The sequence below is a fragment of the Sinohyriopsis cumingii genome, chromosome 3, assembly GCF_028554795.1.
Source record: "Sinohyriopsis cumingii isolate HCF-2022 chromosome 3, ASM2855479v2, whole genome shotgun sequence".
Classification (NCBI taxonomy): Eukaryota; Metazoa; Mollusca; class Bivalvia; order Unionida; family Unionidae; genus Sinohyriopsis; species Sinohyriopsis cumingii.
The window spans coordinates 68,304,331-68,592,688 of record NC_142963.1 but is presented as its reverse complement, the minus strand read 5'-3'; the positions used below and the strand labels follow the sequence as shown (position 1 = coordinate 68,592,688).

General features: G+C 36.8%; 4 protein-coding genes across 4 annotated transcripts in view; 2 read left to right on the top strand and 2 right to left on the bottom strand.

Annotated features, from left to right (window-relative positions):
- The window catches only part of LOC149803039 (U4/U6 small nuclear ribonucleoprotein Prp31-like), a 45,883-nt gene extending 42,147 nt beyond the window's left edge, over positions 1 to 3,736 (bottom strand). The window contains exons 1-2 of the mRNA XM_089952594.1: positions 3,581 to 3,736; positions 1 to 94 (exon numbers count right to left, since the gene is read on the bottom strand). The exon at positions 1 to 94 is cut by the window's left edge and continues 111 nt beyond it. Of these exons, the coding sequence (XP_089808720.1) occupies positions 1 to 66 (66 nt within the window). The 5' untranslated portion in view covers positions 67 to 94; positions 3,581 to 3,736. The remainder of the gene's footprint in view (positions 95 to 3,580) is intronic.
- A 60,883-nt stretch (positions 3,737 to 64,619) lies between these two features.
- On the top strand, positions 64,620 to 125,824 carry LOC149803038 (Ig-like and fibronectin type-III domain-containing protein 2). The gene is made up of 14 exons (XM_089953879.1): positions 64,620 to 64,704; positions 67,384 to 67,475; positions 73,256 to 73,359; positions 81,312 to 81,408; positions 85,913 to 86,029; positions 88,798 to 88,842; positions 89,301 to 89,444; positions 97,509 to 97,661; positions 107,252 to 107,403; positions 108,372 to 108,513; positions 115,918 to 115,953; positions 119,794 to 119,928; positions 122,627 to 122,779; positions 125,655 to 125,824. Exons 2-14 carry the CDS (start codon positions 67,400 to 67,402, stop codon positions 125,822 to 125,824), a joined length of 1,524 nt encoding a protein of 507 aa, XP_089810005.1. The 5' UTR covers positions 64,620 to 64,704; positions 67,384 to 67,399.
- Positions 125,825 to 128,579: 2,755 nt separating this feature from the next.
- Positions 128,580 to 245,598, top strand: LOC149803037 (Ig-like and fibronectin type-III domain-containing protein 2). Its single transcript, XM_089952592.1, has 23 exons — positions 128,580 to 128,628; positions 132,047 to 132,181; positions 139,738 to 139,896; positions 150,787 to 150,938; positions 153,730 to 153,862; positions 160,843 to 160,908; positions 161,471 to 161,584; positions 165,579 to 165,731; positions 172,338 to 172,507; positions 177,463 to 177,595; positions 180,613 to 180,867; positions 189,905 to 190,195; positions 195,973 to 196,026; positions 199,836 to 199,976; positions 200,584 to 200,733; positions 201,204 to 201,361; positions 208,729 to 208,855; positions 209,778 to 209,932; positions 212,084 to 212,222; positions 216,119 to 216,157; positions 219,541 to 219,634; positions 229,949 to 230,030; positions 235,609 to 245,598. Exons 1-23 carry the CDS (start codon positions 128,601 to 128,603, stop codon positions 235,792 to 235,794), a joined length of 3,114 nt encoding a protein of 1,037 aa, XP_089808718.1. The 5' UTR covers positions 128,580 to 128,600; the 3' UTR covers positions 235,795 to 245,598.
- Positions 245,599 to 275,609: 30,011 nt separating this feature from the next.
- LOC149803036 (rhodopsin, GQ-coupled-like) lies at positions 275,610 to 276,797 on the bottom strand. The gene has a single exon (XM_089953878.1). The coding sequence runs from the start codon at positions 276,795 to 276,797 to the stop codon at positions 275,610 to 275,612; it is 1,188 nt and encodes a 395-aa protein (XP_089810004.1).
- Between the last annotated feature and the right edge of the window lie 11,561 nt (positions 276,798 to 288,358).

The window sequence follows — 288,358 nt, the reverse complement described above, 5'->3', positions numbered from 1 at the left end:
AGCATGACCCAAGTCATCTCCTCCTGCCTCCTCATAGTCAGCAATAAGCTCATCTGCTAACGACATACTTCTGCCTCCTTTAGGTCAGCACTATCTGGACAAAAAAATCGACAAATTGACGTTCATGTATGAAGCTGAATTCAGATTTTTGTTTGGATATACGTTTTTTTTTCTTCAAAAATATTGGACTTCTCATGGTGTCTTAAAAAAGCAAATATAACTTTGTAACATCTGAAACAACAGTAAAAACGATTTAGGGCCTGCAACAATGCTGGACCATTTCTAGTCTAGAAAAAGAAAGAAACACTAGGTTATGAAATGCACATAAGCCTACTGTCATTGACCCAAATATCTGGACATTAAAACATAATCACTTCTCTGTCTGGATAATTTGTGTACTAATGAAAACTATCAATTTTCCTTTATAATGTCCTGAGAAAAAAAATATCTTGACTGTCATGATTCTGTGTATTCATAAGCCTCGCATGTACAATGTCTAAGAAGGTGAACCAGGTTGCATTATATCCATTACATCCTTGCCAGCCCAAAAAGACTGCTGGCATTTTTCTTATTGTTTGTAAAACTAGTCAATTCATTGTATACATGTACTTCCAGTGGTGTCAAGTCTAGGTTGAAACTTTCTCTGCAAACACGACCCAGTTCTAACATTGATATAGTTTCATAATGTAAATATTATCTTTGCCATTCAAATTATCTTACCTATTTAAATCTTAAAAGATAATCAAGATTTTCAAAATGTCTGAAGCCATCTCAGCAATAAAACTCCAAATGCAACAATTAATGCCCTAAATATATAATGGAGCCAAATTCTTGAATACTCCGGGGTCACGCTGCCAGGTGAAGTGAGTAACCAAGTCACCTAAAAAATGTAAACTTCGACCTCTTCTGTTAGGAAAGTGAAAACAACTTCACCCTGTGATTTTTTTTTTGAAGTTCATTGAATTACCATCCTTTTGAGATGCTCCTTTGTCTTAGCTGGGTTAGTGCCAGTGTTATGTTATAGCTCACGCTGAAATGTAGGCATTAAGCCATCAAATAGCTGGTGTTTATATCAAATGCATCGACAAACTCTAGTACATTCACAGGCATGAATTTTGATAACTGATTGACCATTAATCCTTTCCTGAGTAAGTTAGCAACAATTAATGTCTGATTTCCACAAATTATCCTTTGATGATAAAACATAAACTTATGTTTTGATACTTAAACTTATGTAAATAGCAATTTGTGTTTTAAGAATAAAATCAGTACTATGAATATTTTAACTGCTGCGTGTACATTATTTGCTTCGTAAAAATCAGTTTGGAATTGTAAGTGAACCTGTCATAAGGAAGTAATGTGGGACATTGCTGTGTCTAGGAAGTACCACTCTATTAGATTGTCAATATAAAATTAATAGAAAACGAAGTCCAAATATTACTTTATTGAAGATTTAGCTTTAAAATGCAATTGTGTAGGTCAGAAACATACTGAACAATGTTATACTGTGGAATTTGAAAGAGGCTGTAAGGTCAAGGATGTATTCTAAGTTCACTCATTTTTGTGAAAATACAAAGAAAGAAAAAAGCAAAGCAAATACTATTTAACCAATGCCTAACATTACACCAAGTATGTAGACAAATAATTAAACCTTATATTTGCAATCCTATCAATGGACTCTTGTAGCAAAGCTATAAAATGAGTGGTTACATTAAGAAAACCCCTTTCTAAACAGATGCACCTGTATGTTGGCTATTTTTATATGGATTAAAAAAAGGGTTTAATTCATTCATATCCTGACTTTAATTCTTCAGTGTGTTGTCTATGAACAGTTATAGTAAAGTTTTATTGGCAACAAAGAAATCAGGTCAAACAGTATGATCTGAAAGACATGTATATTTGCTCCCATGTACATGGTACAGGAGTTGTTTTGAACAAGTTTAGAAATCTTTTCAACTGCCATTTTATAGTAAACTTACAGAAACAAAAAAGACAAATTCTTGATTAAGGGGAGTTGATTAAGTGTTTATACTAGCTTGCAATTACAATACTGTAAGGTATTTTACTCAGTTAAAAGTCATTACAATCTATAGCTTCTGTTGTTCACTTTTTAAGTCATACTGACAAAATACACTGCATATGAATATGTTAATTTTTATACATGCACCAAATATGTTTATAATATAGACAGAACTCAGAAAATTTTCTTCAAAATAAAGTACTGCTTCAAAAACAATGTTAAATGCAAATACGCATACTGGGAAATAGAGGGCATAGTTCAAATATGAAAATGAAAGCAACACACAAGCATATATATATATATCCTCTAAAATGTCAACATCTTTTATAATTTTACAATGGAAAAGAACAAAGATGTCTTTTTGTAAATTGCATGCAATTACATTGATCATCATATATTAAATTCCAGTCAAACTTGCTATACCTGCATTGGCTTTGATTACAAAATATATTCATTGTATCAACTGATGTTTGATGATTATAGGTCATATACTGATGGTGACAGACATGTCCTTACAAACTTAGGCATGCAATTTCATTCCATGGTAGCCAAAATGGACAAAAATTGACAAAATGTTGCTTATGATCATACTTATCGTAACTTACTTGAAATTAGTAATATTTCAACTATAATAATAATAGTTTGTATATATTTATATTTCTTTGCAAACATTACAATTAAAATCATATAATATTAAGTAATAAATGTTTTTCATTTGTAATTTTGTTATTCATGGATTTCCACTTTAATTACATTTGTGTGTTCGACTGGATCATTGGATCCTTTCCTTTATTGTGCAAATATTCTGCCAGTACAAGCATTGTCATTCCTTCTCATTGCTAAGTTTATGTTTATTACAATACCTGCAAGCTACCATATGTAATATAGTCCCCCCCCACCATGGTACGTTAATCTGTATCAGCCACCATATACTGTTTTATTTACATTTACGTGCTTCGGTTGACAAAGATTTCGTACAGGAATAGAAACAGAGAACTTCATTGAAGCTTTACATATTATAAGTAATAGCAAAACAGTTTGAATATGTACCGATAAGAACATCAAGTACCGCGATAATACAGCGTTGTGGGCTATTTATTCTTTAAGGACAATGTGCTGTAAAGGTCACAGTCCAGCTGTTAATGAACATCAGTAGAAATTATCACAGCAGAATTATAAATTGCTATAATTTCTCGTGAAGAAAGATACAAGAACAGGGGTGTGGATAAAAGTACGTAGAAAGAAGCTGTTATTGACGTTGACTTCACTATGAACTTCTTCCTGTGATTTGCCCCATTTTGGCTATATTCTAAGGTGGAGTATTTGTCCCTGAATACAGTAACTTAGATCAGTGATAAATAAACAAGTATGTCAACTTTCATCAGCAGGTGAATTTACTGTAGTTTAATTGTGATTCGTTCCTTGTTTAGTACGCCGAGAATATGGTACGCCAGTAATACACAGTAACCTGTTGCGAGGCACTTTGGATTGGATTTGAATGCCCGTCTTTAGGAATTAATATTCGTGTCAGTTTAAAATTAACGTTTGAATCATACTTACTAGCCCTATATGTCAAAATACTCTGACTTTTGCTATGTTGACATACAAGTAAATAAATCAGGCAGAATTTTCGTGGTTGAAAAGACCGACTGTTACTCTCTGTGGAGCAAACGTTGTTAATACGATGCACATAGGATAAATTTTTACTTATACACCGTTTTGAGATAAACCGGAATATCTTTGACCTATTCGTTTTCCAGACCGAAATGGCTTAGACTGGTCCCCTTCTTACTTATACGTACGACTACGACAGGTACGAGAGCTTGTCAACCTAAAAGAAAAAGCACAGAGACTGTACTGGAGTTGGGTACAAAAGATAATTTTGTACCGTTAGGGCTAAAATAAAATGTAAAGGTACACACACACACACACACACAAGCAAACGTACAGTCACATGTCAAATTACCATTGTTTTATTCTTGCGTTCGTTTATTGGGCATTATACACACTTTGAGTAATTAGATAGATACTTTTGCGTTGGTACCGTTTCGAGGAAAGTCGGGGTCCTTTTGAAATTTTGGATCAACTCCCACACCCACTTGACCTGGTCGTGGTATACTGCGGTATTTATTAAAGAAGCGCGATATATACCACGGTATATTACAAAATCTGGTAGGTGAAAACATTACCCAGGTGTCGTCTTGCCTTACAAGAGTCTAATTTCGTCGTCATATAATTACTCAAACTAAATCTAGGAAAATTCCGAGAATACATTTCAACATGATATTGGTTATAAATATTAGTTTTAAAACAAAAATAGCAGGATAGACGGATTTTCTTCTCTGTCAAACACAAAGGTCTAAAAGGATAAAAACCGAGACAATCGCCTACTTAAATGAGTCAAATGGCGGTGTTTGATTGGTTGAACGCCAGTGATGACGTCATTTCTAAATTACCAGTTGTAATTGGGAACAACAACAATTTAATGTTCTGGCACAGGAACCTGACACTATTTGAAAGAAAAGTTCTACATGTCAGTAGCAGAAAAAATAACTTGCTCTGATTTAATACAAAACATCTTGAGATAAAGAAAATAATATAGCATAGCTCAAACAAAATCGCAGCCCCAGCCCCCATTAAATGGCCAGTACGTAACAGCAGTCGAATTTGCTATGTGTAAGTTCAATGTTGTTTAAGGTGTCATCTAAAAAACAACTAAAGTGAGTTGATTAACCTTGAACTATAGCTGACCTCATATAAAAGACATCGCGATGACACAAAATAGGAATTACTGACACTGAATCATACAGTTTAATAGGAACACTATTGTTATATAAGGAAGGGAAACTTTGAGTGGGGTGTCGATACCAAGGCGGGCAAGATATTTATCAGAGTGGGATAGTAAACATAAAACACACAGACATAATAAATGAGAAAATAACACTGGACAACAAATTTTTACAAAAGTCATGTTACTGAAATAAAATTAGTCAATTCTTATCAATTTTTATGTGCTGAACACGAATATGACAGTCAAATTGCAAAATTGGCTCTAGTTTTTTTGTAATCTGCAAGAAATTAATGTTTACATAACGAAATGCATTCCAATAGTAAAAGGTCAACTGTAATAGCCTACCTATAAAAAATCAAGTCATTGACTACATCTTAGATTTCTTCGCCTGTCTCTTGTACAGCTGTTCGGGAGCATCTCTGAGGAGTGTCCAGCAGTAGTCAGCCAGCATTGTAGTGGACCATTTTCCCTGGTATCTTTGTTCCATTGTTGCGATATCTTGATGAAAACGTTCGCCGTGTTCATCACTAACAATACCACAGTTGCTAGGAAAGAAATCCAAATGGGAATGAAGGAAGTGAATCTTTAGAGACATATTGCAGCCAAGTTTCTTATACTTCATCAACATGTCTTCTACTAGTTCCTTATAGTTTTCTGCCCTAACATTTCCGAGGAAGTTTGTAGAAACTAGGCGAAAAGCATTCCATGCTTGTTTCGCGTCACCTTCCAGCAAGTTGTTGAACCGGTCATCTTTGAAAAGCTCTCGAATCTGAGGACCCACAAAAACTCCCTCTTTAATCTTTGCTTCGCTGAGTCGAGGGAATTTTTCATGCAGGTATCGGAATGCTGGCAAAGTCCGGTCAATGGCTTTCACGAAGTTCTTCATCAAACCTAGTTTGATGTGAAGGAGTGGTAGCAAGATTTTCTGAGCCTCAACCAGAGCTGGGTGTTGGATATTCTTCTCTCCAATGGCTACATTCTGCCTGTGAGTCCATTCCTTCCTCATGTAGTGCATTTCCCTTGCTCGGCTATCCCACTCGCATAAGAAACACATGTATTTTGTATATCCTTGCTGCAGTCCCATTAAAAGGGCAACTACCTTCAAATCACCACAGAGGTGCCAGCTGTACTTGTTATACTCAATGGAATTCAGTAGCTGCCTTAAGTTATCGTATGTCTCTTTCATGTGGACAGCATACGCTACTGGAATAGATGGAAGAATGTTTCCATTGTGCAAAAGCACAGCCTTGAGACTCAGTTTCGAAGAGTCCACAAATAGTCTCCATTATTGTGGGTCATGAGTGATTTTTAAAGCATTCATGAGGCCCTCAATATCGGAACAGAATTGTTGGAGTCTTGATCCTAGCAATTCTGCCTTGTTCTTTGATAAGTCCAAATCACGAATCAGGTCATTTAGTTCTTCCTGTGTTATTCTGTGTGGGGTTGATGATGCACCACAGTGAAAATCTGGATCACTGCATGCTGATGGACCAGGAGAAGAACAGGTCGACTCACCTTTGTCTTCGTCAGATGAATCAAGAGAATATTCTGCTGGAGGTTCTGGAATAGGAAGTCCCTCACCATGTGGAACTGGTCTCAATGCAGACGGAATGTTTGGGTAGACTATTCTCGACTTCTTTCGCTTCGTTATTCCGCCGGAAAGAGGAGGAACCAAGCAGAAGTAACAGTCATTTAGGTGGTTGCTTGGCTCTCTCCACACCATTGGGACTGCAAACGGCATTGATGACCTTTTGCAATTCAACCACTGTGAAAGCTGTGTTGTACATGTAGCACAGCATATATGCGGAGCCCAAGGCTTGTCTTGGTCACCAACCTTGCATCCGAAGTAAAGATGATATGCCTTCTTCACTTGAGAATTGATACTATTCTTCTGGTTGGCAAATGTCACTTCCCCACAAATATAGCAAAAATTGTCCGCGGTATTAACACACTTTCGAGGCATTACTGTTCTTTATTGTACGTAAATGGATAAAATAATAAGTTTTATGTAACAGTAGCTTGAACTGTCTCGCACAACGTCTAAAATATTTTAAATGCTGAACCTATCTGATTGGGCTTTATATAGTACACTGCTTACGTCAGCTTCAGCAGCCACCTGGCATTAGTATAATAGGCCTACACATGTATAGTACACTGCTGACGTCAACTTACTTCAGCAGCCGCATGGCATTAGTATTGCATTGCATCAGAAAATGATGCAATCAACTGTGGATGATGTGAGCATGATGGTATTATGCAATGTTACATCATTATTCCGGATGTTGCTGCAGTCCTACTGGAGAAATTTACACAGTGAAACATAGAAAATGAGGTATATGAATATCTTCAAAACGAGAGCCAATACAAATTTTTCACGGTTATATTCGTGTTCGGCACACCAAAATACTACAGATTAGGGCCTTTTCAAGTCAGTAATGATTTCACTGTTGACCAGTGTAATTAATGGTCTTGATATGCTCTGCTGAAAATCGTAGGATTACTTGCACTCTTACAAAGGAATACATGTAATTAACAAATTATGATACTCTAGAAAAAAAAACCAAATGACATCGATTTTTATTTTCAATCTGAAAGTTTTACAAGATTTTGGATTTGAAACGAAAATCTTTCACAACATCTCATTTGGCCACCACGTTGGCATACGTGACACGTGTCAAACAGGTGATTAAAAAACATAAATATCATTCTATTTTTTTAATATTTAAAACTGTTTTGTGCGCACCTTTAGTATCTAATGTAAACAAAATAGCAGACATGCATATGATTTCTGAATTTCTACGTACTTATATATACCTAAATAAAATAAATTTATTAGAGAAAATGGTAAGTGAGACTTTAGATTTAATGTTGTATCGTGTTTTAACGATCAATACAACGACTGGTGGACAGGATGAGAAAAAGAATCAGTTGTGATGTAAGTATGTTTGCATATATTATGACAAGTATTTTACCAACTATTGACAACAAATGTCCCGACAGTTGTTGTAGTATTGTCTGTTCCACAAGTGGACGATGGATGCATACTTGTTCCCCTGGGGTATAGTTCCCCGAGTCGACGTTCATTGGAGGAATGCATTAAGTTTCGGTACCATGTGCGAGCTAGCATAGCATCAGCTCCAAATGCTTTGCACTTTGATCGGAGGTAGATTCCTTTCACAGTTAAGAGTTAGCATTGGAGGATCAGCAAGCGTTACGTTGATTTCCACCTGGGGCAGTATATCATTTGCCTCCTCGCTGATAGATCGGATAGCCGTACCACTTAACGCAAGTGTCATTTTTGTTTATTTAAGTTTTCATATCCTCTTTGTTAGCATTGACTCTATCAATGCTAGCACTTAGCGTAGTTGTCTTTTTAACAATGTCATGGTTGAATGCGTTTATAGCTAATGTAAACTCCTGCATTAAACTATTTGGCTCTTTTCTCAGCCTCTTAATCCTTTTGTCCATTTCATCATAGCTTTCCCGCACATCTTTAATACCGATCACTACGTGCTAAACATACCCCTTATCCGTGTTCCATTATTCAACCTCTGTGTGTAATCTTTGCAAACCTCAATGAATTTTACATTGTTTTGTAACTGAAATTAACGTTTTTAGTCAAACTCGTAACCGATAGATCGTATGTGCAGTCGTGTACTAAGAGTAAATGACTCCCCGGACGACGATGAAGGTTCAAAGGAGTTTCTGCGCCCCAAGACCTCTGGCGCTCATGGTTTTGGCGCCCCAACACATCTGTCGCCCGGGCCAGCTAACGCATCCACCCCCCGTTAGCCCGCTACTACGTATGTTGCTGTCACTAAAGCGATCGTGCTTTCGTTCACAGTTATTTATTTTTTTTTTTTTTTTGTATTTTAGATCACATCTCCGTTTAAACATTCTTCTTCTTCTGCAATTCTGACTACGTATTTGTATTACCTCTGATGTTATTATTCAGACCATTGCGCACATAACTTAATATCGCGTGTTAAATCGTATTGATGTTTTTGTTTCGTTGGACATGTTAATTTGGCAATAGCTAGTCAGCTGCAATATATACTTAAATCTATGAAAGCTTGATTTAGTAATCAAATGCATATTATTAATATGCTTGTGATGTAAAAGTCCACCTGCTATATTAAAAAAGGACAACTTGTTTAGTGAAAATGAACTACTTTGCCTTGCAATTCTGTAAGTGTCCATCGTTGATGGTGGACTAGTTGTAACCTTCAACATATTCTTTAATATTATGCTGTGTACAACTTTGAGAACAGATTAATGTGTCGCGTGGTGAATTGTGTTCAGGTTGTTTTAAGTTTGCTCGACGTGGTGTTATTTTATTACCCGTAAAATGTATCAACGCGGAGAAGAGACAGAAAGCATGTCTGGTAATGGGTTGTACAAAGTGATGGTTTTATTTTATTATTGATTGTTCATTTTCGAATCATTTTTATCACTGTGAGTAGTGAATGGGGCCACCCTAGCCTCAATGGGAATTATCATTACAGAGACCCCTGGGCCACTCTAGCCTCAATGGAAAATTAACATGGAGAAAAATCGTGGGCCACTCTAGCCTCAAGGGGAATTTAACATGGGAAATAGTCTTGGGCTACTCTAGCCTCAAGGGGAATTGAACATGGAGAAAAAACCCTGGGCCACTCTAGCCTCAAGGGGAATTGAACATGGGGGAAGAAAGTGTGGGTCTATCTAGGGACAAGGGGAATTGAACATATGGAAATTGAACATGGTGGATCTGTATAGCGTCAAGGGGAATTGAACATGGTGGGACTGTCTAGGGACAATGATGATAGAGGGTCAAACACAACAGAGACAGAGACATACATACAGTAGTACAAGCGTGAGATTTATATATAAAGCATTACCAAGACCTGAAATCTTGATGGGGTGTTCAAAAATTTGCATAATTGTAATGATGCTATAAATAGCGATAATCAAGGAAATGCTCAACGACAAAATGGATGTGACTAAAAGTAACGTTAAAATGACGAAATTGTCCCAGAATTTAAAGGAAAATAAACATATCCCCGAAAATTAAGTTACAATGGTTTAGACTAAAATGGATAAAATTAGTAACTACTTACAATATCAACTTCTGTGACGATCGTGGATAAATACCTATGTATCTATAATCAGCTGAAATTCCTATGAAATCCCACTATCTATTTATAGCTCCAACTTGTGGGTTTTTCCTTTGGAAAATCCCACTATCTTTTTATAGCCTCAGCTTGAGTGACGTTCCTGTTTATGAATTCTAGTATATATGTATAGCTACAAAATGTGGAAATCCCCAAGTCGATATTTATAGTCTCAAAATTTCCAGCGTCAGTGACGTCACTGTACTGAACACTAGGGATAAACGGCAACAGTGTTGCAAGTGGCTGACCTGAATACGCGCTACTGTAGGTAGGTAGGTAGAGTGTATCTGATAGGCATAAAGTGAGTTTTATAGGGACAAACAGAGACCAATACACACACACACACACACACACACACACACACACACACACAACATACGCGCGCAGACATACGCACACACACACATACACACATACACACACACAGAGGGAAGAGGAAAAAACAAACCCCAAATATACTATCAACACAGAAGGGAGATAATACAAACCCCAAATATACTATCAACACAGAAGGGAGATGATACAAACCCCAAATAAACTATCCACACAAACGTACGCGAACTCATACAAACCCCAAATATACTATCAACACAGAGTGAAGAAGAAAAAGTTTTTTGAAAGCACCTAAGCCCTCACCTGCAATGACCAACTCTGCCAAACACCTACACCCCCCACTCCCAACACTACAAAACCCATTTAACCCGTTATTTTATGGCATCAGTGTGTGATTTAGGAAACATCAAGACACAAAATGATGGATGAATAGACTGACTATTGTTTACGGACTTGCATGCCTAAAGAGCGTGCGTGAAGGAAAACATCATTCCATTTCAATTCTAACTAAAACGTGATCCAGAGGGATAGAGAGAGGCGAAAGAGCACAATTTCATAAAGTGTGAGTAAAAACAAAACACGCCATCCTTATTATACAATGTCAAGACCAAGAGACACTTACGTTTCCTTTCTGGTCTATTCTCTTTTAGAAGGTAGTATGAAATTTCACATCAGGGCCAACGCATCGGCTCACATTGTCAATTTTTCCATTTCCATGTCTTTACTGGCACAAGTTCTTCATCATCTTCAATTTCTTCTTCTTCTGAATCCCTCTTCTCTGTTTCGTCTTGTTTCTGTTTCTTCTCTTTTCTCGTAGGGCACTCTGAATTCCAGTGTCCTTTCTCCTGACAACGATATTAGGTATCTTGACTTTTGTCTCTCTTTCTTAGACGAAGCATGTATTCTGGAGACAAATACACATTTACCTTTGCAGATATAGCAAACTTTATTAGCACACACTTTCGTATGACTCTCATCAAATCAACGACCAAAAGAGTAAGTTTTGTTGCCACTTTCGCATGTGAATTATGCTTTCATATGACTTTTAGCAAATATTTGACCAGCAGGTCGATCTGTGCTGACTCTTCCATCTTCTTGATCGTTTGAGAGTGGAATGAATACTCTGACGCTAAGACACTCTCCTTATATACAGGGACCTGCTGCGTATGAAACCTAGTCAAATGTAATTTTGCAACAAGATGAAACGATTTCATTGAGGAAGTAAAAGGCAATGATGTACCGTATCGCCTCACACAAAACCTGAAGTGTTAGCTCAGATCCGTGTCAGCGATTTCGAAGACGACATAACTGAGCTTTCATCAATGCTCTCCATTTATACCACAAAACCACGAGTCCTGATTCACGCCAAAAGAAATTTCGTTCGGTCCATAAAAAATAGTATCACATCTGAGAAACGCAAAAACGAACTTCCAGAAAACTGAGAACGACGGCTTACACCTACAACGTGAAATGTATGAGTTCAAGTAGTGCGTAAAACTTAGTCAAATTAAATTTTTATAGTCAAGACGAAACGATCTCTTTTCGAAGAAGAAAGCAGACACCAAGCGACAATGGCGATCCGTGTCACACAACACTTTTCAAAATGTATATGATCAGAGGTTTGTTCTAGCGATCTGCACGGTTAAATTAAATGTTGATGTATTTTGCAATAAGACGGACACAATTTCCATGGGATCGCCCATGGAACCATTGTTCGTGCATTAGTTTATTTTTTTAAAATATTTTTTTATATAAATCGCCTATAGGATAGACCCAGTAAAGCATGGCCATTCTCGTCACTGTGTGAATAGCTGCTCAAGTCAATTCGAAGTGAACGCGGTAAGAAAATAAGTATAGCCAATGAATTGGCTTACAACGGGTGATGCATTGTTTTGTTCTAGGACTGTGTGGCATAATAATCCCTATGTTCTTGCGTTGTTACCATTACAGTGCAGACAGACTGAAATGTGAACTTACAAGCCCTCTTTGTGAGTGTTGTACCATTTCTTCTTACTACATCAAAATACTGAGCGTCACTTTTGTTTGTGATAATAACTTGTGATACTTCACATTTTCTAAAGTGAAAATCTTTACAAGCCGTACAAAATACAAAACTTATATAACTTTGGCTTTTGACACTTGCACAGACTCTTCACTTTATAGGTGTCACGAGAAAATTGTATATCCAATTTTTACCATTTTCAAAAACACGCACACACTTGCAGCTTGACCAGAAATATGTACATCTTGTTTTGTGGATAAGTCACAGACAAGTCCAAGCATATATAGGTGGTTATGAACGTTAGGAATATCCCCTCATTTTTTCAGAAATATCAAAGCTTGTATGTGCATTTTCCCTTTTCCACTCTATATTAGTGCTTAGATTTGTTCCAAAAAAAGAAAAAAGAAACGAAACAATTTTGAAGAAAAAACAACTGAATTTTGAATTGAGGTTTCTCTCTGTTTATAATTTTTTTTCAAGTTGATGGTTCATGACAGAGTACATTCGCCTACCTTTCCAAAGTGAGAGACATTTCTTCACATGTCACTGCCTTTGTTAAATTCGGTTTCATTGGTTAGTTATCGTTAATCTTTAATTTTTTGATGCATTTCTTTTTGATAGAAGATTTAAGGCTTTCTAGTGTTGTAACGGCATTTATGTTGTTTAGTCTGTTGATGAAATTATCTATAGCAAAGTGCTTAAGATTTTTTCAGGTTTTTTATTATTTCAAGCCCTACAAAAGGAGACCAAGTTTGTTTTCAAAGAGGATTGAAACTCTAAATTACACGGGCGTGAAGGAAAACATCGTTATGTTCATTCTAATCATGCTTGCCGTATCTCTTTGTGTTTTGGAGGTCATATTTCTTCTTAAATAAATACACGCATCAATAGACAGACAGATTGGGTCATCATCCTTGAGTTTCACTGTACTTTCGGTTCTTTACTTCATACAAACCCCAAATTTATTAGTTTGAAAAAAAAAAAGATAACATGCCCCTCAGTACTGTAACACGTCTGTTCTGACTCTACCGATGTGAGTGTGAGTGTTTATGTTAAAATGTTTAAGTGAGATATAAAAAAAATGGTCAGCTTGAAAACGCGAACCAATACTGTGACGCTCAGTATTTTGATGTGGTAAGAAGAAATGGTACAACACTCACAAAGAGGGCTTGTAAGTTCACATTTCAGTCTGTCTGCACTGTAATGGTAACAACGCAAGAACATAGGGATTATTATGCCACACAGTCCTAGAACAAAACAATGCATCACCCGTTGTAAGCCAATTCATTGGCTATACTTATTTTCTTACCGCGTTCACTTCGAATTGACTTGAGCAGCTATTCACACAGTGACGAGAATGGCCATGCTTTACTGGGTCTATCCTATAGGCGATTTATATAAAAAAATATTTTAAAAAATTAAACTAATGCACGAACAATGGTTCCATGGGCGATCCCATGGAAATTGTGTCCGTCTTATTGCAAAATACATCAACATTTAATTTAACCGTGCAGATCGCTAGAACAAACCTCTGATCATATACATTTTGAAAAGTGTTGTGTGACACGGATCGCCATTGTCGCTTGGTGTTTGCTTTCTTCTTCGAAAAGAGATCGTTTCGTCTTGACTATAAAAATTTAATTTGACTAAGTTTTACGCACTACTTGAACTCATACATTTCACGTTGTAGGTGTAAGCCGTCGTTCTCAGTTTTCTGGAAGTTCGTTTTTGCGTTTCTCAGATGTGATACTATTTTTTATGGACCGAACGAAATTTCTTTTGGCGTGAATCAGGACTCGTGGTTTTGTGGTATAAATGGAGAGCATTGATGAAAGCTCAGTTATGTCGTCTTCGAAATCGCTGACACGGATCTGAGCTAACACTTCAGGTTTTGTGTGAGGCGATACGGTACATCATTGCCTTTTACTTCCTCAATGAAATCGTTTCATCTTGTTGCAAAATTACATTTGACTAGGTTTCATACGCAGCAGGTCCCTGTATATAAGGAGAGTGTCTTAGCGTCAGAGTATTCATTCCACTCTCAAACGATCAAGAAGATGGAAGAGTCAGCACAGATCGACCTGCTGGTCAAATATTTGCTAAAAGTCATATGAAAGCATAATTCACATGCGAAAGTGGCAACAAAACTTACTCTTTTGGTCGTTGATTTGATGAGAGTCATACGAAAGTGTGTGCTAATGAAGTTTGCTATATCTGCAAAGGTAAATGTGTATTTGTCTCCAGAATACATGCTTCGTCTAAGAAAGAGAGACAAAAGTCAAGATACCTAATATCGTTGTCAGGAGAAAGGACACTGGAATTCAGAGTGCCCTACGAGAAAAGAGAAGAAACAGAAACAAGACGAAACAGAGAAGAGGGATTCAGAAGAAGAAGAAATTGAAGATGATGAAGAACTTGTGCCAGTAAAGACATGGAAATGGAAAAATTGACAATGTGAGCCGATGCGTTGGCCCTGATGTGAAATTTCATACTACCTTCTAAAAGAGAATAGACCAGAAAGGAAACGTAAGTGTCTCTTGGTCTTGACATTGTATAATAAGGATGGCGTGTTTTGTTTTTACTCACACTTTATGAAATTGTGCTCTTTCGCCTCTCTCTATCCCTCTGGATCACGTTTTAGTTAGAATTGAAATGGAATGATGTTTTCCTTCACGCACGCTCTTTAGGCATGCAAGTCCGTAAACAATAGTCAGTCTATTCATCCATCATTTTGTGTCTTGATGTTTCCTAAATCACACACTGATGCCATAAAATAACGGGTTAAATGGGTTTTGTAGTGTTGGGAGTGGGGGGTGTAGGTGTTTGGCAGAGTTGGTCATTGCAGGTAAGGGCTTAGGTGCTTTCAAAAAACTTTTTCTTCTTCACTCTGTGTTGATAGTATATTTGGGGTTTGTATCATCTCCCTTCTGTGTTGATAGTATATTTGGGGTTTGTATTATCTCCCTTCTGTGTTGATAGTATATTTGGGGTTTGTTTTTTCCTCTTCCCTCTGTGTGTGTGTATGTGTGTATGTGTGCGTATGTCTGCGCGCGTATGTTGTGTGTGTGTGTGTGTGTGTTTGTCTCTGTTTGTCCCTATAAAACTCACTTTATGCCTATCAGATACACTCTACCTACCTACCTACAGTAGCGCGTATTCAGGTCAGCCACTTGCAACACTGTTGCCGTTTATCCCTAGTGTTCACTGACGCTGGAAATTTTGAGACTATAAATATCGACTTGGGGATTTCCACATTTTGTAGCTATAAATATATACTAGAATTCATAAACAGGAACGTCACTCAAGCTGAGGCTATAAAAAGATAGTGGGATTTTCCAAAGGAAAAACCCACAAGTTGGAGCTATAAATAGATAGTGGGATTTCATTGGAATTTCAGCTGATTATAGATACATAGGTATTTATCCACGATCGTCACAGAAGTTGATATTGTAAGTAGTTACTAATTTTATCCATTTTATAGTGTGTGTGTGTGTGTGTGTCTGCGCGCGTATGTTGTGTGTGTGTGTGTGTGTGTGTGTGTGTATTGGTCTCTGTTTGTCCCTATAAAACTCACTTTATCCCTATCAGATACACTCTACCTACCTACCTACAGTAGCGCGTATTCAGGTCAGCCACTTGCAACACTGTTGCCGTTTATCCCCTAGTGTTCAGTACAGTGACGTCACTGACGCTGGAAATTTTGAGACTATAAATATCGACTTGGGGATTTCCACATTTTGTAGCTATACATATATACTAGAATTCATAAACAGGAACGTCACTCAAGCTGAGGCTATAAAAAGATAGTGGGATTTTCCAAAGGAAAAACCCACAAGTTGGAGCTATAAATAGATAGTGGGATTTCATAGGAATTTCAGCTGATTATAGATACATAGGTATTTATCCACGATCGTCACAGAAGTTGATATTGTAAGTAGTTACTAATTTTATCCATTTTAGTCTAAACCATTGTAACTTAATTTTCGGGGATATGTTTATTTTCCTTTAAATTCTTGGACAATTTCGTCATTTTAACGTTACTTTTAGTCACATCCATTTTGTCGTTGAGCTTTTCCTTGATTATCGCTATTTATAGCATCATTACAATTATGCAAATTTTTGAACACCCCATCAAGATTTCAGGTCTTGGTAATGCTTTATATATAAATCTCACGCTTGTACTACTGTATGTATGTCTCTGTCTCTGTTGTGTTTGACCCTCTATCATCATTGTCCCTAGACAGTCCCACCATGTTCAATTCCCCTTGACGCTATACAGATCCACCATGTTCAATTTCCATATGTTCAATTCCCCTTGTCCCTAGATAGACCCACACTTTCTTCCCCCATGTTCAATTCCCCTTGAGGCTAGAGTGGCCCAGGGTTTTTTCTCCATGTTCAATTCCCCTTGAGGCTAGAGTAGCCCAAGACTATTTCCCATGTTAAATTCCCCTTGAGGCTAGAGTGGCCCACGATTTTTCTCCATGTTAATTTTCCATTGAGGCTAGAGTGGCCCAGGGGTCTCTGTAATGATAATTCCCATTGAGGCTAGGGTGGTCCCATTCACTACTACTGTGCGGTGAAATGATGCATCAACTTACATCAGGGCGGGACGAAAAAGATTCACAAACCAGGAACAAATTAATAGACCCACTTGTTTAAGCTCGTTTCATTTCTTTGTTATGATCTTGGTTAAGGTTCTGTTCCGGTATCTTGTAATTTGTATACTTTGTTTCCTTATGCAAACTTTTGGCTTTTGCTCTTTGAAACGCATGTGAGCGTTTACCAGATATGCCTTTCAAGTTCAACAGTAGTTAAGTGGGCCAATGGGAAGTAGTATATGGGGGCACTTTACGGACAATGGGAATTAGCATTAAAAACACCCCTGGGTCAGTTTACGGACAATGGAAATTTAACATGGCGAAAAATCGTGGGTCAGATTACGGACAAGGGGAATTAACATGGCAAAAAATCGTGGGGCACTCTACGGACAAGGGAAATTTAACATGGGATTTTTTTTTTTAAAAAAAAATTTTAAAAAAAGGGGTAGGCAATGGAAAGGCTATCTCTTTTCGAGAAATATGGCTGGCCCTGAAAAGGGCCTTTGGTTTATGTTAATATGCCCTTAACATAAAGGGCATTTGCGACATCTTCTTGTCCTCAAACTTCGTCTTACAGCAGGGCCATACATCAGAGTCCTCTTGAGGCAACCTTGTCTCTCTATATAGACTCTTCTTATCCACAGACTGCTGTTGGTCCTGTAGACAACGGTCCACTTGGATCGGACATACATGAGCATGTCCGTCCTGAACATCATTGTTGACACAAGGGTTGAAGATTCAACGTCGGTCCACATGTTGAGGCTCCGAGAATAGGTGAATCAATGCAGTGAACTGCGCTTATTTATAGGGACAGAAAGGATTGAAACGGATTGAGTTCATTCACCAATCCGAACACGCGTTACAGAATTCAGTCAGCCCGCATCCAATCCGAAGAGAGCAGTCTGTGACGTCACGTAGTCTATATAGATTCGCTAGCGCTTGTGTGCAGTCAATCTATGCGACAGTGATTCAACATGACGGAAACTCAGAAAACGATCCAATGGGGTGCACCAGCAGGGGAGACCGCCCAAGGGAACCCGGACTTACTTTCAGAAGAGGTGAATTGGGATTTTGTGGATTTTCTCTCCTCGCAAGAATTTGTTCCGGAACCTTCGTTACCTTCTTCATTACCGCAAGTGGAGAATTTTAGACAGAGACAGAAAGAAGAATTGGAGAAATTTATACAACGACAAAAGGAAGCGGAACAGGCTTTTCTCCTACAGCAACAGCAACAAGAAGAAGAGGTAAGAAAAAAACAACAGCAAGAAGAAGTAGCAGCAAAGAAACAAGAGGGTGAAAATCAAACGGTCACGGTACTGTTGGACATTTTAGCGGAGTTAAGAAGTCTGAAACAAATGTATCAGACTTCTTTATCACGACCGAAGAGAATACGACCTTCCCGAGCCAAACATGTCAACCCTGTGACTAAGCCTACCGTACCACCCTTAGTGATTTCAACCCAATCATTATCATCATTACGCAGTCCAGAAGTAGGCCTTGGCCGTGGCAAAGGCTTAAGGCAGTTAAAATTGATTGCTTAAACTCACCCCTGCACCATAAAGAAAAAAAGGCCCTTTTCAGGGCCACCCACATTTCTCGAAAAGAAATACAATTTCAATTTGCCAATAACTAAAAAAAAAACTCACCCATTTTACCCTTATAGTACGTGTCTGTGTATGAGTGCGTGAGTGTAGCTTCTTATTTTAAAATCAAAACTCAAAGACTCTTACCTTATATCATTCATTTATTCTTTTCTCCATTTTTTACAATCCAATTGACAATTCACAACTCAACACTTTGATAAAAAGTTCATTGATTTCTTCTTTTCTCCTTGTTTAGTCTCTCTGTTTTTTGAATTTCTTCACCGTCACACTCTTTTCCTCTTCTTCTTCCTCCTCGCTTTCTTCCCTTCTTCTTTTTTTCTCCTGTTTCTTTTTCTTCACCTGTCTTCTTTCTTCCTCAGAAGAATCCCTCTCTTCTTCTGAAGAATTCCTCTTTTCTTCTGACTCCTCTTGTTTCTTTTTTGGGCAATCTGGAGACCAATGTCCTTTTTCTTGACAATAATAACAGGTATCTTGACTTTTGTCTTTTTTATCCCCTGTTTTTTTTCTTTTTTGACGGTCTGGACACTCTGAAGACCAATGCCCTTTCTTCTGACAGATATAGCAAGTATCTTGACTTTTATCTCTAAAGGAAGGAGAGTAGTCCGTAGGCTGGTCTGAAGAGAATTTTCTAATGACCCCTCGCAAAGCTCTGACGAAACGTTCCATCTGGTTAGTCTCTTCCATCGTTGTGCTCGGCTTGAGAGTGAAATGAATAGTGAAAGGACAAGACACACACCCTTTTATATACGCTGGTCTGCTATGACTATAAAGTAGTTTATGGTGTTTGAACTTGAGTCATTTGACTTTTTGCTTTCAAGATGAAACGATCCCATTCATTCGAGAAGAAAGAAGAAGAAAGTAAGAGGCAGAAACGTGATCTATCGCCTCGTACCAGGGCTGAAATCTTGGCACAAATTCATGCCAGTGATTTTGAAGAGGACATGAGTGAACCAGAATCCCAACCCTCTAAACCAAGTTCACCACCATTAGTCAACCCTGAAAAGTACTATTCCATTCGAGAGACGGAAAAGCGCTCCTCTAGAAAATTTAGAACTACGGCTTACAAATACACGGTGAAGTTTAAAGATTTCAAGGCTGAAGTGCCGTTAGAGAAAGCAGAAGTGTTCATCACCGAGGTGTGGGATTCTTTGCTCACTGCACTCAAGCGACAATGTCAACCCAAAGAAGACGATCGCTTGAGACTTTCCATACAACACGACGGTTTGAAATCCCCTGTTTGGATCGAGTTTAGCACCCCTGCAGAATTGACTGCTTCCAAAGTCATGGACAAGATTCAACACGTACAACAATCTAATGATCAGTTTGACATCACCGATGGTAAAGCCACACTGGACATGACCCACGTCTCTCCTCCTCAAGGGACAGGACGCAAAAAGATGTTATTGGTGGACGACCTTCGCAACACCAAAAAGAGTCTCGTCCGAATTAACAACCCTCATGACCAGATGTGTTTAGCCCGTGCCATCGTGGTGGGACGAACCTATGCCAACAAGAACGACACGGTAGAATGGAAAAGAACCTGGGACACTATTCAACGTTCCGACCGAGCCAAACAACGAAACGAAGCAGAACTCCTGTTACAACAAGCCGGACTGTCCAAAGACACACCCTGTGGCATTCCTGAGATGCAAAAATTGCAAGATGCCCTAGCTCCACGCTACACCTTGAAAGTGCACCCTCAAGAAGTGCGCGGACCTCTGTTGTTTCGAGGCCAAGATTTTAAGGACGGAAAATACATTCACCTTTATCATCACGATGACCATTTCGATACCATTACCAGTATCACTGGATTCCTGGGATATGCTTATTATTGTGAGAAATGTGACTATGGTTATAATAATCGAGAGCAACACAAACATTGTGGATGGAAATGCTCAGGATGTTTGGCCTCTCCACCCTGTCTGAGCGAAGAACCAGTGCCTTGTTCCACTTGTCTGCGCACGTTTGTCAGCCCTACCTGTTACCAACAACATTTGAAGACGCAAGGTTCACAGAAGAAATGCGCTTGTCAACTCCTGAGATTGTGCCCCGCGTGTGGACAAGGCATACGTACCAATAGTGTCAAGGCACACGTATGTTCAGGAAAGAAAAAATGTCACATTTGTCACCACATCGTGGACTTGGAACACGAATGTTACGTGCAAAAATACCAACCCCCACCAGAGAAAGAGGACGGTCACAAGAAGAAAGGCAATTTCATCTTTTTCGATTTCGAATGCATGCAAGAGACTGGCATTCACATTCCTAATTTTTGCGTGGCTCATCGAGCGTGCGAGAAGTGCATTCAAGAACCTATCTTCAGTCATTGCCCTCACTGTAGCAAGATTCCCGGAGGGCGTGAAAAAATCTTTCGGGGACCAAACACGTTAGCCGATTTTGCCCAATGGGTCTTAGACCCCGTCGACAAGACGTGGAGCCAAGAGGACATCGAACGTTACGGAGATTGTCATCGTCATGCCACGGTGATGGCTCACAATTTCTCCGGATACGATGGACAGTTTCTTCTCAGATACTATACGGAACAAGGCACCGAGCGTCCTAAAGTCACTTTGAACGGAGCCAAAATCATTTTCATGCAAGTGGGACAAGTACAGTTTAAAGATTCGATGAGCTATTTGGCCATGCCTTTGAGTCGAATGCCTAAAACGTTTGGAATGACAGAAATGGCTAAAGGGTACTTTCCACACTTTTTCAATACGGAAGCCAATCAACATGCCGTTCTACCCCATTTACCAGAGGCTCACCATTACGACCCCGACAACATGCGTACCGAACAACGAGAAGCTTTCTACGCTTGGTACCAGATTCACGCCTCGGACCCTTTCGACTTTCAGGAAGAAATGCTAAAGTATTGTCGTTCCGACGTGGACATTTTACGGCGTTGCTGTGGAAAATTTCGAGAACTGTTCATGGAACACGGAGGGGTCGATCCTTTGAAAGAAGCTTGCACCATTGCCAAAGCGTGTTCCTTAGTGTACCGCCAACGATTCATGCCTGAAAACACCGTGGCTGTCATCAGCCCTCAAACGACCCACTTTGTCAAACGTCAATACTCGGTCAAAGCCTTACGCTGGTTACATTACTTGTGCGACAAGGAAGACAAGTGGATTCAACATGCCCGCAACGGAGGGGGCGAAAAGACCATCGGAACGTATTCGGTCGATGGCTGGGACTTAGAAAACCCCAAGATCGTGTACGAGTTTAACGGTTGCTTATTTCACGGATGTCCCGTCTGTTACCCTGACCGTGGCACTAAAAATCAGTTTTTGCAACGAACCATGGAAGACTTGTACCAGGACACTTGTCAGCGGCGCCTAAAGTTAGAACAGGAAGGATACCAAGTGGTGGAAATGTGGGAACACGAGTACGATCACCGTATGAAAACCGATCTCGAGTTTAAACGCCTCGTGGAAAGTTACCAGTTCATGGACCCGCTGAACCCGAGGGATAGTTTGTACGGAGGAAGGACCAATGCCACCTGTTTGCTGTACCAAGCCGGCGAAGAGAAAGGAGAAGAAATCAAATACTTGGACGTGTGTTCGCTGTATCCCTACGTGTGCAAATATTGTCGCTTTCCTGTAGGGCACCCGCAATTGTTCACGGAACACATCGACCTGAAAAGCATTCGACAATACGAAGGCTTGATCAAGTGTAAAGTTTTGCCTCCCACGAACCTATACCATCCCGTCTTACCTCACCATTGTCAAGGCAAACTGATGTTTCCCTTGTGCCGTACTTGTGCCGAAACGTGCAACCAAGACCAACCTTGTCAGCACAGCCAGGAAGAACGTGCCTTGACGGGAACCTGGGTCAGCGTAGAATTGTTCAAAGCTCTGGACATGGGATACCAACTGTTAGAAGTGTACGAAATTTGCCACTTTCCCAAGACACAACAATACCACAAGGGTGACCCTACTCAGAAAGGCATTTTCGCAGACTACGTGGATGCCTTTTTGAAACTGAAGCAAGAAGCCAGCGGCTATCCGTCCTGGTGTCACACTCCCGAAGACCAAATAAAATTCAAAGAGAAATACTACGAACAAGAAGGCATCACTTTAGACCACATCGAAAAAAACGAAGGCAGGCGATCGTTTGCCAAAGTGATGTTAAATTGCTTGTGGGGTAAAATGGCACAACGACCGTGTTTACCCAAGACGGAGTATTTGACAGAACCTTCCCGCTACTTCCAGATGATTCACGACAAAACCAAATACATGAAACACGTGGACGTCGTTCGAGAGGATTTGATCTTGGTCAATTACGAAGAAGATCTGGACTTTGTACAAGACGACCCTTTTGGAAATGCCATCATTGCGGCTTATGTGACAGCCCATGCTCGCTTAAAATTGTACGAAGCTTTAGAACTGTTAGAAGAACGCGTCCTGTACTTTGACACGGACAGTTGCATTTACATCCATCACCCGATTCAACATCACCCTAACATCGAAGGAGACCGTTTAGGAGCCTGGACAGACGAGCATCCCGACGACAAGATTCTAAGTTTTGTCAGTGGCGGTCCCAAAAATTACGGCTACGAATACCGTGACAAACAAGGAGAAGTGCACACGACGTGCAAAGTGAAAGGACTGACTCTGAATTATCGTACCAGTCGAGTGGTTAACTTTGGGGTATTGAAAGAAGCCTTGCAATCGGGAGAGGATGGAAACTTTAAAGTGACCACCTACCAACCGAACAAAATTGTACGTTTACCCACTCACCACATCGTCAGTCGACCCTTGGAAAAAGTCTATCAAATCGTGTACCAGAAGCGAGTGCGACTTCCCAATCATTTCACCTTACCGTACGGTCACGTCGGTATTGGTCTGTATATAAAAAAGGAACCCTAGGCAAGATCGATAGTTCATTGTGACTACCAAGACCGAGCGAACAAGATGAATACTTTGAAAGAGGCATCGTTCCAGTTTGGGGATTGTAAAAAAGTTGTATCTTCCTCTAGTGTGACTAATATTGGATGGAGAAGACCCAGGCATTGCGACGGAAAATGTCCGGAAGGAAACTGCGATTGTCCATGTGGTTACCATTGTAATTGCGTAACGGAGTTTGCAGACGAGTGCGATTGTGAACCTTGCGATGGGACCGATGCTGTACGTTGTGACCTGAGCGATGCCGTAAAGCATCATGGGAACTTTGTTCTCACTGCCCCTGTCATGGAAAGTGATGCTGTGCGTGTCAAACCTGAGGGATGCGATAGCGATGCCGCTCGTCCTCTTAGACATTTTACCGGGTTTAAAGGGGAATGTCAACCTTCACGTTTACCTCCCTACGGATGTCATCCAGCCCTGAGCAAACTCCTGTTCCTGTCACCCAACCCTCATCGAAACGAACCTGTGAAAGACGAATATTCGTTCCCTGTGCGTTTGTCGGAATACTGCGACTTTGAAAATCGTCTTCAATCGTTCAAAGGAAAATGGCCAAAGTATCTGGGAGGACCGACCCCTGAAGAATTAGCCAGAGCCGGAATTTTCTACTTGGGCGAAGGAGATAAAGTCAAGTGCTTCAGTTGCGGTGTGTCACTTCACCACTGGGAACCGCAAGATTCGGCCTACGTAGAACATGCTCGATGGTCACCGAATTGTCATTACTTACCCTTAGTGGGACCGAGACATTGAAGTAACTTCTTACCATAATAATCTGTTCATGGATACTTTACAAGAGAACATTCGTGCTTTGCCTGTGGAGTTGAGAGAACGCATTTATCGAGAACTGGTCAAAATACAAGTGAAACGTAAAGAACAATTGCATCCGTTACGTCACCGGTGTTTGAACCACTGGTACCTGAAAGCTATACAAGGATTGATTCAGTTGAAAGTGTTCCATCGGACAGACATTGATCAACGATCCTCTAGTTTTAAAAAGGATTGGTTTGGTATGGACGATTGCAGTTACATCATTGTAAACGTACTGCATCGAATTCCAGAGGAAGAGTTAACGAATTACCAACATCTTGAACACAATGTCAACTTAGTGAAAGAGGAAACTTCTGAACGAATTGTAATGTGTAGATTAGTGACTCAACGATTTAAATTCGACACTGAAGTGAAACCATGTTTGTGCAAAGAGTACATTTCTTGTGTCAGACCAAAGAGGATTTAGTATGACCTATTCATGGATACTTTGCTAGAGAACATTCGTGCTTTGCCTGTGGAGTTGAGAGAACGCATTTACCGAGAGCTGGTCAAAATACAAGTCAAACGTAAAGAACAATTGCATCCGTTACGTCACCAGATCTTTAACCACTGGTACCTGAATGGTATAAGAGAACTGATTCGTCAGAAATTGTTTCAGTGGTCAGACCTTGTTCAACACTTTGAGTTAGTGAATGATCGAAATGTTCATTATTTTGGTTACTTCGAGATTCACCTACAGCAATACATTGAGGAAGACAAGTTAAAGGATTATCAACATATTTTACGTGGAATCTACTTAGAGGAAGAGGAAACTTCTAAACGAACTCTGAAGTTTCGGTTACAGTATGCAAGATTTAGATTCCCTACTGGAGAACGAAGATCTCTGGCTAGAAAGTACGTGTATTGTTTCCGAAACAAAGAGACTATAAAAACAGGCTGCCATGCCACGACTTATGTCACATGTCATCCAACAGATTCCGTGGAAGGAACTCAATGACCATATTCAAACCGTGGATCATTACCATCGATTATTACAAGAACTGTATCCATTCAATTTGGGACGACAAGTGGTGTGTGTCTTAGTGACTTGTTTTTTGGGATTTCGTTTACCAGCCGATTCTTTGTGGACTCTTTACGATCAGTACTTACCACCTCCATGGCCTTAAATGGTCACGAAAAACTCCTTTTGCTCAAAGCCTTGCGGTTTCATCTGGATACTTCTCGACCTCAACAGGAAAAAAAGATTCGTCAACTTTTAGCTACCCAAGACGTGTATGACGATGTGTGTGTAGCTTGTGACTTACACCCTCATTGGACAGATGTTCGTGACTGGAAAAAGGGGGGTTTTGAGGCTTGGACCCAAGAAGTGGCCCAGTATGCACAAGAGTTGTTCAAGGAAAAAAGTTACTTTTCAACCCGTGTTAGTGACGGTGCCAGAAGAACCCGTCACCGAGAACAACCACTCGCTTCAGGACAGGACTGTCGTGGACATTCCTGAAAGGTCATTCCGGGAGGACACTTGTGTGACAATACCTCATGTAGAGACTGTAAGAACATTACACACTGTCCCTAGGACATCTTGGTTACCCAAAACATGTTGTACAGACACTTGTTTATATTCCACTTTGATCGCTTTGCTGTGTTTTATATTCCTGTACATCACTATTTGGGTTGTATGTATTTTTGTCTTTCGTGTTCATATTTGAAACATTCAATAAACGTGTTCTGAAAAAAGTATATAAACTCTTGTCTTGTTTGTTTTTCGTGTCACAAGTGACATTTCTCACACCATGGCTACCTCTGCTGTCTCTGCTCCCTCTTCCTCTACTGTCAAAGTCATCGACGAACACTTAGATCGTGCCAGTTGGGAGGCTTTGTATCTTCGCCATCCCTTTAACATGCTCATTGCTGGACCTAGCGGTTCTGGCAAAACCGAATTCGTCAAACGTTTGATCGAACATAAACATCATTTGATCGATTGGCCCCCTCAACGGATCGTGTGGTGTTACAAAGAGTGGCAATCGGCGTACAGCCTCTTGCGAGAAAGTCAAGGCGATTCCATCGTGTTTGTGGAAGGCATTCCTAAAGAAGACGACGGCATCGTCTCTGACTCCCGTCAAACCCATTTGGTCATTTTCGACGACATGTTAGGAGAAGACGAAGAAGAAATTAAATTGTGGTTCACGCGCAAAGGGCATCACCGTAATGCCAGTGTCATTTACATCACCCAAAATTTGTTTCAACAAAGTAAAGCCCATCGCACCATCAGTCTCAATGCGCATTACGTGGTCTTGTTTAAAAGCCCTCGAGATAAATCGCAAGTGCAAGTCTTAGCCAAACAGTTAGGAACGCCTTGGCTGACTCAGGCGTACGACGATGCCACTCAAACACCACACGCCTATTTACTCGTCGATTTGAAACCTACGACCCCCGAGGATTTGCGATTTCGTACCCACTTGTTTCACCACTGGTGCCAAGACGGAGGGCCTGTCCTGTACACGTCTCCGTCCTCGACTTCATTTCACTCCCCATGAAAAAAATCTATAAAAACCTCAGACCCTTTTTCGTCTGTCTCACACAGTGTGAACATGACGTCCCTTCAGTCGCATCTTCCCGTCAAATTGATTCGTGCCTTGTATGGCATCAGTCGAGAAAAAGATCCACAAACACGAGCCCGTGTCTTAGAAGCTAGTCTCAAAGAAGTCTTACGATGGTTCACGGTGACGGCACGTCAATTACTCCAAGGAATCATTCAGATTCCTCATCAAACCCAACGCTTTTTCGATCGAAACAAAGTCGCTTTGGTCCAACTGGCCGATCCCCGCATCGACACTCAAACCAAAAAACAAATCATTTTGAAACCTGGAGGGAGCGGTACTCTAGGAGGGGTCATCATTCGCTCACTCTTAAGATGGGATCCTAATGCCCCCAAAGTTATCCCCAAGACAAAAGTTCAACGAAGCCCCAAGAAGAAAAAGAAAAAGACCAAGTCCCCAAGAAGAATAACTTCTCCAGTGGCAGGACCCTCCTCTGACCAGACACCACCACCCCGGAAAAAGAAAAGAAGTCCCCAGAAAAAGAAACAGAGAAAAAGTCCCCAGAAAAAGAAAAGTCCACAGAAGAAGAAAACTAGTCGCAAGAGAGGCACTTCGGCCAGGACGCAACCTTACACTCGCAAACCACGACCTGCCACGGCAGTGACTGCGTCTCCGGCATCCTCACGTTCATCCACTTCTCCGTTGATGACACCCAGAACTGAAGAGTACTTGGAGACGTTGATCACACCAAGAACTTCTCCGTTGATGACCCCCAAAAGAACTTCCCCAGTGGCAGGACCCTCCCATTTAGCGGCAGTGGCTGCTGCTCACAAATTACCTTCTCCCAAAATCAAAGTCCATGAAAGATTGGGCATGTTACAAAGTTTACTGGATTTGTCCAAGCAAGAACTGACTCGATTTAGTCCGTTACGTACCCCTGCACGACGTGTCATGCCTGTCCTCAAACTAATACGCCGTAAAGACAATCAGTGGCGACGCGTTCCAGTATAAAAAAGGCCTGTGACCAAGTAGGGTATCAGTGTTCTTTTGGTGCTCCTAAAGACTCAAAGATGTCACCCTCCAGAAAACCCCAAGGAAAGAAAAGGAAAGGACTGCCACCACGTTTAGCCAAACATGGGGACCTGTTATCTGTCCTGTCCAAAGCTTCTCCACCCCTACGAAAAAAACTCATTCAAACGGCCTCCAAAGAGGTCATCGATACCGTGTGCGAATGTTGTTTGAACGTTTTGAAAGGCACGATCCCTTTGTCCAAACACCAGAAACAATGCTTAGGCAAACATCGTCACGTTCTTCGCCAAATGGTTCAAAAGAAAATTCCCATTCGTCAAAAAAAGAAGATGTTGGTTCAACGTGGAGGCATTTTGCCTCTCTTGTTAGGCCCCATACTGAAAGGAGTCTTGGGAACCATGTTGGGAGGACTGATGGGAGCAAGATAAAAAGGCCTTCGAAAGTCCCAAGATCTCAGAATCGACCCCTGACAACCCCATGGAAGGACGAAAACTAGCTTTAGTGCCTTACAAACGATGGATGGAATACCATCGGTGGCAAGAACAACGCACCCCGCATTTACCTCCCAATCCCAATTTGAGCGAGATGTCCCAGTTACAACACGAATTGCAGTCCTTGATGGATCGCCAAGATTTGTCCGAAACAGAAAAATCGCAAAAGTACGGTCAACTCTTGCAACGACTGCAACTCTTTCACCAGAAAGCTTTAGACGAAACTGCTTTACCCACTCTAAAAGATTTTAAGACCTTGATGAAAAGTCCAGCACCATCATCATCATCATTACCACCACTACCATCCCCAAGGGTCACCAGAGATGCTACCCCACAAAGACCTGAGGAAGAAGAGATGCGCGAAGTGTTTCAAACACCGTCAGCAGCTCCCATTTCGAGTAAGATTGCAGCATCCTTGTTGACCCCGTCCCCTACACCCCAACGAGAAGAAATGAAAGCTTGGGTTAAAAAGATGATGTCCACGCCTCCTTCGACAGAAGTGAAAAAGAAAGAAGGGAAACCAGAAGCGAAAAAAGAAAAGAAGACCAAAGCCATTCCATTGCCACCACCACCACCACCACTACCTTCGACTTCTACTCCCGTAGCCCATCGGACACGTAAATCCGTTTCCAAACCACCCTTTCGACCCACCCAAAGTAGCATCACCGAAGAGTGGGTGACTTATTAACACGCCAACACAAAATAAAAAATGGAAAAAGTCTTAGCCAGCATTTACTACGATCCCTCACATCCTGCAGGTTACGCAGGAGTTCAAAAATTGTATCGTGCTGCCAAAACTCGACTGAAAAGTCTCCGTTTACCTCAAGTGCAACGATGGTTACAAGAACAAGCTACCTACACTTTACACAAACCCATTCGACGCAAGTTTGCCAGAAGTCGCACCCGAGTGGAGAGCATCGATCATCAATGGCAAGCCGATTTAGCCGATGTCTCTCATTTGGCCAGCTACAATCGCGGCTACAAATATTTGTTTTGTGTCATCGACGTCTTTTCCAAATTTGCCTGGGTCGTGCCTTTGACTTCCAAATCGAGCAGCGAGTTAGTGCGAGCCCTGCAACGGGTGTTGAAACAAAGCGGTCGTCGCCCTCTTCGATGGCAAACGGACAAAGGCACCGAATTTCTGAACCAAGCTTTCCAAAAAGAATTAAAGAAACGTGACATTCATTTTTTTACCACCGAGAATCCCGAAACCAAAGCCAGCATCGTGGAACGTTTTCAACGTACTTTGAAAGAACGCATGTGGAAATATTTTACGCATCACCACACTCTGAAGTACATCGACATCTTACCGCACCTGGTGCAAGCGTACAACCAATCTTACCATCGAAGCATCGGACGTGCCCCGCAAGACGTGACTCCCGACAACGAAGTGCTGGTGTTCGAGCGCCTGTTCGGTACGTCCCCGACGAGGGCTGTCCCCGAGAAAAGTGGAGTGTTGACCGTAGGAGATTGGGTGCGCATTGGCAAAACCAAACGCACTTTCGACAAAGGTTACTTACCTAACTGGACGACCGAATTGTTTCGCGTCACTGGACGAGTGCATGGCCGTCATCCTACCGTCTATAAATTGGAAGACATGAACGGAGAAGTGCTCAAAGGAACGTTTTATTTGCCCGAGTTACAACGTGTCACCAAAAAAGAAGACGACGTGTACGACATCGAAAGCATTCTCGAACGCAGAACCCGTAAAGTGGGCAAACGACGTGTCAAAGAAGTCAAAGTACGTTGGAAAGGATATCCACCCAGTTTCGATTCTTGGATCGACGCTTCGCAAGTCATCGACTATAAAAAGAAGAAGTGACCATCATGCCCTTTCACACAGCAGACGCAGCTACGTCGACCACTCCTTCTTCCCCTAGTTCTTCTGTGCAAGATTTACAAAAACAACCCTTGTGGGTGTGGTGTGGAGAACGTGTGCCTAAAACGCAAATCGTCTTTTTCTGCCAAATCTTCGTGGTGTATTGTGTCATCGGGGCAGCCATCGCCAATTTGAGTTTGCAACAAGGAGACAAACAATTGTGGACCATTTTATTGAGCAGTTGCATCGGTTACCTGCTTCCCAATCCCTCCCTGAAATTCTCCTCGAACGGGAACGTTGTGTCCAGTGCCAGTGCCAGTCACCACTCCAACAACAACCAGAACCCCATTTTGGGTGGAGACACGCCTCTGACGTCCAGTAATATCCCCTCGGACAGCCACAGAACTCTAGAATTATGAGTCACGAAAACCAATTTTACTTGACCTTACCCAGTGACAGTTCCATGGAGGTGTTTCCCAATAACACGTTGTGCTGTTACACGGCCAAATTACCTCAAGCCATCCCCTTAGATCACGAAGCCCATTGGGAAGTGGCTTTAGTAGAAATGATTCACCCGACCCAAGTCCTCAATGTCCTTCCCAATCAAAATAAATTTGATGTGGAAGTTCATGACGAGCAAATGCAGCAGTGGATGGATACCCATAGCAAATATGACAAGAAAACCCGTACACCAAATTCGAAGTGGACCACCTATCACTTGTTCATTCCCCCAGGCTATTATTTTAGTGGTCAACATTTGGTCAACACCATAGCCACCAGGTTTAATAGTGTGTTTCTGAAAGCTTTGGAAAGTGTCAAAAAAAGTGTCACCCTGGAGTACCACAAAACAGCTCGTCGCTTCCTGATGAAATTTCCTGAGGGGCCCAAAATCATGTCTTTCTTATTTTGTCATGAATTGTTTGACATGTTGGGCGGTGACATGGAGCTAAGGAAGAAAGTAGAACAAGAAAAAGGTGAATTACCAGTCATTTCTGACAACGATTCTTTTGCCAAGTATTTTCGTACCCCGGTAGAACTGAACCAAGGACTGAATTTGATGTTCGTGTACTCCGATGTGGTGGAGTACAACGTGGTGGGACACACCTCCGTACCGTTACTGCGTGTCATTCCTTTCAAAGTGGATTCTGCCGCAAACGCTGACGAGGAAGGTGGAAACACTTACCACGTCCACCGCGAATTTGTCCATCCTCACTATTTACCTGTCAGCAAGTCGTATTTGGACACAGTCAACATTACTATAAAAGGAGATTTGGGACAAAATATTCCATTCACCAAAGGAAAAGTCACGGTGAAACTCCATTTTCGAAAACGGTTTTCTCACGACTCGTAAGTAAGTCATGTATCCAGTGTACCGAGGGGTTGCTCGACAGCGAGGACACGGTTTAGGAGACATGTTAAAATCGGCCTTTCGTTCGGTGGCCCCAGTGTTGAAACCGATGGTGACACGCGGATTGCACGCTTTGAAAGATGCGGCACTGACGCAAGGCAAAGAATTTCTCCAAAATGTCATCATCGACAAACAAAACCCTAAAGAAGCCTTCATGAGGGCTGGCAAAAATGTCTTGCTGCAAACGGGCAAAGACATTTTGGGCCGACGAGACACACCTATAAATGTTCTGCACGCTACCGAGTCAGGCATTCAGCAAGGACAAGGCAGAAAGAGACGACGAAGAAAACACCCTTTCACCAGACTTCAAGCGAGAAAGGCTAAGAAAAGAAGAACCGTTCGAGACTTAGACGTTTTCGATTATTGAAACACAGAGAAAAAATGATGCACCGAGAGTCTTGCGCTTGTTCCAAGACGGAACTGGATCTGTTTGCCATGCCCCCCACCATGATGACGATGCAAGAATCTCAATGGGTGGAATTTCATCCCGTCTCCTCATTGACAGCCTCAGCTCCCATCGAGTTTGAAATCAAAGGACAGCCCGAAGATTACATCGATCTGAATAGCAGTTACTTGTACTTGAAAGTCAAAGTTCTAGATAAGGATGATGGTGCAGTAGATGACACTGAGAATATAGCTCCCGTCAACAATTTCATGCATTCCTTGTTTAGTGGAGTGGACTTGTACTTGAATAACAAACTGGTCAGCAGCAGCATGGATACTTACCCTTACCGTGCCTACCTGGAAAATCTCTTGACGTACGGAATAGATGCCAAGGATACCCATCTCAATGCTTGTGTGCTGTGGGAACCTGACGAAGCGGGCAAGTTCGACCTTGTAGATGGAACCAATAGCGGCTTTGAGCAAAGAGAACTCAAAATCTTAGATAAGAAGAGTTTAGAACTGATGGATCGTTTGCATTTGGACATGTGGTTGCAAGAGAAATATTTGCTGAACGGAGTCAATGTCCGCTTGAGACTGAATCGTAGCAGTACCGCTTTCCATTTGTTGGCTGAGGATGCTAAGGCTCCTAAAAGCAAAATCGAAGAGGCCAAACTCTACGTACGACGCGTGGAAGTGTTACCCAAAGTAGGTAACGACATCAGTCAAACGTTGAGCAGAACGACCGCCAAGTATCCCATACGACGCGTGGAAGTGAAAACGTTCACCATTCCCGTTGGACATCATTCCATGATCGAAGATCATCTGTTCCAAGGACAGCTACCCAAACGTTTGATCCTTGGTATGGTCTCGAATTCAGCCTTCAACGGAGCCTTCGCTCAAAATCCTTTCAACTTTCAACACTTTAACGTGAAGAAAATCGAAGTCAGTCGCGATGGCAAAACCTTGTGTACCCGACCTTTAGAACCTGACTTTAAAGAGAAGAATTACTTGAGATCGTACTTGTCCCTGTACGAAGCCACCGGACAGTTAGGAACCAACACCAGTCACGGTATTACGTACGAGGATTATGCAGGAGGCTACGCTTTGTGGGCTTTCGATTTCACTCCAGACCAAGGCAGCGACGAGGGACATTTCCACCCTATAAAATCTGGCCAGATTCGTGTGGAACTTCAGTTTGCAGAACCACTGAAAGAGACAGTGAACGTCATCCTGTATGCAGAATTCGATAATACCATAGAAATCAACAGTTTGAGAGAAGTCATCCTAGATTACTAGAAACCATGGAAGACTGTTGTCCCTCTTTACCTAGTGGAGAAACTTTGGAGATGGAATGTGAGGAAAAAGAAGAAGTGATCATGATGAAGTCGAGATGGCCAGAACAAGAAGCCCATTTAGTCTCCTGTTTTGCCAAACACTTGGTTGACAAAATGACGGAATTGATCAAGAAAAATTGTTATGGATGTCAAAACGATCATCCCAGTCAAATTCAACACGATAAATGCCTGATGTTGAGTCAAGAAGAAAAATTGGACGAGTATCTGGACGAAGCTTGGAGTCTCATCTCAAACAAAGACGTGTTGCACCAGTGGTATAAAGACTTGCGTGAACATTCTTGTCCACCATTAACCACTCAAGAGATCCATCGTATCGAAGCTCTCCTAAATCAGAGTGAGGAAACAGAACGAATAACCGTTTATTCGTCAGACATTTTCAAGCAAAAAGTCAGGATCGAATTGACAACTTATTATTACCTGTGAAGAAGAAGAAAAAAACAACACAGAAAACAATGGATACCTGGGAACTTTATTACCTTTTGAACCACAGTTCGTATACAGCTTCTTGGAATCCTGTCGTCTGTGCTAAAGATGAACTCCCTCATCGCAAACCTAAAGACCATCAAGCTTACGTGATCAACACGGACGACAGTCATCTCCCAGGAACCCACTGGGTAGCCGTCTACTTTCCTCAAGAAGGATGTGTGGAATATTTCGATTCGTACGGATTGCCCCCTTTGGAAGACGATATCATTGACTTTATGAGAAGAAATGCTCAAACCACCCGATTCAATAATGTGAAATTACAAGGCACAGATTCCTTGGTGTGTGGACAATATTGTGTGTATTTTCTGCATCATCGCAGCCTGGGCTATTCCTTAGAACATTTAGTGACTCATTTCGATCCTCGTTCTTCTGCTAGAAACGATGTGAAAGTAGATCGATGGTTTTGTGACCATTATGCTTATCTTTTGTCTCAAGCTAGGAAACGTAGTGTCCATCAATGGCCTAATGATTTCCAACAGTGGAAATCACAATTTCATTCACAACGTTGTGAGCCCTGTTCAAAGTAGTTAGTATTTGAAGAAAAAAATGTTTGTGATTAGAAAAAGGTTGTTAGATGTTATAGTGTTGGATTATTGTTAAAAATGTTAGAAATGTTGTTGTTTAGTGTTAAGTGATTTTTGAATAAAAAATGTTGTGTTTAGAAAAAAATGCCTTTGTCTTTTGTTTAGCTATAAGAATGTTGGATTGATGCTCTTTCATTTCTTACTATCTCTCTCATGAACGTTGCGGCTCGAAAAAACCGTGTGGGGGGATGTTTTCCTTCACGTCCGCGCTTTAACTTTAAGAACCGGTTTGTTCCCAGTCTAACCATCCATTGTCGACTCATCCTCCTAAGAAGATGTGCTCCAAACTAGCTAAGCTCAACGAAGCCTACGTGAATTTGCATAGGGTCAGACACAGTCTGATACCGAAGCCAGAAGAAATAGAAAATGTGAGAATGTTAAAAATCACTGAAGACCTAATAGAAGAGCTCTTCAGAGAAGAAGTGAACAGGGAAAAAGAAGAATGGACAGAGAAGTACAGACTTCAAAAACAGCAGCAACAACAAGAACAGCAGCAGCAGCAACCTGAACCTGACAGAGGCTTTGTCGATTGCCGTATCGACACCAAAGAGTTCTTCTTCTCTTTCCGAAGAAGCAGACCTATTGCCAGAAAGTCTATCCTCAGAGGACATCGCATTCTTAGAAACTAAAAAATGAATGCCATAGCAAAACAAAAAAACAGCCCTTTTCAGGGCTACCCAATACTCTAGAAAAGAAATAACTATTAATTTGCCAATGTGAGTAGGTAGAGTAGTGTGAAAATAAACACTAACTCTTTTATAAAAAATGTGAGGGTATGTGTTTGTGTGTTTGTGTTTGTAAGAGCTAACGTAAGTTGGTGAGGATAGTAGATTAAAATAATGTTTTTTGGGTTTTTGAGGTGTATATTTGGAGTTAGATTGGATTGTTTTGCTTATGTGGATAGTCTATTGAAGTGATTTATAAAAAATTTTACAATAGTGATGGGTAGCATAAAAAAGTGAGTGAGTGTTTCTTTTAGGTCCGCGCGTTGTTGGGTCATGATCTAGGTAAGATCAATTTTATGTTTTTTAGGGGATGTTTTCCTTCACGTCCGCGCTTTCAGTATAAATTGAAACTCGTTCGGCAGTCCAGCTACCCTTGTTGATTGATCAACACCAAAAAATGAACACGAGACTTGAGAAACTGTTGGAGCTTCATGTGCATCTGGAATATGCCAGGCGCATATTAAATGAACTGGCCGCGGAAGCCATTGTCGAGGAGGGAAGGATAAGAGAGGAGGAAAGAAGAAACAAAGAAGAGGAGGAGAGAAGATATAAAGAAGAAGAAGAAAGAAGATATAAAGAAGAAAGAAGAAACAAAGAAGAGGAGGAGGAAAAGGAGAGAAGAAATTTCAAAATCCCAGAGAGCGAAAATTGGGATTCTGAAGCGACATATCCTGCCTCTGCTCTCTCCCCCCAAAAGGTAAAAAGTAACTGGGGGATAAGATGCGTATGTGGCGCCAGGCCCGGAAGGTGCCACCATTAACCAGGTGCCCATGAAGTTCCAAACAAAACAGCCCTTTTCAGGGCTACCCAATACTCTAGAAAAGAAATAACGATCGATTTGCCAATGTGTGTAGGTAGAGTAGTGTGAATATAAACACTAACTCTTTCTTTAAAAAAATGTGAGGGTAAGTGTTTGTGTGTTTGTGTTTGTATGAGTAAAGGTATGTTTGTGAGAATAGTAGATTATGGGTTTCTTTATTGTTTCTTAGCAAATGGGGAGAGTATAGTTTGGGTTATATTATATGAAATGAAAAAGTAGGGGATGTTTTCCTTCACGTCCGCGCGTTGTTTGGTCATGATCTAGGTAAGATCCATTTTATGTTTTTAGGGGGATGTTTTCCTTCACGTACGCGCTTTAAGTATAAGAACCCACAGTATTCGTCGTTCAAACCATTCTGCAAAGAATAAAAAGAAGATGGCGTCAAACCAAATGGACAAAATACAAACCTTGCAAGACGTTTTAGACAACTTAGGAATAATGGAACAGATGCTAATAAGACTGGTTGAAGACCATTATTCCTATAGTCCCCATCGTGTAAAGATGGAAATTAACAACTTAAGAAAAGCAAAGGACAAGATTAGTGGTGTGATGAAGGAAATAAAGGAGGAGAAGGAGGATGAAGAGGAAAAGATAAGAATAAGAAGATGGAACGAAAAAATTGAAAAAGAAGAAGAAAATGAGAAGAGGAAGAAAGAAGAAGAGGAGGAAGAGAAGAAAGAAGAGGAGGAGAAAAAAAAGAAGAGAAAGAGTGTTGGAGATAAAATAAGAAGTTGGTGGAGGAAAAGAAGAAATTAGAAGAAGAAGAAGAAAACCCAAAGGCCCTTTTCAGGGCCAGCCATATTTCTCGAAAAGAGATAGCCTTTCCATTGCCTACCCCTTTTTTTAAAAAATTTTTTTAAAAAAAAAATCCCATGTTAAATTCCCCTTGTCCGTAGATTGTCCCACGATTTATTCCCATGTTAAATTTCCCTTGTCCGTAGAGTGCCCCACGATTTTTTGCCATGTTAATTCCCCTTGTCCGTAATCTGACCCACGATTTTTCGCCATGTTAAATTTCCATTGTCCGTAAACTGACCCAGGGGTGTTTTTAATGCTAATTCCCATTGTCCGTAAAGTGCCCCCATATACTACTATGGGACTTAGCATTAAAAACACCCCTGGGCCACTTTAGGGACAATGGAAATTTAACATGGAGAAAAACGCTGGGCCACTTTAGGGACAATGGGAATTTAACATTTAACAGTTTGGGTCTGTCTAGGGACAAGGGAAATTAACATGGGAATAGAGTTTGGGTTTGTCTAGGGACAAGGGGAATTGAATATGGGATTTTTTTTTTTAAAAAGTTTTTTTAAATTTAAATTTAAATTTAAATTTAGAAAAGGGGTAGGCAATGGAAAGGCTATCTCTTTTCGAGAAATATGGCTGGCCCTGAAAAGGGCCTTTGGGTTTATGTTAATATTAATATTAACATAGATGGCATCTGTCACATCTTCTTCTTCTTCTTCTTAAACTCCTTCTAACTACCGGTCCATACACAAGTACACTCTTGAGACATCCTTGTCTTTCTATGTAAACTCTCCTCATCCACTGACTAGTATCTGTCCTATCAACAACAGTCCACTTGGACCTGACATACATGAGCATGTCCGTCCTAAACATCATGGAAGACACAAGGGTGGATGACTCAACTGTGGTCCACATCTTGAAGCGACGAGAATAGGTGAATCAATGCAGTGAACTGCGCTTATTTATAGGTACAGGAAGGATTGAAACGGATTGAATTCATTCACCAATCCGAACACGCGTTACAAAATTCAGTCAGCTCGCATCCAATCCGAAGAGAGCAGTCTGTGACGTCACGTGGTCTATATAGATTCGTTAGCGCTTGTGTGCAGTCAATCTATGCGACAGAGATTCAACATGACGGAAACTCAGAAAACGATCCATTGGGGTGCACCAGCAGGGGAGACTGCCCAAGGGAACCCGGACTTACTTTCAGAAGAGGTACACTGGGATTTTGTGGATTTTCTTACCTCGCAAGAATTTGTTCCGGAACCTTCGTTACCTTCTTCATTACCGCAAGTGGAGAATTTTAGACAGAGACAGAAAGAAGAATTGGAGAAATTTATGCAACGACAAAAGGACGCGGAACAAGCTTTTCTCCTACAGCAACAGCAACAGCAACAAGAAGAGGTAAGAAAAAAACAACAGCAACAACAGCAAGAAGAAGTAGCAGCAAAGAAACAAGAGGGTGAAAATCAAACGGCTACGGTACTGTTGGACATTTTAGCGGAGTTAAGAAGTCTGAAACAAATGTATCAGACTTCTTTATCACGACCGAAGAGAATACGACCTTCCCGAGCTAAACACGCCAACCCTGTGACTAAGCCTGTCGTACCACCCTTAGTGATTTCAACCCAATCATCAGAAGTAGGCCTTGGCCGTGGCAAAGGCTTAAGGCAGTTAAAGTTGATTGGTTAAACTCACCCCTACACCAAAATAAAAAGGCCCTTTTCAGGGCCACCCACATTTCTCGAAAAGAAATACAATTTCAATTTGCCAATAACTCAAAAATAAACCCCACCCATTTTACACTTATAGTACGTGTCTGTGTATGAGTGCGTGAGTGTAGCTTCTTATTTTAAAATCAAAACTCAAAGACACTTACCTTATATCATTCATGTATTCTTTTATCCATTTTTTTACAATCCAATTCACAATTCACCACAGAACACTTTAATTAAAAGTTCATTGACTTCTTCTTTCTCCTTGTTTAGTCTCTCTGTTTTTTGAATTTCTTCACCGTTTTTTCCTCATTTTCTTCCCTTCTTCTTTTCTTCTCCTGTTTCTTTGCTTCTTTTAAATAGAATTGTCTTCTTTCTTCCTCTTCTTCCTCTGAAGAATCCCTCTCTTCTTCCGAAGAATCCCTCTCTTCTTCTGAAGAATCCTTCTTTTCTTCTGACTCCTCTTGTTTCTTTTTTGGGCAATCTGGAGACCAATGTCCTTTTTCTTTACAATAATAACAGGTATCTTGACTTTTGTATCTTTTAGTCCCTGTTTTTGTTCTTTTTTGACGGTCTGGACACTCTGAAGACCAATGCCCTTTCTTCTGACAGATATAGCAAGTATCTTGACTTTTATCTCGAAAGGAAGGAGAGTAGTCCGTCGGCTGGTCTGAAGAGAATTTTCTAATGACCCCTCGCAAAGCTCTGACGAAACGTTCCATCTGGGTAGTCTCTTCCATCGTTGTGCTCGGCTTGAGAGTGAAATGAATAGTGAAAGGACAAGACACACACCCTTTTTATATACGCTGGTTTGCCAAGACTATAAATTAGTCTGTGGTGTTTAAACTTGAGTCATTTGACGTTTTGCACTCAAGATGAAACGATCCCATTCATTCGAGAAGAAAGAAGAAGAAGAAAGTAAGAGGCAGAAACGTGATCTATCGCCTCGTACCAGGGCTGAAATCTTGGCACAAATTCATGCCAGTGATTTTGAAGAGGACATGAGTGAACCAGAATCCGAACCCTCTAAACCAAGTTCACCACCCTTAGTCAACCCTGAAAAGTACTATTCCATTCGAGAGACGGAAAAGCGCTCCTCTAGAAAATTTAGAACCACGGCTTACACCTACACGGTGAAGTTTAAAGATTTCAAGGCCGACGTACCCTTGGAGAAAGCAGAAGGGTTTATCACCGAGATGTGGGATTCTTTGCTCACCTCACTAAAGCGACAATGTCAACCCAAAGAAGACGATCGCTTGACACTATCCATAGATCACGACGGTTTGAAATCCCCTGTTTGGATCGAGTTTAGCAGACCCGCAGAACTAACCCCTTCCAAAGTCATGGACAAGATTCAACACGTACAACAATCTAATGACCAGTTTGACATCACCGATGGTAAAGCCACACTGAAAATGGCTCACGTCTCTCTTCCTCAAGGGACAGGACGCAAAAAGATGTTATTGGTGGACGACCTTCGCAACACCAAAAAGAGTCTCGTCCGAATTAACAACCCTCAAGACCAGATGTGCTTAGCCCGTGCCATCGTGGTGGGACGAACCTATGCCAACAAGAACGACACGGTAGAATGGAAAAGAACCTGGGAGAACATTCGAAAATCGAACCGAACCAAACAACGAAACGAAGCAGAACTCCTGTTGCAACAAGCTGGCCTGTCCAAAGACACACCCTGTGGCATTCCTGAGATGCAAAAATTGCAAGATGCCCTAGCTCCACGCTACACCTTGAAAGTGCACCCTCAAGAAATGCGCGGGTCTCTGTTGTTTCGAGGCCAAGACTTTAAGGACGGAAAATACATTCATGTTTATCATCACGATGACCATTTCGATACCATTACCAGTATCACCGGATTCCTGGGATACAGATATTACTGTGAGAAATGTGACTATGGTTATAATAATCGAGAGCAACACAAGCATTGTGGATGGAAATGCCCAGGATGTTTGGCCTCTCCACCCTGTCTGAGCGAAGAACCAGTGCCTTGTTCGACTTGTCTGCGCACGTTTGTCAGCCCTACCTGTTACCAACAACATTTGAAAACACAAGGTTCACAGAAGAAATGTGCTTGTCAACTCCTGAGATTGTGCCCTACGTGTAGACAAGGCATACGTACCAACAATGCCAAGGCACACGTATGTCGAGGAAAGAAAAAATGTCACATTTGTCACCACATCGTGGACATGGAACACGAATGTTACGTGCAAAAATACCAACCCCCACCAGAGAAAGAGGACGGTCACAAGAAGAAAGGCAATTTCATCTTTTCGATTTCGAATGCATGCAAGAGACTGGCATTCACATCCCTAATTTCTGCGTGGCTCATCGAGCGTGCGAGAAGTGCATTCAAGAACCTATCTTCAGTCATTGCCCTCACTGCAGCAAGATTCCTGGAGGACGTGAAAAAATCTTTCGGGGACCAAACACGTTAGCCGATTTTGCCCAACGGGTCTTAGACCCCATCGACAAGACGTGGAGCCAAGAGGACATCGAACGTTACGGAGATTGTCATCGTCATGCCACGGTGATGGCTCACAATTTCTCCGGATACGATGGACAGTTTCTTTTGAGGTACTATACGGAACATGGCACCGAACGTCCTAAAGTGATTTTGAACGGAGCCAAAATCATTTTCATGCAAGTGGGACAAGTACAGTTTAAAGATTCGATGAGTTACTTGGCCATGCCTTTGAGCCGAATGCCTAAAACGTTTGGAATGACAGAAATGGCTAAAGGGTACTTTCCACACTTTTTCAATACGGAAGCCAATCAACATGCTGTTCTACCCCATTTGCCTGAGGCTCACTATTACGACCCCGACAACATGCGTACCGAACAACGAGAAGCTTTCTACGCTTGGTACCAAGCTCACGCCTCGGACCCTTTCGACTTTCAGGAAGAAATGTTAAAGTATTGTCGTTCCGACGTGGACATTTTACGGCGTTGCTGTGGAAAATTTCGAGAACTGTTCATGGAACACGGAGGGGTCGATCCTTTGAAAGAAGCTTGCACCATTGCCAAAGCGTGTTCCTTAGTGTACCGCCAACGATTCATGCCTGAAAACACCGTGGCTGTCATCAGTCCTCAAACGACCCACTATGTCAAACGTCAATACTCGGTCAAAGCCCTACGTTGGTTACATTACTTGTGCGACAAGGAAGACAAATGGATTCAGCATGCCCGCAACGGAGGAGGCGAAAAGACCATCGGAACGTATTCGGTAGATGGCTGGGACTTAGAAAACCCCAAGATCGTGTACGAGTTTAACGGTTGCTTATTTCACGGATGTCCCGTCTGTTACCCTGACCGTGGCACTAAAAATCAGTTTTTGCAACGAACCATGGAAGACTTGTACCAGGACACTTGTCAGCGACGCCTAAAGTTAGAACAGCAAGGATACCAAGTGGTGGAAATGTGGGAACACGAGTACGATCACCGTTTGAAAACCGATCCCGAGTTTAAACGCCTCGTGGAAAGTTACCGGTTCATGGACCCGCTGAACCCGAGGGATAGTTTGTACGGAGGAAGGACCAATGCCACCTGTTTGCTGTACCAAGCCGACGAAGAGAAAGGAGAGGAAATCAAATACTTGGACGTGTGTTCGCTGTATCCCTACGTGTGCAAATATTGTCGCTTTCCTGTAGGGCACCCGCAATTGTTCACGGAACACATCGACCTGAAAAACATTCGACAATACGAAGGCTTGATCAAGTGTAAAGTTGTGCCTCCCACGAACCTATACCATCCCGTCTTACCTCACCATTGCCAAGGCAAACTGATGCTTCCCTTGTGCCGTACTTGTGCCGAAACGTGCAACCAGGACCAACCTTGCCATCACAGCCATGAAGAACGTGCCTTGACGGGAACCTGGGTCAGCGTGGAATTGTTCAAAGCTCTGGACATGGGATACCAACTGTTAGAAGTGTACGAAATTTGCCACTTTCCCAAGACACAACAGTTCCACAAGGGTGACCCTACTCAGAAAGGCATTTTCGCCTACTACGTGGATGCCTTTTTGAAACTGAAACAAGAAGCCAGCGGCTATCCTTCCTGGTGTCACACTCCCGAAGACCAAATACAATTCAAAGAGAAATACTACGCACAAGAAGGCATCTCTTTAGACCACATCGAAAAAAACGAAGGCAGGCGATCGTTTGCCAAAGTGATGTTAAATTGCTTGTGGGGTAAAATGGCACAACGACCGTGTTTACCCAAGACGGAATATTTGACAGAACCTTCCCGCTACTTCCAGATGATTCAAGACAAAACCAAATACATGAAACACGTGGACGTCGTTCGCGAGGATTTGATCTTGGTCAATTACGAAGAAGATCTGGACTTTGTACAAGACGACCCTTTTGGAAACGTCATCATTGCGGCTTACGTGACAGCTCATGCTCGCTTAAAATTGTACGAAGCTTTAGAACTGTTAGAAGAACGCGTCCTGTACTTTGACACGGACAGTTGCATTTACATCCATCACCCGATTCAACATCACCCTGACATCGAAGGAGACCGTTTAGGAGCCTGGACAGACGAGCATCCCGACGACAAGATTCTAAGTTTCGTCAGTGGTGGTCCCAAATATTACGGCTACGAATACCGGGACAAACAAGGAGAAGTGCACACGACGTGCAAAGTGAAAGGACTGACTCTGAATCATCGTACCAGTCAAGTGGTCAACTTTGGGGTATTGAATGAAGCCTTGCAATCGGGAGAGGATGGAAACTTTAAAGTGACCACCTATCAACCGAACAAGATTGTACGTTTACCCACTCACCACATCGTCAGTCGACCCTTGGAAAAAGTCTATCAAATTGTATACCAGAAGCGAGTGCGACTTCCCAATCACTTCACCTTACCGTACGGTCACGTTGGTATTGGTCTGTATATGAAAAGGAACCCTAGGCAAGATCGATAGTTCATTGTTCATTGAAGTAACTTACCATGTCGTTGACGAAGAAGAAACCAGATTGGTTAGGAGTCAAATGTTGGACATCACCGAGACCAGGGTTTTGAGGCTTGGACACAAGAGGTGGCCCAGTATGCACGAGAGTTATTCAAGGAAAAAATTTACTTTTCAACCTGTGTTAGTGACGGTGCCAGAAGAACCCGTCACCCAGGACAGGACTGTCGTGGACAGGCCTGAAAGACCCTTTCGGGAGGACACTTGTGTGACCTTACCCCTACTATAGAACTGGTTAGAACTTTACCCAAAACATGTTGTACAGACACTTGTGTTTATTCCACGTTCATGGTTATCATGTGCCTTTTATTCTTGTACTTAAGCCTTTGGCTTTTATGCATTTTTGTCTTTCGTATTCATGTTTGAAACATTCAATAAACGTGTTCTGAAAAAGTATATAAACTCTTGTCTTGTTTGTTTTTCGTGTCACAAGTGACATTTCTCACACCATGGCTACCTCTGCTGTCTCTGCTCCCTCCTCCTCTACTGTCAAAGTCATCGACGAACACTTAGATCGTGCCAGTTGGGAGGCTTTGTATCTTCGCCATCCCTTTAACATGCTCATTGCTGGACCTAGCGGTTCAGGCAAAACCGAATTCGTCAAACGTTTGATCGAACATAAACATCATTTGATCGATCGACCCCCTCAACGAATCGTGTGGTGTTACAAAGAGTGGCAATCGGCGTACAGCCTCTTGCGAGAAAGTCAAGGCGATTCCATCGTGTTTGTGGAAGGCATTCCTAAAGAAGACGATGGCATCGTCTCTGACTCCCGTCTAACCCATTTGGTCATTTTCGACGACATGTTAGGAGAAGACGAAGAAGAAATTAAACTGTGGTTCACGCGCAAAGGGCATCACCGTAATGCCAGTGTCGTTTACATCACCCAAAATTTGTTTCAACAAAGTAAAGTCCATCGCACCATCAGTCTCAATGCGCATTACGTGGTCTTGTTTAAAAGCCCTCGAGATAAATCGCAAGTGCAAGTCTTAGCCAAACAGTTAGGAACGCCTTGGCTGACTCAGACGTACGACGATGCCACTCAAACGCCACACGCCTATTTACTCGTCGATTTGAAACCTACGACTCCTGAGGATTTGCGATTTCGTACCCACTTGTTTCACCACTGGTGCCAAGACGGAGGGCCTGTCCTGTACACGTCTCCGCCCTCGACTTCATTTCACTCCACATAAAAAAATCTATCAAAACCTCAGACCCTTTTTCGTCTGTCTCACTCTCAGTGCGAACATGACGTCCCTTCAGTCGCATCTTCCCGTCAAATTGATTCGTGCCTTGTGTGGCATCAGTCGAGAAAAAGATCCACAAACACGAGCTCGTGTCTTAGAAGCTAGTCTCAAAGAAGTCTTACGATGGTTCACGGTGACGGCACGTCAATTACTCCAAGGAATCATTCAGATTACTCATCAAACCAAACGCTTTTTCGATCGAAACAAAGTCGCTTTGGTCCAACTGGCCGATCCCCGCATCGACACTCAAACAAAAAAACAAATCATTTTGAAACCTGGAGGGAGCGGTACTCTAGGAGGGGTCATCATTCGCTCACTCTTAAGATGGGATCCTAATGCCCCCAAAGTTATACCCAAGACAAAAGTCCAACGAAGCCCCAAGAAGAAAAAGACCAGGTCCCCAAGGAGAACTTCTCCAGTGGCAGGACCCTCCTCTGACCAGACACCACCACCACCCCGGAAAAAGAAAAGAAGCCCCCAGAAAAAGAAAAGTCCACAGAAAACTAGTCGCAAGAGAGGCACTTCGGCCAGGACGCAACCTTACACTCGCAAACCACGACCTGCCACGGCGGTGACTGCGTCTCCGGCAGCTTCACGTTTGTCCACTTCTCCGTTAATGACACCCAGAACTGAAGAGTACTTGGAGACGTTGATCACACCAAGAACTTCTCCGTTGATGACCCCCAAAAGAACTTCCCCAGTGGCAGGACCTTCCAATTTAGTGGCAGTGGCTGCTGCTCACAAAGTACCTTCTCCCAAAATCAAAGTTCAAGAAAGATCGGGCATGTTACAAAGTTTACTGGATTTGTCCAAGCAAGAACTGACTCGATTTAGTCCGTTACGTACCCCTGCACGACGTGTCATGCCTGTCCTCAAACTGATACGACGTAAAGACAATCAGTGGCGACGCGTTCCAGTATAAAAAAGGCCTGTGACCAAGTCGGGTATCAGTGTTTTTTTGGTGCTCCTGAAGACTCAAAGATGTCACCCTCCAGAAAACCCCAAGGAAAGAAAAGGAAAGGACTGCCACCACGTTTAGCCAAACATAGGGACATGTTATCTGTCCTGTCCAAAGCTTCTCCACCCCTACGAAAAAAACTCATTCAAACAGCGAATGTTGTTTGAACGTTTTGAAAGGCACGATCCCTTTGTCCAAACACCAGAAACAATGCTTAGGCAAACATCGTCACGTTCTTCGCCAAATGGTTCAAAAGAAAATTCCCATTCGTCAAAAAAAGAAGATGTTAGTGCAACGTGGAGGTATTTTACCTCTCTTGTTAGGCCCCATACTGAAAGGAGTCTTGGGAACCATGTTGGGAGGACTGGTGGGAGCAAGATAAAAAGGCCTCGGAAGTTCCAAGATCTCAGAATCGACCCCTGACAACCCCATGGAAGGACGAAAACTAGCTTTAGTGCCTTACAAACGATGGATGGAATACGATCGGTGGCAAGAGAAACACACCCCGCATTTACCTCCCAATCCCAATTTGAGCGAGATGTCCCAGTTACAACACGAATTGCAGTCCTTGATGGATCGCCAATATTTGTCCGAAACAGAAAAATCGCAAAAGTACGGTCAACTCTTGCAACGACTGCAACTCTTTCACCAGAAAGCTTTAGACGAAACAGCTCTACCCACTCTGAAAGATTTTAAGACCTTGATGAAAAGTCCAGCACCATCACCAGTACAGTACCAGTACCAGTACCACCAGTACCCGTGACCAAGACAGATAAAGGAGAAGAAGAGGAAGGGTTTCAAACTCCACCAGAAAAAGTACGCAAGTTAACAACACCACCTACCTCCAGAATTGGATGGATTAAAAAGATGATGGCCACCCCTTCTTCATCACAAGAGAAAAAGAAAGTGAAGACAGAAGTGAAGACAGAAGTGAAACAAGAACCGATATCCCCCGCTCAGACATCCTTCTCCTCTTCGACACCTATTGCTGGCCGCACACGCAAAGCATTGCAATCCAAGAAAGAACCCCAAGAGAAAAAGAGTAGCATCTTCCAAGAGTGGGTGTCTTATTAACACACCAACCAACACAAAAAAATGGAAAAAGTCTTAGCCAGCATTTACTACGATCCCTCCCATCCTGCAGGTTACGCAGGAGTTCAAAAATTGTATCGTGCTGCCAAAACGCGACTGAAAAGTCTCCGTTTACCTCAAGTGCAACGATGGTTACAAGAACAAGCTACCTACACTTTACACAAACCCATTCGACGTTAGTTTGCCAGTAGTCGTACCCGAGTGGAGAGCATCGATCATCAATGGCAAGCCGATTTAGCCGATGTCTCTCATTTGGCTAGCTACAATCGTGGCTACAAATATTTGTTTTGTGTCATCGACGTCTTTTCCAAATTTGCCTGGGTCGTGCCCTTGACTTCCAAATCGAGCAGCGAGTTAGTGCGAGCCCTGCAACGGGTGTTGAAACAAAGCGGTCGTCACCCTCTTCGATGGCAAACGGACAAAGGCACCGAATTTCTGAACCAAGCTTTCCAAAAAGAATTAAAGAAACGTGACATTCATTTTTTTACCACCGAGAATCCCGAAACCAAAGCCAGCATCGTGGAACGTTTTCAACGCACTTTGAAAGAACGCATGTGGAAATATTTTACGCATCACCACACTCTGAAGTACATCGACATCTTACCGCACCTGGTGCAAGCGTACAACCAATCTTACCATCGAAGCATCGGACGTGCCCCGCAAGACGTGACTCCCGACAACGAAGTGTTGGTGTTTGAGCGTCTGTTTGGTACGTCCCCGACGAGGGCTGTCCCCGAGAAAAGTGGAATGTTGGTCGTAGGAGATTGGGTGCGCATTGGCAAAACCAAACGCACTTTCGACAAAGGTTACTTACCTAACTGGGCGACCGAATTGTTTCGCGTCACTGGACGAGTGCATGGCCGTCATCCTGCCGTCTATAAATTGGAAGACATGAACGGAGAAGTGCTCAAAGGAACGTTTTATTTGCCCGAGTTACAACGTGTCACCAAAAAAGAAGACGACGTGTACGACATCGAAAGCATTCTCGAACGCAGAACCCGTAAAGTGGGCAAACGACGTGTCAAAGAAGTCAAAGTACGTTGGAAAGGATATCCACCCAGTTTCGATTCTTGGATCGACGCTTCGCAAGTCATCGACTATAAAAAGAAGTGACCATCATGCCCTTTCACACAGCAGACGCAGCTACGTCGACCACTCCTCCTTCACCTAGTTCTTCTGTGCAAGATTTGCAAAAACAACCCTTGTGGGTGTGGTGTGGAGAACGTGTGCCTAAAACGCAAATCGTCTTTTTCTGCCAAATCTTCGTGGTGTATTATGTCATCGGGGCAGCCATCGCCAATCTGAGTTTGCAACAAGGAGACAAACAATTGTGGACCATTTTATTGAGCAGTTGCATCGGTTACCTGCTTCCTAATCCCTCCCTGAAATTCTCCTCGAACGGGAACCACGGGAACCTTGTGTCCAGTGCCAGTGCCAGTCACCACTTCAATCACAACCAGAACCCCATTTTAGACGGAGACACGCCTCTGACGTCCAGTAACCCCTCGGACAGCCACAGAACTCTGGAATTATGAGTCACCAAAACCAATTTTACTTAACCTTACCCAGTGACAGTTCCATGGAGGTGTTTCCCAAGAACACGTTGTGCTGTTACACGGCCAAATTACCTCAGGCCATCCAGTTAGATCACGAAGCCCATTGGGAAGTGGCTTTAGTAGAAATGATTCACCCGACCCAAGTCCTCAGTGTCCTTCCCAATCAAAATTTTTTTGATGTGGAAGTTCATGACGAGCAAATGCAACAGTGGATGGATAGCAATGTCAAATATGACAAGAAAACCCGGACACAAAAGTACACCACCTATCACTTGTTCATTCCCCCAGGCTATTATTTTAGTGGTCAACATTTGGTCAGCACCATAACCTCCAGGTTTAATGTCGTGTTTCTGAAAGCTTTGGAGCATGTCAACAAAAATGTCACCATGGAGTACCACAAAGCAGATCGTCGCTTCTTGATGAAATTTGAACGGAGTAAAATCCTGTCCATTTTATTTTGTCCTGAATTGTATGACATGTTGGGCGGAGACATGGACATGAGAAAGACCATGATGAAGAAAAACGAATTACCCATCGTTTACGACAACGAGTCTTTTAGCAAGTTATTTCGTGCCCCGGTAGAACTGAACCAAGGACTGAATTTGATGTTCGTGTATTCCGATGTGGTGGAGTACAACGTGGTGGGACACACCTCCGTACCGTTACTGCGTGTCATTCCTTTCAAAGTTGATTCTGCCACGAACACTGACGAGGAAGGTGGAAACACTTACCACGTCCACCGCGAATTTGTCCATCCTCACTATTTGCCGGTCAGCAAGTCGTATTTGGACACGGTCAACATTGCTATAAAAGGAGATTTGGGACAAAATATTCCATTCACCAAATGAAAAGTCACGGTGAAACTCCATTTTCGAAAACGGTTCTCTCACGACTCTTAAGTCATGTATACCAGTGTACCGAGGGGTTGCTCGACAGCGAGGACACGGCTTAGGAGACATGTTAAAATCGGCCTTTCGTTCGGTGGCCCCGGTGTTGAAACCGATGGTGACACGCGGATTGCACGCCTTGAAAGATGCGGCACTGACACAAGGCAAAGAATTTCTCCAAAATGTCATCATCGACAAACAAAACCCTAAAGAAGCCTTCATGAGGGCTGGCAAAAATGTCTTGCTGCAAACGGGCAAAGACATTTTAGGCCAACGAGAAACACCTATAAATGCCCTGCACGCTACCGAGTCAGGCATTCAGCAAGGACAAGGCAGAAAGAGACGACGAAGAAAACACCCTTTCACCAGACTTCAAGCGAGAAAGGCCAAGAAAAGAAGAACCGTTCGAGACTTAGACGTTTTCGATTATTGAGAAAAGAGACAAAAAAATGATGCACCGAGAATCTTGCGCTTGTTCCAAGACGGAACTGGATCTGTTTGCCATGCCCCCTACCATGATGACCATGCAAGAATCCCAGTGGGTGGAATTTCACCCCGTCTCCTCACTGACCGATTCCGCTCCCATCGAGTTTGAAATCAAAGGACAGCCCGAAGATTACATCGATCTGAATAGCAGTTACTTGTACCTGAAAGTCAAAATTCTAGATAAGACTGGAGGTGCTATAGACGATGAAGCAGTAGCTCCCGTCAACAATTTCATGCATTCCTTGTTCAGTGGAGTGGACTTCTACTTGAATAACAAACTGGTCAGTAGCAGCATGGATACTTACCCTTATCGTGCCTACCTGGAAAATCTCTTGACGTACGGAATAGATGCCAAGAACACTCATCTCAATGCCTGTGTGGTATGGGAAGCTGACGAACCTACCAAGTTTGAAATATTGGAAACTGATGAAAAGAAAGACAACAATGATGGATTTGTAGAACGAAGAAAGAGAATCACGGGAGCCGACACAAGTTTAGAACTGATGGATCGTTTGCATTTGGACATGTGGTTGCAAGAAAAGTATTTGCTGAACGGGGTGGATGTCCGCCTGAGACTGAATCGTAGCAGTGCCGCTTTCCATTTGATGGCTGATAGTGACGGTTACAAAACCAAAATCCTAGAAGCCAGACTCTACGTACGCCGTGTGGAAGTGTTACCTAAAGTGGGAAACGACATCAGTCAGACGTTGAGCAGAACGACCGCCAAGTATCCCATACGACGCGTGGAAGTGAAAACCTTCACCATTCCCAAGGGACAGCGATCCATGATCGAAGATCATCTGTTCCAAGGACAGTTACCCAAACGTTTGATCGTTGGTATCGTCGAGAATACAGCCTTCAACGGAGCTGCCGAAAAAAATCCTTTCTACTTTCAACACTTTGGCGTGTCCAAAATCGAAGTCAGTCGCGATGGCAAGACCTTGTGTACCCGACCTTTCGAACCTGACTTTAAAAAGGAGAATTACTTGAGATCGTACTTGTCCTTGTACGATGCCACCGGACAGTTAGGAACCAATACCAGTCACGGTATTACGTACGAGGGTTATGCAGGAGGCTACGCTTTGTGGGCTTTCGATTTCACTCCAGACCAAGGCAGCGACGAGGGACATTTCCACCCTATAAAATCCGGCCAGATTCGTGTGGAAATTCAGTTTAAAGACCGAGACCCTGATGAAACGGTGAACGTCATCCTGTATGCAGAATTCGATAATACCATAGAAATCAACAGTTTGAGAGAAGTCATCCTAGATTACTAGAAACCATGGAAGACTGTTATCCCTCTTTACCTAGTGGAGAAACTTTAAAGATGGAATGTGATGAGACTGTGGAAAAAAATGTTGTGTTTTGAAAAAAATTGTTTGATGTTATGATGTTGGATTATTGTTAAAAATGTTAGAGTTGTTGTTTAGTGTTAAGTGATTTTTGAATAAAAAATGTTGTGTTTTGAAAAAAATGCCTTTTTCTTTTGTTTAGCTATAAGAATGTTGGATTGATGCTCTTTCATTTCTTACTATCCCTCTCATGACACTCACTAAACGTTGCGACTCAAAAACCGTGTGGGGGATGTTTTCCTTCACGTCCGCGCTTTGACTTTAAGAACCGGGTTGTTTCCAGTCTAACCATCCATTGTCGACTCATCCTCCTAAGAAGATGTGCTCCAAACTAGCTAAACTCAACGAAGGCTACGTGAATTTGCATAGGGTCAGACACAGTCTGATACCGAAGCCAGAAGAAATAGAGAATGTGAGAATGCTAAAAGTCACTGAAGACCTCATAGAAGAGCTCTTCAGAGAAGAAATGAACAGGGAGAAAGAAGAATGGACAGAGAAGTACAGACTTCAGAGACAGCAGCAACAGCAGCAACAACAACAACAACAACAGCAGACCTATCGCCAGAAAGTCTATCCTCAGAGGACATCGCATTCTTAGAAACTAAAAAAAGAATGCCATAGCAAACAAAAAAAACAGCCCTTTTCAGGGCTACCCCAATACTCTAGAAAAGAAATAACGATCGATTTGCCAATGTGTGTAGGTAGAGTAGTGTGAAAATAAACACTAACTCTTTTTTAAAAAATGTGAGGGTATGTGTTTGTGTGTTAGTAAGTGCTTAAGTAAGTTGGTATGAATAGTAGATTAAAATCATGTTTTTTTGGTGTTTGAGGTGTATCTTTGGAGTTAGATTGGATTGCTTTGCGTATGTGGATAGTCTAATGAAGTGATTTATAAAAAATTTTAAAATAGTGATGGGTAGCATAAAAAAGTGAGTGAGTGTTTCTTTTAGGTCCGCGCGTTGTTGTTTTTGGTCATGATGTAGGTAACATCAATTTTATGTTTTTTTAGGGGGATGTTTTCCTTCACGTCCGCGCTTTCACTATAAATTGAAACTCGCTGGGCAGTCTAGCTACCCTTGTTGATTGATCAACACCAAAAATGAACACGAGACTGTCTAAACTGTTGGAACTTCATGTGCATCTGGAATATGCCAGGCGCCTGTTGAATGAACTGGCCGCGGAAGCCATTGTGGAGGAGGGAAGGATAAGAGAGGAGGAGGAAAGAAGAAAAAAAGAAGAGGAGGAGAGAAGATATAAAGAAGAAGAAGAAGAGGAAAGAAGATACAAAGAGGAGGAGAGAAGAAACAAAGAAGAGGAGGAGGAGAAGGAAAAGAAGAGAAGAAGAATAAATTTCAGAATCCCAGAGAGCGAAAATTGGGATTCTGAAGCGACATATCCTGCCTCTGCTCTCTCCCCCAAAAAAGTAAAAAGTAACTGGGGGATAAGATGTGTATGTGGCGCCAGGCCTGGAAGGTGCCACCATTAACCAGGTGTCCATGAAGTTCCAAAAAAACAGCCCTTTTCAGGGCTACCCAATACTCTAGAAAAGAAATAACCATCAATTTGCCAATGTGTAGGTAGAGTAGTGTGAATATAAACACTAACTCTTTTTTAAGATAGTGTGAGGGTATGTGTTTTTGTGTTTGTGTTTGTGTGTTTGTGTTTGTACCCGCTCACGTACGATTGTGTGGATAGTAGATTATGGATTTGTTTATTGTTTCTTAGCGTATGTGTTTGTGTGTTTGTGTTTGTGTGTTTGTGTTTGTACCCGCTCACGTACGATTGTGTGGATAGTAGATTATGGATTTGTTTATTGTTTCTAAGCGTATGTGGAGAGTATAGTTTGGTTTTTTTTATATGAAATGAAAAAGTAGGGGGATGTTTTCCTTCACGTCCGCTCTTTTCGTATAAGAACCCACAGTATTCGTCGTTCAAACCATTCTACAAAGAATAAGCTAGACAAGATGACGCAAGTGACTGATTTATTTAATCAATTGAGGCATATCTATTTCTGGATAATAGATGCAGAATATGCTATAGAAAGGATACAAAAGGAATGGGAGTATGAAGATAAAGAACACTTGGTAACCAGTCAAGTCGAACGTATAAAGGCCGCCAGACATATAATAGAAGGAATGATAGAAGATGAAGTCAACAAATCAAGAGGATTTATTGACCCACCTTATGTAAGAGTGGGGAGTTTGAAGGAAGCACTGGATTATGTCATCCAAGTCCGGTGCTTCCTAGAACATATAGTGTATTGGACGGAGTTGTCATATATGAAGAGGGGACTGAACAGGTTGAAAAAAGAAGAAGAAATAATGAAACAAGTGATGACCCAAGAAGTAGAAAACATAAAGGAAAGGTGGACTAAAGAAAGAAAAGAAGAACAGAATAAGAAGAAGAAATTAGAATTCGACCAACTGAATAACAACTGGATGAAAATACAGGCCAAGTTCCGAGCCATGGGTCACCCGGACTGGATACCAGAAACAGAAAAGAAAAAGAAGAAAGGAATGATGGACAAAATAAGAGGATGGTGGAAAAAGTTAAGAAGTTAAAAGAAGAAGAAGAAAAAACCCAAAGGCCCTTTTCAGGGCCAGCCATATTTCTCGAAAAGAGATAGCCTTTCCATTGCCTACCCCTTTTCTAAATTTAAATTTAAATTTAAATTTTAAAAAACTTTAAAAAAAAAATTTAAAAAAATCCCATATTCAATTCCCCTTGTCCCTAGACAAACCCAAACTCTATTCCCATGTTAATTTCCCTTGTCCCTAGACAGACCCAAACTCTATGTTAAATTCCCATTGTCCCTAAAGTGGCCCAGCGTTTTTCTCCATGTTAAATTTCCATTGTCCCTAAAGTGGCCCAGGGGTGTTTTTAATGCTAAGTCCCATTGTCCCTAATGTGGCCCACTTAACTACTTTCAACTCCACCTTGATCTTCTGTCCTTTCAGGAATTTTTCTCCTCTGCTAGCCACGTTTTCATCTTGATTGCTTTTCTAGATCACCTTCCATTTGTTTGGTATGATTTCGACGAAGTTCAACATGAAAACAGTCGTATCGTAAGATGACTTTTTTGTGTGCTAGAATTTGTAATTAGATGAATTCGAAATCGAAGTTTAATAAATAAAAGATTTATACTAATTTTTATTCAACGCGTCGCGAAGAGAAAAATTTAGCAAAGTTGAACTGGTGTGATGATAATTGTAAAACATGTAGAAAGGAGCACAAGGAACATTGGTTTAGATGAATCAAAGATCACAGTAAAAACACGACAGAAAATTGTTCACAGTAAACAGTAAGCATCAGAAAGAACACTTAAAAAAACGGCGAGATTAAAACAGAAATCACTACAACAGGTATTTTAGATAAAGATGCCACATTAATTAAAGCCACAGTTCATCACAATTGGCTAGAACAGTGGTTCCCAAAGTGTGCGGTACTTCCCCATGGGTAGCGGTGGGATTACCGAAGTGGGGGACACTAATGCTGAATAATGCTTGATACGGGATAAGGTAGGGGGCGCTGAGGATAACCAAAGGGGCAATGGCTCGAAAAAGTTTGGGAACCACTGGGTCTAGAAGTTGAATTTTGCAAGCTCCAGAACAAAACAGTACATGAGATACAACTTCGAAGATTCTAGGTGTGAAAGGAACTCACTTCTACTCGAGTTATGTATACTGATATGTGATGAGTATTATTTCATTCTTGAATTCGGAAAATGTCAGCCAGTTTAAAAGTTTCATTCGAGTCAAATATTTCCACGTTCGAGTCTCCATTGCTCTGTACATTTGTCAAATTTGGTGAGTCATGTAAGCTTATTTTTGTTGATGATATCGTTGACTTAACTGATTTTCGATAGCGAATTCAATATACCGTTGCCGTCTATGAACGGCCTTTCGTGTCTTTGGTAGTCTATTTTAGCGCTTATAAGACATATACGTATGTCGTTACTTCTAACGCACAAGGTTTTGCAACTAGCACGCTAAAAGTTATAAATAGTGCACTTTTTCTTCATTTGAGCGCGCTAAAATCATGAAAACTTACTCGAATGTTTTATTTTCATACGAGCTAGTTTCGCGTATGAAAATAAAACATACGCATAAGTTATCATTTTTATAAAATAAAGAAACAGTACGCTGTTTACAACATTAAGCGCGCTAGTTACAGAAACAAGTGCGTTAAAAGTGCAGCTATACGCGTTTGTTTTTATACGCGTTAAAAGAGACTGCCAATGACACAAACGGCCCTTCGTAAGTTACTACCTTCGTTTCGTAAGTGACTTCAAGGGAAGGAATTTACTCTGACACCTTTTATTGTTGTCAATATTGATCTGCTGCCCAGGTAAGTGGTTGTGGTGCGAAGCCTTAACTATCATGCAATATAAAACACTGTTCGTGAATAACAATATTATTTATAATTCTGAAATACGGTCGCAAGCCAGCAAGTACTTGTTTATCTTCGAGTACGCTTAAAATAAACTAAACTGCATACTTTATGCGCTGTTGATATTTTATTTTCTTCTTGTCTGTTGCCGAATCAGGACAAGTATGGTACACTTTGTCAAGTCTGCAGCATTGCATTGAATTGTATTTAAGTTTGTTGAAACAAAGTAAACGAAAATTATGAACACGTGTGGCATATATTACCAAGGGAGACAATTATTGGCAACATGATATGAACAGGTGTGAAATGTAAAATGCATCATTACGGTGTATGTATCATCTGGTCATCATGCTATATATATCGGCCATATGACTTTAAATGGAGCACAACTATGTAAAAAAAAAAAGATTAATGCCACTACAAAAGAAGCAAATTTATTTGTGTTTAATTTTCTACACTGCATAAAAAATAGATTATGATCCAGGTCTGAATAAATCCCTTAAACATATTGAAATTCATACATCAGTGACCAATATGGCTTGAGCAAAATGATCACTATGGTGTGAAGACATATTTGCCTGTGCTCCCATTTACAATTATAGTTTAAAAAAAAAAACAAAAAAAAACATAAGATAGCTTTGAAATATTTGGAACCTTTTTAGCTGAGTTTTACAATAAAACAAACATGAATTGCTTGTTCTAGTGGTAGTTTGATTAATATATTGTTCTTATTTATAATTATGATAATGAACTTCTTTCAGCTAGAATTAATTGCAATGTATTGTTTCTGTTATGCTCATTTGAAGTCATAATGGCTCAAATATATGTTTTTTTTCTCTCTCCTGGCAGTACAGCTTCATAAAATTCCTTCATTAAGCTCACATAATAAGCCAGTGTCTCACAAGAATGGGTTCCATTATTAGTGGACACTGGCTATGTATGTGGACACTCTGGTTTAGGCTGACCTTGTTAACAATGAGTTTCTCTTTTTAAAGTAGTGAGTATTGGGTTTTTAAAAAGTGTCAAGTGAGCATAGCATCAAGAAAGGCAAATACTGAGTCAAGAAAAGTTATTATGGAGTCAATAACTATTAGTACATGTATTGAGTTAAGAAAGGCAAATTGTGAGTTTGAAAGGAAGATTTATAGCCTAGAATATTGGATTAGAAAAAGTTAATATTGAGCGAGCCTGAGTTTTGTGTAAAAGAAGCAATTATCAAATCAGGAAAATGAGTATAGAGTTTCAAAAAGTGAGAATCAAGTTCAGGATATAATTACTGAGCATAAGAAAAGAGTTGTTGCTGTTTTGGATTTAACACAATTTTTCAGCACATGACAGATTATACATGCAGCCAGTATACCTGGTGGAAAATGCAGAGAAATCCCAGGAAGAACCACTGACCCACAGGAAGCTACTTGCAAGCTTTCTCACACACCCATGCTTGTTGAGCATGAGAATTGAACCCATGCATACAGGTGAGATGTTCATTTGTAAAGGCAAGCACCTTAGACCACTCGGCCACACAGGGCCGCACAAAAGAGAGAGTATAAAAGTAGAGAAAATGAAGTAAAACATGAACAGAATAAATTTAACACAAGTTTCCATGCACTTTGTAATTACTAAGTCATCATATCATGGTGATCTTTTATACAGTATTGTAAATTTTGTAAAGAAATGTCTTGCTCTATTTTGGTTGAGCCCATATTAGTGGGATGTGACACATAACAGTTAATTTTCCAGTTGTGTCAGCGTCAGCATCGAACAACAGTCTGTTAAGGTTTGGGCATAAGTTTTTATTTGCAAATATTTTTAAACCCCTAGGTAAATTTCATAATTTATGGCATGAAGGTACAAAAACTCATTCAACTTTGTGTTATTTGATTGCCTATTTTACCTTGGACTCGACACAGTTATAGAAAATTTTTGCTTAGGTTTCAGCAGAAGAAAATTCATTAGTAAAAAAAGGCTTATCTTTTGAAGTAGCAGGGTCAAACAATTAAAAGTGCAGTGCCAGGTGAATGCAAGAACAGTGTGACAAACACTGTTAATTTTAAACACCTTAAAGTGCCATTTCTGACTCAATGGGCCAGGACCAGTCGGACATTACACATCTGCCCAGATTTGCATATGTCAGGCTATGTTCCAACAGCTAACAATGACATGCAAATTCAATAAATCCACACAGTAGATCCTTAGTTTTGTTTGAAGTCGGGGAAAAGCAAATGTTTGATTGACAAAGATAAAAACTTAGACTGGTGCTCCACATATTGCTTGCTAAATTTGTTGATTTCCACTCATGTTTTTATGTTTCCAGTCTCTCACTGTGAACAGTTGACTTCACTTGCATCAGTGCATATTTAGTATTCTTTTCAGATGAATAAGCAATTGAGAAGGCTATAATATTTCTTAACCCCTTGGTAGATTTTTTAATATCCTTGATAGTAATCAAAATGAAGCTAAGCTAAAACAGTTTGTTCTGTGACATGTTTGCCTACTACAATGGGGTGAAATTCTTAGTCAAAAAGATGTGTGCTAATGTTTTGGTTGAAATGTTTTAATTTGCTTACACTGTGTTTCCTAAACTGGATTTCCTTTATACATGTACATTGGGATTATTTCCTATGAAACTTAGACAGTTCATTGGGTGACATGCAGACTTGACATTTGACCATGGGGTCAAAGTCACAGTCTTATAAAATTTGCATTAAGGCTTTGGTTCAAGTTTGTCATTTCCATATATTTCCTAAAACCGTTGATGGATTTTCTTCGTATTTGGGATGAACCATTCTGAAATGTAGTTCATTATGCAAATTGCATTCTCATTCCTTTGATCTTCAGGTTAAGGTCACAGTCTTGGAAAATTTGTGTTAAGATTTTGGTTCAAGTTTCGGTGACATATTTGTTCAACCTTTTGACCTGGGGATCAAGATCACATTGTACAGTGATGGTTTGATTATGGGCTTGAAATGTTTTCATAATTTGAAATGGTAGCCCCTTCCCCCTATCACGTGTATGCATCTATGGCTGCAGAAAATTTGTAAAAATGTTTTTCTTTCACCCTAACTACCTCATTTTTCATATCAATCATGTTCCCCTTTGTATGTCATGGGTATGGCTGTTGTAGTTTGGCACTATGTAATTTATTTTGTCCTTGATTGCTAAATATTCTGAATCAAAATATAATTAACGTCAATAAAGGATTTATTGGTGATTGTTTATGTGTCATAAAAGTCTATATGAATTATTTGTTATGATTTTGATGTTGAAACATACATGTCATCAGTATGTGTTCTGTGTGTATTTATCCGATAACACACACACACACACACACACATGATGATCTCAAATCAAAATCAAAGTTCTTATTTAACAAGTAGTTAAATTATTGGAGTGATGATGGATGTGGTATCTGATACTTCAAGGAAGCTTGGTCAAACAAAGTCTCACTGTTATTGATGTATGTTATTAGGTTTAACTAACTGTAAATAAGGAGATTACTGAGATCATGTACAAACAAGAGAATTAACTGATCAGTTACCTTTACTTTACATATATTTACATGTATAAAAAAAATGTTGAATCTTTGGCATGAAAATTTGTAGAATTTCAAAAAGGACTAAAGAATATTTCATGATTTATGTATGGAAAATTACTTTCCTGGTTTATATTTATAAACCTTTGCTGAAGCTAAATGAAAATTTTACCAACTTTAAATATTAAATTGAGTAACTTTTTAAATAATAATAATAATAATAATAATAATAATAATGATAATTTACTTCATTTTGATTGTTTCTGAACTTGTTACTCATCTGTGCTCTTACCTATTGACAGATTTCTTATCAGCTGCCAGTAGCCCAATAAAAAAAACTCTGTTCTCAAATTGTAACATTTTAGCCATTTACTTTTACAACAGAGTAATATCATTTGAGCCAGCTACATCAGAAGATGCTGAGAAAGCTGAAAATGGGAACCATTCTATTATGTACTTTGCTGTCTATAAGACAAATTGATGTGTGCCACCGTCCAACAATGTACATAGGGGCAAGGTGGGTCACTTGCCCCACCCCATTCTCTCCTGGATTTCACCTCTTAACATGTTTTGGCCTACATCCATAAAATATAATAGCTGACTACTACCTGAACTAAAAGTAATTATGTGGGCACCTTTGCACAAATTGATGGCTCACAATTTGTTATTTTTGTTATATATTTGTGTCATGAAAACATCAGCCAGGCTGACAAACAGATAAAAAGAATTCAGTTAAGTTTCAGAAAGTCAAATTACAGCTCGCATTTGTTCTGAAAAAAGGTTGAGGAAATATAAATCATATGCATCTATATTATCAGAATTATTCACCCTTTTATATTAGATGGGAATGAACACCACTTTACTTGAAATTTTAGTGCCTGTAAGGGATGTTATAGCACAGTTGCCTTTGGACTGTCCTTGGACCTATGGGGCACTGCCTCCATATATTTGTCCAAAGTAAGGTCACCAAACTTTCACTTCTTATTTTTCGCATTGCTGCTTTTGTCTTTAATTCCTTTATTATAAGCTAATCTCCCTCTTAAATACACACCTTGCTCCTGTTTTAAACTCCATTTGACAGAATATACTTATTGTTGATCTTTATTAAGATGGACAACATGCATTCTGTTTATTGTAATGGCTGGCATAATAGCATATTGTTTTCCAGCTCCTCCTACTACCACTTGTTCCCCATCAGCTAATCTACTGTCAGTGCTAAAATATTTTAGATGTTGTTTCCATATCACCACAGTCTCAATGTTGGACTCTCAGTCTTTGATTTGCAGTCATTTCTATATTTAAAAGGTTTTTTTACATGAGTATAATAGAGCAAGTTCTCAGTCCTGCAGTAAATTGAAACATACATGTATTCTTGATTCTTTGTGTCCCAAATGTATTGTCCCAAATATATTGCATCACCATGTTGGGGTTTTGACTCAAGATTTGGGTTGAAAGAGCATATTTTTCTAACTTGGTGGCTTTTATTACTCATGATTTCTCTAGCTGTTAAAGAAAGAGACGATTTTAAAGAGAAATTTCACCACATGCCTGATGAAATGATCATTGCAATAAATTGTGAATAGACCACACCAGTGGCCTAGTGGTTAGAGTGTCCATCTTGGATGCAGGAGGTCGTGGGTTCGAACCTCAGCTGAATCATGCTAAAGAGTTATAAAAATGGTACTAGCAGCTGTCTCGCTAGGTGCTCAGCATTAAGAGGTTAGTGTTAGGACTAGTCTGCCTGGTGTCAGGATAATGTGACTGGGTGGGACATCATGCTACATGTCTGCAGCATGATGCCCCAGTGCTAGACATCACTACAAACTGCCACACTGCAGACATTGTAGTAATATGACTGAAATATTGTTAAAGCTACATTAAAACCCCAAATCACAATTACAGATGATCATCCACCATCATGAAAGCTATAAGTTACCAGGAACAGTTCTTTTTTTTATTGGCCCAACCAGGATTGGCCCAGAGTTGACATGTATTAACCCAATTTATTAGTATTGGCCTTGTTTTCAGATTGTATAATGTAGACCAAAATTCACTTATCAGTGGAATCAATAACATCAATAAGGGTAAGGGAATTTAGCCTCTGTATCTGCATGTACACTTTTTGTGGCTACAAGAAAGGCTATGGGCTGCGTATCTTCTAATTACCGACAAGAATTGTTGTAAAAAATTCACCAAAGAAGTAATTGGAAATAGTGTTGATGGAGTGTCAGTTTTTCTTACCCACTCTTGCTCAGAAAAGGAAAATAATGCTTATGAGAAAAATTTGGCAAAGGCATTTTTGTTTTGTTTTGAAAAAATTACTTTTCAGTTGAAATCTGATTGTTGCAGCATTCTCATCATATTCCAGTTCTTCAGCCTCAAAGACATACCATATGTACTTACTTATAAGTTGAGTAAAATTGCAATTAGCAAAGATTCTGATCTGCCATAGCATAATGTGCCAGCAGATTGGGGTCTGTGTTGTATGTTCTGTTGATTACTATTAACAGGCTGCACAGATCCAGCTCTGCCAGCACAGCTGAAGGAATGGGAGTTTTTTGCTTTACCAAAGGACCAGGGCTGGCCTTGATGGGTATTGAACCCATGTAGTCTAGGGAATTTTTATTGTGGATTTTAGAATTTAAATTTGTGGATTTTCAGACAGAAAATGTTGTGGTCAGCCTCTCATCAGGCATTGCCTTCATTATTGTTTAAATTAATTTACAATGTAGTATTTGTTTAATTCAGATACAGCTGTCATAACATATGTCAGTTGCTAAAATCTATGAGACATTCATCCCAGTAATCAGACCACATTTACAGACTGGTACTTTTTATCTTTCGCTTATAAATCATTAAAAACATTGTTAGGAGTAATCAGTAGACCTGATGTGACAGAATAACCAGGGTCAGTGTTGTTTGCAGTTGGACTTGACTTAAATGCAAGTATGTACAAAACTTCTGAGATTTTTATCTTTATTCTCATGCTTTGATGGATAATATTGTGAAACCTTCTTTTGTCTTTCCATTCATTGGCATTTCCATTCATCTGTGTTTCCATTCATCTGTCTTACCATTCATCTGTGTTTCCATTCATCTGTCTTTCCATGCATCTTTCTTTCCATTCATCTGTGTTTCCATTCATCTGTGTTTCCATTCATCTGTCTTTTCATGCATCTGCCTATTGCAACATATCCTATGCTTTGTGTGAAAGTTCAAAAAACTTTGTAGTAATTTAACCTTTGAGGTAGCCATCAGCAAGAAGGGTGTCATTATTGGCTTTTCTCTTGGGGTTCAGTTCAGGGTTTGAAGCATTACAGAACATGAGCCTTTTGGAACTAATGTCTATATCACATTGAAATTAGTTAGAATTGCTGTAACTGTAAGGAACTCTTGCAAATCCCCAGAACTATTACCCTCCCCCCATTGACCAACAAACTTCTCCTTCACATCTATATGGTCTAGAGCCCAGAATCCATTGCATGTACAGTACATTTGTCATGAGTTCAGTGTTTTTCACAGATGCCGTAACGTGTGTGGGGCATAAGTGGAAAGGATTGACAGAAAGGTCAAGATCCATAGAATAAATGACAAGCTGTGTCATGTCTATGTCTTGCTCTTTGCAGTACACATGCTCTTGTTACTCACACTAATACCTAATGAGATTTTGGTTTTGAGGGATTTCAGTCTCTCCATGCCTATGGCATACAGTTCATTCTCTTTTACCTGATATAGTTTGATTTACAAATAATGGAAACAAATTTGCAGTGTTAGTAAAATATTAAGTAAGTACAGATCCAATGGCCTTTCAGTCAGTTTTATCTGTGAAGGGAGGCAACTTAAATTTTAGGTAATTATAGTTGAGACTAGTTATCTCCTATGAATATTATTACACTGATGATAGTATAGTGCTCTCTTGATTTTTCACCATCGATCTCTCATAACCCTCACTTTCTGCCCATAAATCATAATGTTCCAATTATTTTGTATTTTAATTCTTGCATTCACCTGCCATCCTTGCCATCTGTCAAGCACATGCTATGTACAAACGTCATTACAGGAATAGTCTGTTTAACATTATTGTTTTCTTCCTGCATGATTATCAGCTAATCTAAGAGATATCCCTCTCTATGTAAGCTTAGTATGCTTGATTAGCCACTATTCTTATCCCTCCATGGTACTCTTGTGGAGATTAAACAACAAGATAAGGCTAAAGGCTAGCCATGCTTGCTTTGAACTGAACATTTCTTATGGGTCTTAATTTCCTGAATCATGTCAAACACACAGAGTATAGCAGTACCTCTGGAGTAAGGTCATATACATGCATGTAACATGAACTTTACCAGCTATTAGTAGCCTGAGTACTTTGATTTTAAAAGAACATGTAAATCATAAGCACTTTCGTCGTGGGATATTTAGAATGTGTGACTTGTATTCTTTGAGAAATGTCATCTTCATTTTTTTAAATTTATTTTGATTTAAAATTACTTTTTTTTGCTCAGTTTTTTTTATTTAGTTTTGTAAAGTTACTTTACTTTGTGCAACAATTATCTGGGATTATTATTATTTCTCTTGAAAAATATTATAACACTGGTCATGTAGTTTTTTCACTATCTATGGGGAAAAACTATTTTTTATCTTCTCATTTGAGTCTTCCATTGCATTGGACCTACCATATTTGTTACTCTCTTGTTTAAATATCCATGAAAATGTAATCATTTTTTGTGGAGGAATTATTATAGACAGACTGTATTCAAATGATCAAGAGGATGCACATTATTCTTGTCTCTCAACATAGACCACAAGTTTATGTACCTTATGTACTAACTTATAAGTAGAGTAAAAATGCAAACAACATAGATTCTGATCTGCCATATCATAATGAACCTGCAGATCAGGGTCTACATATTTTCTTCTACTGATTACTCCTAACAAACTGCACAGACCAAGATCTGCTCGTGCATTATATGGTGGCAGATCTGGCTCTGTGTTGTTTGCTGTTGGACAATAAGTGAGTATATCAGATATTAGATATGTCAGTCTTAATGTTAAGTAGTTGAATACATGTTATTACATTTTGTAAATAAATATTTTTTGCAAATTTTTTTGTTGTTGGTGTATTTATTTAGATTGGTGTATGAGGAAAGGATACAGTTATGTTCACCAAGATAAATAATTTGTTTATAGTGCCCAAAATATTGGTGCCCCACATAAAACCAAATTCACAGCATACAGTTTAATTGGAAGAGTAATAAATTTGGTCTTTTAAAATAATATACTTTTAAATGATCATTTTATTGGGCCTAATTATAAAATTTGTAATTTATAGATAAGTGATATTGACCATTTGAATGGGCTTGTGATTTTTTTAAGAAAATTGTGTATATTATCCATTGCTCCAGGCAGTCTGAATCAACACAGATCCGGTCTAAATGTCTCTATTAAAATACAAGCCATACCTATCTTACAGCTATTTGACTGATAGCCATCTTTACTGCATGACTGGATTTAAATTAGCTAATTAAATGTCACAGCTAACCCCCTTTTGTACCAAAAGATCCAGAAGTTGACTTTCTGATATATGTATGTTTAAGAAGTTACCTTTGAGTAGCAAGAAAAGAAAATGCATTGTCCAGTCTAATTTGATGCCCTCTTTATACTTGGCGGATTTTTAGACATGTCACAATGTAAGATCAGCATTGGTTTTAGGAATGTACAAACTTTAAGACAGTCTCATTAGCACCAAATGGATTATGATATGATCTTTACTCTATTACATGTTTCTTTCCCTTTATATTTTAAAAAACTGTCAGAAAATTGAAATGTTAGTTTTCTTGTGGTATAACAATGTACAGTTAAGGTTGTTTACATCCGTCTTTGGCCTATTTTACATGATTATTAAATGTCAGTAAGTTTGTGATTGTTCTTATCCAGAACAGTTGAAGGTAAGAACTTTGTAAATGCAAGAATATGAGTGTGTTTGTGTGTGTGTGTGTGTGTGTGTGTGTGTGTGTGTGTGTGTGTGTGTGTGAAAGAGAGAGAGAGATTAATATTAGATGGGCTGCTTAGAGACATTATAGAGTCAATGGATACTTTACATACCTGTCAAGAATGACTTCACATATGGAAAGCCAGAATGATGTATCAAGTTCATGTTAAGTCTGTCCCGGTCTACTTAAGAAGTAATTTTGTTGTTGTTAGTGTATTTATTTAGATTGGTGTATGAGGAAAGGATACAGTCATGTTCACCAAGATAAATAATTTAAATAATTTTAAATGCAGAGAAACCAGCAGCACCCAAATCCTCAAATCACTGACAGCAAAATCTTCTAATTCCAGAGTCAAACATTAAATTAGTTACAAACAATTTTCAGTACTCTGGGGTCAATATATATGGAATAATATTCCAAAAGAAGTTAAAGAATCTCCCAAAATGCCAGCTTTTCACCATGGGTATATTAAATAGACTTTATCTAAATCTTAACTATACCACATGGCTTATCCACCTCCTTCAGCTTCATTTTGGTATATAGTATGTCAGTAAGTGTTATGCCAGAGTTTAATTTTGACTAGTAAACATTGATAGTAGTTTCTTCTGTCAATGTATTTATAATTTACATGCATGGTTAACTGGTCTTGGTCTGTAATATCTACACACATGACCAATGTTCGTAAACATGTATACCTGAGATGAGTAACAACAGATTGCACTCTGTACATATTTGTACATATATCTTTAAGGGCCTCAAAATGAGTTACCCTCCTTAAATAATCTTTATTATTATCATTATCATTATTATTATTATTATTATTATTATTATTCATGTACTTGTTTGCTGTATGCTGGACTTTATTTGTAGGAATAATGTGACCCTTGATTTGCGTTATTTACAATCTTACACTTATGCATACAATCAAAGATATTAATTATTCCACTGTCTTAGCCACTTATTATAAAGAGTTTTTATTTAATTAAAGATATATTTGAGTCACAACGTTCTTAAGGATATTACTTATTAGGGTCCATTATTTGTTCCCTTGGCTGTGCGGATTTCTTGATTGGATACTACCAGTAGAAAGTCTGGAAGATTTAAATGGCTGAGAAGACAAGACGCTGACAAAACCTGCTTGGCCTTTATCAGACTCTGTTCAATCCCAAAGTTATTACTACTCTGTTTGGTTTTGGGACATTTTTGGGAATACTGTGTTTGGTTTTGGGACATTATTGGGAATACTGTGTTTGGTTTTGGGACATTATTGGGAATATTGTGTTTGGTTTTGGGACATTATTGGGAATACTGTGTTTGGTTTTGGGACATTATTGGGAATACTGTTTGGTTTTGGGACATTATTGGGAATACTGTGTTTGGTTTTGGGACATTATTGGGAATACTGTGTTTGGTTTTGGGACATTATTGGGAATATTGTGTTTGGTTTTGGGACATTATTGGGAATACTGTGTTTGGTTTTGGGACATTATTGGGAATACTGTTTGGTTTTGGGACATTATTGGGAATACTGTGTTTGGTTTTGGGACATTATTGGGAATACTGTGTTTGGTTTTGGGACATTATTGGGAATATTGTGTTTGGTTTTGGGACATTATTGGGAATACTGTGTTTGGTTTTGGGACATTATTGGGAATACTGTGCAGATTCTTTAGGTCCAGTAATGGCTAGTTTTCCTTGAACTGTTCATCTTGGTCATGGTGCTCTTTGATTTTTATAAACCGACCAAACTGAATGTTGGTGACAGTGACCTATTTTACTTTTACTACCGAATTTTTTTTACAGGTTATTCCCAGTTTAAAACTTTTTATTCTGGCAGATCTCCAATTGAAGGCATGGTATCCAGTTAAAACTTGATCAGTGTGTTCCATGCATTATTCGGAGCTACTCCAGGGGAAAATAGGTCTCAATGAATTAACTTGTTTTTCACAAGTGACTTTCTTGAACAAGGTTAACACTGGTGTAAAAGTCTGTCGTACCAGCAAATTTCCGTATGTAGGTGTTGGATGGTCATTTAACAGGATCAGTGAATTTCTTGCATTGTTCTAACCTCCCCAGGGAAAGTAGGTCGTAATGGCCTATATTAATTACACTAATGACTTGTTTGCAAGTTAACCAAATATAAAAATTTGTCTTGCTGGCAGATGATCTCCATCTGATAGTATGCTGTGTTTTTAAAACTCGGTCAGGGCATTTTTTTATGTAATTTTTCACTATCAGTGCTGAAAGTTGGTCACAGTGACCTACTTTTCTCACTATTGACACCATAGGGATCTTCAGTGCAAATGATTGTTCTCATAACAGATCTCCAGCTGTAGGTGTGATGCTTTGATGGAAATTGATCAGGGTGTTCCTTGTACCACTGTGCCACTCCCTCAAAGGAAACATTTGCCACAGTGAGTTGATTTTCTTGTAATAATTACTTTGTTGTATGTATACATGTATTATCCCTCGTGTCAGACAAAAATGGGCAAGCATGGTTGTCTCTATGACAAATCTTGCTCTATCAATTAGTTGACTTTGAGTAGCCATATGATAATAGGTCAAAATTCATTTTATTTTGACTCTTAGAGCTGTTTTGTATGGCTACTGATACATGCTTTTTTTGCATTTTAGACAAGACAGTTCAAGCATGATCAAGGAATCCTTCTTTGATCATCATTGGGTTGTTACCCAGTTTCTGCTTCTGATGCTGTTATTCAATTGTGGTATGTATTTTTTCAGTTTTATGTTTTATCATTTGCAGTTTGTTGCTGTCTAGTGTCATTTACTACTATTGCTTGGCGATTTAGCTGTAACTGAGCAGCAGATATACCATACTAACATTTATGTGATAACCTCCCCAAGTGATAAAATCTAGAATCCTTTTAATTTGTGTCCAATGTTTATGAAACATCTTGACTTTTTAATGAGCATAATGGTCTTCCTAATTTGTTTTTCTTGAATGTTATAGTTTTTTATGTTGAATGTTCATTTAGTTTTAGTTGCATAACTGTCATTAACAAATACAGTTTGCAGTTCATGTGTTAGTATGGCATCGGACATATAATCTCAGGATCATGAGCTTGATACATGTACCTGTCCAAGCCAGCTCAGGTCATCTGTCTTTGTGTGTCCATGAATAGGGCACTTAACTCCAATTTTCTATGCATAATTATATGTGCTCAAAATGCCAATCAGCAATCAGTTTGTCCATATGTTACATTTATAATTAATTGACATTCATATAAGTAATTGGTTGGAGTGACAGTTGTATTATGCAGTTTACCTCATTTAGTTTTGTTGGTATCAATTTTCTTGGCATTGTGTAAAGTGACATTTTTGTACTTGAATTCATGGATTTTCCTCTGTCAAAGTTTGCATATCTGTAGGCAGTTTTGCTTATGAATTAACTTATAGAAAAACCCAAAACAAAGAATAAAAAAACCAAAATATGTTGATAACAAATGTTGATGTCTTGAATGGTTCAAAAAGTCTTATGACCTTTATGAGCACAAGTCAAGGTCAGTCCTTTACACCATGTTTTGCTTGAGTGCTGAACAGAGCTGAATACCCAGAGACACCAAGATTGGCAGTAATTAAAACATATTATCTGTGTGATCTTTGACTTAAACCACTGTCCATAAAGTTCTGCCATCAGTATGTCCCAGTGATCAAATTGTGGGGTCCAGTTAATCATTCCATATGTGAACCAAACATGGCACCAATTGCCCCTTTTTCAGTGCAGTCAGTAGGCTGTGGCAATCTTTATGTATGTGTGTGTGTGTAATTTGGATTTTTAATGTAGCTTTAACAATTTTTCAGTCATATCACTATGATGTCTGCAGTGTGGCAGTTTAACATGATGTCTAGTACTGAGGCATTATGCCGCAGATATGTAGCATGATGTCCCACCGAATCCCATTATCCTGACACCAGGCCAACCAGTCCTAATACTAACCTCTTAATGCTGAGCACCTAGCAAGGCAGCTGTTAGTGCCATTTTTATAAGTCTTTGGTATGATTTGGCTGGGGTTTGAACCCATGACCTCCCACTTCCAAGGCGGACGCTCTGACCACTAGGCCACCAGAGTGGTCAGCAAGGTTTCATGTGTAGTGGAGGAAAGTGGCTCCCCCATAAAATGTGAGATTGGTTGTATTTATCCATGGCTCTGGGGAAAAGCTTGACAGTTCTTTAAATTTGTAATTTTTTATTAAGTACATAACACATTTTGAGTACCAAAAAAATTTAATGTGATATATATCTTGTGGTTTTATTAAAAAGTCAGTAAATTGCTTTTCAGTGGTTTTGTCCAAAAATCAGTGAATTGCTTCTTAGTATCTGTGTTGAAATTAGTGTATGTATATAGTTTTGAAATTAGTCTACATACATAGTTTTGAAATTAGTGTATATACATAGTGTTGAAATTAGTGTATATACATAGTGTTGAAATTAGTGTATATTCATAGTGTTGAAATTAGTGTACATACATAGTTTTGAAATTAGTGTATATACATAGTGTTGAAATTAGTGTATATACATAGTGTTGAAATTAGTGTACATAGTATTACATAGTTTTGAACTAAGTGTATATTCATAATGTTGAAATTAGCCTATATACAGTGTTGAAATTAATGTATATACTTTACATAGTTTTGAAATTAATGTATATACATAGTGTTGAAATTAGTGTATGTTCATAGTGTTAAAATTAGTGTGCATACATAGCTTTGAACTTAGTGTATATTCATAATGTTGAAACTAGCCTATATACAGTGTTGAAATTAATGTATATACTTTACATAGTTTTGAAATTAATGTATATGCATAGTGTTGAAATTAATGTATATGCATAGAGTTGAAATTAGTGGACATAAATAGTGTTGTATACGTGGTGTTGAAATTAGTGTATGTACATAATGCTGAAATTATTGTATATGCAGTGTTGAGGTTTCGAATTGGATATCTTCCAACCCCTGTACATGACAGAGTGTAAATCAGAAACATTGTCTAGCTACAGTGTACATCCCTTTTAATTTATTACATTCATCTGTTAGCATATACACATGCTGTAATTTACACACTCTTCCGCAACATGTGGTAAAATTGATGTTCTTTCTCTAGAAATACTTTATAAAAATGCTTCATGCAGTGTTTATTAATTTGTCATAGTTACCATTTTATTTCCTTGCTATTTCCAAGACCCACTTTGAAGAAATTATTGAAAGCAGCAAAGCAAATATAAATTCGAACAGAGATTACAAATGAATGCCACACCCTACATATATGATCAGGAACAATGGAACATTATGACATATATGTTTATTCTGTAAGAATGGTATTGTATATTAAATTGACGAAAAAAATAACAGGAGCTGTGCTAAACAGTTATTCTGTAGCTTTGCCCTTAAACTTTGAAAATAACATTATTTGTCAGAGAGTATGACAATTTTTTAAATACAGATAAATGTGTACACTATATTGACTGTTGTTCTTTCAAAGACGTTCATGTAATTAAAATGTGGTTTCAGTGGGGAAAAAGTTGCTTTCTGTGTCGCTGTTCTGGTGAATCTAATGCAGGGATGGGCAAACTATGGCCCTTGGGCCACATGCGGCCTGCCAAGGGCTTTCATGTGGCCTGCCAATGGTTTTCATGCCGCCTAGGAACAAGTCATCATTTGCACTGACTCTGTTTATGTTACTCTGTTTATCAAATAAATGTGCTTCTTTTGAAGTTTAAGTTTAAGTTTTCAAATATTAACAACATATTAACAACTGAAAATTAATTAGATGTTATTTAGAAAAACCTTTTGATTTTGCTATTTCAAATATTAATTATTTTACTTATTGAACTATGCGGCCCGTGACAAGGTGTAAATTTGTGTACGTGGCACTTGCACTGGAAAGTTTGCCCACCTCTGATCTAATGCATCATCAGGCTTTGGCCAAGGAGTGGCATTCTTACTCTGAAGTCAGCTGCTATGCCTGTTACTTTAGCTTTCAGCTTTAAGACAACAAGTCAGTCAATCAGGACACTTCCTACCACCTACTGTCATATGTTGCTCTTTGGTGTTTTAAGATGCACATTAAATGAAAATGTTTTCACCATGTCTTACAACTGTAAAGATATTAGTTTGTTGAAAGAAATGTGGACAGATATTTGGGCATTGATCATTAGACAGGATGCATTTTTTTTTAAAATGTGCTGCAGTTATCTTCATTTTTGGAATTTGTCTACTCACAAAATAATAATCTAAAATTTTTATATGACTCTTTATTTAGAATAAGTAAATAAGTAAAATTATTGCTGCTTAGCAACTCATTTTTTGTTCAAAAAGAATTTATATCGTTAGTTAGTTGCCAAAACCTCCTACACATACATTTCGGAGTAGATAAAAAGACATTACAAATTATGAAACAATGTAATAATAGCATTCAGTGCAGATATATTTTATTGCCTTGATAAACATGATAAGTCATTGTTGAGAGATATAACCTATTCAGCATATGTGTAATATAGCACGAGCTAAACAAGGGAAAAACGAAGTATGAATAAGAAGAAAGTCCACTTATATAAAACTGAAACCAAACAGACACAGAAACCTTGAGGCTATTGTACAATAGATACAGCCATATCTACCACAGATAACAGTTTCACAATTAAGTTTAATCCTTTACTTCTGGACACCCTTTCTGATAATACAAGAACTTATAAATGACATTATCTCAAAGAATGTTCAATAAAATTTTACCAAATTTGGCAAAGAATACCTGTGTAATATTTTACAGATGATATACATCTGTCATCTGGTATGAAATTTAAAAAATAGAGATACTGTTGTTGTAATGAAATGTGTAAAATGGCTTGGTGTCTGCATTGTCAGTTTTGTTGCATCCCAGAGTATATTGAGGGTTGTTACATAGTGTGATGCAGGTGATTTTCTGAGATGTGATGAATGCAACTAGTTTCTTCATCTCACGTCCCGCTTTATTGCACAGGCTACCTCAGTATCATTGATACTTTGATTAAAATTTTGTATCTGCTTCTTATATCCACGATTTTCAGAAAATTTACAGACATACCTTGAGCAATATAACTATTTGAAATATATTTGTAAAGTAAAATTCGTAGTTCAGTGTGCTTGAAATATAACTTCAGCAACAATATTTTTTCAGTGTTGAAAGTGTTGTACTTAAAACAGTGAAACACCAATATATATGCAGGTCACAATATTTTCATATTTCCAAGGATTAATATGAACTATAGAGATTTTTTAAAACAACTTTGGTAAACAAATTTATAATTTGCCAGAATCAGTTGCTTATAGACAGAATTTTTTGTGCAAAAATAACATGCTCGTCTTTGAGTCACATTCAAAATGTCAACAGTGTTATGCCATGTCCTAAAACAAGTTGCTCAGCTACTAGTTGGAGATAACATATCCAGGTGAACATAATCAGTTTAATAATTTGTTTTTTTTCATTATTTTTATATGTAGACAGCACTGAGTTTTATAAAACCTAGTCTTCAATTCCTTAATGAGTGACTGGATTTTTATACTGATCTCATTTGCCTATAAGCCAATGAACCCTCATTTAGATTTTGATTATCTTCCTAAGGTTGTTGACTTTAAAACAAAATCAGGAAACTAGAACAACTGCAATAGTTCACCAATGTAAGTCACATGCAACCGTTTTGCTATGTATTCAGCCACCATCACCACTGCCACCACTCTTACCTCACCCCCGTACTTCCCTCCACACCCCCCAATGCAACCTCTACTACCTTATGGAATTCATCCCTACCTCCAGATAGTGACCATGGAGTCATAGTACAAAAATTCAATACATATATGATACGTCTTCTTACAAATATGAAGTTTGTTCAGAAAAAAATGGAAATGTCATTGTAATTGAGATATTTGAACATTTGACCTTTCACATGTTCCTAGAAACCCCATGGGGAGGAGCAAAGGATGCTATGCCTGCTACAGATGGTTACTAAAAGAGCATCTTAAGTATAAAGTTTAAAGATTTTGATCCCAGTAGATTAGGAGTAGATGTGGTAACAGATGGACAGACGGTCAAATGGAGGATATACTACTAAAGAGCCTGATAGGTAGATAGCGTGCACCTATTTTAAAATGAATACCGCAGTGTTTCACAAACAATAAGGCCATCTCACTTGTTAATAGTTAGCTAGCTCTGCTGGTCATAGACCACTCATCATTTCAAACATTAATAACTTGTCCTGATAGCATAGTTTATGTTGATCATAAATCATGGTCTGTGCTTATGGTGGGATCAACAAACTGAAAGCTTTGGACTAAATGCAGAAAATTAATTAAATTTAATAGTTTTTAAAGTGTCTTGATATATTTTTAGTAGTTTGTTTGTATACCATTTGGTCAAGCTATGTTTATTGAAATGTCAATGTACCCCCCACCTCCGAATTATATACTGTGAGTAATTATATTCTAATTTATGAGGTGTTTCCTTTATTTTCAGCCTTGAGTGAGCCTCAGATGCAAACATCACCCACAACCTTCAACAAAAATATAGGAAATACCGTGATCCTACCTTGTAACATTCAGGATCTTGGAAATGGAATTGTAAGCAAACTTTAGAAAACTATACTGACTCAAAACAAGAAATATATAATTTTGGAAAATGTATTTAAGTTTTTGGTTTAGAATAGATTTGAAAATAAGAGTATTGAGTAAATATGGCCAACAGTAAAACAATAACAACAACAGCAATAATAATAATACTAATAATAGTGAGTAGGAGTATTAGTTAGTATAGATGAGCATGTACATGATGGGAAATAAAATCAAATTTTGTTCTCTGCTTTTTATGAAATCATCAATTATGAAAGTTATGGATCTGTTAGTTTATTTTAGTCATAGAATAGTAAGATCCATTATAAACATTACTGGTGTGGAATTTAACCTTGGAGCAGTGTTATTTTGCTGTTTTTTGCTTTGCTTGTTGATGGATGAACTCAGCACACTGAGGATATATAATGGTGGAAGCATCAAGAAGAAAAACTGGTAAATGAACAGTGGGATGGCTTACAGGTCATGTACCGGTAAATAACATAGTGGCTTTTAATAAACTAGCCGTTGATACCTTAAATCTGCCGCACGTACTCGCTTCCAAGTCAGTTAAAAACATGGCAAACAACATAAGCCTCCTGTACAAAAATTTCTCATGGATTCCATATGTGATACTTTAGGAATCCATATGAAAGAGATATGGACTGAAAAACTTATCGAATCAGACAGTATATTCCATATCAGTTCCATAGGTACTTCACAACAAGTGAAATCCCATATGGATTGAAGTTTGCACCTTTAATCCATATGCACTTTTTCCATATGAATGCAGGCTCGTGTTATAGTATCATGGAAAATGTTGTCTGACAAATTATTAACATAAACTATCAGATTGAAGTAGAAATGTTGGTGGGAGTTAAAGTACTTGTACGTGATAGTGTAGTTGAGGTGGAAGGATGAATATACATGCATACTAGAGCTGGGTATTATGAAAAACGATGTACCGCTGTATTTCTGCATGTACCACAATGCATACCATGGTATACCAAGATTATATCAATGTCCACAATTTAATAGCAATTTAATGCCATGGAGGCAGAGACCTGATTTTGTTTTGGTTTAGTTTCTGTCTGTCAGTAGCTGGAAAAATATATTGTTCTGATCAATTGCAAAATTTCGCCATATTGTGGCCATGATATTATTGAAAAAATATAAATTATCTTGAGATAAAAGAAAAGAAAATATTTCAGCTCAAAAGAAAATCATAGCTACCCTCCCCCATTAAATGGCCAGTACTTTATAGTAGATAAATTTTCTATGTGTATGTTAATTGTTGTACTAGTTGTAATCTAAAAGCTGTAACCAGTGTGCGATTATTAAGTTTACACTATAGCTGATACTGTGACAGATAATGAGCTGACATTGCAAAGCTTGTTGATAAAAAAAGTGTTGTAACTGAAGCCTACAGTACGGTACTCTTTACTAGTTACACTATTGGCAGGGAAACTTTGAGTGGGATGCAGATACCAGGATGAGATAATTATCTAAGAGAGTGCCAATAAACATAAGACACACTTAAAGGATTATTAATTTTTTCCTTTATTTCTATTGCAAAATAAATGGCAATTGAAAGAAACGTACAAAGATTTAAAAAAATGAAATGACTGTTGAGAAAAAGAACATTACATCCACATTATTGTTATATAAATTTTGGACTGATCAGCCAGGTATTTGGGAGCTGATTTGGGTAGGCCAAGTTCATTATTGGCCAAGAATGTTGATGGACCAACTCTGCTATGGGCCAAGTAGTTCTGGAATCCTTGTATAATATGGGACATTTCAGTGTCCTGTCATGGCATTAGATCTATATATGAAAAGTTGACAGCTGCATTTTGATAAGAATGCTAACTTTTACAAATTCTTTGCAGCTTCATGGAGATTTGAATCTTCAAAAACGTTGATGTACAAAGTACAGGTAGTAATAATAGTAAATTTAATATAACATTAGCGTTAGATGTATAAGGTACAGTGAGTAATTCTAGAAAATTAATATACCATTTGGTTTAGATGTACAAAGAACAGTAATAATAGTAAATTAAATATACCTTTAGGCTTTGATGTATAAGGTACAGTGAGTAATAATAAATTTAATGTACCATTAGGCTTATATCTACAAAGTACAGTGAGTAATAATAGAAAATTTAATATATCTTTAGGCTTTGATGTATAAGGTACAGTGAGTAATAATAAATTTAATATACCATTAGGTTAATGTACAAGGTACAGTGAGTAATACTAGCAAATACAATATACTATTAGGTTTTAATTTACAAGATACAGGTAGTAATACTAGTAATGGCAATATAACATTTTGTTTACCTTTACATTAAATGCATCATATGGATATAGCAGTAATATGAAATTAATTGCATTGTACAAACTGAGCAGTAATATGAAATTAAATGCATTGTATGGACAGAGCAATAATATGAAATTAAATGCATTGTACAAACTGAGCAGTAATGTGAAATTAAATGCATTGTACAAACTGAGCAGTAATATGAAATTAATTGCATTGTACAAACTGAGCAGTAATATGAAATTAAATGCATTGTATGGACAGAGCAGTAATATGAAATTTAATGCATTGTAGGGACCGAGCAGTAATATTAAATTAAATGGCATTGAATGGACAGAGCAATAATATGAAATTAATTGCATTGTACAAACTGAGCAGTAATATGAAATTAAATGGTATTGAATGGACAGAGCAGTAATATGAAATTAAATGCATTGTATGGACAGAGCAGTAATATGAAATTTAATGCATTGTATGGACAGAGCAGTAATATGAAATTTAATGCATTGTATGGACAGAGCAGTAATATTAAATTAAATGCATTGTATGGACAAGAGCAATAATATGAAATTAAATGGCATTGTGTGGACAGAGCAGTAATATGAAATTAAATGCATTGTATGGAAGGAGCAATAATATGAAATTAAATGCATTGTATGGAGAGAGCAGTAATATGAATTTAAATGCATTGTATGGATAGAGCAATAATATTAATTTAAATGCATTGTATGGACAGAGCAGTAATGTGAAATTAAATGTATTGTATGGACAGAGCAGTAATATTAAATTAAATGCATTGTATGGACTGAGCAATAATATGAAATTAAATGCATTGTGTGGAGAGAGCAGTACTACTATGAAATTAAATGCATTGTATGGAGAGAGCAGTAATATGAAATTAAATGCATTTTATGGACTGAGCAATGATATGAAATTAAATGCATTGTATGGACAGAGCAGTACCATGAAATTAAATGCATTGTATGGACAGAGCAGTAATATGAAATTAAATGCATTGTATGGACAGAGCAGTAATATTAAATTAAATGCATTTTATGGACTGAGCAATGATATGAAATTAAATGCATTGTATGGACAGAGCAGTACCATGAAATTAAATGCATTGTATGGACAGAGCAGTAATATGAAATTAAATGCATTGTATGGACAGAGCAGTAATATTAAATTAAATGCATTTTATGGACTGAGCAATGATATGAAATTAAATGCATTGTATGGACAGAGCAGTACCATGAAATTAAATGCATTGTATGGATTCTTCTCTTGGCATCCGTCTGTCTACGAGAGACGATGGCATAGCTCCAAAGTACGCTTTTGCTTATCCTTCTTTTTAGCTCTCTTTTCAGCTTGCTTTATTCTTCTCTTTTCCTCTGCGTTTTGAACTCCCTGCCTGACAGCTAGACGCCAGCTGGAACGGTTGTTTGCACAGCTCTCCCAGTCGTTGACATTGATGTTTGCTGTCTTCATATCCTTCTTGCAAACATCTTTGTAGCGCAGATGTGGTCATCCAGTTGGTCGTGCACCTTCTGCTAACTCCCCATATAACAGGTCCTTGGGAATGCGACCTGGGTCCATTCTCTTGACATGGCCGAGCCAGCGAAGGCGCCTCTCGCTGAGTATGGAGAACATGCTGTTCATGTTGGCGCGTTCTAGAACCTCTGTGTTGGGTACTTGTCCTGCCACTGGATGTGCAGAATGCGCCGCAGACATCTCAGGTGGAAGCTGTTGAGTTTCCTCTCGTGTCCTGCATAGGTGGTCCATGTTTCGCTGCTGTAGAGAAGTGAGCTGAGCACGCACGCTTGGTAGACACGCAGTTTGGTCTTCTCTGTGAGGTTGGGGTTGTTCCAGACCCTCTGGTTAAGTCTGGCCATCACTGCTGCTGTCTTGGCAATCCTGCCGCCCACCTCAGAATCAATGGAAATTAAATGCATTGTATGGACAGACCAGTAATATGAAATTAAATGCATTGTATGGATGGAGCAGTACTATGAAATTAAATGCATTGTATGGACAGAGCAGTAATATGAAATTAAATGCATTGTATGGACAGACCAGTAATATGAAATTTAATGCATTGTATGGACAGAGCAGTGCTATGAAATTAAATGCATTGTATGGACAGACCAGTAATATGAAATTAAATGCATTGTATTGACAGAGCAGTAATATGAAATTTAATGCATTGTATGGACAGAGCAGTAATATTAAATTAAATGCATTGTATGGACTGAGCAATGATATGAAATTAAATGCATTGTATGGAGAGACCAGTACTATGAAATTAAATGCATTGTATGGACAGAGCAGTACCATGAAATTAAATGCATTGTATGGACAGAGCAGTAATATGAAGTTTAATGCATTGTATGGACAGCAGTAATATTAAATTAAATGCATTGTATGGACTGAGCAATGATATGAAATTAAATGCATTGTATGGAGAGAGCAGTACTATGAAATTAAATGCATTGTATGGACAGAGCAGTACCATGAAATTAAATGCATTGTATGGACAGAGCAGTAATATGAAATTAAATGCATTGTATGGACAGAGCAGTAATATTAAATGCATTGTATGGACAGAGCAGTATTATGAAATTAAATGCATTGTATGGACAGAGCAGTAATATTAAATTAAATGCATTGTATGGACAGAGCAGTAATATTAAATGCATTGTATGGACAGAGCAGTATTATGAAATTAAATGCATTGTATGGACCAGGCATCAGCAGCCATTGAGAACTGCTATGCCAGGTCTGCTCATGTGTAGAGTGCTGTGTGCCAAGTCGTATTCATTCCTTTACTTTAACTATTGTTTTTTTGTACCTACAGTACAAGATTACAAATCGTACCACATGCCTTTCCAAAGAGTCTAATATGCCTTAATTGGCATGCATTGTATAGGTTGCCAATGCGTAGTACAGATCTCAAAGAGTCTAACATGCCATAATTGCACATCAGAGCACACCTCCCCGCTGCTCTGTACCCTACACTTTCTACCCATTTGATCCATAATCAAACACAAAATTTGTTCTCTGTGCTACGTTTCACTGTTGGACTCTAGTCCAACATACCTATCCGATCTCACCCATGTGTACACACCAGCAAGATACTTACGCTCCTCTTCTGACAATTGTATACTCATTATTCCCGCTATGAAAACAAAGTCATATGGACAGCGTTCTTTTGCATACCATGGCCCAGCAGCGTGGAATGAATTGCCCACTGAACTTAGAAACAAAGACACAGTGATCACATTCAAGAGGGCTCTCAAAACTCACTTATTTTGACTGCAAGAACAAACTTAAAGACCTAATAATGTTTCCTACCTGAAATATTCTCGGCATGTTTTTTTATTTTTTAATGTTTTTCTAATTTCATGGTGTTTGTCTTTGTAATAATATTATTATATGTTTTTTATCTTATAGGTGTTGTCTAATGTTGTAAAGCACTTAGAGCTTCTAAAGATTAGGCGCTATACAAAGTCCTCATTATTATTATTATTATAATTGGCATGAATGTGATAGGTTGCCAACATTAGGTATGGATCTCAAAGACTCTAATATGCCATAATTGGTACGTATGTGATAGGTTGCCATTGATTGGTATAGATCTCAAAGAGTCTAATATGCCATAATTGGCATACATGTGATAGGTTGCCAACGTGTGGTATAGATCTTCCATGTAATGTTCATGATCATAAAGATATGATATTAAAATAAGTGTCTAGAAGCTAGATTTCACTGTTGTATGTGTGAGAAAATAATAAGTGTTGATAAGTGATATATATATATATATATATATATATATATATATATATATATATATATATATAAGTGTATACAAGTTCTAACAATATATACAATGGATGAGATATAAAGTGTATATCTGTTGCAATGTTAAGTTTCTCAGTAATCTGTTATTCTGTGTATTGTGAAGCTTTCATTAAACATACACGTGGGAAAACCATGTACTTGAATGGTTTTGACTTTTAATGTGAAGAATATAAAAATAGATTATGGACATACATGTATAATTTCACTCAATTAGTAGCCATTGCCTTGTTTAGCTGTTTAGTAACCATTGCCTTGTTTTGGTGTTTAGTAACCATTGCCTTGTTTAGCTGTTTAGTAACCATTGCCTTGTTTAGCTGTTCAAAAAGATATTCATTTCAGTAATAATTAATTTGATGAAGCTTTTGTTCTTATGTGACTTAGTAACAATGAAAATGATTCCATGCTGTCCACGATTCTGATAATCCTAACAATGGATTGGATTTGTGGTGCCAGATTCTAAATTGCATCCATGACAGATGTCTTGTTCATGTGACCCAAATGAGGGTCAAAAGGTATAATCAGTGAAAACACTTTAATGAAATAATTTGGTAAGATGGAAAAAAAATGTGATTATTGTGATCAGCTGAGAAAAATATAAGGTTTAGAGAAAAAACTATATGTCTTATTAATCAAGAAGAAATTTTGTAAACTTGATACAAAACTGAAGAAACACGGGTAAGATAATAGAAGTAAAGAGATGAAGTGAATTCCAAGGCTAGTACTGATGCAGTTATCTACTGCTGGTACCTTGTTTACTGCCCTTGATAATGTTCAATTGTTGTTGTTGTTATTGTAGGGTTTAATGCCATTTTTCAGCACACAATAGGCTATACATGGCAGCCAGTATTAATGGTGGAGGAAGAACCTGGGAAAATCCTGGAAAGAACCACCGACCCACAAGAAGCTACTGGCAAGCTTTCTCACATACCCACATTGGCCAAATCAGAGACTTGAACCCACGCAGACAGAGGCAATGATCTGTAACGGAGAGCGCTTTAGATCACTTGGCCACTCGGGGCCCCTGATGATGTTTGAATGATCAATTACTATCAATTACAACCAGTATAATTTCCTCTTCAGAGGATGAATTCAGTAATTCTTAGATGGAAGCACATGGACAGTACAAATCAGTAATTTCTGATTAAAGCCATATGTACTTGCTGATAACGTGGATCCAACTACAAGCAGTTTAAAGGTCTATGTTTGTTGTATTGATTAAAACTTCATAGACCAAGATCTGCCAGGATAGTATGCTACAGCAGATTTGGATCTGTGTTGTTTTGTTGTATTGATTAAAACTTCTTAGACCAAGATTGCCAGGACAGTATGTTATAGCAGATTGGTATCTGTGTTGTTTCTTGTATTGATTAAAACTTTATAGACCAAGATCTGCCAGGACAGTATGCTACAGCAGATTTGGATCTGTGTTGTTTGTTGTATTGATTAAAACTTCATAGACCAAGATTGCCAGGACAGTATGCTACAGCAGATTTTGGATCTGTGTTGTTTGTTGTATTGATTAAAACTTCATAGACCAAGATCTGCCAGGACAGTATGCTACAGCAGATTTGGATCTGTGTTGTTTGCAATTGGATCTGACTTGTACAAAAGAATATAGAAAAAAATAATGGAGGAGGAAGTATATAATGACATAATCATTTGGCTTTGTTAACATAATCCTAAGATATTGTTATCAATAACCCCAGTAATGAATTAATATCAGTCACATTTTACAGCTGACTTTTGCTCAGTTGATTTATCTTGGATTGTTTTTTGCCCAAATTTGCAGGTGACCTGGGTATTTGTAGAGCACAATGCCACATTGACAATAGGAAACACCATACGGTCTCTGGATGAAACAAAATACAGCATTATCAGACCACAGGGTATGTTCAGTATTTTTTTCCTAATCTTGTTGTGTGCAATATATACCATTATGTCCATTTCCATGTTTGGTTATGTGCACAGTTTTAATGGCAGCTTTTATAAGTTTTGATGTATTTTATTTGACCATTGCACAGGATTTCTAATTTTTTTTATAGATGATTCATTGCTTCTTTGTGGCTATCACGGTTCAAAGTATAAGGTTATCACTCTTATTATTACCACTAGGTTATTATTACCGCTAGGTGTCACACAAGTAAGTTTGGATGTGATCCAGATATTAATATTGACATGTATTTATTGTTATGCCAAACTTAATCTCTTTTCGAAAAATGAGGGTAAACTTTGGATACATTGATACTTGTGGCATGGCTGTTACCATTTCTGCATATGTTTTTAAAATGTCTGCATGATCTCTATTCATGATATTTTGGGAGACTGAAGTTTTGGAGAGTATCTTTTAGGTTGATGAGAAAGTGTGGGGTTATTATGATACATTCCATCTGACTGACCGTTCATATGTTTGTCTTTAAATCTGTCCCCTTCTGGTTAGTGTCTGGATATTTAAATCAACATTATGAATTGCTTGGCTTATCATAAATTTTATATCTAGTTACATTTAGTTACATTTAAAAAAAGTAATTCTCAATACAATATGAAATAAACATGTCTTTGATAAAATTTTAGTCAGTGAAAATGTCACTTATGACTATTTGTTGCAAAACTTAAGAAATAAATAGCAATGAAATCAGTTTTGTCAAGTGAAATTTGTGTTTTAGTTGTGTTTTTTAATTTGGTTTCAGTGTATTCATCATGTCTGGTATATGAGTGTAATCATCATATCTGTTATATGAGTGTAATCATTGTATCTGTTACATGAGTGTAATCATCATATCTGTTATATGAGTGTAATCATTGTATCTGTTATATGAGTGTAATCATTGTATCTGTTTTGTGAGTGTAACCATCATATCTGTTATGTGAGTGTAATCATATCTGTTATATGAGTGTAATCATTATATCTGTTATATGAGTGTAATCATCATATCTGTTATATGAGTGTAATCATTGTATCTGTTATACGAGTGTAATCATTATATCATCATGTCTGTTATATGAGTGTAATCATCATATCTGTTATATGAGTGTAATCATCATATCTGTTATACGAGTGTAATCATCATATCTGTGATATGCTTTCATATATTCAAACGTGAAAAATGTCAGTCTACTGTTATAGCTATGTCCACAGGCATTGCTGTGTTTTGATCTCCCATTTGTTGTATTGTTACACTCAATTAAAAGCAGACCTGCTTTGCATTATCATGTTAATTATGTCTTTTGTATCAAATTAAATAAAGTGAATGGAGTAAATGAAATAAAACAAGTTGAAAGGCATGCATATCGTATCTGCATAAGAACTAGCAGTCACAGTAGTGTGTCATGTCTGCTCATTTCAATTGACCACTTGAATACTGTTATAAATATTACTGTGTAAGTAACAGTTAAAATACTACCTTAAATTATCCTGGTCATTCACTGATGCAATCAAAGATAGTAAGGCAACCAAGCTTGTGAATTTAAAGCTTTTTTGATGACTACAGTTCATTAAGGAGAAGCGAGTTCCAAAATTTGTAGAGAACTTAAAATTCCTGAATTGGTGTTCAGAGTATTTGCTCAAGGATGAGCAGAAGTTTCACTATTGCTTGCAATGAAATCATGGCATCAGTATTTCACTAATAAAAGCAATTTTAACAAATCAAGTTGATGGATTTTGAACGAAACGAATGTCTCTGCTTTTTTAACAACAGGAATCTTGTTTTGCTGTGCAAAAGCAGCGACATAATACACAATGTTTTACAAGTACACAGTGAGGCACACATGTACTTTATGTGATGAAACTTCTTGGAGTTGTTTTTCATGATCTTTCAGAGGTTGATTACCTTGAAAATAAGGTAATTTATACAGAAAAGCAAACAATTTCATTAGAAAATGCATTTATTGACAGCTATTCCCAACATGATCATAAAATGAGTGTTCTGCCATTTAAAACCTCAGCTACCTCCCCTTCTTGGTCTACTTGATGTCTAGCTGGGATGGCATCCTCTTCTTCATTTTCCAGAGGTCTCTCATTAACTGACACCCTTGCTTATAGCGTGGTCGATGTTTTTGGACTCCATTGCGCAAATTATCGAGAGATAGGTGTAGCATCAAGTTTAATTAATGTAAATTAAGTATAATTTTTGTATTCATATGTCATATGTAGGGCATAGTTGAAAAAAACATTTTGTGTTAGTTGCAAGACAATTCAGGAATTAATCAGAAAATGCCCCATTTGGAAATCACAGTTCATACAGTTTTATACCTGTTTGCAAATGGGGAGTGATACAGGCTGAGTGGTGCCCCTTTTCATGGTCTGTATAGATGCCAGTTCATACAGTTGGGGATGCACTTTTTGCCCTGTTTCACAATGGTGAGTGGCAAATGGTCGCTGGAGGAGATATCCACTCACATCAGATTTCTGAAAATGAAGGCTGCAGTAAGTGCATGTCATTTCTGGAAGGACACATATCCCATAAGACCAAATGTCCATGTAAACTCATTGTCAAGACAATCGCTACAGTGGCCTAGTGGTTAGAGCATCCACCTTGGATGCAGGAGATCATGGGTTCAAACCCTGACTGAGTCATACCAAAGACTTATAAAAATGTTACTAACAGCTGCCTTCCTAGATGCTCAACATTAAGAGGTTAGTTTTAGGATAGGTCAGCCTGGTGTCAGGATAATGTGACTCATGGGACATGATGCTACATGTCTGTGGAATGATGCTTCAGTGCTAGAAAATACTGGTGAGGCCCAGCCTGTTAAAACAAATGCAGTTGCAAGTGTTTGAACTCCATCCCATACAGGTTTCTTCCTCTTGCCTGGCTCTTGTCAGGAGGCCTTGCGTAGAAAGAAATTTGAACCATCAGTTGTGAGGTGAATTGAGCCTGATGAGGGAAGTGGCTTGTTTTCAATGACTGGTGCAGGGACAACAATATTATCCCTTTGAATTCCTGAATCTTGCAACTGGTCAACATAATTTCTGTTTTTGAGAAAAAAGGCTTGCATCTGTTACTATCAAGGGCTACCACACCATGATATTTTTGGAAATATTCTGACATCATGGTAGATGGGATATATCTTATAAAACATGTTTTCTTATAGCCCAAGGTTGGGCATGCAGGATGAGCAAGTTGCATGCTATTTTGATGGACTCAGATTTTCTCAAGTTCAGATTGGTCCTAATGATGCAACCTGGCTGCATAGCTAAATGTTGATTACCATCAGCGGGCAACCAGATGCAATACTTGATACATCAAGAGAGGCAGTGATACTTGGTTTATGCTTTTAAGTATTACTTTAAGCACAAACAAAAACCCCAGAAAAAAGTTGTGAATCCAACAGAATCTCTTTCATCTGGTAAGGGCCAGAAAAGAGGATACAACCCCTCAAACCTTAGAGCATCTTGGTTGAAGTTTGTGATGTGCTGAGCATACTCTTGGGTCTCTAAAGAACAGATCCTCCTTGTAAAATATTTCAGCTCATAAGGTTCAAATGATCTCCATGACCCTCACCTTTATATGCAATCATTCAAACACAGTGTTTATTGAAGCCATTGATAACCTTCTCAAGTCTTTATCTCCAAGATCTAGATGTGGAGGGTCTGTCTTCTGTAGCCCAGAGAGCCACAAGACCAACTTAAGGTCAACACAATATTCCTCACTCAGGTGTGGTTTTACCATTTTTTCTTGTTCAGAATTTTTTTTTCGTTGCTTTTTACTTGTTTATTGACATCCATTTTAAATCACAGTCAGTTGTGCTGCCTTCATGTTAGATGAGTACTTTATCCTTTATATATGATTCCAGCTTTATTTCCCTTGGAAGACTCCCATTGTTGAGGTTGGATGTCCATGCATTTTTCCTCCTATTTCTTATTCTCTTAACTTAATATGATAAGGGAATGTATTCAACTTGGAAAGTTAATTTTTTTAGAAAATTTTGTTTCTTTGAGAATATATACCTGATCACATTGCTATAAAATCCTGTCAAACCACCCTGCAAATACATACATCCTCATTGATGTATCAATCAATTTAAATTGGTAAACATCAATTTAATGCGTAGCTACCTGTGGTGGTAAGGACTGAATTCATGTGGTAGTCAAGTTTATTCTTAGATATTAATCTGATTGGGTAAGTACTCATCATACTCACAAGTGTATTCATTTTAAGTTTTTAATCACCTTTCAAAAAGTAGGTCAGAATAACCTACTTTTCTTGTTATAGTGACTCTTCTTTTTAAAAAAATTAAAGACACTATTTTTATACACAGCTTATGTTATCCTCTTGACATATTTAGCACTTGTGTATTTATAACCTGAAGGTTGCTGATACATTGATTTTTTTATGGAAGTGATTAATAGTAATATAACAGACTTTTGTAATGTCCTCTTGACTTTTGCAGATTCTACTGACCACTGGGACTTGCAAGTATCCCAGATCCAGTTGTATGATCAAGGTCATTACAAATGTATGGTCACAGGGACATCAGTCAGTGTGACCCATTTTCTGTCAGTAATAGGTGAGTGTATACAATAAACTATATAACATTTTAACCTACATAATGAGGAATATAGCTTAGTTACTTCCCTTGAATATAATAGATGGCAGCACAAGAAACCTGGTCCAACAAATAAAGGAAAATAATAGGATACTGTTAAATTACAGTTTTCTTTATTGATACATTTTTGTTGTTCTTGCAACAATGCTTTCTGTGGGTATATTTTATTGGGACTACAATTATTTTATAAGTTAATTTAGAATTTTCCTTCAAATACGTTCCCCGATCACATTAACATTAGGGATATAAGCCTGCTACCTCTCAAATCCAGTGAAGCTTAGAATTCTTACAAAAAAGATGGATTTGAACTGAGCCAGAGAATAAACTTTTTCTTTTTATTTAAATTAAAAAAAAAGAAGCAAAATGCATATTGGGATGCCTTTTTAGTTTTGACACTTCATCATAATAGGATAGCATCCAGATAGGGTGTGGGATAATACTATACTATTTATATTATCGTTATTTGTGTTGGTTGTGTTTTGAAAATTGCTGGTGATAAACAATATACTGTAACCGAAATAAATGAATAAATTCTGAAGCAATCCTCAAGTTCAACAGTTATGGAACAGCAGTATTTGGTCAGATTAGGATCAGAAAGTATTCTTTTCCTAAATTTTACAGAAGTTGAATATTACAGGGCAAAAAAAATCATAAAAACATCTTGACCTTTAGCTTTGGTATTTTTTTTACAAACTTTTTTGTGAATAACTTCAAATACATGCATTTAAATTTCATTAATTGAAATAATTTGTCCTTTTTCGAAAATTAACCAAATTACTGACAATACATAAGTACTGCATGTTTCAAAGTTATTGAGATGAAATAAAGAATTATACAGAATATCATAATGCTGTTAGGTAAAATTCAGATTTAGTGCAGGTGAAAAGAAGTAAATAAAATAAATGAAATTTCATTATTGCTGAAAGTACATCATAGCTTTAATTTGAAATTGGCTTACTGGCAGATTGAAGTAAATGTTATTTGCTTATTTAGTGGTAAGATTACTGATAATCCAAATAATAAGGATTGGCCCTTCCTGTGGCATTGTTTAAGTGGGAATTAATTAAGCAATGAAGGTAATTGTTTTTTTTTGGGTGAGGTGACGGGAATGGATAGAAACTATTTTAAGACAGGTATCTGCTAATCATGGTAGGAAAAATGTTCTACTTGGATGGTAATTGGTACTCACAATATGTCATAAAAAGTTGATTTTTGTTGAATCCATGTTGGTGTTGTCAACAGTTTGTTAATGACATGGTATCAAGAGAGTTTGATTTCTGTTCTTCTTGGTCATCATTTACAGGAATCATTGTCCTTGATTGCCTGTCCTTCAAACATTTGTTTCAAAAACTTGACTTTAGCAAGGTTTTCTGGATTTCAGTATGCAGCTCAGTATTGATGAAACCTTGAATGAATTTAATTTTTGGTTTTTCATGATGGTTTTCTACAGGAGTTATGCCCCCTGATTGCTTAAATACTTGACTAAGGTTTCCATAACATAACTTACTTTTACAATGGATTGTTGGATTTAAACCAGATATGGTATGGAACTTTATATTGATCAGACTTTGAATACGTTTCAGTTATTAGAATTGAGAGGAGTTATGGTTCCTGAATGCTCATTCTCCTAATTTGGTTTTACACTATAAGTTCCTCAGTTTAAGGCCCTGCCAAGCAAATTGTCATGATTGGTTACGTTGTTGTAAACCTGTCACAAATCACTCTAGTGTTTGATCAGATTCTTAGCAAATATGAAAAAGTTTTACATGCCAAGAAAAATTTCAGTATGTCCTGGACAGACAGTGCCGGTACTTAAATGAAGAACCTTATTACTGCTCTAAGGCAAAAGAAATTTTGAAATAGTTTGTTTCTACAATGTTAAATTTCAGTGTTGCATCTAGAGTGTGAGTCTTTTGCATTCAGTGTTCCCAAAATCTTGACCCCTGTTCACCCTCTGAGAGCACTTTTTCACCAGGAAAACTACTACTTTTCTCATTGCACATCCATCGTCATCTATGTTGGTATTAACAAAAGACCATCAGTGCTAAAGGTGATAAAAACTGTAAGATGGCCTTTAATATCCATTTTAAAACAGCATATTTGGCAGCAAAAACATTCAAGATTTGTGATAGTCGGTTGTTTGCAATATAAAGTCTTAGCAGCTAGTATTATCATCGTATCTTCAAGGCTGAAGACACATGTATGTCACTAAAGATTAATTTATTTTGAGGTTGTATTAAGGAGAAAATGGACAGAATTATGTTAATACACAATTTATCATTTAATCAATGAATTGTTAATTCAGAAACAGTTGGGATTGTTATAATAAATGCTGCAAAATAATGAGTGAGCATGAAGTTAAATAAGAGCAAGAACTATAATGGAGAATTCCATGGTGCAGCTCATTGTTGGTGAACTAGACATTCAGACTTGTTAATGGTTTCATGAGTTACTTGAGTGCTTTGTAAAATATTTATTGCAATAATGTAAATTTCTAAGTATAGTGCAGATGACAAAGTTTAGATGGCAAAACTGTCCAGGCAATAAGATCATCACATTTCCTTTAGCACTAATAGTTCATTACAATGCTACTATTCTTCATTGCCCATTAAAATGCTGTGTGGCTCCACCCCCCACCCCCCACCAAGATTTTGAGGATGGGAGACACAGTGTCCCCTGCTCTTGTGATTCTTGGTGCAACACTGTAAAGTTTTAAATTTTTCATTCAGGTTCACCTTCTGTTCCAATACAGATGCCTATATTAAACAAGCAAGGTAAGTAGCTTTTTAACTAACAGATTCTTTTGTTGTTCATGGACATATGTTGCCATAGTGGCAGTTTGTTAGGGTTTACAGAAGTGATGTATTGTGTTTTCACTTTTGATGATTTAGTGTTTATTACCTATATTTTGTCATAGTTATAATATATCTGTTGTGATAAAACAGTCTGACCTTGCATGTAATAAAGGTTTCTTTCTCTAAAACAAAAATCCATTATGAAAGATTAACCGAAAGTCTTGCAAGATATTACTGTGTCTGTTAAAAAAATGCATGTAAATAAATTCATTTGTAGATATTACGTCAGGCCATCTAAATATGCAGATACAAAGTATATTCTTGTGCTTTAAAGTTGGAAAAGTTTGAACGTGCAAATGAAGCATCTCTGTGATGGCAGTATGATGATGTGATTTACAGGTGAAACTGTGTTCCACGGAACATTTATTTATTTTCAGATTGCTGTATGATAAAAAATGTGAGCAGTGACTGCCTCCCAGCATGTACTGACACTGACCTAAGTAGATATATTCCCTTGATGCATGCATTCTCCCCGAGATGCTCAACAGAGGATTTATACCATATTATAGAGTGTGGTACAGGTAATGAACATATGGGAAAGTGTTGTCTGATAGACTGAACAAATTCTAGGTCTCTGTTTAGGTTCCATAATTGTTTCAATTTCGAAAATATGTGCATAATGTGATAAAACTATTACTGTGGTACTTAATTTTATAAGAGTTTACAACTTTGTAATATGGAGTTCAGCATTTATGGTCATCCAGTTGCCCATGGCTAGTAAAAATGTTGGGGACTAGTGGTGTTTTGCTTGTAGCCACAAAACAAAACAAAAATTCAATCTGTTCTATCTAGTCATGGCAGGAAGCTGTAAAAGTAACTAAATTCATAATAAAGTTCTGACTCACATTGCAGGATGTAACCACTATGGGTCATCAAGATGTCAGGGCTAGATTATGTGAGATCTGATTGGTTATTGTAAATGGCTGACCTCAGAAGATACCATGTTTTTTACATGTTGTAATTGGTCACGGGAATCTGACATTCTGTTGTTAAAATGGGTCTAGAATTAAAATTTACTCTGGTAAATGCCTGGTTAATTTGTATTTTTAGTTGGGTTTTTTAAAAAGATAGAACATCAGGTTTCTACATCACAATGGAGATGTATCTGACTGAAATTTACCAGAGATTTCAAACTTTTTGGTGAATACTAAAATCTTCCAGTAATATTTGAACCTAATATAATGGGCTGGATAGCAATAACTTGGGACTAGTAATTTTTAACCTACATATAATGGGCTGGATAGCAATAACTTGGGACTAGTAATTTTTAACCTACATATAATGGGCTGGATAGCGATAACTTGCGACTAGTAATTTTATAACCTACATATAATGGGCTGGATAGCGATAACTTGGGGCTAGTAATTTTTAACCTACATATAATGGGCTGGATAGCAATAACTTGGGACTAGTAATTTTTAACCTACATATAATGGGCTGGATAGCGATAACTTGGGACTAGTAATATTTAACATACATATAATGGGCAGGATAGTGATAACTGGAAAGTATGTGGATAATGTTATTTTATTGCAGACAATAGCCAACAGATGACATTTGTTGAGTCATCTGTCATACACAATGTAGCACAATGCTATGGTTTAAAAAAAATGTTTCTGAACTAAATTTATAAGTCAATTGATTTATGTATCATTTTAAAGAGAAAAAGTACCTAGTGCCTACTGAATCAGCCGTCATAGTCATTACACACCTTAGCACCAAAGAATCCCATTGTTGAATAAGTTTATCACAGAATTATCAGGAACAGTTTTGATCATTGCCACATATAATATGTTTACATCCCACTCCACTCCACCACAGGACCTTCATCTTACCTCAGGAACGGTTTTGATCATTGCCACATATATGTTTATATTCCACTCCACTCCACTCCACCACAGCACCTTCATCTTACCTCAGCTTACTCCATAAAAATAAATATAACCCCAGATAATGTTTTTCATTTAAGTTTTGAAATCATCCTTTGGTTATATCCATATGCTTAAAATCAGCCCGGATCCTTATTACTATCAGAAATAATAATAATAATAATGATAACTTTGTATAGTGCCTAATCTTTAGAAGCTCTAAGCGCTTTACAACATTAGACAACATCTATAACATAAAAACGTAAATGATAATATGATTATAAAAATGAACACCATGAAATTAGAAAACAAAAAAAGCATGCTGAAAATTTATGCATATTTCAGAAAATGTAGTGTTTTATAAGGTATTGTGCAAGAATATTTGGATTAAGATAGAATCCAGCAGAGATATTCTGGAAATTAAGCTTTATGTTGTGGAAATTTTCAGCGGAATTAACTGTTATGGATACAGTGAAATTGGTTGATCAAAGAGCACACTCTGACTATATACACTATACATTTGACAGTTTTCTTACATGTACCAGTCCAATATTATGTGCGAAGAAAATAAGTATTAAATATGTCATCTCTGTTTAAAGTATTTTTCACTTAATTTGCATCAGTCTGATAATAAATGCATCACTGAGTCCATTGTTTTGTGCCCCCCTCTCCGTGATATAACTATCAAAGATTAGATACACATGCATTATTTTCCTCAAGGTTTGGATGTTACATGGCATGATGGCACATTTTGTATCCTGACCATCATGTTATAGTGGGGTTTCAGTGTATAAAGAATTGCACAAAAGTTTAGGAAAATAAATGTCCCAGATAAATAAAAAAACATGAGGGAGTACTACAAGATAAAAAGCAAAGATGCTGACATTCTGTAAAATGTATATGGAATAAAAAATAAAAGAAACTAAAAAATCACTAAAATATAGGGTTATAATTTGTTGGATAAATTGCATTCCCTGAAAAAGTCCCAAGATTTTCTTTGATGGTACATCATCAGTACCATTTTTATTCACTGAGTGAAGCTAAAAAACAATAAAGTCATGATCTGCCATAGCAAAATATGCCTGCAGATCAGGGTCAGTGTTGTGTTCTACTAAGTACTCCTAACAAACTGCAGAGACTCAGATCTGTTGGTGCATTATGCAATGGTGGATATGCTTCTGTGCAATTTTCAGTTGGACTTAACATATAAATGAGTATATACAGTAAGTACTTGAACTGAGTTCACATACAATTCTTCTGTCTTAGATAATGGGAGTATCTTCATAAGACTGTTCCATCCTCAGTGGACATGTGCAGCGTATGTACAGTGAACCTCATCTCTGTGGTTTGTTTTATATGAGAGTATCTCTTTGTTGTTATTGTTGTTGTAGAGTTGAAGCTGCGAAAACAATAAAGTCATGTTCAGTGATGGGTTTCATGTTATGAAGCTCATTTTTGGAGTTTTTGGTCCACATATTTTGACAGTTATGTTGAACATGCTGATTGGTATAATATTTAAAGTCAGTTGAATCATCCAGTTTGGAAATGGGTGACTGCTGGGCAGCTTTCATTATCCTTAATACCAATGTTAATGAGCAGCCAACAGGACAGAATATTTTTCTCTGGACTGTATCAGCAAATCATGTTTCTTTAAGATAAGAGATGTTTGTTGGTTGCCAGAATAAAGGTTTTGTAAGGTTTTAAGTGTGAAAAGAAAATGTGAAAAAGACAATGAAGTTTGTTTTTTGAGAAGTTTAAATGTCATTCAAAGATTTTAGTATGGCTTTACTTGGTGTGGTGAAAATGTAGGCTGCTCAGGTTCGTGCCACTGATTGGTGCAACTGTAGTTCCGACCATGTCTTCATCTTTGAAACCATTTGTTTACAGGGTTGTATGGCCATGACAGGAGTCTCTGAATTCATTTCATTTACCTAGACACACCACAAGATTTTTGTTGAGGAAAAAGATCAAATATTATTTGGGGAGTTGGTGGTTGTGGTTGATAACCACGTTTGTGATTGAGAACAGAATTTTCCAGTATCTGCAACATTGATTTTTGCTGATTGAAGACTAAATCATTGCCAGAAAGTGGAATGTTTGTTTATCAAATCAAGCATCTGTAAGAAAATCCATACACAATCCACAGTTCAATAGAAATAAAAACTTGGGGGTGTGGTGTATTCCCACTCCATTTCAAGAAAAAGGGGTAAGTTTTCTGACCATAGGTGGAATTTAGCCCTTTACCTCATAGCATCTGTTACTACACAATGCTGTCAATAATCATGTGTTACAGAATGCAAAATGGTATAAATAAAGTTTCTGTTATCTAAATTACTCCATGCCAATAGGCCAGCCTGCAAAATTTATAGTGCTGTTGTACAAGTTAAGTTCAACATAAATTTGAACAGTTTTACCTTTTTGTATATATCTGTTATCTGAAGATAGTTTTAAGATGAAAATCTGATCTTTATAGATGTATAATTATTTTAAAAGAAGATTGATTTTAATATATGCTTTAACATCTTGAAGAAAACTCATTCACCATCAGTTTTGTCAAGCTGTCCAACCAACCATAGCTGACCTTTATCAACCTCTAAATTTACTGGTGCATTGTTTACACATGTATCATTAAATCTTTTGAATTTGATAAAGTATCAAAAATCACTTTTGCCTACATAGAGCCTATATCTTATTGAGCCTTTAGAGTGATAATTCTAATCATCCACACTGAAGAAAATGCCGAACAAAATCAGTTGGCTGCTTTTTGGATAGTGGAGAATATGGTCCAGTTACTTCAATAGCAGGATATGACTGTTAAATAACAACAACATCATGTGATACAGCGGTCTTTTACCTCAGTGGCTGTAGTTTTTATAAAGGTGTTTTTGTTGAAGGTAGCACTACAGAAACCAGATCAGATAGGCTGATGATTACTGTTGGCATCAAAATATGTTGTGTAGGTTTTCAAACACAATTGCATGCGAATTGGATGGAGGCATCCAGTAGTGCTTCCATCAGAATACAGTAGAGGTGTACATATAGCTAATATGAAGTAAAGGATTAATGAAGAAAGAAATGTAGGGTCTGAAAATATTGTGTGATTTTTGTGCAAGTTTTGCATTCTATTGATTTTTTTGGCACTTTATTAAAAATTTAAATTCAGTTTGAATTCTTCAATCCTGCACTCGTGAATAGAACCAGTACTTTTGTACAGCCTCATTGCATCTCAAGCTTTCTTCTAGATCCTCTACAACAGTTTAGTGTGCATTTCATGGCATGGGGGTGGGGTGGGGACTTACTTTGTACATGTACATTCTTTATACATTATTGCATTTAGCACATGATCAGAGTTATTTTACAATATGTAGACACACTGTTATACCTGGAACAATGAAACTTGGTGAGGGGATGCATCTTGATTAGTACTACACCATCTTCACAATAGTAGGTCACTGGAACCCATATTTCATGCTTTACATACTTTAGTTTAGTATTTTGTATTTTAAGTTGATTTCTCAGTATTCATCCATGCTAGAATCAAACTAGATTGCATGAATCTCAGTTAGTATCATACCCTTTCAACATAATAAGTTACTGTGACTATCATTTGGTATTTTACTGGCTTAAGTTTTTGGATTTAGGTCATGACCTCATAGGTTTATTGCATGCTGTTTGCATACTCTCCTATGTAGAGTCATAAAACATGATGAGGAGATGCATTTTGATTAGCAATCACCCTCATTGAAACTTGATAAAGATATGTATCACTGTAATAATAATAATAATAATGAATTTTTTAAAGAATTTACTTCCGCACCTTTACAACAAAAGAAGGTTACTGTGACCTACTCTGTATTTATCCTTTTTCTGTCTTTGGTTAAGTTTTTGTGTTTAGCTTAAGTTTTTGTGTTTAATGTATGACCAAATGAATTTTGGCATTAAATATGGAGACTGTCTTCCATAAAACTTAGTGAGATGATGAATCTTGTGATGCAGATAGAGGTGTTTGTGACCTGTGTCTTGTGATGCAGATAGCGGTGTTTGTGACCTTTATCTTGTGCTTTAGTGACTTTTTTGAAATTGTGTGTTTGAAGATCATTTCTTTGTTACTTTTCATGTTAGTAATATAACTTAATAATTGGATTCCTCACTGTTAGCACTGCACTCTTACGACCAAAATACATCATAGTTTAGACATTACTAACATAAGTATTTGTGTTTAGCTCATGGCACATAGTTTTTTTCACTGCAATTTATATCTTAGTCTACACAGTACATGCTCTTTCTGACCAGTATAGTTGAATGTTGGAAAAATAAATTTTCATACTAATGACTAGATATATTTTCTGTTGTAAAAGGTTACTCTTCCCATGGGTTGGTGTTTCTTATCTGGGTTTCCCCATGTTCTTCCTCTACCAATTATATTAGCTGCCATTTATAGCCTAGGCATCTGGTGCCAAGAAATGGCATTACCTCCAATCCAAAAAACAACAACATGTTTACCTTGTTATACATAAAGGAATAGGCATTAGAAGAGTGGACTGCATGCATTTCATGTAAAGCCTCAACTGTAGTGGCTCATTAAGGTAATAGCTTATTCATAAACTACACTTGTAATAGTGCTTATACTGGTGTTCACTCTAAGGTTACTTAATGTCTGCCACTTCCATCCAGTAGTATTAATCTTGTCATGGGTTGACAATAATAATAGCTTTTGAAGCAGATCTTATGATCAATGATTTGATAAAAAAGGAAAATAACCACTCTGTATCAGCTGTAGAACTTTGACTGCTTGATATTGTAGAAAATAATGTTCCTTTTTAATATTTTATCTTTTATGCCCTGTATCAGGTCAAACATTTAATAGGTCAAAATCACTTTTGTCTAAATTTATTTTCAGCATGATAATTGTTTGCAAAGCTCATGGATATAAAGGCTTCATAGAGGTGAGCTGTAATTGGTCATTACATTATGAATGGGCCATGCTGTCGTACATTTGGCAGAACAGGAGGTCAGCATAGGACAGTTAAAAATTTGGACTGGAGTTTTACTTCATATCAGGAGGATTTTATATCAGCCCTCTTTGTAGCATTCAATTGACAAAAAGACAACTAGCGAACAAATCTCTTTTTACTATATTAAAATAAACACACCTTTTATCATATTAAAATAAACACTCCTTTTACTATATTAAAATAAACACACCTTTTGCTATATTAAAATATACACACCTTTTGCTATATTAAAATAAACACACCTTTTACTATATTAAAATATACACACCTTTTGCTATATTAAAATAAACACACTTTTACTATATTAAAATATACACACCTTTTGGTATATTAAAATATACACATCATCACATATTGCATCAGTCCTTCACAATACTTTGCTGTCTTTATAGTACAAGCATTTTTGGCCTTTCTTTGCAGATTATTGCTGGATTATATTTGTGGCCAGCCTTATCATTGTTAATCTCAGCACTTAAGTAATGATGTATCATTACTGGATCCAGGTTTCCTCTGGAGTCAGCCCGAAATTTTGTTTGAATAGAAAATTTCCTTTCAGTGGCTGCATTGGAATGTAGCAATGTTAGTACAACTCTGCTGAATTCATCAAGAAGTTTCAATTGTTTCTTTGTCTGTAGGTAGAAGAGGACTGAATTTGGGAAGTTTTTCTTTAGATCACCTTTTCAGGAATGGCAGAATGCATATTTTATTCTCTTTGGAACTTGATTCCAACTACTGAAATTCCTGTTTCCATCCATTATTGAATTTCATATAGTAATTTGTTAGATTTTGGTGTTTTAGCATTGTGAGATAGTGCATGTTTAGATATCTAAATAAACTTTTGATACCAAAGCCAAGCAGACCTGTTTGATGCTACTTTAGCTTTTTAGTAATGACTAATCCAACCATAATCCATTAATGTCTTTAATCCTTTCCAAATTACTTCTGATCACACATAGTATAATCCATCTCAAGAAACATTAAACACCAAAGCCAACAGTGTTAATTGTTTCATGCTGCTTGATCTTTAAAGTAATCCAACCATAATCCATTAATTTCTCTAATCCTTTGCAAATTATAAATAATCAAACAAAGTAGATTAATGGCTGTTGAATTTGCAATCAGAGTGTCATGCTTGCCAGTTCAGTCACATGATCACATGGAGGCTTTGCCATAAAATATACTACTTCAGAAGCAAGGTGTTTAACAAAAACAAAGAGGAAACATTTCTGTCCTAGAATTATTTACATAATAAATTGGGGAGAGTTCAGAGAGTATTGGGAGTGATGGGAGATACCCCTCATCTTGGAAGGAAAGCCATCATGGCCAGAAGGTTCATGCGTTTGTGCTGTGGAATTTATTTCTGAAAGATTGAAACAGTTATTGTATCTTTATGTATGTCAGTAATCAACTGAAACTATGTATCATACAGACATAGGGGAATACTTTGTAGATTTATATAAAAAATAGAATGGTAGTAATTATTTGGATAGGGATGAGCGTGAAGCAAGTACTCGGCAAAGATACCAATCATATTTTTATAATGGCAGTGGTGGTAATAAAAATGCTTGATTCCTACCTGTCAGCATGGTCGAGTCAAATTTATTGATTAATATTACTTGATATGTAGAAATCAAGGAAAAATTTTATGTAGTCTTGTTGAAAATTTCTTATCAGCAATGAAAGTCTGTTTTTTAAATTGCAGATGGTAGAAGTCACATTGGATGCTGTTTGCGTGAGAATGTGGCAGACTTTTGTCTTGGTTTGTGTACTGCTAATTTTGATGTTACACCAGACTATACACAATGTATTTCACGAGAGGCATTGCGTATTATTACCTGTATGCAAGAGGGACAGTGTGAGTATTGAAGATTGTTCAGAGTTGATGATGATGAAGTTAATGATACAATGATGGTGATGACAGCTGTATAATTGTACTGATCATATAATTCACTTCACATAAGAGAGCTGTAATAGATCATTTTGTAGAGTGTCAGAATCATAATACAAGGGTTTTGGGTTTGTTACCCACCTTGGCAAGATTGGGTCAGCTGCCATGGTGTGTCCTTTGGAAAGGCACTTGGCTCCCATTTCCTTTGCATGATAAAGCCAAAAATGTGTTAAAGTGCTGTTAAGACTAACCAAACCAACCAATCAATAACATGATTCACACGAAAGTTTGTTGAAGAACAGTATATCTCAGTAACTTATGCCTAGTATGTAACTGTTGTTATCTACCGTATTTACTGTATATGTTGGGACACCGTATTTGTTGGGGCACCATAAATTGATTTTGAAAGTGATTTTTTTGTGCACTGTATGTTCTGGGACACATTGTTTTTTTCGAGTCGTAAGTTGTGGGACACCTTTTAAATCATTCAAAAATTACAAGTTGGAAAATGCACTCAAACGTAAATTTATTAGAGAAAACTTTAAAAAAGAAAATGCTGTGAGTGTTGTTTGTTTACACTTTTCTTCCTAGATGCAAATTTGCTAAGAACAAGAGCTCAGGTAAGAATAAATCATTTGTGTATATGAGAACAAGTTCAACTTTTTCTGTTCTAATTTATGCTTCAGCAAAGTTTTTTAAAATTAAATGTCAAGGTTTATTTGTTGTTCGTGCTTGTTACATGACTTATTTTGGCAAAATAACTATTGATGAGCACAGTATAAACTATTCACTGTAATTATGTAAAAATATATTCAAAGAGAGAGAGAGAGAAAGAAAGAGAGAGATACCGTAGATAGTGACAGTACAGAGTGATTGATAAACATGCTAATTCCGAAACCGAACATCTCTTTTTTTTTAACACAGCAGTGATATCTGACATAATCCAAGTACACTACTCCCTCAATAACTCGTGCCCTGATAACTCATGAACCTGCTTATAATGCAGGGTCAGGCGTGGATCCCATTTTTTAAACCAGAAAATACCCCAAAAATTGATCCCTATTTGTTGAACTTGAAGAAAATCATGATCAGAATTGGTAACAGAAACTTTGGTGTATTCATTCTGATGTCGAAAACAGTAGATAGGACCTGGAAATTTTAATCAACACTATGAAATATCAAATTTAAAAATAGGTCATACAATCTTTTACATTTTCTTTCCAAATGACATTCCTAGTACACCACAATTAACGATATGTAAGGAAATTTCAATCAATGTAAATGTCACTTACGCTGAGTGGAGGCAGTACTTTAATAAAGAAATACAAATTAAATATTTTGTTATCAATTGAAATTTGTGTATTAGTTCTATCTTTTAGTTCCTTTTAAGTGTAATCATCATAAATGCAATGTGTCCTCTTGTAATTAAATGTAAAATGTGTCAATCTACTGTAACAGCTATGTCCACGAGCATTTCTCTGAGAACCTAATTAAGTGCCAACCGTGTTTTGATAACTGACCCCGTTGTGCGCAAGTTATCGAGGGAGAGGTGTACTGCTGCACGAACTTGAATGCCGCTAATATATTTAATTTAAATCCTTCAGTCTGTCCACATTCTTAATTGCCCACTCAATCTCCTCAGGCTCAGATCCATCAAATTCGTCCTCTTCACTATTGCTGCCATCACGTTCAGTATCTCTTATGATATTGTCCTCACATCCATTCAAGTTATTGTTAATATCACAAACTTTAAATGATTTTTGGATCAGATCTGGCTTGTCCTGAAGCGATTCGACTGCTTTCACAATCCAGTCCACAACTGTTTGTTTATCTGCACTCTTAATACGAGACATGTTGTCATTTTCCTCGGAAAGGCCCTCTGCTGCTTTATGAATAAAATTTGTCCAGCTTTTCCTCATGTCGGACTTGACTGGTTTATTTACACTGATGTTAAGTGGCTGTAGCTTGGAGGTGCATCCACCCGGAATAACTGTAGGCACCATGCTACCCCTTCTCAGAGACTGTTTTACAGCATCTGTAATATGCACCCAGAATGAATCCATCACTAAAAGAGATCGTTTGTTTCCTGTATACTTGAGATATATCTCTTTAATCCACTGCAGCATCACCTCCTCATCAACCCAACCCTTCTCCTGCACACGTACGATCCATCCTTTTGGTGCCTGAATATCTTTTTGCTCCCTCACACCACGAAAAATTATCATTGGCAGCAACACATCTCCTGCTGTGGAAACTGCAAGTACTAATGTTCGATGCTTTTTATCCGCACCAGTCATACGAATTCTCACACTTTTAACACCTTCCTTTTTGACAGTTCTTCCAGGAATGAGATCAAAGTACATAGGAGTTTCATCCATGTTAATTATCACCTTGTCTTCGAAATTGTCTTCTTCTCTTCTTGCCTTTACGAATTCGTGGAATAATTTTATTTTCTCCTCTAAATCTTCTGGAAGATGCTGGGCCATCATTGTCTGTGAACGAAGCATGAGGTTGTGTCGCTTTAAAAATACCTGTTGCCCAATTCCTACTGGCTTGAAACTCAATTTTTGGACGTTCATTTGACACAAATTCCTTGGCATAAGCGCATATAGTGTCCACACTAACAGGGATCTGCAGATCACATTGGACGAGAACCCACTTTGCAATTTTTCCATCTAACTCATTGCCATATGATACTGGTCTCCCACTCCTTGCTAAATGTCCCCATTCATTCAGCTGCTGCAAAAGATCTATTTTTGACCAATTTGCAATGGTTGATTTGGGGATTTTAAAATGTCTTGCTGTACTCGAATTCCATGCAATTTTGAGAAATTTACAATGTCCTGCTTTTGCTTTAATGTAAAATGCTTGTAATGCCTTCGCCTGACATCATCATTTTCGTAGGCATCATCTCTCTCCTGACTAGGGTCTCTAATTTCATGTCTATTTGCAGCTGGTTCTTTTTCTTTTATATCATACTCCTCCTCTCTAGCATGCTTTTTTGGTTGACCTACGGGTCTCTTAGGTCAAGCTTTAGGCAACACATTTTCTTTCCATGCACGAGGCAAGGCATCTTCACTACTTGAGTATTGCACTACAAACTTATCCATGATAGCGGAGATCTATAATGTGGTTTATTTTGTTTTATTTTTATTCCCCTTTTTATATGCTATGTACGTGATAACAATGTCATTGTGTAAATGTGTGAGAAGTTATCATTTCAAAGTGTTCCATTGTTTCTATTTATTTTCAAAATCCCAGTGACAACCGGTAGAAAGAAATCAAAGTTGGCTTCCCCATGTCGGCTGACTTTGTATACATATGCATAATTTTTAAAAAATCTCCACACTAAAAGGAATCCAAAGTCTGCTTTTGGGGTCGGCTTTGTAAGAAATGAACCTTTGTATTTTATATCCTACCGGTAAGTTCAAACAATGAGTTTATGGCTGTTACAAGGTGTGTTTATTCAACACCTGGGCTTTTATTTATATGCCGTCTGTAGTCTTAATTGACACAAACGGGTTTAAAGTTCTTCAGTGTAAATAGTATACACAGCATTAACTTGCTTTAATAATACTTTTTGTAACCCATGGAATCAAAAAGATTGTCATTTGTACTCACAGTGAATGTATTTCTAATAATGATTTTAGTTTGTGAGATATTGTGATATTGTTACCCTGAATATAATACACTCTTGGTTATTTTGTACCTTACACTGTGTCATGCATGAATGGCAGGTGCTTTCAAGCAGTGGGGTTGATAATTCTCACTCTCTTTCTACTCTGTCTTTCATATGTGATTTTTCAGGATACAGTTTTCATTCTTATGACATTCAAACCTTTGAGGGCAATGAAACATGATTCTTTTCTCATTATTCACGTCAATGACCAATGTGTTGTGTTGTCTGACGAAAGCGATAACACTATGGATGCATGCGCTACTTATACGGAGTTCGTGGATATATTTTTCCTTTAATAAAATGCTAATGTTGACCAAAAAAGAGAATAAATGATAACAGTACAAAGTTAGTTTCTTTCATTTTCTTATCAAATAAGCATTTTATTTATCTATTTTATCGTAACATGTGATGTGGCTGGTTGCGGGGGTGGGGGGGGCGCAAATTGAAAAAAAAATTTTCATTTCCTAAGTCTTGGGACATATGATGCTGGTTTAAAAAAATTCACCATAAAGTTCTGGGACACTAAAAAAAATTAATTATTTTTTTCGTGTCCCAACATATGCAGTAAATACGATTGTTATTAACTTTATGCAAATTGTATAATCACGTCTTTAATGTTCAAGAAAACTATTTACTAACTTCAGCATGAAAATATTCAGTATCTAAAGTTAGAAATGTAGTCACTGTTATAAAAAAAATAGTAAGCTCTAGAAATATTGAACCCAAAAATGATATCTGAAGTTTGTTAGAATGGCCATAAATGTTAAAATAAACATTGAAAGGGACCTTGCAATGTGCTTTGTAATATCCAATATTTTTGTTACATCCAGTTTTGTTCTAAATGGTATTTTATAGTAGCAATACATAACCTGCTATTATGGCATTGCTGTTTTATCCTGGCACTAGTCCCCAGTCCAAAAACATTATTCACTGCTCCAAAGAGTAATTGGATGTCTAGAATTAAAACCAACATGATACCAGAGTCCACTTTTGAATGTTTTGAATCATTTGTTTTCATGGACTTCATGCATTTACACAAGTGTCTCTTGCGTACTCAACACTTTATCAATTTACTTGTCTTGTGGTATTTCTGCTGTCATATTCTGTTTTATGTTCTATTTGTTAATTTCTCCACAGTCCATGCTTAACTTTTGTGTCCATTGACTTTGATTTGGATGGTTCTGATTTATCGTTATTTAGCAAAGCAATTCTTCTTGTGTTTCATCCCAATAATAATAACCAGTGTCAGGGTAAGTATTTCCTACCATTTTTTGTTACAGTTTATTGTTGTATTTATATATTTTCCATTCAGCCTTCATAATGTCACAAGATGGTGGCAAATGTAGGCATTGAAAGGCAGCTGGGGATACTCATACTGCCTGTCTTGCATGCATGGCATGGCCCTGACACAGACAGTTGCTGCATTGTTTTTGTTGCCTGATGTTGTCTGCAGTTTGGTGGAAGATCATAGGGCTGTAGAAGGGTCTCATCTCTTCCTCTTCTTCCTCTCAAGAAAACTTCTGTTTTAAGAAAGAGGCCATGATACTTCCTGGTGTATGGAAGTCACTTGCAGTTACAGCACTTCCCAGTGTACAGAAGTTGCCTGCTTCAGTGAGAGAGGTGACTGGAGTTAAGAAGTCATGCATTTCATCTAATGGGGGACCTGAGGAAGGGATCTGTGGCACTTCTTGGTGTAGGGAAGTCACCAACCCCAAATAGTAAACCCAGCCTTCCCAATGCAAAGGAAGCATGGTCATCATCTCACATTAGTAGACCATAACCAAAGCAATCTCATTTGTTGGAGTTGAGTTCCCTGGGCAGAAAATGTCCAACAATGTCTATATCATCTGACCAGTTCTTGCCAGGAGACCAGTCTCTGAGTAATGTGTCAGATGATAGTGAAGCTCTTTTAGAGGCACTGGGTATATTGTCTTCTGATTGTAATAGAAGGTCTGTCAGTGGTCACCTGTCACTACACACTGGTTACTGGGTACCTGGCACCAGGATGTGGGTCTAGTGACAGTCACAGAAGGGGGTATCACTGGATGATTTCCACAATTAGGGAGGGTTATGAGCTTCACTTACAGGATCCTGTATGTCTTTAAGAACCCCCATTCTGTTCCTCAAGTTCCAACTGGTATCTCAGCTGGAAGAGGTCTACTCCATTCTAAAGAAGGTTGTAGTAGTGAGGGTGAAAAACATAAGAAGTCTGAAATTTTATATCAGGATTTTCTTTGTTTCAAAGAGAGGGATAGAATTTCAACTCGTCGTTATCTTTCCTGTTTGAATAGATTCTTTTTGGAAGATTGGTTCAGAAGGCAATCACCTCAGTCAAAAATGCCTTCAGGCAGTCTCCATAGATTTACAAGATGCTTAAATTCGTAACCCCATTTTCCCAGCCCACAAGAAATTTCTGTAGTTTTTACTTGGACAGAAGATCTTATTTCAGGCTCTTCCTTATGGTCTAGCTGGTGATATGTATTCACACTAGTTTAAGATGGTCAATTGTTACAACCAAAACATTTGACCCAGGTGAATGAGAACCAAGCTACATATGCATAAGGATGCAGATGCCATCAATATTGTTGCTGCTAACACCTGTTTTACTAGGTTTTTAGTTTCCGAGTCTCTACAAATTCAGAAGAAAATTCAGTAATCTTTGCAGACAGGTCTTTTTTAAACAGCTACAACTCCACCATTGCTCCTGTTGCCACAACTTGAACATATCTTCACAGAACAACCTATTGATCCAATACCAGCATGGTGTGGTTGGGCCACCATCCATGGATTTTCCATCATTACCAACATACACCATTACTGGCAATGGTGATCATTCCTTGTGTAGCAAGTACTGTACCTAGGCTCCAGACCAAATCCACTCCAGCTCCAAATCCACTCCAGCTTTAGCACAGTCTTGACCTACACATTTGACTACTGACACTAAATGCTGTGATCTGTCTGCAAGTATACCTAGTCTACATTGTCAGAGCATTCCATCATGGCATAGATTGCCAGTATGATACAGTGATCCATATGCTGGATCTGGACCACAACTCCATCTTTGACCTTTGACACAACCTCAACCTGGCATCTACCAATAGGATTGAGTACTGTGATCTGCCTTCCTGGTATATCAAGTTCCAGACCCAAAATAAAAAAGAGTTTAAAAACATCTGGTTGCTTGGAGTCCAGTCCTGTCTCAGTCATGGATACAGAGCAAAACTGGTGATGCATTTGGTAAAACATTCTCCCACACCAGCCAATATTATACTCATGGTAGTGTCACAACCCTGCACTAAACAGGTTCATCATTGTTTCTCACTTTGTCATGACCTTAAGTTCTGGCAACAATGACTCCTAATTTTTTGGACACACTGCACATGCCTTAAACATTAGGAATCACCCAGAATGAATGCCTGGAAATCACCATGTCTCGACTCCCAGCCACATTCACCATCCCTGGCACCCTCTTTGCCGGCTTAGTCATTGCTACATTTATTGGAGGTTTCCTTGCCATCCCACTTTTAGGAGCTCAAAGAATGCAATCGCAAGCATCATCTTCCTTCCTCAATCCAATCCAGCTTCACTGCATTGACTGAAGTGGTCTTGTGATCTCTGTCTCCTCCAGCTCTATCATTGGCCTCAAAGAATTCCTGCATCTGTCAGTTTCAGAAATTAAAGCCATCTGCTTCTCTGTTGTCAGGCTGAGTTGCTGACTGTGTTCATTGCTTCAAAAGACAACCTCAAGACATAGGCATCAAAGGGCCTTTATTTCACAGTGATGACTCATATCAACTTTAATGTGACGTTTTTATCAGACATACATGCCTGTCTTTTTGCTTTAACCCCATCTGTTGACAAATACATGTCAGACTTGGAAATTTTAAAATCTTCCTCTTTTCAGATGGACCAGTAATACTTTCTGACATGCAGCAATTGTTTTGCAACACTGTAGCAATTGGCTTCATGCTTAATTTGGTCTCAAGGGTAATATTTTAGCAATCTGAGCATATCATAGACTGCTTCATCAAAAAGCCTACCAAAAGACTTGTCTGAGAGTCTTGTACTGCTGATATAAATCACTAAAGATTTCAGAAGGTCTTGTATACGTTTCTTTCACTTTGTCATTTGCTTCAAGGGACTGTTACTGTTACTGCAATTATTCAAATTGTATGTGAATTTTTCTTTAATCTTCATTATTTAATAAAAGACAGAAGATGCAATCAGGTCTATTGATGTCCAATCACTCCCATACTTCATGGTGCTACATTATAATCAGTCATGGGACTGTTACTGTTACTGCAATTATTCAAATTGCATGTGAATTTTTCTTTAATCTTCATTATTTATATATTCTAAGTCCTGGGTCACATTTAATAAAGGACGGAAGATGCAATCAGGTCTCTTGATGTCCAATCACTCCCAGACTTCATGGTACTACATTATAAACCTAGGTAAAATGTGATGTTATGTTGATAATGTCAAAATGTAATCACATCATTTTGAGTTGTAAGTAAGCATTGAATTTATTTATGTGTACTATCTTAAAATCTCCCCTAATGGTCATTGCTATGAAATTTCTGTAAGTTTTTGTTCAGAAAATTTAGGTTTAAGTTTATTTTGTTGTTTTTATTTTTAAGACATTATTAGTGGTATCTTATTGCTGAGTAAAAAGGAGTTAAGTCCCTTCTCAAGGACATACCAAGGCAACTGACCCAAGAAGGCGTGGGCAGGCATCCTACAGCCCCTTGGATTGCAAATCTGACACTCTACCAACTGCTAGGTTAAAGAATGTTTTATATTGTTTTCCTATGGACAATACCTCGATCTCTTTTCCTGTTTGGAACTCTTTTATGGTATTTTTAATTTTCATGGATTCTATAGCAAATTCTAAGAACCTCTACAAGACACAGCTAATCTTAGTGCCAGGTGGTCTTTTTGAGCTGGAGAAAGTCAATAAAACTAAAAGAATCCATTGATCAAATAAGTTTTCTGGAACAAGGATTGGAATCTGGGACCACAGCAGTTCAGTTGACATGAAGTATAAAATAAAGTTGGAACTTTAAATCATAGAGGTGAAAGGTAATTATGTGGTTGTTGCACAGTTCAGGAGCATATAAATCCTTTAGAGAAATGATGCTTATGTTGTAGAAAAATAAACCACCACTAATGAATAAATATGGTTGAACATGCCCCTCGTTTCCATTTTAGATATATGATAGAATGTTCTTTATTCTTGTAGGCTATGACTTAGATAATATTAGAAAGAAATAGATCTATGAAAGGTACTTAAAATTCCATGCATTAGGAGCAGAAAAATTTCTTTATGATATCTAAAAGTGTGTACATGATATCTCAAATTAACAATGCTACAAAACATGAATTTAAAAATCCAATGAACAATGATCCTTTTGGGAAACAATGGGAACCCTTCCCCAGTCCTTGAATTTAAAAATCCTATGAACAGTGATCCTTTTGGGAAACAACAGGAACCTTTCCCCAGTCCTCGAATTTAAAAATCCTGTGGAAACAGTGGGAGTCCTTGCTTGGTCCATGAATTAAGGTACTGATGAAAATGCAAGTAAATGATTTACCCTACATTGTTAAGATGTTAAAAAAGTATGATTTTAATATTTTCATGACTTTGGGTACATGACCCATACTTATTTTCATAAAAGAATATTTACATTCTGAACCTCTGTTCAGCTTTATAATACATGTTTATTTTTTATGTCTACACTATTAAATAAAGTTTCTTTTCTCTTTTGTTCTCTTAATGAAAGAGTATGACGATGATCCTTACAAAATATCATTATTGCACCTTTCCAGCTTAACCATTCTGCATGCTTTGCAAATAACTTGTGCTTTTCCCCATCAGTGACCCTCCCAAGCCCTCCTGCCTCCGTATCTGTAGCTGCATTATCCAATGGCAACCTTCTGGTCAGTTGGAAGACACCGCTTCAGAATGCTGCCAATGTAACCGGATTCAGAGTGTATTTCAGGAAGGCATCAGAAGACACCTTTAAATTTGTATGTTTCAAAAAGCCTATTGTCTTACAGTAACATTTTTTAATGAATGATGCTATGGTACGATGCTAACATTTTTATTTTTTTGTCGAAGTCTTATAGTTTTGAATTTTAGAGGATGTTGTTTCTTCTTCTGCTGATTGACACGGGTATTTTTATGAACCACCTCAAATGATGAAGGGGTATAAAGTGTTACTCTGTCCATCTGTCTCTCTGTTTGTTTTGTATTTCAGTTTTCAGTCATGTGGTTGATGAATACATCTCTCTTTTGTCAAATTTTGTAGATTTTGTATGAAGTTTTTGTCTTTAAAGCTTTTGAAATTCATAAAACATACTTTTAGCCTTTTCACTTGGAACTGTCAGTTTATTGTAAAGTTGTAAGCAGATTTATTCCATAACACAGGTCAATTTTTTATTGTGGCTGATTTTTGCTGTATTTCTATCCATGGTGTGCCTTGTTTGTCACATTTCTGTAAATTTTGTGTGACATTTTGTTGTTTCTTTGCTACCGATTGTCATTAACACACACAGCTATCAGAAATAAGAGAAACCAGGCACATACCTTATGTGCTTGCTTACCAGTCAAGTCCAACTGCAAACTGCACAGACAGAGCTGCCATCGCATAATGCAGTGGCAGATCTGGGTCTGTGCAGTTTGATAGGAGTAATCAGTAGAAGACAAACAACATGGACCTAGATCTATAAATGCATTATGCTACAGCAGATCAGGATCTTTGTTTTTTTGCAGTTTGACTCAGCTTTTAAGCAAGTGTATATGGTGGGTTCCGATACTGTGGTATATAATGAATCTTTTTACTGGATTTTTCTTGTCTAGTTAACAATTTTATGGCCATAAGATGAGACATCAGTCTTCAGTTTCAAAGCATATCATTTAAACACATGTCCATGATGACATTGTTAATTGTACCATGAACATTTCAGACTGAATACATTTTTTCATTTATTTCTAGAGTAGTGTACTGAGTGTCAGTGCTACTTATTACATAATTAGCAACCTGGAGATCAATGCATTGTATGATGTTTATGTCATCTGCATATCCAGCTATGGAACCAGCCTTCGATCTGTAATTGTGCAACTTGCGACAATAGAAGGTAAGTTTTCATAGCTCATACAGCTGTACTATTGTCACATCATGACATATTTCTCCTTTGAATATGTTCCTCAATCACATTACGTTAGGAATATTATCCTGCTATCTTGTGAATCCAGCCAATCAATTTTTAGATAGACAAAGGGTAATAACTCTTGCCCATTACCTCCCTTGATACCACCAGGTATTTCCAGTTTTTAGCTTTGCTGTGTGCTGAGACACATGCAGTGCAATAGCGTCCAACAATCCAGCCCTTTTTGTGATTCTATGGACCCATCCAACATTTATTATGCATTTATAGTGTGGATTCATCGATCTACTGCAGGTTGCATACTTTATTTTATGATTTTATGAATTGTCTTATCCTGTCAATTTTTAGATAGACAAAGGGCAATAACTCTTTGTCTATCTAAAAATTGACAGGATAAGACGATTCATAAAATCATAAAATAAAGTATACAACCTGCAGCTTAATTTGCAAATATCTTTCAGTTCATGCCACTAAAACACTTGTATGTTCATTAGTACTTTCAAGACTGGACTATTGTAACTCAATTCTGTCTGGTTCATCTCAATATCTGCTCCAGAAACTTCAAAAGGTTCAAAACACAGCTGCTCGGATCATACTTAGAGTACCACAATCAGAGCACACCTCCCCTCTGCTCTGTACCCTACACTGGCTATCCATTCGATCAAAGAATCAAACACAAAATTTGTTCTCTGTGCTACGTTTCACTGTTGGACTCTAGTCCAACATACCTATCTGACCTCACCCATGTGTACACACCAGCAAGATACTTATGCTCCTCTTCTGACAGTCGTATACTCATTCTTCCCACTATGAAAACAAAGTTATATGGACAGCGTTCTTTTGCATACCAGGGCCCACTGAACTTAGACACAAAGACACAGTGATCCCATTCAAGAGTGCTTTCAAAACTCACTTGTTTTGACTGCAGGAACAAACTTAAAGACCTAATTATGTTTCCTACTTTAAATATTCTGAGCATGTTTTTTTTATGTTTTTTAATTTCATGGTGTTTGTTTTTGTAATCATATCATTATATGTTTTTTATCTTATAGGTGTTGTCTGTAAAGCACTTAGAGCTTCTAAAGATTAGGCACTATACAGAGTCCTCATTATAATTATTATTATTATTTCTGCCAATGACACTTCACTGATTTGTTAGTTACGACAGTGTTTTTAGTGACCTAATAATTTCAACACATTAATATTTTCCGCTTTAGTTTCTGTGTCTTGTGTGGTTTCAGCATATATCAGTTAAACATTCTACAGGCCACTTCAGAGCATGGAAGTTTACCATGACTTCTGTTTTGTTTATGTTATATATACATGGTTTCTATTGGGCAGCATCTATAACATGGGGTTATGACAGTGTTTTGTTTCAGCGACCTAGTAATTTCAACTATTACTATTTTCTACTTATTTGTGTTTTTTGTATCCGAGGATGGTATCATCCTACCATGCCTCTGGTTCTGTTTATAGTATGTACACATTATCCCTTCACTATTAACTATGCATTATGCTTCAGCTTAATATAGGACCAAATGTTTATGATACAACACGTTTACAAATCTCTTAGTTATGGCAGTGTTTAGTGACCTAGTAATTTCTACTCATTGCTAGTTTCTGCTTTAGTTTGTGTCTTTTGTGTTGTTTCCGCAGAATATATGTTTAATCAATCTGTACAGTGGCTGTATGAAACCAGTTTGAGCTCACTGGACCGCCTTGTTCTCTCAGAATGGGGGGGCACTGATCCAGGTCAGTCAGAGGGGCTTCCGGTTTTGTTCATCAACAGTCTCCTCACCCCTCAACATGATGCACTGTCAGATCAGGAGATGGATGCCTTTTGATAACAGATGTTACAGTTGCTCATAAAAGATGCAGGAGCTTGTGCTAAGGACACATTTTCCAGCGAGTTACTCAAGACTTATTTTGGCATGCAAACAGGAGGTGGAGGCCCATCATCGACTGGAGTCTCCTCACCCTATTCAAGATCGGCAAGGTGATGTTATTTCACCTCTCCGTCAGTAAGGGCAAGTATGCTGTTAGTCTTGATCTGACAGATGTATACTTCCACGTCCTTATTTACCCCATCTATTGCTAGTTTCCATGTTTATCACCACATGGATATCAGCTCAACATTCTTATCTTTGGCCCTCATCAACCCCTGGGCTTTCACTTACATTTTTGGATTCTGCCGTCTCTCTGTTTCAGGCGTCATCATCTACATCAACAGTGTACCTGGGCAGCATCTTAATGAAACAGAAGGTAAGTTCTATCCAGTTCCAAGGCAGAATGATCTCCCTTCTCTGCTAAATCATCCAGGCCTTTTTATGAACTGGGAAAGTCAGACCTCTGTACATCCCAGAATTTTGTCCATTTGGGCACAGACTGGCAGCCCGTTTCATGTCCTCCTAATCAAGCAGTAATGATCACACCCAAAATTTGGTCATTCCCATGTCTGTGGGGCAATCCAGGCTGGCTGACCATTGGAATCCCACTGAAGAACCCCAGGTGGAAATAACGTAAAGTACAGCTGCCAGTGCACATGGTGGGAGTACCCACCTGTTGCTGACCTTCACTACTCTTAGCAACACCTGGGAAACGGCCTCTACTCATCAATATTCTATAAAGGAAGGTGTCATCAATACCTTTCATTTCTGTATGGTCGATCCTGGGGCGAAACGGTCCTCTTTCGATCTGACAACACTGTGGTCATGACCTATATCCTCAAACAGGGAGGTACCAGACCAATTGTCAGGCATTGTGATTTGGCATTTTCTATGTGGGTATAACAATCTCTATATCAACATACAATTCAGACACCTTCTGGCTGCATCAGTGGCTTTGCCAAGAATCAGTCCAGAAGGGGTCATGTCCTTCACATGGAATGGCCCCTCCATCAACTGGTTGTCACTTGGATTCACACACTTTAAGGGTGTCCGATTATTGACCACTTGGTGATGAGATGGAATCAACAGCTACCCACCTTCATCTCCCCAGTTACAGACGCAGCAGCTTGGGCTGTGAGATGCATGATCAGCCATCTGGAAGGAGTTGTGGGCCTCTGCCACCCATCCTATGGTGCTACAATTATGGGGTCAGAATGGCAAGATGACTCCAATAGCCCCTCTTTGAGGGCACAAGCCCTGTATCATCGATCTACTTTTCCCAACGATTATATTCCCAAGAAAATTCCGGTCAACCTGAATAGACCACCCTCTTCTGTATGCTCTGCTTTTACTAGGACAGCCTTGTGTGTCAGACAAATCAAACCTTCATTTGTGGAGAGAATCTCGATAACCATCTATATTGCCCATCTGCGTGCCTCTATCCCTCAACTGGCCAACTTTCTCTGGTTTTGTTCTTGGAGTAGAAACAGTCGCACCCCAATTGCTACCAAAGGCTACTGCCCTATGATATTGGACACATTCTGATATCATGGCAACAAGTTTGTGTGGGATGGAGACCTATGTGATCTTTTACACAATATTGGTCTCTTTGACCAATATCCCTTTTTTGTCTCCAAAGGGATCCAATTGTTTTTTTTAACATGGCTAGATTCAAATCTTTTCAAACTTCTAGCCTACACATCACTAATGTCACTATCATACAGACCATGTTTACTGATAGGTTAAGCTTCAGCATGTAGGGTAAGAGGGCTGCATCCCCCTTAATGTTCACCAGAATTCTCTTCACCTCAGATAGAGGGTTTGGTAGTCCTCATGATACCATTGGGATTCGTAGCCCAGAACAGATTACCAGGGGCCCCGAGTGATCGAGTAGTCTAAAGCGCTCTACATTACGGATCACTGCCATCTCACCTCTGTCTGCATGGGTTCGAGTCTCGGAATTGGCCAATGTGGGTATTGAGAAAGCTTGCCAGTAGCTTCTCGCGGGTTGGTGGTTTTTTCTGGGGATTTCCCGGGTTCTTCCTCTACCATTAATACTGGCCGCCATGTATTGCCTATCATGTACTGAAAAATGGCGTTAAACACTACAACAACAACAGCTACAACAATAGCAGATTACCATCTGTTGGTAGTCAACCCTGCCTGCTTTCTTCCATAGCCAGGTCAAGAACAGTAGCCATGCAAGATTCTGTTCACACCCTCAGGGATCTATGATCTCGGACACATTCCAACATCATGGTAGATGTGACATTGGGCATGATAAATATCTCTCACATCTGTTTTACAACTTGATCTCCAGCAACCCAAATCCATAACATTGTTTCGAAAATGAAATTTGTCTTGGGTTCTAACTTGACTCAACTCAAGCAAGTTTGAACCTCCCGCTCAAGCTTTGCTAAAGTTCCTATCATACAAGACATGCTTCCTGATAGCTTTAGCTTTCGTATGCTGGGTCAGTGAGCTACATGCCCTTTTAGTCAACCCAAACTATCTTCTGTTCAGTTTGGATCATTCAGTAGTCATTACAAAACCAGGCCTAGTCACCAAGAATCGGTTGCCGTCTGTAGGTAACTGATGAGTTGTCATTCATCCTCTATTTCCCATGGACTAGTCAAGAGCAGCAGCCCTGCAAGATCCTGTCTGCGCCCCCAAGCACTACTTGAAATGCACAGTGACAAGTCATGGCACAAGCAATGTCTCTTCTCACGTAGCTTACTGCTCCAATGTTTCGAGCAATCTCTGTGAGACAGAACACAGATGTTTCATGCCCTTTATTCCTGGCTGAAGGGAGTCATACACTTGGTGTACTCTGACATCTCACCAGATCAGAGTTACCTCATGTCTGCACCCTCAAGCACTACTTGAGACACGCAGACAAGTTGTGGCATGCGCATATGTCTCTTCCTGCCAGTCAAGGCCAGAAAACAAGGCATCACCTCTCAAGCCCTTGCTTCTTGGCTGAAGTGGGTTATATGCTTGGTGTACTCTGAGATCTCTCAAGATCAGTGTCGCCTCATGAGGATTACAGCTCATGAGATTAGAGTCATTTCTGTGAGCCTCGCTTTCGAACATAATGTTTTGATCTGAATTTTTTTAATCAGAGAGTTAGCATCACAGAGACTAATGATGGATCTGGTATGGCCAGTGGCAGCAGCACAGATGGCCACCAGATCCAACTAGACCAATCAACACAGCCCATTAGCTTCGCTGGATTTGCCAGTGAAAATTTTGGTAGGTGAGAAGATCTCAACTTCATCTTCTGAGCCATATATGTGAGTCCCAGATCAAGGGATCTTGGGCTGTGTTGCTTGAATCATTAGGAGAACGTGTTATCTTTCATAGAGATAATCCAGCCACTCATCTCCAGAAGGATACCCGAGACAGGGGCCTGATGCTCAGCATCCCCTCCTCCTATTATTTATTCTTCTAACCTAATGTGATTGGGGAACATATTCGAAGGAGAAAGCTAATTTTTAAAGTGAATTTTGTTTTTCCAAGAATACTTGCCCAATCTTGTTACTGAAAAACCCTCCCAACTACCCTGCCATTGCGAGCATCTGCATTATTGTCTCAGCTAAAAACTGGCGACACCTGGTGGTATCAAAGGGAGGTAATGGGCAATAGTTACTGCCCTTTGTCTATCTAAAATTAGACAGGATAAGATAATTTTCGCCTTTTAGTAGGGCAGGATTCATGAGGTAGCTGGCTCATATTCCTAACATAATGTGATTGGGTAAGTATTCTTGGAGAACATAATTTACTTTAAAAATTTGCTTTCTTGTGGCATTGAGCAGTTCAGATGTCTGTTTTACTATATACAGTGGTCCCCCTCTTATACAGCCACCCCTTCTGCACTAGGAAAGTAGCCTTATAAGATGGGTGGTCTTTCCAGAGGGGGACTAAATTTTTTGTGAGAAGTTTATGTAATGTACATAGTAAGAAAGCTACATACTTCAAAGCATTTCATATTTTCATTTAATATCTTCGTTTAAAAGTAACATTAATTATTAAAAGAGTCTTCTTGTCTTAAGAATAGACTTATTTCAACTGAATATACATTAATAATTCTTAAAATTGATGTAAGCGTGATATGCAAATGGATATTATTGTCATGCACATTGCAAAACCATTCAAAAATGTCATTTAAATCTTGGTACATACATAATTCTCTTTTCATTTGCTCCATTTTCCCACTGCTGCTGAATAATCTCCTTATCGGTTACAACGTTGTTTTTTCGAGTTTTTTCAGCATAAAATTATTTTATTTGAGTCTTTTCTACATAAAATTGTTCTACAAGTCCCCACTCCTTGATGTTGTTGAGTAGAATAACTGATTTTCTTCTAAAGTAATACATCTCCATTTACGTGATGACATGTTAATGTTTGGTAATGATTTATTCCGATGTTGTTACCTTTATGCAATTTAATTATGCAGATGAAACTTTTGTAGAGTGGATGAAATGCCTTTTTGTAAAGGAAGCTATAGATGTATTGTCATGTGATTTTTTAGTCTTTGTCTGGTATCCTGTTTTGTTCAATGTTAATTTCTTAGCATGTGTAGAACCACAAAATCTATATTGAACCTATGCTGACCATGTTATAATCTTGACAATTATGTCCAGTTGTAATCATCAAAGAGAACTCGACAGATGTGTGAAGCCCAAAACTTTATCACAACATTGTTTAGCCCATTTCCTGTAAACATCAGCTTTTATAGATAATTATATAATATTAATCTTAGTGTTCATGTACTTTAGCCGACACTTCTTTCTGTAACGGAAACCTGACATCAGGAGACAGGAATCGATGGTAGAGATAAATTGATTACTTACCTTACAGTATGAATTAATTATTGGTTCTGGACACATTTTAAATAAAAAGCAGCTGCTTGTGAGGGGATCATTTTACATTTTTGTACTAATATGCTGACCAATGGTCATGTTAGAAGGGTGGCCATTCTTGAGGGGTACTTTTGAACACAAACTCGTCGGTGCATAGGGATTCTGGCCATAAGAAGCAGGTGACCGCTGGCCAAGGGGGCTGTTCAAGAGGGGGACCAATGTACTGAAACAATTTTAATCCCACAAGATAGCACTACATCATTTTATAAAGCCCATTCTATCAGTTAATATAGAGTTTTATGAATCAGTAAGCATGTTATATTGACCTCTGCTTTGCCTCAATCAGTATGAGGTTTACATTTCCATATAATTTCATATAATCACCTCAACAAAGGTCAGTAATTGGACAATATTTTCCCAGGTGCATTGCCTGTTGGCAGGTCTGGGTGGGCTGTACAGAAAATATATGGTATTTGGTAATATAGCAGATCATAATGTTTTTAGCAGCAATATAACAAAAATAATGATTATGATATTAATTGATTATTTTTACTTGAGATGCTAAATATGCAACATTATTGACATATGTATTCAAGTATTTATTGTAGGAATTTTTCCTTTTTTAGGTACTCCTGTTGTGGAAATAGGAGCGAGTATAAAAAGTAAGTTCCAGGCAAACAACATATCCCTCAAAGATTTTTTATTTAGATGCATTACCTAGTCATGACAAGTTAGGAGTAAGTCCACTATCTCATAAATTCATCCATTCCAAGCTGATGTTCACCACATCTTCTGTAGCCTGTTGTAGGAGCCAGTGCTACAGGTGTCTGCTTGCTGAGATGTAACTCCGATGAGAGTTGTCTCCCCTACAGATAGAGAGATTGACACCAAATCCCATCAGTCATCAGCTACTACATAACCTTATGCTCAGTCAGCATGCTTTCCCAAGACACCTTGCAATTACAGTCAAACCTTTCAATAGCAGCCACCCATGGGAAAAATTGTGTGAATCCTGCAAAATTTTTACAAATTAGTGCACTTGGAGAGCATTGATCTGTGAGGTAACCAGCAAATTAGTCTTAGTTTGCTCATTTGAAAATTTTGTTCAGCCCTTCACCCTTAAAGTGATCATCATGATACAAGTCATGCAAGTAGAGGTATTGTAGCACTTATTGCTACATCTATCTTTTTTCAGGTAGGCAGCTGTTTACACAGCTGGGTTCTTTGGCTTGTCATGAATGGTTGTTATACTAAATTTAACTGGCACTTTGGGCCCAGGGACAAGCATTCTGTTATAGTTTGAACCTTGCAGCAAGGAAGTTTTACAACATGTGTGTTTAAAGTTTGGGCTACTTAGAAGACCCAAAATGGCTATTTCTCAGCATGGCTCATCTTTAGATGATAATTTCGTTTGTCAAATATGGGCTGATTATAGTGATGATGACACTATGTAAGTTTTGAAGTTATGAAATATATCAGATTATTGAGAAAGTGTTAATGGAGATGCGGGTGAGTGATTTTGAACCCCAAAATGGTGCTAAATACAAATCCCATGTACATGCTGGATGGACACAAACAGACTGAATGTGGTCAACCCCACTTGGAGCGGTATTTTAAAATTAAATGTACAAAAGGCAGAATAAAGAGCCCTAATTAAAATCGAGCCAATTTAAAAACAGAATGCAATTTTCGTTTCTTTTCTCAAACAATGTAGTCTGCATGAGACTGTTCAACAAAACTATATAGCCCTATAAGGGTAAAGTTAAATTAAATAAATAATATAAAAAGAAAATAAGTACAAATATTTGTTGGTCAAAATATGTCTTTCTAACAAGCAGGCTATGGCATTGATGGGATTTAGATGACTAAAACAGCCTTATGGAAAAGATAAAATATCTGGCATAGTTACCAATGAAGCACAGATTTAAAGGGAAGTTAATGTTAGTGAAAAATCTTATTTTAGAGGAGCAGTATCCAAATGACAACACCTATGAGCTTTGGAAAATTGTACATAACAACCATAAAGAATATTTTCCCAACTGGTTCCAGCTGGCTCAGCTAGCTATGTATATGTCCTTTCAGACAGCATACTGTGAAATGGCACAGAAATTATTCATGCATAGGCAAGGAACAGATTAACATCAGAAACAGTTAACATATTAATGCTTATACAATTAGAAGTGACATCTTTTAAAGATTTTTATTTCAATAGAGCTGTAACAGAGTGGAGTAGGAAGAAAGATGGATATTGAAGTGTTATGTAAATATATTAAACTATGGCCATTTCCTTCTCGCCCTCATTTTTTTTCTACCACCCCCCTTATTTTTGTGTTGGTGGGGGGAGATCCCCACTTTAGATAAAGTCCTGGTAGTATCTATGTTTAAACAAGTACTTTCTGGGATTGAGCTCCTCATTTGTGCATATTTACTATGCTGGGAGGTGTTGTTGTGTCAACAGATGTCATCCAGAATGACTCATGTTAATATTACTTTTACAGTATGATTAAGGAATAAAATGCTTCCCTTGCAGCTGGGGTTCAAAACATCTAACTCTTTCAACCAAGCACTCTGAAATTTAGTTTTGTTGTGCTTTCCTCTCTTTACAGGTGGCTTGTCCTTCCCTGAATCAAAGCTGTGTTTTGACATTTTATTTAAAAGAATGAATCACACTTGTATTCTATTCAGTCTACTGAAATAATGATGTTTTTGTGTTTTATGTATGGAGTAAAATCAGGCTTAAAAGAAACTTTTCTGCTGATTACGAAGTAGCCAGTAATCTTCAATAAAGATGGCTCAAACATTCTTGTTCAAGGCATTCATGTATAAGAACTTTTGTTCTTTAACATACACATTTACCTTACATCAGATGAATAGGGTTGCTCCAATTAGTGTACCTTACCTTTGTAAATTATAGTAATGGGCTCTCCCACAGTAATAATCCAAAGGCTTGAGTCTTCCAGTTTAGTAATTTGTGTAATGATGATTGTTTATCTCTTGCAGTCTTACATTTTAATTGCCTTTATGGCAATAAACTGTATCAGTTGCCCCAAGGATATTTTATATTTATTTTTGCTGACTTGATTATCTGAACTATCAGATAATGAACCATTCCAGTGTTCTTCCAATAAATTGGAATTTCGCTGACTTGATTATCCAAACTCTCAAATACCTGAACCATTCCAATGTTCTCCCAATAAATTGGACAATTATAATTATACTGTGTAAATAAAAACATTGTGCATTTATATTGAATTTACTCCTCATGCCGCATTTCCCTGAGTTGGCATTTGATTGTAAACAGGATAGGTTCATACAGTTTCATTTCTAGGTGTGCATACCCTGTGGCCTTGACATCGTATTACTCTCAGTTACCCTGTATATTTACTTACAAGACTGCTTGCAACATAAACCAAGATCTGGTGTCACATAATGTGCTAGTAGATCAGGGTCTATGTTTGTTCTACTGATTATTCCTAAAACAATTGCATAGACCCAGATCAGCCAGCACATAATGCAATGGCAGATCTGGGTCTGTTCAATTTGCAGTAAGGAATAGATGTATAAGCTAGTATATAGTATATTTAACTGCAAACAATATAGATTCATATATGCCTGTGCATGTTGTGTTGGCAGATCAGGGTCTATGCTTATCACTTAAATCATACCAACAAACAGCATGGACTCTAATCTGCCAGCACATTATATGGCTTCATGTGGGTTTCAATGGTTGGAGACTTGTTATTCTTTACCTAATATGGTTTTAAATAAAAATCATGTTGGAAAAATTCCTTTTTCTAATAGAGGGTTATGGTTGGAGCTAAAGCAATCAACAAAGTCATAAAATAGTTTTGGGAGATTGATTGGCTGGACTGTGAAAATCAGCATAACATTTTTTGCCGCAGTTAGCACAGACCTGTAAGCAGCCATGAGTGTCTGGCTTTTGGTGGACACTTTTTACATTAAAAGGCAAGAAATATTTTGTTTAGCATGAGAAAGAGCCATAACATTTAGAGTGAGAAATGATGCAGAAAAAAGGATATGTTTATAGTTAACAAATCAGTTACATATTGTAGGTAAATTTTAGACCATTGAAGGTTACTTGGAACCCACTACAATGAATTTACCATGTATTTATGATGAATTTGCATTCACAGTGAAGTGTAATACTGTATAGACATTTGTAAGAATGATATAATTTGGTGTTATAGTACAGTGAAGTGTAAAACTGTATAGACATTTGTAAGAATTGTATAACTTGGTGTTACAGTACAGCGAAGTGTAATACTGTATAGACATTTGTGAGAATGATATAATTTGGTGTTACAATACAATGAAATGTAATACTGTATAGACATTTGTAAGAATGATATAACTTGGTGTTACAGTGAAGTAATTCTGTGGATCTAAAGAGCATTTGCTATCAGTGTGTTTCACTGTCGATCACCTTCAAAATAGCTGTCACATATCATCATTGAAATCATTGTTATGTCTACTATTTTCAGCTTGTTGTGTGGAGAAAAACATTTCAGCAGACTGTCAGTTTTACTGTAGACAGGAAACATACATGGCAGGGTTCCACCCAGACAAGCTTTTCCAGTGTTTTGGTGAATTGCCCAAAATTTCCCAGTGTCTAGTTGGTAAGATGAAAGAATGTATTGTTAAGACAGGGTTACATACTGTATTTGTCTTTACATAATACTCTTCTGACAGTAAACAGTGTAGATTCAGATATGTTGGCACATTATGGGATAGTTTTAGATCTGGGTCCTAGCTGTTCACATGAATTCATTTTAATGAAAAGGATAGACTGATTTTTGTGGCACATTATGTGATAGTTCCATATCAGAGTCTAACCTGTTCACATTTATTCATATTGATAAACTGGGATAGACTGATCTAGTGGCACATTATGTGATGATTCCAGATCAGAGTCTAACTTGTTCACATTTATTCATATTGATAAACTGGGATAGACTGATCTAGTGGCACATTATGCAATGATTCCAGTGTCTAACCTGTTCACATTAATTCATATTGATAAACTGGGATAGACTGATCTAGTGGCACGTTATATGATGATTCCAGAGTCTAACCTGTTCACATTAATTCATATTGATCTAGTGGCACATTATGTGATGGTTTCATACATGATATATAGGTAGACCCTGATCTACTGGCACATTATATAATATCTGCAGATCTGGGTCTAATCTGTCCTTTGAATTTATGTGAATGAATTGCTTAAACCCTGAGCAGCTGGCAGATACAGATTTATGTGTTTGAATTTTATAGGAAGGAATAAGAAAGACCCTGATCTACTGGCATAATGTGATAGCAGATTTTGGTTGAAGCTGTTTGCTAAATTTCATAAGAATTTGACCCAGTTAGTGATCATCATCACATACCATGGGCAGTACTCCCCTACATGCCTTTTGCTAAGTGACTGTGCTTGGAAGAGAAACTTTGATTAGGCCATTCAAGCATCATGTAATGTCATGTTGAGTGAGAAACACTCATGCTTGCAGTGACTGGTTAGGCAGGTTGATACATATTTATGAGAAACAAGGAAATCTCCACACAGGCAGCCATGGGTGATAAAGGAACATATCAGATTATTGCCTGTGACTTGCAAATAACTCGTGTTATTGTTTGTTGTCCATCATACATCAATCCATTAGCAGATGTTTTTGTTTTTTTTATCGCAGATCATGGAGTATTGCCATGAAACTTTACAGACACATTCCTCCCAAGGTCTAGTTGGGCCTAAATAAAAATAGGTGTGGCTCAGACATCCAATATAGCTGCTGCAGCATCCATCTTAAATTTTTTTATAATAACTCCTTCTGAATGTATGGTCATATCATGTCTAATTGAAAATGGTGCCAATCTAACATCGAATAGGGCTGCCACAGAATCCATCTGGAAAGTCTTGTATCTGCATGAACAGAGTCACATTCACGTAGGGTTTTCACCAGAAGACTTTTTATGATGTCTAGTTGGTCCATAATGAAATTGGTACTTACTTGACCTCCAGTATGGCAGCCATGTTCATAATCTTATTATTGCTTATTCCTCAGTAGATGGTCATATTTACATGGTGTGTTCACCAAAAGACTTCATACAGTGTCTTGTTAGACCCAAAAGAAAATGATGCAGATCTGAAACCCAATATGGCCACCATGGTAGCCATCTTGAAAATCTTAGCTCTGCTTCTCTTAAACAGAAAGTTATATTATTATGTCATTTCATCAGAAGTCTCTTATGAATTCTAGCTGGACCTAAATAAAATGACACCTGAATGGTGGCCATCATGAAAAGTTTGTTATCGCTACTCTTTCTGAATGGATGGCTGTATTGACATATTGTTTGACCAAATGACTTCTTATGGTGTCTAGTTGTCTGATTGGTCCTGAATATAAATGGTGTTAATCTTACATCCAGCATGGCTGTCATGATGGATAACTTGAAATGTTTTGCTTCTCTTTCAGGATGGATGATCTTATTCATATGGGTTTTTCACCAGAAGACTTTTAATGTCTAGTTAGTCCAAACATGAAAATGGTGCCAGTTACATCCATTATGGTTGGCCCATTGACCAATTCGAAAATCTTATTATCACTCAAGAATATCAAAGATGCTTTCATCACTTGGCAGCAAATTAGAACAAATTATATTTTTCTTTGATTCTTTTTAATTCTTTTCAGACAGTAGGCAGTCTGTCCCCTCTAGGGAGTCTTGCTTTTGTTGCATTAGCAAACACTCAGCATAAAAACAACCTTTTGTATTTTCAGCTGCTCAAATACAGTACCGTATACACTCTAATTATTAATGATGTGACTATCATCTTTTTCAGATGTGTCACTTTTTGTGCACAGGGATGCCTGACCTAAAAACTTTGTCTAAAAACTAAAGTGCAGTAAAATATCCCCATCTGACCTCATGGTTAGGGATGTTTTTGCATTTGAAAGTGGGATAAAATGAGCAGTTAAATTGTAGGCACATAATTGTTTGGTTTGGATTTGGCAAGGTTTTGGAAGACCCAGGATTCAGATTGAAAAGATTTAAATTGATACTATGAAACCTTTTATAACAAACACTGATTGAGCCAGTTGCCTGAGTGAACAAACCACTCATTCAAATCTACATGTAAATAAAAATAATATTTATTCCCAGTTTTAAAAATTGAAAATGCAAAACCTACTTTTGGGGTTCCTAGGGATTTGTTACAAATGCATTATTTTGTGTTTGATTTTTTTCTATCTGAAAGAAGCCATGTATTGGCAGCTAACACTAACTTATACATTTGCCATTGTTAATCAGTTTGTTTTGCCACAGGACACAAAAATCACACCCCTTGTTGCCAGAGATTTGGGATTCCATTACAATGTCAGGGGCTTTGCAGTGGTCAGCCAGTGAACCTTACTGTTGACCTTGCGGACTGTATGACCAACATGCCACTTATTGAGGCCTGTATTGAAGAGGGTAACAGTGAGTAAACCATTCCTTTTTTATATTTTGTGTCTCATATTTATATAAAGGTTTAAAGTCTTGACTGTGTCCATTCTTCCATCCATAAAACTGTCTGACCAATGCATCATAAATGTTATTTCATCTTGTTAAATAAGGTAGGATGTGGGGCTCAACAAAATCAAAAGAGATCAGTTCAGTTTTTACCCTACCACCACAATCAACTTAGTTATGGTCCATTTTAAACTTTAGAAGCATCTTGAACCAAGGTTGCTGTCATCACATCTTATGAGCAGGGTATGCATGTCAAATTAGTTCTGCTTGTCATAATCCAGAAGGGCTTATGTGATGACCTGTCATCCATTGTCACTTGTCATCTATCCGATGTCTGTTTGTCTACCTGGTGGATTACCATGAACTTTACCCACACATTTTTCCTGCAGTCTAGTAAGGTCCAAAGTGAAATTTGTGCCCCATGGAAGGTCCAGTATGGCATCTTAGAAATCATGTCACTAGTACTGAAAAATGGATGGTCATAAGGACATGGGTTTTTCACTAAAAAACTTTTATGATGTCTGGTTGATTTTAAATGACAATGGTGCTGATCTAACATCCTGTGTGGTAATCACATTGGCCATCTTGAAAATCTTGTTACTGCTGTTCCTCCTGAATGGATTGTCATAATGATATGAAATGTTCACTTATGACATATTATGACATCTAGTTTATCCAGAATTTTAAAAGATGCTGATCTGACATTTAGTATAGCCTTATAGGTCCATCTTGACAATTGTATTGCTATTCCTTCTGAGTGGATAGTCATATGAACATGGGCTTTTTACTGAAAGACATTTTATGATGTCTTGATCATGTTAAATAAAAATGGTGCTGGTCTAGCATCCAAATATTACCATCTTATAAATGTTGTTATTGCATGTTCTTCTCAACGTATGCTAATATTGACATGGGTTTTTCACATAACTTCTCATAATATGTAGCTGATCTTAAATCTTACAAACAAGATGGCCACCATGGTAACCATCTTGAGAATATTATTGCTACTTCTGAACAGATTTTTATGTCAACAATTGATTTTCACTGAAAGAAACTTCTTACGATATCTGGCTGGTTCTAAATGAAGATTGTGCTGACCAGACCTCCAACATGATGGCCATGGTGATCATGTTTGAAATCTTTTCACTTATTCTTTTTCTCATTTCATTCTAAACGTTTTTTACCAAAATCCTTTGCCCATTATGTAGCTTATTATATATGAAAATGATGCTGATGTGAAAATCTCATTACAGTTGCTTCTCCTGAACAGATGGCCATATCAATGGTTTTTTTAATTTGAAAGAGAAACCTCTTTATGTCTGCCAGTATATAGTTGTCCTAATTTTAAAATGATTCCAACCTCAAATGGCAGCCTTAATAGCCTTTTTAAATCATTCTATGGATACTTTACCTGAATATATGACTGTTTTGTCATGGAGTTAAAAAATAAAATATACCAATTTTGTAAATGGTTCTGAATGCAACTATAGTACATGTCATGTAAGCAGAATTACTGATATAAATTGTAAAAAATAATTTTATTTTTAAAATTTAATCATAATATGGTTATAACTAAGTTTATTCAATCGTGATTTTTTTAGTGATCTACACATTAATTGCCATAACAAAATTTTTAGACAAAAATTATCAATCACTATGGACTTTTACAACGGCAGTTCAGCATTACACGGAATCAAGAAAGTTGATACTGGATTTAACTGTTACTAGGTGGAATCAAGGTACCATTGCGTGAACAAGAATTCGGGCACATCTTCATTCATCTCCTACATGGATGTTCAACTATGAATGGGATAGAGGAGTAACATACAATAAGTTTTATTCTTAGCATGTACATATGACTTTTCTTCACAGTGATAATTTAGCATAATGTAAATTTTAACTAAAACAAATCTGAATTGACAGCCATGTTTTCTAGTCTGTTACATATATGAAAGCAAATATTTGTATGGGAAAAATAGGTATTATGTACAAATTGAAATAATAGATATGACATACCATACAGAACATATATACAAAGTTATTAAATTGCCTCTAATTTATTGGACTGGTGTGCCAGTTTTTTTCTTCCTGCCAGTATTTTCCCAGGCTTTGTCTATAAATGTCGACATTGTCACATCTCTGTTTATGTTTGTAGTACAACTTTTTCCCAACTGCAGGCGCGTTCCCTCTTACATCACAACAAAACTGGTTTAAATGAGATCCCCCTGCTTGCTTGATTGGGTCTAAAAATGTTGATGTGCGTTATCACTGAATTTACCGCATTTTTCAGAGGAATTAATACAATAATCTTCAATGGAATTTTGATGGACAAGGCATGAAATAAAGTGAATAAACACTATTTAAAGGTGTATGTTGTCAAATTCTCCAAAATGACACCTGTAGCTGCAAAAGGTGACTTAGAGTCCATACATGAGCTATGTGACTTGTACTATTGTGTTCATCTGCACTCCAACATGCCAACATAGTGGCCATTTTAAATGTCTTGTTATTGGTGCTCTGCTTGCACATATAATGGCCTTGACAAGGTTTTTTTCACTGAAACATTTGCTTCAATATATAATCAATTCTCGGTGAAAATAGTGCTGATCTAAACATCAGCATATCAGACAATTTGTCAAGGACTCTGAAAATCAGATCTAATTGACCTTTGAATAAAGTCAAAGGTCATTTCCTTCATTGAGTTTGTGAATACATTTGCTTGTACATGTAAACAATGTTTTCTCCATGAGGTGCAGTTGCATCACAGAAATGTGAATCCCCCACCCCTTAAAAATGATCATGTATGCATAAAGACTGCACAGTCTGTTTCTGTTTTTTGCAGATAAAATTCCCAGTCCCCCTAAGTTGGTCACTGTAACAGATATCACATACAACAATGCAGTTGTGACATGGGAGAAGCCAGATGGGTTGCCTGAACCCTCTTCATATGTTGTTATGTACTCCCTATATGGGTCTGAAAGGATGGAAATAGTAAGCCACCAGTATAATTAAAACCCTGAGGAATAGTAATATTTGTTAATAAGCTGTTTAAGGGATCAGACCACGAATTCATTTCCCATATAACTTAATATTAAGATATTAAAAAGAAAGAATAAATTTCTGGATTAGCTATATGTTCAAACTACACATGCTTTAGAGGTAGATACATTTTTTTTTAACCTTTGAAATACAGTTGTTTTGCAGCGCTGTTTACTCTAGTCTGCCTCTAATAACATAGACTCACACTTAGAGGCCACATGATGTTTTTTCTTTTCGAAATTAAAGAGAGGATATCAAAATAAAAGTAAGTATTTTGTCATAAACTATACTACATTGTTTGAAGTGTATAAAATATATAATAGAAAAAAATTAAATCCATTTACTAGCCAATGGGTGCATCACAAAATGTTTAGTACACTATTTTTTTATCCCCCCCACAACAGTGGACTGGTTTTTTGGATGTAAAATAATTACTGGTCTGATACTTTAATTAAAATTAGTAAAAATTATATAAGATTTTTTAATTGTTACTTAGATTAAGTACTATTATTGAGCAGAAAGTATGTTAAGTTTGATTTTTTTTGTATAAATTCATAGTACATTAACAACCAGTATGAAGCTTGCTGGTAGTTTCTTGTGGGTCAGTTCTTTCCAAGGTTTTCCCGGGTTCTTCCTCCACCATTAATGCTGGCCACCATATATAGCCTATCTTGTGCTGAAAAATGGCATTAAACCCTTTAACAATAACAACAACAACCAGTATGTTGTGGTTATTTGGTATTCTGATTAAAAAAACACACAGGATATGTTTTTAGTAGAAATAAGAAAGTAGTTTTGTTGCAAATTGTGCACAGTGTTGGAGAGTGGAGAATATGACCCAGTTACTTTAATAACAAATTTTGAGCAGAGCATAAACAGCAACCACGTGATCTTACGTAATGGTCATTCACACCAATGAATGTAGTATCTAATAGGAGGTTTTTCTCGAAGGTAGCACTACAAAAACCCACTCAAATGGCTGATATTTACAGCAGCGATCGAAAGGGGCTTCCATGAGAATGGTGTAGAGGCATCAAAAGGTGCTTCCATGTGAATCAGGTAGAGACATCCAAGGCGTTTCCATGAGAATGGAGTAGAGGCATCCAACGGCTCTTGCATGAGGTAAAGGGTTAACAGATCACTCACATCTCACCTTTGTCAGGATGGGTTCAAATCTTGGCTCAACTAACACGGGTATGTGAGAAAGCTTGCCAGTTTCTTCCTGTGGGTCAGTGGTCCTTGTCGGCTCTTTGTCCACCAAATATACTAGCTGCCATATATAGCCTGTCATGTGCTATTTTTGACATTTTGCTGGCTTAGGTTTAAGTTTTTTGGTTTAGCTCAAAACCAAAATAGTTTATTGGCACCCTGTATCCATACTGTATATATATACTAATATTTAGAAAATTTGTTGAGAGGATGTATGTCAGAATCATCCAACTAGGTGATTGTATTCATCTCTATTAGTAACACACTCTTAAAATGAAAGGTCACCATGACCTACATTTTATATTTTACTGGCTGATGTTTTTTGCCTTCAGCTTATGACCACATTGGTGTTTTATCTACTGTGTAATACTACTATACTTGGAATCATGGAATGTGACAAGAGTTTCATCTTGTGTACTGTTAATACTGTGCTTCTTAAGCTAGATAACTTTATACATCTCTGTTAGTATCACATCAATACAAAAAGGTCACTGTGATGTATATTTCACTTTAGGTTCAGTTGCAGCTTTTAAGCTCAAGTGAGAAATTTGCATGTAGCTTCCTGTGGGTTGGTGGTTCTTATTAGGATTTTTCTGGGTTCTTCCACCCAGTTATACTAACCACCATGTATAGCCTATCTTGTGCTGAGGAATGGCATTATACACTGTCACAGTAAGTAAGTAGGTAGGTAGGCTGATAGGTGGTTTCACAATATGTCAGCATAATACTGGCCATATAGTGCCAATTAGAAGTTCAGATTTGAAATTTTAAAATGATTAAAAGTTCAAATGTAAAGATAGAAGATTGCCAGAAATCATGAGATGGAAAATAGGCCATGACCACTTTATCTTGATTTATTTTCTGCATGATAATGTTTACAATGGCTATGTGAGATTAATGAAAGTAGAGATGAGCTATGTAATTGTTGATGACACTCCGAATGTGCATCTTACATCCTTAGAAGTGTTTTGATATTTGCACATGTAATTAAACATATATTCTCTGATTTGTATTTCAACTTCATGATATGAGGACTTGTTCCTTGGTAGTTGGATTAATTACACCAAGTGCCCTGACTTTTGATTGCAAGTAAACTCAAATGGCTGGTTTTGGGTCTAGTAAATTACCTCTTTTCACTCTGAAAATCATTTAAATTCATCCAAATTTGAAATAATAGGTGTTATGAAATTGTATTTTGTTGTGTATGGATCAAAACACACCCATTTCTTTGTTGAATAATTTATACTTGTTTAATATTCTGTCAAAGAGCATATGTTCCCAATTTCTTTTTGTGAAAATTATCAACTTTTCCCTAGTAAAATCAAATTTGATTGGATATATGTAAAGGAAGTGTTATGGTCATTGTCCAAGTAGAGGAGTAAATACAGTTAGAGAAATATTGGAGAGATAAGTGGTTAAGATACACTGATTATTATGTGTAAATCAAATAACAACCAGAACACATCCGCTTTCTGTTTCAATATATACTCAACCTGTCTAGTTCATGTTTTCAGACATGCCTGGTGCAGTCCCAACTCAGATGCCATATACCCAATACAATCTTACAGGTACGTAAAATTAAAAAATTCTACTTGCAAAAGGTATCAAAATACTAATCTCCATGGCAACACTTTGCAGGGAAAGAAATACTGCCACTGTCGCCAACAACACCATATGATGGATTTTAGTGCCACATATTTTGACTTTTGTCTGATCAGAAAGCACATCACGCTTGATGTGTCAGTTTATACAGATATGGATTTTACATACACCTGGATAGTACTATAGTGTGAATAAACTTCTTTTCATGGAAAATAGAAATAAGTGCAAAAGAACTCCTGTTTTGGAATTGTTGAATTTGATAAAGAAATAAAGAAAATAGGAGTTCTTTTTGCACTTATTTCTTCTTTTCACAAGTTATTGACATACTGAAGTACGTACTGACTGGTTGTATGACCAAAACAGCATGAAAATTAATGTTGTAAATACATTAGTCAATGTGTTTTGTCGTTATCTTTCATTTAAAAAAAGAATTATTAAATTTGATAAAGATGTAAAAAAAAAATACAAGTTTCTTCTTTTTGCAAGTCATTTGACATTCTACAGTACGTATTAACTGATTGTAGAATCAAAATGTCATGAAAATACATGTTGTAAATACATTGGTCAATGTGTTTGTTCATTATCTTTCATTTAAAGAAAAACGAATTATTGAATTTGAATTTCATAAAGAAATATGAGTTCTTTTTGCACTTTATTACTGCCGCTTACACCTCTCCCTCAATAACTAGCGCATGGTGGAGTCCAAAAACAGATCATTGCATGGTGGTGGGGTCCAAAAACAGATCATTGCATAAGCCAGCATAAAAGTTACAGAGGAAACTATCAGGAAGAGATGGCCATCTACATTGAATAGAAGGTGTGGGGGTGTTAAGTGGGGTCATCTACATTGAATAGAGGGTGTGGGGGTGTTAAGTGGGGTCATCTACATTGAATAGAGGGTGTGGGGGTGTTAAGTGGGGTCATCTACATTGAATAGAGGGTGTGGGGGTGTTAAGTGGGGTCATCTACATTGAATAGGGTGTGTGGGTGTTAAGTGGGGTCATCTACATTGAATAGAGGGTGTGGGGGTGTTAAGTAGGGTCATCTACATTGAATAGAGGATGTGGGGGTGTTAAGTGGGGTCATCTACATTGAATAGAGGGTGTGGGGGTGTTAAGTGGGGTCATCTACATTGAATAGAGGATGTGGGGGTGTTAAGTGGGGTCATCTACATTGAATAGGGTGTGTGGGTGTTAAGTGGGGTCATCTACATTGAATAGAGGGTGTGGGGGTGTTAAGTAGGGTCATCTACATTGAATAGAGGATGTGGGTGTGTTAAGTGGGGTCATCTACATTGAATGGAGGGTGTGGGGGGGTAAGTGGGGTCATCTACATTGAATAGAGGGTGCAGGGGGGGTTGTGTGGGGTCATCTACATTGAATAGAGGGTGTGGGGGGGTTAAGTGGGGTCATCTACATTGAAGAGAAGGTGTGGGGGTGTTAAGTGGGGTCATCTACATTGAATAGAGGATGTGGGTGTGTTAAGTGGGGTCATCTACATTGAATAGAGGGTGTGGGTGTGTTAAGTGGGGTCATCTGCATTGAATAGAGGGTATGGGTGTGTTAAGTGGGGTCATCTGTATTGAGTAGAGGGTGTGGCGGGGGTGTTAAGTGGGGTCATCTGCATTGAGTAGAGGGTGTGGGGTGTTAAATGGGGTATTCTTCATTGAATAGAGAGTGTGGCGAGTGTTAAGTTGGGTCATCTACATTGAATAGAGGGTGTGGGGGGGTTGTGTGGGGTCATCTACATTGAATAGAGGGTGTGGGGGTTGTTAAGTGGGGTCATCTACATTGAATAGAGGGTGTTGGGGTGTTAAGTGGGGTCATCTACATTGAATAGAAGGTGTGGTGGTGTTAAGAGTGAGGGGGTGTTAAGGGTGTGGGGGTGTTAAGTGGTTTAATATTCATTTCATAATTTTTTTGGAAATAATTGTCTATAAATCACTTTTTTCCAGTGATGTTCTTCACTTTATAAATCACCTTTATTTTCAATCTATCCAATCTCTGAAAGATCATTTAAAACATTACTTTAGGTGGTTTCAACACACATCACTTGTATACAAATGAAAACATTGTGTATTATGCCACTTCCTTTTTGTGTGTGAATGTTCAAGGTGCATGTTATACCAGTTTACTACTGTATTTTTCCTGTGGTACATACCATGGTACTTTTTCACTGTACTAGTACTTCTGTACATCCATAGTAAGTAATGTATAGATGCTACTACTGAATGTTAATGTGGTAAGTATACAAATCTTTTGTAAGACTGCAAATTATCCTAAGATTTTCAGAAGAGTAGTTGTTTTTTGTTTAAATATTACATAATTTCTATATTTCACTTTATATTTCCTTTTTTGGCATGACTACTCCACTTTGTTATTAGATTGGAGTGGCATGTCTTAAGTGTCACCTCACGTTAGTGAGGAATGTTATTCCAACTTCCTCACTACTTGGCATCCTTGACAATTTTGCACCTCGCTGAGAAGACTGAAAGTGGTCTCACATGGGATTTGGTTAGCTGTTCAGGAATAGGACTTCTCACTACACCAGGGGTGAATAGGACTTCTCACTACACCAGGGATGAATAGGACTTCTCACTACACTAGGGGTGAATAGGACTTCTCAATACACCAGGGGTGAATAGGACTTCTCACTACACCAGGGGTGAATAGGACTTCTCACTACACCAGGGGTGAATAGGACTTCTCATTACACTAGGGGTGAATAGAACTTCTCACTACACCAGGGGTGAATAGGACTTCTCACTACACCAGGGGTGAATAGGACTTCTCACTACACCAGGGTGAATAGGACTTCTCACTACACTAGGGGTGAATATGACTTCTCACTACACCAGGGGTGCACAACCCCCTGCCCGCGAATGTGTTCTGTCCGTCTCTCAGGGCAAATTAAAACAACACAGAAATCTGGCCTGTGAACAGTAATTATATTAAAGAAATTAGTGTTTGCAGATATTTATTCATGACCTCTAAAATGTTATTTAATGAGATTAACTTGGATCACAGTGTTTTTAATGCAGCTTGCATGAAATAAGGTATGTCAATAAACTCAAAAGTAGCCAAGAAAAGTTTGATGCCTTTATTAACATTGACAAATATTCAAATTCTTGTCAAATACATTTAGTGAATATTCTATTAAGAAAATTATGTATTCACATTAGTTCTAATATTACACACTGCTCCTGAAAAGAAGAAGTTAGATATGCAAGTAAATTTTGTTTTTTGGTCTGCTCGTGCACATAGGATATATCCGTTTGGGGCCAGAAATGGGTGTGAGAGAAAGCAAGGAAGGGCAGCAATATGTGTTTACAAACACTCCAGTTTTCATAGACATTGAACTTATTGCTTTATTCTTATATTTCAGCTTGCTGTTCTCAATCTATACCGGCAGATAGGTCAGAATGTTTGAGTTTGTGTGACCCCACCAGTATCACCCCTTCATTTGAACTAGCCTTAAGGTGTGTGGATTTCATCTTACCCATGCTGGAGTGTGCGTCAGGTAAATCTTCTGTATTCAAGTATAATGCAGACTTTTTGAACCAATTTTTGCACATTTTACCATGATATACAATGTAAATGGCAATAAAAATGGCCATCATTTTTCAGATTGATTCCTAAGTGCATAGATATCTGATTGATTCCTTAACTGTATTAGATTTCTGATTGATTCCTAAGTGTATTAGATGTCTGATTGATTCCTAAGTGTATTAGATGTCTGATTGATTCCTAAGTGTATTAGATGTCTGATTGATTCCTAAGTGTATTAGATGTCTGATTAATTCCTAAGTGTATTAGATGTCTGATTGATTCCTAAGTGTATTAGATGTCTGATTGATTCCTAAGTGTATTAGATGTCTGATTGATTCCTAAGTGTATTAGATGTCTGATTGATTCCTAAGTGCATAGATATCTGATTGATTCCAAAGTGTATTAGATGTCTGATTGATTCCTAAGTGTATTAGATGTCTGATTGATTCCTAAGTGTATTAGATGTCTAATTAATTGCTAAGTGTATTAAATGTTTAATTGATTCCTAAGTGTATTAGATATCTGATTGATTCCTAATTGTATTAGATGTCTGATTGATTCCTAAGTGTATTAGATGTCTGATTGATTGCTAAGTGTACTAGATGTCTGATTGATTCCTAAGTGTATTAGATGTCTGATACAGCTTGCATTTTAGGCCTTTTATAGATAAAATAAGAAATATTCTTAGTATTTATTTAATTCTTCAGTTTGTACACTTAAAGCAGTTATAGAAATTTTGTATACAGTCACATTATCCTGACACAAGGCTGACCAGTCTTAATACTAACCTTTTAATGCTGGGTGCCTAGCAAGGCAGCTGTTAGTATCATTTAGTATCATTTTTATAAGTCTTTAATATGACTTAGCCAGGGTTTGAACCCGCAACCTTCCGTATCAGAGTAAAATGCTCTAACCACTGGAGTGGTCCTTGAAGATACATATTTTACTAGGAAAAATTGGTTTTGATTTTGTGTCAGCAGATCATTCCTTTGTAGCACAATATGTGAAGTCTAGTCCAGAATTAATGGAAAAAGATACTGGCAACGACAGTTAAGTTTTATTATAGCCCTCCGAGACTAATTTGGGGACCAGATCAAATAAAACTTCACCATCCAACTTCATTGGTAATGCCCATTAATTATGTGTTATGTAGTTTTGAGGCAGTAATTATAGGTTACTACATTTGCAATGGAAAATATATACAGGATTGAGATATGGACAAAGTTACAGCCTGTCCATATGCCAGTCCTATTGACAACCTAATAATCCCACAGTTACTAAAAATCAATTATCAATTCGATATACACCTAAGGACACTGTTTCAACTGATAAATTGTATGATTGCATGGCAGTCTTATGTATAGCATTACAGAAACTTTGTTTATCTAGAATTTAGGAAACAAAGCATCTATAGATTAAAATAAAAAAAAGAGTTGTAATTTCTTTGTTTATACCCCTCATTAAAAACAAATTTCTCTATAATTATGTTTTATCCACCATTTAGCTGAAATCTGGTTACAAGACAATGGTTTAGTTCAAAACCCAGATGTTACAACAATAGGTCATGACATTATGACTGTCACTTGACCTAACTTGTAGCAATAACAGCTTCAATGGTGACACCGGCAAACACCGGAGATAATGGATATATAAACCTCTCACTGACAAGATGAAGTGATCAGCTGAACAAATGAATCAACCAGAACAATTCCTTTTGATGAGTTACAGTAGTATGAACTATGGGTGACTTAGACCACCCCAGCAGATGGGAGGGAAGACCTCCACATCCATTTATGTCATTATCTTCCCTATGTTATTTTAAGGAAGTGCAACCCTCAAACAGAAACCAATCAGATAAATTCCAAAACCACTGAGAGCCTGATGAATCTTTTATAGAGTGCATCACAGGGTTCCCACGCTACTGGGAAATTGGGAAAAAGTCGGGAGAAATGATAATTTTTTTCCCGACTGTGAAAAGTCCTTGAATTTTGCAAATATTGATGAAAGTCAGGAAAAACCTGGGAATTTTTCGCCATCACTTGATGCCCGAAACAATCACATAATTGAGTCATAACTAAACTGATGATGAGTTAAATTTTTCAAGTTCTAACCAGAATATTCGGAGGGTGCAGTATGGATCACAGGGACTTGTATCGTTGCTTACAAGTTACCTGTCATACATGTACTATATAATAACTACAAGGGAGGACACTTCTCCCCTTTCTCATGTGACCTAATTAAGAATAAATGCTGATATTTCAAGCTATGCTTTGCATAGCTTAATAAATTTGGTACCCATATTTAGGTAAGGCATTTGACTGTATCCCTATCCAAAGTTTGACCTAATATAATATGTTTAAGGAATGCCAGACCATTTTCCCATGCTACCGTTGCACATGGCCCTGATTGCGCCCACTTAATATGCATGTAAAACCCGCTGAATGGAAGACTGTCCTCTCATTGGTTAAAAGAAAATGATGTCCTGTGTTTATTTAGAACTTTTTTCAGTTGGCCAATGAGAAGGCAGTATTTGCATGTTAAGCGGGCACGATCATGGCCATGTTGAACAGTAGCGTGGGAAAATGGCCTGGCATTCCTTAAAGGTATGATAGTAAGTCAGACTTCGGATACACATACAAAGTCAAATGCTTGAACTAAACATCGGTACAAAAAATTAATGACGCTACGTGAAATGTAGCTTGAAATATCAACGTTTATTCTTAAATAGGTCGCATGAGAAAGGAAAGGAGTGTCCTCCCTTGTAGTTATTATATAGTACCTGTATTACAGGTAACTTGTAAGCAACGATATGAGACCCTGTGGTATGGATTATTTGGTTGCTTGCAATAAACATATATGCTGAGTCAGTCCAAATGCCCAGTGGATTACATTCATCTAGCAGACCTTGCTTTTCAAAGTCCGCTCAGTATTCATATCTTTTCTTACATGGAAAGTATCAAAACCAGTCTAGCATCACAAGGGGCCAACATGGTGGTGGCAAAGCATAGCCACTTACCGGATGGCCTAGCAAACTTTAAACGTTGTTAGATCAAGTGATACAGGCATGAAATCAATATGAAAATTACTTATTTTCTCAGAAATTGTGAGTATTAAAATCGTTATGTCTTTAATCTGCTGAAAGACAAGATAAAACTACGTCATTGATGAAATGTGACCTGGTACTCGCGATTTGCATTGCTAGTCACATGAGTACACAAATCTAACAACCCATATTTTCAAATGTTGTAGAGAAAGAAAAAAATATTAAATGAAAGTCATATACTGGTTATAATAAAAATACCAAAATGAAAGAACACAAAATTCTCCATATTTATATATTCTGAGAACAAGTTCTGGAGTTTTGTTGTATGATGTAACCACAGTGGTGACATGTGCTCTGTGCTTGATAAATCAGAGTGGCCAGAGTGCTGGTTTTTTCCAAAAATATCTGACTTTCATTTAATATAATTGAATTTCTGTACATCAACATTATGAAGAAGTTTGTTGTTGATATCAAATGACTATTGGACTTCTGATGTTGTCATTTGAGATTTGTGAAGTCATGTGATTAGTAATGCAAATGGCAAATATTGGGTCAGGTTTCATCTATGCCGTAGTTTCATTTTGTCTGTCAGCGGATTAATGACATAATGATTATATTACTTGCCTTTTCTGAGAAAATAAATCATTTTCCTATCGATTTCATGCAGGTATGAGTCGATATAACATAAGTTTAAATTTTCTAATCCTGCTTGTAAGCGACTACGATATGTTGCTACTGCACGGTGGCAGCAAATTCAATGTTTTCTATATGCAGTTGCAATGACCCCACATCCCAACCTAAATGTCCAAATATGAAAAATGGGGTGGGAATATTCAGAGGAAACTCAGATTGGAAAATGGGCTGCTATTCGTTTTAAGCCAGATTTGTAGTCCAAAATGTTGAATCTCAGAGCAGAAATGAAAAATTGTCATCCGTTGGATTATATATTAAAAAACGATATGAGCCCCTGTATCAATACAGGTTTGGGGACTTGTTTAACAAATTAAAAGAAGACAAGTTGATTTTACAGGTTTGAAAGGAAACAAAACTTAATTTATGTTCATTATGTTGTTCCCACTTAGCAACATAATGCAGCTAAATAAAGTTAGAATATTTATTCTGTACATTGAAATGACTTTACATGCCAGTTTATAGGAATATAATCAAACTTGTTTCTTGTGATACATTTTGTGGTTTTGTACATGATCATCTTTTGTGACTTGAAAGAGAAACATTTTTAGATTTAGAAAATGCATAATCTAAAATGTTCTTTAATTCCATTCAGTAATGGTATATGTGAACCTTGAAAAAAGTAATTTCATCCTGGAAAATCCCTGGAAACAACCTAGAAATTTATCTTTAGAAAAGTGTGGGAACCATGGCATCAGCACTCATGTTCTTCTATAGATACACTTGTTGGAAGAAATGAAATCATGAACAAAAAGAGAAAGCTGGAAAATGCCTAGAAGCCAAGCATGTGATACTACCTTCCCAAGCAGCACTATTATTGGAAAGATAGAGAATTGTTCAGATGTACCAGTTACACACTCAGCAGTGGGTTGGGATTAACAGCTCTGTTTAAATGAGAGTCCAAGCATTTTTAACTAAAACAATTTAGGAAAAATCATATGAGGTGAACAAATGAAATTTTGGTATGCATGTTTGCATGCATAATAATAATAATAATAATACTTTATTTATAGAGGGTGATTCATTAGTCAAGGACTATTCTCCTTTAAGGTCCTCTTTAGGAGTGTATAAAACAGTGCATTATATGAAAGATAGCAATAATTACTTTTTCTAACATGTTTAGTATTAAAATACTAAATTCCATTATCTATTAGAAATACATACATGCTCATGATATCTCTTCTTAAATACTCTAATATTTTCAGCAGATTTTACATGTAGTGGAAGCTTATTCCACAGAGCTGTATCAGAATATTGGAAACTCTTTTTAAATTGCTCTGTTCTTGGTTTTGGTGCTAGAAGGTTTCCATGTGATATTGATCTCAACTGGTATTGTGTTGGAAAAGGCCTGAATAAGTCCCGAAGATACTCTGGTGCAGTTCCATGTAGACATTTATATAAAAGAACTGCTTTGTGCAAATCTATCCTTTCATATATTGTGAACAATTTGAGTTCTGTAAATAATGCTTTTGAGTGATGATCAATAGATGCATCTAAAATTATGTGTGCTGCTCATTTCTGAAGTTTAAAAATCCTGTCAAGCTCAGATTTAGCACAGTTTCCCCATACATTTGAACAATAATCCATTGTTAGAAGAATATTTGACTTGTAGTATAGATTGTGAGTTTCCATAGGTAAATATATTTTTATTCTGCTGAGTAGGGCAATTTTGGATGACAGTGTTTAACAAAGCTTATCAGTATGGTCATCCCATTTAAATTATTATCTACAGACACATCTACAAGCTTTTCATGTTTGACATTTTCTAGCTGATGATTATTTATTGCAAGAGATAGTTCTGGGTTCCCTAACTTGTGTGGCATTTGTGATGTCCCCAAAATCATACATTTTGTTTCATCTTCGTTAATTACCATCCTATTTTGTTGTGCCCAGTTTTGGACTCTAAATGGGTAACCTTATTGGATTTTCATGCCAGTATAGCAATTTTCTAATTTGTCTTCAAATTGCTTTTGACTTGGGCTTATTTTGGTCTGAGTGTCTACGTTAGGGGCATACAAGTTTTACTAACATAAATCTGGTTTATAGATGTGAGAAATAGTACTTGAGAAAAGAGATGAGAAAATAGGAATGAGGATAATATTTCATGAAATAGCTGTGAGAAGATCTGAAAGAATATAACAATGATAATAGCTGTGAGAAAATATGAATGTTATAACACTGTGAAAATAGCTGTGGGAAAATATGAATGTTATAACACTGAAAATAGCTGTGGGAAAATATGAATGTTATAACACTGTGAAAATAGCTGTGGGAAAATATGAATGTTATAACACTGTGAAAATAGCTGTGGGAAAATATGAGTACAACACATAATGAAAATAACTGTGAGAAGGTATGAATATAGCACTTCATGAAAATACATGAGGAAAACTACAAACAAGTATAACACTTCATGAAAATAGCTGTGAGATGATATGAATGAGTATAACACTTCATGAAAATAGCTGTGAGATGATATGAATGAGTATAACACTTCATGAAAATAGCTGTGAGATGATATGAATAACACCTAATGAAAATAGCTGAGAACATATGAGTCTAACACTTAATGAAAGTAGCACTGAGGAAATAAAAAACTTCATGAAAATAATTGAGAAGATATGAATGAGTATAACACATCATGAAAATAGCTTAGAATATATAACACTTAATGAAAATAACAGAGACAAAATATGAATGAGTATAAAAATAAAAATAATTGAGAAGATAAGAATAACACTGCATGATAAAAGCTGTGAGAAAGTATGAATTAGTATAACACCTCGTGAAAATAGCTGAGAAAATATGAGTATAACAGGCTGCTCAAGTGGCCTAAGTGGTTAGAGCATCTGTCCTAAATGGGGAGGTGGCCTTTTCAAACCCTGACAAAGTCATACCAAAGACTTATAACAATGGTACTAGTGGCTTCCTTGCTTGGTGCTCAGCATTAAGAGGTTAGTGTTAGGTCTGGTCAGCCTGGTTTCAGGATAATGTGACTGGGTGGTAGATGATGCTACATGTCTGTGGCATAATGCCCCAGTGCTAGACATCACTATAAACTGCCACACTGCAGACATCGTAGCAATATGACTAAATTGTTAAAGCTACATTAAACACACATACAAGAGTATAACACTTTATGAAAATTGCAGTGAGAAAATATAACACTTTATGAAAATAGGTGAGAAAATAGAAATGAGTATAACTCCAATGAAAATAGCTTTAAAGTTATGAATAAATATAACACTTCATGAAAATAACAGAAGATATGGATGAGAATAACAATAATAGTGGTGAGAATTATGAATAAGTGCAACACTTCATGACAATAGCTGTGAGAATGTAAGAGTATAACACTTCATGACAATAGCTGTGAGAAGAAAGTAAAATACTTCATGAAACTAGCTGTGAGAACAGTATAGCACTTAATGAAAATAGCTGTAAGAACATAAGAGTATAACACTTAATGAAAATAGCTGTAAGAACATAAGAGTATAACACTTAATGAAAATAGCTGAGGAAATATGAATGAGTACAATACTTAATGAAAATATCTGTAAGAACATAAGAGTATAACACTTGAAAATAGCTGAGGAAGTATGAATGAGTACAACACTTAATGAAAATAGCTGAGGAAATATGAATGAGTACAACACTTAATGAAAATAGCTGAGGAAATATGAATGAGTACAACACTTAATGAAAATAGCTGAGGAAATATGAATGAGTACAATACTTCATGAAAATAGCTGATATTGAAGGTTGCTTCATGAAACTTTTGATTTCCTTTGCAGACAAGCGAAACCACACCAGCTGTTGTGTTCAGAATAATCTTGCCAGGGAGTGTCTGCCAGTTTGTGAATACAATGGAGGCAGCTTACCTGAGTCCTTCATTATATGTGCAAAACAACAGGAGTATAGCATTATTAGCCAGTGTTACATGGAAGGTCTTGGTGAGTAATATGCAAGAATAGAAATTTCAAATCTTCGTTAGATAAGGTGTGGGTAGAAAATGCAGTATAACTGACAGACTTATAGAGTTGTGGCCATTTTTGTCAAGCTCATGTCAGTGGGAGGTGAGACATAGCACTTTTCCATCCTGGTTGTCAACAGTTTGTTTTGATTTTGGTATAAAAAAAATTCATTTTCATTCATTCCCAAAATACCTTGATAGATCTCATCATATTTGGCATGAATCACAATGGAGCTACAAAAATTAACTCACTGACATGCTCATTAACCAATATGACCTTGTGGTCAAGATCAGTCATTGAATAGTTGCTTTAAGATTTTTGTTAAAGCTTTCCAGTTGCTTATATTTATGTTTTGCTTATATTTATTTTTTTAATATGTTTGATATTTCCTAAAACTCTTGATGGTTTTTCTTCATACACTAAATGAATCATTTTAAACCTTAGATTACTCAGATCCATATCCAGTACCATTGCCTTATTTACTCAGATCCACATCCTGTACCACTGCCTTATTTACTAATATCCACATCCTGTACCACTGCCTTATTTACTCAGATCCACATCCAGTACCACTGCCTTATTTACTCAGATCCACATCCTGTACCACTGCCTTATTTACTCATATCCACATCTTGTACCACTGCCTTATTTACTCAGATCCACATCCAGTACCACTGCCTTATTTACTCAGATCCACATCCTGTACCACTACCTTATTTACTCAGATCCACACATGGTATTGCTGCCTTATTTACTTAGATTCACATCTGGTATCACTGTACAATTTACTGTCTGTTGTAATGTCCCAATTTTTACTCTGATCTGGTATCACTGCCTCATTCACCCAGATAAACATCTGGTATCACATCCTGTTTTACTCTGAGACACAACTGGTATCACTTGTTGAATTACTCTGATACATATCTGGTATCAGTGCCTGATTTACTCTGATATATATCTGGTATCATGTCCCATTTACTCAGATGCATCTGATATTGCAGCCTGATTTATTCAGAGCTACATATGGTATCTCTGCCCAGAATACTCAAATCCTCATCTGATGTCACTGGCTGATTCACTCTGAGACACATCTGGTGTTTTTGGTTGATTGACTTTGAGTTACATTTGGTATTACTGCCCTAATTACTCTGATACACATTTGGTATCACTGCTTGATTTTCTCTGATACACATCTGGCATCACGTCCAAATTTATTCAGCTGTTATCACTGCCTGATTTACTCAGATCCACATCTGGTACCACTAACTGATTTACTTAGATCCACATCTGATACCACTGTCTGATTTACTTAGATCCACATCTGGTACCACTGTCTGATTTACTCAGATTCACATCTGGTACCACTATCTGATTTACTTGTTTTTCTTTTGGAATTCAGGTGCAATTTCTATGAATTTCTCCATCATAAGAACTGTCAGATAAATTTTGGGGGCAGTTTTATTACCTTACATTTTATCTTCTTCTACTTAATTTTTAGATTCAAATGGAAGTGTTAATCTTCCTCAATTTGTGTGCAATTCATTGTTTACAGTTTTGGAACTGTACCTTCACTTGGCACCACTATTGTGCTGAGGTTCTGTAAAATACAACTTCATAAATCCAATAAATTCTTTGTTTCCTGTGATATATTTTTGCAACCAGTTTCCCACATTTTACAGTGTGGTCAAAAGAACGTATTGCGTGGCCACAAGTATGTTGCTTGAATAAACTGAAGAAGTAGAAAATGAAACAGAACAAGGTAAATATATAGATAAATTTGCTTTGGTGTTTTTTATGGCACAGCAACAAATGAAGATTGTTATGTACCAAGGCAGGTAAAGTGTTGCTAAGGAACATGCCACTCAATCACCCTGGGCTGATCCTGTGATGGAATTTGAACCCGCACCCCTCTGGTCACATTTTTGGCACACTAATAACTGAATCACCACATTGATGATGTATTTTAATTATTTATAAATAAATCTTGATGAGATGGGATTTTGTTTTACTCAGTAATTTATTTTTTGTCTTTGATACTGTAATACAATACTACTGTTGTACCCAAAAAATGAGATACAGGTATGGTTGTCTCCTTGCTCTAGTAGACCTCAGTTTAAACCAAGGAGATTTCTACTCAAGATCTGTCACTGGGCACTGTGTACTGGTCACCAAGCACCAGGTACCATTCACTGGCGAATGTGTCAAGTGACAGTCATAGGTCTGTCACAAGACACGAGTCACTGGTCACCAGGTGATGTCCAAAGTGACACAGAGTGTCTGTCACTGGACACCAATCACAGGGAGCCAGTTACAGGCTGTGGTGTATGGTCATGATCTTTTTGGTCTTGTATCACTGATCATGGGGCATTGAGCACTGGTTGCTAAACACTGAGCACTGTAAGTTTGGCATCAGTCAACTGGGTACCAGGTTTTAACAGGTATAGGGGAATGGAGCAGTTCTGTAATCCCCCTTTCTCAGTGTTTGCATTTACTATTAATAGGGAATGAGCTTCAAGTTTTGAGGACCAGTTTTGGGGAAGGGATTTGGTCCAAATGTATTTCTCTAACTCTGTAGTTTGAATATAATGATGCCTTTGCTACATATCACACTTCTGAGCATTGATTGATATATGGATGCATCAATACTTTTTCCAAATCAATATCAATATTGATACAAGAGTGAAGAATGGACACAAAATGATATTTACCCTATACAAGTTATATTGTAATGATGTTAATCATCTGCAGCCATGAGTAATTATTAGTTGCTTGCCGTTTTATTCTTCAAGTAGAGAATTCATCTTAGACAACATAGCAGGCATATGCACTTATTTCTGTCAGAGGAACAAAAAACTACTGACAACACCCAGGTGGTTTGAACTTGTGTGATTTGAAAACCCCCTCCCACCAATTCCATGCTAATTATTTCATCCCATCAGCTACTGACAATGTAGATCAGCGTATAGGAGACATTCCAGACTTGTTCTTCATGTATGATTTAAACACTTTAGTAATCAATTAATGCCCACTTTTACATCAAGCTTCTCCATTGTTTTGTATCATATCTAATTTGATTGAATTTGAAGGCTTCTCTTCTGTCGTGTCATGCTGAGAAATATGTTATATTCAGTTCTGCTTAGTGGTTATTGTTAGTTCAAGTCCATAGTAAAACAATAACTAGCAATTAGAAGTAACTGTAGCTTATCCGCTGTATGACACGCTGTAACACTGTATCTAAACTCAGTCCAAATAGATACAAAGCAACAGGTAAGCTCAGGGCTAGAAGTGGACCCTCAAAACATTCGAAAAACCTAAATTTTCATTTTGACCTTAGAAACCTAAAAAAAGAACTTAAAAAAATGAAGAAAACCTAAATAAAAAAGAAATCTAAATTTGAAAAATGATAAAAGGCTCTATCTTGACCCCATAAAAAATTCTCTTTTGGCAAATGTTTTTTGTTAGGTTATCCTATCTGTCTCGAGAGCATGCTAATTTTTCTAAATTAAAGACATCCGATCATTCTAATTATTTATTAATTTTCACTATAGCTTTATTTCAGTTCTTTTAGAAACAAACCCTAAGCATACTTTATAAAATTTTAAATAAATTTTATGATGACCATAAAGATAATCTTGTGTTTGATTTGTGTTTTGAACCTATCCCAAAAATGTTAAAACTTTGAAGAAAAAAAACCTTAAAAATCCTCATATTTTAAAATATCATTTTCTTTCTAACCCTGTTAGCTTGTTGAAAGATTGGCTGTTAAATTATGTGTCAAGTACTTAAGTCATACATGGGGAACAAATCTGGAAATTCTCCTTTTGAATATATATATATATATATATATATATATATATATATATATATATATATATATATATATATATATATATATATATAGTGTGTGACCCTGCTACAGTATGCTCCTTTATAACATGAATTTGGATATAACACGGTCGTGGTGTGGCTCCCAAAATTTTATATGTATTTTTCTCATACCCCCAAAAATATTCTTTCTTAAAAGTACGAAAAAAACATAAAAAGTTTATTATCATTTTGGGGAAGAGATCGCGCATGAATAATACAAGATGATTGTGGTGTGGCTCCTGAAATTTTATATGTATTTTTCTCATACACAAAAAAAAATAGTTTTTTCTTCTTAAAAGTACTACAATTAATGTGAAAAAAGTTTATTCTGGGATTGCATAGGGTTTCGCCAATGTCGCAAACTGCAATTTTTTTTCTTTATTGGCGGCAAAATATACCATTAGCCAATTTTTTTTTATTGCTAACATTATTGGCTGTTTAAACTTGTATATACAACTATTGGTTTGGAGTGGAAAAATTCAGAGGCCCCATGAAAGGAAGCCGCAAACTTTATATAAAATGCACTGAAATTTATTTATTGTTACATAAACAAATTCTTTGTCCATATTGACAAACCATTTTAACAGTGTGTTGTTATGGCATAATCCGCTTATATTGACATCTAGCATGAGTATCATATGTTGTGAGATGTCCACATTGTTTGTTGTTGACATTTCTAGTAGTGGAGATCAACCAGACAAGGTATTATCTCATAATCTATCTTTCATCGGATATTTGGCCGCTCGCTAGTAATTAATATATTTACATAGACTGACATTTGTATGTGGATGGTAAGTAAAATTCCTCTTCTTTTCACTCAGAATTAAATCCTTCAGAACACTCACATTTTCTGTAGTAATCCCTGTCATCAGACCAGAACATCTGCATCTCTGTCATCCATTGACCCTTTGTTAAATTTCTGATGAATGCATGGAAGGCAGCATCAGTCGCTTATCACAAATATTTATATAAAAAAAAACATCTTACATCTTACTTGTTGGTCTATTCAATAGGCAAGGAAGAACAGTAACTGCAGTGGACCAAACCATGACCAATTCCTTTTTAAAAAGTATACCCTGATAAAATAGTTTGCTGAAATTTCAAGGAAAACATTACCTTTAAAGCACCATTTGTTATGAAAACATACTAAGCAAATGAAAAAAAAAATGTCTCAATCATGCAGTACAACTATTTGATGTTGCTGCCACTATAAGGAAACAGGCAATTGTTTGGTTCTCCAAAGCTGTCCTTTAGCGGTGACTTCAATAATGCATGCACCCTTCATCAAAGAAAGCCGACTACAGTCTTCATTAAAAACAAAAAAACTTTCATCAAATGAAGTCAGTACCAAACTTAAAAAAATAAAAGCATTGGAATCTGATGGATTCTTTCATTTTCCAACATGACATTTACTGTGCTGTGAAAGTTTCCTTTTTGCAGGAAAAAAGTTTATGCTTACAAACGCTACCAATGGCGGCTTAAAACGTGAACTAACTTTTGCCGACTGACTTGGGACGTACTGAAAAGTAAATGTGCTTCATCATTCGTTACGTGATTATGCTATATTTTTCGATTGATTTCAGATCTATATGACCAGTAACAAAATTATTGAATATTTTAAATCTATGTGTTTGCATATTTTCGATGGATTTACTTAATGTATTGTGGATTCAATGTATGTGATAAGATTCATGGGTGAGTACACAGTGTTGATACTCTATTTATGCTATACATTAGACATGTATATATAAACAGTATACACGTATATGTACCAATCTGTGGTTCTCTAATAAAGTAAAATATTATATATGCCTTCTCTGTTTTCACTACAGGTGTATTTCTCATTTAATATGCATCAATTTAAGGTGGTAACTGTGCCAATGAAGCATGTATTTTACCACCCACATTTATTACCTATCCCCCCACAGATTTTTCGGGGTACATGTATCATTTTCTTCAGCTAACTGACCTAGTTGCTTATAACACAGTTCGGTCTATAACATGGGTTCTATGGCTCCCAACTACTGTGTTATAGTGGGGTCACACAGTGTGTGTGTGTGTGTGTGTGTGTCTGTATGTATGTGTGTGTGTATATATATATATATATATATATATATATATATATATATATATATATATATATTGTAACGTGCTTACTCTGGTTTAATTTCCCAGTGCAAGCTCACTTTTATTTAGAAAATTACTTCCTGTTTTGAAACTTTGGCAATCCTTAAATTGAGACCTTGAATTGGTTGCAATATTATAATGTACTTGGTAGCATATAGAAAGTCATCTGATAACAGATAAAATCCCTGTAGAAATAATGGCTTCTTATACTAGCTACTTATATGTGAGGAAATTATTTATCTAAGTATATAAACAACATAAAATCTGAATGAGAAAAATAGAGGATTTATTTTAGTTTTAAAATGTCAATAAACAAATCAATATGATACAATTTACATATTCTCTTCCTAGTCAATAAATAAATTAATATAACAGAATGTACATATAATTATAACCAACAGTCTCAACAATTGTATTAAATAATAATATTGATCAAATAGAATTCACTATAATGATTTCAGAATATTCATAAGGGTAAAATTAAAATCCCATTAACAAATAGATTCAAATAAATAGAATTAACATGCAAAACAGGTGACCATTTCTATTACGCTAAAAATATAAAGTCATAAAAATAGCGTTATATCCCTATGTAAAAGTACTCAATGCTTTATCTTTGGCTTTGATTTTCCTTAGTACCAAAATTTACTAAATTTTTATATTGCAGAAATGAATGTATATTTTCTAATATGATTATTTCCAGTTAATTTCTGTTTAGAGAATGATAACATACCCTATCACTTTTGGAAGCTGATTATATATTATGTATAAGCATTTGCATACAAACCCGATGTCGGTTGAAGGGAAACTGACTGGTTTTGCATGACTCCCATATTTTGATACTGCTCCAGTGGCCTAGTGGTTAGAGCATCTGCCTCGGATATGGGAGGTCGTGGGTTTGATCCCCGGCCAAGTCATACCAAAGACGTATAAAAAACAGTACTAACAGCTGCCTTGCTTGGCGCTCAGCATTAAGAGGTTAGTGTTAGGACTGGTCGACCTGGTGTCAGGATAATGTGACTGGGTGGGACTTCGTGCTACATGTCTGCGGCATGATGCCTCAGTGCTAGAAATCATTATAAACTGCCACACTGCAGACAGCGTAGTGATATGACTGAATTTTTTTTTAAAGCTACGTTAAAATCCAAATCACACCCACACCCGTATTTATAACATTCGGTTGCACTACACAGTGTAACACTCTGCCAAAATAGTACATATTGCTAACAAGTATTTAAGACTCAATAAATATTAAATATTGTTAAAATATTGAAATTCAAAACAAACATTGAATGCTGATTATATTATTATACTTTTAATTACAAACATCTGATCAAACACTAAAATCATTGTGTCATACGTATAAACAGTAAACATTGGCCTCCAAACAAGTTGGTGGTGTGGGAAAATTAGAACATGCACTATCCTAATGTATTATCCTTGCAGAGACGGTAAGTGCATTATTTTATTGTTGAGAATAACTTATTCTATGTTAAACTAGTTATATCAACGGTTTATTGGTGTTCAATAATGCTTGTATACACCGCATAGTGGAAATCTGAGGTGCCTCCAATACATAAATTGCCTCCAAAACAAGATGGCAGACATCGTGACATACATTGAACGTTGTACATAATATCAACCATGCAGAACATTTATTTTGTAATACATTGAACTTAACATAGTCTCAGAATATCCATCTGTACATGAAACTATTATATGTGTGATGTACAGCATTGAAACAATGTAAACAAATGATATGACACACTGGAGGTACCTCCAATACATAAATTGATTCCAAAACAAAGACGGCAGACATCGTAAAACATGTCAAACGTTGTGCATAATATAAATGATACAGAACATTCTTTGGCAAAACATCTTACTTAACATAGTCTCAAACTACCCATCTGGACATGAAACTAGTATATTTGTATTCATGTACAATTTGTAACTATATATATATATATATATATATATATATATATATATATATATATATATATATATATATATATATATATATATATATATATATATATATGTATATAATAAGCAACTGACTGTGCCGATGGGATAAAACAAAATGAGCACAAAATTTGTGAGGGAGCAGATTCCAAACCACATGAGTCAATGTCACCTTGTTCGTTTCTGGAAGGTGAGTGGGTATTGTCAATAATTTCCTTTTTCACTGACATTGTTTCGATTGCCTTTGGTTGACACAGTTGTTTTACATCTGCAGTAAGTACAGTATGATGGATTTGGTTTTTAGCCATCTTCTCTTCCACACTCGGGCATGTTCTAGATAAGATTTTCCTTGCACGAGTTAATTGCACTATTTCTTCTGCTTTGAAGATAATATCATTATGCCTTCCAAATTTAAGTGAAGACATGAAAGTAAGATGTTTAAAAACATTCATACAGTGCAAAACAAATGGGCATGGTGACCAAGATGAGTCCTGCATCTGATCAAATGATCAGCCTGAAATAGCCTCAGAGGTTGAATTAAAATCACTGACAACAAAATGGTAGTCTGTTTGGAAATACATTTTTTAAAATCTTGTCAAGGATGAGATTGGTATGTGAACAAGTGATAAGTCTGTGTCTGTAATCTGCATACTGGAATTACAAACCAAGATGTCAACACACATAAAACTGTACCAACCTACCACTGACAGACCTATGAAAGATGAAAAGACCATTAAGTTGATATGTGTATCGATAATATATCATAGGCTCTGTATTATGAATCTTATTGATATATAGCAGGGTTGTGTGGTTTCGCCCCCTGTGCATACTGAAAATTGGTCTAACTTATGGACAAATATTGACTGCCTTACTAGGAAGGTCTTGTTAATGTTGGCTGGTCTAGACTCCCACCACTCTTTTGTAATTCAGCCAGGTCTTCTTGTCTGACCATGACACCATGGACGACTTTGCTATGGGTGGACTGGGCAAAGTCTTGAACTTCCAGCCTCCTCCAGCATAATTATTGAGTAACACAAGGGGAACCACCACTTGCCACTTCAGAAGCTGAGAAAATCACCAATCCCTTTCTCCAGGGAGAGGATCAAGGGGATAGTCCTGTCCCCACATCCAACCTCATTAGTGGATATGGGAAGACAAACCCCAATCAGAAAGAAACCTTCTCACAAGAGCAGGATGAAACAAAATAGTCCTGCCTTGATGTATGAGTGAATACAGCATGACAAACTTGAATTTTGTGGATGCTAAGGAGTTGACAAAATAACCTGTAATACTGGCTCATTTTATCTGTTGGGTTCTCCTCCTTTGTGCCACTCTATGAATCAGGTAATAGAGGAAGAAGAAATGTGGACTTCTGATAAATGATCAGTTCTATATCCCAAATGTCCAGGATCATCAGAGGCTGGTATCCTCCAGGACACAGCCAGAGTCAAACCTGCTGCTGCCTCCTCACTCAGCAGTGGTGTGGAAGCTGACTTGAAAGTTGTCTAGAGCTTAATAGGGGCCAGACAGCAAAATGTGTGTTCTGACAGAGCAGTTCAAGAAGGAGACAACCACCTAAATCAGGGGTGTCATCTAGGGTCAAATGACTGAGCAGTTTCTATAGGTCTCTGGAGGTCAATAGGCACATCTTTCTTCCAGGCCCAAAGTAAATTCTTGTGGTTTTATCTGGAACAGGAGATCTTCCAGTTTTCAGCTCTTCCTTGTGCACTAACTTCCACTCCCAGAACCTTCACCATGGTGATGGGTGTAATAGTGGTTCATTTACTGGTCCTTAGGGGTTCCCATTCTCCAGTACTCTGATAACTGGCACAGTGCCATCAGATGTGTCCTTCTTTGTGATCTCTTTGTTTGGAGATGGTGACTCATGTTGGCCTAATCTTTAATCAAGAGAATTTAGATCTGATTCCATTCTTAGAATTCCTTATGTAGGGATGAATCCCTCCCCCCCCCATCAAGGAACAATACATATTCCTCCCAACAGAATATCAAAATACTTGCTCTCTTTGCAAGACTGGACAAGAAGACTTTGTTCTCTGCTTGTCTCTACCTCTCTCTCCAGGAGACTCTGAGTTCAGTTGCAGTATAGTTGCTGTATCACATACCAAAGTTGCACCATCTTCCTCAGGGTCAAGATCATGGCAAGGGAATGTGTACTTGTATCATTGTCTGAAGCATAATGTTTGGACTGCTGAAGAATGAAACATTAACCAATTGTTCTTGATTTATGGATTGTATGCTGCATATCCAAACTGCACCCCTGCTTCAAGGTCAAGGTCACAGAAAGAGAAAATGAATCAGTAACCTCTGTCAGTGTAATAGTACACATTTTAAATTAATGATGGCATTTTAGTATGTTATATATTTTGACAGTCAAAGTCAATGTTTTGACAATGTCTCATATTTTGACAGTATAGGTTCTGTCCTCAAAGTTAGTGTCACAACAAGGGTTCATACAAGTCACTGTTGTTTTCTTATCCAAGCTGTCACTTTTGAACTACTGACAGACATTTTTAATGACACTTTTCTTAGGTCTAGACCTTGTCATACAATGTTTCAGGCTTCTAACTCAAAGTTGAGGGCCATTTTGTAGGAAAAGGTCATGAGAAGGACATATCATGTGCCATTTGTGGTACTCATATTTACCTTTATTTATAGATAGTCCAGTTCAAGTAGGTTCCATAATTAATTCAGGTATCCTGACCCTACAACTTTCCTGATGCCTCATTTTCAAAATTTGTATTACATTTCAGTAGTAGGTCAAATTCAGGACATGAAGTGTGTTATTTTAAGATGGCAGTGATCCTTAACGGTGAGCGCTTTAGATCACTCGGCCACTCTGGGCCCCTTTTTACAAATGATTTATAATGTTTGTGCCCTATTTTTCAGTGTCAAAACCTCGACCACCAACCCAGTTGACAGTTAAGAACTACAGCACTGACACAGTTCTATTGGTATGGCAGCCCCCATTAGGTGGACCGATGGTGAATAACTACACTGTACAGTATACATTAGATGTCTATGGCCAAGGATGGGCATCGGTAAATTCATAGATGCTTTTTAAATTGACTTTCTTTCTATTTTTTATTAGTACTTAAACATCTTTATCATCATTTTGAAATCATTTGCTAGAAAATTTCAGGATTACCAAAACCATGGATTGACTTTAATTTTGATTTAAACAAATAGGTAATTTTGAGCTTCAGCCTTGTCAGGAAAAAGATGTTTCATTTTCGTAAGTAAAATTCAAACCAAGTGTGTCACTTTGAATTCTTTTCTTTCATTTTTTTTCACTGTTCATGGGACCACACATTTTTCACCAGATTTTCCACTAGGTAGCAAAACCATAAAATGGGTAACAAATTTATTACTTTTGACAGTGTATTTTTTACCAAAAATGTGTGATTTAGCATGCTTTATTTTTATTATCAAGCCTATTAAGTGTGATTGAGCATGCTTTGTTTTTATTGTCAAACCTATTAAGTGTGATTGAGCATGCTTTGTTTTTATTGTCAAGCCTATTAAGTGTGATTTAGCATGCTTTGTTTTTATTGTCAAGCCTATTAAGTGTGATTTAGCATGCTTTGTTTTTATTGTCAAGCCTGTTAAGTGTGATTTAGCATGCTTTGTTTTTATTGTCAAGACTGTTAAGTGTGATTTAGCATGCTTTGTTTTTATTGTCAAGACTATTAAGTGTGATTCAGTATGCTTTGTTTTTATTGTCAAGACTGTTAAGTGTGATTTAGCATGCTTTGTTTTTATTGTCAAGTTTATTAAGTGTGATTGAGCATGCTTTGTATTTATTGTCAAGTTTATTAAGTGTGATTTAGCATGCTTTGTTTTTATTGTCAAGTTTATTAAGTGTGATTTAGCATGCTTTGTTTTTATTGTCAAGACTATTAAGTGTGATTGAGCATGCTTTGTTTTTATTGTCAAGTTTATTAAGTGTGATTTAGCATGCTTTGTTTTTATTGTCAAGACTATTAAGTGTGATTGAGCATGCTTTGTTTTTATTGTCAAGTTTATTAAGTGTGATTGAGCATGCTTTGTTTTTATTGTCAAGCCTATTAAGTGTGATTGAGCATGCTTTGTATTTATTGTCAAGTTTATTAAGTGTGATTTAGCATGCTTTGTTTTTATTGTCAAGTTTATTAAGTGTGATTTAGCATGCTTTGTTTTTATTGTCAAGACTATTAAGTGTGATTGAGCATGCTTTGTTTTTATTGTCAGGTTTATTAAGTGTGATTTGGCATGCTTTGTTTTTATTGTCAAACCTATACATGTGTGATTGAGCATGCTTTGTTTTTATTGTCAAGTTTATTAAGTGTGATTTAGCATGCTTTGTTTTTATTGTCAAGTTTATTAAGTGTGATTTAGCATGCTTTGTTTTTATTGTCAAGTTTATTAAGTGTGATTTAGCATGCTTTGTTTTTATTGTCAAGTTTATTAAGTGTGATTTAGCATACTTTGTTTTTATTGTCAAGTTTATTAAGTGTGATTTAGCATACTTTGTTTTTATTGTCAAGTTTATTAAGTGCCAAGTGAGGTATAGCAGTCATTTCTCCAGTAGTGACTATTAATAGCATTTGAATTTTTGGGTTACATTTTTCATTTGTGTATATTTCCTAAAACTCCTCTTCGATTGTCATCATACATAGTGTGACTCATTTTGAACCTAAAACATTTTCATCCTATGGCATGTTCAGTTGATTCTATCACATGTTCAGCTCATTCTTTGACATGTACAATTCATTCTGTGGCATGTTCTTTTCATTCTGTGACATGTTTAGTTCATTCTTTGATGTGTACAATTCATTCTGTGACATGTTCTATTCATTCTGTGGCATGTTCAGTTCATTCTTTGACTTGTTCAATTAACTCTATTACATGTTCATTTAATTCTACGACATGTTCAGTTCATTCTATACCATGTTCAGTCATCACAGCATCTTTTGGGCCAAGGTCAGTCATGGAAAATTTGTGTTAAGGTTTTGTATAATGTTTTTTTTCCATTTGTTTATGTTTTTTTAACTCCTTAATGAATTTTTTCAATGAATCATTATGAAGCTAAGATATATCATTTGGTGTCTTGCATACCTGTGCTTGGGTTCAAGTCACAGTCATGGAGAATTTAAATTAAAGATTTAAAGGTATCTTCATTTTCTTATGTTTCCGAAGCCCCTTAATGGAGTTTCTTAATACTGGGGATAAATATTTTTGAAGCAAAGATAATTCATTCCATGACATCCATTCTCAATCTTTTAACCTTGTCGTCAGGGTCTTTGTCATAGACAATTGTGTCAAGGTTTTGGATAAAGTTTTTCATTTGCTTTTATTTCCTAAATCTCTCAATGGGTTTAATTGATACATTCATTGAGTCATTTTAAAGCTAAGACAATTAGATCTGCAAAATACTTGCTCGTCCTTTTGATCTTGTGGTCAGGGTGACAATTTTCAGCAATACTAGTTAGTTGTGGGTTGAATATGCAGGTCCTGGCTTTGCTATTAATTTAATTACCTTATTCAATATAGAGTTGCCATCTAACACACCAAAATTTGATGAACCGCATTTTTGTTTACCTTTATTTTTGTCTCAAACCCTGGGTTGGTTGGCCTTTGATTGCATATTGATGGAAGCCTGAGGTGACCTGGGCTAATGGAATTTAAAATATTTAAACTGAAAATTTGGCTAGATATGCAGATATTCATTGCTAGTTAAAATGACTTGATTCACCATATTTATTAAGTTTCTAATTACAACATTCAATGACAAGAAAGAATTTTGAAACCAAGACAGAATCTGTTATAATCATTTATGTTTTATGTTGTCAGGTATCCACACAAAAGACTTTCTTCTCTGTCTCTAACCTACAGACTGGCATGAGATATTTCTTCAAGGTGCATTCCTTAAATGCCAATGGAACCAGTCTGCCAACTCCAACAGTTTCTGTGCAGACTATGAAAGGTAATTTGTGTGTTGTTTGTATGATTTAAAATTGTAAGACAGTATAACCCAATGTTAAGCAGTACTAACTCAGACCATCATAGGTGATACAAGTCCAGTGCCCTGGTCATTGCTTTTATGCCTTGGGCATTTCTCTTACTACTTTTTTCCATTTGTCTTTTGATACTCTCAGGTTTTGGATGCTCTTAATTTTTTATATTGAATAATATTGTCATTGCATCTTAAGTTTTCAGACAGCCATGGTCAATAAACTTATTACTGACTCTAATCTTGAAATAAGCTTAATATACTAAGTTACAGTCTGAAAGAAGAAAGAGAAAGGTCCGATAATTTAATACAGCACATGTTATTTAAAATGAAAACCACTACAAAATATGCTGGTCACTAGATGCTGTTTTAAGTTAGTTCATCATTGACAGTTTTGCATGTATATATTGTGATGAAATATCTGAAATTTAGATTTCCCCAAAAATTTGATATTGTAATTATATAGCGATTATTTTAAAGTTAATAGCCAAGGATCGACATTATCAAAGATTCCAGTTCTCATCAGTTGCAGCGAGAAGTTTTGTTCTGAAATTGTTTCTTTATCATATATATTAGCTGATTATGATATGTTAGGAGAATGTCTAATACCTTGCAAATCCAGCCCTGTCAAGCTAAAAACGATGTTAATGATGTCTTTTTGACTCTTTTAGCAATAAAAATGCTAAAATGCCCTTTGCTTGCTTTGACTGAAGTCAGAGTTTTCTCCCCTGGGATAGAGTGATTGGCATCAGATACCATCAGTCATCAGTGTGGACTTGCATATTTATTTGGGTCTTTTCACCAGTCTGGGTGATCAGTTGGAGTTTTCTTATCACATGGAAGAAATTATTTCATTTATATTCATACAGAACCTCACTCATTGTAGTGTTCACATCACAGTAAGCCTAGCCAGATGCTTGAATGATTTTACCAGTATATGCCTTTATTTTGCACTAATTACAGGTAGCAATGGGCAGCATGAGTGTGGGGCATATAAAAATTTATAGGTGGCTGAAGTTCACCTGTATAATCTCTACTGGGTGTCATTTAAACTATATTTGTCATATTTGTTTGCACTGGTCAGAAGGGAAATGAATGTTTATGGCCAAAGAGTTAAACCAGGCTTGCTGGAAAGCCAAGAAACACTTCCAAAAGGATGCAATTTCTCTCAGTATTGCAGATTTTCATGTCTCAGTCACTAGAGAAAGATTGTCTGTTCCTAAGTGGGTTCTGCAATTTTTGCCTTCTGGGACCTCCCACACAACCTTAAATTTTGTTTACCCACAGGACCATAGCCAGATCATACCAGCACTGAATCAACCTGGTATGGCAGCCCACATGTATTCCTAGGCAGTCCATCACCACATATGGACCCATCCTGGACAACCCATCATCACATGTAGACCCCATTAGTGGCTGTGTGATCAGTCCTTTGATAACCAGACTTAAGCAACATTGTTGGCTAACCCTGAACCTTGTCCATTCTAGCGCCAACATAGTTTCAACCTATTCCCTCCTTTGCCACTCAGTCTATGCATGGTGACCTGCTTTCCTGGATACAAGAACAAAATCCAGCACCCATTTACACCAATTCCAGCTTCAATTTTAAGGTTAGGATTACTATCAGGAGCAACCACTCCTAGATATCCGAAACTTTTAGCCATTGTGACAACTCATATCAGTTTGTATCTTGAGCCAGAAGCCTACTGAAGCTGCTGTCATTCAAGACATGTTTTCTGAGAGCTAAAGTTTTGGCATGCAAGGTGATTATGTCTCAAGCCCTTTCAGTGGACTTGAACTATCAATCTACAGCCACAATAAGACCATGAAATTTGTTGATGTTTATACCCACAGCCAAACCATGACATTTGTTAACTGTGTACAGCCACAGCCAGACCATGAAATGAGGATATTTGTTGACTGTCTACAGCCACAGTAAGATCATGAAATTTGTTGATTGTTTATACCCACAGCCAAACCATGACATTTGTTAACTGTATACAACCACAGCCAGACCATGAAATGAGGATATTTGTTGACTGTCTACAGCCACAGAAAGACTATGAAATTTGTTGATTGTTTATACCCACAGCCAAACCATGACATTTGTTAACTGTATACAGCCACAGCCAGACCATGAAATGAGGATATTTGTTGACTGTCTACAGCCACAGAAAGATCATGAAATTTGTTGATTGTTTATACCCATGGCCAGACCTTGAAATTTATTAACTCTTTACACCCACAGTAAAACCATGAAATTTGCTGAATATATACACCCACAGCCAAATCATGAAATTAATTGACAAATCGGCAGTCATGTGACATATAGAAAGGTCAGCTTAGGACAGATCAAAAGATTTGCAAAATTTGGCCATGAGTTTGACTTAAATCAGGATTTCCATCTCCCAGTCAAATTGACAAAGATGACAACTGTTAAACAAATTTACATTTTTTATATTAAAATATGCACATCATCTCATCACATTAATCCTTTCACAGTAACCTGTTGCCTTTCATACTCTCCTTATATGTAGTACAAACATTTGTATCCTTTCTTAGTTAACATTTGCCTGGATTATTTTTATAGCAGTCCTCATGATGTCAACACTTTAGGGATATGCTGTTATTGGATTGCAAAATCATCTTCTTCTCGTCTGTCCTTCACAAATTCATCAGATGATTTTTTTCTCTGAAACATCTGGGCAACGCTGGGTTGTTGATGTCTGTGCACAAAGCACTATATTGTGTCACTGTAAAAAATTGTTCCATTGTTTCAATTTATTTTTAAAATTCACATCAATACTGGTGAAAAGGAACCAAAGTTACTTCCATATCTTCGCCAACTTTGTATATTAAAAAAATAAATAAATCAGCACACTTGCAAGAATCCAAAGTCAGCTTTGAGGTCGGCTTGCTTTGTAATAAAATAACCATTATATTGATATCCTTTAAAAACAAATTGGCTTAAATATTTTAATAGTTGGCTTCTGAGGTCAGCTTGCTTTGTAATATAAATAACCTTTATCTTTGATGTCCTGGTGATAAGTTCAAACATTGAGTTTGCTGTTCACTGCCAGTTGTGTTTATTCACCATCTGGACTAATGTTTGCTTGGCATCTGTACTTATAATTATTACAAGTGGGTGATTCAACAATTTTTTATGTTTGCCAGTAAATAGTATACACAGCAATAACTTGCTTTGATTATACTTTTTGTAATTAATGTTAGCAAAAAGATTGTCACTTGCACTCAGGTGAATGTATTTTCAAATGATATTATTTGAGAGATGTCATATAGTAACCTGGATATAATTCAGTATTGGTTATTTTGCACCTAACACCATGTCATGCATGAATGGCAGTTGTCTTCTTGCAATTGGTTGATTATTTCCCTCTCATCTGCAATTTTGTTGGATCCAGTTTTCAGTCAGATAACATATTCAAACCTTTTCAGTACAACCAAACACAATTTGTTTCTCAGTGTTCATGTTAATAAACAATATGTCGTGTTATCAGACATAAGTGATACATACTACAGTATTGATGCCTATACTACATATGCAGAATTCATGGATATATTTTATTACTTAATGTTCATGATGAAAAAAAGGAATCAGTGATAACAGTACAAGGTTAATTTCTTTCATTTTATTATCAAATAAGTGTTTTCTTTATTCTATTGCAGCGTGCATTGTGGGGGGCACACATTCAACACAAATTTAATTCGTTTCTTAAGTCTTTGGACATACGACCGATGTGAAAACAGTTTCACCATAAGTTCTTGGACATCAAAAAATTATTTTATTGTGTCCCAGTATATACATTAGATATCTCTACAGACTTTAAATAATCATTCTCAGGAAACATTAGACACCAAAGCCAAGCAGACCTATTTTATGCCACTTTTGCTCTTTAGTAATGACCAATCCAACCATAATCCATTGTCTTTAATCCTTTCTGTACTACTTCTGATCACACATAATATAATCCATCTCAGAAAATTTTAAACACCAAAGCCAAGCCAACCCTTCTGAGAGAGCCCAAGTAATCTTAATTGTTGTATGCTGCTTGAGCTATTTCTTATTCCAGCCATAATCCATTCAAGTCTTTAATCCTTTTTGAATTACTACCAGTTACACATAGTATAATCCAATGATTACTTTAGGTTATTGTCTGATGAATTAGCAATCAAAGTTTCCTGTCTATCTTGCATAAGCCATTTCATGGTCATGTGATGACAAGAAGTCTTTGATGTAAATATATGACATTGGAACCAAAGTATGAGGGGAAAAAAATAATAATAATAATGTTTAAGTTCTTTTGAGTTTTAATGAGGGATGAGAGACATGCCTCATCTTGGAAGGAAAACCTTCCCAGCAGGGAGGTTCACATGTATGAGTCTAATTTTCTAGTATACCATATTTCATGTTATTTTTCATACACGAAAAAATACTTATTAATTTCATTGTACGAAAAATTATATGTAAAATAAATAATTATCATTTGGTGGTGCTGACCATGTACTAAAAATAAAGGGATCATACCTGAACAAGTTCTATAGAACACACGTTACTTGACAACCTAACAGTACAAGCATACAAAAATAAATGTATATTTTTTTTGTTGTTATCAGTGAAGGAGAGAGAGAGAATTATGTCTCAGTGTGCAAGCTCGTCTGCATTTAGAGCATATGTAGCTGTTATGTTGTGTAATGTTGGCAAAATGATTAAGATGGTTTGAACATGTATTATGGGTAATATTTTTTGTACACAACGATATGAGACAACATTGTCAAGAAATTAAGTGCAACTTGTACTTTTGCATTAACAATAATCTCATTATCAAATTGCAATAAAAAATAAAGTACTTGAAATCATGTTTTAGTTAATGCACATGAGTGAGTGAGAGAGAGAGAGAGAGAGAGAGATGAAACAAAATTTTGTCAGTGTACAAGACCGTATTTTTTCACTGTGGATTTTATTTGTAGCGTTTACAAAGAGAAAAAACGACTGTTTCCTGATGATTGTGATGTGATAATCCTCATGTAGTACTACCCTACAATATTCCATTATCAATAAACACCGTTGAAACTATAATTTATTCGTGTTTTAATTACAGTGTACATTGTCACAACAACGACAATGCTTTGCAGTGTTATTTACACAGTAATTAAACATGCTTAGCGCTTTGGGTTGTTCCAGTTGAAACCAGATTGAGTGCAAGAATTGACAGAAGAGGTCAAATCAGCGAGGCTGCCAGTAGGGAAAAGAGGCTCTCTTTAGGGAAATGAAAATATGTCAATGTACTATTAAAGCCATTGTACATACAGCAGATGTTATAAGGGCAAGTGATCATATGGATTACTTGTTATTCAAACTTGCCAATAAAGATAATAGTGGGGTATATCATAGAATATATTTGCAATAAAATGTTAATTATATCCAAGTCAGAACAGAACTAGTACTTAAAATAAAGTATATGTATAGTTACAGATAACGGCATCCTTGACTTTCATATTTACGATAGAAGATGACAAGGTTTTTATATTTTTTGTTTGTATGACTATAATGAAACAATAAGACTAGTTGACCAATGGTCTATGGTCTTCTTTTTAGCATGTACTGATATGCAATTTTTGTTGGATAAGAAAACATCAAAGGTCTTCCGCAACTCATTTTAAAATGCACGTGGTGTTTTATTACGGTGACAGACTTAATAAGGAGAACTAATTAACAATAATATTTAATGGTATGGTTTGTAAAGTCCTTTGTCCATATGTTAATAAACACCAGTAGATATTGTAATCACAATAGGAGAGCTTATGCACATGGACGTCTGTATGATTTTTTATGGGGGGTGTCAGTCAGTCACGGCCAGGAGAGTTAGTATAGTAAGCAGTCTGAAACTAAAGATAAAATTTACTAAGCGTTTTGAACAGAATCTTGTGACATATTTTCAGCTTCATTTGCATGATTAAACTTGTCAGAATATATATATATATATAAATATATATATATATATATATATATATATATATATATATATATATATATATATATATATATATATATATATATATATATATATATATATATATATATATATCTGCAGTATGATTTCTGGAGAGGGTCTTGTGACCTCCAGGACTTATGCTGCAGGTGCCCATGCTTATGCCTCAATCATTGTGTTTTCTCACCAACAATTAATTATTAATTTTTGTAAAAACAAAATGGCAATACACTATTTTGATCTTTTTGGCAGACCTAAATCTTCTTAGTAGAAATTTTATGTCCAATTATTTAATTAATTTTTTTGAAAAATACATAGTGATATAATTGCAATGCCAGTAGCTGGTAAAGGAAAGTAACATTTCCATTGGTCAGAATGTTACCACGTGATCAAAATGAAAGGCGTTCATTTCTGTATGAACTGTAAGGAGAACTACTTTTCTAAGAATACCCACTTCTATAAATAGAGTCATGTGTACAACATAAGATAAACACTGCCAGTTATGGCAGACACAAAGTAAGCATTAAAAGACAACAACATTCTAACAATTTAAAAAAAATAATAATAATTCAGTTAATTTGGCTTCCATTGGTTGAAGGACTGATATTATGATGACCTTATTACGATCAAGCTGGACAATTCCGAGTGCTATAAATAGCTACGTAACAGAAAAACCACAAACATGTATTACTACGCTCAGTTAAGATTTCTGTTTTTTATGTAAGCTGTGTGAGTCAGCAACTGACAGTTTATACCACGATAAACTCAGAAAAAACGTTAAACTCTTACATGAACGAAAAGTTATGATGCATGTAAATAATTATTATTTTAATAACTGGATTGTGTATGAAAAATTAAAGGGTACGAAAAAATACATGAAATACAGTAGCACACCTTCCACAATGATTCAACATTTGTTTTTATGTTACTTTCTTTTCTCAGAGATACCTCCAGACATTAAATCAAGTTTATCAATCAACTGGACAGCTGTTTGGCAGAACAGAACACGTATGTATACTTTAGTATTCTATTTTGTGTGGAAGAGCTTACAATAGAGGGATTATTAATACCTCACATCATCTACATCACTGACTAGCATTAAATATTGTGCAGAAAATGAAAGTTACTGTGAATTAGAAATTAATTCATTGTCCACTTCTTTGGCCTTATATACACCTTACAGCTCTACTTGACAATATTTTATGTTGCAGTACTTTCTGACAGCCCACCTGACTTGATCATCCAATGGGAAATTACTCCCTATTTTATAGCTCATTGTAATCTACATCCATGAATCAAAAATTCAAAACACATTATTAATATACACAACAGTCCATACATCAGTACATCAAATCTTGGTAAAGTTCAGTGTTTAAGCTATTTCATACACTGTTTTGGGGCATCCATATCCCATGAACACAGATGGGTCAATCAAAACCATCAGAACTGGGATACTACCTCATAAAGAAATTTAGGGAATGAGAATCATGACCTACAGAAAGATTTCTTGATTACATCTTTGTGGATTAGTTAGCATAAAGAAAACTTCTATAATATTTTGTTTTTTCAGAGTGCTGTCAGAATAGCAAAATGAGTGAGACATGCTCTGCAAAGTGCATCAGTGGAGAGATCAACCCCCATGTTTGTATGGTTGACATAAGGAAAACTATTGCTTGTGCTGCTGGTTAGTTGTTGTTATTTTTATTATATTAAATTGTCTCACAAAATTAAATAGTCAGTTTTAGACTTGTATTTATATTGTTTTTAAATCTTAGGAAAGTATGATTGGAAAGTAAGATTACTGTAAGATGAAATTGCATTATTCACGCACTATTGATATTAGTACAAAGATATACCATTTTGCCTGTGCATTCATTTCATTTGTTATGCCCTCCATATCTTGGATCCTATTTTGCCTACACTCAAGAAAATTTAATTTGGGTATGGATGCATCTCAGGAAAAGTATATCAGCCATATCAAAACCAGGTCTTTCTGGTCTAATTTTCATACCTGACTAACTTTTGAGTTTTAGCCATTCATTCATTACATCCTAAATATTTTAGACCCTATTTCCACTGCACTTGGGAAAATCAATGATATGAAAACTTGATAACTTTGACCTCATTTTCATGCTTGAATTACTTGTATTTTACAGAAATGTGTTCATTACACCCTTAATATCTTAGACTCTATTTAAAAAATAAATTCAGATTTGTCTTATATGGGTGCATCTGAACAGTCATTCAGTCAGTATGTTATTATGACGTAAATTTCATGCATTTTTGAATTTTGTATTTTCAGCTATTTATTTATTATGCCTTCATTTTCTTGGACCCTAATTCACATATAAACTGGTATACATCTATACACTCATTGTACACTCAATATCACCTGCCATAATTCATCTACACTCATGAAAATTACTATCTAGATGGATCATGGAGTAGTTAAAAATGTGATATATGTGGCCTAATTTTCTTTATGAAATGACTTCTTTATGTTCAACCATTTGCTCATTACACTCTCAATATCTTGGACCCTACAATAGTGACAATTGTAATATGGATGCCTCTAAGTGGAACTAACATGGCCATACCAAAACTGGGTCACTCTGACCTAATTTGTGTGCTTGAGTGACTTGGATATTTTCAGCTTTTTGTGTGTTGCATCCTCAATATTTAGGACGCTATTGACCTACACTCATACAGAACAGTATGTGGATTCATCTCAGGGAGAATAGTTCATCTTTTTAAAAACTAGGTCATTCTGATCTAATGTACACATTTTAGTGAGTTAAGTATCTCAGTTATTTGTTTGTTACACTGACATTGTATAGGACCGTCTTTCACATGTACTCTTGAAAATTGCTATATGGATGTATCTAAGGAAGAGTAACTCAGCCATTCCCAAATTATAGAGGGGCCCCGAGTGGCCGAGTGGTCTAAAGCGCTCACCGTTCCGGATCACAGCCATCTCACCTCTGTCTGCGTGGGTTCGAGTCCAAGGCTCGGCTAGCGTGGGTACGTGGGAAAGCCTGCCAGTAGCTTCTCGTGGGTCGGTGGTTCTTCCCTGGGTTTTCCAGGGTTCTTCCTCCACCAGTTATACTGGCCGCCATGTATAGCCTATCTTGTGCTGAAAATGGCGTTAAACCCTAGAACAACAACAACAACCCAAATTATAACTCTGTGACCTACTTTGCATGCTTGAATGATGTATATATTCAGCTATTTGTTTCTTGCACCCTCATTATCTTGGACCATATTTTACCACTAATGAAAATTAGTATGTGAATGCAACTCTGGAAAATTACCTGGCTTTACAAAAAAACTAGGTCACTTGACCCAATTTACATGCTTGGCAGTATTTTTTCAGTTAGTGTTTTGTGACACTCTCAATATCTTTGACCTATTTCAAGTATGCTATTGAAAATTGACCTGAGGATCTCAGAGGAACATGCTGAGAGCAAAAGTTTGTCACTTTGACCTAATTTGCCTATTTCAATGACTTGTATATTTGCTTGTGCTTGAGTGACTTGTGTATAGTTTGTTGCATGTTCAATATTTTTGTAATTATTCTTGTATTCATATTTAGGATAGGTTTTATGTTATTCCATTATGGCAGTTTGTCACATTTGTAAACAATTTTATTTTCTTTCTTTAAATATTAATGACTTGAATTGATTTTCATGCCATTATAGCAACTTTTCAAACTTAAGTTATGAATTATTGGGGACTTAGACTTTTTGGTCTGCATTGGGGGTGCCTCTGTTTTAGAGACACAAAATCTAGTTCACACTTGAGTTAATCAAATATTTTCAAATTCAATCATTACACCCTCAGTGAACAAGAGTAACTTGGCCATACTGAAACTGGGTCACTGTGACCTAATTTGTACACCTTATTTTCTGATATTCATTCATTACACCTTCAGTATCTTTGATTGTAGTTTACTTAAACATGTGTATTTGGATGCATATCAATGAGAGTAACTCATCTATGCCATGCACGCTCCAGTGGCCTTAATGGTTAGACCATCCACGTTGGATGTGGGAGGTCGTGGGTTTATCCCAACTGAGTCATACCAAATACTTATAAAAATGGTACTGGCAGTTGCCTCACTTGGTGCTCAGTATTAAGAGGTTAGTGTTAGGACTGGTCTGCCTGGTGTCAGGATAATGTGACTGGGTGGGACATCATGCTACAATGTCTGCGGCATGATGCCCCAGTGGTAGACATCACTATAAAATGTCACACTGCAGACATACATTATAGTGATATGACTGGAAAAAATGTTAAAGCTACGTTCAAAATCCAAATCACACACACACACACATCAATGCCAAAACTGTGTCACCGTGACCAAATTTTCACACTTTATGTCATTTCTATTTTCAGGCATTTGTGTGTTACATTGTCTGTATCTTTAGCCCTATTAAATCAAGGATAATCAAACATTGTTTTGACCCTACACTGATGAAACTTGTTTTTATCCATCTAAATGAGTAGTATATTACAGTAATATTTTCCATCTCCACATTATGACTTAGTCATTGTCTTAGACAAGCAATCTGTGGGTTGTTGTTGTTGTTGTTGTTGGGTTTAATGCTAATTTTCAGCACAAGATAGGCTATACGTGGCAGCCAGTATAAATGGTGGAGGAAGAACCTGGGAAAACCCTGGAAAGAACCATCAATTCATGAGAACACTCTGGGGGTAACAGGTGCAAATCTTTTCCAAACCACCAGTAATGTCAAATATCTTTGCAAGGCTCTCAGCACTCATTATGTATGGTGTCATTACGTATGGTGTCATTAAGTTTCAAACAAATTCTGTATGTTGTCGTCAACTCCAAATGCGTTCATTTTGGAAAGAATTTGTGTTTAGGACTGAACACCTTGTGTTACTCGTTCGACATAAAACTGTATCAGCTGCATTGTTTTACTTTAATTAATAAGTGTTTGAAATAAACATATTCACCAGCACATATTTTTGATACACAGTGTAATAACAATGTTGTCAACCATGAATAAGATCAAGTAGAACTTCAAACTTTTAGTTTTTTTCTATATGAAATGCTTGTGTGAATTTAAGGTTATACTTCAAATACATAAGAAGTATTTACATTAAAACTGAAGAAATCATTTTGATTGTACCGTTTGAGTGGTGAATGTTTTAATTTTCAAGATTTCCTGTAAATTGGTATGTTTATATATTGTATCTTGATTTGCATTATTTCATTTTAATGTATTATCAAGTCTGCTTTGGTGGTAGCTTGACAAAGCAATCACTTTGATATCTGTATGTGTTGCATCTGTCAGTATGTCTGCCCATGCCCTAAATTGACTCAAAATTTAATATTTTTCAATTTATGTCTGTATTTTTGAGGTAAAACAAAGCTTGTATTGACAATAAGGAAGTCACTTGTCATATATTGGGTATAGCTTATTTATTTCATTTTTGAATTCAGAATGTTTGTCAGGTTGGCAGGTTAAAATGAGCATAATTTTCTTGTTGCCAATATAAATAGCAAATGAAATTTCAATTATATTGACATTAATGTGACTTTGTTACTTATAGTGTCTTACAAAATTAATTTAAAAAAAACAACAACTTGTCTTCTGGAGAAAATGTTAGTATTGACAGTAACCCTTTCTTTCTTTTTCTTTTTTTCATTACAGATGGCCGTGACCATCGATTGTGTTGTCTCAATTACAATGTTCCATTATCCTGCCAGAGCTATTGTGTGGGCCAGATCCCCATTCAGGATTACTTGTCAGGACTGTGTTTAGGGTGGGCTGGTATCATTCTTTCCTGCCTCAGCGATGGTCAGGGTAAAGTTTTTATTTACTTTCATTTGATCTTACTGGTCATCAGGGTATTTTCAGGTCATGCTTCATTTGTCTGGGGTCACCTGGAATCCTATCCTTCAGCAATGGTCAGGGTAAAGTTTTTTTTGTATCAATTGTCCTTTATGATCATACCTATGTTTATTTCTCATGTTACATTTAGTAGAAGTATAATCTCAGCCTGCATTGTTAAAGCATGAAGGTAGAGACAACAAGAGTTGTTGTTGTTGTTGTGGGCTTTAATGCCATTTTTCAGCACACGATAGGTTGTACATGGCAGCCAGTATTAATGGTGGAGGAAGAACCCGGGAAAAACCCAGAAAGAACCACCAACCCACAAGAAGCTACTGGCAAGCTTTCTCACATACCCACATTACCCGAGCCTGAGACTCAAACCCACGCAGACAGAGGTGAGATGGCAGTGATCCGTAACGGCAAGCACTTTAGGCCACTCGGGGCCCCGACATCAAGAGTAATTTCAAATTTAATTCTCTTCTTTTCTGCCAACCTTTTCATATGTCATACAAACACAACTTTTCTCATTTCCATAACTTTACAGTTGTATAGGAGTGATATTTTTCTGTTGATTGGTGGATTTCAACTTTTTGTGCCAGTCAGGACCATTTTTGAGACCAGGGTTTATCAGGAGATAAAATTCTGGGAGGTAGGCGAATAAGGCTGGTACTGCATCACAGTACTATGATCATTTATCATTTTTTGTTTTTTCTTTTCATATTTGGAATATAATTGGCATGAAAGACAAAACCATTCTATATTATTTTCACAATGACAACCAATTAGAATGAACCTAGTACATGTCAGGCTCGCTAAAGTGACATACTCAAGTTTTCTTATTTTAGCATATAATTATTCCAAATATTGCAAGTAAAGGAATGCAGTGATCATTCCAGTTCCATATAAATTTGCATAAAATTGCTATTGGACAGTGGAGTTTGTTTCTCACCATGGTTGTTGTTGTTGTTTGGTTTAATGCCATTTTTCAGCACACGATGGGCTATACATGGCAGCCAGTATTAATGGTGGAGGAAGAACCCGGGAAATCCCGGAAAGAACCACCGACCCTCGAGAAGCTACAGGCAAGCTTTCTCACATAACCAGTTTGGCCGATTCCGAGACTCACCATGGTACTGTCCTGTGCCTGCAGTTGGACCTTGATATCAACAAATTTTGAAATTTTATATTCAGGTCAGTTACAACTCCAGTGGCCTAAGTGGTTAGAACATTGGCCTTGGATGCGTGAGGTTGCAGGTTCAAACCCCGACCAAGTCATACCAAAGACTTATAAAAATGGTACTAACAGCTGCCTCGCTTCAGCATTAACCCTTTACCTCATAGAGCATAGTGACAAAGTGCAGTGCACTATAAATAGAACACCTGTTACATATGCATAGGCCTGCCTGTGAACTGTTAAGCAATGTAGTGTATGTTATGTTTAACAGCAATTTTAACCATTTTACATTTTTGGTACACATCTACTGGTATTATATGTGGACAAATTTAAGAGTAAAGTCCGATTGTTATAGCTGTGTAATTATTTTTCATGGAAGAATTTTTTATGTGCTTTAAAATCTTGAGAGAACTCGTTCACCATCATGTCAGTGAGGCCACGTGACCAAACGTAGCTGCCATTTCCCATACTCGAAATTTGATAATTTATAAAAACTGATTGCTGCCTACATCAGTATCAGAGCCTTTACCTAAGTTATTGAATCTTTCATAGTTGTGATTCTAATCGTGAAAACTTCATAAGTACTGAATGAAATCCGCGACCGCCATTTTGCAAAGTGGAGATTATGATCCAGTTACTTTAAATCAGGGGTGTCCAAACTTTTTGCAGAGAGGGCCAGATTTGATAAAGTGATGATGCCCGGGGGCCAATCGTTCCTTCTGATTTTTTTTTAACCACAAAAGTTATATGCAAATATACACTGTTATAGACCAGTAAATAAATTTAAACACAACAGTTGTGGAGGATTATCATCAGGGTCCACGGAGAAGGGAGAAGTTAAAAGCAACATGTCCTTTTCAATAACTGCAAAATCCTGAAACCATTTGTTGAATTCCACAGAAAGAGCGATAGCTGTTGCATAACTCTTCATTTGCACACCGATGTTGTCCTGTGGGAAACTGTCAATTACCTCTTTCAAAGCTGGGAAGTGCGCGATGCAGGGCTCTGTTTGGGACAAGTGTCTTTGGACAAGTTGCAGCTTTGTTCCAAAGGCCTTGACGTGAGCGTAAAGCTGGCTATCCACTGCATCTCGTCCTAGAAGATTAACATTCAGCCCATTCAGATGCTTTGTTATGTCAACCAAAAAAAGACAAATCTGCCAGCCTCACAGGATCGGACAATTCCATCTGTTGCCCCTTTTCACACAAAAAATGTCTTATTATTGAGCGGAGAAGGGTTCGCATGTTAGCAGGCCATAAATAATACATTATATGACCGAAGCTGCAGGCCGTATGAAATCTTACTGCAGGCCGTGATTGGCTCGCAGGCCGGGCTTTGGACACCCCTGCTTTAAATAGTAGATATCTACCAGTGCATAAACAGCGACCACATGATCTGATGTAATTGTCATTCGCGGAAATGAATGTAGTATCTAATAGGGGCGTTTTCCCAGAAGGTGGCGCTATGAAAACCAACTCAAAATGGCTGATGTTTACAGCAGGTATCAAAAGGCAGTTCCGTGTGAATGGAGTATAGGCGTCAAAAGGCACTTCCATGCGAATGGAGTAGAGGCATCCAAAGACGCTTGCATGAGGTAAAGGGTTAAGAGGTTAGTGTTAGAACTGGTCAGCCTGTTATCAGGATAATGTGACTGGGTGGGACATGTTGTTAGATGTCTGCGGCATGATACCCCAGTGCTAAACATCACTATAAACTGCCTCACTGCAGACTTTACAGCAGTATGACTAAAAAAATTTTAAAGTTGCATTAAACATCTAAATCACACAAACACACATTTAGGTCAGTTTTTATGACACTTTGCTTGTGAGTTTGTTATGCCCACCAGTATTATAAAATTAGAAGTAAATTTTGACATAGCATAGAGTGAATGGAATTTATATTGTACCATATTATGAAGAAAGAAAATACCAATGTAGGACTTGTCCTGAAATTAGCATGAAATTACAGAATTAAATACCCATACCTGCCACATTACCAGACAGCACTTGGGGGTTTTAGAGACTCAAAAAAATGTGTTTTGAGGTACCAATGGAGGTCAATGCAAAAAGCAACATTGTCCAAGTGAGAATAAGCTATTCATGTGAGCCAGTTGAAAATGATTGGAAAATCAAATTCTAATAATAGAAAATGGCCTGTTTGCTTTAAAGAATTTAATACACGTACCAAGAAAAAACAGCAAATCCTGGTCTGAACTGAGTTATTCTTGACAATCTTATATGACACAGTCTGACCATGAGTTATGCTTGTCTACTTAGAAGAAAAGAATATGCATCACATTTGGGACTGACCATTTTATTGTGTGAAGTTTGGGGTGGGGTGGGGACATAATATTTTCATGTTGTATGGGACTTTACCAGTAATACAACAGTAATAAATTGCTCAATCACCTCTCTCTCAATAACTTGCACACAGCGGGGTCCAAAAACATGGACCGCACTCTAAACGAGGGCATGCCAGTTACTGAGGAACCTACAAAAAAATAAGTGATCCATCTCTGCTGGACATCAAGCAAACTGCAGAACTGTAAGGAGGGGGGGTAAATGTACTATTTAATGGCTGGTAACTCATTTTATAATTATGTCAAGATTACTTGTTAATAAAGCACTTTTTCTATTGAAGTTGATTGCTATTCTATATAAATTAAATTTATTTTTAAGATGCCCAACCAGTTGCGAACAACATTCATGTGTACGTGATAAGATTTGTGTATTACATCATTGCTTTTTGTTGTTGTTGATTGGTCTGGTTTTATGCATCATTAATGGTTACGAAGTTTGAAGCAGGGAATCTACAAAGCAAGTACCAGGCTAACTAACAAGATTCCTTTTTCCAAATACCAGCGACAATTATTTCATGAAACAATCATCCACATTGAACTAAATTTTTGTATTGCTCAGTTAGTAACATATTGATGCAAATATTTTTTGCAAATATTAGTGATATTAACGATATCTCAAAGTTCCAATTCTGAAACTCACTTCTCCTCAATGACCCTATCTGAAGAAAAGCTTTTTATTTGACAAATTATTCATTTAGCTTGGTGTTGCTATCTTTGATCACATTTATGAATGAGTAGGTTTTTTTAAGGTAGTTTAATTTTATTACATACACAATAACATTTGAAACTGTGTTCGATTGATCACTTGGAATGAGTTCAACCAATTTAGTCAGATGGGGTTGCTAGATCTTACACAAGGATGATTTGAATGCCTTTTAACTTTTCTTTTATTCAACCTCCTTTATTTGATACAAAAGATGCAATTAACGTAATAATACAAAGGAGGCCAGCTTTTAGTTCATCGCAACCATACACAAATACTTCTGTAAGTCAGATATCAAAACACGGTTAGCACTTAATTAAGTTCTCATCGAAATGCTTGCAGACAGAACTGTTACAGCTGATTGATGCATTTTATGTTTGAATACAAAAAGGTACATTGTGTTTATGACGATTACACTTAAAACGAATTCAAGGATAGAACTATAACACAAATTTCTCTTGATAAAAATTTATTCAATTGATATTTATTTATTAAAGTAATGCCTCCAGGAGGCATAAGTGACATTTTCATTGTTCAAAATTTCATTGAATATCGTTATTTACAGTGTACTAAGAAGGTCGTCTGGAAAGAATATGTAACAAAATATATGACTTCTTATTAAAAGTTGATAATTTCATAATGTTGATTAAAAGTTCCAGGTCCAGTCTACTGGTTTTGATGATAAAGTGAGCGATGCATCGATGTTTCATTTTCCAAATTTTATCACAGTTTTCTTGAAGTTCGACAATTAGGGTAATATTTTTTATATTTTTTTGTTTGAAAAATTGGGTACATGCTTGACCCCATGTTATAAGCAGGTTTGAGAGTCATCAGGGTATTAGTTATCGAGGGAGTGGTGTATGTTGTTTGCAGTACGTGCAAAGAATAAAATGCTCCCCTTTGTTGCCGTGCTTCTTGAAGTAAAATTACATCAACCTGGAGTTCTGTAATTAATTATGCTAGGCTCTGTTTGTTTTTCTGATTGCTCATTGCCTCCAGAATCACCTTTAAAAATTATGCTTTGTGTTTTGTGTATGGAGTAAAATCCAACTTTAGAAATGTTGCTGTTGTTCACAAATTTCCTGATGTCTTGGATAGATTGGAAGATCTGGGAATTGTGTGCTTATATTATAATAATGATGCTCACCATTGACAACATTTTTGTTCCTGGAGCTTATGACAGCAGAAACAGTTGTGTGATGTCCTTTGACAGAATGAAGAATTTACTTTGAAGATATTTAATTTGCTATGGTATAATTAAATAGCTTTTAGTGGTGGTTTATTTTTGAATTGGATGTCCACAGTACTGTTGATCTTTTGACTCTATGTTATGATTGACTTAAGTTTGTCATCAACATCAATTAATTATTTTTGCCATTGTATTTGTGGTATTATTCCTCCACTTTCTGGATTCTTCTCTCACCACACAAATTTCATTTTTCAAGTTCCAACTATCATACATCATGGACATGAGACTTTGAGAATTAATAGAAGCAGAACCATTTATTTCTTATGGTATATTATCTTTGTTTTTATTAAAATACTTTACTTTATTCTTCAGCTTAATATTTTCCTCTTCAAGGTTTAGGCAGTGACTTGATGATTGGCTTAGGACACTTTTGTTTGTTTTTCTCAGGAATTTAGATTTCACCTTAATATTTAGAATTTGTTCAGCAATTTTGTCATGTCTGTCTTTTGCTGACTGGTATTTTGTTTTCAAACACTAACTGATATATCCAGCTTATTATTTTGTAAAATATCATCGCCATCAAGTAAGATTACTTCTGTCTCAGGCTAAATACAAACAAGAATATGCAAATCAGTAACTGTCACTTTTCTACCGTTCTAACCCCAACACTATGGCAAAAGATGGAAAATATATTTTGTAACCTAAAAGTAACGGGGCCTAGTGAGGACCCACACTGTAGCATATTGTCTTTTATGGTGTCCATCAGATACAGTCATTTCTTATAAATGTTTTGAGTGTCACATTAAAGTTAAGCAGTCAGTTCTTTTAAAAAGGAAACAATATATTGTGAATACTGAAGTAAATGGTGCAATTATTCACTGCAGAAAAACAGTCAAATATTGATAAATCAGTAGCAGATAATAGTTTTTTGGAGTGTTGTATTTGACAGAATTAAGGAATGTGACTTCCGTTTGAGAAATGACAAGCAAGTTATGCTGAATTTTCTCTTTGCCTGTTCATGTGCTAGGACATCAGAAATCATTGGTCCTTTATTATCACACATTCCAGATGCTTGCTTGATACCTCTTTCTAAATATCCTTACACCTTGCACAAATAGTTATGTTCTGTTTTGTTGCTGTCTATTTTGCAGGTCTGTTGCCAACTCCTCCACAGAATCTGACAGTGACCAACATAACATCCCAGTCCATATCCCTCAAATGGGACACGCCCTCTCAGAACTGCAATGCCAGTGTTGTCTGCATGTATGAAGTCATGTTGTTGGAGGCTTCTGCATCGAACATGGAACCACTTTCTATTGATGTAAGAATATTTATGCACATAAAGCATGATAACCTTTTGTTTTGTGGTCATGTGTTTTTAGAGGTCACCATCCTCAAAGAATTTCTTTTGAATGGAAAATCAAGTATAGTAAAAACCTTTTAGAAGTGTACTGTATCTAGAGGATTCTGTTTGTGCAGGATGGGTTTGTATACTATGCTAGTTACCTTGTACTCACGCCTCCTTTGACTGTAAATGAGCTTCTGGTATGGCACTGTATGATGTCCTTCCTCTGCTCATCCAGTAACATTTGCTGGTTACCAGTCTGGAGGCCATGTTTTGATAAAACTTGAAATATATGCTTATATCTTCAAGATCTTGAGCAGTATCAGTAATGAATATTAATGAGGTAATCTTGTATCTGATTGGCTGATCTTGTTACCATTCTGGAAACCACATTTTTTATTTGATTTTGATCTAACCTGGAATATGGGTCTGTATCAAGTTCTTAGATGAATTTATTAAAGAGTGAGAACCATGCATAGTAATGAGATGTTCTTTCATCTGATTGGCTGGTTTCCTTACCACGGTCTTCAAAGGACTTGACATCACCATAGCTACTGACAGCCAGTTCAGTAATATGTGAAATGATAGTTGTTTATCTCTGACTTACCTATTAATTGCCTCTATAACAAATTAAATATATAAACTGGCCCCAATATAGTTTTGCATTAGTGCAAAGCAGGATAGTTTATCATTTCTACAAACTACATATTACAGGCATCTAACAAGGAGATAAAGAAATCTCTCTGGTGGGGGGGAGGTCTTGGATTACTGAAAATCATGTTTTTCGCAAAACAAACATGTCAGGAGTTGGGGGTAAAAAATCAAGTTTTTAGTATGACACTGTGTTATGACAGGTATGTGCATATTAAAGAAGTGATCTGGCATCTGATTGGTTCAACTCTTGAGACTATTTTTATCAGATTTTTGTGAAAACATTTTAAAATAGACTTAAATCATTAAGACTTCACATGAGTTTTAATATGAGCAAGATCTGCGCATATTAACGAAATTTATTGCAGTTAAAAATAACTCTCAAATTTTATATAGTCTAATCAGCATTATTTCTGTTTAAGGACCTGTCTTTGATAAAGGAAAGCAATGGAATTATGCCATGATATTGATGATGTATAATAACAAGGTTTAGTTACAGAGAGTTCTTCCCTTTACAAAAAATTATGAAAACCAGTAAAAAATAAATAAATTGTGGTGTACAGGATACATAAATTTGAATGAAATAGTTTGTAAAATTCGCAAATATTTGGAAGGAAGTTTGATATATTTGATGAATAGAGTTTAACTGTTGCTTGTATTGCCTTATCTAAGTGCCTGAAACATTTGCCATTTTCTTGTTGGCTATAGACCAGAAGAGCTTAAAGTATGGTCTTTTGTCTGGTATCTGTTAGCACTTGTTTTGTTATTGCTACTAATCTCACACCACTGGGAGGATTGCTATGAAAATTGACTAACACTCTCATCCTAAGGTTATGTTGAAATGATGCCTTTAAGAGATTCAAATATGGCCACCTTGGCAGTCATCTTGATATCACTACTAATCATGAACATATGGATGAACTGATATGGATTTTTTGCTAAAAGTCTTTATATAATGTCAACTTGTTTATTAATGAAAATGGTGCCAATCTGACATCCAGCTGCCATGGTAGCCATCTTGGCAGTCTTGCTGTTGCTACTTTTCATAAATGGATGGTAGTCTAGATATGGTGCTTTCCACTAAACGATTTCTATATGAAAATGGTGCCCATCAGAAATTCAATATAACTACCATGGTGGGCATATTGCTACTCCTCCTGAATTGATATTTATGTCTACACAGGCTTAGCACTAATAGGGTGTTTATGATGTTTAGTTGCTTATAAAACAAACAATAGAACATGGCTTCAGATGCATCTTTCCTTACAATCTTGTTATATATCTAATCCTGAATGGTCATATGTACATAAGTTTTACCCAAGATGTTTTATGTCTTGTTGATCCCAAAAGTTAATGTGTCTATCAGATATGCCCTCAAATAAACACTGCAGTTGTTGGTGGTGATGCTTTCATTTTGTGCCGTTCTTGGCTTATTTTACTTACATTTAACCCTAGCTGTGGCTTTTAAGAAAGATGCAAGTGTCAGTGGTGGTGTCATACATAAACACCAGTCAATATTAATAAAAGATAAAGTAGAGCTGTTGAAAAAACTAGACCATGGTGTTTCCTTGCAGAAGCTGTGTGACACATATGGTATTAGTTCATCAACTGTTTACGATATAAGGAAGCAGAGGGACAAAATATTGAAATTCTATGGATACAGGGATTCCAGGAAGCAAATGAACATTAGAAAAACTATGAAAGATGTTAAGAGTACTGAACATGACCAAGTGATGATGGAATGATTTCGACAACATCAGAGTGATGGAGAGGACTTATTGGATAGGATGGTAATTGACCAGGCTCAGTTGTTTCATAAATTACTTAAATTAGAACATGAATGTGACTATAGTGAAGGATGGCTTCATAGGTTCAGAAAGCATTGTGGAATTTCCCAGCATAAAGTGTGTGGAGAAAAACAAACCACAGACCATGCTGCTGAGTTTGTGGATGAATTTCAGAAGCCTATAGTTGATGAACACCTCATTCCTGAGCAGATGTATAATGCAGATAAAACTGCGGCCTGCCTTGATCTTTGAAAATTCACCTGATGAAAATGTTGACAATGATTACCCTGGATTTAATGTACCAAAGGAGGAAGAAGTTGTTCATGAGTTGCTTGAGCATGCAAAAAGTGTTACAGGACCTGTTGCCAAGGATATAGCAAGTAAGCTTAATGAAAAAAAATCAGGCAGAGTGGATGAGTGTCACAAAGAAATACCTGTTGTTTATCACCACACTGATTCTGAAATTATAGACATTGTTCTGAATCCTGCTAAAAACAATGAAAATGATGAAAATAACGGTGATGAATATGAAACTAGATGAAAGACTATTGATAAGTTAATTGAGTTGTCAGGTGAATTAGTGAAAGGGTTAGAGCAATGTACCTTCCTGACGGAACAAGAGCTTATGAATTTTTATTTGATGCATGAAAAGTTACACAGGGAAAGATAAAAAAACATGAAACAAATCTACATGGATGAAATGCTTTAAAAGATAGTCAAGAAGAATGTGTATCGCGGCAGTACATCTGAAATCCTACGGCTTCAACTTAAGTACCCCTGATGTACCCCCTGCAGCATCATAAATTCATGATGATGCAGTCATCTATGTAACTGACAGCCCTCAAAATTCCAGACCTTTGTGATTAACTCTACAGTTACAGTAAAATTCTAAAATTTGCCACTTTGGGAATGGTAGTACAGCAACATTCTTTGCAAATACAGTAATTAATAGTACTGTTTCATTTAAACCTGTATTTCATTTAGTCATTTAATTTACATTTAATATTTGCTTAATTTAAGTTTCTAGCAGTCCATGTTGCTTTAGAGACATGGGAGTGTATAATTTGTGGGTCAGAGGTGTATTGTTGAATTATTATTAAATGACCTCTGTTCTGGCAAAATGTTAATCTGGCAAGGCTTTGGAATCAAGGGTGCTGAAAACTCAGTTGTGTACCTGTACTTGTCCTCCTGAATGGATTAAGTGTGACCAGATTTGTTGTGTTTCAATTTCTCAAGATGGTCTCAGTACTCAGCAGTCTAAAAGATGAAATAGTCTTATATTGTACTCCTGAAAATTCTTTTGTCTTGTAATTGACAACTTTTTTCTATCATCCAAGATATCCTGAACTCAATTTGCTCATAGAATACAATGTTCAGAAAAGCAAAAGAATTTCTTGATATAATTTGTTTTCTTGTTTCATTTCAGCTGACATGCAATAGTGTTTTCATTATCTATCAGTTGATTAACACTGTAAGCAAATTCATTGCCAAAATTATCAGCATTATCAGATTTTTTAAAGTTTATAGTTGCATCCTTTAAACCTAAGAACAATGGTTGCTAACTTCACCTTAAATAATTTGCAGCTCTTTGTATCTGTTACATTTGTATAAACAGGATTTATTTATATTTGATAAATTTTTGAGCCATTATGTTCCTGTACCTACAAAAATCTTAATACTGACTCAGATTTTACAAATTTTATCTTTTGTAACATTGAGTGTGGTTGAAATCATGAACCAATAATCTTTCGTTTGTATCTCTAAATACATACCAGAATTTAATTATATTGAGAGATTATTTGAATGGTTCTTCATTCTGTAGTTTTGAATCTGATTGAAAGATTCATGCTCAGTTTAGTGAGCACAGACTATGCTGTATCCTAAGTCAGTTCATCTCACTCATTAAACATAAACATTTGCTTTAATTTAGCATTGACATACATTAACAGTGAGATTAAAAACCTATATTGGTACCATTTTCTGATGGGATGTTTCATGTCGGTTCCTAAAGGGTCTTTTCTGCTCCTGTCATACCTGTTAAAACCAATGTCCATACACCTGTCTGTAGGTATGCCCAACTTATATGTCATAAAATTTGTTGTGAAAGGACTGAAAAGGCATAAATCTAAATTTGGAATTTGGAGTAATATCAAGAAGACCCAGATCAAGCTCAGTGACATATTTTTTTTTTTTCATAAATTTTGGGTGAGTTATGGATCTTGTTTGGTGTTTGCCAATGCAGCTTGAACCAAGATTTCTTCAATTATACCATATTTGTAGGGGCATTTATATATCATCTGAACACGTCTTTTTTTTTCTTTTTTTTATTTAAAAGTTTGGTGGAGAGTTAGTTAATCATTGTGCAATGATTACTAACCACACAAAACTGCAGAGTAATCAATATGCATATATTAGGATCATAAATAGATTAAATTGTAAATCAATCTGTTAAAGTTACAATGCTTAATCATATAAAAATATATGGTTTTTCAGGTAATTGAAGAAAAGAACTACACTATTCCAAATTTGAAGTCTCTTACAAGCTACACACTTCTCATCCGTTCTAAGAATCAACATGGCTTAAGCTTACCAGGTCCAAGTTTAATTGTAGTTACAAAAAGTAATTGTAAGTATTTTTAATTATGCATTTTCTTATTTTCCTTACCGTAGAAATATACATGGCTTTAAAATTTCTATAAAAATGTTAAACAATAACATTACCATGGAGTTTGTACATGTATACCTTGTTGAAACAGATCCTTAAATTATCTGAATGATGTGATAGTTTCCAACATAGGTACAGATCTGTAATTGTATAATGCACTAGCAAATCAGAGTCTATAGGGTTTCATTGAAATTAAAGTGTGAACAGCCTTGACTGATCTGCTAGCTTATTATGTGATGTGGGGCCACAGTGTTTGAGTGGTTTGTGTGCTGGACTTGCAAGTACAGGGTCACAAGTTTGAATCCTTCTCAGATTAGCCTGGTTCAGCTGCTGTGGTATCTCTTGGAAACTTGTGTTAAGATTTTGGTCATTTGATTATATTTTTCTAAATCACTTGTTGGAATTTGTTCAATTATGGAATAAGTAATTATGAAGCTTTACAAGACAATATATTCTTTGTTGCATTCATAGAAAATTTGCATAAAGGGTCTGTTCAGCTCTTTGTTTGCTTTCTATGGATGGATTTACTTCATACTTGGAATGAATTTTTATGAAGTTAAGACAAATTCATTCTGCAAAATGCTTGCTCAAACTTTGATGGCTGTGGGGTCAAGGTCACAATCATACAATTTTTTGTAAGTATCTGGTTACAGTTTTAAACTCTACTGGTCAAGAACCAGATGAGTTTATGTCCATCCATCCATCTGTTCGCAAACGTTTGTTATCGCAAATTATCTTATACTACTTGGATGATTGCCATGAAACTTTACACACACATTCATCCAATAGTCTAATTAGTCTGAAATGAGCAAGGTGCCACTTAGATATCGATATATGGCCATCACTGTGGCCAGATTGAAATCATATTATCACTACTTTTCTTGAATGGTGGTTATATCGACATGGGTTTTCATTGAAAGACTCATTGCGATGTCTAGTTGGTCCTAAATGAAAATGGTACCAATCTGATTCCAATAAGGCCACTACAGTGGACATCTTAAAAATCTTGTAGCTACTCCATCAGAATAGAAAATTATTTTAACATGAGATTTTTACCCGAAGACTTTTTATAATGTGTAGTTGGTCCTAAATGAAAATGATACTGATCTGATGTCCACTATGGCCTCCACAGTGGCCATCTTGAAAATGTTGTTATTGCTACTCCTCCTGAGTGGATGGTTATTTCATAATGGGGTTTTCACTAAAAGACTTTTTATGATGTCAAGTTGGATCTAAATGAAAATGGTGCCAATGTGATGTATACCAATTAATACACATATAACTAGGCCATCTTGAAAATATTCTGATCACTACTTCTTCTAAATGGATGTTCATGTGAACATGGGATTTTTAATGAACAACTTGTTATGGTCTCAGGTTGGTCCTAAATAAAAATGGTACCATTCAAAAATTCAGTATTCCACAGTAACCATTTTGATAATATTGTTTTTGCTATTTCTCCTAACTGAATGGTCATATCAGCAATAAGTTTTCAGTAAAACAGTTTCTTATGATGTTGGTCATAAATGAAAATGGTACCAATCTGTATTCTAATATGGATGCCAGAATGGCCATCTTGAAATTCTTCTTACTGTATCTCCAAAATGGCTGGTCATATGGAAGGGATGAAGATGGCCGGGAAAAGAAACACAAGAATAACTTGTAAATAAGAACTTGGAGGGATCTCTTCATGCTGACATGTGTATCAAAAGCAACATAAACATTCTTGGATATTTCTGCAAAGTCCATTGTAAATAATGTTAGTGCAAAGTCCAAATGTAAATATACATAGATATTAGTGGTAAAGCACACAATTTTATTATACTTGGGAGGAAAGAACAAGATGTTGTTTGCCCATAATTATTTTATAGTTATTTTTTCCTATAGCATTTTTGTTTTTGTTCTATAAAATTGAACACATAGTACATAAAGAATAATAATGTAATTTCAGTACAAGGATAGTCTGGTTAACAAGCAATACAACAGTCACTGTATCTGTTACAAATATCTCAGGTTTTGGTTCTGTCCAATCTGTTACCCCTACATTGGGTCTTGATTCTGTCCAGTCTGTTACCCCTACATCAGGTTTTGGTCCTGTCCAATCTGTTACCCCTACATTGGGTCTTGATTCTGTCCAGGCTGTTACCCTTACATCAGGTTTAGGTTCAGTCCAATATGTTACCCATACCTCAGGTCTTGGTTCTGTCTACATAGCATGTAGATTAGGTGACTAGTCCTGTTTGACTGGCAATATTAACATACCTGAAACTCAGATTGATGTGGTCTTTGTATTGAGGCTTACAAGTTAGCTACTGTTCATGCAGAATGATGGTAAATATGACCTGTGTAATGATTAACTGTTTGATAAAGTTAAGCACTTTCCCACTGATTTCTTCATTTTAGCATTTTGTATCATCACTTTTCCATCGTTGTAAGTTTCATTTTCATTGAAATAATAAACGTAGATAGTTGGCTACCTCATATAGTTGGGTAACAATTAACATCAAAGTATGTTATCACTGAAACAAAATTATACCACTGGTAAACGTAATTATTTAATGAGCTCTTGGCAATACAAAGGTGCTGGCAAACCGATGAACTGCAAAATGATTTGAAATAATAAATGAGAAATTTAAAGCTCATGTTGTTTCTCTCTATATCTGAATAAAACATTTTTGTGAGTGTAAACACTTAGCTAAATAAGGTCTATGCTGCATTTAAGTACAAAATTTTGTGAAGTACTATCAGATGATTAGCGTGTTAGTCTGGGTGGGTCTTCTACACCATTGGTAATTTATTTTAACTTCCTGTAAAATTCCATTGAATGATATTGCCAGCATTTCTTTACTGGGCATTTTAGTTTGCCTGTTTTAAAAAAGGAGAAATTCCAAATTAAATTGAAAAACAGTGGTTTTGGGATGGAAGGTATCATTAATAATTCAAATGTAATAATAGACTTAACAATTTCCTCTTTTCAGCATTTAAGGAATTGTACATTGTGCAGACTCCACCAGGTATCATAAACAGTGGAGCTTCAGTTACACTGAAGTGTGATGCCTTCGGTGATGTCGGTGTAAACTCTGTTGTGTGGACTTTCTATGACAACATAGTTGGGAGATCCAATGTTCTAACTCTGAGAAATGTAGCTGAAGAACAGGCTGGTCTTTACACCTGCACAGTGATTTATGATGATGGGGAGATTAGAATTGCTAATGCCAGGCTTAATATCAAATGTAGGTATATGCTGTTGGTAGTCTTTTCACTAGATAGCATGTCTTTTCACTAGATTAACTACTCCTTTCACTAGAGTAACTAGTCTTTTCAATAGAGTAACTAGTCTTTTCAATAGAGTAACTAGTCTTTTCAGTAGAGTAACTCAAGTAATTAGTGAGTAGTTAAACTGGACAAAAACATTTTAGACTCTCTATCCCCATGCTTTTCAAAGAAAAGGTGGGAATTATGTGTTCCAGCCAATGCATGCATAAAATCATTTTTAATCTTTTAAGGTTACTTCTTGACCCATGCAGACATTTCTTAAAACTAATTACAGTTATGAAACATCACTGTCTTATATGTATTAGTAGATCCCAAGACTTGAATGTCACCTTCTCACAAGCAGTGGTATCATTACTCTCAAATTTTGAAGTCATTCAAAATACATGTTGTAGTGAAGTTTCTAGAGTTAAAATTTGTAATTTTTGTTTGGCATCTTATATATATATATATATATATATATATATATATATATATATATATATATATATATATATATATATATATATATATATATATATATATATATATATATATATATATTGCTTTGGATTGATAATAGGAAAAAGTTCTGATTTTGTTCCCTTAAGGTAAGTGTATTATATTATGTTGTCCATCCATCTGGAGGGGCCCCGAGTGGCCGAGTGGTCTAAAGCGCTCTCCGTTACGGATCACTGCCATCTCACCTCTGTCTGTGTGGGTTTGAGTCCAGGATTCGGCAAATGTGGATATGTGAGAAAGCATGCCAGTAGCTTCTCGTGGGTCAGTGGTTCTTCCCGGGGTTCTTCCTCCACAATTAATACTGGCCGCCATGCATAGCCTATCGTGTGCTGAAAAATGGTGTTAAACCCCACAACAACAACAACAACAAGAACCATCCATCTGGTGACCAGTCAGCCATCTCTTAGGAATTTTGTTTTAGCACAGTAACTCGAGTTGTCGTCCATCCATCTGGTGGCCAGTCAACCATATCTTAGGAATTTTGTTTTAGCACAGTAACTCAAGTTGTCCACCATTTACAGATACCAAATTTTGTGGATGGCTTGCTCATATTTTGTGGATGGCTTGCTCATGGAGTAAGGAAGAACCATATCAATTTCAACTTAAAAAGTGAAGGTCATTGAGATTGAGAGAAGAAGAAAAAAAATTGTACCATAACCTAAGCTGTCCAGCATCTACAGTTACTTTTGTAGATGGCTAGCATTAAGTGTAACAAATAATCCTGTCGATATTTGGACTAAAAGGTCAAATGTCAAGGTTACTGTGGCAAAAAAGAATGGTTTCCACACTCCACCATCAACAGTTACCACATTTTAGTGGATAGCTTGAACTTTTGGTAAGGAAGAAGTCTAGTGATTATTGGATCCAAATGATTAAAAAAAATTGTTTCTGCACAATGACATTAGTTCTTCATTCAAGGCATGGACCAAAATTTATGGATCACTTATGCTTGGGAGAAGGAAGAAGTTTATATGTTTTGAGATATAAAAAAAAGGTCAAAGGATCAATGTAAATAAAAGAAGAAAAATGGTTTCTGCCACAAAATTTCAGCTATCAACCAAGGATCTTCACCAGATTTTATCAATGATTTACACATTGGTTAAGAAAGAAGTCTGTTGATTTGGGGGTCAAATGATCAAAGTTCAAGATCGCCAGCAGAGAGAAGAAAATTTTTTTGTGCTTAAAAGCTTCAGTTTCTTGATCATATACCTCGACCAATGATTGTGGAGAACTTGCATTTAAGGTATGGAAGAGGCTTATTTACGTTTGGAGTCAAAGGTCAAGGTCATTGTGTCAGAACTTTTGAACTAGAGTAAATTCTGTGACCATTTTTTTGTGTTTGGCTTGCACTTAGGGCAATAAAGAAACCTGTAGTTTCTAGGGTCAGAGGTCAGCGACAGTAGGTCTGATAAGTAACGGTTTCTGTAAATTAAGTTTAGTTCAAAACCACATACCTTGATGATAGGATAAGATCATTGTGACCTGTTAGTTAGTAATCTCCAGAGGTAACAATACCCTAGCTACTAGTACCTACATAGAGGAATATTAAACACAGAGCTGAGGACTCCCCCGATATCAATGTACCTCTGAATTATTCAGTATCATGATTCATGTAATATCGTAAAAATTTGTCTCAGTTTGATCAATGTTCAACAAGATATTTAAGTTTAAATATACATATCAAATTATTCCCCCTTCCATGGCAGTTTCCATGATTCAATTCCATCTGATGTCACTGGCAGAATCCTGCAACATGAATTGGCCTTGTTGTACTATTTTCAAGAGTGAAGTTTGTCTAAATTGTTTTCTGATTGCATGCATTGTTCAGCATGGAAAGGTTTTGGGTCATTGGTTTATGTGATGGTATGAGTATGTCCTTGCTGTTTCAGCATCACAGAAATATAGAATAGGAACCAGCAGTTCTGTTATAAATGAAGATGCAATGTGTCAGATCAGCAATTCGCTTGTGATAGAGTTAAGGGAGAGGGAAAGCAGTAATGTAAGACTGAGCTCATAACTGCTGAAGACATGTAAATCCACACTCCTATTTTCACATTGCATGCAATTTTTTCATCTGAAACTGTAAAAACTATGTGATATATTGGTTGAGGAAGTTCCGTATGCAACTGCTTTAAAAAAATGCTTGATCCAATTCTCCCAGTAAGATATGGTTTTCTTCATAAGCAAGTTTTGATTAAACTTATAAATATAGTTCACTTCATGAACATATCTGTCTGAAAGAGATGCATTGATATCAGATTCTTGTTGTTCGAGAAGATGTTCCTAGTTACATGTGTATTAATATGTTTACAGATACTTAAAAACAAAAAAAGACACAATTTTGGTTTGTCACAACTTTATGGAGAGAAAGAGAGGGAGAGGTTCTGAGCAGTTGCTGGAATTTCATTGTTTTCAATTATCCATGAATGTGTAAAGATGTCATATTATATAATGAGAATAAAAGAAGAAAAATATGGAATGAATAATAAAAGAGATGTATTAAATTAGTTAACATAAATTAATTGCTGTATGTCATCTCAGCTTTAATAAAAAATATAAAATATAAATGAGATTTATTGGGGGGTAAAAGTCAGCTAAAAATTTAGTTCACTGAATCCTCATATTTATTTGAAAGAGAGAGAGAGACTTATATGTAGAATTGCCAAAGACAGACAACTAAAGCAACAGCTGAGTCTAAGGCAGTGTTGGATTAGCAGCCTAGTGCCCCTCTTCAGAAAGGGAAATAGCTGACAATTTCAATCTTGATAGCACACTACACCCCGGACAAAGGGAGAGCTTCCCAAGTTCAGAAAGGGAAATAGCTGACAATTTCAATCTTGATAGCACACTACACCCCGGACAAAGGGAGAGCTTCCCAAGTTCAGAAAGGGAAATTGCTAACTATTTCAATCTTGAAAGCACACTACACCCCAGACAAAGGGAGAGCTTCCCAAGTTCAGAAAGGGAAATTGCTGACAATTTCAATCTTGATAGCACACTACACCCCGGACAAAAGAAGAGAGAAACAGATTAGTTTAACATCATAACTATTTTCCCACATTATTATTCATTTCAGCAATAAATTTAATTCAGTTTATACAGATAATTTTTAATCATACATCAAGCTCCACTGTTAATTGCTGGTACACAATTAGTGCCATTAAATATAGTGTTTCAAGTCAATTGGCATCATGTAATATAATTGACACCATTCCCAAGTGGGAGCTATAATTATTAATTACCAGTTTCTCAGTTACAAAACTTTCACTGTTAATTAATTGCTGGGCAACAATTAGGATTGTTATGCTAATACAAAGCTCTATGTCAGATCGTTTTTTAATTGTCCAAATACAGTGTGACCCCGCTATAGCACGCTCCATTATAACATGAATTCGGACATAACACGGTCATGGTATGGCTCCAAAAATTTCATATACATGTATTTTTCTTGTACACGAAAAAAATTCATTCTTAAAAGTACGAAAAAAGCATAAAAATTTTATTATCATTTTGGGGAAGAGTTCATGTATGAATAATACAAGACAATCATGGTGTGGCTCCTGAAATTTTATATGTATTTTTCTCATACATGAAAAAATTGTTTTTTCTTCTTAAAAGTATGAAAAATAATGTGTAAACATTTTATTCAGGATTGCGTAGGGCTTGTGATTTTTTTCCCTTACTGGCAGCAAAATATACTATCTGGTGAATTTTTTTTTGTTGGCAACATTGTTGGCTGTTTAAACTTGTATATGCAACCATTGGTTTGGAGTGGAGAAATTCAGAGACCGCATGAAAGGAAGCTGCAAACTTGATATAAAATGCACTGAAATATTTTTTTGTCACCAAAACTGGTATGTTGGAGTGCCATGAGTATCCAAGATGGTTTCAGTTTTAAGCAGTAACAAAGACTAAAAGGACAGAATAAATGGACTTCCAATGGATTCTTGGAAATTCTTTGTCCATGTTGACAAACCATCTTAACATTGCATTGTTACATCATAATCTGCTTACGTTGACATCTAGCATGAATACTTATGAGATATCCGCTTTTTTTGTTGTTGACATTTCTGGTAATGGAGATCAACCAACAAGGCATTATCTCATAATCTATCTTTCATTGGATTTGTGACCGCTCATTAGTAATTAATATTTTTACATAGACTGACATTTGTATGTGGATGTTAAGTAAAATTCCTCTTCTTTTCACTCAGAATTAAATCCTTCAGAACATTCACAGTTTCTGTAGTAATCCCTGTCATCAGACCAGAACATCTGCATCTCTGTCATCCATTGACCCTTTGTTAAATTTCTGACGAATGCATGGAAGGCAGCATCAGTCTCGATCGTCCATTGACCCTTTTTTAAATTTCTGATGCATGCGTGGAAGACAGATTCACTCCACTACCACAAGTGTAAAAAAAGAAACCAAGATCTTACTTGTTGGTCTGTTCAATAGGTAGGGAGGAACAGTAACTACAGTCAACCAAATGATGGCCAGTTCCTTATTTAAAAATGTTACCAGTTAAAATAGTTTGCTGAAATTTCAAAGAAAACAGATTACCTTTGAAGCACCAATTGTTATGAAAATGTTCTAAGCAAATGGGAAAAAAATCAGTCTCAATCATGCAATACGATCATTTGATGTTGCCATCGCTATAAGGAAATGGGCAATTGTTTGGTTCTCCAAAGCTGTCCTTTAGCGGTGACTTCAATAATGCATGCACCCTTTATCAAAGAAAGCCAACTACAATCTTCAATAAAAACAAAGAACCTTCCTTCAAAGGAAGTCAGTATCACCCTTAAATAAAAGCAATGGAATCTGATGGATTGTTTCATTTTCCAGTATGACTGGAACACATTTACTGTGCCATGAAAGTTTCCTTTTTGCAGGAAAAAAGTTTATGCTTACGAACGGCAGCTTAAAATGCAAACTAACTTTTACTGACTAAATTGGAACATACTGAAAAGTAAAGCTTCATCATTTGTTACGTGATTGTGCTATTTTCTTGATTGATTTCAGACCTGTATGACCTGCAACAAAATTATTGATTATTTTAAATCTGTGTTTGCATATTTTCACTGGAATTACTTAATGTATTGTGGATTCAATGTATGTGATGAGATTCATGAGTGAGTATAGTGTTGATACTCTATTCATGCTATACATTAGACATGTATATATTAATAGTATACACGTAGATGTACCAATGGTTCTCTGAATAAAGTAAAATATTATATATGCCTTCTGTTTTCACTACAGGTGTATTTCTCATTTAATATGCATCGATTTAAGATGGTAACTGTGCCAATGAAGCACATATTTTTGTGCCTGCATTTATTACCTAACCACCACCACCCCTGCAATTTGTTTTGGTAAATGCTTCATTTTCTTCAGCTAACTGACATGGCTACTTAATTTAACATGGTTTGGTCTATAACACAGTTGGGTTCTGTGGCTCCCATCTACCGTGTTATAGTGGAGTCACATTGTATATCAGAAACATAAAGATGATTCTTTATTTGGTGTCTAATTATTACTGTTGTGCAAAAGGTGTACACGGGTCTTTTTTATGAAGAAATTAGTTAAGAGAGACATAAGTTGGCCTTTTTGAGGATACATGTAATTCTGGAAAGATGTTGACACACAAGTCCATGTTAAACATAACTGTAAACGAAACTTTGTATTAAAAATAAATATAGGTATCACAGGTTGACACCTGTCCATAATAGAAATGTGCACATACTTCATACTTTAAACAACGTTACCAATCAAAAAGTCAGTTTGATTGTTACTGTCATTGACTGTTATGTATATTATTATCAGCTTCCACACCAATGTCACTAGCTCTGCCTATGGGGCTGTTGACAAAAAGTTGTTCATTTGTTTACATACAAGTCACATTTTGGTGGTAACTGAAAACTCACATCTGCTGAATCAAGTCTTTGCAGTGTTCATGAAAGGCATAATGAATTAAGATTCCTAATAATAGTACATCCACCTTTAAAAAGAGAACAGTTTCATTCATTGTAATTTAACTGATTAAATATAGTTTAAGTAATACACACTGCATCCTTCTCTGGCTATTTGTTGGGCCCCTCTTTGCCTACTATGGTTTCTCTGCCCAGACATGATGTCATTGCAGCCCGTATATGTTAATAAGCTAGTAGCTAAATTTAGATACATTATCATGTTGAACCAATCAGATGACTGAGTTGGAGCATGTGATCAAACATTGTGTCAGTTGGGGCTGCATTTCTATATATGTGTAAATAAATTTGTTTTGTTAAAGTATTTTGCAGTTTGTTGATATTCACACTGTCAGACCATATACCTTTTCTGAAATAACTTTCAGTTTATTCAAGAAATAATTGATGCATTACACCTGGTGGCTATTTAGTTTCTTAAATTGTTTTTTGGAAATATGAAGTTGAATAGGGCTTTATTGTTCTTTCATACTTCAACTGATGATCTTATAGTCATAAAAGTTAATTTATTTAATTTACCCTTTACACAATAGTGGTAAATACAGTTTAGATCTATATCTGCTTTATATTTTTTTATTTTCATTCTCCTGTTATATGTTGGTCATTTAAATTTTTAATTATATATGTCTAATTTATTGTCTTCCTGTTACCACTTGTTATTTGTTAGGAATTTGTTAATAAATTTTAATTCTATTTGTCTGTTTATATTTTTATTTGTTTGCATTTTTGTTCAAGTTCATTTGGTTTATGTATAATCTGTTTGTATTTTCATTCATGTTATATTAGATAGTAATTTACTGCAATTAAGTTCATTAATGGTCAGTTTAAAATTAATAAATAAAATACTATAAAATAATTATATATTATAATATACAAGTTAAAGCTCTGTTACCAACTCATATGATGATCCTTAATTTGTGTGAATTGTCAACACCAGATGCCTTCCATTTCATACATAAGTTGAGCATTGCTATTTTCTATACTCTTTAAGTTACAGAAATATGATAAACTTTAGTATTAATATATCGTACTTTAGTTATTAACATAAAGTGACAGAAGAAATGTAGTTTAAAGGGCAAAGAAAATTCAATGTATAGAAAATAAATTTGCACACAGCTCTTCGCAGCTAACTATCTGGTGTTTTGAAAGCATATTACAAATTTTTAAAATAATAATTATACTGCAATAAAGAACAACTTTTCCTCTAAAACTTTTCCATACTTGACAAATATGTACAGGAAGAGGAAAACTATTAAAAGTTCGGTTGAAATAAGATTATACTACTCTGTCTCATATTTTCCAGTCTGTCCTATTGGTATGGGACCATATAGGTGACATTTATTCTTTTTATAGCACACTGCACTTGGTAACTTTGCTACATGTGTATCAAAGGCCTAAAAAGCCATATGCTCTATGAGGTATAGGGTTAAATTGGGGACTTTTGTTACAGTCATAGTGTTATATAGTCACAGGGCTCCCTTCGCTTCATTTGGACCATTACCAAGTTTCTGCATTCACAACTTTGCTTTTGACCCCCAAGTTGTGTCAGTACTTAAATGTACTCAACTATTATGCCCATATATACTTCATACTCGCTTCCTATGGTGCATGTATGGAGTATCGGCTGATGTTTGTTTTCATAGCATCCGCAGGATCAGACTTGTCAAGTTTTGGTTATCAGTGTTCCTATATACTTCGTATCAGCCCCTTGCGGCTCCACATACAGGTGTCAGACACTCTTCACAACCCTACAAACTCCCCCAAGTCTCTCTTCCTGAGGTATTCCTGTAGAACAAATTTAGAGCTAGGCTTGTGCAGTGTGCTGTGATGGCCCACATTATGCCAAAGATTATTTTATATGTACAATAAAGTGTCTATTGAACCTATGTATTGTGTGTTATTTAAATTGTACCTTTAAACAACAGGCAGTTTATTTCATTGTACCTTTAAACACAGGGCAATTTAATTCATTGTACCTTTAAACACAGGGCAATTTAATTCATTGTACCTTTAAACACAGGGCAGTTTAATTCATTGTACTTTTAAACACAGGGCAGTTTAATTCACTTTACCCTTAAACACAGGATAGTTTAATTCATTGTACCTTTAAACACCAGGCAGTTTATTTCATTGTACCTTTAAACACAGGGCAATTTAATTCATTGTACCTTTAAACACAGGGCAATTTAATTCATTGTACATTTAAACACAGGATAGTTTAATTCATTGTACTTTTAAACACAGGGCAGTTTAATTCACTTTACCTTTAAACACAGGGTGATTTGTTTCTTCATTATACCTTTAAACACAAGGCATTTTATTTCTTTGTATTCTTGCAACAATTTTCTTGCCAACTTCATCATATTGCAAAATACAGGATGTTTTTCATATTGTGTTCATGTTTTTAAAAAGTCATATAAACCATATTGTGGTTTTGGTTTATTTACAGAACTCAATCAGATTTATATTTTCCTACAATAATTCATTAATCTGTCTTGACCATTGCAGATAAGCCTGTTGCTTCTAACATAACTGAGCTGGTAGTGGATCCAGGTCTAAGGATGACGGCCAGTTTGCGCTGTTTGTTTAAAGGTTTTCCAGAGATGATTGTCTGGACCAAGGATTCCAGCAGTTTGATGGATTATATCAGAGTCTACACAGAATTTATCACAGACTTTGAATCCGGTTTCTCAATTGGCATACTGCAGATCCGGAATTTCAAAGAATCTGATTATGGCCGGTACACTTGTACAGGAGTGAATAGCTTTGGCAATGGATCCATAATTGGAATCTTGCAAAGTAAGAGAGGATATTTCCTTTTGATTTTTTCCATGACCATTTACCTATGTTTTAGTACTATTCTTGGTGACATAACTGCTTCAAGAAGTTAGTATAAAACGATTTAATTTACTGTTTGTGCTGTACAAGGTCATGTGTAAACTAAAGGTTTATCATGATGTGTACCTCAAATATGTCACCTGATTAGGAAAAGACTGCACAGAACAATATCAACCCTTTAATGAAGGTAGATGATGAAGACATCTCTTCCATGATAAGGCAAGGTTGTAGGTACTCATTTTGGATGATACCGTATATACTCAGTATTGAAACAGCTCAACTATAGGTCATCCCCTCTCCCCACCCCATTTTTTTGGCTGCAAGAAACTAATTTCTCTTTGATCCTCCTATAAGTCTGGGTTTGCATTGCAAGTCAGAACCATCTGTAATGGGTGACTTGTTGTCAAAAGGGTGACTTGTTGTCAGTGAATTAGAGATGCACTGTTTGCAAGTCAAATCCATCTGTAAAGGGTGACTTGTTGTCAGCGAATTAGAGATGCACTGTTTGCAAGTCAGATCCATCTGTAAAGGGTGACTTGTTGTTAGTGAATTAGAGATGCACTGTTTGCAAGTCAAATCCATCTGTAATGAGTGACTTGTTGTCAGTGAATTAGAGATGCACTGTTTGCAAGTCAAATCCATCTGTAAAGGGTGACTTATTGTAAGTGAATTAGAGATGCACTTGGAAAATTAAACAATCCAAATTAGCTGGACAGACTGATAGATAAGTAGGAAAATATCTTGACAACTTACATTGTGTTCATTTTGTCGCAAAAATCAAGACTTGTATAGCATCAGATACAGCAAAACACAAAATATAATACAAATACAAGTTATTTGGAATTTCACAGAAATGGAAGCAATATACACCCAGAGTAAACAACATTGATGGACACTGCTTTGTTTTTGAGTAATATTTATATTTTAAAATTATTAAAATCCAGATAAATGTGTATTAAATATGTATTGCATCATGAATACCATAGTGAAAGAGATAAACACAGTGTCTACGATTCTGCATTACTGGATGGATATAGTGGCAATAAAATGGAAAAATATTTGAGTTGACAGGATTTTGTATGTACTGTAAACATTCAATTTCCGATATCACCACAAGATTTATCATACTTTTTGTATGTTATAAGGCAACCCTACTCAGCATTAATCAAATCTTAAGCGAAAGACATAGACTTATATGTGAGTATGTATGGCAAGTATATTTTGTTTCTTCAGTTCTCAACCAGTAACATTTATATATATCCATTGATATGCATGTTTAAATAAATGATCCAACAGTAATACTGCATGCAAATAATTTATTTAGTAAATCAGATAATTTTAAATAAATGCATCACATCATTTATTTCTTTCTCTCTGCTAAAGTTATAGGTTTTGGACTGGTGCAGTTCTCTTTTGAATCAGTGCTCTATAAATGACAACTCAAGGTCCCTGGATATGAAATTACAAAATTGTGTTAGTTTATATGTGACTTATTTTCATCCCCACAGCAAGTCATGGGGGTGGGATACAGCTGTCACTATATCCATCTCTGTCCATCACCATTTTTTTCTCCAAAGTATAGCTTGCAAATCAGTCAAGATATTTCAACCAAACTTGGTATATGTTAAACAAGTTGCATTGACTCGAAAGTGCCTTTTGATACTTAGAATTTTCTACATTCAATATTTTTTATGTTATTTAAATTTAAAGTGATGGGCTATAGGTTACTAGCACACAGTCTGTACTATCTTATAAGATGAATTCAACTGCAAACTGTACAGACCCAAGTCTGCCATTACACAGGGTTCCCACGCTACCGAGAAATTGGGAAAAAGTCTGGAGAAATGATAATTTTTTTCCCAACCATGAAAAGTCCTGGAATTTTGCAAATATTAATGAAAGTCGGGATAAACCCGGGAATTTTCTGCCACCACTTGACGCCCGAAACAATCACTTAATTGAGTCATAACTAAACTGATCGTGAGTTAAATTTATTGAGTTTTAACCAGAATATTTGGAGGGTGCAGTATGGATTATTTGGTTGCTTGCAATAAACGTATATGCTGGGTCAATTCAAACACCCAGTGGATTAGATTCATCTAGTAGACTCAGCTCGATATCCATATCTTTCCTTACATGGAAGGTATGAAAACCAATCTAGCATCACAAGAGGCCAACATGGTGGTGGCAAAGCATAGCTGCTTAGACTGGATGGCCTAGCAAACTTCAAACATTGCTAGATCAAGTGATACATGTAAAATCGATATGAAAATTACTTATTTTCTCATAAATTGTTAGTTGTAAAATCATTATGTCTTTAATCTGCTAAAAGACAAGATAAAACTACATCGTTGATGAAATGTGACCTGTTGCTCGCAATTTGCATTGCTAGTCGCATGAGTACTGTACGCATATCTAACAACCCACCTTTTCAAATGTTGTAGAGAATTTTTTGTACAAAATATTAAATGAAAGTCGTATACTGGTTGCAATAAAAATACAAAAACGAAAGAACACAAAATTCTCCGTATTTATATATTCCGAGAACAACTTTTGGAGTATTGTTGTATTACGTGACCACCACGTTGACATGTGATCTCTGCTTGATAAATCAGACTGGCCAGATTGCTGGTTTTTACAAAAAGTATCTGACTTGCATTTAATATAATTGAAATTCTGTACAACAACGTTATAAAGGAGTTTGTTGTTGATATCACGTCAATATTGGACTTCCGGTGTCCTCATCTGAGATTTGTGAAGTCATGTGACTAGTAATGCAAATGGCGAGTACTGTGTCAGGTTTCATCTATGCTGTAGTTTTGTCTTGTTGGACTGTGAAATGATATAACGATTATAATACTTGTCATTTCTGAGTAAATAATGGTGAAAATAAAGGTTAATTTGCCGGATTGGATTCATGCGATGGTTGTCCAAGAGTTATGCATTGGTATGCCACTGTCTTTTGAATGTATATGTATAGTTTTTTAGTCTTCTTGTGGTGTTTTAGTGATAAAAGACGTGTGAGAAAAGTCGAATCGAGCGGAGGGTTGTGGTCACACTTGCACTCCTTGTGTTCATTTATATTACTGATAAGGTGAATCATGTTGTGAGATATTTCACCGTACTTTATTGATAAAACGTCAGACTCCTGTGCTTGAACCTGTAACCCAGAAAATCCTATTTACTATGTATCTGTTAGAATCATACAAGTAACTACATTTTATAAAAGATGGAAATTTATACCTTAAAAAAATTATGCATCTTAATCAAAGTTTCCAATTTTGCAAGAATTGTCTCACATGTACAAAATCGTCTGCTGCCAAACATGTCAGATTGCCACTAGCATGAGATTCTCAAAAAATTTCCTGGCATATAGTCTGTTTCTAAATTCTTTAGTATTTTCCCGCATAAACAAGACGTTGTAAACACATTACACCCTATTCATTGCTGTTTCTCTTCCACATAATAGCTCATTTTTTTAAATATAAAATGTTGAGTTTTACTCATTTTTTTTACAAGATCAGTTTAGTTGGCTTAATATCGCTTGCCATTTATTGGCATTGTTAAGTTGAATTTTGTAAAACTAGCTATAAACCTGATCAAATTACTCGACTGAACTGCTGACAGAAACGGTCCAAAGTAATGTATTTCATTTCTATAGCCCGATGGATAAACATTACATCGTTTTAAAGCTGTGCGCAGGATTGGCTGACATATCGCGAGTCATGAAAACACAGTAGTGGTATCCCATGTGTCCAAAATTAATAATATTTTGAACAGAATATTGTGGTGACAATTGCCTCTTTTCAAATGGTAAGCATTACAGTATTTTATTTTCGTCAGTTGGTCGAATTCAGCATGTGTTTTACTTCAGTATTGGAGACGGAAACCTTAGGTGTGCAGAAATGCCTGACAGCATTGTATATATTAAAAAATGATACAAGCTCCTATATCAATACATGTTTGGGGACTGATTTAACGAATTTCAAGAAGACCAGTTGTATTTTCATAAAAGTCAGTCCTTGTTTATACAACAGTATATAATTTTGAAGGTCTTTTGTCAAAATTTAAATCAATCCTTTTGAAAATGTTTTTTTAAATGATGGATTTTTAAGCAGATCGTCTGAAGGAGATTAGGTTGTTTGAAAACTTTTGTTTGGGATTTTATTGGCACAGAAAAATTCAGGGTTAAACTCTTTTTGTTACAAGGCAAGATTCTAATTATTTGCTTTTTTTTTTTTTCATACTGTAATAGGAAATGTTACTTTCTATGAAATGTATATATATATTGCTATAGAATTCTTTAGAATTAAAGGTTTGAAAGGAAACAAAACATAATTTATGTTCATTATGTTGTTCTCACTTAGCAACATAATGCAGCAAAATAGAGTTAGAATTTTTATTCTGTACATTGAAATGACTTTCCATGCTAATTTATAGGAATATAATCAAACTTGTTTCATGTGATACATTTTGTGGTTTTATACATGGACATCTTTTCTGACTTCGATGTTTTTGGAGAGTCTTGAAAGTTGTTGTTGTTGTAGGGTTTAATGCCATTTTTCAGCACACGATAGGCTATACATGGTGGCCAGTATTAATGGTGGATGAAGAACCCGGGAAATCCCCGGAAAGAACCACTGACCCTCGAGAAGCTACTGGCAAGCTTTCTCACATACCCACATTAGCCGAATCCAAGACTTGAACCTACGCAGACAGAGGTGAGATGGCAGTGATCCGTAACAGAGAGCGCTTTAGACCACTCGGCGAGTCTTGAAAGAGAAACATCTTTAGATTTAGAAAATGCATATTTTATAATTTAAAATGTTCTTTAGTTCCATTCAGTAATGGTCATATGAGAACCTTGAAAAAAGTTAGTTCAACCTGGAAAAACCTTGGAAATGATCTGGAAATTTATCTTTAGAAAAGCATGGGAACCATGATTACATTATGTGCTGGCAGATCTGGATCAGTGCAGTTTGTTAGGAGCATCCAGTAGAACAAACAACATGGATCCTAATCAATAGGTGCATTATGCCATGACAGATCAGGAACTTTGTTATTTGCAGTTTTACTTTACTTAAAACTGAGTATTTATGGTAATTAATTTAACTGTTATGAATGATGGACCATATTTTTAGTAGGTTAGTGTTTACGTAAGCAGGTGATTGGAGCAATATGTCAGTATCACATGTAAAGTTGTATGGGTTGTTAAAATCCCCAATTTATTTAAATGACACATCATACATTATGATTTAAATTTTTTTTTTTTTTACCATGTCCTGAACATGTTGATTTTACAGAAACAAATATAATCATGAATCACTCTTATGGGATCTTTGATCTTTTGGAGCAGTTCTTTTCTGATACTCAGCATCAGTTTTTGGCAGTTACTGAAGTATCTCAATATGCAACGTTATTTCTAAATAAGTAAAATGCATACCTGTGTAGAACACTCTCAGAGAACTTTTAATTGAATGAATACTTTGATATAATGAATTATTTTTATGGACTTTAAAATTATTCAAGTAGAAATAGTCTCCCTTTATTTGATAAGAACATTATATGATATATTATGCAGACTAGACTTTTTGATGTTACAGATTCATTTAATTTTTGTTAATGACATAGATTGTCAGGATGCCCCTACATCATCAGCACCACCTGACCTGGTGTATGGGTAGACTATATTTTTTTCAAAAAATAAACCTAAATTTATATTTGTTTCATTTTCACAGGTAATTATTCATACACAACACCATTAACACCAACTCAGAGATCCAATGTCACAGGTAAGTTACCTGCTAAGTATAAAGTAGTGCAGTATAACTCCCATTTTCCAGACTTACTGTTTTTGCGAATGCTGATGAGGCTTAGTGAATAGCATGTTGAACTCTTGACCATAAAGATGCAGGTTGTAGTCCTACCATTGGATCAGGCCATGACACCTACCTTTCTGTATCCTTGGTTATTGCACTTTACTTCTATTGCCTGAACACTAATTAGACTACTTGTGTTGCTGTGCTTTAATCACCAAACCAAACCAAATTTACCAATGTTTAATCCACACTCAGCTGCAAACATTATGAAACAGATCTGTCTTTGCATGATGCCACACTGGAACCATTTGCAAAATATCAAATGTAGACCAAACTTTTGTGGCACATCATGTGACACTGAATCTGGGATGTTGGTTTTAACACTTGGGTGCTGTTACACGTATATCATGTTTGGGGACAAGACATTTTTTTCACATAATTTACACGTTGGATAACTAGCTAGCTAATAAGATCACAGTAGTTTTAGGGACTACTAGTGGAGGTAGGAGCCACAGTTGCTTGTGGTCAGCATTCTGAACTTGCAGCCAAGGTGATACAGGTCTGAATCCTACCATTACATCACCCCAGCTTGGCTGCTGTAGTTGTCCTGGGGCAAGGAACTTTGCTTCAACTGCCTTGGCGTAAATAACCTACTGGTGTGATGTACTGTAGAACACCAATCACCTTGATGGAAGTGAACAAATATTTCAGAGACTTTTGGTTTTAATAAAGGAAATACAGTACATTGGATGGTATTATACTTTCGTCTATTAGTCTGAATTTATCCATTTTTAATAAGAAGACAGAAGTGGGAAACTTTTAATGACTGACATTAAATTCAACTCTCTTAATTCAACAGTCTGACAGTTATATGCTTTTATTCATCCAGCAGTGAAATTTATCTGATATTTTCTATAAGTTATGTTTATAATTTTTTTATAAACAAAACCCGGCTGTATTCCCTTAAAATGTCCATCCATCTTTAGTACAGTAGCTCAGGATGGACCTCATCATTAAAGGTAGCACATAGTAAGGTCAGTTCAAGAATTGAAAATTTAGCATTGAATTCCACTGTCAATTTGAAAATAATGGTAGATTTTTGTAAATACAGGAAAGAAGTGAACGAAGAAATACATGTTGAACTTGCAGGTATGATCGTTGATTGTTACAGATTCAAAGATGCTGCCAAGGCAACCAAATGTGTGAATCATGCAGAAATTTTACGAATTCACACACTTGTAGACTGGTGATGTGTGAGAACTCCCATAGATTTGTTTAAAACTGCACATGAAAAATGTACTCTGCACAGTATATAACCCTTAAAGTGCGTGTTGCAAAATAAGTCATGCCAGTAAATGTATCATAGTGCTTGTCACAAAATGTCTTTTCAATAATTGTTTTTCATTTTAGCATGAATGGTTGTTAAACTAAATTTGATTGGCACATTGGGCCCTGGAACAAGCATTTTGTTGTAGTTTCAACCATGCATCAAGGAAGCTTTACAAATGCTTGTGTAAAATACAGGCTGCCTGAAAACCCCAAAAAGAATGAATCCCAGCATGGTTCATCTTTAGATGATAATTTTATATGGCAAATACTGGCTGATGATAGTGATGATGGCAGTTTATTTTTAAAGTTGTGAAGTTTATCAGATTATTGGAGCTGGAAAAGTGTTAATAGAGATAGCAGTGATGGATTTTGAACAGGAAATGGTGATAAACATGAGTCTGATGACATTTTTTAAAGATTTTGATTTTAATATGGCTCTACCAGAGTGGAACAGGAAGAAAGAGAGATGGATATTGAATTGTTAGGTAAATATTGGCAATTTCCTCTTCCCTTTCATTTTTGTTCTACTGACTGCTTATTATAGTGACAAGAGGGGAGCTATCCACTTCAGATAAAATCCTGGCAGCATGTCTGCATAAGTACTGAGATGATATAATACGCCCTGAGGTAATAACTGTCTATGAACAGAGTTGTACATTTTCTTTGAATTTAGTGAAATGTTATTAATTTGACTGAAAGAGTCTAGTTGTAATGATATCCATATAAAAAATTTGAGAGCATATTTTCTTAATGAATCTTTGAAGCAGTTTCATTCAGGAATCATCATTAATCCTACTGGGTTGGGAGCAGACATTTTCAGGTCTGGAAATATAAAACTAAGGTTGAGTTCAAGTGTGATATTTTGTTTTGATTAATTACAAATGACTACTTTTTTAACGTTTTTTTAGATTGGCTGATAGTTGAAATTCAAGCCATGTTTTATGATTTCAAGATCTGGTCAGCATTGAGGTTTTCATTGTACGTAAATGTGAAAGGTCACCATATATCACCTTGAAATTGAATGTTAAGATGAGGAGTTGTGGTGAATGCAGTGTTGTATACCATATCCGTGTAAGAAATCTCAGCGCTGGACAGACATAGAATCTGACAATATTGTTGTTATATTGTAAAAATACTTTTTGTGGCTTCTAAATTTCAGATGTCATAATTTTGCGATGATTTAATTTTTGTGAATATGTCATGTGACAGAAACCAGGATTTAAAACCAGTAGATTTGCAAATTTTGATCAGTAGGTTGGCTTCTAAACCAGCAGTTTTGTTTTAGATGTTAGGTTAATAATTAATACAAGTCAGTATATTGTGAGTTAATGAAAATGGAATAGTTCTTTATCTTGTAGTTACCTGCAGAGATTTTTAAATAACACCTAAGAACATTTATAGTTTCCTTCACAAGATCACTGTCTGGTGACAACTGATGACATCCACTGTGGTTATTAAGCTTCACACTTATCTGTGTGTCTATAGTTCTCTGGTCCAGATTTCCCCTTAAATTACTTGTTATTTTGCAAAGAATGAAGACTATCATCTCTATATTAGCATTAGAATGTTGTAATGACAGGACAACTATGCTCAGCTAATGAAGAATTTCTAGCTAGATTCAGTTTTCTGTTGCTGGGTTTGTAAGGTTGCTGAGTGCTGTACAATAGTCCTCCAAGGTAGGTATGTTCACTCGACAGTGGAAGTTCTTGACTTGGACATGAGATGTATTTCTGAGTCTCATCCTGAAGGGCTGCTTTCTCTTTCTCTTTATATTCCTCACAGGTTATCAAAACTTTTTTCAGCAAGAAGCTCCAGTACAAGCTGAAAGTCCCCAAAACTTTGGCAGTCTGTAACTTTAATTAGAATAAAGCCAGAGTCACAGATTGTTGTCTTTCTGTTGTCAGTTTAGGGTTTCTTATCAAGGCTGCCAAATTTTGATGACATCAGTGCATCTCAAGCATCAGCACTGATGTGGGAGTTGTGCATACAAGTTCCATCCTCTTGCTCAGAAAATGTAGAGAACATGGGGCTTGAATTATTCTGTAGAAAAAGATTGTGATGATTTGCTATTAAACCGCACACACACACACATATACATACATACTTACATACACAGAGATCATTAAACACTGAGCTTGAGTGTGAGATTTAGCTTTCACAATCAGCCAATCAGAATTAATCTTTCAAAAGTAACCTTATTTGTGATTGTTTAAAACAAAATCTTGCTCAAACTCAGGCTTAGGATTTATATGATTTGCAGACCTGGAGATAAAGCCTGGAACTAAAGAAGCAAGCAGCAGCCATTAAAATGATGCAGAAATTCATCTTATTGCAAGATGATTCAGTGAAACAGAAAAGTTGAATGAAGTAAAATAGTTTTAACAAATGTTGGCCTCACCCAGCTGGCATTTTCTTTTACATTTGTTGAGATATTTTTTGTGTTTCTTTCTCAGAGTGTTGTCTAAATAAGAGTATACCTCTTGACTGTGTTGGAGGCATTTGCACTTTCGACGTGGATCTGTATCCTTTGATATTAGACACCAGTAAGTGGCGCTGCCTTGCATATCTCCAGGGATATGTGTCCTGTGCTTCAGGTAAGATCACTATATATATGTCATTCATATCTCATTAACTATGTATGGAAATCACATGTCACCTGACCATCAGTTGTGATGCCTTCATGTTTGGAGAGTCTTCATATTGAGACTCCAGCCATATTTCCCTTGAAGGATACCCATGGTAGAGGTTGGTTGCTCATGCATTTCCTGCTCTTATCACCTGTTCTTATTTATTATGTCATCTCATTTTCACAACAAAGAAAATTATTGTATCGTAATGTTTCTAACTGCTCATTCCAGAGTGTGCATCTGTAACTGTAACCTCATTTATCAAGTTCCTGTCATCTGAAACGTTTGATTTAGTCCAGCATTTCACTTATAATAGACTTTACAATTTAATTCTCAATATTTCTCTAAAAATATCTTCTAGAAGTTTTTGATACATTTTTTGTTTGTTTAGTTTTTCTTGTTTTCTTACTATTTTATATTTTTTCACTGTGGCTTTCAAGCTTTTCTTTACCTGTCATAGAATTTTTCTAAGTATAGTATAAAGAATTTCACATTATTGCCTGAAAGACATGTTGATATTAATATTTGTTTAAAATTCTTTACAAGTGAAATTATTATCGATTTGTTACTACAGATGGTAAGGACCATACATCATGCTGTAGAAAGAAGCAGATTTCTGACTTCTGTCTGCCCCTGTGTTATGGAGTGATACCCAGAATGACAGAGATCATACAGTGTGTCCCGAACATCACTTCCATGCTGGATTGCTTGGAGGAAGGACATGGTCAGCATTACACAATTACAGCAAAACCATCAGTACATTATTTATACAGAATTTGGACTCATCAGGACCAATGGAATCTCCACTGAATATGCAGTTTGTTGTCTATATTATTAGCATTTTTCCAGACAATCTAGACAGAATTTTGGTATTGCATGGAGTCTGGTTAATTAATTGTATTTGTTACCTAGTTGTACTCGTTTCTTTTTCAAGTTTCATGACATTGTGAAGTCTGTTAAGCAGGATGTTCAGATTTTAAATAGCATAATTAATTGCCATACATACTTTTCAGTTTGAATAGATATTTCTCATCTTGAATTGTTAACCTTTTATTGCATGATTTTCATGAGACTCTTTCAACCGTATACAACTGATGCCATGTTATATATAAAATGGAGTTTTCAGAAGATTCAGAAAAGGTCATCTTTTCAAAAAGTCTTTTTACTGATTGCATAACCATTTTTCTTTGACAGCTAATATACCAAGTACCCCTACATATGTCAATGCACGGCAGTACTATGACAAGATAATAATTTCCTGGAAACCACCAATCTCCAACCATGATAAGGTCCAGTTTTATCAAGTCATCTATAATAATTCCAAGGACAATACTGTCAGACCAATAAAACTGGTAAGCTGGGTAGAGAATTGAAATGTACAGACTTTGTTTCTCTGATATCAGACTTTATTTTAAAACTATTGGTAATGATCATGTAGTTCAAGAAAAATTAGTCATGATCTATTCAGCTTTTTCCATTTGCTAAAAGTATGTGGTTTTAGGTCTTAGATTTAAGTGAAATAGCTACTTGCAATTTCAACCTTTTTTTAATGAGTTTCTTTCTCTTAATGGTATATGATTATCCCATTATGGTAATCCAGCTTTGAAAAACCCATTTTGTTGCCCCTTGGAAACCAATCATGTTACACACAAACCATACTTCTGATTTTTATTTGCACTCTAGAGTATACCTTGAAATTATATTTCAACACATTAAATGTTTACACTTTAGTAACAATTTTTTTAAAACTACAATTGCTTCTTGTTACTCCAAGAGATTATATCATCCTGCCTTTCCATCCATCCATCCAGAGTTATTACCCTCCTTCTCCCACTCCATCAACAACCTGGACCAGAGCTCCAGCATGTTCATCTTAGGACAAGAAGGATGAATCTAACTTGAATTATTTTCACAGTCTGGGAGAGTTGCAAACATTTGACCTGCCTTCATCATCATTTTGTCTGCAGTTCTACTTTTGACATACACCATTATTTTATTTGGAAACACCAACAGTAATTATTGCCGTTTTGTGGATGACAAAGCCACACTCATCTATATGGATCAAATGGCATTTGTTGACACTTATTTGGCAGTTATTGTACAATATCATTGCTGTGGCTTCAGTGTTGGACTTCATCTCTATGACTATCTTCCAACAGGTGGAACATAGCCTTATCTTCTGTCACTCGCAGTACCTCAGGGCATGCATGGGAGTCTGTCACAAGAATGGCCCAAGTACTGAACAGAGCTACTCAACACATTCTGCCCAATGCCATAACTGCAGCTATAAATATAAAGTTGGTGGAACAAGACTCAGTGCTCTCTGCATACACGTTCCTGAAGGACATGATAAGGCCAAGCTAAGAGCACAGCCTTTACCTCTAACCTTCTGTTTCAAGGATTTTTTTGGGGGGTGGCATTTTTTCCCTATTTGAAGCTGCTCCATAACAGATGGAGTCCCATCCAGTTGGATTACCTAGAAGCTGTCTCACATACCTTAGGGGACAAAAGATATTGTCTCCAAGGTAAGGGGTGGTATTATGACTGGGTAATGTATTTAAAGAGGAAACCAATTTTTCTTTGTAAAATATGTTTTTTTAGGAATATGTACCCAATCATAATACACATACACCCACCCAGCCTTCCCACAGTTAAATCCATAGAGAGCGTGCCGTACACTCCAGTAATAACTGACAGGTACACAGGTTTTGTTGCCAATCCTTATACCTAAGGGGAGATCACTCTGCCTTCCCACCACATAGGTCAGCAGACAACACTTATCTCCCTTTAGCCAAAAAGTAGTATCTGGAAGGGCTGGATTTGTAGTTGTAATTCTCCTAAGGCATTATGATTAGGTAAGTATTCTTGAAGAAACATATTTTACTAGGAAAAATTGGTATTCAGAGAACCATGCATTCATACATACAGGTGTATACTGATTATATAAGCATGTCTAATGTATAGCATGAATAGAGTATCAACACCGTTTACATATATTCACCTTCCTATCTCATCAATATGCAGTGATGGTGGTGGCGGGATTTTTTCCCTATTTGAAGCCGCTCCATGACAGATGGAGTCCCTTCCAGTCAGGTTACCTAGAAGTTGTCTCACATGTCTTAGGGGAGCAGAGATGGTTTATACAGGGTATGGAGAGGTATTATGATTGGGTAACATGTTTAAAAAGGAATGCATTTTTTCCTAGTAAAATGTTTCTTCGGGAATATTTACCCGATCATGATACACACGCTGCCACCCAGCCTTACCCCAGTTACACTGATAGAGAGTATGCCTATGCTCCAGTAGTAACTGACAGATTCTCACTTTTTGCCACCAGTCCTTATACCTAAGGTGAGATCACTCTTCCTGGCCACCTCATAGGTCAGCAGACAACTCTTAGCTCCCTTTAATTAGAAGTAGTATCAGGGAGGGCTGGATTTGATGGAGCATATAGTATCTGGGCATGTCCAGGAACAGTTTTAGTTTAATTAATTCTCAGCACCATTTTAAATTTAAAATATATCATCACATACTCCCATTTTGTTAGTATCACTCCTGTCCCAGGGTTCTGCCCGTGGGTGGGTCCATTGTATCAAGAATTGGGACACTCTTTTGTTAAAGTCATTTGTTTGCCTTCTCTCATTACCACACCTGCCCCTTGCTACTTTTCCAAGGTGGGGTCATCAGGTAAAGAATTTTGATGGGAACACATTTTAGGTATAAAAAAAGTATTGGCTAAATTTCTTCACCACTCATACCCTTGGGTCAAGTGACTGTGTTGTGCCTTGGGGTCTATATGTATGACACTTTAAAAATGATACAAGTTTTGATTATATATACTTAGTTTATTTTAATAATCATTTAATCAATTAATCTCAGATTTGGAATATTATATGATCTTAACATTGTTGTACCCGGGGTTACACCCCAGGATGGGGTCATGGGCCAAGTGGTAGGGTAGTTTTACTGAGAAAAAAGTATTCTTCCTTTTAACATTTTATTAACCCCTTAGCTAATCCACTTAATTTATGGGATCATTTTTTTTCTCCAAAATTTTTGTGTTTTCTTGAACCACTGTTGCTCTGAGGATTACATCCCCAGGTGGGGCCAAAGTAGTCTAGAATCAGGGCACATCATGACTAATTTTTTTCATATATTTATTTCAACCCAATTCACCCTCAATAACACATGAACAACAGTGTCTATAAACATTGACTATGGCATAGGCAAGAGCATGAGATAGCTAAGGAGACTAAAATTTTGGTAAACAGTTGGGTGGAAATGGAGTGGATTGCTATAAATTTTCATTGATAAAAGAGAATTATAATCTCCATTGTCCTACACAGATATTCATCTATTGGATTTTAATATTTTCAATCCAAGTCAATAAATTGATGATAGATTTTTAATTTATTATGTGCTCATTTTTTCCCCCATTAACTTGACATTGTCAGAATTGTGCAGTATTACCCGATACTGAATCCCCTCGCCAATACACATATAGCATTCACGTGCATAAAGGAACTACTTTCTATTGTAAACAAACAATGGACACAGACACCAGCACTTTTGATTTGTAAAAAAATCGTACACTCTCGTAAGAGGTGCTTTACGTTGTGGTTGTTTAAATTTGTTTCTGAATGAACTAAAACAGATGTTTTGTGGACTGCCACATACCATCTGCTTTGGCACATTCCGTGTTGATACAATTTTTCAGATTTAGGCTAGCTACAGTATACAACAGACACAAGAAAAGGTACTTACAAATAACATACAAGTGACAAATCATATACTGTCTTCTTTAGCTGGTGATAAGAATGGCCAAAAAAATATACTTAGTTTTACATCCTGAATTTCCTCAAAATGTACTTTCTTAGTTCTGCAAATCTGAATTACATGAGCCATGTCATAGGTTCTCAATCTTGATAACACATTTCGAAATTGTACTGTAATTTCGATGATAAGTGTAATTACATCCTGCTTACTGCACTCAAAATGAAATAAGCATTAAATTCCATAGTGTCTTTTTGATAATTGCAATTGAAAGACTTCATATTTTTCCCACATTATCATTTCAAACATTCAGTGACAGAAACAGAAACAGAAACACATTTGCAGATGTCAACACTCTTCTCCCTAGCTTCTTCAGTCCGATGTATTTCATGTGGAATTGTCAAATAAAAATCCAGTTCATAATCACGGAATTTCGTAGAATCAAAAAAAATACCAAAATCTATTCATTCCAGATCAAATGGAAAAGTTGTTGCAATGCACATTCATTCATAATATGACTCCAAATTTCAATTTTAACTAGACACGCAATTTTCTTTCGAAACTTATGTCGAGTGCGCGACTAAGTTCAAATTTATCTGGGCGGAGTTATGTGCACAGCAATAATGTTGTGTAATGATGAATATGCGCTTGTGTATTTAGTTTGGAATGCGGCATACATTCATTTATGTTGTTTCTTGTAGTGTATTTTGTTTATATAATTAAGCCATAGGTAGAAAAAGAAAGTGAGCATATAATAAAAAGGTTACTGCATTTGTTTGGGAACATATGAACTCGTTTTGTCAGATGGATATACTGCACTCCCAAGGTCGTGCAGTATTCCATCCAAAAAACTTGTTCATATTTTCCCATACAAATGCAGTAACCTATAAATACCATTAGATTAAGTTGATATGCAGTTCTTAGAAATTCCTGTGCCAGTAAAGTTGCAGTTGCTTCCCTTGTATTAGGTCAGAACATTTGTCCCCATTGTAAGCAAACATCAGCACACAAAAGTTTCATAGCTAGAAATATACTACAGTCCTACATCACTTGTATCAACAAGTCAACTATTTCAACAAGAATGCAAAGTCCTGGTCCCTTGGTCTGTTATTACCAAAATTGTCATGCTTATGTCGACATCGAGATAAAAAATAAACGTACATATCGACAGAAGCCCTTGGTCCTAGCTTGAACAAATCCTTTGTTTTCTGATCATTTATGTAGACAAGCTGCCAGTTCCGACCCATACTTTCTTCAACAATTAGTTGATCTTGCTGCCAGGCTTTAATGTTGCAGTCAGATAAAAAAAAAGGCTTTTATTTGGTCCTATATAGTTGGCCTCTTGACTTAAATAAAAGCAATGAAATTGGATCAAGTTTTGCATTTTCCAAAGTGATTGGTGATTAAAGTTTATTATGCTGTGAAAGTTTCCTTTTTAACTTTATTTATATTTATGATGGCTACCAACGGCAGTGTAAAACACGGATTAAATTTACAGTCTCTGGAAACTAAATATCTGGCTGTTAAGGAAGTTGAGGGTGGATCATCTCGCAAAGATGTCTTTGAAATGTTTTCTCTTAAACATAACATCCTGTCAGGATGGATGAAAGCTGCTGAGTCTATAAAGAAAGACTACGTTGAAGGTAACTGCACTCCCCAAAGGAAGAAGCAGATGACTGCTAAATTTGAAGACGTGGAGGTGGCCACAGCAAAACGGTTCAATGAAACCCACATTGCACATTCCACCCTATCCATAGATCGTGATATGATCATTGAAAAAGCGAAAGAATTTGTGAAAAAACTTAGCGTGGAGAACTTCGCTGCAAAAACGATTGGTTCAGTCGCTTTAAAGACATACTGCATCAAAGGTCAACTATGTATTGTGGGAAACAACCTAAAGACCGCATCACTGTTCTAGTCACATCGAATATGATTGGTAATGATAAAATGCTGCTTCTAGTTATTGGCAAGTCTAAGAAGCCTTGCTGTTTTAAAATGTGCACCATCTTCTTGTGGATTATTATACAAACACAAAAGCTTGGATGACGTTGGACATTTTTATGGAGTGGATAAGGAAACTTGACAGAAAAATGAAAGTGCAAGGAAGAAAAATTGCCTTGCTTGTGGATAGTTGTTCTGTGCATCCACGTGTGGATGATCTCTAACACGTCCAACTAATTTTTCATCTGCCCAATACCACGTCACTCATACAGCCGATGGATCGCGGAATCATCCAGAATCTAAAACTTCATTATCGAAAACTTCTTGCCCACAAAAAGCTGGCTGCGATTGATCAACAAGAAGAATTTAAGGAAGATTTGCTTGGGGCTCTGTACAACTTGAGGAAGGGGCCCCTAGTGGCTGAGTGGTCTAAAGCGCTCTCTGTTACGGACCACTGCCATCTCACCTCTGCGTGGGTTTGAGTCACGGATTCAGCCAATGTGGGTATGTGAGAAAACTTGCCAGTAGCTTCTCGTGGGTCGGTGGTTCTTTCTGGGGGTTTTCCTGGGTTCTTCCTCCACCATTAATACTGGCCACCATGTATAGCCTATCATGTGCTGAAAAATGTCATTAAATCCTACAACAACAACAACAACTTGAGAAAAGCTTCAGGATTAGTGAAGCCAGAGACAATGCAGAACTGCTTTATGCACGCTTTCTTTCCCAAAAATGAGGAATTTCATGGATTCTCCCCATCACATATCCCACATAGTCTTGAAGAAGATGGCTTATATGAAGGTATTGTAATTCTGATGGATAAGTTTTATCGGATGGCTATTTAAAGAGATGACAAGGAACAATGCCGAGCAGCTCTAGCAGATGATGACATTATTGCTGCTATAAAAATGGATTATGTTTCTGAAGATGGCATGGAAGACACCATAATTGATACTGATGCTAATGATGAATCAGAAACACTACCTTTGCCATGTGTTTCATGCAGAGAGGCCTTTTTAATGTACGATGGTTTGACAAGTTTTTTTTGCACAATCAAACTCATTGGTCATATCGGAAGAAGTGCATGGTCACTTGGAAAAGTTGTCATTAAAATCTTTTACTGCTACATGTATTTGTATTTTGAGAGAATTCATAACTTGTTATCTCCAGGATGTATTTTAAATGTATACCACTTGAGCTGATATTGTTACAATATTGTATTGTAAGAATCATTTTCTTTGAATGATTTTCTTTCACATCAGCGTTTGTCAATGTATACAATATTATGCCTTCATTAATCATATCAGCTGCATATCTCTTGTTCGCTTGTACGTACTTTTCACAATGAATTCTGTAACTAAATACACGTACTGTTTATACCAACTTGTTGACAGGTTTTCATTTTCCTGTGAATAGCCCCATCCCCTTGGTAGCCTCAATAAGATGGGAACAGACTGACCAAAATCTAGGCTAATTTAAGTACATGTACTTGAAGCATGTAAATAAGAACTATGCAACCATGTGCTAATGCTGACATTGAATATCGTAATGAATGTTTTTCATATCAGGATGTGACCAGTGCAATATTTTATTGTGGATTTTATTACACAAAGGTAACCAAAATGTAATTTGTCAATATACAAGTGTATTTCACACTGGTTTTGTCTTCATGTACTCAAAATTTTCATTGTTGAATGTTTTCTCAAAGTGCTAGTCACTGACGACAGGTCACCCCTTACTGACGAATTTAACTTGTATCTTTTTTTCAGACCCACAACACTTTTCTCGACATCTGCCTATGTCGAAAATATTTCCTCGGGCCCAATGATGTCAACATAAACGGGTAGGACTGTAATAAACCATTGGAGCCAAGTCTTCATTTTACTTCCCTAAATTTTGTAAAATGTATATTATGATTAATATTTAAGGCAACTAATGTCACATAAGGTCACAAAATAATTTAATTGTATATTGTTATTTGCAATCACCTGATATATTTTTTTTCCAGGGAGCCAGTGCATGGGGATATAATATCTCCAATTTAATACCAAGGGCAACTTATGCCATCATAGTGAAGGCTGGCAATGATTTTGGCACTAATAATGACTCCAAGGCCATCCAAGTTGATATAAATGGTAAGTTTATTGTTTTTTACTTTCAGTACCTTAACATTTTTAAAATAAATGGGCATTTTTATTTTAAAACTTACACTTAAAAATCAACCTTGTCCATCGTCAGATCAGTTAATTGATTGGGGTTGTATTTTTCTGACCTGTGTTGTGACACAGTTTTGTTTGAAGAGTGTAGTGTACATCAGAAATGTTTGCAATGTAAAAATAATTTGATTTCTACTGTACAGTTCTACCCACTTATATCAACATCCCTTATGTCAACAAGCCACCTATGTTGACAGAAATGCAAAATCCCAGGCCCATTGTCTATTGTTAATACCAGATTTGTTATGCTTAATTAGGTTTTCACAGAAGTGCTCTTGGGTATCAGTTTGACAGTCAGTCGACTGTTTTTCAATTGTTTAATAAAAGAGAACATGCCATGATTATACTGTTTACATTAAAACAGAATTAAAAGATTTAAACATGAATTTCACCTGAAGACATATTTAATTGGTGTTTATTGCTTTCAGTGTCACCACCTGTTAACATTTACCAGAAGTTTTCATTAATCATTATTCACCATACATTATTATTTACATTGTAATGAAAAATATTTTTCCAATAAAATCTAACAAAATATGTGATTTTTTGTTATAAATGGTGAATTTCAGGGTGTAGATTCTGACTTTTCAGGCACTAACCACCATTTTGAATGATAAAATGAGCAATATATCAAAGTTTCATTTACCATTTTTGATTGCAATTTTCTTCATGTTCAACACATAGGGACCAATTTCTTTTATATTTTCTTTGGGATCTATGCTGGATACTGCATTTTAAGCAGGTTCATGGGTTATCAAGTGAGTGGTGTATTTAATAATGCATTAATATGTAGATATGTGTATTTACAGATATTTATGAATACTGCTAATTTATTTTGCAGTCTTACCCCCGGGAAGGCCTCAAAATGTACATGGACAGCTTGTGGAATATGTCTTTGTTAGACTGATTTGGGATCCTCCCACCTCTGAAACCAGTATCACAGGATACAATATAAGCTTTTCTTACATGGAGGACTCCATGAGAATTCAACAGCATGTAGGTTATATGAAAGGTTTTTATATTTAAGCTTTGAAGGTGCAGTTTTCTCTGCAGTGAAAATAAATGTGTACACTTGATTGAGCAATACCAATACGAAAATTGTTGAAATCAGAAATATACCCATTTAATAAAGATTTGCATGGCAGCTACATATATTTCATCCCTTATCCAATTTATACACTGCATGTTATTTTCCATACTAGAAAAATGGGATTTGTATCTATTTTCAATATCCCCTTACTTTCACATGCACCACATATGCACACCAATGCATCATATCCAACTGCAAACAAACACAGACCCTGATCTGCCGTCTCACAAAACACCAGAAGATCAGGGTTTGTGTTGATGGTTATGCTGATTATTCCTAACAAACCAGACAGACTTTGAACTGCATTGTGTAATGGCAGGTTGGGTCTCATATGTGTAGTTGGATATAATGTACTTGTGAGCACATATGGCACAGCTTTTACCTAAATTTTACAGTATAGCAACTGAAGGATGAAAAACCACTTGGCATCATGATAAACAATATTTTGTGCTGGAAAATGGAAGTTGATGATAAGGTCATTAAAAAAGTTAACTCACAGCTTTATCTTTTGAAGAGAATAAATTCTTGTCTTCTTCAAGAACAAAGAATAATGCGTATATCATGCTACACCTAGAATATTGTTGTTCTGTCTGGCGGTAAAATAGTGATACAGAAAATCATCAAGGAATAATGAAATGTCAACAACACAACAAAAAACAGCAGCTTGAGTTATTATTGATGCTCATTTAGATACACAATGAAAAAGCAACTCTTTTTGAAAGCCTAAAGTAGATTCCATTTCAGCAGAAAAATCAGTTTGAAATGGGTTTACAAGTCTATAAATCCTTACATAGACAGACTCCTGATTATCTTAAATGTAACTTTAAATTTGTTGAAAAATGTACATATGTATGAGCTAAGATCCATCTCAAACAAACATTATATTTACCTAAACCAAACTCAGAGTTTTATCAGAAGAATTTTTCTTTTTCTGGAGCCAAACTATGGAATTCCATAGCACTCTATATAAAGTCAGCTGACTCATGTCAAGCTTTCAGAAAGCTTATTAGTCAACATCTACAGAAACAATCATTTGTATGATTTAGTTTAATTTAGTACTGATGCTCTTTAAAACATCATTATTTCATGTACTCATCTGAATTCTTTTACACAGATTCACTACTAATGTTTGTATGACTCTTGTATGTACTCATCTTTGAAGCCTTGTGGATATTTTTATTGTAGCAGTAGATAAATTACCTAGTTTTAATAGCATTTCTTGTCTAAAGACACCTCATATTACAGTAATTGTGCATTGTATATATACCAACATTACTTTCAGGTGCAATGAACAGGGACAGAATTTATCTTTTGTATGACACTGTGAATAGACATTGTCTCTGAATCCATTGTCCTCTCTCTTAAGATCTGCCGTCATTCTATCTGTTGAAGTGCTTGCTAGTGGGTCAACTCTGTGTTCAGTCATGATCAATGAATTTCACTTGCAGAACAAAAGAGTTACAAAGAAATTAGTAAGCAGTTTTTGCAAACGTATCAGAAAAAAAACAGATGCAGGTGTAAATTGTCAGAATGCAAAACAAAACTGACTGCCACATGATCTGAGAGAGTTCATTCAGTGGTTATAAAGCCATCATAGGAAATTAATATTTAATGATCAGATATATCTGCCTTGTCAGAATAAGCTGTTATGAATATGAATTTGTGATGATAAAAATAAGTTTAAATTTTTCTAATGCAACACTGTAAAACCTTAAAAAAATAGGTTAAACAGACATATACACAGAGTATTACAAAACAAACTCACACAACAGTAAACGTTTTGGCATAATTGGTTTTGTCATGTCCCACCATAGATGTGAAATGAACATATAATGTTTCTTTTTGTTATCTGTTTTATATGTCTGTCCGTTACACCTTGGTAAAATGATGTGCTTGGGTCACTCTATGACAAGGCATCTGTGATCCATTAACTTGTTTCTGGTTTAAATACAGATGACCATGACTGCAAATCTATTTTTTGCTCTTATTCAGATGTAGAAAATTCATTAAATTATGTCATTCTCACCTAAAGTGATTTTCTTATTTTAATATCTTAGACAACAGTTGAAGCCACGTTTACGACAATACGGCTGGGTAGATTAAAATACAACACTGAGTATGAGATATATGTGACAGCATATAACAGTGATGGGTCAGGACAGCCGTCTGATGTGTACCATATTAAAACGGCAGAAGGTAATATAACAACAGTACCATATTTACCGTATATATTGGGACATGAAAAAATAGTTATTTATTTTCCACCCTGAACTTATGATGAAACTTCATATGTCCCAAGACTTTAGAAACAAAATACATTTGTGTAGAATTTGTGCCCTCCCCTCACTGCACATTGCAATAAAATAGATAAACAAAATGCTTATTTGATAGTAAAATGAAAGAAACTAACCTTGTATTGTTATCATTTATTCCTCTTTTCATCATGAGCATTAAAGAATAAAATATATCCACGAACTCCATATATATATATATATATATATATATATATATATATATATAGACATTATCTCGCAAATGAAATCATTATTTGAAAATAAATTCACTTGAGTGCAAGTGACAATCTTTTTGCTAGCATTAGTTGCAAAAAGTATTATTAAAAAAAAGTTATTACTCTGTATACTATGTACTCGCTGACATCAAAGTCCATTTGTATTAATTATAACTACAGATGCCAGGCAAATAGAAGCCCGGATGGTGAATAAACACAACTGGTAACAAGCAGTAAACTCATTGTTTGAACTTACCGACAGGGCACAAAGATGAATATTATTTTTAAGCCAATTTTTTTAAAAGGATATCAATACAAAGGTTATTTTATTACAAAGCAAGCTGACTTTAGAAGATGATTTTGGAGTCTTTGAAGTGTGCCAATTTGTTTTTTTATATTTTGAAAATACAAAGTTGCTGAGATATGGAAGCTAACTTTGATTTCTTTTCACCGATGTTCACTAGAATTTTGAAAATAAATTGAAACAATGGAACAATTTTTAAAGTGACACAATAAGGTGCTTCATGCACAGACATCAACAATCTAGTGTCGCCCAGAAGAATCAGAGAAAATAAAACCATTGATAAATTTGTGAGGACAGAAGAGAAGAAGATTTCACCAACAATATGATCATTTACATGGATGAAATTCTAGTGTACTTTGATTTCATGCCTGGATTGACTGATGGGGGTCAGAGTGTGAAAATTAGCACTACCAGTGCAAATTTGAAAAATCTGACTTTAGTCCTTGCAGTTTCCACCAGAGGAGATGTATTGCCTCTAACAATAATTTTTCACGGCATGAGAAAGAATGGATCCTGCATGTGCAGGAGAAGGGTTGTGTTGACAAGATGCTGCTCCAGTGGATTAAAGAGTTTTATCTCAAAGTACACAGTTTGATATTTTTTAAAATAAAATTTCTGTAGGAGTGCATTTTCTGACATGTAATGTTTGAATGATTTAAAAGGTGCCCAAAATCTTACAACTCAAAAACACGATGTGTCCCAAAACATAGAGTGCCATAGGTGGCACTACAAAAACCAGCTCAGTATGATTGATGTTTACAGCGAGTGTCCAAAGATGCTTCCATGAGACTGGTGTAGAGGCATCCAAAGATGCTTCCATGAGAATTGGGTGGAGGTGTCCAAAGGTGCTTACATGAGGTAAACAGTTAAAGGGGCAATTAAAGGAACAAGACAAGAGAGCATGTTATAAATCATCTGACTTTTGGGCGTTCATTCTGGGAGACATAGAGCTGTCATCCCTACCCCTCAGTGTAGATTACCTGAATTGCATCAACAGCCATGAACACTTCTGATCCCGTGCAATCTGAGGCAGTCAGTTCTTGGAAATATGGATGCTACATTTGAAACAAGAAGCTTTATCCTCTAGGTTGTTGATGAACAATTTGGATCCAAATGACATCCCAAGGTCCCCACCCCATCAATTTATAGCCTTAGTACCACTGAAATTGAACACACAAGGATTATGCTTTGAATCACCAACCATTTAGGTGGGGCCCACAATAAGTATGGTGACAGCATAACATCATCATTGCTGTGCAATATGGATACAGGGTGTGCAGAAGGAGGAGACCAATCCCATCGACCCAGTGGTATGACAGAGATTCTGCTGATCATTCTGATTTGACTATGAACAGGTTGAATTCAGCCTTAAACTTGCTAAAAATTTTGCTACCATCTGATTGCCTGCATTCTTTGGCAGTTATTATTGCATTGACAGTAAAGGCCTCAGAAGATGTTGATGAAGAGGATGAACAGTCATCTTTTCACATTTTGCCACAAGTGGCAATGATTGCCAAAATTACCAGGCATTTCTCAGATAAGATTAATGACATTGGCAGTTAGAGGATCTTCTTTTTAGCTGAGTCAGTTGCCTGCATTTTGTTCATCTCACTGATTTAAGTCGAATACCACTCCGATATTCTTAGTCTAGATTAGTTTCTTAAATGTCTAGGCCTTCTTGATGTGGTGGTGGAATAGCTCTGTCTTGTTTGCCTCTTCATGTGCCCTATCAGACAGCCTTTCTAGCTCATTAGTATACAGTCTCAAGTGGTTTATACCACCGGATTATAATCTTGAATGACATCAAACTCTTTCAGCTTCATTGACAAGAAATGGTGTGGACTATGGAAGGAATACCTTTCCTCATGAAGTCACAATCTATACAAACTCGAGTTTATTTGGTTAGGGGACACTTGCTGCAGTGCTTCTGGATGATCAGCAGCAAGTAGATGAAGGTCCTTCCCATCAGCCTATTGAAAATGAAGGCCATTCTCCATGAATTCCAAGCTATGAGGGAAGACAGTTTTGATAAAGTTAAATACTGGTAGCTTAGACAGGGTTCATAGTGAACTACCTCTTCAAACAAGGGAAATGAAATCACCAGAGCTCAACATTATGGTATGTGATTTCTTGGTTGGTGTGCCTACTACCATATCTACATACAAGTCGGACACATCACAGACAGGCTTAATGTTCAGGAGGATTCATTTCATACAGAGTTGTCTCCATCTTTCATTGATCTTGTGCTTTCAGTGGTCAACCAATTCTAGACCTGTTTGCAGCAGGGTGAAACAACAAACTGCCCCTTTCATCTCTCCGTTCCCTGACTCAGAGGGATGGGCCATTAATGCCTAATCAATCAACCTGGAGGAGCTATGGGCCTATGCTTTACTTCAGAAGTTTTACCAAAACTTATCTGGAAGATGACATGCAAAGATTGAAGACATAATGGAAAGGACGTTATTGGCTGCAACAAAGATCTTTTGTATTGTTGTCCTATTTCAGCAATATCCAGGCCCCATTTGCTCACTTTGTTCCCAAAATGAAAGCTTGACTTGCTTGTGTTTCATCCGCCATCTTTGACATAATTGAAGCTGCTATCTTACAAGACTTGCTTTATGGTAGCACTAGCTTTCATGAGTGAACTGCAGGTACTGTCCATGGATCCAAATTACATGAAGCTTTGTTCCAATGGGTCATTTGTATGAATGATGCAGTGTGATTTTATCTTGAAGTTCACAGGTAATTGTCTACAGGCAGTATAAAAAAATATAAGAATTTGATCATGCTCCTCAATCAACCCAATGAGAGAGGTGAAGCTACAGGACCTGGGTCATGCTTTCAGATGCTATCTGATTCACACAAAGATCATCCATCAGAATTTGTTCTTCCAATTTAGATAGGAAATTAAAACATACCCCACAAGCACTAACCTTAGCCAAAGTAAGCAAAAATATGACCCCATAAGTACTAGCCTCAGCCAAAAGTAAGCAAAACATGACCCCACAAGTACAAGCCTTATAGCCAATGTTTTTCAGCTAGAGCTTGATTCTCAGGTTATTTCTTTACTTCAGTGAAAATGGTTAAGTGTTTAAGTATTCCAATAGAAAAATAATTTATCCCCCCAAAAGTACTTTCTCTTCATGTTAGAACTTTGGACATGATTGATATGACAGCATTTATTTGTATCAGAAGTGAATACGTTGTCATTGTAGTTTTTATACAAATAAAAGGTACATCCAGAAGTTATTGTGTAAATTTGTGTGCTTTCTTTTTCAGTTACAACTAGTTTACCACCAAAGACACAACAGCATGTGGGTGAGTACTTCCTAGTGGAGGTTTTTGAAACTCATTATATATTCAGGCATTATTGCAGTTCAGCAAGAGAGAGAAAGTGAGATAGTATACTTGAGGCTCTTGTCACATAGACCTGAGTTTCAAAGAGAGATAGTGTACTTGAGGCTTTTGTCACATAAACCTGAGTTTCAGAGAGAGATAGTGTATTTGAAGCTTTTGTCACACAGACATAAGTTTCAAAGAGAGATAGTGTACTTGAGGCTTTTGTCACATAGACATGAGTTTCAAAGAGATAGTGTGCATGGTACATGATGCTTTTGTCACATAGACCTGAGTTTCAAAGAGAGATAGCGTGCATGGCACATGATGCTTTTGTCACTTAGATATGCTTAGTGATTGAGGCTCTCATTATTTAAACCCGAGTTTCAAGCTAGATAGAGTACTTGAGGCTCTTATAAATTAGACCTGAGTTTCAAAGAGCAGTTTATTTCTGCTATTCCACTGTAATTTCTAGGGACTATTTCACAAAAATATGACTATGTCTCAAAGAATCAATTTCACAAAAGCTGAATGCCAGAGTTCTGGTGTCGATTGTTAGGTCCTTTTTGGTTCTATCATGGAAGCATTTGAGAATGCTGTACTGTACCTTATTAATTCAAGCATTATTTTGTATAATTATGATCTAGGCCATTTCATGTATGTGTTTAATGATACGATGAACTACTGACATATAAAATAAAACCACGGGATTTATTATTACTCAGAATAAGACAAGAAATTCTTAACTCTTTACCTAGTACAAGTACTTTTGCATGCCACTCCTGACTTTCAGTAGAAGCACATTTTGACTGCTCCATCGGATTCTTATATAAATGTCTTTCATTGCCTACAGTAAACATTGGCCATTTTGAGCTTGTTTTTATTGTGCTGCCTTCAAGGAATACCCAAAATTAAAGACTTTAGGTATGGAGGAAAATGACTATGACGTCACATTACAAGGGAATATTTTAGTACTCTTTTGTCTCGGTCCATAGCTGCTGGTCATGATGAAACAAGAAATATCCCATGTATTCTAGTGTATGATAATCTGAAGGTGTTCTCTGATTGGTCAGAGGTTGGTTGATTGACAAATCAAAATTGGCTCTTGTAGTTACAGTCGGATAAAGAGATACTGACCATGTGGTCATGGCATGTGTGCCAGCCAAGTAGTCAATTAAAGGCTGGACAGCAAATGAAGAAATTAATCAAAGTTGTTTGTTTACAGAAAAATAGAGGGTCCTTGGGGGATGAGTGGTCTAAAGCACTTGCCTATACCAGTCACTGTCATCTCACCTCTGTCTGCATGGGTTCGAGTCTAAGGCTCAGCCAATGTTGGCGTTAGTAGAAAGTTTGCCAGTAGCTTACTGTGGATCAATGGTTCTTCCCAGAGTTTTCCTGGGTTCTTCCATCATCAGTTATACTGGCTGCCATGTATAGCCTATCATGTACTGAAAATGCATTAAACCCAAAACAACATCAACAAACAATAAATCAGGCCAAACACTAAACAGCATATAGCACTGTCAGTTTTTCTTATTATATAGAGTAAATACACTCTGAGAAAACTACGTGGAAAGCCAGTTGCAGAATCCCTAATACATTGGATATACGCCAAAGAATTGCAGATGCCACCATCAGTGTCTTATTATCTCATTTCTCTTCTTCCTTATCCATGTGCTATTTCTACTTTATTATCATGCCTTCGTAAGAATTGGTAAATTCATTACTTGTCACAATTAATCATTTGCACAAAATTTTCAGGTCACAGGTGTCAGATTTGACTGGCACAATGTCAGTATCATGGGCATAAAAATCTACATAATGCAATATCATGGACATGAAAATCTGCATCACCCAGTATCATGGACATGAAAATGTACTTCACCCAATATCATGGACATGAAAATGTACTTCACCCAATATCATAGTCATGAAAATCCACTTCACTCAATATCATAGTCATGAAAATCTACTTCACCCAATATCATGGACATGAAAATGTACTTCACCCAATATCATAGTCATGAAAATCTATTTCACCCAATATCATGGACATGAAAATCTACTTCACTCAGTATAATGGACATGAAAATGTACTTCACCCAATATCATGGACATGAAAATCTACTTCACTCAATATCATAGTCATGAAAATCTACTTCACCCAATATCATGGACATGAAAATCTACATCATGCGTCATTTAAAAAAATATATGCACCCATTTCTTGCATCCCATCCTTTAGCCACATATTGACACACTGCACCTAACAATCCCAAGAGCGAGTGAAAACAAAAATGTAATTATTGACACCATAGATAAAATGTATTTTAAATTTTTAAAAATCTTTTGAGACCCTTTTTTATATTTTAAGAAAGTGTAGAATACATGGAAGAAGACAAGTTAAATAAATTGAGAAATTACCATTTTCATGTAGTCAGATAATACTGTAGAGCTTCCAGTGGCATTTACATCATAAATAGCCAATGAAAGCATTTTTATTTTGTTTTTTTTCTCCATTGAGCTATGTACAGATGTAAAGATGATAACCAGAAGCAGGGAAAATGTTTTAAATAAGGAGAAAAAAAATTGAGTTGGGTATTACATTTTATACAATACATCGCTCCATATGAGGTTTTATGAGTTTAACTCCACCCCACAATACCTTTGCCACTAGACTGTTTTATGATACACTGTTACACCATCATATGAGTTTTTATATTTGCACATTAATTCTTGCTTTCAAAAATATCAAGTTTTTAGAAAAAGTTTTAAATTATAAAACCTGCTTTCACTGTAAGAGTATTATTAAAAAAGCTAGAATAGTCATTATTAAATGACAATAACAACACATTTTCTTTTCATTTTTATTTACCTAATTAGAAGCAAACAAGCTTCTAGTCCTGGCCTGTAGAACTAAGTTTGCCAAAATATAACAATGTGCCAACCACAGGGAGAAGTCTTGTTGGAGAATATCCAAGGTATTTCAACTAATTGATAGATGGATGGAACAGTTTTTCAGTTTTTTTAAATTTCTTGTATGTAATAGATTCTCATCACAATCTTGCATTGTTTTACTTTTTTATAATTCCCATTTTTATAATTTGACTGTATTTTCTACAATTTGATTGGATGTAAAAGATCATGTGATACTGTTCTGGAATCTTATACATATTGATCAATTCTGTGGACTACTTTTGGTTCCCTGTTTCCAGGTCATTTAATGTGAAGTTTTGTCAATATCAGTGCCTTTCCTAAAAGTCCTTTGGACTTTATTTACATTGTAAGCGATTAGGTAAAATTTACACATTGATAAATACCCAACCATGATAATTTATTCCTGTAATTTTTTTTTCCTTTTATAGAAGCTCGAAATGAGAATGTGGGTTTGGCAGTAGGCTTGTCCTTTGTAATGCTACTCCTGATAGCTGTTGCTGTCATAGGTTTCTTCTGCTACAGGTGAGTTTTACTTCATTTAGAACAAATCAAAAAGGTCATTCATAAGGGTACAGTGTTTGCTACATAGTGCATTAGCACATCAGGATCTAGGCTGTTGGCTCTAATAATAATTTAAAGAGAAAAGCGTGTTGACAAGTTTTCATTTTCCTATGAATAGCCTCATCCCCTTGGTCACCTTAGCGAGATGATTACATTGGTTGTCTCATTGGACCAAAATCTAGGCTAATTTAAGTATATGTAGCATGTAAACCGTGTACACAATAACTATACAGCCATGTGCTACTGACGACAATGAAAAATAGTAGTGAATTATTTATTGAAACATGTTTGTGGACAATGGGACATAGGTCAAATGAGGACCACCATTTTATTATATACTTGTTTGCATATGTGTTTTCAAATAGGATTGATCTTTGAATTTTATAGCAAATGACCTTGACTCCAGTTCATGGATTTTTTATATATACTGTATGTTACTTGTCACATTGTGGATTGTATTACACAAGGTAACACATATGCAAGTTGTCAGTATGCAAGTGTATTTCAAACTGATTTTGCCTTCATTCAATCAAAATTTCCATTGCTTAATTTCTCACAGTCTAAATCCTTCTCACTGATAACACGTTGCTCATAACAGACAAATTTCACTTGTGTGCAGAAATCTTTTTCAGGACCCCACCAAACACTTTACTTGACATCTGAATATGTCAACAATATTACCTCTGGCCTTTTTTACCAGTAGAGCATCTGTCCATTTAAGGAACTCTTGTTTCGATAAATTGCATTGAAGCTTGATAAATATTATGGTCATCAGCTGAATGTGCATATAGACCAGCCACTTTCCTTCTGCTACTTTGATAAGAGTTACTGCCCTTTTGTCTTACAGATGAATGCAGTGTAATGGGAACACAGCTAGCCTCAAATTTTGTGATGGATTGCTTTAAAACTTGGCATATACTGTGGTCATTATTTAAGATGTGCATAGTGACAAATGACTTTGCTCCCTTTATTTTTGTTAGAGTTATTGCCCTTTTTATCTGCTTGGATCATGAGATGGTTTATGACTAAACCTCTGTGAAATTTTATGCTTTTCATGATGATCTGCTGAAAATACACATATTGAAAAATTAAAGATTTTTTTACTTACAGCTTAATACAGGTCACCATCAGGGAATAATATTCATGTTAAAGCTCCAGTGCTGCCATTTGTCATAAATTTCACCATTCTTCCAATCTAATTTAAGTTCAGAAGGATTGTTTTTGTTGGGTTTTAACGCCATTTTTCAGTACACGATAGGCTATACATGGTGGCCAGTATTAATGATGGAGGAAGAACCCGGGAAAATCCTGGAAAGAACCACCAACCCACGAGAAGCTACTGCCAAGCTTTCTCACATACCCACATTGGCCGAATCGAAGACTCAAACCCACGCAGACAGAGGTGAGATGGCAGTGATCCGTAACGGAGAGCGCTTTAGACCACTCGGCCACTCGGGGCCGCAAGTTCAGAAGGAAGGAAATGATTTGTTGAAAACATTTTCTGACAAACCATTATTATGAATAATCAGAATGTTAATGTTTAAGTGACATTCAGCTATTCAATTTAGAATAAAGAGTTCCACTCCTTAATTTAGTCAAGGAAGTTGCTCGTAGTTCCAATCTTTTTCTGCAGTGCTCCAAAAGTAATATGATACATTCAGCAAATTCCGTCAGTGACTAAACTAATAACAACATTTGCAAATTTCACACCAATTGATTCAAAAGGGAATGAAGATAGGCAGGCTTACTTTAAGTGGATCTGAGAAGAAAAAACGTGTTAGATAAAAATAAGACTTGGGCGAATATTGGTGATCAATTAGGGTGCTGGAACATACATTTAAGGGCTGATATGGGCTGAAGACAATGCGACACAGTGTGGCATTAGCTTCTTATGTTTATAAGAGTGATGTCATCAAATCTTGTATGCCAGCTTTTGACTGAAATCAGTTGTCCCATGGATGTTGCTAATCAACATCAGTTTAATTCATACACATGTGGAGAATGGCAAGGTGTCTCAGTTCAAGGGAGAAATTACAGTGCTCATAATGTGATTTTTTTTTTGTTATAGGGTTTAACGCCATTTTTCAGCACAAGATAGGCTATACATGGCGGCCAGTATTAATGGTGGAGGAAGAACCCGGGAAAACCCCAGAAAGAACCACTGACCCACGAGAAGCTACCGGCAAGCTTTCTCACATGTCCACATTGGCCGAGCCCGAGACTCGAACCCACGCAGACAGAGGTGAGATGGCAGTGATCCGTGACGGAGAGCGCTTTAGACCACTCGGCCACTCGGGGCCCCCTCATAATGTGATGAAATGTCCATATTATATGGTTTTAACACAACGAAAGGATGTTTAGAACCAATATCTTGCAAGATTCATTATTCAGATAATTTGGCATATACAGCCTTTTGCATGTAACGGATGCATTGGGGCTTTAACCCCAGGTATTTTATTTGAACAAGTTTTGGAAGATTTGTTTTCCCCAAATTACAGCTGGATGCAATGTGTGACAGAATTGTGTGAACTAAAGTCTTGCAGCTACTGACTGATTTGTCATTCTTATTACATAGTATAGGTGTTATCTGAAGATGTACATACAGACCAAGCACTGATCATACTGATGTACATACTGATTGATCACTGATCATACTGATTTACATAGACAAGTCACTGATTGTATTGATGTACATACAGACAAATCACTGATCATACTGATGTACATACAGACTAATCACTGATCATAATAATGTACATACTGACTGGTCACTGATCATACGGATGTACATACAGACTAATCACCGATCATACAGATGTACTTACTAACCAATCACTGATCATAATAATGTACATACTGACTGATCACTGATCATACTGATGTACATACAGACTAATCACTGATCATACAGATGTACTTACTAACCAATCACTGATAATACTGATGTACATACTGACTGATCATATTTATGTACATACAGACAAATCACTGATTATACTGATCATAATAATGTACATACTGACTGATCACTGATTATATTGATGTACATACTAACCAATCACTGATCACACTGAAGTACATCCTGACCAATCACTGATCATACTGATGTACATACAGACTAATCACTGATCATACAGATGTATTTACTGACCAATCACTGATCATACTGATGTACATACTGACCAATCATATTTATGTACATACAGACAAATCACTGATCATACTGATTTACATGCTGATTCATCACTGGTCATACTGATGTACATACAGACAAATCACTAATCATACTGATGTGCATACTGAGTGATCACTGATCATAATAATGTACATACTGACTGATCAATAAGTATACTGATTGTTGTTGTTGTTGTTGTAGGGTTTAACGCCATTTTTCAGCACACAATAGGCTATACATGGCGGCCAGTATTAATGGTGGAGGAAGAACCTGGGAAAACCCCGGAAAGAACCACCGACCCACGAGAAGCTACTGGCAAGCTTTCTCACATACCCACATTGGCCGAATCCTAGACTTGAACCCACGCAGGCAGAGGTGAGATGGCAGTGATCCGTAACGAAGAGCGCTTTAGACCACTCGGCCACTCGGGGCCCCAGTATACTGATGTACATACTGACCAATCACTGATCATACTGAAGTACATCCTGAGTGATCACTGATGTACATAGAGACTAATTACTGATCATACAGATGTACATATGAACCAATCACTGATCAAACTGATGTACATACTGACTGATCACTGATCACACTGATGTACATACTGACTGATCTCTGATCATACTGATGCACATACAGAACAATCACTGATCATTCTGATGTACATGCAGACAAAGCACTGATCATACTGATGAATATGCAGACAAATCACTGATCATGCTGATATACATACTGACTGATCACTGATCATACAGACATACATACAGACGAATCACTGATCATACAAATGTATATACTGTATACAGAACAATCACTGATCATACTGATGTACATGCAGGCAAATCACTGATTATACTGATGTACATACTGATTGATCACTGATCATACATATGGACCATCACTGATTATACTGATGCACATACTGTATACAGAACAATCACTGATCATACAGATGTACATACAGAACAATCACTGATCATACAGATGTACATACTGTATACAGTACAATCACTGACCATACTGATGTATATCCTGACCAATCACTGATCATAATGATGTGCATACAGACTGATCACTGATCATACAGATGTACATACTGTATACAGAACAGTCACTGATCATACTGATGTACATACTGACTGATCACTGATCATACAGTTGTACATAAAGATCAATCACTGATCATACTGATGTACATACTGACCAATCACTGATCATACAGATGTACATACTGACTGATCACTAATCATACTAATGTACCTACTGATCACTGATCATACTGATATACATACAGACCAATCACTGATCATACTGATGTACATACACACTAAACATTGATCATACTGATGTGCATATGGATCTATCACTGATCATACTGATCACTGATCATACTGATGTACATACGCATCAAACACTGATCATACTGATGTGCATACAGATCTATCACTGATCATACATATGTACATATTGATTGATCACTGATCATACTGATGTACATACTAACTGATCACTGATCATGCTGATGTACATACTAACTGATCACTGATCATACTGATGTACATACAGATCTATCACTGATCATACTGATGTACATACTGACCAGTCACTGCACTTTCAAGAGTTTCTAAAATGTACTGCTTCTTTTGGTTTACAGTTTAAACTTACAGTTACTGATGTTTTTCAGTGATGCTGGTATATATCATGGTCATCATACACCATGTGCCATTGTCATCTTTTTTTGTTTAAGACAATAATATTATCAAAAAATGCCCTTGTCTCAATTCACTATAATTCCAAATTAGTGCTACAGTTCAAGAATATTGTTGATCAGCATGTTGTATTACCAGTGAATAATAATTTGAATAAGTTAATCCACCCAAATCAAAACTGAATATACCAATAAGACTGATTCAGCTTCAAGATGTTAAGGCAAAATTGAGTAATTTCTCAAGTAAACAACATGGTATAAAAAGCTAAGACACAGTAACAGAGCCCAGACGTAGGTCAACCTCCTCTCTAGAACCTTCAGAGTGGCAACACATTTAGGAATATCCAAGTGAAAAAGTGTCCTAGATTCAGATAAACATGTTTACCTGCAAATATTTTGACCTAAAAATTTAACATATACTATTAGAGAAATATTAGTCATGTGTTATGTTGTTTACAAAGTATGTGTCATTGGCTAGGAACACCATGAACTTTATTTTGGACAAGGTCAAGTATAAAACAGTGGTGCTTGATATATATCAGTGATTTTTGGTACATACCATAGTCATCACATGAAGTGATCCTTGGTGTACATCATGGTCATCTCATAAAGTTGATGTTTGGTATATATCATAGTCATCACATGAAGTGATCCTTGGTGTACATCATGGTCATCTCATAAAGTTGATGTTTGGTATATATCATAGTCATCACATGCAGTGATCCTTGGTGTACATCATGGTCATCTCATAAAGTTGATGTTTGGTATATATCATAGTCATCACATGAAGTGATCCTTGGTGTACATCATGGTCATCTCATAAAGTTGATGTTTGGTATATATCATAGTCATCACATGAAGTGATCCTTGGTGTACATCATGGTCATCTCATAAAGTTGATGGTTGGTATATATCATAGTCATCACATGAAGTGATCCTTGGTGTACATCATGGTCATCTCATAAAGTTGATATTTGGTATATATCATAGTCATCACATGAAGTGATCCTTGGTGTACATCATGGTCATCTCATAAAGTTGATGGTTGGTATATATCATAGTCATCACATGAAGTGATCCTTGGTGTACATCATGGTCATCTCATAAAGTTGATGTTTGGTATATATCATAGTCATCACATGAAGTGATCCTTGGTGTACATCATGGTCATCTCATAAAGTTGATGTTTGGTATATATCATAGTCATCACATGAAGTGATCCTTGGTGTACATCATGGTCATCTCATAAAGTTGATGGTTGGTATATATCATAGTCATCACATGAAGTGATCCTTGGTGTACATCATGGTCATCTCATAAAGTTGATGTTTGGTATATATCATAGTCATCTCATGCAGTGATGCTTGTTATATATCAAGGTCATCATATAAAGTGATGCTTGGTGGTATATATCATGATCATTGTATGAAGACCAGTCAATGGATTTTCATTATTTATGTCCTGGTGGCTAATGTTATGGCCCGTCATGTATCCATCAGCAATTGCTTGATACCACTCTGGAGTCCATTGTACACCATGTGTACTCCATCCATCATGTATCCATCAGCAATTGCTTGATACCACTCTGGAGTCCATTGTACACCATGTGTACTCCATCCATCATGTTATCCATCAGCATTTGCTTGATTCCACTCTGGAGTCTATTGTACACCATGTGTACTCCATCCATCATGTATCCATCAGCAATTGCTTGATACCACTCTGGAGTCCATTGTACACCATGTGTACTCCATCTGTCATGTATCCATCAGCAATTGCTTGATACCACTCTAGAGTCCATTGTACACTATGTGTACTCCATCCATCATGTATCCATCAGCAATTGCTTGATACCACTCTGGAGTCTATTGTACACCATGTGTATTCCATCCATCATGTATCCATCAGCAATTGCTTGATACCACTCTGGAGTCCATTGTACACCATGTGTACTCCATCCATCATGTATCCATCAGCATTTGCTTGATACCACTCTGGAGTCCATTGTACACCATGTGTACTCCATCTGTCATGTATCCATCAGCAATTGCTTGATACCACTCTAGAGTCCATTGTACACTATGTGTACTCCATCCATCATGTATCCATCAGCAATTGCTTGAGTCCATTGTACACTATGTGTACTCCATCCATCATGTATCCATCAGCAATTGCTTGATTCCACTCTGAAGTCCATATTTCTGATCTGATTTCATTTATGCTTGGAATATGGATTTATATCATGAATATCTCAGACATGTTCAAGAATGAGTGAGATCCATGAACATTATTGAGGTTAACTGGCACCTGATTGGCTCACCTTGTTTCGAATCTAGATGTCACATTTCAAAGCCAAGTTTTATCAGACTTGCAATATATGTGAATATCATGGATAAATTTTATAACAAACACGATCTGGAAAACTAATGAGGTGATCTTACATTTGACCAAGCTTGTTACCATTCTGGAGGCCATATTACTGATCCAGTTTTCATCAGACTTAAAATATGGACTTGTATCATCAAGATCATTGATTGGTTTGATAAAGAACCAGATCCATGCATGTTATTAATTTTATCTTACTTCTGATTGGCTGAGCTTGTTACTCTGAAGGCCATATTTATGATCCATTTTTTATCAGACTTGGAATGTATGCTTCTGTCATCAAGATCTTAGATAATGTCAGTGATGAACAAGATCCATGGATATTTATGAGGTGATCTTGTTTGTTATTGGCTATGTTTATTGCCACGCAGTAACTTGTAATTCTGATCCAATTTTGGTCAAAACTGGAATACATCATCAGGATCTTGTAGAGTTTTGAAGCTAGCACAATGAATGCATATTAACAAGGTGCTCTTGCTACTGATTGGTTGAGATTTTACTTATCTTAAAATCATATTTTTTTGTGAGTAAGAGACTGCATATTAATTATGTCTTTATCTTTAGAAAGAATTTCTTGCATGTTAATTATGCCTTTATCTTTAGAAAGAATTTCTTGCAGGTTAATTATGCCTTTATCTTTAGAAAGAATTTCTTGCATGTTAATTATGCCTTTATCTTTAGAAAGAATTTCTTGCATGTTAATTATGCCTTTATCTTTAGAAAGAATTTCTTGCATGTTAATTATGCCTTTATCTTTAAAAAGAATTTCTTGCTTGTTAATTATACCTTTATCTTTAGAAAGAATTTTTTGCATGTTAATTTTGCATTTATCTTTAGGAAGAATTTCTTACATGTTAATTATGCCTTTATCTTTAGAAACAATTTCTTGCATGTTAATTATATCTTTATCTTTAGAAACAATTTCTTGCATGTTAACTATACCTTTATCTTTAGAAAGAATTTCTTGCATGTTAATTATGCCTTTATCTTTAGAAAGAATTTCTTGCATGTTAATTATACCTTTATCTTTAGAAAGAATTTTTTGCATGTTAATTTTGCATTTATCTTTAGAAAGAATTTCTTTGCATGTTAATTATGCCTTTATCTTTAGAAAGAATTTCTTGCATGTTAATTATATCTTTATCTTTAGAAACAATTTCTTGCATGTTAATTATACCTTTATCTTTAGAAAGAATTTCTTGCATGTTAATTATATCTTTATCTTTAGAAACAATTTCTTGCATGTTAATTATACCTTTATCTTTAGAAAGAATTTCTTGCATGTTAATTATGCCTTTATCTTTTGAAAGAATTTCTTGCATGTTAATTATGCCTTTATCTTTTGAAAGAATTTCTTGCATGTTAATTATGCCTTTATCTTTTGAAAGAATTTCTTGCATGTTAATTATGCCTTTATCTTTTGAAAGAATTTCTTGCATGTTAATTATGCCTTTATCTTTTGAAAGAATTTTTTGCATGTTAATTATGCCTTTATCTTTTGAAAGAATTTCTTGCATGTTAATTATGCCTTTATCTTTAAAAAGAATTTCTTGCTTGTTAATTATACCTTTATCTTTAGAAAGAATTTTTTGCATGTTAATTTTGCATTTATCTTTAGGAAGAATTTCTTACATGTTAATTATGCCTTTATCTTTAGAAACAATTTCTTGCATGTTAATTATATCTTTATCTTTAGAAACAATTTCTTGCATGTTAACTATACCTTTATCTTTAGAAAGAATTTCTTGCATGTTAATTATGCCTTTATCTTTAGAAAGAATTTCTTGCATGTTAATTATACCTTTATCTTTAGAAAGAATTTTTTGCATGTTAATTTTGCATTTATCTTTAGAAAGAATTTCTTTGCATGTTAATTATGCCTTTATCTTTAGAAAGAATTTCTTGCATGTTAATTATATCTTTATCTTTAGAAACAATTTCTTGCATGTTAATTATACCTTTATCTTTAGAAAGAATTTCTTGCATGTTAATTATATCTTTATCTTTAGAAAGAATTTCTTGCATGTTAATTATACCTTTATCTTTAGAAAGAATTTCTTGCATGTTAATTATGCCTTTATCTTTTGAAAGAATTTCTTGCATGTTAATTATGCCTTTATCTTTTGAAAGAATTTCTTGCATGTTAATTATGCCTTTATCTTTTGAAAGAATTTCATGCAGGTTAATTATGCCTTTATCTTTTGAAAGAATTTCTTGCATGTTAATTATGCCTTTATCTTTTGAAAGAATTTCATGCAGGTTAATTATGCCTTTATCTTTAGAAAGAATTTCTTGCATGTTAATTATGACTTTATCTTTTGAAAGAATTTCTTGCAGGTTAATTATGCCTTTATCTTTAGAAAGAATTTCTTGCATGTTAATTATGCCTTTATATTTAGAAAGAATTTCTTGCAGGTTAATTATGCCTTTATCTTTAGAAAGAAGTTCTTGCAGGTTAATAATGCCTTTATCTTTTGAAAGAATTTCTTGCATGTTAATTATGCCTTTATCTTTTGAAAGAGTTTCGTACATGTTAATTATGCCTTTATCTGTTGAAAGAATTTCTTGCAGGTTAATTATGCCTTTATCTGTTGAAAGAATTTCTTACATGTTAATTATGCCTTTATCTGTTGAAAGAATTTCTTACATGTTAATTATGCCTTTATCTTTTGAAAGAATTTCTATCTTCATACAGTAGAATTTGCAAATCAACATGATATAAAGTTCTGGGAGATAGTCTACATAGTATATATTCTTATAAAACCAAATCTACCTAATGAAAAGGTCAAATGTTAAGTTATGTAAGCCACATGATTGTTATCACCTCATCAAAATTACTGTTTCTCTTTTAAACTTTTATTTATAATGATGTCTTCATCATTGCTGTCATAGATTCAGTCTTATTGAGATTCTTAAAATGCTAATATTGTTTTACCCATATTTTTTTGAAACTTATTTATAGCAAAGATTACAGTGAGTAAGGTATCTTTTAATTTTTGTTCTACAGAAGACAGAGGTCCAAAGGGCAAGTGATCAGAGAATCTGTGCACTTCGAAAATCCACGATATGGAAACAACCAAAGTGCCAAGGTAGCTGTTACTATGTACAGTTGGATAGCTTCACCTCTTCTATATTTCTCCTTTCATTTGAGCAGTTTAAAGTTTGTATTCAAGGTTTTTGACTAATGCTTGTATGAAAGGATTATAATCCTAGAACAGACCCTGTATCCTATCAGTTTTCTTCATTTAAATATACTTGGAACCAGTAATATCTCTTCATACAAAAGCCAATTTCCTGTCATATTAAAATCTACCCTGTCAATAGATATATATAGACCATACTGTAGACAAGTTGTATATCTCCCAAATTAAGAGATCATGACATTTCTGCTTTAATTGGTATATATAATTATTTGTTATTTGGTAATGATGTAGGAATTTGAATTGTCAGTATGGATTAAAATCTGGTTTTAATTATGAAACAGCACACAAGTGATATAAACCAGCATCGTATCAGTAGATTTCAAACTTGTTGATCAGTATATTGGCTTTTAAATTAGTTGGATTTTGTATTTATATTAACTTTATGCATTTTAAAGGGATTGAAAAGAAAATGAGTCCATATTTTACCATAATATGTATTCGCTTCTTATTAAAATAAAACAGCAAGTTTTGCTTCTCGCAGTATTTCAGTAGGTTGTTTAAAGGTAATGCAGATATCATATGTGTTCATCTTTGCTCTCATTTGAGACTAGATGGTGCTTTTGTTAAAACATTCCAGAAGAACTTGTTGAATTTTCCTCAGCATAGAAAATGGTCTTTCTGCATATGCATTCCTCTGAGGGAGTGTCAGAATTTCAGGTCGGACAAATGATCTGCATCTTCTGCCAGCAGCAGACTGTGCTCCAAAATGAAATTGAAGAAAAGTACTTCAGCTGTTATGACATGCTCTTTTAATGAGTGTTTAAGCATGTCAACTACTTTTTGGAATTGGTGTCTGCAGTTACATTTTGTCCCAATGCAGTATGGTGTTTCTCTGTCAACAATTGTCTTGCACTCCAGAATGACTAATGATCATGTTTGCAGTATGTGCAAAGAATGAAATGCTCTGCTGTGCTTCATGAAGTTAAACTCTGTCAACTATGAGTTTAGTCACACTTTTACATTATTCCAACTACCCAAATAATCATGTGTGCATTTTATGTGCCAATAATCTTTAACATATAGATATCTTAAATATATCTTAAATAGATATCTTAAATATTCTCATACAAGGCATTGATATGTAATAACTTGTCTTTTTTCAGCGTTGATTTATCTAACTTCAGAGGAATTGGGTTGTTCCACTTAGTGTATTTTACTTATGCAAATTCACCTAAAGGGCTCTCCCTAAGCAGTGCTTAAAGGATTTAAAAGGGCATAGACATGAGCTACTGTCAGGCATTTACGTGTGAAATGGTGATTGTTTATCTCTGAATGTCTTATGTTATATTTGTCACTATAACAATCTAATGTACAAACTGCCTCAAATATAGTTCTAAGAATTTTACTGATGCAGGCTACAGGTTATGGCATATATGGTGATAGTAAAGAAACCTTTGTCTCTCTCATTGTTATTATTACTAAAATTACTGAAAATACTTTTGTTTTCAAAGCATGTATATGTTGGGGTTTTGGAGTCAAAAATCATGACATTTATGTGACACAGTGTGTGTGTGTGTGTGTGTGTGTGTGTGTGTAAGGTTGAATGGCACATCAGCACAATACTGACTATAATGACAATTATAAGATAAGTTTAAAAAATAAGTCTTTTATGATATGAATGTCATATCTTATGTGTAATATCTTGTCTCCAGAATTCTTCACTTAAGCATGTGTGTAATAAATTCTTCACTAGGCCAATTGTGTAATATCTCCAAAACCCTTACTTAGCCTTGTGTGTATTATCTCCAAAACCCTGACTTAGCCTTGTGTGTAATATCTCCAAAACCCTTACTAAACATTGTGTAACATTTCCAAAACCCTTACTAAACCTTGTGTGTAATATCTCCAAAACCCTTACTTAGCCTTGTGTGTAATATCTCCAAAACCCTTACTAAAACCTTTTGTGTATTGTCTCCAGAACCCTTACTAAACCTTGTGTGTAATATCTCCAAAATTCTTTACTATATCTTGTGTGTAATATCTCCAAAACCCTTACTTAGCCTTGTGTCTATTATCTTCAGAACCCTTACTTAGCCTTGTATGTATTATCTCCAAAACGCTTACTAAACCTTGTGTGTAATATCTCCAAAGTTCTGTACTAAATCTTGTGTGTAATATCTCCTAAATTCTTTACTAAACTTTGTGTGTAGTATCTTCAAAATTCTAAATTAAGCCTTGTAATATCTCCAAACATTTTCACTCAACCTTGTGCATAATATCTCCAAAATTCTTCATTCAACCTTGTGTTTTAAAATCTCCAAAATTCTTTACTAAACCTTGTGTATTATCTCCAAAATTCTTTACTAAACCTTGTGTGTAATATCTCCAAAATTCTTTACTAAACCTTATGTGTGTAATATCTCCAAAATTCTTTACTAAACCTTGTGTGTGTAATATCTCCAAAACCCATACTGAACTTTTGTGTAATATCTCCAAAATTCTAAACTAAACCTTGTAATATCTCCAGAAATTTTCACTCAACCTTGTGCATAATATCTCCAAAATTCTTCATTCAACCTTGTGTGTAATATCTCCAAAACCATTCACTGATTGTTGTTCAACTGTAATTTAGTTTATTGTGCCATGATCTCAGAAAGCTTTTTAAATTCCTGCTAAAATTAAGCATTTTTTGCATATGGATTCTTCAATTCATATTTTAAATAATAAATGATCCCATTGTTAAAAAAAGAAAAACATTAGGATCCACTTTTTCTTTATCAATTTACCCATGAGCAGAAGACAACTGTTGTGGAACTAGTTTCCATATATATGGGACACCATGCCATTGCATGCTAAGCCCCTTACACAAAGCTTAGCTCTCTTTGTACAGTTAGGCTGATTGGATCAGTCACAGTTAAGTTGCTTAATGCATAATGACACAAGAGTATTGGACTTTGTGGGATTCTAACCCAGGAGATTCTGATGCAGAGTCTGATTACTTGCCACTAAACCACATAGCCATGACCCTGCAACATTTAGTAGCCAAAAATTGCAATTAGTTTTTATTCTGGATAAATCATCATACAGAAAACTTAATTTATTATGGGATATCTGCAGTGAAAGCTGATTATTTTAACACCATTTGTCTATTTTTTTTCAGGAATCGAAACTAATGGAATGCCATTTAGAGCTATAATTTGTTTTTCATATTATTTATTATCATTTATCCAAATAATCATTTGTTTAGAAATAATTCAGTATCTTACATGGAGGACTGATGACCTATGTGGACTGTCTTACAGGAGGACAGATAATCTACATGGACTGTCTTACAGGAGGACAGATAACCTACATGGACTGTATTACAGGGAGGACAGATAACCTACATGGACTGTCTTACAAGAGGACAGATAATCTACATGGACTGTCTTACAGGAGGACAGATAACCTACATGGACTGTATTACAGGGAGGACATATAACCTACATGGACTGTCTTACAGGAGGACAGATAATCTACATGGACTGTATTACAGGAGGACAGATAACCTACATGGACTGACTTACAGGAGGACAGATAACCTACATGTCCTGTCTTACTGGAGGACAGTTACTCTATATGGACTGTCTTACAGGAGGACAGATAACCTACATGGACTGTATTACAGGGAGGACAGATAACCTACATGGACTGTCTTATGGGGGACAGATAACATACATGGACTGTCTTACTAGAGGACAGATACTCTATATGGACTGTCTTACAGGAGGACAGATAACCTACATGGACTGTATTACAGGGAGGACAGATACTCTATATGGACTGTCTTACAGGAGGACAGATAACCTACATGGACTGTATTACAGGGAGGACAGATAACCTACATGGACTGTATTACAGGATAACAGATAATCTACATGGACTGTCTTATGGGGGACAGATAACATACATGGACTGTCTTACAGGGAGGACAGTAACCTACATGGACTGTCATTCAGGAGGACAGATAACCTACATGAACTGTCTTACAGGGAGGACATTAACCTACTTGGACTTGCTTACAGGAGGATATATAATCTACATGGACTGTATTACAGAAGGACAGATAACCTACATGGACTGTCTTACAGGATAACAGGTAATCTACATTGACTGTCTTGCAGGGAGGACAGATAATCTACATGGACTGTCTTACAGGAGGACAGATAATACACATGGACTGTCTTACAGGAGGACAGATAACCTACATGGACTGACTTACAGGAGGACAGATAACCTACATGTCCTGTCTTACTGGAGGACAGATAAACTATATGAACTGTCTTACAGGAGGACAGATAACCTACATGGACTGTATTACAGGGAGGACAGATAACCTATATGGACTGTATTACAGGAGGACAGATAATCTACATGGACTGTCTTACAGGGAGGACAGTAACCTACATGGACTGTCATACAGGAGGACAGATAACCTACGTGAACTGTCTTACAGGGAGGACATTAACCTACATGGACTTGTCTTACAGGAGGATATATAATCTACATGGACTGTCTTATAGAAGGACAGATAACCTACGTGGACTGTCTTACAGGGAGGACAGATAACCTACATAGACTGTCTTACAGGATAACAGATAATCTACATTGACTGTCTTGCAGGGAGGACAGATAATCTACATGGACTGTCTTACAGGAGGACAGATAATACACATGGATTGTCTTACAGGAGGACAGATAACCTACATGGACTATCTTACGGGGGGACAGATAACCTACATGGACTGTCTTACAGGGGGACAGATAACCTACATGGACTGACTTACAGGAGGATAGATAACCTACATGGACTGTCTTACAGGGGGATGGATAACCTACATGGACTGTTTTACAGGAGGACAGATAATCTACATTGACTGTCTTGCAGGGAGGACAGTAACCTACATGGACTGCCTTACAGGAGGACAGATAAACTACATGGACTGTCTTACAGGAGGACATAATCTACATGGTCTGTCTGACAAGGAGGACAGTAACCGTCTTACAGGAGGATAGTAACCTACATGGACTGTCTTAAAGGGAGGACAGATAACCTACATGGACTGTCTTAAAAGGAGGACAGATAACCTACATGGACTGTCTTACAGGGAGGATAGATAACCTACATGGACTGTCTTACAGGGAGGATAGTAACCTACATAGACTGTCTTACAGGGAGGACAGATAATCTACATGGACTGTCTTACAGGAAGGATAGTAACCTACATGGACTGTCTTACAGGGAGGACAGTAACCTACATGGACTGTCTTACATGGAGGACATAACCTACATGGACTGTCTTACAGGGAGGATAGTAACCTGGACCTGACTGTGTTTGAAGTTATCCAGCTTTATTGATTTAATTTGCCCTGATTTTCATATAGATCTATGGTACAGAGGCATTGAGACCACAGATATATTTCCCAGGTTAGGAGTAAAAATTTATTAATAAATAGTGCTGAAAAACTAGTATTCTTTTTACAGATCTCTGGTCTGTCTGACAACACCTCAGAAAATGGTTTTGGGTACACCAGTTTGGAAGAAGAATCCAGAGACCAGTATTGTTATGAAAGCAGCAACTACAGTGATACAAGACAGGACCAGTTGTATGATAATGCTGCCGTAAATAATTCCTCACAAGCAATTAGTCTGGAGCAACCAGTAAAATAAGATGAGTACATTTATGAGCAAGACCCATGCATATTGATGAGATCTTGCATTAGATTGGCTGAGCTTGTCAACACTTTAATTTTTTTATCTGATCATGTTTTTATCAAACTTTGTAAATATTCTTATATCATCAAGATATGTGTGTTGTATTATGAGCAAGCTTTATTGCTTATTAATTTAGTGATTTTGCATATTTTTGTCCAGCTTCTTGCCACATGATAGATTGTATTTCTGACTCAGTTTTAATTAGACATGGTAAATAAGCAATTATCATAAAGATGTTGCATGATTTTTATGATGAGATCTATGCCTATTTATGAAATGATCTTGCATTTAACTACCTGAAGTTTTACCCACTCTAGAAACTGTATTTTTTTAAATGATTTTGATCAAACTGATAAGTAGGACTGTGTCATCAATATGAATGAAATTTGCACATGTTAATGATGTGATTTGCATCTGATTGGCTGATATTGTCAACAACAGCAGCTTCATTTCTAATCAGAATATGATCAAACTTGTTAAATAGTCTCTATTACTAAGCTGTAGATGAGTTTGATTAATTGAGGTAATTGTGTAGATATCTGATTGGCTAAGCCTGTTTCAACTAATCTAATCAAATAAGTCAGAAGTGTAACAGAAATGATAAAAACAGCAAATGACAAGCTTCAGTATCATAGATGTAGATTTTTCTGCTACCCCAGAAAGCAGGTATATAAAGTCAATTGTATAGATGTACGGTATTTATAATATGGATTACATATCTATATATTTAGTATCAGACAGGCTTTTGCAAGTCTTTGTTTTTGGACAATTCCGTTGTTACAATTTTATATTCATTTAAACTTTCTTGATGCTCTCACCATGAGTTTTTTCCTTTTATTTTGTTCATCGTCCTGTTTTCTTTGCCTTTTTGTCAGTTTTTCTTTTACTCTCATTCCTTGAAATGAGAATCTCATGTTTATTTTTTGTTAATGTTATTATTAACATTCCTTTCATAAAGAATTTATGATGAAATGTTGCATTTTTGGCAGGGAAAGCTTGCAGTTTAGCAGAAATAGTTCTTCCTGAGACTAATAATTTTCTTATAAAACTTGTCTTTTTTTATAAAATGAGAGTGGGAAACCTTGTATTGGAAGACCCTATTTTTGCCCATTTCTGAAACTTAAAGAAGAAATTTTACAGTCAGCATTATATAGACTCAGAAAGCAAACCTGAAGATTTTGTCCTTACACTAAGGACTTCATCAGCAGACTAATTCTCTGCTAAAACCAGGCTTGTTCTCAATCTAGGACTTTTACTGAGTTCCAAGTTAAAGTATGACCAGGGCACACATTGTGGATGTTCAGTGATACTTCAGACGAGCTTGAACTTGGTCTTCAGGTTAGCTTTCTCTATACTGTTTGTGTATGTGACTGAAAAGTTAAAAACATTGTCAAATATGAATAATAATACTACATAGTTAAGCTTTCACCAGAATATAGACCACATCTGTTGTTGCATCATGCACTGGCAGATCAGGATCTGTGGTATTCATTTGAAATGGTAGGTGGAACAAATAGTATTGTTCCTGATCTGTTGTTGCATCAAATCAAGTTTGTTGTATTCATTTGAAATGAGTAGGTAGAACAAATAGCATTGTCCTTATCAGTTGCATTATGTAACAGGATATCTAGTTCCGCATGACTGATACTGTTGTATCATACACATTAGGATGATGTAACACAAGTGCACAGACCAGTTTTTGTCCTGTTGAAATGATTTTCAGTCATTATGATATTTTCACTGGAAAAAATACATCACATTGTAATAGCCTTTCTGTTGTAGTTATCGACAATGTGTAAATAGTGTTTCTGTGTAATTCAAACATGTAATTAGTTGTAGTGCTGAAGTGCCACAAAAATCAAAATAATTATGTAACAGTAATTTGTAAAATAACTGTTAATTGGATTGCTTTGTGTACAGTAGTATCAAAAATACTCCAGATGTAAAGTAGTGGAGACAATACTCATAGTGTAAAGTAGCTGAGACAATACTTTGAGTGTAAAGTATTGGAGAGGACAGTTTGAATGTAAAGCAGCAGCAACAATACTTGAGTATAAATTAGCGGAGACAATACTCTGGATGTAAAGTAATGGAGACTGCTCAAAGTGTAAAGTTAAGTGAAGACAGTACTGAGAGTGTAAAAAGTGGAGACAATACTCATAGTGTAAAGTAGTGGAGACAATTCAATACTCTGTGTGAAAAGTAGTGGAGACAGTACTCAGAGTGTAAAATAGTGGAGACAGTACTCATAGTGTAAAGTAATGTAGACAGAACTCATAGTGTAAAATAGAGACAGTACTTATTGTAAAGTAGTGGAGACAATGCTCAAATTGTAAAGTAGTGGAGACTTCTCAAAGTGTAAAGTAGTGGAGACAGTACTCAGAGTGTAAAGTAGTGGAGACAGTACTCATATTGTAAAGTAGTGGAGACTGCTGAAAGTGTAAAGTAGCGGAGACAATACTCTGTGTCAAGTAGTCAAGACAATACTCAAAATGTAAAGTAGTGGAGACATACTCATAGTGTAAAGTATCGGAAATTACTCAAGGTGTAAAGTAGAGGTGACAATACTCAAAGTGTAAAGTAGTGGAGACAATACTCAGTTTAAATAAATTGTGCATGCGTTATTTTTTGTCAGTTTTTCTGTCAATATTTGGAACAAGTTAGATCTACCCACCCCAACACACACACACACACATTCTTGTATTTGGTGGATATCAAGGATAGGCGTATGGAACTGCTTACTGAGGACAATTGTTCTGGCGAAGTTAGAGCGAAAAGGAATACTGTTTGAGGCAGTACATTAATAGCAAATGGTGATGTATCAAGGAGGGAACTGTATTATCAGTTCTAAGGAATATGAAATTTAGCAATGCAAGCGAGGACACACACGCTTACACAAATATTCTGCATAAGCCACGCAAACTAAGGACGCACACTATTTGACAAAATCACGGAGACCGTGGACATTGGTACATCATGGCCAACAAGGACATATTTGCACATCTAATCCAGTCTTAACAATCGGTATGACCACTCAGGTGGCCTAGTGGTTAGTGCGTCTGCCTCAGATGTGGGAGGTTGCGGGTTCGAACCAAGGCAGAGTCATAACAAAGACATGACAATGGTACTAACAGCTGCCTCGCTAGGCGCTCAACATTAGGAGGTTAGTGTTATGACTAGTTGTCCTACTGTAAAAATAATGTGACTGCATGGGACATAATGCTACATGTCTGTGGCGTAATGCCTCAATGCTCGACATCACTATAAACTGCCACACTGCAGACACTGTAGCGATATGACTGAAAGATTGTTAAAGCTACATTAAAATCAAATCTAAATCACATACTAGTATTAAGTAACTGTAACCTCTATAAGGGTTTTGTCTACAGCTGTTCTTTAGGGCAATTACATTATTTTTTGAATATGTATCTTGTTGTTATTGACGGACTGATGAATTTATTGATTGACTGATTGTCATGCAATTAGACTTTAGTACGACATAACATGCTTTGGTCTAATCCACCGCTTTGGAGATCATATTGTAATAAATTTGGAGTATGCGCATTTGGTTATAGCGCCCCATTTTAAGGAATTCTTAGATTTGTGTGATTACTTGTTTGATTATTGGAGCTCGATGCAATGGAAATATTCCTTAGCCTGAAATAATTAGCCATTTAGTAGGAGCAAACGTCACGGAATGAAGTGTTAGTGAGTTTCCATGATGCCATGACTGACTTTTAGCGAATTCAGGTCAAAACCGCATGGGTGACCCTGGAGTAATATAGTCCCTATTAAAACCTAATAGTGTACATTGGTTGTGTGACTGCAGTGGAGACCAGTAAATTACACAAAGGAATAAACAAGAAGGGACTCGGCAGATACCGTTTATGTCACCATGGTGGCAAATGTGACATAGTTGTACTGGCGAAATGTGCCTTGAAACCATGAATTGACTGGCCTAAGGTGGCATAGTAAAAATAGTTCCCTGTGTTAGAAGATAGTTGTATAGTTTATACAGTGTGAACTGCTGACGGTACGGAAAGTTGATGAAGAGAAACCATGCAGATGTGCAGTTGGTAGATATTTGGCAAGTTTTGAGATCTGTGGTCTTGCATTGATTAGCAAAAAATTTATGTATAGAATGGACACGTCGGGCTTTCTAATTTATAACTGAAGTTGTATAGAAGTCTTTGGAAATTTCGGGTAAACTTATGACTTCTAGTGGAAGCATGCCAGGGTTTGACACTGCTCAGTCAAGCAAATACCCTTGGCTTATAGCAATATTATTTAGCTGGATTTGAGCATTTATGACAGGAAACTCGCCTTATCTGTAATGACTATTCGCTTTTTGACAAAATATAGTAATATCTTTGTTGCATAATACGCATATGAATCTTCTCTCTCTCTCTATCAGGCATGTGCAGATGTAAAGTTGAAAATAAGAACGAATGTTTGTGTTACCCATATTGTGTATTTCATGGAGACTGTATTTTTCAAGTCACTTTGGTTGAATAAATTGATCATGCATACAACATTATTTCTGTTGTAATCTGTATAGTGTTTTTTCTCAACCTCAACACAAAGAATATTGATAGACTAAAACATCAATAACAACAACAACTTATCTATGTTAACTGAATTGAAACCTCCTAAATAACTTTAAAGTTTAGTAATTGCAGAAGTGAAACACAGAGTTCTATGAGAGTAGATGTATGCATAGATTTAGTGGATGGGGATACTTGTCCAATACCTTTTTACAAACATTTTATCCTGTTTTATTGTTTTGGAGCCATGAATGAACAAGAATATACTTTAATGGTACAACAGTCTCTTGGTTCACCTTCCAAATCACTTAATTTATACATTTGCTAATTCAAGGTACCACATAAAGGTGTTTTGTAACGCTGATTGGAATGTTTAGACTGTTCTTTTCCCGCTTCACCTTCTGTATAAAACATACTGAAAAAAGACTAAATGAGTAAGAATATTACAGTCTAATGCAGCTCTAAATATATGTTCTGTTAAGTTATAAATACAAGTTGGTCCAGTAGAACATCCTAAGCGTTTTGGCTATTGTTAAAAACCTCTTTAAATTTGGGAAAGCAATATAGATTGATGCCTTGTTTTTACATGTTGTGTGTTGTTTTATTAAGACTTCATTTACAGCAAAACTATCAATACAAATATAATTCATGATATGTTCAGCAAAGTCATCAAATCACCAACTGAAGCAAGTATATATATTTTAAAGAACATTGAATGCATTCAACAGTTTATGATTCCTTGCATGTTTAGTCGCCAGTCTTAAGAGCGTGATAATGAAAAACATATTGCTGTAATTAAATGTTTCATTGTGGGACTGATCATCTTGATGATAAATGTTTGACCTCTGTATAATATATTTATCTTTCTATATATTTACTGAAGTTCAGTGCATGTAACTTCCAAATTTGGTTAGTGATAATTCGATCTACCTTAACGGGATTTTTCACTTGATTCACATCTGTTCTCTCCTGTTTGAATACTAAGTAGGCAAATTATGAAAATGGGGAGGATATAGCTCATTTGATAATCATAGAATAAATTTTGCATATCAAGGATGTCTTTTCAATATCTTTACATGTAAAATCTCGCTGCAAACATGACACTTTAACTTTACAGATGAGTCGGATAATACAACTCTACAGTGAATTCATGCGCATTTCCAAAATCATTTTGATGTACCTCTTTCATACATGTCATAGATTTATTTGTCTGTATTGGACATGTATGGTAAGAATGTATCATGAGTTTCCCAACACAATTGTCTCACATGTATGAAATATTAATAAATAATACCAGGGACTATAGTTTAGCTTAGTTGTTGGTATCTGATGCTTGGATCTAAAAGGAGATAATACGTTTTTGCAATGTCCTCGGTTTACACCAAATACAAATGCACACACACACACACACACACACAACAAAACAACACATGCACACACAACACACACACAAACCAATACACCCACACCCACACCCAACACACACACACACATACACAATAAACAAAAGTTATGTTGCATGAAAACTGCAAGCCCAAAAGGCAGTTTGTCAATGGAGGAACATGTTTAGGTGACACTTTATCAAATCAACAACACATACCATAGCTGGGAATCTTTTTTTTGATTCCTTGACACACAGAAGCAAAAGAACAACATCATCATTTGTTGACATTGGATAAACTTATAATTACTGGGACTGTGTATTGTGGTCCATATTTTAACACTATACTCATCATCAAAAGAATATAATGTATGAACAGTAACATTACAGCTAAATACTTACCACTATTTAGTCTACAACAACTGACAAATCTTATTGCTATGATTGACAAGATGAAAATTTATATAGGAGAACTCAAGGGACAAGATTTCTGTAACCAAACTAAGGCTAGTTCAGAAACTATTCTAGTTTACTTAGGTCTGTCTGTATTTTAATCACTATCGACCTGTATACATCTGACACCCAACATCATAGACCTGGATCCGCTGTCACATCTGGCATTTGATGGTCATTGTCATCAAGTAAGGCTCCCTTATGGGCTTTTCTTTAGTTCATTGTTGTATACAAGCATGGGAGCTTGTTAAATTCAATTAAGAACATTTTAAGTTTAATGCTAAACAGTTACAGGCTTTTGTTGAGTTAAATGCTGTACAGTTATGGGCTTTTGTTAAGTTTAATGCCATAAAACTGGGGAGTTCTGTTCAGTTAAATGCTATATAAATTTGAACTTTTGTTGAGTTTAGCTATGCAATTATAGGCTTTTGTTGAATTCAGTCTTGTGCAAATACAAACCTATGGAGATTCAGTTAAATACAATTCAGTATAGTACAGTTACAGCTTTTGCTGAGTTCAGTATCATATAGTGATGTGCTTTTGTTGAGTTGGGTTATTGACCAAATCAGTAACCAGTATGCATATTTTGCAAAATGAATAAAGCAAAGCATAGCTCATAATAGTTTTATTGCTTTCTTACCCATATGGCATGGGAGAGAGAGATGGACAGCATGAAGGGAAAATGAGGAGATTTGAATGAAATAGTGTGACATGTTTAATTCATTGCATAACTGGAATTATTATTTTCATTATTTTCTGAGGGCGCGAAGTAATCTAAAGTGCTAACCATTCCAGATCACTGCCACTTCACCACTTCACCTCTGTCTGCATGAGTTTGAGTCTCAGGCTCAGAAAATGTGGATACGTGAGAATTAACTTGCCAGTAGCTTTCCATGGGTGAATGGTTTTTCTGGGGTTTTCCCATTTCTTCCTCCACCAGTTATACTGGCTGCCATGTATAGCCAATCTTGTGCCTTATTTTACCCCAGGACATGCCCCCTTTTGATATCCTGGTCAGCTATGGCTAAGCTACACAATAGCTAAAGGTTAGACTTAAGTACACAAGTAATAAAGCTAATTAACAGTAATCCAATATCATTACATAATCTTGTGAAATGGACTGCCCCTCCTACATACTTCAAAGAAACCATGTTCCACAGTGTGTGAATGTAAGCACCAGCAATTGATTGACAAATAAACAATGCCCTATTTTGCTGTAACTTATGATGCCAGTTACATAATTTTAACAGTTCATATCTGCAGTCACAAGTTACCATATATGCAAACTGTTTTTCCTTTGTTTTATATCCCACCTTATTTCCTTAGGGTGAACACGAATTACTAAATAATATTTTTTATTCTGAATCAGTTTTTGGGCGGCACATAGACTGCGTGGAATATTTTTTTTCATTCATTGTTTTAATTTATTCATGGTTATTGAAATATATATATACGGCACAGGAATGCCAAATGTGTACTGGTGTAAGTTTCTTTCATGGGAAAGGATGTGCGATTTTACTTGTAGAGAAAATTACACAGTATTCTAAGTGCTCATTCATGGGATTGAAACTAATTGGTGACAGTTTTATTGTTATGGTTTATTTCTTTTACTGTAGTATTGTTGTAGGTTTTTTTTTTAAAAATCTGAAATTGACGTGAATACTGTTTAAACTGAACATTCAATTTACCAAAGAAAGTTTTGTTGTGTGATATTAATTACTTCGTCACAACAATATTCACAGGTGATAAAATAGAACATGGCTTTTGTGGATTGCATACAGTATATCTATTTATATAGCGAGTTGTTGATTTTTTTCCTCGAAGAAATGAAAATTGGCAAACATAATGTAAAAATCGGATTTTGTTTTGCAAAAAATCTTGAGACATTATGAGAGGGAGTTAGGCGTGGAACAACCCTAAAAATTGGGAGATTTTTTGTTCTCCCAGCGTGAGAGTTGACAGTAATGAAAACACAATGGACAATGGTCTGTTAATATCTGGAAGGCATGTGGAATTCTGATCTTCTTTCCATGCACTGTAAAAGGTACGATTTCCATACCATTACCAACCTCAGATCTGAACTTTCTCAGTTGTTATTCAGGATACATTGTTGAATCCTGTTCATTCTAACCAATATGAATAACCACAAATATTTGTATGCTGTCAAAAGTTGTTAGTTTAAAGAGATCACCACTTCCAGATAACGTAATATGTTTAATAACCGTATCCATATTAATTACCATCTCATTCCTAGCATCGCCTATCACTTTCACTTTCATATGACACAAATAAACTATTAGCTAAATTATTATGTACGTTAAAACTCAAAGAAAGGTATACTACACAATAGTGTAATTCGAAGTTATGTGTTTGGTTAGGGATAAAACTAAAAGATATATGGTCCAATACTACTCAATCAACAGATGTGGCTAAAATGATACATACAGTTTTTGCCTCTTGTTGCAAATATTTGTTGAGTTGAAAAGCGTCTTTAAGACAATAAGTTTTAAAAAAAACTTACGTTTTAAAGTTAATTAATAACTCTGATTTCTTAAAACTGATGGAACATTTATGTATTCATGAAAAAGAAACATTAATTTTAAAAAGGGGTATTTCATTTGCGAAAAGAACAATAATGGATAAAAATATGGTATTAGTTTAAACAACAAAATATTAAAGTTGGTCCAACCCAAGTATAGCGGCTTTATGGTGCTTATATATGACACTTTTTTTTTACAACATATATGATGTAATATGCTTAACAACTGTATCCAAATTATTTACCATCTCATTGCTAGCATCACCTTTCACTTTCATATGACACAAATAAACTATACGGTACAATAAATATATTTGGCTCCAACTTTGGCATTGCTCTGGGTAAAGTTTGTTCGGAGTTGATGATGTTTGGGCTAAATTTGATACAACTGTGTTTTAGACTGATGTATTTTGCTCCTTGCTGTATTTTTTCTTTTTGATAGGAATTGTGTATTTACAATACGTTGCCATTTTGGTATGTCTAATGGTATCTTCATGAGACCAATTAAGATCAAATATATGCATTAAACTCAAATGTCTAATGGTATTTTCATGAGACCAATTAAGATCAAATATATGCATTAAACTCAATTGGTTGACAAGGTAAGATTCTCTTGTTAGTTTGCTCAGTATGAAGTCCATTTCGTAATGATACAAGGTTTTGAATTAGAGTGCTGAACAGTTTTTGCCTATACAATTATCTTTTCTTAAATTCAATCTTTAATTGTTTTCTCCACATTCAATTGTATTTTTTTGGGTTGAATTTTCATTATAATTTGTTAATTGCATCTGCTCGAATAACAGATCGATCTCATTTTCAAACATAAACTTTTCATCTCTGTACTTTGCATTTCGTTTTTATCATTTCCTGTGTATTGCTTGGTCATTTTGCTGATGTGTGATCAAGAGAGAACAGGACTTGGTTTGTTTGCAGAATCAATGGAGTACAAATTTTGATTGAAGAGAGCTAAAGCAAACTCCCCTGAGGGTGGTAAGTGGCTAATTTGTCCTATGAACTACCCACTGAGGGTGGTAAGTGGTTAATTTGGCCTATGTACTACCCACTGGGGGAAGAAAGTGGTTAATTTGGCCTATGTACTACCCACTAGGGGAATCAAGTGGTTAATTTGGCCTATGTACTACCCACTGGGGGAGGTAAGTGGTTAATTTGTCCTATGTACTACCCACTGAGGGTGGTAAGTGGTTAATTTGGCCTATGTACTACCCACTGGGGGAGGTAAGTGGTTAATTTGTCCTATGTACTACCCACTGGGGGAGGTAAGTGGTTAATTTGGCCTATGTACTACCCACTGAGGGTGGTAAGTGGTTAATTTGGCCTATGTACTACCCACTGGGGGAGGTAAGTGGTTAATTTGGCCTATGTACTATCCACTTGGGGAGGTAATTGGTTAATTTGTCCTATGTGCTACCCACTTGGGGAGGTAAGTGGTTAATTTGTCCTATGTACTATCCACTGGGGGAGGTAAGTGGTTAATTTGGCCTATGTACTACCCACTGAAGGTGGTAAGTGGTTAATTTGGCCTATGTACTATCCACTTGGGGAGGTAATTGGTTAATTTGTCCTATGTGCTACCCACTTGGGGAGGTAAGTGGTTAATTTGTCCTATGTACTATCTACTGGGGGAGGTAAGTGGTTAATGTGTCTTATGTACTACCCACTGGGGGTGGTAAGTGTTTAATTTGTCCAATGTACTACCCACAGGGGGAGGTAATTGGTTAATTTGTCCTATGTACTACCCACAGGGGGAGGTAATTGGTTAATTTGTCCTATGTACTACCCACAGAGGGAGGTAATTGGTTAATTTGTCCTATGTACTACCCACAGGGGGACAGGCTTTAAGTCCGTAGTGATAAAGTTTAATCCAACTCTTCTTACAAGAAATTGGAAGTATTTTAGTGAAACTGAAACCAGAAAATTTACGTATATTACCAAACCTTAGACCTATAGCTGGTCGTAGTTGATCATATCACAGATCTACAGAATTGTGGCCAATTGAAGCCAGTAATCCTAGCAACAGGTCAAATCTATGGATTAACTTATTATGGAACACCCAAGTGCAAAAGGGATGAGAAAGGATTTTAAAATGTTTTTGCTAAAGGCAATCTTCGTAATCCATATATTATTGAAATAAAACCAGATGAATGTTACATGTGCAATGATTATGAAATGAGATCAAGGATCGAAATACAAACTTCACATGCAATTAATTCCTTTAACCTTATATGTTTAGTAATTTTTAAAATAATTTTGTTTCAAAGTGTATACCTGTCATACAAAAGCGCATATATAATAATAATAATAATAATAATGAGGACTTTGTATAGCGCCTAATCTTTAGAAGCTCTAAGCGCTTTACAACATTAGACAACACCTATAAGATAAAAAACATAATGATATGATTACAAAAACAAACACCATGAAATTAGAAAACATAAAAAAAATGCTGAGAATATTTAAGGTAGTAAACATTATTAGGTCTTTAAGTTTGTTCTTGCAGTCCAGATAAGTGAGTTTTGAGAGCACTCTTGAATGGGATCACTGTCTTTGTGTCCAAGTTCAGTGGGCAATTCATTCCACGTTGCTGGGACCTGGTATGCAAAAGAACGCTGTCCATATGACTTTGTTTTCATTGTGGGAATAATGAGTATACGATTGTCAGAAGAGGAGCGTAAGTATCTTGCTGGTGTGTACACATGGGTGAGGTCAGATAGGTATGTTTGACTAGAGTCCAACAGTGAAACGTAGCACAGAGAACAAATTTTGTGTTTGATTCTGGATCGAATGGATAGCCAGTGTAGGGTACAGAGCAGCGGGGAGGTGTGCTCTAATTGTGGTACTCTAAGTATGATCCGAGCAGCTCTGTTTTGAACTTTTTGAAGTTTTTGGAGCAGATACTGAGATGAACCAGACAGAATCGAATTACAGTAGTCCAGTCTTTTTAGTGGCATCAACTGAAAGATATTTTCGAATTGAGGTGATGAGTCTCAGCTCAAGATATGCAGCCTTGCATATGTTCATGACATGTTGGTGCAATGTGAGAGTACTGTCCAGAGTAACACCTAGGTTTCGTACTGATTGTGTGAATTTAATGTTGGTGTTGCTGATATTTATTGTTTGAGGTAAAGGATGTGAATGAGAAAGTCTTTGTGTTGTGATCAGAATGGCCTCAGTTTTATCATCATTCATCTGCAGCTTGTTATATGTCATCCATGATTTCACATCAGAAATGCACCTCTCTACACCTTGGATGGTAGCATCAGCTTCAGTTGGGTGGCTAGATTTGTATATTTGGGTGTCATCAGCGTACAATTGGTCAGACAGTGGATGATGATCTATGGCATTTGAGAGCGACTGAGTGTATACAATGAAGAGAACAGGTCCAAGAACAGACCCCTGTGGAACACCACAACATAGATCAACTGGGCTGGAGTGTATTCCATTTGCAGATACAATTTGTGTCCCGTTGACCAAGTAGGACTTGAACCACAGTAAGGCTGTATCATGAATGCCAAATACATGCTGGAGATGGTTAAGTAATATATCATGGTCTATTGTGTCAAATGCTGCAGACAAATCAATCGAGGGTGAGGACTGTAATCTTTTCGCTATTCAAAGCATAGAGAATTCATTAACTACTTTTAGAAGAGTAGTTTCAGTACTGTGGCAAGGGCGATATGCAGGTTGTACATTGCAAAAAAGACTGTTTGAATTCAGATGAGATACAAGCTGGGATAGAAGAACCTTTTCTAAGATTTTTGATATGAATGGGAGATTAGAAACTCTGCGGTAGTTTTTTAAATTGGTATGGTCTAGTGTTGGTTTCTTAAGCAGAGGCTTTACAATGGCAGTTTTGAAAAATGATGGGAATTCCCCGGATGAGAGAGAGGTATTAATAACATCAGTTAGTGAAGGCAATACTGGATCTAAGCACTCAAGCAGCAGTGATGTTGGAATTGGATCAAGTTCACTTGACTTTGGTGCACTCTTCATCAGGATTGTACGTACAAAATCCATAGAGAAAGGTTCAAATGCTGCTATTGGTTGCCGCTCAAATTCTGTATCCCAACTGTATGGTGACGACGAATCAATTGAAATTGTGGTGTAAAGTTTATCTCTAATGGTTTGTACTTTGTCACGGAAGAAATTTGCAAACATGTCCGGAAGGTCGACTGGAGAGAAGGTAGTTGGAAGTGGTGTAGATTTGTTCCTTGACATTAGCTTGTTAGTAATCTCGAAGAGCTCTTTGCAGCTGGAAATTTCCATGATCTTAGTAGTGTAATGGGCTGATTTCGCTGCATGGACTATATTTGTGACATTCTTCTTAGCGGCTTCATAGATTTGCTTATGAATAGTGAGTCTGGTGGAAAGCCAAAGCCTCTCAGCTTTACGGTTGTCTCTTTTATCACAATTGAATTTCTCATTGTTTTATTTGCCAGCGATCATCGTACTCGGGATTGTTGAATCCATGACTAGACAACTTTTTGTATTACGTACTTTTGCTCTTTTCAGGTAAAGTTTTCACCTAATTGCTCATTTTAGTAGATATTTAAATTCACATTCTTTTCTCACCTGCCCTACACGAAATGCGCATGCGCGGAATTTCCTTTCCGTTGCTTGGGCGTTCAAGGTGAGTGAATTAAATTGCGCGAATAGAATTAAATCTCAATTGTACAATATAGGGGCAAATAATAAAATTACCGAATCAAATCAAACATATTTACTTGTCAATGAGGAAAAGCTATTAAAAGAGGGTCAAATGCTTTATTTTTAAAAAGTAGATTTCATATTTTTTTTTAAATCGAAAACCATAGGCTACCTTAAAAAGACGAAACATTTTGCACTAAAGTTATGCACCAAAACTGTAACCGATCTAAACTATTACTATGAAAGTGGAACAAAAGAAAAACAACCTGTAAATGATGGAGTTAATTGGTGCTGCAGTCATTCGTTCATTAATAAATGTAAAATAAAAGTCCCAGTAATCATTGCCAGTGTAATAACTAGAAGCTAAAGAAATAACAAAATCTGAACGAAGGTGATTAGAACTTCGTTTACTTCCTACTCCAACAAGAAGAAAATTAAAACGAATTTTGAATGAAACTAAGCAACACTAATTAAAAAAAATAATCCACAAGACTCGTTTAGTAAACACTTACACGAATATAGATTTGTAACTGAAAAAGCAGGAAGACATCAACGTCATTTGGTTGATGTTATTGCTATTTTGGAAGAAGTTAAAGTATATTTACAGAAAATATTAGGATGAAAAATTAGCAGTTTTGGAGATGTAAAAGTCCTGCTTAATGTAAGTATTATTTAGTTGATAGTAGATGATAAAGCAGATTATTTCCTGTGCGTTTTGTATTCTTGCATCACAGAGCTAACGCTAAAAGTATAATGAACATAAACAAACTGGAAAACAAAGTTAAATGTTTGATAAACTGCATGCAAAATTTGTACAGGAAATAGGAATATATACCACTAAGAGGAAATGCCATACATCAGTTGGCCAGATTGGACTTTAAAGCAATAGAAAGCACGCATTAATGTGCAAAGTAGGAAAAATACATGTTTACTTTTGGCTATAGAATCTATTATCAACCCACCTAGGGATTATCCTTATAAACCATAAAAATGTAACCTTGATGAATATAAATAATGATGTAATTTATGTCCAATAAATATATAAACTTTGAAAGCATTTGAAAATGAGTTTAATGTAAATCAATATCTATGAACCAGTAGTCAATCCTAAAAGACAATTTGAAATAATTTTAAACAGATAAGGAGATAGTCAAGTATAAAATATATTTTAAGAAAACCAAAATAATTATCATTATTGTGGAATAAATGATTTATCAAAATTAGTATCAGCTCAAACAAACACTAACGAAATAGAAGAAAAACCAGTTTTGTAAGTCGTACTTGAATTGGTTTTAATTCTCAATTAAAATTACAACAGTATGAAAGATTACTTGAAAAAAAAACATCTACCACGATGGACATAATGCCCGTCGAGGATGTTGTCACTAGATTTAAAATAGCAAAAATCAACGAAAGGTTGGTTTTGTTCTATATTCTTTTTGAAAGTATAGTTGAGCTAATAAGTTATTCTAAATAAATATTACGTCAGTACTTTAAATGAGGACTCAAATAAACACGTGTAAAGACAACGCAAACAGTAAAACATGTACCATCAGGATTCTACATTTTACCTTTAAGCAATTTGCAAAAATGATGAGCCCATATTTTAGAGAGGAGAAGACTGCATAATGTTTTGTGGATTTTTAAAATATATTTCACAAACTGCTTATGAAGAAATAAGATCAGGAAATAATGCTAACGTCATATTCATTCATAAAGAAAACAAACAATATAATGCCAGACATATCTTTGATAAGGATATTATTTATTCTTCATATGTTGGTGTAGTTGGATAAGATACCAGTACAAGCTACAAAAAGGAGATTGTGATCACTAGACTGGAAAATACAGAGGTCTTTCACATATAAAGTGTAATTTTAATTATAAATATCCAAGCTATATTCAGATTCAATATCCAAGTTTAGAGAGAGTGTGTGTGTGTGATTTAGAATTTTAACGTAGCTTTACCAGTTTTCCAGTCATATCGCTACGATGTCTGCAGTGTGGCAGTTTAAAGTTATGTCTAACACTGGGGCATCATGCTGCAGACATGTAGCATCATGTCCCACCCAGTCACATTATCCTGACACAAGGCCGACCAGTCCTAACACTAACCTCTTAATGCTGAGCGCCTAGCGAGGCAGCTGTTAGTACCATTTTTAGAAGTCTTTGGTATGACTCGGCCGGGGTTTGAACCCACGACCTCTCGCATCCGGGGCAGACACTCTAACCACTAGGCAACAGGAGCGGTCTCCAAGTTTAGATAACTGGGTTAGATTTCTCTTTGAATTTGGAGGACATGGGAGAACTTAATTACTCGACGAAGTTGAAGGAAGCAACGAAATTGCCCAGTTGCTGGAGGAGAATAAATTTAATCTTTATTGGAGACATTACTTTAATAAATTCCTTAATTCTGCCAAACTGTGTTCATTATGTGTTGCTCCACCAAATCCTCCACTCCATAATGAAAAGTAGCTGACTACATTATTTTTCAAGTTCTTTTGTGGTGGCAAAACAGAGAGGATAAAAAGAGACATTCTTATTGCTTCCCTTAAGGATTGGAGATTGAATATGATCCACTTGCCCTCATTTATGCGTGATATCAGTTTGTCGTGATTAGGCGCCTTTTACTAAACGAAGATGGCAAAACCTGGTTTCTGAACAAATATTTGGAGGAATACTATTATTAAAATTAGCGAAAATCAAGTTGGAAGAAATCTCTAAAAACAATTAAAATATATTTTGACACGATGTTATTTACTCTTTATCACAACGGAAAAAAGTAACCATCGACAGTAGTGAATGGGGGCGATATAGAGGACAATGGGTCTTACCATTAAAATACCCCCTGTGCCTGTATTGGGACAAGGTTTATAGGGACAAGGGAAAATCCAGTCAAAAACATATTAGGCCTGTATAGGGACAATGAGACTTATTTATAAAGGGTCAATAGGAATGGAACTGGGAAGGGGACGTCACGGTACTGACGATGAGCAACAATGTAGCAAGGGGCTGACCTCAATCGGAGCAAACGGGGGGGGGGCCTAGAACGCTTGGCGGGAACGGGACTGACGAGACAGAGACAGGGATAATACAGACAATACACAACAGACAAACAACTATACAACACACAAAAATAAAAATTTGAGGCAAGAAAGCAAATCTCTTCGAGGCATATGAGTGGCCCTGAAAAGGGCCTTTCGTTTGTGTTAACATCATTCCATTAACATAGAGAGCAACGCATTGGTCTTCTTCTCTTCCTCAAACTTCTTCTGACTTCTGGTCCGTAGATAAGACCCCTTTTCAAACAACCTCGTCTCTCCACATACATTCTTCTTTTCCAAACGCTTGTATCCGTGATCCTGATAATTGTCCATGATGATTTCACATACATAGATAAGTCCGTACGGAACAGCATTGACGAAACAAGGGTAGATGATTCTACGTTGGTCCACATCTTGTGACGAGAACAATTGAAGGGAATGCGGTAAACTGCGGTTATTTATAGGGGAAGGGCGGATCGAAACGAATTGAGTTTATTCACCAATCCAAACACGCGTTAGAAAATTTAGTCACAACACGGAGCCTGTCTTCCAATCCGAAGAGAGTGGTGTGTGACGTCACATTCCCTATATAGATGCGCTAGCGTCTGAGCGCAGTCAATCTATGCGACACAGTTTTCAAACATGACGGAACCTAAGAAGACAATGAATTGGGGTGCACCGGCTGTAGAGACGACGAGTGATGGTATAGCAGCGGCTACCAAAGTCAACACGGGCCTGCTTCCAGAAGAGGTTGATTTTAATTGGGATTTAGTCGATTTTCTTTCTTCTTTGCAAGAATTTGTTCCGGTACCAGTACCTTCGCCACCTTCTCCTTCTTTACCACACGTGGAGAATTTTAAACAGAGCCAGAAAGAAGAATTGGAGAAATTTTTACAGCAGCAGAAGGAAGCAGAACAAGCTTTTCTCCTTCAACAACAGCGAGAAGAAGAGGCAAGAAGGAAACGACAGGAAGAAGAAGCAGAGAAGAAACAAGGTCTAAGAGAGAAGGAGACTAGTGAAAGTCAAACGGTAACGGTGCTTTTAAGACATTTTAGCAGAGTTAAGGAGTCTGAAACAAATGTATCAGACTTCTTTATTACGACCCAAGAGAAAAAACCTTCCCGAGCCAAACAACCCAGCCCTGTTATTACGCCTGCGATACCACCCTAGTGATTTTTACCAAATCATCATCGACAAGCCAGTCCAGAAGTAGGCCTTGGCCGTGGCAAAGGCTTAAGGCAGTTAAAGATGATTACGTCCCCTGAGTTTGTCTTTTAAACAAACAAATACCGAACGGTCCTTTTCAGGACCACCCACTTCTCTCAAAAAGAGAATTTCAATTGCCAAAATCAAATAAAACTCAAACAGCCATTTTTTACCCATAATGTACGTGTGTGAATGTTTGAGCGAGTGCTTGAGTGTAGGTTCTTATTCTAAAAACCAAAACCAAGAGACGCGTTTTATGCCTGGTCTATCCTGGTACAAATTTTACAACAATTCACAACACAGCACTTTAAAAAGTTCATAGGCTTCTTCTGTGTCTCTTTTCACTCTCTCTGTTTTTTTTTAAATTTCTTCACTTTCGCAGGGTTTTTCTCCACTTCTTCCTCACTTTCTCCTCGTCTTCTTTTCTTCTCATTTTTCTCTTTCTGAACGTGTCTGGGTTCTTTCATTGGGGAGGGTGCCTCTTCTTTTTCCTGTTCGGAACTCCTCTCTTCCTCTTCCTCCTGTTGTTTCTTAGGGCAATCTGAAGACCAATGTCCTTTTTCTTGACAATGATAACAAGTATCTTGACTGTTGTCTCTTCTAGCACCTGATTTGCTTTTTTGACGGTCTGGACACTCTGAAGACCAATGCCCTTTCTTCTTACAGATATAGCAAGTATCTTGACTTTTATCTCGAAAGGAAGGTGAGTAGTCCGTCGGCTTGTCTGAAGAAAATTTTCTTATGACACCTCGCAAAGCTCTGATCAAAAGTTCGATCTGTGTGGGCTCTTCCATCGTTCTGCTCGGTTTGAGAGTGAAATTAATATTGGAAGGGAAGTCACACACCCTTTATATATGCGCTAGTCTGCCATGGATATAAAGTGACCAATGGCGTTTAAAATGTAGTCATTTGACTTTTCGCAGTCAAGATGAAACGATCTCATAAATTCGTGGAGAAAGGAGAAAACAGTAAGAGGCAGAAACGCGATTTATCGCCTCGTACAGTAGCTGAAGTCTTGGACAAATTCATGCCAGTGATTTTGGAGATGACATGAGTGAGGTAGAATCCAGACCCAGAGAGTCTACACCTAGCCAAAGTTCACCACCATTAGTAAACCCTGAAAATTACTATCACATTCGAGAGACGGAAAAGCGCTCCTCTAGAAAATGTAGAACTATGGCTTACACATACACGGTGAAGTTTAAAAATTTCAAGTCCAACGTACCAGTGGAGAAAGCAGAGGGCTTCATTACCGAGGTGTGGGATTCTTTGTTAACCACTCTGAAACGCCAATGTCAAGCCAAAGAAGACGATCGCTTGAGACTTTCCATTCATCATGACAGTCTGAAATGCCCCGTTTGGATCGAGTTTAGCAACTCAGCAGAATTGACACCTTCCAAAGTCATCGACAATATTCAACACGTGCAACAATCCAACGACAAATTTCACATCACCGATGGAAAAGCCACACTGTTCATGACTCACGTCTCTCTCCCCAAAGGGACCGGACAACGGAGAAAAGTGTTATTGGTGGACGACCTTCGTAGCATCAAGCGCAGCCTCGTCCAAATTAACCACCCTCGAGACCAGATGTGTTTAGTCAGGGCTATCATGGTGGGACGAACATATGCCGACAAGAATGACACGGTAGAATGGAAAAGAGACTGAGAGAACATTTGAAAATCGAACCGAGCCAAACAACGAAGTGAAGCAGAGCTCCTGTTACAACAAGCAGGACTATCCAAAGACACACCCTGTGGCATTCCTGAAATGCAAAAATTGCAAGATGTCCTAGCTCCACGCTACACCTTGAAAGTACACCCTCAAGAAGTGCGTGGACCTCCATTGTTTCGAGACAAAGATTTCAAAGACGGAAAATACATTCACGTCTTTCATCATGCTAAACATTTCGATGACATTACCAGTATCACCGCATTATTGGGATACAGTTATTACTGTGAGACATGTGACTATGGCTATAAGAATAGACAGCAACACAAGCATTGTGGATCAAAATGTGAGGAATGTTTGGCCTCTCAACCCTGTCTGGACGAAGGACAACCACGAGTGCACTGTCCAGCTTGTCAACACACTTTTATAAGTCCAACCTGTTACCAACGGCATCTGAAGACGCAAGGTTCACAGCAGAAAAGTGCTTGTCAACCGCCGAGATTATTCTCGACTTGTGGACATGGCATACCTACCAATAGTGCCAAGGCACACCTACCAATAGTGCCAAGGCACACGTATGTTCAGGAAAGAAACGATGTCACATTTGTCACTAAATCGTGGACTTGGAACACCAATACTACATTCAAAAATACCATTCCAAACATCAAGAGGAAAACGATGACCAGAAAAAAGGCAATTTCATCTTTTTTTATTTCGAATGCATGCAAGAGACTGGCATTCACCGTCCCAATTTCTGCGTGGCTCATAGGGCGTGCGAAAAGTCCACCCAAGCGCCTATCTTTAGTCATTGTCCTCACTGCAGCAAGATTCCTGGAGGACGTGAAAAAATCTTTCGGGGACCGAACACGCTAGTCAATTTTGCCCAATGGATCTTAGACCCCATCGACGAGACGTGCAGCCAAGAGGACATCGAACGTTACCGAGATTGTCATCGCCATGCCACAGTTATGGCTCACAATTTCTCGGAATACGATGGACAGTTTCTTTCGAGATACTATACGGAGCAAGGAACCGAACGTACGAAAGTGACTTTGAACGAAGCCAGATTTATTTCCAATTTCCATGCAAGTGTGACAAGTACAGCTTAAAGATTCGATGAGTTACTTGGTCATGCCTTTGAGTCGAATGCATAAAACGTTTGGAATGACAGAAATGACCAAAGTTTATTTTCCCCACTTTTTCAATACCTAAGCCAATCAACACTCCGTTCTGTCCGATTTGCCGGAGGCTCATGACTACGACCCCGACAACATGCGTACCGAACAACGAGAAGCTTTTTACGCTTGGTATCAGGCTCGCGCCTCAAACGCCTTCGACTTTCAAGAAGAAATGTTAAAGTATTGTCGTTCCGACGTGGACATTTCACGGCGCTGCTGTGGAAAATTTCGAGAACTGTTCATGGAACACGGAGGGATTGATCCTTTGAAAGAAGCCTGCACCATTGCCAAAGCGTGTTCCTTAGTGTACCGTTAACGATTCATGCCCGAAAACAGTCTGGCTGTCATTAGCCCTCAAACGACCAGCTTTGTCAAACGTCAATACTCGGTCAAAATCCTAAGGTGACTACATTACTTGTGTGACAAGGAAGACAAATGGAATCAGCACAAACGAAACGGAGGAGCCGAAAAGACCATCGGAACGTATTCAGTGGATGGCTGAGACTTAGAGAACCCCAAGATCGTGTACGAGTTTAACGGTTGCTTATTTCACGGATGTCCCGTCTGTTACCCTGAACGTGGCACTAAAAATCAGCTTTTATAACGGACCATGGAAGACTTGTACCAGACCACTTGTCAGCACCGTTTGAAGTTAGAACATCAAGGATACCAAGTGGTAGAAATGTGGGAACACGTGTACGATCACCGTTTGAAAACCGATCCCGAGTTTAAACGCATCGTGGAAAGTTAGAAGTTGATGGACCCACTGAACCCGAGGGACAGTTTGTACGGAGGACGGACGAATGCCACCCGTTTGCTGTACCACGCTGACGAAGAAAAAGGAGAAGAAATTAAATACTTTGACGTGTGTTCGCTGTATCGTTACGTGTGCAAATATTGTCCCATTTCCGCAGGGCACCCGCAATTGCTGACGAAACACATCGATCTGGACAACATTCGACAATACGAAAGGTTGATCAAGTGCAAAGTCTTGCCTCATAACGACTTGTACCACCCCGTTTTACCTCACCATTGCCAAAGAAAATTGATATTTCCTTTGTGCCGTTCTTGTGCCGAAACGTGTAACACAGACCAGCCTTGTCAGCATACTGAGGAAGGATGCGCCTTGACGGGAACGTGGGTCAACGTGGAATTGTTTAAGGCTCTGGACATGGGATACCAACTGTTAGAAGTGTACAAAATTTACTTCTTTCCCAAGATATAAAAATACCACAAGGGCGACGAGACTCAGAAAGCATTTTCGCAGACTACGTGGATTTCTTTTGAATCTGAAATAAGAAGCCAGCGACTATCCTTCCTGGTGCCACACTTCCGAAAACCAAAAGAAATTCAAAGAGAAATACTGGGATCAGGAAGGCATCACTTTAGACCACGAAGAAAAACGAAGGCAGCCGATCGTTTGCCAAAAGTGATGTTAAATTGCTTGCGGGTAAAAATGGCACAACGCCCGTGTTTACCTAAGATGGAGTATTTGACAGAACCTTCCCGGTACTTCCAGATGATTCACGACAAAACCAAATACATGAAACATGTGGACGTCATTCGTGAGGAATTGATCCTGGTCAATTACGAAGAAAAACTGGACTTTGTACAAGCCGACGAATTTGGAAATGTCATCATTGCGGCTTACGTGAGAGACCATGCTCGCTTAAAATTGTACGAAGCTTAAAACTGTTAGGAGATTGCGTCCTCTAATTTGACACGGACAGTTGCATCTACATCGATCGCCTGGGTCAACGTCACCCTGACATCGAATGAAACCGTTTAGGAGCCTGGACGGACGACCACCAAGACGAGAAGATTCTAAGTTTTGCTAGTGGCGGTCCTAAATATTACGGATACGAATACCGGGACAAACAAGAAGTGCACACGGAGTGTAAAGTGAAAGGATTGACTCTCAATTATCGCACCAGTCAAGTGGTGAACTTTGGCATATTGAAAGAAGCCTTGCAGTCTGGAGAGGATGGAAACTTTAAAGTGACCGCCTACAAACCGAACAAGATTGTATGTTTACCTACTCACCAAATCGTCAGTCGACCTTTGGAAAAGCTGTATCAAATCGTGTACCAGAAGCGAGTGCGGCTTTCTAATCACTTCACTTTGCCGTATGGTCACATCGATATTGGTCAGCATATAAAAAGGGACAACGTCCAAGATCGATAGTTCATTGTCACTACCAAGACCAAACGAGAAAGATGAATCCTTTAAACAAACATCATTAAAGTTCGGTGATTCTCAAGTTTAGTACGATGCTGTGTCTTGCGATGAGAGCGATGCAGTAAAGCATCATGGGAACTTTGTTATCACTACTACTACTACCATTACACCTACCACAGAAAGTGATGCTCTGCGTGTCAAATCTGACGGATGCGAAAGCGATGACACTCGTTATCGTGGACTCTTTACTGGTTTTCATTGTGGATGTCCACTTTCACGTGAGACAATGCGTCTACCACCCTACGGATGTCATTCAAAACTGAGCAAACTCCTGTCGATTTCACCTTGCCCTCATCGAAACGAACCTGTGAAAGACGAATATTCGTTCCCTGTGTGTTTATCTGAATACTGCGACTTTGAAAATCGTCTTCAAACCTTTCAAGGAAAATGGCCTAAATATCTGGGAGGACCTACCCCCGAAGAATTAGCCAGAGCTGGATTTTTCTACTTGGGCGAAGGGGATAAAGTCAAGTGCCTCAGTTGTGGTGTGGGAACAACAAGATTCCGCATACCTGGAACATGCTCGATGGTCTCCGATATATCACTACCTACATTTAGTGGAACCGAGTCACTGAAGTGACATACCATGTCGTTTAGGAAATCAGACTGGCTAGGAGCCAAACGTTGGACACCACCGTGACCAGTATTTGAACCCCATTTAAAAATAATATTCAAGCATTACCAAACGAACCGCAAGAGGTCTACCAGGAAGTTTGGCAGGGACTTGCCAGAGCAAAATCTCAATGGGTGACTGTAGAACTTTTGTGTCGAGAAATTCACAAGAGGAAAGTGAAAGAAGTCAACAAACGGATCAGATTTTTCTGGATCAATTGTGCGTTCATCCTAATATACCGCTTTAGACTGTTTACATCAGACGATTTTATTGACATTCTTGACCGTTACCCTGAATGGCAGTGGTCAGAAATTACTCACTATGTTCATTACTTTCGCTCTAGGAGATTTTAAATAAAATAATAATGACTAACATGATCATTGATACTTTACAAGAGAACATTCATGGTTTGCCTGTGGAGTTGAGAGAACGCATTTACCGAGAGTTGGTCAAAAAAAAGTGAACGCAAACTTAAAATCATTTTTCGATTTTTAAATGATGCTCTTTTCCAAAGTATACGAAGACTGATTATGGGAGGACACTACTTCAGTCACAAATATAAACGAGGCTATTGACCACGACCCAGTGATTCCTGATTCTTGGAGGACATGATAGTGGATACATTACAAGAGAACATTCGTGGTTTGCCTGTGGAGTTGAGAGAACGCATCTACCGAGAGCTGGTCAAAATACAAGTGAAACGCAAAGAACAATTGCATCAGTTACGTCACCGATCTTTAAACCACTGGTACCTGAATGCTATAAGAGGATTGATTTATTTGAAAGTGTTCAAGTGGCCAGATATTGTTAAACTCGACGTGGGCTAGAAGGATTAGATTTCTTTTTACTACAATGTAGACATGCCGCAACGAATTCCAGAAGAAGATTTAGAAGATTACCAACATATTTTACACAACGTAAACTTAGTTCAAGCGGAAACTTCTGAACCAATTGTGCTGTGTAAGTTAGGGACTAAACCATTTAGAGTCGCCACTGGAGTACAATCATCTCTATGCAAAAAGAGGTATAAAAACGGGTAACCATGCCAAAACCTTCTTCACTCGCGATACAACAAATTCCGTGGAATGAAATCAATGACACTATTCAGACGGTGGAGGATTACCAACACTTATTACAAGAACCGTGTCCATTGAATTTGGGTCGACATGTGGTGTGTGTCTTAGTGACTTGCTTTCTGGGATTTCGTTTACTTGCCAATTCCTTGTGGACTCTTTACGAACAGTACTTGTCACCAAATAAAACATGAAAGTGGTTTCTTTAAATGTCCAAGAGAGACTCATTCTGCTCAAAGCCTTGCGTTTGTATCTGGATACTTCTCGGCCTTTACGGGAAAAAAAGATTCGCCAACTTTTAGGTACCGAAGATGTGTATGACGATGTGTATATAGCTTGTGACTTACACCCTAATTGGAGAGATGTACGTGACTGGAAAAAATGGGGTTTTGAGGGTTGGACCAAAGAAGTGGCCCATTATGCTCAAGATTTTTGATCCTCCATTCGAACGTCCAAGGAAAAAAGTTACTTTTAAACCTGTGTTAATGACAGCCCCAGAAGAACCCATCAACGATGACAATCACTCCCTTCAGGACAGGACTGTCATGGACATTCCCGAAAGACCATTCCGGGGGGGACACTTGTGTGACATTACCCCATGTAGAGCCTGTAAGAACATTACACACTGTCCCTGGGACATCTTGGTTACCAAAAACATGTTATACAGTGATTGTTTATATTCCTCTATGATGGTTTTTAAGTGTATTTTATTGCTGTACATAACCATTGGGCTTTTATGTATTTTTGACTTTCGTGTTGTTCCTTTTTAACTTCCAATAATCGTGTCCTGAAAAAGTATAAAAACTCTTGTCTTGTCTGTCTTTGTGTCAAAAGTGGCATTCCTTGCACTATGGCTACCTCTGCTGTCTCTGCTCCCTCTTCCTCCACTTTCAAAGTCATCGACGAACACTTAGATCATGCCATTTGGGAGGCCCTGTATCTTCGCCATCCCTTTATGTTAATTGCTGGGCTATGAGGTTCAGGCAAACCCGAATTTCTCAAACGATTGAACATAAACATCATTTGATCGATCGTCCACCTCAACGGATCGTGTGTGTTACAAAGAGTGGCAATCGGCGTACAGTCTCTTGTTAGAAAGTCAAGGCGATTCCATCGTGTTTGTGGAAGGCATTCCTAGCGAAGACGACGGAATCGTGTCTGACCCCCGTCAAACCCATCTGGTCATTTTCGACGACATGTTAGGAGAAGACGAAGAAGAAAGTAAACTGTGGTTTATGCGCAAAAGGGCATCAACGTAATGCCAGTGTCATTTACATCACTCAAAATTTGTTTCAACAAAGTAAAGCCTATCGCACCATCAGTCTCAATGCTCATTACGTGGCCTTGTTTAAAAGCCCTAGAGATAAATCGCAAGTGCAAGTCTTAACCAAACAGTTAGGAACGCATTGGCTAACTCATGCGTGCTACGATGCCACTCAAACGCCACACGCCTATTTACTAGTCGATTTGAAACCCACTACTCCCGATTATTTGCGATTTCGTACCCATTTGTTTCACCACTGGTGTCAAGACGGAGGGCCTGTCCTGTACATGTCTCCGTCGTCGACTTAACCAAAAAAAATCTATAAAAACCTCGGTCACTTTGGGTTTGTCTCACACATCGTCAACATGAAGTACCTTCAGTCTCATCTTCCCGTCAAATTGATTCGTGCCTTGTACGGTATCGGTCGCGAAAAAAGTGCACAAAAACTTACACGTGTCTTAGAAGCCAGTCTCAAAGAAGTCTTACGATGGTTTACGGTGACAGCACGTCAATTACTGCAAGGCATTGTTCACATTCCTCATCAAACCAAACGCTTTTTTGACAGAAACAAAGTAGCCATGACACAACTGGCCGATCCACGCATCGGCACTCAAACCGAAAAGCAAATTATTTTGAAACCTGGAGGGACCGGTTCTCTAGGAGGTGTCATCATTCGCTCCCTCTTAAAATGGAATCCTAATGCCACCAAAGTTCTCCCAAAGAAAAAAACCACTCCCAAGAAAGCCAAACGAAGCCCAAAGAAGAAAAAGAGCAACGGTGTCAAGACCAGGTCACAACCCCAGAAAACCAGAAAAAGAAAAGCCCACAGAAAAAGAGAAAGAAAATTCCTCAGAAAAAGAAAAGCCCTCAGAAAACAGCTTCTATCCGCAAGAGAGACCACTTCGGCCATGACGCAACCTTACATTCGTAAACCACAACGAGCAGCGACGGTGACCACGTTTCCAGTACCCTCAGGTTCTTCCACTTCTCCGTTGTTGGTGATGCCATCCAAGCCCAATTTTACACCCGTTCTTCTTCAGTTGATGAAACAATGGAAACCCGCGTCGCCAAAATCTTCTCCACCAGCGTTGACATCCTTCTCCTCTTTAGCTACAGTGGCAGCAGCTCACAAAGTACCTGCTCCCAAAATCAAAGTCCAAGAGAGATCGGGCATGTTACAGAGTTTACTGGATTTGTCCAAGCAAGAACTGTCTCGATTTAGTCCGTTGCGAACCCCTCCACGACGCGTGATGCTTGTCATCAAGTTGATACGACGTAAAGACAATCAGTGGCGACGCGTTCCAGTATAAAAAAGACCTGAGGCAAAGAATGGGCATCAGTGTTTTTGTGCTCCTGAACGCCCAAAGATGTCACCCCCTAGAAGTCATCCCTCTTCTAAACCCAAAGGAAAGAAAAGGAAAGGACTGCCTCATCGTTTAGTCAAACATGGGGACATGTTTTCTGTCCTGTCCAAAGCTTCTCCACCCATGCGAAAAAAAAACTCATTCAAACCGCCTCAAAAGATGTCATCAATACCGTGTGCCAATGTTGTTTGAACGTCTTGAAAGGTACGATACCTTTGTCTAAACAACAGAAACAATGCTTTCCCAAACATCGTCACGTTCTTCGCCAAATGGTTTAAAAGAAAATCCCCATTCGTCAAAAGAAGATGTTGGTACAACGCGGAGGAATTTTGCCTCTGTTCTTAGGACCCTTGCTGAAAGGAGTATTGGGAACCATACGGGGAGGACTCGTGGGAGCAAGATAAAATGGACCTCTGGAGCCCAAACATCTCAGAAGTGACCCTTGAAATCAAATGGAAAGACGAAAAGTAGGTTTAGTGCCTTACAAACGATGGATGGAATACCGTCGTTGGCAAGAACAACGAACTCCGCATTTACCTCCCAATCCAAATTTGACCGAGATGTCCCAGTCACAACACGAATTGCAGTCGTTGATGGATCGCCACGATTTGTCCGAAACAGACAAATCGCAAAAGTATGGTCAACTCTTGCAACAACTTCAACTCTTTCACCAGAAAGCTTTAGACGAAACAGCTCTACCCACTCTGAAAGGTTTTAAGGCCTTAATGTAAAGTCCATCACCCGCACCACCACCGCGAGCGGCCAAGACAGACGCAACCCCAAGAAAGCCTGAGGAAGAAGAGATACGAGAAGTCTTTCAAATACCGTAAGCAACTCCCATCCCTAGTAACATTGATGCATCCTTGTTGACCCCTTCCCCCACGCCCCAACGAGAAGAACTAAAAGCTTGGGTTAAAAAGATGATGTCCACTCCTCCTTCGACAGAAGTGAAAAAGAATGAAGGGAAACCAGAAGTTAATAAAGAAAAGAAGACCAAAGCCATTGCATTACCACCTCCACCACTACCTTCGACTTCTACTCCCGTAGCACATCGGACACGTAAATCCGTTTCCAAACCACCCTCTCGTCCCACCCAAAGTAGCATCATTGAAGAATGCGTGACTTATTAAAGAAATGGAGAAGGTGTTAGACAGCATTTACTACGATCCATCCCATCCTGCAGGTAACGAAGGAGTTCAGAAATTGTATCGTGCTGCCAAAACTCGACTGAAAAGTCTCTGTTTACCTCAAGTACAATTATGGTTACAAGAACAAGGCACGTACACTTTACATAAACCCATTCGACGAAAATTTTCAAGAACTCCCACTCGAGTGGAGGGCATAGATCATCAATGGCAAGCCGATTTAGCCGATGTGTGTCATTTGGCCACCTACAATCGTGGCTACAAATAATAGTTTTGTGTCATCGACGTCTTTTCCACATTTGCCTGGGTTGTACCATTGACTTCCAAATCGAGCAGTGAATAAGTGCGAGCCCTCCAACTGGTGTTGGAACAAAGCGGTCGTCACCCTCTTCGATAGCAAACTGACAAAGGCACCGAATTTCTGAACCAAGCTTTCCAAAAAGAATTCAAACAATGTGACATTCATTTTTTCACCACCGAGAATCCCGAAACCAAAGCCAGTATGTTTTCAACGCACCATGAAAGAACGCATATGGAAATATTTTACACATCAACACACTCTCAAGTACATCGACGTTTTACCGCACCTGGTTCAAGCGTACAACCAATCTTACCATCGAAGCATCGGACGTGCCCCCCAAGAAGTGACTCCCGACAAGGAAGTGACTGTTTCTGAACGCCTGTTTGGTACGTACCGGGGTCGTTGTCTCCAAGAAAAGTGTAGTGTTGGTAGTAGGTGATTGGGTGTGCATTGGCAAAACCAAACGCACTTTCGACACAGGTTACTTACCCAACTTAACCACTGAATTGTTTCTTGTCACTGGACGAGAGCATGGTCGTCATCCTGCCGTCTATAAATTGCAAGACATGAACGGGGAAGTGTTAAAAGGAACGTTTTACTTGCCCGAGTTACAACGCGTGACCAAAAAAGAAGACGACGTGTACGACATCGTAAGCATTCTCGAACGAAGAACCCGTAAAGTGAGAAAACGCCGTGTCAAAGAAGTGAAAGTGCGTTGGAAAGGATATCATCCCAGTTTTGATACTTGGATCGACGCTTCGCAAGTCATCGACTACAAAAAGAGGTGACCATCATGCCCTTCCACACAGCCTCAGCTACCGTTACCACTGCAGCGACCACTCCATCACCCAATTCTTCTCTGCAAGATCTACAAAAGCAACCCTTGTGGGTGTGGTGTGGAGAACGTGTGCCTAAAACGCAAATCGTCTTTTTTTGCAAATCTTTGTGGTGCATTGTGCCATCGGTGTGGCCATCGCCAATTTGAATTTGCAACAAGGAGACAAACAATTGTGGACCATTTTATTGAGCAGTTGCATCGTTACCTTTTTCCCAATCCTTCCCTGAAATACTCCTCGAACGGGAACAACGGGAATCTTGCGTCCAGTGTCAGTCACCACTCCAACAACAATCACATTTTGGGCGGAGACACTCCTCTAACTTCCAGTGACTCCTCGGACAGCCACAGAACTATGGAATTATGAACAATAACAATCAATTTTACTTAACCTTACCCAGTGACAGTTACATGGAGGTGTTTCCTCATAACACTTTGTGTTGTTACACGGCCAAATTACCTCAGGCCATCCAACTAGATGACGAAGCCCAATGGGAACTCGCTCTGGTGGAAATGATTTACCTACACAAAACAAAAACATCACTGAAAAGCAAAACACTTTCCAGGTCGAAATCCTGAATGCCCAATTGGAAGAAGAAATAAACAAAATCGGGTTTTCAGGTGACACCAACAATTTATCTTTCAGCATCTACATGGCGAAACTTCCTTCAGGTTATTATTTTATTGGTGAACATTTGGTGGACACCATTGCGGACAGGTTCGACTTGGCCTTTGGCAAAGCACTGAACAGAGCCAAAAGAAGTGTTAAGATTGAGTATCATAAAGTGGCTTGTCGCCTCATGATCAAAATTCAGGATACTGACACATTGTCCTTCAGGTTTAATGGTTGTTTGTTTGAAATTTTGGGTGGACATCCACAGATGGTAGCACACAATTTTGATCCCAAAGTCAACAGTAATATGGATTTTTAAAGGGCTTTTGGAAACCCGGTAGAACTGAACGAAGGACTTAATTTCATCTTTGTGCACTCCGATGTGGTGGAGTATAACGTAGTGGAACACAACTCCGTAAAGTTACTGCGTGTCATTCCTTTCAAAGTGGAAAGTACCGCGACCAATGACGAGGAATGTGGAAATACCTATCAAGTTCACCGTGAATTTGTACATCCACACTATTTACCTGTCAGTAAGTCGTATTTCGACACTGTTAACATTACTATAAAAGGAGATCTGAGACAAAATATTCCATTCTCCAAAGGAAAGGTCACGGTGAAACGCCATTTTCGAAAACGATTCTCTAACGAATTGTAAATCATGTATCCAGTGTACCGACGATTCGCTCGACAGCGAAGACATGGTTTAGGAGATATGTTGAAATCAGCCTTTCGTTCGGTGGCTCCCGTGTTGAAACCAATGGTGACACGAGGATTGCATGCCTTGAAAGATGCCGCATTGACGCACGGCAAAGAATTTCTCCAAAATGTCATCATCGACAATGAAAACGCTAAAGAAGCTTTTTTGAGGGCAGACAAAAATGTATTGCTTCAAACGGGCAAAGATATTTTTGGTCGACGAGAAACTCCTATAAATGCACTGAACGCTACTGAGTCAGCCATTTCCGATTCCCTGACGCCACAGCAAGGACACGGTAGAATGAGACGACGAAAACACCCCTTCACAAGACTTCACACATAAAATTAGAAAGACTAAGAAAAGAAGAACTGCTTGAGACTTAGACGTTTTTGATTTTTAAATCATAGAAACAAAAATGACGCACCGAGAGTCTTGCGACTGTTCCAAGTCGGAAATAGATATGTTTGCCATGCAGCCTACCACAATGACGATGCCAGAATCCCAATGGGTCGGATTTCACCCCATCTCCTCTGTCAAAGACTCAGGGTCAGCTCCCATCAAGTTTGAAATTAAAGGACAGCCCAAAGATTACATCGATCTGAATAGCAGTTACTTGTACTTGAAAGTGAAAGTGATTGACACGTCCACAGACGGTCCCGATATCAAAGACGAAGGTAAAGTAGCCTCCGTCAACAATTTCATGCATTCCTTGTTCAGTGGAATAGATTTGCATTTGAATAACAAACTGGTCAGTAGCAGCATGGACACGTACCGTTACCGAGCGTACCTGGAAAATCTCTTGACGTACGGAAAAGAAGCCAAAAACACCCATCTGGATTCTTGCGTGGTATGGAAACCTGACACAGCGGGCAAATTTGACAATACCGATTTGATTACAGATAAAGACCCCAACCACAATGTGGGATTCAATGCCCGACGAAACAATATCAAAGGCCCTAACTTTTTTTAGAACTGATGGCTTGTTTGCATTAAGACATGTGGTTGCAAGAGAAGTATTTGCTGAACGATGTGGATGTCCGCCCGAGACTGAATCGTAGCTGTGCCGCTTTCCATCTGATAAGTGATGCTGTCTATTACAAAACCATCCTCCAAGATGAAAGACTCTACGTGCGATGTGTGGAAGTGTTACTTAAAGTGGGAAATAACACCAGTCACACTTTGAGTAGAACGACCGCCAAGTATCCGATGCGACGCGTGGAAGTGAAAAATTTCACCATTCCCGCCGCTGGACATCAATCCATGATTGAAGACTATCTGTTCCAAGGACAGTTTCCCAAACGTTTGATCCTTGGTATCGTCAAAAATACAGCCTTCAATGGAGCCTTAAAGGAAAATCCTTTTGAGTTTCAGCACTACAATGTGTCCAATATCGAATTCAGTCGATATGATAAAACCATGTGTACCAGACCTTTCGAACCTGGCTTTAGTCACGAGAATAAGAATTACTTGATATCGTACTTGTCCCTGTACGAAGCCACAGGCTAGTTAGGAACCAACACCAGTCACGGTATTACGTACGAGGATTATACAGAAGGTTACACTTTGTGGGCTTTTGATTTCACCCCAGACCAAGGCAGCGACGAGGGACATTTCCACCCTATAAAATCGGGACAGATTCGTGTGGAACTTCAGTTTGCAAAGCCAATATCCGTAAACAACACGGTGAACGTCATCCTGTATGCCGAATTCGATAATACCATAGACATCAACAGTTTGAGTGAAGTCATTGTAGACTATTAGAAGCAATGGAAGACTGTTATCCCTCTTTGAATAGTGGAGAATCGTTGGATTAGGAGGAGACTGTGGAAGTAGAACCCCAAGACAAAGACGAAAAGGACATAGTGATGAAGTCCAGATGGCCAGAACAAGAACAACATTTAGTCTCCTGTTTTGCCAAACACTTGGCAGAAAAAAATACGGAATTAATCAAGAAAGATTGCTGTGGATGTCAAAACGATCATCCCAGTCAAATTCAACATGATACATGTCTGATGATGAGTGATGAAGAAAAATTGAACGAGTATCTGGACGAAGCTTGGAATCACATCTCGGAAGAAGCGGTGTTGCATCAATGGTATAAAGACTTGCATGAACATTCCTTTCCTCCATTAGTGACTCTAGAGATCTATCGCATCGAAGCTCTCTTTGCTCAGAGTGGGGAGACGTGACGAAGAAACGGTTACTTGTCAGACATTTTCAAGCAATAAGTCAGGATTGAATTGATCACTTATCATTACCTGAGATGAAAAAGCAAGAAAGAAAACTTCACAAAAATGGATAGCTGGGAACTTTATTACCTTTTGAACCACAGTTCTTACACTGCTTCTTTTAATCCAATCGTGTGTGCTAAAGATGAACTGCCTCATTGCAAACCTCAAGACCATCAAGCTTACGTCATCAACACGGACGACAGTCATCTCACAGGAGCCCACTGGGTAGCCGTCTACTTTCCTAAAGAAGGTTGTGTGGAGTATTTCGATTCTTATGGATTAGCATCTTTCGAAGACGATATCATCGACTTTATGAGAAGAAATGCTCAGACAACACGATTCAATAATGTGAAATTACAAGGCACAGCTTCCATGGTGTGTGGACAATATTGTATGTATTTTCTTCATCAACGCAGTCTTGGATATTCTTTAGAACATTTAGTGACTTATTTTGATGGTCACTCCTCTAGAAACGATGACAAAGTAGATCGATGGTTTTGTGAACAGTATGGTTATCTTTTATCTTTAGCTAGGAAACGCAATGTACATCAATGGCCCAATGACTTCCAACAGTGGAACTCGAACTTCAGTTCACAACGTTGTCAACCTTGTCCAAAATAGGTTGTTATTTGAAAAAATGATTGTTGTTTATGGAATTGTTAATTTAAAAATTTCTTGATTGTTGGTTGTTAGTTATTTGAATTAAAATGTTGTGTTTTGAAAAAAAAATGAGTCTGTCGTTTGTTTGCCATTTGTATCATAAATCATGCTCTTTGACTTCTCTCTATCCCTCAAATCAAACTATTTTAGAGTTCCGACTCTAAACAGTGTAGGGATGTTTTCTATCGCGTCCTCGCGTGAACAGTATATAGCGGCGTAGTCTCCAGTCTGACCATCCATTGTTAACTCATCCTCCTATGAAGATGTGCCAAGCTGAACAAGGCTTACGTGAATTTACATCGTGTCAGGCAAAGCCTGATACCGAAGCCTGAAGAGATAGAGAATGTCAGAATGTTGAAAGTAACTGAAGACCTGATAGAAGATCTCTTCAGAGAGGAAATCAAGATAGAGAAAGAAGAATGGACGGATAAGTACAGACTTCAGAAACAGCAGAGAGAGCAGCAGCAGCAGTAGGAACCAGACAGAGGTTTTGTCGACTGTCGTGTAGACACCAAAGAGTTTTCCTTCTCTTTCCAAAGAAGCAGGCCCTATCCTGTGTGGAAAGCCTGCCGCCAGACGGGGACGCAATCTTAGACAATAAAGATTGCCATAACTCCTCGTCCACAAGAAACAGCCCTTTTCAGGGCTACCCAGTACTCTAGAAAAGAGATACTCATTCAATTGCCAATGACATGTTAGTAAGTTAGAAAAATAGAAGAGTGTCTATAAGCACTTGGTTTCTTTAACTTTGTTAGAAGTGTGTGTATAAGGACTTCGTTTTCAGTAGCTTGTCAAATTTTTAATTAATGTTTGTAAGTAAAAAAGTGAGTGAGTGTTTCTTTTAAGTCCGCGCGTTCCATGTTTCTTTGAGGTGATGATATGGCCTTGTACGTTTTGGTATCAGGGGATGTTTTCCTTCACGTCCGTGCTTGACAAATATAAAGGGAACGTTCGTCTAATCAATCAATCAAGCAATTCTGGCTACCATTGTTGATTCGTGAACTAAGAAAGAATGAACAGCAGACTAACGAAGCTTCTGGAACTTCAGATGCACCTGGAGTACGCCCGACGCCTGTTGGTTGAGCTGGCTATGGAGGCAATTGAAGAGGAAGCCAGGATAGAGAAGGAGGAAGAGGAGAGAAAAAAGAAAGAAGATGACGTAAAGAAAAAAAACTATATTACCTCACCTCATGCTGAGAGCTGTGTGTGAGGTCAAACCTGAGGCAAGGACGCCTCCAAAGAGGAAAACACTACGCCCACTACCAACACAACAGCTTCTACCAGCACCACAGCCAGTAGCAGTACAGGTGCGTGCGGAGAATATAAGGAGACCCCAACATCCTAGAGTGTGGAATAGGAGAAGACAGAGGGAAGTCTTCACTATCCCTGAAAGTGAAGACTGGGAAAGCGAAGCAAATCAACTTCCCTCAGCGCTCCCAACCACAACGGTAAATTGGGAGAACGATTGGAGTAGACGATGTGTGCGGGGAGGGGGCCCGGTTAAAGAAACAACCCTTCTCAGGGCTAACCAAATCTTTAGAAAAGAGACTATTCAAGTTGCCAATTTGTGTGAATGTGGATTAGTGTGATTATAAATACTCATTTACTGTTGTGCGTGTGTGTGTGTGTGTTTGTATGAGCTCACGTACGTTTGTGTCGATAGTAGAGTGTGTGTTTGTATAAGTGAGCATAAGCTTGTGCGGATAGTAGATTCAGGTTTGTTTTTTCTCCTTCCCGTGTGTGGATAGTACATTTTGTGGTTTGTAAGCGTTCGCGTACGTTTGTGTAGATAGTAGATATTGTGGTTTTTTCTCCTTCCCGTGTGTGGATAGTATATTTTGGTTAGTTTTTGCTCCTCACCTCTGTGTTGATAGTATATTGTGGTTATTGATAATATATTTTGGGTTTGATTTTCTCCGTCTCGTGTGTGGATAGTATATTTTGGTTAGTGTTTTCTTCTTCGCGTGTGTGGATAGTAAATAATATGTGAAGTGAATGTAAGGGATGTTTTCCTTCACGTCCGTGCTTAACAAATATGAAGTCAAAGCATTCGTCGTTCGCGCCATTCAACCTTGAATAAACCAAGATGACAATACGTTTGTTCAATAATTTGAAGGATATTTGGTATTGGATGGTAGATGTTGAGTATGTAGTAGAAAGACTTGAAAGAGAATCGAGGTTCCCAGGCAGCCTGGGTTTTGTGAACAGCCTGAAAGTAGCCAGGGACCACATACAAGAGATGATAGAAGAGGAAGTGAAGAAGTTGAGATGTTTCATCAATCCTAAATATGTAAGAGTCGGAACGTTGAAGCAGACCCTTGATATTGTTATCAAAGTGAGATGTTTTTTGGATGATATCTTCAATTTGACAGAGTGGTCATTTGTCAAAAGGTTACTGGACAGACTAAAGAAATCCGAAGATATTATGAAAAAGGTAATGGAAAAAGAAGTAAAGAAAATTAAAGATACATGGGAAAAAGAGAAAAAGGAAAAGGAAAACAAAAAAAAAGAAAGAGGAGTTTGACAAATTGAATAAGAATTGGATGAAAGTCCAGGAAAAATTTAGAGCAATAGGCCATCCTGACTGGATAGTAGAGGATGAAAAGAAGAAGAAGAAAGGAATCATTGGGAAAGTGAGGAGCTGGTGGAACAACTGGAGAAAATAGAAGAAGAACCCTAAGGCCCTTTTCAGGACCACTCATATGGCTCGAAAAGATTTGCTTTCTTGCCTCAAATTATTTTTGTTGTGTGTGTTGTATAGTTGTTTGTCTATTGTCTGTTGTATGTATTATCTCTGTCTCTGTCCCGCCAGTCCCGTTCCCGCCAAGCGTTCTATTTTTTTTTCTCTCGCTGTTTGCTCCGATTGAGGTCAGCCCCTTTCTACATTGTTGCTCATCGTCAGTACCGTGACGTCACATTCCCTGTTCCATTCCTATTGTCCCTATATTAATGATAAGTCTCATTGTCCCTATACAGGCCCAATATGTTTTTGACTGGATTTTCCCTTGTCCCTTTAAATCTTGTCCCTATACAGGCTATATCTCCCCCATTCACTACTATCGACTGCTCAGGAATACTTGTCTCAAGATATTTTTGATTTAGTAACTATAGACAATTTTAAATCGTTTACAAGGTGGAGAACAAACGGTGTTGTACTTGTTATGCATCATTTTGATGCACAATGTTCGAAATTAAGTTTTGATGGAAGAACACAGACATCACAAACCAATAATTTTATATACTAATTTGGTCGTATCTCAAAGATATCAATGAACTGGAAAAAGAAAATTAAAGGTTTTCTTTGAAAGTGGAAACTGTTTTCATGTAATAATCGACACAACTTCGCTCCTTAGGGTAAGATAGAAGAATACATTTATTTATAAAAATCTGAGAAAGCTTGCCAGCAGCTTCCCGTGGGTCGATGGTTCTTACCGGGCTTTTATCGGATTCTTCCTCCACCAGTTAAACTAGTCACTATGAATGAGCTGAAAATGGCATTAAACTAACAACATCAACAACGACGAGATGAATGGCGTACCAATACAAAAATTATGCAGCCTTCGAAGTGATATGTGTTAAAGGAGAAAAACATATCGATGGGTATAAAGAAATTTGTTGTTAAATTTAATTTAAAATTAGATATATATATACAGAGATTTTTAAATCAAACAGCAAATCACCAAGAGATTCAATTAACTGGATCCGATCCTATCATCATAAGATATAGAATGCCACGATAAATAAAATTGCTCTTTCGCGGTATGATGATACACGTTGTTTGGTGGATAAAGTTAATATTTTGTTTAATGAATATTCTATTAATTACGAGTCTAACCCTAATATATACAGTCTCCTTTTTTTCATCTCTTAATATCACAAATATTAAAAGTTTATTTCTTTTGCTTTCTTTTAACATTTCAAATATTTAATCTATACTAACTATTGATACTACATCATTTTCAGTCAAATGTTTTCCATTGCCTTTTTACTTCTCATTTTTTTACCACTATAAAATCTTACATTTTCACCTAGATCTTTCACGATAAAATTATACTTTGTTCTGTCACCCATAGCGATATTCCATAATGCCTACAGTTAAATGCTAACTTTGTTAGGTTGGCTGCTTTCTTTTTTTCTCCTCATTTAGATTCGCACAGTCGTCTGTAAAAAAAACTCTATTGACTAGTGGTATATACTAATAAGCAGGTATAACTTTTTATACAGTATTTACCCAAGTCGATTACAATGTATCGCCTCAAAAAAGTCATTTTCTGTTGTAAGTCTTGGCGTATATTAGTGCATCATTTTGCACAAATAATCAATTTTCCACTGCCTGTCCGTGTTGGTAAATATACCTTTCACTCAATTATAATTATAACTAAAAGTTTTTATATTCTATTTTAAGGAAATCTTGTACAAACATTGTCTATCCCAAACCGTGCAACACCACATATAATCATATTATCGGCTTATTTCAGGTGCACATATTATAGTTAATTTATGTTGGTGTTAACTATGTTTTGCCATCCCTAAAACAAAATATGCTTTAATTTCTTGTTATGAATAGCTTTGATCTCTTCAGATGCATTTTTCTGTGCAATTTTGAAACTCAAACCTTGAGGAAGATCTGGGAAGATGGACCAAAAATATTTTATAATATTGGTGGGTAGATGACAGATAAATATTTTATAATATCGGTGGATAGATGAACAAATATTTTATAATATGGGTGAGTAGATGGACGGACAACTATTTTATAATATTTGTGTTGGATGGACATAAAACTATTTTATAATATCGGCGGGTAGATGGACATACAAACATTTTAAAATATTGGTGGAGAGATTATAATACAAATATAATGTTTTATCGATGGGTAGCTGGCAAGGAAATATTTTATAATATCGGTGGGTAGATGGTTGGTCAAATATTTTACAATGTTAGTGAATAGGCAGTTATTTTTAAGAATTTGTTTTGGTGCAATAGCATGGACCGTTGATCAAAATGTAGAAATCGGTGGGAGTGTAGTTTTTGTGGGTTGGGGTCATCTTCGCTAGCCAAGTCTCCGATATGATAATCCTATCTACACCTTGGCGTATCGAGCAGATATTTCTGTGCTTCGGGTTTGTGAATTTCATTGGATGCGACACAAGCCACCGCATCCAATCAACATTAAGTTGTTTAAATTTGAACACTGTTCCTTCATGATCGAGACAAGGGGAGCACTCATCTTGAATGGACTGATAAATAATCAATTTTCCACTGCCTGTCCATGTTGGTAAATATACCTTTCACTCAAATACACCTGTAATGGCTTCCCTCTGGTACGTTGTCATACTTCCAATGTTAAACTTGCAAAGTATCCTTTTTAAGTCAATTGCACCGCTGATGGGGTGGGGTGTTCTTGAAATATGATGTCTTAAGCATGGCGGATAGAGTGCTCTTGTAAATAAGTTCAAGGGGTAATGGTTTTCCCTGGCGGTGAATTTCGTAAAACTTTTTAGGAGGGATCAGGGTTATGTTATCCGAAAATGAGAGTACTGATGTTGTATGTGTGGGTAGGATGTTGTTTGGAGAAAAAAATGACGAGGAAAAACAGTTGGTCTTTATTATAATTATTTTAAGGGTAGTGGGTAGATTGTTGATCTAAGAATAAAGTTTAGGACTTTGGTGCCGGTGTGTACTGCTGCATTTGAGATTCGTTATTGATTTGGGCTACTACAGGAGATCTTGGAAAAAAAGAGTAGTGTATCTCGAGTAATAACGAGGAAAGAGTAATTAAAACCGAAAAGCAAATATTAGTTACCCTAGATCAAACTTAGCAGATTGATAAATTGAAAATACACGATTAAATAATCTCTCTCTCTCTCTCTCTCTCTCTCTCTCTCTGAGTGCAGAACTTTAAATATATACCTTGTTCAAACACATGGTACATTTATTACAAATCATAGCCGATAGAGATTGTCATATATTCTAGCGTGGCCCGTATCGGTGAATTTTAACTATAATATCAACAAAAAAATACAAACAGTCCATTGAATTTTCCTCATGCTCACACTCTGCTCTCTTTATTTTCATTGCCCTGTCTATTAATGACTGCTTGTGAGAAGCGCGCAGGAGCAACGACGTTCCTCGGAGCGACTCGGCTCGTCCTAAGTTCTTCCCGACTCGCCTCCATGCCTAGTAATTTCTTAAGGGTTGCTCGAAACTGACAGGCTGAAGAAGAGGTTACGTATAGGAAAAAGTTGATGGCATAGTGAAATTGGTAAAAGAAAAAGAAGAAAGCTCGGATCCACTTGAGCTTGATTTTCGTCATCATAAAACCTGTATAACCTTTCTCGCCTGGGATAAATTTCATTGTAGAATTCCAAATGAGCTCAATCGTCTGTACAATGCCCAAGGGCAAAATGAGCAAAACGTACGTCGTGGATACAAGCAAAAGAATCTTTGTGACTCTCTCGTCAGGTCTCGACATTGAATTATTCGTCATTTTCTGGCGCTTGCTTTTACCTTTCTTTATTTCTAAAATTATTACACTATTGATAGCGACGATCAAAATTGTAGGTATCCATGTGTTCAGTGCAACGTAAAAATATATCATCTCTTTAACTATTTCTCGCCTGGTTTTACACGCTTTGTAACCAAAAACGGAGTCGTCCTCGAAACCGGACACCGCTACTTTGTGAAGGGAAATCAAGACAAGTATCCCAGAGACAATTATGACGGCAGCAAAAGCTTTCCTTCGAGAGGCAGTTCTAGCTTGTAAAGGAAATTTGATCATGAATAATCTATCACATGTAAAAGCGACAATTACCCATACGGACAAAAGGTTGAAAAGCTCAACTATTACTCCATGGAACCTGCAAAGTCCCTCGTTGCGTTGAAAATGTTTGTTGACACTTTCATTCAGACCTCGAAGCACACCCACCATTAAGTTCATGGTGAGGGTAAGCGTGTTGTAGATTGTTAGAGCAGAGAGATACAAATTGGTTGGAGATTTACGCATGTTCTTCCTTGTCAGCACCACGAATGATACAGTATTCAGAAGAATTCCGACTCCTACAATGATTGATGTTCCATACGAAAGGAGGCCTCTGGTGAGTGTGACGAATGGAAGAATATCAACCCAGAAAATTCGGAGTCCGCATGGCCAGGCCAGTTCGTCTGAGGCTGTGATGTTCTTTCCTTTCATTTCCTCTACCACTTCAAACCCATAGATGCAGAATGTATCATTAGTCATGTCTTATCTGAAATGATAATAATAATGAATTATGGTGGTGCCACATGTGCTCACCATAAATATAACGATGACAACGACCAGACGAAAGATGATGAGAATGACAGTGATGTTCACGATGAATACAATGATTATGGTAACATAATTTACAGCTTACGTGGGATGTAAATTATTTTATCTTTACTCCAGAATTGCAAATTCTTACGGTATGACGTCTTGCTTTTAAGAGTGATCTTCGTAACGTTCCTTTAGCTCATAACTTATCTAGGACACAAAGTTACTTGTAATGACATCTTATATAAACCATACTTTAATCTTGCATAAACATTCTGAATTTCTGAAAGGAGTACAAGAAAGGAAGAATGGTCGTTCCACTTTATGCTCATTAGTCAGCAATACCTATCTGCATTACTTCCAGTGTGTCTTATTAAGGTAGAGGTCGGTGAATATAGCTGCATTTTTGTACTCAAAATTAGAGGGGAGAAAACGTGTTCTCTAACTAAAACTGCGGCTCAGCTGCCTGGTACATGGGCTTAAGAGTGTCATCTGGTGAAGTTGTAATATAATAAGTCCACATTCCAAATTCGTATCAAAATGTTTGTACACAAGAGATGCAATCCGACGGTAAGAAAGGATATAATCTTCCAAAGAACGAATAAAAGAGGAATTTGCATGAAATTAACGCATTGATCCATCAATCCACATTACATATGATACGCACAAGACGCTCAAGTCAAAAGCAAGTCTATATATCAAGGTATGGAGATAGCCTAATATTGGTGTTTTACGGTACAGCAGCACTTTGAAGAACGTATTGTGCCTGCTCATGTAGATTAAAGTGCTTTGCCCAAGGACACACTACTGTTTGGGATTGTCATTTTTATTCGCCGACGCTTGCAGAATATCATTTGCATTACATGTACTATACTACTGCATATAGCTATGGGGGTGGAGGTGGTTTTTTCTTCTTTGTAACAAATAAAAAACCTTCATTAAAAATAATGCGCTTATAGTGCCATAAAAAATAACAATTTCTGTATCTTGTTTTCCGCTATCTTTCAGTGTTCAGCATACGTATGTTACATGCCACATGATATGTGACGTATTGGAAATTATTACGAGGAACAAAAGTATGCAATGTAGTTCCTCCCAGTTCATTCATTTTACCACTGGTTTTAGAAAGACTAAGCACCTAAATAGGTCAAAAATGATAAAGAATCCCAAGAAATGAATCTTTAAATGGGTCCAAAATATGTTCCCAAATGTAGCACTAATCTACAAAATGGTGGGCAATTTTTAGGTGTATGCTTCAACTAAATAAGGATTCTTTCCACATTTGCCCAATACGCCTCGTTCATAATTTAGTATATATGTTGCACATGTATAGTTATCTAGCATTTAAACAAGGGAGATGCATTTTTTCAGCTTGTGAGCGGAAATTAAAACCTTCCGCTTTTATTGACTTTCTTCAGTTAGTTTTCATGACCAGTTCTTACTTACTGACTATGGCCACACTTTAGTACTTATGGTCATATAGTCATGGATACAATACTAACTGCAGTCAATACTCTAATATAAGGGATCACATAGTCACGGCTACAGTACTAACTACAGTCAATACTCTAATATAAGGGATCACATAGTTACGGCTACAGTACTAACTACAGTCAATACTCTAATATAAGGGATCACATAGTTACGGCTACAGTACTAACTACAGTCAATACTCTAATATAAGGGATCACATAGTCACGGCTACAGTACTAACTACAGTCAATACTCTAATATAAGGGATCACATAGTCACGGCTACAGTACTAACTACAGCCAGTAATCTAGTATAAGGGATCACATAGTCACGGCAACAATACTAACTACAGTCAATATTATAGAATAAGGGATCACATCGTTACGGCTACAATACTAACAACAGTCAATATTCTAGTATAAAGGATTACATAGTCATAGCTACACTGCTAACTACAGTTAATATTCTAGCACAAGGGATTTATTAACCAGGAGCACATAGTCACGACTCAAACACTTAGGTACAGATACTACACTAATACCAGGGAAGTATACTATAAGACTGTAAAACAAGGGATACATACTATAAGACTAATAAAAAGGATATTTACTATAAGACTCTAATACAAGGGATATATACTATAAGACTCTAATACAAGGGATATATACTATAAGACCCTAATACAAGGGATATATACTATAAGACTAATACAAGGGATATATACTATAATACTCTAGTACAAGGGATATATACTATTAATATGATATATACTATAAGACTCTAGTACAAGGGATATATACTATAAGACTTATACAAGGGATGTATCCTATAAGACTAATACAAGGGATATATCCTATAAAACTCTAATACAAGGGATATATACTATAAGACTCTAATACAAGGGATATATACTATAAGACTAATACAACGGATATATACTATAAGACGAATACAAGGGATATATACTATAAGATTAATCCAAGGAATATATACTATAAGACTAATACAAGGGATATATACTATAAGACTAACACAAGGGATATTTGCTATAAGACTCTAATACAAGGGATATATATTATAAGACTCTAATACAAGGGATATATACTATAAGACTAATACAAGGGATATATACTATAAGATTAATCCAAGGAATATATACTATAAGACTAATACAAGGGATATATACTATAATACCCTAGTACAAGGGATATATACTATTAATATGATATATACTATAAGACTCTAGTACAAGGGATATATACTATAAGACTAATACAAGGGATGTATCCTATAAGACTAATACAAGGGATATATACTATAAAACTCTAATACAAGGGATATATACTATAAGACTCTAATACAAGGGATATATACTATAAGACTTATACAAGGGATATATACTATAAGACTGATACAAGGGATATATACTATAAGACTCTAATACAAGGGATATATACTATAAGACTAATACAAGGGATATATACTATAAGACTAATACAAGGGATATATACTATAAGACTCTAGTACAAGGGATACATACTAGAGGACTAATACAATGGATATATACTATAAGAATAATACAAGGGTTATATGCTATAAGACTCTAATACAAGGGATATATACTATAAAACTAATACAAGGGATATACTATACCACTCTAATACAAGGGATATATAATATAAGACTCTAGTACAAGAGATATATACTATAAGACTCTAGTACAAGTGATATCTACTATACGACTAATACAAGCGATACATAATATAAGATTAATACAAGGGTTATATGCTATAAGACTCTAATACAAGGGATATAGAATACAAGACTAATACAAATGATATATATTATAAGACTCTAATACAAGGGATATATACTATAAGACTAATACAAGGGGTATATACTATAAGACTAATACAAGGGATATATCCTATAAGAATAATACAACGGATATATACTATAAGACTCTAATACAAGGGATATATACTACAAGACTAATACAAGGGATATATACTATAAGACTCTAGTACAAGGTATATATACTAGAGGACTAATACAATGGATATATACTATAAGACTAATACAAGAGTTATATGCTATACGACTCTAATACAAGGGATATAGACTATAAGACTAGTACAAAGGATATATACTATAAGACTCTAATACAAGGGATATATACTATAAGACTAATATAAGGGATATATACTATAAGACTCTAATACAAGGGATATATACTATAAGACTGATACAAGGGATATATACTATACGACTCTAATACAAGTGATATATACTATAAGAGTCTAGTACAAGGGATATATACTATGAGACTCTAGTACAAGGGATATCTACTATAAGACTACTACAAGGGATATATACTATAAGACTAATACAAGGGTTATATGCTATAAAACTAATACAAGGGATATAGACTACAAGACTAATACAAATGATATATACTATAAGACTCTAATACAAGGGATATATACTATAAGACTAATACAAGGGATATATACTATAAGACTAATACAAGGGTTATATGCTATAAGACTGATACAAGGGATATAGACTACAAGACTAATACAAATGATATATACTATAAGACTCTAATACAAGGGATATATACTATAAGACTAATACAAGGGATATATACCATAAGACTAAGACGAGGGACATATGCTATAAGACTAATGCAAGGGATATGTACTATAAGACTACTACAAGGGATATATACTATAAGACTAATACAAGGGTTATATGCTATAAGACTCAAATACAAGGAATATAGACTACAAGACTAATACAAGGGATATATACTATAAGACTCTAGTACAAGGGATATATACTATAAGACTAAAACAAATGATATATAATATAAGACTCTAGTACAATTTTTATATGCTATAAGGCTCTAACACAAGGAATATATACTATAAGATTCTAATACAATTGATATATACTATAAGATTCTAATACAATTGATATATACTATAAGATTCTAATACAATTGATATATACTATAAGACTAATACAAGGGATATATACTATAAGACTCTAGTAAAAGGGATATATACTATAAGACTCTAATACAAAGGATATATACTATAAGACTCTAATACAAGGGATAAATACTATAAGACTCAAATACAAGGGATATATACTATAAGACTAAATAAGGGATATATGCTATAAGATTCTAATACAAGGGATATATACTATAAGACTAACACAAGAGATATATACTATAAGACCCTAGTACAAGGGTTATATGCTCTAAGGCTCTAATACAAAGGTTATATGCTTTAAGACTCTAATAGAAGGGATATATATTATAAGACTCTGATAAAAAGGATATATCCTATAAGACTCTAACACAAGGGATATATACTATAGGACTAAATAAGGGATATATACAATAAGACTAATACAAGGGATATATACTATAGGACTCTAATACAAGGGATATATACTCTAATACAAGGGATATAATATAAGATTAATACAAGGGTTATATGCTATAAGGCTCTAATACAAGGCATATATAATATACTACTCTAATACAAGAGATATATACTATAAGACTAAAACAAGAGATACATGCTATAAAACTCTAATACAAGAGATATATAAGACTCTAGTAAAAGAGATATATACTATAAGACTAATACTAGGGATATATTCTATTTTTGTTGTTGTTGTAGGGTTTAACGCCATTTTTCAGCACACGATAGGCTGTACATGGCGGCCAGTATTAATGGTGGAGGAAAAACCCGGGAAAACCCCGGAAAGAACCACCGACCCACGAGAAGCTACTGGTAAGCTTTCTCACATACGCACATTAGCCGAATAAGAGACTCGAACACACGCAGACAGAGGTGAGACGGCAGTGATCCGTAACGGAAAGCGCTTTAGACCACTCGGCCACTCGGGGCCCCCGATATATCCTATAAGTCTCTAATACAAGAGATACATACTATAAGAATCTAGTACAAGGGATATGTGTTATAAAACTCTAATAACAGGGATATATACTGTAATATTCTAATCTAATATGAGAGATATATACTATAAGACTCATACAAGGGATATATACTACAAGACTCGAATACATGGGATATATCTAGCTGTTTTGCTAGCCTTACTTTTCTTATCTCAGTCTGGTTGTCAACGCTAACCTGTATAGTTAATTGAGTTACAGATACGAAAAATTCTGGATGCTTGTGGAATGAACTAAACTGACAAAAGCACTGTTCCAGACACACATGCTGTACACATCATTGGCTACAAACATTCAAAATCTCTCAAGAACTGCTGCAAAGCTCCATAACAACCAGAAATGTGTTATGTCAGACCTGCGTTCTTCAAACTTTGTCAAACATCCCCAGTTGAATCAAATATAATAATGCAATTGCAAATGAAAACTCGTGCACTCACCTTTCGGAGTTGTTCATTAATCAGTTCACACAATAATTCACAACACGGTTTCCATGTAGCGTATCATTGTACGCGTAATAGCGACACTTGCCACATTTGAAGGACAGAAAATATAATTGTCCAAGAAACTCATGAATAATAAATCTCCTCACAGCAGGGGCACCCAAAGAATTATTTTCAGGGGTGAGGGGAAACATATAGTCGTCAGCTATTTAGTTTTATGGATGTAAGCCAAAACTTGTTTAGAGGTGAAATCCCCTTGTCTTATGTGCGGGCGCCATTGCCTCACAACCATTATACACTTTGTTAGAGATGTGTACTTTATCACACAATTGGATACCATAGAAATTTTCAAAATTAGAACTGATGAAAGTTATCTTTATAAAACATATGACTTATTTAGTGTTATTTTCATATGACATCCATCGATTTAATGTCATATCACAGTAATAGTATCAAATGAAGATATGCTTCTATTTTTTCATGCGTAGAACTTGTGCTCTTAAAGTCGACTGGTCACCCCACTGCCCTCATTAACACATTCCTATTAATGCGCGTTTACAAATACTAGCACGTGGATGGAGACACTCATGTATCAATACTTACAACACGTAACAATTATAGTAGTAGACTATAATGAGGTTTTTCTGCCAAACCCCTATTTTGTGTTAGGACGAAAGCATGATTACCCCCTCCCAGGCTCCCCAAGTTCGTATAAACAAGAAACGAAAAAACTTTGTTGAGGCAGCAAAGTCTATTTCATTACTGATTACCTGTCAAGAACCTACCATTAAATCATCCTAGTCGTCATACAAAATAGTTTTTGGCTGAAGAAACGCTCATTATATTCTATTACTGCGGGCTTTCCTTGAATCGCTGGCGATTTATATTTACATCTTCACACAAAATTACTATGCCTAACATTCAGACAAAATTACAATCCACTATTAATAACTCGCTGGGATTTTCCACATGTCCCACGTCTGACTACTATTAATACGTTATTAATAACTCGCTGAGATTTCACAAAATAATAAATAATTGCGTATTTTGCAATACGCGCTCTTATGGTGGTCTCCCATAAATTTTAAATCTTTCGAGATCGTCTGATTTCACAATGGAGGCTCTTGACGATTTTTTACACAGTCACCTGTCAAAATAGTTTCAAAGTTTCAGCTTTTGCTATTATATAGCTTTCATCGTCATGATGAAACAAGTACAGATTAACCTAACCACTAATGAGAGAACCAGGTTCGAGCATTTTGATGTAATTTCCATGTGAGAATATATATTTATCGACATTACACTTTTTCAAATCATCATCCACCGTGACCTTTTTGCATTTTTCTTGTAAAATATGGATTATAACGATTATCAGCAGCATTAGAAAGTGTGACCCAGGCGAGCTTCCTAAAAATAACCAGATTTTGTTTGTGCCAAAAAATGATATAATTTTATCTTATTTCTGTTTTTGAAATACGTGCAGTACTTTAGCTTATTCTTTCACTATAAAATGTTCTAGCTTGTCTGACACAGCAAAGATTTTAATGGTAACATTTATAGTTTTTGATCAGCTTATCTATATTATTGTCTGACAGACCTGATTAAATATGATATGAAACTGTTTCTGTAATTATTTCAATCGCCGTAGTGAAAATATTTTCGGAGAAACCTTATCGATCAGAGGACTACATTTTTTATTGACAGGATCGGCAAGAAACTCTCTGCACATATCATACGCTTCAGATGAGATATCATCTTATCTAATATCTGTAAAAACTGATAATGAAAATGGAGGGTTAAAATGTGTTGGTATTTTAGTAATATCATAGACTCTGTGACGATAAATATCTTCTGCTTCGTCGATATAACTAACAACATAAGATAACTGACCCAGTTAAAAATTCAAAGCACTAGATGCTGCCTGTGAATAGCATATGCTGTTGCGAAACTTAAAAGACCGAGAATATCAGCTTCCTCTATATCCATGGCGGGTAGGTTTAGGTATCCAGCAATTAGCTCGTTGATATATTTGTATTTTACTTGTCAGTAACTTTCCAGCTTCAACGCAATTTGTGTAGAACTATTATGCATTTCATAATCTTCGTCATTGCTAATCTTTACTTTGAAATTTCATCAAGCTCTTGATAAAATATATCTTGATCGACATCATCATATAACTCAATCCTATTCTCAATATCTGATACTGCATTTAGTGCAGCATTAATGTGATATACGTTATACTTTTCTATATCGCCGGTGAGAGAGTATACAAAAACTAGATATGCTGCTGTTAGCAGGTAAGTGTCAGTACTGTTATCTGTAATTTCTAACAGCGTCTTTATATCATAATAGTCCATACAGAGTGCACGAAATACTAAACGTTTAGCAAAATGTGTCCTTGAGATTGCGAGTTTTTAAGAAACTTGTATTTCCTTGTTTCAGCTAGTTTGTCAAGCTCGTCGGAAATCTTCTTCAGTCGCTCTTGTTTTGGTATCTTACTATCCTGAAATTTTGTTTTTACAAGGCTAGATTTATCAATCGTCAAAACATTTTGTTTGCTTAGCTCGAGCAGTGTACTTATCAAATATTTGTCAACCTTTAACCGCCGTTCCTCGCAGTCAATTACAGGAAATTATTTGCTAATTATATCAAAGTCTCTGATCGCGTATCTCAGCTGAGGGCCTCTCATTCTGAAAACCCTAGCAAAGTTATCGCTGTCCTGGGATAAACCAGGGGAACGTAAAGTTAATGTTTTCATTCGAGCAATTATATTTATTGCTCTTGCTTCCTGAATACCTTTTGGGTCTAGCGAACCAACATCAGCTATTTCTATCTCCGTTTTCTGGTTAATAAAATTATAAAACTCTTTTGCGACTCTGCTCGACGGAGGATCAAGAGACATTACAGATTATAATTATATTAAATCGTCAAGTGTATATATCTGAAACATCGACAAACCTTGGTAAGGATTATCATCCCTCACGGTTAAAACATAAATTCGGAAATACGAGTACTTGCGTGTGGTTTTTTCAGGACCAAGTGTATATTGCTGAAAAACATGAATACGACCAAACAATATATTACTCAGCATAGTCCAGGTCGATCCCTGTAATTCAAAGTTACAATTTTCTCTAAAATTACCATTTATTCGACCTCGTAGTTGAAATTTCCATATTGCTACGGCCGTTGGACACTTTATTTTGATCCAGAAGTCACTTGTTTCTCCGTCTGAGATCCGCTCTAATCGGTCAGATAGAGTACTGCTCAACGCAAACGCATAAATTGGCTTCTTATCCGAGTAATAACTTGATGCACTTGCAACAAAACCCCAACGATTATTTATAGCATCTGCGAGATATGGAATGTGACTGACACTATATTTAGCTCGTTTTGTAATGCCATCAATCCCTTGCGATTTGGTAACACAATCCACGTACAGTTTATTGGTAAGATCGGATGTAGAAACGGGTACATACGTAGAAGTTATCTTTTTGGTGGACGTATCGATCGCATCTGTAACTGTATCACCCGATTTTTTAAGATAATTAGCATCTGCAGAAGAAATTGTATTCCATGATGCTGCACTTATTTCAGCGTCAACATACAGTTTATTTGTTAGATCAAATGGGGCGATTGGATTATAGACCGTTGTTATTTTATTCGAACCAATGCTTAACATATCTGTCATGGTATCACCGGCTTTTGATACTCGTGATGCAATGTTCGTTGATATGTTATAGTCAGCTTAATTTTTATTTGTTAAATCAGACACCGCTGATGGAATTGGCGTAGTTTATATCTTATTCGATCCCATGTCCAGATTTCCCACCAAAGTATCACCGGGTTTAATTATAAAGTTATCCTTAACAAACTTTACATTTGTTACAGAATTGTCATTGGTCAAAGTTGTGTAATCGAGTTGAGTATTAAATATTAATTTTCTGCCCATATCTATTTCCAGCCATAGCACCACCAGATAATGACAACTTAGAATTATCTATGGAGCTAAGTTGTTCGCAGTGAATTATTTATGTTAGAATGGGGTAAGGGGTTTCAAGATTTAAAACTTTTTTACTCATATTTCTGGTCATCTTTCCACCCGACAACGATAACTTACCATTACTGAGAGCATTAAGTTTGGCAAGGCTTACGTCTTGTGAGTTATCCGGGTTGATTGGTGGATATGTTGTCTCAGGGTCTAGAACTCGTTGACATAACATTCATAAGTTGCCTGCCATTGTATCCCAAGATTTTATTAAACAATTTGGTAAATTTACACCAGCTTTAGTGGTTCTAGTTCCTGTTTTGTCGGTTGAGCTGTCCATTAACGTACCAAATTGTGTGTAATAGCTCAATCTCATTACTTACTGCAAGATAAAATGTAACTTTGACCGTCTGATAAAATTTAACTTTGACCTCAAGATAAAATTTTGAGAAAAACTGATATAAAATGAGTATAATCAACTTTGACACATAGCGATTAATTAAACATCAGCATAACCTCGACCTACCGGACTGCCATTATCTGATAGTAGGACGAACTGGATAGGGCTAAACTAGCATTCTTATGAATCTGTTACTGAACGATGTCTTCAGCTGCGATCGAGTTTTTATCTACACAATAAATCCACAATATGATAAATACGAACTGCTTAGCGAATATAACAAAAAGCAGAAAAATGAACGTGGCGTAGGCAGTGATATATTTATCCTAAAATAACCCGAGGATCTAATTCCTATTGCCGGGCTAGACTGTGAGGAACATAAAATAACTGTGTTTGATGACATTCCGCTGAGTAATGCTGAGATGAACAATATAAAATCTTATTTTCCCTATCCCGCAACACAAAATAATGTCGATAGATTTATCAGGCGAAATACAGGCTGCTTCATAATATTTGTTGGACTAGACATTGTCGACGTACAAAACAATGTCCGATAACAGTACGGAGATGTATTAAAACGACAAATTTGCCGAACATTATCATAACGCCACTGAGCAGTCTTCTGATCCGGTAGATCACAGTTTCTTTTTATTTGATAAGCTAGCAAGAGATCAAAATCGTATGTTCAGATCTGGAATAGACGAGTTTTTAGACTGTGAAAGTTACTGTATTGGTAAATGTCTAAAATTAGTATAAGAATATAAAAAAAAAACGAAAAAATGGACGAAAAACGAATAGAGATTCTAAAGAAATTTGTTGCAACCAGAGCAGCTTTCAAGAGGAAGGTTGAGCAGGAACGTCAGTCTCTACAACTGCAAGACTTTTTAGAGCAGTAACCGAAGCAGTACTTGGCACACAGCCATATATTTATGCGGCATCACAGGAAGATCTTAAAAAAGTATCAGAGGAAGGATTGCGAGGTATTCTTGAAGGGAAGCAAAAAGGTTGCAGAGCAAATTATTGAGCGAATAAGAGATCCAGCTGTACGACATGCTGCAGTATTACAAGAAATTGAAGAGCAGGCTAGAGATAGTGAAAAATATGTGGCTGTTTTCCTGGAAACGATCAGTAAATTAATGAGAGAAGCTTTATATCCAGTAGATGTTACCGATCTAAAAGATTTTGAGGGTTGATGATGTAAAAGAAATGAATGCCGAT

What these genes read in the sequence shown, in the direction of transcription:
- LOC149803038 (XM_089953879.1), top strand. Translation starts at nt 67,400, where the DNA reads ATGATCAAGGAATCCTTCTTTGATCATCATTGGGTTGTTACCCAGTTT. An exon ending in AATAGGAGCGAGTATAAAAA is followed by an intron (nt 115,954 to 119,793) that starts GTAAGTTCCAGG and finishes TACTATTTTCAG; the next exon opens with CTTGTTGTGTGGAGAAAAAC. An exon ending in CTGTATTGAAGAGGGTAACA is followed by an intron (nt 122,780 to 125,654) that starts GTGAGTAAACCA and finishes TGTTTTTTGCAG; the next exon opens with ATAAAATTCCCAGTCCCCCT.
- LOC149803037 (XM_089952592.1), top strand. Translation starts at nt 128,601, where the DNA reads ATGCCATATACCCAATACAATCTTACAG. An exon ending in TGGAACCACTTTCTATTGAT is followed by an intron (nt 172,508 to 177,462) that starts GTAAGAATATTT and finishes ATGGTTTTTCAG; the next exon opens with GTAATTGAAGAAAAGAACTA. An exon ending in ATATGTGTCCTGTGCTTCAG is followed by an intron (nt 199,977 to 200,583) that starts GTAAGATCACTA and finishes TTGTTACTACAG; the next exon opens with ATGGTAAGGACCATACATCA.
- LOC149803036 (XM_089953878.1), bottom strand. Translation starts at nt 276,797, where the DNA reads ATGACTAATGATACATTCTGCATCTATGGGTTTGAAGTGGTAGAGGAA.